Here is a 231,989-nt window from a genome sequence, read left to right on the forward strand (position 1 = left end):
TCCGGATCCCGTCCGCCAGTTACCCAGGCACCCAGAATTGATTAGATAATCCATTTCCCAAATCAATGGTAACCCATAGGCACCCAGACCCTGTCCGCCAGTTACCCAGGCACCCAGAATTGATTAGACAATCCATTTCCCAAATCAATGGTAACCCATAGATAGATAGATAGATAGATAGATAGATAGATACTTTATTCATCCCCATGGGGAAATTCAACTTTTTTTCCAATGTCCCATACACTTGTTGTAGCAAAACTAATTATATACAATACTTAACTCAGTAAAAAAATATGATATGCATCTAAATCACTATCTCAAAAAGCATTAATAATAGCTTTTAAAAAGTTCTTAAGTCCTGGCGGTTGAATTGTAAAGCCTAATGGCATTGGGGAGTATTGACCTCTTCATCCTGTCTGAGGAGCATTGCATCGATAGTAACCTGTCGCTGAAACTGCTTCTCTGTCTCTGGATGGTGCTATGTAGAGGATGTTCAGAGTTTTCCATAATTGACCGTAGCCTACTCAGCGCCCTTCGCTCAGCTACCGATGTTAAACTCTCCAGTACTTTGCCCACGACAGAGCCCGCCTTCCTTACCAGCTTATTAAGATGTGAGGCGTCCCTCTTCTTAATGCTTCCTCCCCAACACGCCACCACGAAGAAGAGGGCACTCTCCACAACTGACCTATAGAACATCTTCAGCATCTCACTACAGACATTGAATGACGCCAACCTTCTAAGGAAGTACAGTCGACTCTGTGCCTTCCTGCACAAGGCATCTGTGTTGGCAGTCCAGTCTAGCTTCTCGTCTAACTGTACTCCCAGATACTTGTAGGTCTTAACCTGCTCCACACATTCTCCATTAATGATCACTGGCTCCATATGAGGCCTAGATCTCCTAAAGTCCACCACCATCTCCTTGGTCTTGGTGATATTGAGACGCAGGTAGTTTGAGTTGCACCATATCACAAAGTCCTGTATCAGTTTCCTATACTCCTCCTCCTGTCCATTCCTGACACACCATACTATGGCCGTGTCATCAGCGAACTTCTGCACTATAGGCATCCAGACCCCGTCCGCCAGTTACCCAGACACCCAGGAATGATTAGACAATCGATTTCCCCAATCAACTGTAACCCATAGGCACCCAGACCCCGTCTGGCAGTTACCCAGGCACCCAGAATTGATTAGACAATCCATTTCCCAAATCAATGGTAACCCATAGGCATCCAGACCCCGTCCGCCAGTTACCCAGGCACCCAGAATTGATTAGACAATCGATTTCCCAAATCAATTTCAATCGATAGCCACCCGGATACCATCTGCCAGTTACCCTGGCACCCCAAACCCCCATTCTCCAATACCAAACTCCTCACACTCCAAGTTACCACAACTTACAGTCACAGTCAACTATGGGATTATCCCCTAACCTCACAGGGTGACAAAACAGTGTAACGCACTCACCCAACAAAGAGCCTCGCAGTCGGTTGCGACCCAGCAGGGTACTCTGCTCGCATCGCCATTTGTAGTAGCAAACTGAAAGATGAAACGGAGTCGGTGTTCAAAATAACGGGACTGAGAACAAGGGCGCTCCGGAGACCAGTCAAGGCTGCGAGGCCTCAGCATGAATCTGGGTGGAGCTTTTACATTCTCAGTAGCACCAGAAAAACTACGTCTCCATAACAGAATGGTGGCTACAGGAAGTCTTAATTAAGTAACCTGATTACAGAGTAAAGTGACTGTCCATGGGTCTAACAGTAAATCCAAACTTGGACATCATCACTGCTGCATTTCATGTCTGTACTTCATGTTTTGTGTGTGGTTCCCTGTTACCTTAGCACAATCCAGCTCTCTATTGACCATTTACTAGCCCTCACTGTTTTCCCTCACATTCCCATTCGGATATGTCCATACATGGCCTCCTCTACTGCCATGATGAGGCCAAACTCACTGTTTTCACTACAACAGTTGTTTGAGCAAACGATGCATTTCAGTGGATCACACACAAAATGCTGGAGGAACTCAGCAGGCCAGGCAGCATCTACGGAGAAAAGTACAGTCGGTGTTCTGGGCCGAGACCCTTCAGCAGGACTTTGTGTCTGTGCTGCTAGGATTTCCGGCATCTGCAGATTCTCTCTTGGTTGTTGTTTCAGTGTGTGTTTCGGTGTACTTGCGACAAATAAACTAGAATCTTGAATCTTGAGATGGACGTTTGCTTACAATTCAAAGCTGGGTAGCACAGTAACTTCTAAGAATGGGGCAGACATAGAGATGAGGAAATCAGATGCTGGAAATCCAAAGCAACACACACAAGTGCTGGAGGAACTCAGCAGGTTGGGCAGCATCCGTGGAAATGAGCAGTCAACATTTCGGGCCGAGATCCTTCATCAAGACTGAAGAGAGAGGGGGCAGGGGCCCTATAAAGAAGGTGGGGGGAGGGTGGAAGGTGCCAGGTGAAAAACCAATAAGGGGAAAGATCAAGGGGTGGGGGAGGGGAAGCAGGGAGGGGATAGGCAGGAGAGGTGAAGAACAAATGTAAGGGGAAAGCACTATGGGTAGTAGAAGAAGGCGGAATCACGAGAGAGGTGATAGGCAGCTGGAGGAAGGGGCAGAGTGAAGGTGGGATGGGGGAAGGGAGGGGGAGGGAATTACCGGAAGTTGGAGAATTCAATGTTCATGTCAAGGGGCTGGAGACTACCCAGACTGTATATGAGGTGTTGATCCTCTAGCCTGAGTTTGGCCTCATCATGGCAGTAGAGGAGGCCATGTATGGACATATCCGAATGGGAATGTGAAGCAGAGTTGAAGTGGGTGGCAACCGGGAGATCCTGTCTGTTGTGGCAGATGGAGCAGAAGCTGATAGGTGAAAGAGATAAAGGGCTGGAAAAGGTAGAAGACCATTATGGAAATGGGGGAATGGTGAAGGTGGGGCTAATTACTGGAAGATCGAGAAATTGATGTTCATGTCATCAGGTTGGAGGCAACACAAACAGAATATTAGGTGTTGCTCCTCCAACTTGAGTGTGGCCTCATTGTGGCAGTAGAGGAGGCTGTGGACTGACATGTCAGAATGGGAATAGGAAGTAGAATTGAAGTAGGTGGACACTGGGAGATCATGCTTTTTTTGGCAGACAGAACGTAGGTGCTTGGTGAAGTGGTCTCCCAATCTATGTCGGGTGTCGCCGATATACAGGAGGCCACACCAGGAGCACTGGGCACAGTAGATTACCCCAACAGACTAATAGGTGAAGTGCCACCTCACCTGGAAAGACTGTTGGTGCCCTGAATGGTAGTGAGGGAGGAGGTGTAGGGGAAGGTATGGCACTTGTTCCACTTGCAAGTATAAGTGCCATGAGGGAGATCAGTGGGGAGGGAAGAATAGACAAGGGAATCACGTAGGGAACGATCCCTGTGCAGAGCAGACAGTGGAGGGGAGGGGAAGATGCGGAGGCTACTGGGGTGGCTGTCCAGCATATAATTTCCTGTAACTTCTGCCATCTTCAAAGGGATCCCATCACCAAACATGCCTTTCCCTCCCCTCCACTTTCCGCAAGGTTGTGTCTTCAACACCCTTCTCTACTCTCCATACTCTCATGACTATGCAGCCGTTGCTCCGGAGTGTGACTGTGTGGCCAGATTCCATTCTAACTCCACGTACAAGTTTGCAAATGATACCACTGTAGTGCGCCACGTCTCAAAAAACAGCAAGTCAGAGTACGGGAAGCAGATGAAGAGCTGACTGACACGGTGTCATGACACCAACTTTTCTCTTAACGTCAATATAAGAACTGGTCAGTGACTGCAGAAAAAGTTAGCCATACAATATTTTCCCGTCTAATCAACAATGTTGAGTTTGAGAGGATTGAGGGGTTGATGTGAACATCATCAATAGCCTATCATGTCCAACCACACTGACAAGGTAGCTCACTAACTTCCTCAGGAGGCTAAAGAAGATTAGCATGTCTCTGTTGTTTCTTACCAATTTTTATCGGTACACCATAGAAAGCTTTCTGTCTGAATGCATAGTGGCATGGTAGGTCAAATGCTCTGCACAAGACCTCAAGAAACTGCAGAGTACATCACAGGAACCAGCCTCCCCACTATGAACTCTGTCTATACTCCTTGCTGCTTCAGTAAAGCAATCAGCATAATCAAAGACCTCACCCACTTCAGACAGTCTGTCTCCTTCCCTCTGTCACTGGGCAGAAGGTACAAAAGCCTGAAAACACACACCACTGGGCACAAGGATAGACTTACGCAAGTGTTGTCAGACTCTTGAACAGACTTCCTGTAAGATGGACGTTTGGCCTCATAATCTACCTCATTATGAACTTACACATTATTGGTAGCCTTTACACTTTATTCTGCATTGTCTTACCTTATTCTAGCTCAATGCACTGTGCAATTATTGATTTCTGTATAATCTGTATACAAGACAATTTTTCAATGTGCCTTAGTACATGTGACAATAATAAACCAATACCAATGTTCATTCACTTTGCTGAAATATACTCAACCTGTTGTCATGTTGTTTCTGCTCTGTTTTATTCCAAAATAAAGATTATAAATGCCATTCTGATTTGCATTAGGATGTTACAGATTTCAAGTCGCAGTTAATACTCCATACATGTTTGCTCAACGTGAACATTGAGAAAAAAATAAAATGCCTTATCATCAAAAAATACTTCCAAATTCCTTTTCAAAACATTATGCAAAGTATCAAATCCCTTTGTGAACTGTTAGGCCCATACTGCTAAAAACCTTGGCTTGGGCAATATGCCATTTGTGGTTTATTCTGTGCCAACAGAGAGCATAAAAATTTTCTGGAGGTCTTTGTACAGATGAAAGAAATTGCAAATATCGTTATTTTCATTGTTGCCATTCATATGAGTGACCTTGATCAAAACCTTTGATGTACTGCCAATGTTAAAAGTTCCTTGAGCACAACCAGATCAAACCCTACCCTCCCAACAAAGTATTTTAGTCTCTAACCTCGTGAGCCCACTGTAATTATCTTTTGATTGACACCACACCATTTCTGACCATAAACAACTGTTTAGTAGGAGCTGAACTGAAAGTAGTTGTGAGGAGCATGGCTAAAACGAACAGCTCAGAGGGGATTTTTTTTAGGTCTGGACCAAGGACATATTAAATGGTGCTTTTACAACCTGTTAATATTAGACAAAGTCAAACCACGTTATCGATTTTACAAATTTATAGAATATTGTAAATACTGTACCATGTCAGAAAATTAACACATTGCAGGAAATGGTTCTTCCATCTATTATTAAATTTGAGACAATTTTCATTAGTAGTAGAATAGCAAGCTGAGGTACTTTTTTTAAATGGAAAAAGTTTTACAGGTGCTGGTGTTAGAGAAACCTTGGTATCCTATTAAAGTCACTGAAAATTAACATTGGAGAGTAGTATGATATATTACAAGAGAATTTGAATACAAGAGTAGAGATATCTTGCTTCAGTGATTTTGAATGACGGTGAAACAGTATATGGAATATTGCACAGTGGATTCCAGTTAGTTGAGTCACATCAGGACTAGTACATTTTGGCCCGATTAAGTGGCTGCCCCAGTTAGCTGAAGTTTCATGGAAATAGTTAAAAAGGTATGAAAAAGACAAACTGCCATTTAATTGAGTAACCAATTATGTGTTTAATGAAATACAGAACAAATTAGAACGGTACCAATACCACTGGTGGTTATCTATCATATCTGACAATGACAAGTAACCTATAGAGTTTTTAAAGTGGAAAAGCCATTGCACGGGGTAGTTACACTATCTCGACTTTGGAAGTTAGGGTTCAGTTGGATGTGTACACTTCACAACTGGGGTCTTCCCTGGTTGCAGTGGTGACCATGATGTCTTCTGTGCCTCGCCATGCCCTCTGCTCTCCACAGAACATTGCAGAGCTGCCTTCCAGGCCATTGGATCTCACTGTGTCGCTCATCCGCTCAGGCGCCAGAATTGACTTCACATGCTTGACAGGCTTGTCTCTATCTCACTGGGGTACGTAGACCTGCCGGCTATCTTCACCTGGTTTAGCCCCTCTGCCAAAGTGGTATACCGGAGAGTGGCCGCTGTCACATGTGAAAAGCTACCTGGAGCCACAGGTGAGAGTTGAGTGTCTGGTGGGGACCAAAGGTAACATTCAAGATTATTATCGATACCTTTGAATTCTTCATAGTTTCTAACAGGTTGAAATAGTAAAATTGTTTAATTTTCACTCCCAGCCATTTCTGGCATGTCCAAGTCTGAATGTTTGAAACCGCTGTGAGCAAAATAGCTTTTAATTGTCTTACTGCTTTGTTTTCACCACGTATCAGTGACAAAAATCATTGTGTTTTGAACAGTGCACACAATGTTCGCTCTAAGCACAATGTAGTGTTTAACAGCCACACAATCTGAATGTGACTGACGCAACTTAGAAATTCTTCGGCAATTAAGCAGCACATTGTTCCAAATAAATGAAAGAAATCCTGGTTATTTTCTCAATTTCATTTTGTTCTTTAAGAATTGTTCCAAATAAGCAGCTGCCCTGATTAACTGATTACCGTAATCAGAATCCACTATGTACAAGTCAGGTCTATCACCATAAAGAAGAATGTACTTTCAAAATAATTCATTGAATGTTCACCAGATTCATTATTGGGAGTGAGAGGTAAGTGGGGGAGGGAATAATTTGTCAGATGAGAATATTTTAAGAGATTGGACCTTGGCCTTCAACAAGTGATATTAAAATGTATAAAATTCTTATGCAATTTGAGAAAGCAGATGCAGGGAAGATGTTTTCCTTGGCTGATATGTTTAGAGATCAGTCCCTTAAAATGAGGATTGGACATTCAGAAATGAGATAATGGGAAACTTCCCTCCAGTGCTTTGTCCTACTGTCAACGTACTTTAATTTCTCAAAGTTCCAGATTTGTCATTCCTATTAGTTTTCTTAGTGGAACAAGTTTACCATGGATCCTTTAAAGCTTTTCCTTAAACGGCTTCTGTTGTTTTGAGAATAATTTAACTTTCAGTAGCTGTTTCCAGAAGATTGTGAATCTTTTAGTAACACTCCTCCATTTCTATATGTAATACCCTGGTTCATATTTGTACTGTTATGCTGTTAGATGTTCTGCCTTATATAAGCTTACCCTTATTGCCTTATCCTACTCGTCCACACTTGGTGATTTAGTTGGTTGCCTGATTTTGCAGTACCATTCTTTTAATAAGCGGGTTCATTTTTACCCACAACCCTTTCAACCTCCTTCCCCCCCCCCCCCCCCAAACAACACACACAACATGCTGGAGGAACTTAGCAGGCCAGGCAGCATCTATGGAAAAAAAGTACAGTTGACGTTTCGGCCAAGACCCTTCAGCAGGGCAGGAGGAAAAAAAAGATGAGTAGATTTAAAAGGTGGGGGAGGGGAGAGAGGAACACAAGGTGATAGGTAAAATCAGGTGGGAGAAGGATAAAGTAGATAGCTGGGAAGTTGGTGAAAGAAATACTGGGCTGGAGAAGGGGGTGTCTGATAGGTAGGAATAGAAGCCATGGAAGAAAGAAAAGGGTGGAGGGAGGGGCACCAGTGGGAGGTGATGGGCAGGCAAGGAGATAAAGTGAGAGAAGGAAAAGGGGATAGGGAATGGTGAAGGAGAGGGCGGTGGGGGTGGGGGGGGGGTGCATTATCGGAAGTTCAAGAAATTGACGTTCATACCATCAGGTTGGAGGTTACCCAGGTGGAATACAAAGTGTTGTTCCTCCAAACAGAGTACGGCCTCTACTGTGATGATGCCTGGCCTGCTGAATTCCTGCAGCATTTTGTGTGTGTTGCTTGGATTTCCAGCATCTGCAGATTTTCTCTCTTGTTTGTGGTTTCCTTTTGCCCCAAGACTGATATAGCTTCAGGTTGATATAGCTCTTGTTGGACTTGCTAAATGTTGGACAAAATAGTTCCCTTGAATGAAGTTTAGGGAATTTATGTTCCCCTTTGCAAATACGTTGACTGATCAAATAATTGAAACCCTTCACTATTATTGTCCAAAATTATTGTGCACTTGTCAGCAGTTTGCAGACATATTTACCTTTCTATCTCCCTTAAGCTTAGAGATCAATAATACATTCCCAACAGTGTGACTGCCTCTTGTTTTCAAAAGGTGTCCCTATATCAGACACAAAGTCATCCAGTAACATGTTACAAATGTTGACAGAAGTTCACATTCATTCTATTGGTGGACACAAGATCTGATGTTCTGCACCTCTGACCTTCTCCTACAATTCTCAATTGGGAGGCTTTGAAATTCCCTGGCAAGCCACTTTCATATCACAACTGGTGTTATCAGAGGCTATGCCTGTAATTGAATGGATGGTGAGCATATTGTCCATGTCTTGCCCCAGAATGGGCCAACAACAAAGCCATATGCTATCACTTTCACTTGCACTATGATCAGATGTTCCACATCGAGTTGCCCTAGCATTCATTTCTGTATTGTCGGAACGACTACACATAATTCCTGCTTGATGCATATTTGGTTAGACATTTTCAGCATATATATTCATACACATACTTTAAAATGTTATATATCTAAGTTTGTTCTTACATTTGCAGTGACGGTGATGAGAAAGTTATGATCAACCAGCTGTATTGCACATTTTGAATTCTCAGTGTAGTGATATTAATTACTGCAGGAGGTTGTCCAAGCACCTATTAATGGGATTGATTTGAATTGTCCTGCAATGTCTTGCACTACTGCAGGACCTGAGATTCATTGTCAGACTCACTTTTGTTAAGAACACACAAATGGAAAGTCTAGACAAAAATTAGGAGTGCTCTATATTCTATTTTTAAGACTCACTCGTTGTTAAGGCCAGAAAAACAGGTTGTGATGCTTAAAAGAAAACAGATCTCAGAAAGAACATAGATACCAAAAGGAGCCTCCATCTTTTGCACATGGCTTCTTACAAAGAAGCTGTGGTTGCTGAATTCTCCTTTAAACAAAAATCATTTGATCTGAAAGAAATCTGATGATGCACTTTTATTTTTTAGAACAATTTTAGCAATGCCAAAGAAACAAGCACAATACATCAAAAGGAAATTTCATTGCAATTACAGGCATTACTGTGCATGTAAAGCACACAACACAATTGATTATGAAAGGTTCTGAAAAATAGCTTCAAATGAAGACAGATGTCCTTCACATTAAATAGAATCATCTTGTTGCAATATACAACTGCAGGCTGGATCATTTGGGTAGTCTACACATTGTAGGGTGCGAATAGTCCTGTAAAACAAAAAAATAGTAGCATAAACCTGAAAAAAAAAACTTATGCTCTTGCAATGAATATCTCAGTGAAGAATAGTGTTTGCAGAGAAAATTCACTGAAAACTTTTAGGCAGTAGTCTTGACTTTCTGCCTCTGCAATATACACATACACAGCCACAGGTTGTGGGACCAAAATTTTCTGTAGTGGACTGCCTTCATGTGCAGTTTATGAAATTGATCATCTAGCTAGACAATGAGTCCATACTTCCCTTATTTTCCTTTTAATGTCACATAATAGAAAGAGTCATAATAAATTAAGTGAAATACAAGCTCCATTTACTTTGCTGAAATGTATCCAGTCTGTTGCTACATACTTCCAGCTGGATTTTCTAGTCTAACCAAAATAAAGGTCATAAGTGCAATTACTTTTTGCATAGGATGTCTCAGTTTCAAATTGCAGGTAGTGCTCCACAAATGTTTGTTTAACATGAATATTGAGGAAAACAATTGAATACTTTATCATCAAAAATACCTCCAGGTTCTCTTTCAAACCATTATGCAAAGTTTAAACCCCATTGTAAATTGATAGGCCAGTTTTGCAAAAGGAATAGATATTGACCAGTAACGTCATTTGTGGTTGGTTTTGTGCCAACATGTTGAACACAGAGCTGATGGTCATAAATATCTGCTGAAGCCTCATGTTCTGATGAAAGTAAACATCAGAACTGAATGTCATTGTTGCCATTCAGCTGAATGATCTTGATCAAAATCTTTCATGTATTTCCAATGTTAAGTGCTCCTTGATATAATAAAGCACAACCAGATGAAAGCAAAACTCTCTGAACAAAGTATCTTAGCCTCTAATCTCCATGAACCCACTGTATCCTTTGATTGCGTTCACACTATTTCTGAACATAAACAACTGCTTAGGAGTGGTTGAACTAGGAGCGATTTGAGTTCATGCTTTAAGAAACATGGCTAAAACTAACAATTCAACCAACAAGGAAAGGAATTTTACGTCTGGGCTCGGGACATATTTAATAATGTATCCACAATCTTTCAGTATTAGCACAAAGTGAAAGCCAGTCCATCCAGGCCCCTCATAAACGAGAGAAATCTGCAGATGCTGTAAATCCAAGCAACACACACAAAATGCTAGTGTTTTGGGTCGAGATCCTTCATCAGGACTGGTCCTGATGAAGGGTCTTGGTTCGAAAGGTCGATTGTATTCTTTTTCATAGATGCTACCTGGTCCGCTGAGTTCCTCCAGCATTTTCTGTGTGCTGCTATCCAGGCCCCTCATAATTTTTACCAAACCAGGAGTCAGTTAATATATGTTAAAGAATGGTTTTAAAAAACTTGCAATATCTCAGAGGCACTGCATTTGTTGCAATGTAAATATCACTGTACTGAATCTTGATGGAATAAAACTATGTGGCAATATAGACAGCTTGTAGGATTATAAGGTTTTGTAACCTTTTAAAGGTTGATAACTTTCCCTCAGTCTCACTTCCTCACTCTGATGCTGTTTGGTCTGTGTACTACACCTCACATGTAGGCAAACCATGAGATAATGTTCTCCAGAATTCCACACCATAAGTAGACAGTGGATTCTCATTAGAAAGTATGCCCTTCTCAACCATTCAGGATGCTTTGCAATAGTCTCCTGTAAACAGACTGCAATGTGGTGACTAAATATAGAATATTGACACGCAACAGTGCCGTCAGGGAGGAGTGGTGCCAAACTCAAGGGACCACTTCACTGGGAACAGGAGGTAAGCCCGTTCCTCTGTTCTTATTGCAGTAGACATCGAATAACAGGCCTCCAACAACTACAGCCAACGTTCCCTCTATTGAGTAAAATTCCAGCTACTGGGTGCTTATTTTTCCATTTCTACCATTGACATCAGAGTTGATTAGCTCGTGCCTGTCATTGAGAGGAGATACAAATCCCTGCACTGAATTTTGCTCCTACACCCAGTTAAAGAACTGAAGAATTTAAGGATGCTGTTTTAAAGATAAAGATATATTCAAGTAGCAGACTGATAAGAACCCAAAAGATTGAATGTTAGCTGGATAAATTGATCCAGTACCTTGTTATTAAGATATTAATTGTTGTAACTCCTTTGGAATAGTTTGTGTGGGGACAATTATTTCAGGTGTACAAGCACTATCTCTAAAATGTCATTAGGACCGATAACCTTTGCAATATTAAACATACTCAAGCTGACAACATTTCAAAAGATAATTTATTAAGTGCTTTGGAATATTCTGAGCAGACACAAAAAAATTGCCACATTGAGCAATCTTATTGAAAAGTTGAACACATTGGGCTGGAAGTTGTCTGAGTGATCAGATTTGCTGATGCGTAGGCAGAAATATTCTATTCAGTATAGTGCCTACACGTCCTGCATGCTTAAACATATTCAAAGGTAGTTCTTTTATATGCAACTACAGGAGATTATGGTGAATAAAACTGTGGTTGAGGAGGTGGTGTAACTGAAAGGTAAATATTTACAGAGTGCAGCAAGTAAAAGGTCGATATGGTCTGCAGCTTTCCATAAAAACACAGTGTGGTGAAGTACATATACCTGTCTGGACACGCCACCCCCCCGCTGACTGCTCCTGTGGCTCCTCCCACAGACCCCGGTATAAAGGCGATTGGGGCCTGAGCCCTGCCCTCAGTCTCCAGGATGTAGCATGGTGGTCAATTGCTGCTTGTTCTTTCTTCCAGTCAATAAAAGCCAATATCTCGCCTCATGTCTCGGAGAGTTATTGATGGTGCACCACACAGTTCGAGTGCATCATGACATTTATAGCAACACTGACAAGGAGAATATTGTGGGGAAAAAGGATCTTTGGCAGAAAGGGCAGAATGGAAGCAGGGAGAGACAACGCAGAGCAGAGCAGTGGAAGAACTGTCGGGAGGACCACAATGGAACAGTGCAGGGGAGGGCCATTTGGGAGTAAGAACCGGGAAGAAAGGGTAGTGTTGTCCTGTCCAATTACCATCAGCATATAACCTGTAGCACCAGAGGTCCCACCAAACCAGACCACTGTCTAAGCTAAGGTAAGGAATGCCTACCGCTCCATGCCTGGATGGCATTTTGGCAAATCAGATCACTTGGCTGCCCTTCTCCTACCTGCATATGGGCAGAAGCTCCAGAGATTAGGACAACAAAGAGGTGGTTGCAGGAGGCAGGAGCAGCTATGGGATTGCTTTGGGTTAGGGACTGGGCCGTGTTCAAGGACTCGCTGGTGGATCAGAATGAATACACCATGGTTGTCATGGACTTTATTAATCAGCTGTAGATGAGCATGTAGACCAGGTTGGAGGAGGTTCTATGGTACCTCTGCATCACTTGAAGGGATATTTAGATCCCTGGATAGTGGTGACTATGTCATGCAGGGACAGGTGTTGTGACTCCTATGGCTGTAGAGGGAAAATGCCAGGATACAGGGAAGGAAAAGTGGGTGGGAAGAGATGAATGAATTAGGGAGTCAGAGAGAGAGTGTGGTGTCTGTGGAAAGCATAAAGGAGTGTGGGAGGGGAAGATGTGGCAGGTGGTGGGATCATGTTGGAGTTGGCAGAAATAGCAGAATGTGTATTGGATGTGAAGGCTGGTAGAGGGAAAGGTAAGGACCAAGGCACTCTATCTCTGTTCTGCAGTCACAACAGAACAGCAGATGCTGGAATCTGGAGCAACACTGGAGCAACTCAGCAGATTGAACAGTATCTATGGGAGAAAAAGATGATCAGTGTTTCAGGTCAAAACCCTGCGTTAGAACTTGACACAGGATTCTGAACCAAAACTTCAAAAATGCCTTTTCTCCTACCGATGGTACTCAGCCAGCTGAATTCTCCCAGCAGATTGGTTGTTGTTTTATTTCTGTCAGTCTGGTGGGGGGGGTGGGGGTGGGGGTGGGATCCAGAACAGATGGAGGGAAATAGAAGACAGTAAAATTTAAGGAGCACATAGTTCTCTGACCCCCATTCCACTTCCTAAACAATCTTGCTCTGGCAATTCTTAAAAAGAAAATTATAACTTGGAAATTAAATGAATTATCACATTTATCCATGTGACTCTTTTGAAGAACTAGTTGATTAAAACTGATGCAATGTACTTGAAGTACAGAGCAACAGGCCGCGCCACTGCTGGCAATAATAATAACGTACCTGACATTATCGGTGCAAGAGTAGTTGAAATTTTGACTTCTCAGTATATCCTCAAGCTGTCCCACAGTGCCTGTCCCACACGATTCTCTATCAGAAAGAGGAAATCATTGCAGAATATTAGAATAATAGAAAACAAACATACATTTTAACATGCTTAAAATAGAATGGTATTATTGCAAACCACAGGGAGATTTTTTTGAGTTCTTATCTCTGTTGAGACACCTAGCAAGTTATGTATCAAAAAGTATTTTTGATCTCCCTTTGGGTGAGATAGTTCACCTCATGAATCTACTCTTCTGCCACAAAGTAAGGCAAGGGAAAGAGCAAGATGTAAGTGCATGAAGAATAATATTGTGAATTGAACAGGCAGTCCAAATTAAATGGAATTAAATGCTGATAAAGGATCTTTGACCTTCAGAAGTAAATGCTGTTTCGCTTCCCAAAGGTCCTGCATAAATATATTCAGGGGCTACTTTATTATGTACACCAGCACACCTGCTCATTAGTGCATTTATCTAATCAGCCAAACAGCAACCCAATGTATTAAAGCATACAGACATGATCAAGAGGCTCAGCTGCTGTTCAGACCAATTTACAGAATGGGAAAGAAATGTGATCTAAGTGACTTGATTGTGAAATGATTATTTGTACCAGACAGGGTAATTTGAGTATTTCAGAAACTGTTGCTGATCCCCTGGAACTTTCATACACAACAATCTCTAGAGTTTTCTCAGAATGATGTGAAAAGCAAAAAAAAATCCAGTGAGTAGCAGTTCTGTGGGTGAAAATACCTTGGTAATGGGAGAGATCAGAGGAGAATGCCCAGGCAGGTTCAAACTGTCAGGAAGACGACAGTAACTCAAATAATCACACGTTACAACAGTGGTGTGCAGAAGAACATCTCTGAATGCACAACATGTCGAACGTTGAAGTGGATGGGCTACAACAGTAGAAGCCCGTGAAGATACACCAGGTGAGCACTTTATTAGCTACAGGAAGTACTTGATAATGTGACTACTGAGTGCATTTGCAATTCCTGTTTTCCATATGAATTTGAGCCAAACGTTCAAAACCATGTCTATTTCTTCATAAAAACCACATCTTTTTTTTATAATAACTCCCTTCCAACCTTCTTTGAATTTCTCAAACCCATTCCAATCACATAGTTCGGGAAGGGCAAGTCGGGAGAACACACTCCAATCCTTATCAAGGAGTCAGAAGTGGAAAGAGTGAGCAGCTTCAAGTTCCAGGGCATCAACATCTCAGAGGATCTAACTTGGACCTGACATATTTACGCAATCATGAAGAAGGCACAACAGTGGCTACATTTCATTAAGAATTTGTGGAAATTTGGTATATCATCATAGATTCTAGCAAATTTCTACTATTGTATTGTGGAAAGTATTTTGACCATTGCATTACCATTCGGCATGAAGGTGCCAATAGAAAGGATCAGAGAAATCTCCAGAAGGTCGTAAACTCAGCCATCACCACCATGGGCACTGTACCCCTTCCCTACCTTCCTGTCATCAAGGACATCTTCAGGAGGCAATACCACAAGAAGGCAGCATCCATTATTAAGAACCCTCATCACCCGCTTCCCATTACTACCATCAGGGAAGACACACTCAATGTTTTAGGAACATTGAATCAGACTTCCGAATGGACAACAAGCTTATGAATGCTACCTCAATATGTTGTATTCAAATTTAACTTTTTTAAAAATGTTTTGTATTGTAATTTATAGCAATTTTTAATGGATTTATTGTTGCCACAAAACAAACTTCATGATGTTTGTCAGTGATAATCAACCTAATTCTGATTTTGTTATGCATTTGATGAAATAAAACATCTCAGAGCCGGTGACATGTGTTATTTTGAAGCATTTAACAAGGAATCACCTTAGGCATATTATAGCAGCTGACAAAAAGCTTGGACAATATGTTGGGATTTGCAGAATGTCTTCAGAGAAAAGATAGATAAGAGATAATTAAGAGGCTAGATTTGGAGGCGTACTCCTATCTCAAGGGTATAGGATTCAAAATGGTACAAAGGAAAATGAGTAGCTTGATATGAACAGCCAAATCAAGATACAACAAAAGCTTGTGAGTGGTGGATGGTAGGGGTTGTGGCTGTCACTATCAGATATACTGATTCAGAGATGATCATCTGAGGTTACTGAAAGTGGGAATAAGTAGCCTTAGTGAAGGAGTAATTACAAGGACAGAAGCTCAGTTTGGGATGAAGGCTGCAGGCTGCCTGGTTTAACTTCAGAGAGTTACCAGTGAGGAGAGGGTTTACACTGGAAGTCCTAGATACTGTGGATGTGGAGAGGATGTTTCCTATTGCGGGGGAGTCTAGGACCAAAGGGCAAAGCCTCAGACGTCAGGACGTCCATGTAGAGCAGAAGTGAGGAGGAATTTCTTTAGCCATAGGATTGTGAATCCGTGGAATTCATTGACACAGAGGATGCCAAGATATTTGGTATATTTAAAGTGGAGTTTGATAGGTTCTTGTTTAGTCAGAGCATCAAAGGTTACAGATAATAGATTCGAGAGGGAAAATAAATCAGCTGCGAACGAATGGCAGTGCAGACTCAATGGACTGAATGGCCTAATTCTGCTCCTATGTCCTATGGATTGAAGTTAGCAGGGGAGCTGGAGTTTGCATTAGACATTGAAGATAATGAGTTCAATCTTCCCAAAATAAATTCAAATGATGTTTCTGTTCATCCAGAGCTAGATATTAGAAAACTATTTTATCGTCATCATTAAAAATTATGAGGGGGATAGTTAGAGTTGACGTGGATAGGCTTTTTCCATTGAGAGTAGGGGAGATTCAGACAAGAAGACATTGGTTGAGAGTTATGGGGCAAAAGTTTAGGGGTAACATGAGGGGGAACTTCCTTTACTCAGAGAGTGGTAGCAGTGTGGAACGAGCTTCCAGTAGAAGTGGTAGAGGCAGGGTCAATATTGTCATTAAAAAAAAAATTGGATAGGTATATGGACAGAAAAGGAATGGAGGGTTATGGGCTGAGTGCAGGTCGGTGGGACTAGGTGAGAGTAAGCGTTCGGCACAGACTAGAAGGGCCGAGATGGCCTGTTTCTGTGCTGCAGTTGTTATATGGTTATTATCACAAACCATGTTAACTGGGCATGTTTATATCTCCCTGGCTCTACAGTCACCTCAGCAACATCTAGGTAACAAAAACACCTATATTAGTCTTCCATTTATTAACTATAGCTCTGCCTTCAATATCATAATTCCAAACAATCTCATCTCCAAACTCCTAGGCCTGGGACTTGGCATCTCCCTTTGTAATTGGATCCTTGACTTTCTGACCAACAGATTTCAATCAGGAAAGGTATGTAGCAACATCTCCACCACAATTATTCTCAACAATGGTACCCCACAAGGATGCATCCTCAGCCCTTCATTATACTTCTTCTACACTCATAACTGTGTGGACAGATCCTAGCTTAATGGGGCAGGCCTCTTGCTTAATATTATTGGTGCATGGCACAGAAAAGGTCTGGAATCTCTGATCTAGAAGTTTGCAGATGACATCACAAACAATGAAGTAAAACTAGATAGAGAACCAAGTGGCATGGTGCCAAGACAACAACTTTTCCCTCAGTGGCAGCAAAGCAAAAGAGCTGGAGGGCAGAGTACATACACTTGCCTGTATTAATGGTGCTGAGGCAAAACTGGTTGAGAACTTCTAATTCCAAGGTGTAACATCACCAATCATGTACATATTATGCCCAAAATAGCACACCATCATCTCTACTTTCTCAGAAGACTAAAGGAATTTGTCGTATCCACAAAGATCCTCACCAATTTTGGCATTTGACTCATAGAAAGCATCTGATCCAGATGCACCACAGCTTACTATCACAACTGCTCTGCACAAATTGTTAATTATGAACACAGCCCAGTCTATCATTAAATTCACCCTCTCCTTTGAATCTGTCCACAGTTCCCACTGCCTCAGGAAAGCCCTCAATGTAATCAAAGACTCTTCCCACTCATCATCCCTTCCCTCAGGCAGATACAAAAGTATGAAAGCTCATAACAAGCTCAAAAACAGATTCTGTACAATGGTTATAAGACTCTTGAATATACCTCTTGTACAATGAAGATGAACTCTTGATCTCACAATCGACCTCATCATGGCCCTTGAACCCAGCACTGGCAATATTTCTCTGTAACTGTAACAATACTAGACAACCGGGTGACCCGTTGGGGCATCCTTTGAGAGAAAGGTAATGCAGTCTGATGTGATGTACTTTGGAAATTAAAGAAAAATGGTTTCCATTAAAGGTTGAATCGGCTCCGAGAGCATCGAGAGGCGCTGCTGAGACTGGCCGTGCGCATGCGTCGTGGTGTCACGTTGCGGTTTCCTTTAAAGCTGGAATCGGCTCGGGTTGTGGAAATCCGGGCCCGTTGATTGATGAGTGAGCAATTTTATACGAATATATAACCCTGAACTTTGCATGCATTCTGTAAGTTAGCGCATTTTAAGTCGATTTAATCAAAAAAAAGTGCCGCTGTAATGCACCGTTTGGGCTAATTGGAGGTCTCAAACAGACAGACGGAGCATGAGAGTTTTAGTAGTATATAGTTATTCTGCATAATGCCATTTCTTTTTCTTTTTGTACTAGCTATCATTTGCTATATTTATGTATGGTAAGATCTGTTTATATAGCATGCAGAACAAAGCTTTCAACTGTATCTCGTTACATGGGAAATAATAAACCAATTAGCAATTAAATTTTATGGTGCCTTATGTATACATTGGATGCTGTATTTACATAAGAAATACCAATAAAACTCATCTTCCTGTCATTTCTCCATTTTAATAATGAATGTTTTTTCTAAAATAATGATGACTGTATACAGGAATGTGTGTTTGTTATGTTTTTTAATCACAGGTCTTCAAATGTGATTGCTTATATCAAATACCTATTTGCATTACCTTAACAAAAAACAGAATTGTTTATTACATAAATGTTAATACTTATGTTAAAAAGGGTAACCACAAATTAATGCAGACTTTCTTGATTATATATGCAATTATTTGTTACTTACTAAATTCAAATTTCTTTTCCTGGGGATAACTTACGAATTAAATGTCGTCTCATTTGAAAGAGAGGTTTCATTTTGATGTAAAATACTCGAAAATTTACTTTACCTATCAGGACCTTCAATGCTGTCCATGACCCAGATAAGTACTTGAGAAATGCTGGTTTTATTCCAATTGGGAAGCTCAAATTTTGCAAAAAATCTGCAAAAAGAAAAGAATTAAGTCTTTTATGTCATGAGGGAATATGACTTATTTTACATCATCTGGTCCCTGATGTCATTTGATTCCCCATCACACTGGCATTCTTGTGTTTTATGTTCTATTTAAGGTTACTCTGGACCAGCACTCACTGAGTTCTGTGTGCTCAAGTCCTGAGTAAGCTCTTAGTTGATTATTCTTTGTATTATTCTCTGAATAAATCTTCATCATTAATTTCTACTATTGAGTCTTGATTTTATCTGCACCTGGGTCTGCTTATCCAAAGGTCGTAACAATTCAAGTATCTGTCCAAATACCTTTCAAACATTGCAATCATATTGCCTCTGCCACCTACTTTTTCATATAACCATCACCCTCTGTGTGGAAAATCTTGCCCCTCAGACCTCCTTAAGATGATCTCCTCTCACTATAAACCTATGAATTCTCTCATTACACCCCATCCCCACTTCAGGAAAAAGCCTCTGATGATCTACCCTACCTATACCCTTCATAATTATATAAAACCCGATAATGTCACTCTTCATCCTACAGTGAGAATAAACCAGCCTATCCAAACTCCTATAAGCCCTCCATTGCAGGCAAATTCCTAGTGAATCTCTACTGCACTCTTTCAGATGTTACTCTATCCTTCCTGTAGGGTGAAACCAGATCTGTACACAAAACATTTAAGAGTGGCCAGACCAGTGTCTTGACCAACTCATGTTATGAGTGATGAACAGACCTGATGGACAATGGGGTAAAGAGTTAACTATCCCCCCCCCCCCCGAGAACCACGAACTATTACTGTTGCTATGCTGACCATGAGAAAGAGAGACGAAAAACAGGCAAGAACATTTGCGACAGATAGGAGAGAGAGGGAGTTTGCTGATTTACTGTATTGTGACTCCTTTTTGAATTATTTACTGTTTTGCTGCTCAGTGGATTGCAGGAGTGGCCTGATTTGATGGACACAGTCATTCAAAATTGATGGATAGCTGAGACCCCATTAGTAGGGATAATAAGACAGGTCTGGAGAGACACCCTCCAGACACGCCAGTGGACACTGATTGAGTGTTGGAACCCACAAGAAAGGTGGGGGCTTCGGAGACCGAACCAGGAGATCGGTCAGTAAAGCTCACAGTGTTACAGCAGGGCCGGTGGGGACTTGTGTGTGTGTCTACTCATGCCAGAGTGACGAGTCCACCACAGAAGAACGGTCTGGCTGAAGACCAGAGGGGTCATAACTGAATGACCCCACCGATACGATGGATTAAGAAAGCAAAGGAAGGTTTGGCTGCTGTAGCTGTTACATCTCGTGCTCTCTCTCTCTCTCTCTCTCTCTCTCTCCAATGATTACAACTCAACAAGCATAACTACCTCAGCACTCATGAACTGAACTGAACTTTATATTCTATGACAATTCATTTACCCCTAGACATCGATAGAGCTTGTTTATTATTGCTTATTATTATTATTCCTACACTTTTAGGTTTATTACTGCTACCTTGTATTATATGTATATTTGCATTATTGATATGGTTTTGCTTATTTTTATTAATAAACACCTTTAGATATAGTACCACCAGACTCCAACGGATTCTTCTTTCTCTGCTGGTTAGACACCCAGTTACGGGGTACGCAACACTCATTACTGACACTCAGAAAGAAAACATTGTATACAGATGGGGCATTGGGGTGTGGGTTTATTGCCTTCAGCATGTTAGTGTTTGTGGTTATGATATTACCTCAGTTTGCTCCATGGAAGAGTCAATATGGTCTTATGGGTTATAGGGAGAAGGTCAGGAACTGGGGTTGAGGAGAAGAAGAAAAAGGGATCAGCCATGATTGAACGGCAGAGTAGACTCAATTGGCCAGATGGCCTAATTCTGCTCCTATGTCTTATGGTTTTATGGAAAGGGGAAAAGTGTTTTAAATGTAGGTTATTGCAACATATATTGCAACACAATATTTGAAAAAAAGACCATCAGCATCAGCTGCTGAATGGATTTATTCTGTGCTGTGACTTCCTCACATTAAAATTAAATTCATTGAATCATACAGCATAGAAATAGGACCTTCAGCATATCATGTTCATTCTGACCTATTACCATCTACAGTAATCCTACTTACCAGCATTGGATTTGCAGTCTTCTATGCTCTGGTGATTCCAGTGGTTGTCGAGGTATATTTTAAATGTGGTGGAAGTAGCTGCTTCCAACTCCTTATTAAGCAGCACATTCTAATTCTAACAAAATTCAGTGAACCTTCTATCCATTATCCTAAACCTCAGTCCTCCAGTTTTTGACTCCTTTGTTTTGGGGAACTATTATTTGCCTTGTCTATACTCCTAGTGATTTTGCAGGCTTTTATCAGGGGTCCCCCTTCTAACAACCCCTCAGCCTCCTCTACTCGAAGGATTACAAAAACAGCCTCTTGCATCTCTCCTCATAACTGAAACATTCCTTCCCTGGCAGCACCTTGGTGAATCTCCCCTGCACTCTCTCCAGTGCAATCATCTTTCCTGAAATGCACACAATACTCCAACTGTAGCCTAACCAATTTTTAATGAAGTGCTGTCATATCTTCCTTGCTCTCTATGATCCAGCTAATGAAGGCAAGTATGCCGTGCTCCTCCGACACCTTCCAGTCTAACTGTCTGCCACTTTCAGGGATCTTAAGATTTGTTAACCAATGGCCCTCTGTTCCTCAATTTTCTTTAGGGCCTTACCATTCACTGTGCATATCATGCCCTACTCTCCCAAAGTAAAAAAAAAATAATGTTACATATCAGGATTAAATTTCATCTGCCCTTTTGCCAACCAATCAATATCATCCTGGAGTTCTTGACTACCATCTTCACTATCAATAACATCACCAAATTTCATGCCATATGTAATCTTGCTATTCATATCTCCCATCTTCATATCAAAGCCATGGATTGTATATACCAAACCAGCACCTAGCACTGTCATACACTGCTGGTATCAGACTTCCAAACAGAAAAGAAACCCCACTTGGGACTCAAAACTTTGTATCTGAAATATAAGGGTTCAAGCTTCAGATATTTAAAAGTATCCGGCTAATTTCCATTATTTTCCACTCTCTTTACTAAAACTGATCCTGGTATTTGGTTTTGAGATGTGGCTGCCGAGCCAAGGCTGCCTGGCTTTCTATGTCCAATATTTTGGTTCCTTTCAGGGCACTATGAGCCCTCTGGTTCTGAGATGTGAGGTTCAATTACAATTGATTCTGATTGGGAGCCTAATGTATGGAGTTGCTTTTGTTGCTTGGAATTTAAATCCAAATCATGGTGAAAAGGAGAGATATGTCCTTTTAAAAGCAATAATGACTGAAGAATGACTTCAACCTGTGAATTTTAGGGTGAAACCCATGAGTTAGAGAACAATGGCTAGTTATAGATAAAGTATCAATGAATTGCACCTATTAATATAAACCATCATTAAGTTAATGCATTATAAACGGTTATGTAGGGAATCTGAATTTTACAGGCATTACTATTCTTCATATCATTGCAAGTTCAGTGGATTGCCATTTTATCTAGGTAGAATCAAAGTTCTTTGTCTCCATGGTTTCTTGCCTTGACATTTCAATTACGTCATTAGCATTCCTTCTCCTTTGCCCTTGGTTACTCTGCTTGGTTAGGTAGCTGCCCAGTTCCTTGATCTTCTATCACAGCAGGTGCAGAAGCAATGCTACTGGCAAAGATGGTTGGCAACAGGGTCTTCGAGCTTTAGGTACTTAACTAGAGTTCTTAGCTTTAGACTTGTAACTACACTGTTAGTGGCTTATTCAGAGGCCCCTATGATTTAACTGTTCAGCTGCTTGGGCCTCAGAATTTAGATGTTCAGTTACCAGAGAACTCACTCTTTAGACAACCACAGAGAGCCCAAGATATTGGCACTGAACCTCTGAGCTCCTAGCTGTTAAGTACTCAGCTGTAGGACACTCAACTCTTCAAAGCTAAACACCATTTACTGTATTCTTGTTAACAGCATACGTTCAGAACATCAGTTAGTCAAATTTCCTAGAATGCTTTGAAACAAAAAGAAAGGTATTCTAATAAGGGACTAGCAGTTGGAGCTTGGAGCAACTTAGTGTGAGAAATTGATGGTTCCAGTGAGTTGAAACTGTGAAAATTAGTGATGTGGTTGATAGTCAGGAGGACTGGGAAATGCAGGAGGAATGTGAGACTGGGGCTAACAGACAGACATGGTTGGAAGCTGGATCTGCATCTTTCTGTCCTGCTGGAAGACCAACCAAAATAGAACTGCTAATGCATTTCAGGTTAGTCTTTACCTGCTCCTTAACCATCAGGCCTCAGACTCTAATATCAATCAATGCAATGGATTGAACTCTGCCTGTGAGCTGCTCATTAGGGCATATATGATGGTGCCTTTAAGGCAAATCTGTCCATACAATTCATCACTTTAGATGGACTTCCGAGGAGGCTTATGAACCTCCCATCTCACTACCCCTGTAATTTCACCCACACACACATACACAAATCCAAAGTTGGAGAAGCTGTTCACAGCCACATCCATTGCAAATACCATATGTTTAGCAATTAAGCCATAGAACAGACAAGTTCTGTCCTAATTTCTAGCCTGTCAGGTGTTGAATTATACAAATTCTGCTCTGGAAAGTGATTGTTGTTTCAATTAGGATATTCTATAGACAATTCATAATAAGATAAGCTTTCACAAGTTGATTCTACAAGTTATAATATCCATTCTCTTACCCATCCTTTGGAAAGGTTCCATCAGAAACTGAGCCATTCAGCATCACGCTCACAATTCCCTCTGCCCCCTTCGCATACTGAAATTATAGTGACATGTAAATGGATTCATTTCAGAAGTTTTATAAGATTTTCCAAAACCTGCTCAACAAGTCACAAGAAAAAAAAAGTTTAGAATAAACTTAAAAAAAAGCTTATTTTTAATATAAGGACAATAGGGATAAAATTAAATTTGGATAGAAAATAGTTGAATTATTTTTTCTTTCTTGTGGACAACATACAAACTCTTCAGAGGAGGATTATTAACAAGGGACATAAGATTGATTAGCATTCTTTGTCAGATGTGCTTTGAAACATCAAAACTTCCAGTGAAATGCGTTGTTTGCATCAAATCAGCAAAGATTATGCTCTGCAGCCTGCGAGTGCTGCCACGTTTCCAGTGCCAACATAGAATGGCCACAACTTATTAACTGTAACCATCCATCTTTAGAATGTGGGAGGAAACCGGAGCACCTAGGGGAAACCCACGCAGTCATGGGGAGAATGTACAAATTTTTGCGGGCTATGGAGGAAATTGAATCCTAATCAGTGACTGCTGGTGCTATAAAGTGATGGGCTAACTGCTATACCACCATATGCATCACTGCTTTGGTCCAATGTTACCCCCAATTACTTGTCTTAATATCTTCAAATCTTCATTGTTACAGAACTTCATTTAACTTGTTTTCAATTATACAGATAATAGATAGATAGATATTTTATTGATCCCAAAGGAAATTACAGTGCCACAGTAGCATTACAAATGCACTGATATAAACATTAGAAGATAAACAGAAAGAATAAAAAAATAAGTTATCATGAACAATCTAACAGGAGCGGGTTATCACCTCCCCAGTTCTAGGTTGACTCATTATAGAACCGAATGGCCAAGGGTAAGAAAGATGTCATAAAGCACTCTTTGGAGCAGCACAGTTGTCTTAGTCTACTACTAAAAGTGCTCCTCTGTGCAGCCAAGGAGGCAGGCAGAGGGTGAGAAACATTGCCCAGAATTGCCAGGATTTTCCGTAGGGTCCTTTGTTCTACCACAGACTCCAGTGTGTCTAGCTTGACTCCTTTAACAGAGCCAACCTTTCTAATCAGTTTACGAAGCCTGTTGGCATCACCCATGTTGATGCCTTTGCCCCAGCACACCACTGCCTAGTGGTTGCTTGCCATCCACCCATGTATGATTCCCACACTTTGTTCAGATGCTGATGTCAAATGTCAATTGCCAGCCAGAGTTGTGTTAATGCTCTGGTGTAGGTGTTATCTGGTCTGTTCTTTCAACACCTCCCTTGAGCATACCCCCCTAACCTACCCCCCTCTGTTGACACTATTGGGCTGCCACGTGAGTTCCCAAACCTACCTCTACCTTCATATTACATACATGATACTGGTATCTCTTCATGTGATGCTGTCCCTTTTCCCCTAACATTGTGCTTCTTGCCATGACTCCAGCTCCTCTCCACTCCCTAAAGAAGAACTCTTTGGTCATTGTTTAGTTGAAATAGATGGATCTTTTTTAGCATGGGGAGATGTAAACAGTGGAGTTCTAGCCATCAGTTAGTTACTAGCTATACAAATGACATGGGGGAAGAAGCATAGTGTAAGGTATTCATGTTTTCTGATGACATAACAATAGGTTTGAGGACATGTTGACATGAGGATATTTGGACTCAGTAACAGAATATACGTATTTAGGTTGGGCACGCAAGCTAAAACGTTGGCAAATGGAGTTCAATGTAGGAAGCTATCAGACTTCAGAAAAACAAAACTTGAAAAACCCAAGAAAACATAAATACAGATTTATTGTTACAGCTGTACATGGCGTCAGTGAGACTGCCCCTCAAGTACTGTGTATAATTTTGGAGATTGAGCAAAAGAGATTCATTCTGCTAATTACTAGCGTGAGACAGTTGTATTCCCGCAAGCTGCTAAAATATTAGCCTTGTTTTCTTTGGAGTTTAGAAGATTGAGCCAGTATCCATTGAAGCATGATGTACATGTGGAGATTTTTCCACCAATGGGTAAGACTCAAGGTAACGGTGTGTCATATAAAATGAAAGTCCTAGGAACTACTTCTTGTGGAAAGAGGAGAATCTCAGAAATTCTCTACCTTGGAGGGATGTGGAGGTTAAAGTACTGCAGGCCTTTAAAGAGAGTAAGATACACTTTTGAAAGACCCAGGAATTGAGAATTACGTAGTACTTGCACAGAAGAGCAGTTGCGGTCTGGGGCAGATCAGCCAGGAGTATGATGGGGTTGGTTTGAAAGGTCGCGTAGCCTAGTACTGCCCTGGCTATCTTGTGATCTTCCACACCAAGGCTGTTTTTCACCTCTGTTTTGCCTTGTACTACCTCAAAGAATGCATCTATATGGATGGCATGTAAAATACTGATTTCTATTGTGCCTCAGTACCTGTCACAATAATAAACCAGTTTACCAATTTAATGATCTACCTTTCCCCCTACCTTTCACAAAGATACTCTTTCCGCTTCCATTAACTACTGCAAGCAAGACTGAATCCATTGTACATAATGCTTTGGGTCTTGGGAAAGGCAGAGTATTGCTTTCAAGGGGTCCAGCACAAAACTCGTTTGCCCACCCGTCCTTGCAGAGTATCACCACAACACACTTTTTAGATGGTCAAATTCTCTACTCCCATGAAGGGAAATACTGCATAAAGAAAAAGGAAAAACTTTGAAAGGTGTGAATGAAAATGCATGTTGCACTTACATGGGACTATAAATTTGTTTAATTTTACTAGAAAGCTTGAATCAGGTGCTACATATAAAATGCACTGGCACGAGGACCTCACAAAATCTGTTCTGAAGTTTAATCTTAATTTTGCTACACATCCGCCAAAATCCAGCATGTATTCTGCTCATTTTAATTATGAACAAGCTGAGAAAAGTGTCTGAGATATCACCCTAACCCTGAACTAATTCAAAGGTGGACAAACATGAAAATCCAATACTAAATATAATAACTTCAATGCTAAGTAACAATTATGTTACAACTTAAAATGATGCAAGTATATGTTTTTAATGCTATTCTGTGTTGCACTGCTGAATTAAAACATAATAAGCAAATATAATGAAAGAACTTTCAAAAGTAAGGGTTTGAATGCATTTGTATATATACATGAGAGGATTTATCATGCTCTTTTGAAGGAGGCAAAGGAAATTTTGATAATAATATAATTAGGAATATTATTCTAAAGGTAACTTACAGATTCAGATGCTATTACCCAAAAGGAATTCACTGGGTTATTTTCACATTCAGTTGTAGTGGGACAGGATTGAAAATTGATTCCTGTAAACAATATGAATATGGTAAGGTAAAACAGAACGGAATTTTGTAATTATAGCATCTCATCACCTTACAGCCTACACTGATCTTTGCCTTTGATGTCACTGAACCCTTGAGAATTTTTGACAATTTAATTGATGAAAGACAAGGCTAGCTCGATTATTTTATTTGGTCGTCTCTCAGTGGCTGTTCCAAAGAACTGAGCTCATGACGTAGGCTGACACAATGTGACACACTGGGGGAATGTCACATTTTGACTACAGTATACCATCACGAATCTTTAAAGTATGGTGATGAATGATAAAAAGCATCTGGGATCACTGAAGTAAAGTTGTGCTGTCATGAAATTTCAGCCATGATCAGGCACAAAGGACAGAATGGCAAAATTCAACACCATCACAAATCAACGAAGGAGTGTGGAGAAGGATTATCTATCTCTCATAATAGGTGTAGGAATATATTGGGATAGAGCTTTAAATCCGACAAATACCCTTCGCTTTGGGGCTTTGCATTTCCTTTCCATGGTTCATCATTTATGTATTTTGAAGAAAGAAGGATTTTCTGGAAAGGTAGATGGTTTGGTTATCTGGAGAATGGAATGTAGTTTTGATCTCTGTAATTGAAGAAGGTCGTGCTGACCAAGAAATGAGTACTGTGTAACTTTAAAAGATTCCATCCCTGACTGAGAGAGCTTTAACTAGTAGTTGAGGAATCTTGGCCTGTATCCACTGAAGTTTAGAAGAATGGGAATGGGTGATGTTGCTAGTACAAATGGGATTTTTGTCAGACGAAATGCTGTGAAACAATTTCCTCAGAATAGGGAGTCTAGAACTAGGGTGCATAGTAGCAAAAGGTCAGAGTGGGGAATAGAATGGGGCGGGGGAAGATTTGTTTATTATAAGGAGAAATTGATATTCATGCCATCAGATAGGAGGCTACCGAGATGGAATTTAAGGTGTTGCTCCTCCACCCTGAGGGTGGCCTTGTATGGTACAAGAGGAGGCCGTGGACTGACACGTCAGAACAAGAATGGGAATGGAATTAAAGTATCAGTAAGTCCTGCTTGTGCTGGATGGTGCAGAGGTGCATGATGAAGCGGTCCCCCAATTTACAAAGGGTCTCACTAATGCACAAAAGGCAGCATTGGGAGCTCCAGACACAATAGTTGACCCCAGCTGAAAGAGTATTCTGTGCATGATTAACCTATTAGAAAAGATAGCATTAATTTGTAAGATTGTGTTAATTTGTATGCATTAATAATGTTTAATTATCAGACTTAATAATAATGTTTCTATTCACAATGGAAGTGTATAATATCAGATGTAATAAATGAATTAAGATTTGTTACATGTCATAATTGAAATCTATGTTTGAAAATATAGAAAGCATCCAAAAATATAGGTATTCTATTATTAAATATTAATATTCTTTAGTTACATGATTAATAAAATGTATTTTTAGTTAGTTGAAACCCTACATGGTATTGTCGATAAGAATGCTAAACCTGTGCAGGAGCTGTGCAACTCACCTGGAGCCTCAAGCTGTCCACACCAGTCCAAATCATCTGCCAAATATCCAGTCAGAGTGTCACCCAAAGGCATCATTCTTTTCGTTTTATCAGAATACCGGTGCACAAGAAGTTTGGTGTTTTCCCAGAATAATGTCTGTAATTAAGAGTCAGAGAATCAAATAGCACAGAAGCAAGCAATTTGGGTCACCACATCAATGCCAACTATTAACTGTGCATAGACACTAATCCACTTAACAGCCCTTGTTCTGCAGCTTTCTAACCTACTAAATTGTAGGTCTTTGGACTGTGGGAGGAAACGAGCACCCGGAGGAAACCCACATGCTCACAGGAAGAAAGTACAAAATTCTTACACATAGAGTTGGAGTTGACACCCCAAGCTGTGATAGCATTGCTCTAACCATTATGCTACCATGGTGCCCCAATGTCTTCGAGACCAAACCACAGAACATAATTAAAAATAAGTAAGCCAAAAATGTAAGATGTTTAAATAAGTTTTATACCATAAAAGTATGTTTTTTTGGAAATATATAACTGAAGAATTTTACAGCTGCTCAGTATTGTGCTAATGACTGTTATGGGAAGCATGTCCTACTACCAATCCTCCCTATACCTCTCACAATTTTCTATATCTCTATCACACATTTCGCATCAGCCTCCTCTGCTCCAGGGAGATTAAAGCAAGCCCATTGCACCAAACAATCCATTGGAGGAACTCAGTGGGTTGGACAGCATCTGTGGGCAAATGTATTATTAATATTTTAGGTTGAAATCCAGAATCAGGACTGTTCAGCCACTTCTCATAAGTGAAATACTCCATCCTAGGAAACATGGAGCAAAACAGCATGGATACAGGCCCTTTGGGCTAGTGAGTTGATGCTGACCCTGTTGTCTACCTGACTAGTCCAAATATCCTGCATATATATCTCTAAGCACCACACCTCTATGTACCTGCTTCTTAAATGATACTGTTGTGCCTGTCTCAACTACTTCTACTGGCAGCTCATCCCTTTCATCTTAAATGCTTTCCTTCTGGTATTAGACAATTCAATCCTGGGAAAAAGATACCAACTGTCTGCTCTATCTATGCCTCTCAAAATTTATAAACCTCTCATATCTACTCTGAACCTCCACCACAGCAGAGAACAAAAGCATACAGCAAATGCCCTCAAATGCAGGCAACATCTTCTGCACCCTCTCCAAAGCCTCAACATCCTTCCAATAGTGGGGCAACCAGAACTGGATGCAATACTCCAAACTTAAGTTTTATAAAGCTGCAACTTAACTTTCCACTCTTGAACTCAGTTGATCAACTAATAAAGGCAAGCATGCCATATACATTTCTTTACCACCCCAACAAATTTCATAGCCACTTTCAGGGAGCCCTAGACAAAATCCTTCTGCATATCAACACATTTAATAGTCTAGCTATTAACAGTGTATTGTCCCTTTACATTTGGTTTCTCAAAGGGCAACACTTCACATTTTGCATCTGCTATTTCTCTGCCCATATCTACAAATGATCGACAGCGGTATCCTGCTGTATCATTTGCTGGCCTTCTACGCGATCCACAACACCACCAGTCTTCATATCACCTGAAAACTTAGTAACTCACCCATCTATGTTTTCATCCAGGTCATTTATATAGATCACAAACAGCAGAGATACCTTGCCAAACACCATTGGTCACAGACCTCCAGTTAGAATAAGTCCTATTGTCTGAGCAGGTTGATTTATGAGCAAGTCCCTTCTAATTCCAAATGACCAATTCACCATGGGTCCCATTCAACTTAACTCTTCTGCATACATCTCTCTTAAGGGACCTTGTCAAATATCTTACTAAAATCCATGTAAACAACATCCAGAGCCCTACCCTCATCAATCTGTGTGGTCACCTCCTTGAAAAACTTTCAAGTTAGTAAGACATGACTTCTCCTGCAAAAGACCATGGCTTTTCAAATGTTCATTCAATAAATCTTAACCCTATTGATCCTCTCCAGAACTCAGCAGCTTATAGTTTCCAGGATTATCCCTTTATCCTTTCCTGAATAATGGAAAAATGTCAACTATTTTCCAGACATTTGGGACCTCAACATTGACTAAAGAGTGCATGAATGCATTAGTCAAGGCCCTAGAAGTCTCATATTTTGTCTCTCTCAATAACCTGGGATACTGTATATCCCATCAGACCCTGAGGACTTATCCATATTAATGTTCTTTAAGAGACACAACATATCTTCTTTATATTGAAATGTCCTAGCATGTTGACATGCTCCACACTGATTTATATAAATAATGAATAACAAGGCTCTACACACAAACCCTTATGGCATACCATTAGTCACCAGTTTCCATTCCAAGAAACTATTAAGTTCATGTTTAACGTCATCTGACTGCACATACATATAACCTAACGAAACGATGTTCCTCCAGATCATGGTGCACCCACAATAGATATATCACACACAGCACAGAAAACTAAATATTACCACAAATAAGTTCATTAAATATAATTCAAAATGGATGTGAAGTGCGCAGCACGGGTAAAAAGTGAACAGTACACTAAACAGTAAACAGCTTGCTGTCCTAGTGACAACACCTCTGTGGTGGCAGGGTATTAATTAGTCTCATACTTTGGGGGAAGAAACTGTTACCCAGTCTGGCAGTCCTAGTCCTGATGCTCCTGTACATCCTTCCTGATGGTAGTGGGTCAAAGAGACTGTGGGGGTGGGTGGTAGGGATCCTCGGGCCCTTCATATACAACGCTCCTGGTAGCTCTGCACTCTACCCCTGAACCAATTTTGAATCTAGCTAACTACCTCATCCTGGATTCTATGGAAGCTAACTTTTCTGACCAGCCTGCCAGGTGGGACCTCGTAGAAGGCCTTGTTCTAAATAGATAATACCCTATCCTCATCTATCCTGTTGATGACCTCTTCATCAAGTACATTGTCTGATGCACAAAGCATGCTGACTCCTCCTAATCATATTCTGCCCATCCAAATGTTAGTAGATCCAGTCCCTCAGAAATCCGTCTCATAACTTCCCCACCATTGATGTCAGGCTGACAGGCTTGTAATCCCCTTGTTACCCTACATAAATAGTACAACAACATTAGAGTCCCGCCATGAACACAAGAACTTCTGCAGATGCTGGAAATTTTGAGCAACGCAACAGATCTGGAGGAACTCAGCAAGTCAGGCAGCATCTACGGAGGGAAATAAACAATCAACATTTCAGGCTGAGACCTTTCATCAAGACTGGAAAACAAGAGGGCAGAAGCTAGAATACAAAGGTGGGGGGAAGTTATAGATAAGACTAGGTGAGTTGGTGTGGGAGAGAGGATGAAGTACGAAGCTGGGAGGGGGATAGATGGAAGAGATACAGGGCTGAAGAAGGAGGAATCTAATAGGAGAGGACAGTTGGCCTTGGAAGAAAGGAAAGGAAGAAGGGAACCAAAGGGAGGTGAAGAGAAGAGAAAGAGTGAGAGGATAACCAGAATGGGGAATGGAAAAAATGAGGAAGTGGGGAATGGGGGAGTTATTACCGGACTTTGGAGAAGTCGTTGTTCATACCATCAGGTTGGCGGCTACTCGGATGGAATATAAGGTGTTGTTGAGTTTGGCCACATGACAGCCGTAGAAGAACCCCTGAACAGACACGTCAGAATGGGAATACAAAGTCAAATTGAAATGGTACCCATTGGAAGATTCTGCCTTTGTGGCAGGCTGGAGGATGAAGAGTGGTTATGAGATGGATCTGGCTGGCAAGAATAAGGAAAATTCCACATTCTCTAGATTCTGGTCAAGATGGTGCCTGTAAATGATTCCTTAGGCGACATCAGCAGGTAGTCAATGTCTTCAATTATTTCACTTTTTCTACATCTTTTGCTTGTTCTTTTTGTCTTGATTGTGTTACAGAAACTGCTGGAGCCTGTGATGTGTGGTTTGGAATCCGATCAAATGATCTAGCGCTCTGCTGTGTCCAGAGATGATTGAGAGCATGAGCTACCTCATGGAGTTGGGGTGTGGGGCCATGATTGACTCCATTTTGAAGCGTTGAGGAAAATTGAAGCATTGAGGTGAATGTGGAGGAGGTTAGCAGTCGCTCTCCATGGAGACCACAGGGTTGGTGGCGTTCAGACCTGGCGTGGTGGACACTGTTCACAGAAGAACTGAGTTCGTGCAGCTACTCTCCTCAATACAGATGGGAGGATGTTTTTGAAATTCTGAGATTTATGTGATTATTGAACTCTAGTTTATATTGGCCTCCTTTAGTTTTCTATGTTTTCTTTCTTGTTGTTGATTGGCAGGTAGGCGATATGTTATTTTTTGTGTGAAGGAGGAGTTGGGGATTTGGGGTCTAATGTTCTTGTTGGTGTTTTTCTGTGTGGGCGATCTGTTAGTTTTTGTGTGTGAGAAAGGGGTTGGCGTTTGATGCTATTGTCAAAGTTCTTTTTCCAAGGGATGGGTGATGTTCTAGCTAACGTTTTCAGTGTGGGCGATCCGTTAGTTTTTGTTTGCAAGACAGGGGGTTGGTGGTTTGGGATTTGATGTTCTGGCTGCCGTTTTCCATGAGGGTGATCTACTAGTTTTTTTGTGTGAGGGAGTTGGGATTTGTGAGTTTTGTTTCTTTTTCTTTTTCATGCAGGGGAGGGGTTGATGATTTTCTTTCAACAAATCCTATGGTTTTTTGTATTGCATGGCTATCGGGAGAAGATGAATATCAGAGTTGTATTGTACATGCATACTTTGACAACAAAATGAACTGTTGAACATTTATTAAAAGTGCAAAGGAAAACAAGACCCTTTAGAGATCAGCAGGGCTGCCTGTGTCTCTAGCCACACATGGGTGGGATTTTTAATGAATGTATTCCCTCAGAGATAGAGGGAACAAGTAGAAATGTTTTGGAGAACAATCATATTATCTAGAAGGAGATATTGGCAGACTTACAGCACATTAAGATAAATGAATTCCTAGGGCTTGATTGAGTGCAACCTCAGACTTTGTAGAAGGCTAGAGAAGAAATTACGGAGGACCTTGCAGCAACATTAGTTACCGGTGATGTTCCCCGAGATTGGAGCGGCTCCATGCAAAACACTCAAAATGCTGGAGGAACTTATAAATGCTTTCATCATTATACTTGCTCTTGAATTCTGTGCTGCAGCAAATTAAAGCCAATATCCCATTTGCTTTCCTTACATCTTATCTACCATGTTGCCGCTTTCAGGGATTCTTGGACTTGTAGCCAAGGTGTTTCTGTTCTTCAGTACTCCCTTGGACGTGAGTGTTTATTGTGTTCATTGATGTTGTCCATTAAGGCCTTACCCTTATTGTTTCTCCCAAAGTGCATCAACTCTCACTTATCAGGATTAAATTCCATTTGTCGTTGTTCAGCCATTTTACCAATTAATCAATACACTCCTTTAGCCCGGATTATCATTTCACTGTCAACAAACACCATCAGAGGGGCAGAGCAAAGTCAAGTTGGCGCTAAACAGCAACTCCTTTGCTTGCATCTTCGGTAACAGCTCTATTTCTATCTTTGATATCTCTTTTTTTTCCTTTTCAAGGTTTTTTTTGAAGACCTGGAGTTACACTTTGACTTCAGTTCTGCAGGGAATGGGACCCGCTCTCAGGGCTTCACAACCGGCTGCTTTTTGACATCCCAAGGACGCGGCCTGGAAGACTAGCATGCCTTCAGGGAGACATGCTGATTCTAGGCTGGTGTCCATGACTGAGGGGTCGCAGGAGAACACGGAACATTAAGAGCAGTGGGTTAACTGCCGTGGGTTGTGTATCCAGAGATCTGAGCCTCTCCAGGGCCAACTCTCTGGGCACAGAGCTTGGGGAAAGTGACGCAACAGACTTTTAACATCATACATCAGTGAGTTGTTTGTTATGTCTCCCCTCTCGCTGTGAAACTGAGACATGTCTTTTTCTCTTATTAGGGAGAGAGAGACAGTGGCATGTTGAATTACTGGGTAAAGGAGTAGTCGTTGGGTTACTGCAAATCTTTGTCTTTATTGACACGCTGCACACTTGAGTGCGCAGTGGAGGGTGCTGCTGTTTTTTTGCTGGTGGGGGGATCATTGCTTTGCTGCTGCTTGTGTGTGGGAGGGGCAGCTGGGGGGCTTTGGGGTTCTAATGTTTAACTGTCTGTCATTCTTTGGGCACTCCTCTGTTTTCATGGATGTCTGCGAAGAAAAAGAATTTCAGGATGTATATTGTATCCATTTCTCTGACACTAAATGTACCTATTGTAACCTGTTGAATTTTAGTGTTACTTACAAATAAACTAATCACACTTCCCGCATTTAGATCCAAATTGTCAATGCAAGTGACAAACAGCAAGGTTCCTAGCACTGGTTACAGACTTCCAATCACAAAAACAAATCTCTATGATCACTTCTTGTTTATTAAGCTAGTTTTGGATTCAATTTTTCAACTTGCCTTAAATCTCAGATGACAAAACCTTTTGGACCAATTACTCTTGTGGGATTATACAGTATGATCCCACAATGTGAAGTCTATATGGCCTTAATGAAGTCCACAAAGACTGTTGTCATCAATACATTTTATTAACTCTGAAAAAATTGATCAAACAGAATATCCCACTAATAAAGCCTCGCTAACATCCTTTTATTAATTCTCACTTTCCAACTGTAGTTCATTCCTGCCTCTTAGGAGGAAAACAGTTCACTGAAATTTAATGGCCAAAGAAAATGCTATTCAAAACAACTGCAGAAATTGGTTAACTCTGATACATGCTACTAGATAGTCCTCTAACACACTGCCATACTGATTTTGCAAAGCTTAGACAAAATGGCACAAAGTAAGAAACTGTAAATGCATTTAATGTTTAAAAATAACAGAATCAATTTTGTTTTACTTCACTCTTCTAAAATACCAAGGTATAAGGCTGAGCATGCATGTACATTATTAGAAAATCTCTCCAGTTACTCAAGTAATTTTGCATTATCAATTAGCCTTACCTCATTTCGGGGGATCTTGTGAAATGCCAGTTTGATAAAAGTCTCATAGTTAGTAGGACTGATGTTGCATGGGTCTTTATAAACAAAGGCATTTTGAAATGCTTCCCAGATTGCTGTGCAGTTCTTCTCTCTGAAACGGAATGAAAAATCTCAAATATACTTTCACAATCAATGGTTGATCACCCACCTTCCTCTGTCTCCAAACCACACCTGTAATCCTCCTCTTCCTGGTTCCATCTGCCTGTTAGCCTTCACCCCTCCTCAGCCACCCACGATCTAGCAGCTACTGCATCACTCATTTATACTGACTATCTTCCCTCTCCACTTAGTCCTAATGCAGGGTCTCCTGACAATTCCCTTCCTCCAGCGGCCTGTTCTTTTTCTTTGTTTCATATTCCAGCATCTGCAGTCTCTTGTGTCTACAGAGATTTGTTTTTAATCTTTGTTAGCCATAGGTGAGGTACTGCAAAGGGTAGACCAAAGGATAGTTAATGTTGTATCGTTATTTAAGAATATTACCTGGGAACTACAGGCTGGTGAGCCTAACTCCAGTGGTGGGAAAATTATCAAAAGGGATTCTAAGTGACAGGATTTATTTGCATGGAGAAACCAAAGACTGATTAGGGATAGTTAGTGTGGATTTGTCTATGAAAAAGAATCATGCCTCACATCTTTGAAAAGGTGACTAAGTGGATTGACATGGCCTGGAAGGTTAGAGCATATGGGATCCAGCAAATTAGCTGACGACCGATCAGTGAAAGTCAGCCTGGGATTGGTTACAGCTGACCACCGGGTGCTGGTTGTTTTGGCTCAGCAGGCAGAGGACGGGATTGGAGTTTGATTTCCAACCGAGAGGGCAGGGCTTTTTTCCCAGGGTGGGGGTTGCGACTGCGGAGGGGTGCGGTCAGGACCCTGAACTGGGCAAGGGTTGGCCAGTGCGTGCTTGTGTTTCTGGTTCTGGTGCAGGTTAGCAGCGAGGCTGAGCAAGCTGCCAAACTGCTGCCTTTGGTGAGGCAGCTGGGGAGAAATGGATGGTTGTGAAGGGAGAATTAAAGGGAATGAGGAGATAGTGAGGGGATGGATGAATGAAAACCGAGACAAAGGCAGTAAATGAGTAAGAAATGATAGTGGAGAGAGCTCTGAAAGTGAGGAAGATGAACAAGTTCAGAGAGAAGGTGTTGTCATAATAAGGATTAATGAGAAGGTTCAAGGAAACATGAAGAAAATTAACCCATTTGTGCTAACAACAACACTGGCAAATAAGATAGGGGAAATAGTATTTGCAAAAGTCTTTAATGATTGCAACCTATTAGTAAGATGTGTGAATGAGGAACAGCTTGAGAAAGCACTCAAATTAAGAGAGAGAGGAAAATGTAAGGTGGAATACACAGGGAGGGTGGGAGCACGGAATGGTGGTGGATGTAAAGGAGTGATCATGGGGGTATTAATGAGTATAAATATGGAGGAGTTAAAGAGGAATATCAAAGGAGGAAAAGTAATGAATGTTCAAAGACTGAAAACAACAAAGGAGGGAATGAAAAAGGAAAGTGAAACAGTATTGATTGAATTTGAAGAAGAAAGAGTGCCAGGGTAAGTGTTCCTGGGTTTCATGAGTTACCCAGTAAGGGTATATGTGCCAAAGCCATTGAGGTCCTATAATTGTCAAAGGTTTGGACACATAGCTAAAAACTGTAAAAGGCAGAGGAGATGTGCTGGATGTGGAGGTGATCAAGAGTATGGAAAGTGTGGAACAGGAGTGTAACCAAAATGATGCAATTGTGGAGGAGCTCATAATGTATAGTGGGTGTGAGGTTATGAAATGGGGGAATAAAATTCAAGAAATAAGAGTGAAAAGAAAGATCACTTATGCAGAAGCTGTAAGAATGTCAAAAGAACAGAATAATGCTCCTTATGAACAGGGAGCAAGAGGGATGCGAGAGATGCAACAAAGAACAAATGACAGGATTTATGTAGACAAAAAGGCTCTAGTAACATTCATTGCAGGAGTGATTAATAGTATGGCTGAGGTAAAGTCAAAAAGTGAAAAGATTCAGCTGGTGGTCAAAGCAGCAGTGAACCATTTAGGGTTAGTAGGACTGACATGGGAAGAAGTGAGGGAGAACCTCACTAATCAGTCAAGCCAGGAAGTGTCATGGGTTTGTTAATACTAATTATGGTGATTCTTTTGCAATGGAATGCAAGGAGTTTACTGGCCAATAGCCAGGAATTCAAGCAGTTTATTAAAGAAATGGTTGTAAAATCAGATGTAGTGTGTATTCAGGAGACTTGGTTTAAACCAACTTTAGACTTTGTGGTATATGGATATACAATGATAAGGAAAGATAGAAATCTAGGGGGAGGAGTGGGTTGTGCTATGTTAATCAAACAAGGTATACCATATAGGGTACCGGAAAAGGGAGATGATCAGGAATACATACCGGTAGAAATGTGGGAGAGAGGGGAGGAAGTGGTTATAATTAACTACTATAATCCATGAAAAAGGTTGGATTCAGATAGCCTACTAAGGATACAAGCACAAAACAGACATAAAGTAGTGTGGTGTGCAGATTACAATGCTCACAGCACAATATGGGGGGGGGGGGGGGAACTGATTACAGATTCAAATGGAAAGGTAAGTGAAGATTTGATGGAAGAAAGGGATTTGGTATGTATGAATGATGGTAGAGGAACAAGGATAAACACAACAAGAGGAACTGAGTCAGTATTAGATATTACATTAGTGTCTAATGTCTTGGCTGGCATTAGTAACTGGGGAGTTTGGACTGCTTCAACATTGGGCACCAATCACTACCCAGTTTCATGTTCAGTGGGTGAAAGAGTTGAAGTAAGATCAGGTGGTGGAATCCCAAAGTGGATGTTTGGAAAAGCAGATTGGGGTAAGTTCCAGAGGTTGAGTGAAGAAGCATTGACAAGGATTGACATTTCTGGAAATACAGATGAATTAAACAGTCAGGTGACTTCAGCAATTATTATGGCAGCAGAAGGATCTATACCCAGGAGTAAAAATAGGATGAATAGAAATCTGGTACCATGGTGGACAGAGGAATGTTGTCAGGCTGTAAAAAACAGAAATAGAGCACTCAGACTAGTTAAAAGAACCCATAATATGCAGCATTTGATTCAATATAAGAAGGCACAGGCAGTGGTGAGAAGAACTATACGTCAAGCTAAAAGGGCAAGTTGGAGGAGTTTTGCAACAAAATAGGAAGAACAATGCCTGTGGGAGAGGTATGGGGAATGATTAAGAGGATGGGAGGAGATAGAAGGGAATAGGAATATCCAGTAATGATATCTGAGGAGAAAACAGTAGTCTCCAGCAGGGATAAGGCTGAGATCATGGCCAAATTGTTGGTAAAGATACATAGTTCAGAAAATTTGTCTGAAGAATGGAGAAGGAGAAGGGAAAGAACAATGAGTCAATACCCAGGTGTGTTAAACAGGAGGGAAGAAACAGATGATATAATTGATGATCCATTTACTTTGGCAGAAATGGTGAGAACAATAAAGAGATCGAGACCAACCTCCCCAGGGAAAGATCTGATATGCTATGTTATGCTAAAAAAATCTAGGAGAAAGAGTGCTCTTGAAGTTGCTGCATTTTTATAACAGAGTGTGGGAGGAGGGAAGATTACCAAGTGCATGGAAAGAAGCAGTAGTAATTCCAATAATGAAACCTGGCAAGGATCCGTCAAAACCCACTAGCTACAGGCTAATAGCACTAACATCAAATATATGTAAGGTAATGGAAAGGATGATAACAGGAAGGTTATCGTACGAGCTTGAGAAGAGAGGAATGCTGGCAAGTTATCAGAGTGGTTTTAGGAAGGGAAGGAATTCCATGGACTCAATGATAAGGTTAGAGACAGAAATAAGAAAGGCCCAGACAAATAAAGAGTCAGTAGTTGCAGTGTTTTTTGACATAGAAAAAGTCTATGACATGATGTGGAAGGGAGGAATGTTAATTAAACTGCACAAGATAGGGATTGGTGGGAGAGTTTTTAATTGGATTAAAGATTTTTTTGTTTGGTAGGAAAATTCAAGTTCAGATTGGGTCAGAATTATCAAATCAGTACATAGTGGGAAATGGCACACCTCAAGATAGTGTGATTAGCCCATTACTTTTCATCATTATGATCAATGATGTCTTCACAAAGGTACCAGTGGATATGGGTAGGTCACTGTTTGCGGATGATAGGGCCTTGTGGAAAAGAGGCAGGAACATGGAGCATATAATCAGGAAGCTAAGGAGCAATTGATGAAGTGGTGGAGTGGGGTTAAGATTGGGGATGTAGATTTTCAGTAGAAATAACTCAAACTGTATGTTTCACCAGGAAAAGAATTGAGGTAGGGAAGAAGTTAAGGATGTATGGGATAGAATTAGAAAGGGTTGGATCATTTAAATTTCTGGGAGTTATATTTGATTCACAGTTAACATGGGCAGGCCATATCAGGAAAGTTAAGGAGAAATGTAAAAATGTAATAAATGTGATGAGATGTTTGACTGGTAGGGAATGGGGAGCAAGTTGTTCAGCATTGAAGAGAATGCATGTGGCTTTAGTAAGATCTGTGTTGGACTATGGAAGTGTAGCATATGGATCAGCAGCTAGGTCTCTTAAGGAAACTGGATGTGATTCAGGCTCAGGCTTTGAGAATGTGCAGTGGGGCTTTTAAAACATCACCAATATCAGCCTACAGGTAGAATTGGGAGTAATGCCTTTGGAGCTAAGAAGGAAGCAATTGATGGCAAACTACAGGGCTAATTTGCAGGGGCACAATGATTCTCACCTTGCAAAAGGAGTGTTGCAGGAGTGCTGGGAGAATGGGAAGTTTCAGAGGGATAACTTTAGTCGGGTAGGGAATGATATTGCTAGATCATGTGGAGCGCTTTATCTAAGGATAAGTCCTTCAGTAGTTTATCCGGTTATAGCTCCATGGAAGATTGTATGGCCTGACATAGACTGACATTTATTAGAGGTAAAAAGGAAAGGAAAATATAAAACTGATTTGGTAAGTTCATTTAACTACCATGTGATGGAAAAGTATAGTGATTATACCCAGATTTATATGGATGGTGCTAAGGAACCTGAAACAGGAGTGACAGGGTTTGGGGTGGCTATACCAGCAAAAGAAATTGGAATTAGCAGAAGAACATCTAATAAGTTAGGGGTGGATACAGTGGAGATGTTGGCAGTGTTGGTTGCGTCGCGATGGGTGGAGAAAGCTTGACTAGGCAAAATGTTGATATACTCAGATTCATCCTCAGTTCTAGCAAGTTTAAGGTCTTTTCACTCAAACAGCCGGCAAGATGTACTTTATGAAACCCTTTAATCAGTCACAAGAGTTGCAAATCAGGGAGGTCAGGTTAAATTTCTATAGGTTCCAGCTCATGTAGGGGTGAAGGGGAACGAGAGGGTGGATGAGTTGGCAAAGAGGGCGTTAAAGAAAGAAAATATAGAAATGCATATTAGTATCAGCAAAGCAGAGGCTTAGTGTATAATCTGGGAAAGAATTATCCAAATGTGGTAAGAAAGATGGGACAGAGAGGGGAAAGGGAGGCATTTATATCAAATACAAAAGAGTGTTACAGGTACTAGGGTAGACAGTGGATACAGAAGGGAGGAAACTGTGTGGACTAGGTTAAGGCTGGGGCACTGTGCACTAAACAAAACATTGAAAATGATAGGGATACACCAGACAGGATTGTGTGAGGAAAGTCAGGAAGAGGAGTCAGTAGAACATGTAATTCTGAGTTGTAGAAAGTCTGGGATACACAGAGAGAGATGATGAGAATTAATCTAAGGGAATTGGGGGTGCAGGAATTCACATTAAAAGGGTTGCTGAACATGGGTGAGAGAGCACAGGTCAGGGTACTTTTAGCTTTCTTAAGGGATACAGGGGTTTTTTATAGGATATGATGGATAAGCAGGAATAGGGTACTAGGATGGCCAAAGAAGGAAGGATAAAGTGTAGATTAGGGTGTGTGTGTGTGTGTGTGTGTGTGTATGTGAATGGGTGAAGGGATTTAGAATGTAAGTCTATCGTCTGATCCACACTCCAGAGCAGAAGGTGGCTGTAATGCACCATTAAGCTGGGTGCCAACCGCTGTAAAACAAGAAGAAGAAGAAGAAGAGTTTGACTTCCCATATTGGAGGCCTGTTACTAGTGGTGTGCTGCAGGATCAGTCCTCTTTTGTCTGTCATATGTATCATTCAGTTGAGAATATAGGCAGTGTGATTAGTAGGTTTGCAGATGACACCAAAATTGGTGGCATAGTTGGCAGTGAAGATGGTTGTCTATGGTTGCAACAGGATAGAGACAAAGTGGAAAAGTGGGCTAGGGAATGGCAGATGGAGTTTAACTCAGACAAGTTAAACCAGGGCAGGACATTCACAGAGAATGGCAGGGTTTTGCAAAGCGTTGTTCAAGGGAGAGGCCTCAGCAATGAAGGTAGACAGAGTGGTGAAGGAGGCCTATGGAATGCAGATTCAGCTGGAGAGGATGCAGTAAAGAATCACAAAGATGTTTCCTGGATAGCAAGGCTTGAGGTACAAGGAAAATTTGGATAGGCTGGGACTATTTTCCTTGGAGAGGAGAAGGCTGAGAGGTGACATGATAGAAGTATACATAAGTATATGAGGCATACATAGGGAAGATAGCAGAGTCTGTTACCCCTGGGAGGTGTGCCAAAAACTAGAGGGAAAAATTTTAAGGTGAGGGAGGAGGTTAAAAGGGTAGCCAAGACATGAACTCTTCACATGAGGTGTAGTTGGTATCTGTAAAGAGCTGCCAGATGTGGTAAATACAGGGCAGTAACAACATTTAAGAGGCATCAGGACAGGTAGTTTAATGAACAGGGCACATAGACATAAGGAAGTTTCCCTTTCCTTGCTTCATAGAATAAACAGTGAATTCATTATTCAGTGGTATTAGTGATACTATGGTATTAATAGATGAAATTAAAAAAGCAAGATTGTGCAAAGGCTGTACTTCAGTCTTTGGGTCCTGATGAAGGGTCTCGGCCCAAAACGTCAACAGCGCTTCTCCCTATAGATGCTGCTTGGCCTGCTGCGTTCCACCAGCATTTTGTGTGTGTTACTTCAGTCTTTGCGTAGTGTCTCCAAAATAATGTTTTGAGACAGGATATTGAGCGACTTATCAAAGAAGGGGCTGTTGCCACTGTGAGGAACCCCACTCCCCATCAACAGTATTCACACCGTTTGACAGCGGTTTGACCGCAGAGGACTCCTGCACTGCCTGTTTGCACTTACTGTCCTTCCTGATGGTGAGCCATTTCTTTTTGTTCTGTACCTGCGGCATATCCAACTCACTAAACACGCTGCCTATCAAATTTTCTCCATCTGACACCAAATGGCTAATCAATATGGTAGGTATTAAGACTATTTCAAAACAGGAGAAATGGAAAGGCTACTGCATAATTTTTACGGCACTTCCTCTGAAAAATTATCTTCAGTGTTTCCTCTAATTCTTTTTTGCTGCTGCGTGGACCAACCATTCCTCTGAGCAGGAAGTTTGTACCTGGTCTGGAAAATGCACAGCACTTTAAGTGTTTTTTTGTAATTAAAAAAAATTATACTATGAATATTTAGAATTAAAATTTTAAAAATCACATAACTTTAATTTAACGTAGTAAGTGAAGGGTATAGTGAAATACAGAACAATAAAGTAATCTTTCACTTCTTGTAAATTTTTTCTAGCTGCGTCCAATGCCAGGTGCATGGCAACCAGGCTATGCACACAGGAGCATTTCAGTTTCTGTGGCTACGCAGCCTAGGTGGAACAGTGATTACATTCGTAAACAGATGGAGCAATACATCTTTCACTATAATGCAGAACAGTTCTCCTCAAGCTCGGCAAGTTGTAACAGGAAAATTAAGAATGTTCGGAATGACGTGCAAGTTCAATCTTATTGAGGTGATGTTGCCAAATTGCAATGAATGATACTGAGAGCAACAATTAAATATATATCCACCCATTCAGGTTTTAGCAATTAAATAGTTATATAAGATCACCAGTTACTGAAAATTCTTACCCACTTGAACACATGTACCTAAAGCTTAAATTAACATACTATTTAAACAATTGCATCAGAAAGAGAATTGCAATATCCATTGAGTTTCTAGTGAAGGTTGGAGCCTCTGAAGCTGGAGGAGGGTGGAAAGATAAGAATCAAGGATGAGTATTTAAAAGGCAAAGCATTGCTAGAGCCTCATATGATGTGCCTGAGGTAATTTTCCATTAGTATAGTTTATTCCATTAGTATAGGTTACGTGCGTTAGGAGGTAAACTTTGTGTGTTATATTCCTGAATACAATATTCAAAAAGCTTGGATAAACCAGCACCTTTGGACCTTTGGTGGTATAGGTAACAAGGAAAGCCAGTTCTGTTCTCTGTTACTCCGATAGAAGCATTTAATCTCATTATTTTATAGATTTTTGGCAATGGAAGATTTACAAAAATGAAATCAATCAACACTTCTTCCATGCATGGTGAAAAGCAGACTGAACTCTTGAACTAAGTTATTTTGCAAAACTGCATAAAGTATAGAAATGGAATTATTGGAAAAGTGGCTTGCTGCTAAGTACTGTAAAGATGATTTCTGCACCAATTACAAGGAAAAGAAATTCTTCCACTGACATTAAAGATTTGATAACACTTCCATCATTTAGTTATCTTGTTGTTGGATATGCAAAATAAATATTTCTGAATATCTAAACCAATGTGCTGGGAAGTCCACAGCTGAAGTACTCCAGTTTGCCAAATACAGGTGGCATATTTACTCCAGCAAGGACACACCCATGCCCAAGACCAACAAACCTTGGCTATGTATAACTACGGCATCCAATCGTTACATGGCTATCCAAGTAAATGTGTCTAACATTAGAAAAGGATGACCTCACATATTTGGAAAACAAAAACAGTTTGTTCACTTGAACTCATTCTGTGAAGCATCAGTTACAAAGTGTCGGAAGACACTAAAGAACCACTCGATAAATCAAAATACAAGATGCTGCATATACTGAACAGGCCAGGCAACATCTGTGGAAAGAGAAACAGAGTTAACATTTCAAATCCTTTTGATGAAGGTGTGATTAAAGGACTCTGTCCTGAAATATTGACTCTTCTTCTCTTTCACAGATGCTGTCTGACCTGTTCAATATTTCTGGCATTTTCTGCTTTTATTTTGGATTTCTAACATCTAAATGCAACAGTCACGGCATAATTTTGAAGTAATTTTCATGCTCACTACAGCCTGAAGTCAAAGTATTATTCCAGAACAGAACAGGTACGCATACCTCAGGTAAATCAATGTAAGATCTGGTTACGTGCACTGTCATAAAGTGCACTGATCCCTTTCCCGAGTCTTGGAATTCTATGTCTATTGAGTCTGTCTATTACTAATGACCCTCTCAAATGATTGAGCATGAGAAGATATCCACGAATCAGAAAGATCCCGCATGCATTTAAATGAATAAGTGTGGCCAAGCTTTTAAACATTTTAAGGAAAATACATGATGATAGATTTGTCAATAGCTTTTTTTGCACTTTCAAAAGTCGTTGATAATCTTCTAACTAGAAGAACTGAGACACAAGAGGTACTGCAGACGCTGGAAATCCAACGCAATACGCTGGAGGAACCAGGCTGGTCAGGTAGCATCTATGGATTGGAATAAACAGTCGATGTTTTGGGCCGTGATCTGTGATACGATGTGCATACATAATAAAAACTTCAGTTCCTAGTGGGAACTGTTTCCCAGTTCACCCCGGAAACGGAAGGGACGTTACTGAATCACACGCTCTCTGTTGGACAGAATCTGTTCTGTAAATAACACGTTCTAGCATTTTTAGAACAAACATAACGAGACCCTTCCTCAGGATTGGAAAGGAAGGGGGGAAGAAATCAGATTACAGTGGGGGAGGAAGAATTACAAGTTGATAGGTGAAAGAGGGAGAAGGTTGAAGTAAAGAGCTGGGAGTTTGATTGGTGAAAGAGATAAAGGGCTAGAGAGGGGGGACCTTACAGGAGAGGATAGAAGATCATGAAGGAAAGGGAAGGGAGAGGAGTACCAGAGGGAGGTGATGAGCAGGTAAGGCAAGAAGGTGGGAAAGTGAAACAAGAATGGGAAATGGTGAAAAAGAGGAAGGGGGTCAGTTGCTGGAAGTTCGAGAAATTAATGTTCATGCCATCAGGTTGGAGGCTACCCAGATGGAATATCAGGTGTTGCTCCTTCAACCTGAGCTTAGCTTAATTGTGGCAGCAGAGGTGGCCATGGACTAACATGTCAGAATGGGAAGTAGAATTGAAGTATGTGGCCACTGTGAAACCCAATTTTTTGTGGCGAATGGATTAAACGTGCTTGACAAAGCAGTCTCCCAATCTACGTCAGGACTCACCAAAATATGTAAGATACCACACTGGGAACACCAGGTACAGTAGGGGATTCCAAAAGACTCACAGGTGAAGTGTTGCCTCATCTGAAGCACTGTTTTGGGCCCTGAATGGTAGTGAGAGAGGAGGTGTAGGGGCTCTGCTTGCAAGAATAAGTGCCAGGAGGGAGATCAGTGGGGAGGGACGAGTGGATAAGGGAATTGTGTAGGGAGTAATCCTGCGGAAAGTTGGTGGAGGGAAAGATATGTTTGGTGGTGGGATCCCGTTGGAGACGGCGGAAGTTACAAGAATTATATGCTGGATGCAAAGGCTAAAGGAGTGGTAGATGAGGATGAGAGGAACTCTATCCCTGGTATTACGGCAGGAGGATGAGGTGAGAGCAGACGTGCGCAAAATGGAAGACGTGGGTTAGAGCAAACACGAGGAAATTTGCAGATGCTGGAAATTCAAACAACAACACACACAAAATGCTGGTAGAACACAACAGGCCAGGCAGCATCTATAGGGAGAAGTGCTGTCGACGTTTCGGGCCGAGACCCTTCGTCAGGACTAACCGAAAGGAAAGATAGTAAGAGATCTGAAAGATTTCAAACGTCGACAGTGCTTCTCCCTATAGATGCTGCCTGGCCTGTTGTGTTCCACCAGCATTTTGTGTGTGTTGTTGATGTGGGTGAGAGCAGCATTGATGGTGGAGGAAGGAACATGGAGCATTGATGGTTTGAAAAATGGGGACATCTCAGTTGTTTTGGAATGAAATGCTTTATCCTGAGAACAGATGTGATGGAGACGGAGGAACTGACAGGGTGGAAAAAGGTATAGCCAAGATAGCTGTGAGAATCAGTGGGTTTATAAAAGATATCAGTAGATAGACTATCTCCAGAGATGGAGAAAGGGGAGAGAGGAGTCAGAAATAGACCAGGTAAATTTGAGGGTAGGGTGGAAGTTGGAGGCAGAATGGATGACATTGACGAACTCAGCATGGAAGCAGGAAGCAGCATCAATGCAGTTGTCAGTGTAGCGTAGGAAGAGATGGGAGTGGTGCCAGTGTAGGTTTGGAATATGGACTGTTTGTTGCCAATGAAAAGGCAGGCACAGCTGGGACCCATGGGAGTGCACATGGCTACACTTTGAAGGAGGTGGGAAGAACCAAAGGAGAAATTGTTGAGGGTGAGGACCAGTTCCGGCAGATGGAGGAGAGTGGTGTTGGAGTGGAACTGGTTGGGTTTGTTGTCCAGAAAGAAACCGAGAGCTTTAAGGCCCTCCTGATGGGGGATAGAAGTGTATAGGGACTGGACATCCACGGTGAAAATAAGTCGATTGGGGTCAGGGAACTTAAAGTCATTGAAGAGATTGAGAACGTGTGAAGTGTCATGGCCATAGGCAGGAAGGGACTGAACTGAAGGGAGCTGAGGAATGTCTACGTGAGTCCAGTGGGGCAGGAGTTGGCAGAAACAATGGGTCTACCTGGACAGTAGGATTGTGGATCTCGGTAGGAGGTAGAAATGGAAGGTGCAGGGTAAGGGAACTGAGATTGGTGGCAATGGATGGGCAATCTTCAGAGTCAATGAGGACAGTGATGGTGCAGGAGATGATGGCTCCTTTGTGCGGTCCTGCTCAAGGGATAAGTAAGAGGATGAGTCTTGAGAGCTACCATCTGATCCCAGCCAAACTACTACAGCATCTCCCCCCACTACTTTTTCTGCATGTTTGATGGTGAGGTTGTGATTAGTCCACAGAGAGCGGAGAGCAGTGTGTTCAGAGGGAGTGAGGTTTGAGTTGGAGAGGAGTGTTAAAGTCAAGACAGTTGATGTCTCGTCAGCAGTTAGAGATAAAAATATCCAGAGCAGGCAGAAGAGCTAGGTGTCCAAGAAGAGGAAGAGGGTTGAAGACGGGAGAAGATGGTCATTGCTGTGGGCTGGAGAAACCTTGTCTAAGTCGCAGGTGATCAGTACGATCAGTGTCATGGTGGGTGCAGAGGGACAAAACTGAGGCTATTACTGGGAACAGAATGTTCTGCCTCAGAGAAGGGGGGTGTGAAAACATGGAAAGGGTTAGAGGTATGGCCAGGGTGGGTAGAGGCTGGAGGGGTCAGAGGAGGGGGTGTTCTGGAAACGTAGGGTGGGAGGAAGATGGGGCTAGGAGAAATGAAGGGGGAAGGGAGGGTGGAGAGGAGCCCGGGAGGCCTGGGCTTGGTGTGGAATGATGGTGGTGGGAGAGGAACCATGGGCCCCAGCAGCAGTGAGACAGGTCTCAGCCCGGGGGAGGAGGCAGCCGAGGTCGGAGCCGGAGTTTGAAGGCTCCTGGTGATGAGGTTGGAGAGAGATGGCGGCGGCGAGGTCTGCAGTTTTGAAGGGGCTAAGTTCAGAACCAGAGTTGGAAGCATCGATGTCCGCAGTTTGGAGGCCGTCAACGCCTAGGTCCGAGCCTAAGCGAATTGAGACAACCTTTCAACTGGCAGAGTCGTGATCAGTATCTATTCCTGTCAGTACAATTTGAATAGAAGAGTTACGGAGATCTACATTGCATCTTCTGCTTTCAATATTTCAAAATTGGAAATATTTTTCTACTTTGATTGTAGTATTTGCAGCACGGGGATGAATAAAATTCGCGGTTAACTTTGTCATCGTGAGCCTAACCTAGGACAGCTAAAAGCTAAAACAGAGGCAACTGGTTATTGGTTCCAGAGGTCGCAGTAATCTGAATTTTCATGAATATATAAGAAAAAAGAAACACATTTTCTTACCCGACAGTAGGATTAATTACTCTGATATAGTTGTAGCATTTGCCAATTATAATCTCCTTCAGGTTGTGCACAGTCGCTTTTCCTTGCCAAGACTTTGCCTTTTCATTTTCAGAAGCTAAGCAACCCGTCAATAGGACTCCAAACAGAACCAAACTCCATGTGGGCATCTTGAGGCACAGGGTCTCTCAGTTTTAACAGATCCTATGGAATAAATGTTACTTGGCCTTACTACCACTGGATTGTAATTATTACATCACATGCATGATGATAACTGTAAGAGGGGAGATAAGCTTAATAATTAAATACTGGAGCCAAAATCACAAACCTGGACCGAGGAATTAGTTCTCTGAGTGTTAAGAAAAACAGTGCTGTACAGTTGAAGATAGGTTTATTCTGGCATGAGTTCATCTCACGATGTGGCAATGCTACAACACTGTTTATCTTCCAGTGTGCGTCAAGAAACTGAGGAGCAAATGGGTTTCACTAATGACCTTTGCACTGAAATCATACTATTTGAGGTGTATTTAAGGGTAAAACACTGATTGTCATCAATGGATCAGAATAAAGTCCACTCATCTATATAAGCCTTGTACCTGCAAAGCTGCAGTGGTACATAGAATTTACCAGAATTCCTAGGGAGGTCCACCCCAAGATACAGTTAAAACTCTCGATCACAAACTGCTCTTCTTTGCTGGCTGTTCCGCAGCACTCTGTAGTTCATGATTTACTCTACAGACAGCTCACAAATTAGGGTGTGCTTTCTTTATAGCTTCAGCCACACCCTTGGACTCAAAGTATCCTTCCAGTGGGTATTTGTATGCAGAAGAAAACAGGCAGTGGCTCTGAAGCCATTCAATATCGTAGCTAATCCATGCTGACCTCATTTCCTACTATCTGCTAGATTCTCATAACCCTTCAATCTTTTAAATACTTATCCATCTTCATCTTAGTTAAGTCGAACAATTTGGTCTCCATCGTCCTCAGGGATAGAGAATCCCAGAGATTCACTACCCTCTGAGGAAAGAAATTACTACATTTTAAATGTCCGTCTTCTCATTTTGTGGCTATATGCCCTTGTCCACGACTCTCCCGCTAGTGAGAACATCTCAACATCTACCCTGTTAAGTTTTATTAGGAGTTTAGATATTTAAATAAGGACACTGTTCATTCTTCTGAACTCCAGACTGTTTCACTCTCTTGATTAGGACGATCCCCTCATCTCAGGACCAAGCCTGGTGAGTTCCTTTCAGACTGCCTCCATTACTGCCATGTATTTTTTTAAGCTAACACCACCAAATATGCACACAGTACTCCAAATATGGTCTCACCAATATCTCGTACAACAGTAATAAAACCTGCCTCTTCTTAAACTCCGCCCTCTTTGTAATAATGGTCAATATGTTGTTTGCCGCCTTAATTTTATTTGTTGAACCTGCCTGCTAACTTTTTGTGTTTCATCTACTGTAGCACCTAGACTGCTCTGAACTTCTCTCTTCTGTAGTCTCTCTCCTTTTAGGTAATAATTCACCTTTTGAATCCTCTCACAAAGTTTGTGACCTTACACTTTCCCCACGTTAAACCCATTTGCCCGAGGTTCACCCAGTCAGTCACTCTGTCCATATCCTGTTTTAGAATCTTAATGTCTTTGTCATGACATCCCCTTCCAACTATTTTCATATCATTGATAAATTTGAAAACCTTTTATTTTATTTTCTCTTCCAAGTCATTAATGCACTGAACACTCCTGTTAGATAACATAGGGGAAGAGCATAGTATGGGAGATCCCATAGGCAGCCATAAGAAGCAGCATAGAAGGGGTCACCACCCCAGATTTTCTCTACCCATTTTTATGCTTAAAATGATGCAGCCTCTCCTTCAGCTAGACTATTGTCAGTGAGATCTGTGACTTCAGTTATAGCTACCACACATGTCCTTAGCATCGGAATCATTCCAGATTGCTGCCCTAACGTATACAGTAAATTACAGCTTTCAGCTGCATTAGGGAGGTGACATAAGATCAAGGACAGATGATTCTATCTGCTTGTGCTTCAGCCTGGAGGCAGTCCAAAGGAGACTCTTGTAGAATAGTAGGGCAGGAGTGAGGGGCCCAGTGGCCTACTCCTGTTCCTACCTTCTTGTGTTCTTGTGAGGCAGAGTAGAGATGAAAACTTGCCAGTATTTTGGTCTCCCTAACTTACAGGCCATAAGGTAGAGGAGCAGGATTAGGTAATTTGGCCCATCGAGTCTGCTCCACCATTTCACCCTGGCTAATCCAGCTTTCCTCTCAGCCCCAATCTCCCACCTTCATGTCCTGACCAGTCAAGAATTCTAGACTATGTGGAAGCTTCATTGGTGTCAGATATCACCAGTGCAGTCTCCCGTTCGGAGAGCTTTGCTGGAATCTTGGAGTTTCCCACTGGCAAGAAGGACAGGCGCACCTTAACTCTTGCTCAAGTGTCCAACCAGCCTCTTCGATTCTCTTCCAGTGAACATTGATGCATATTCAACGCAGTGCCATGTCATAAGATTTTGCATATCCAGGTAGCGGCAAATGAAGAAGATATGAATTGCTTAGCTTTGGAATGTGCTGTATTGAGACAAAACTTTGAGGTTATCTGAGCCATATTATAAATCATTAGGTGGTTGTTTCATAGAGCATGGAAACAGGTTTTTTGGCCCAATGATCCCTGAGTTTAAAATAGTCTGCATATCTCTGGCTGCAAAGCCCTGGAGACAGATTCGAGACTTAACCCTTCAGCCAAAAATAATATAAGTAAAATATTATTTTAATAAATAAATAAATTAAAATTAAAATTAAATTAAATTAAAATAAAATTAAAATAAATAAATTAAAAAATAAAAGACCTAAAATAGAAAGTAAAATGTGAGGGGAAAAAATCAAAATTACTTTTCTGCAACTATTTCAACTTGCCACAGTTTTCTAATTAAAAAGCATTAATTTAATAGTATTGAGAACAAATTGAAGTTCTGGCTTAAGGGTAACATTTCCACTCCTTAATAAGAAGGTGAAGGATGTAAGTCTAACTTCATACAGATACAGCAAATGATGACCAGAATCTGGTCTCAAAATGCTGGGTAGACATCTGGCAGGGTACTTGCATCCAGAGTAACCTAAAATGACTGTCGTTTGGACCACACCAGAGCTGTTTTTGACAAATAGAGACTGGATCTTTATTGCTGAATCCAATATCTATTAGGTGTGCTTGTCCTCCATTTCAAAGGCTAGCGGAACTCTACAGCCCGAATTTCAGCTGAACTAGAACAAATGCTCAGATTAAAATTATGAAGAAGGACAACAACCTATTTACCAATTCCTGCTAAGTGACTCAAAAATCTCACCCAAGAGACTTGAGTTACTATCTGGCCTAAGAACAAAGCAAGAAATTAGAACAAATTGTTTTATCCAGAGGATAGTTAGGACTTTAAAACTGGGATAAAAACAGAATGCAAAAATTAATTGAAAGGGAAAATGACTTCAATAGATTGAAAAAGAGAGAAAGCTAGGAATTTGGATAAAGTGAGTTGTGTTTTTTTTTTGGAGAACTGAATCATAGTGTTGGATAAATTGACTCCAGTCTGCAGTAGGATCTATTGAGTCAATTATAAGAACCTAAATTTGTTGTGGAAAGGTCTCCTTTATTCATGAGAAAGTCTGTGAGATGAAATCTAGTTCTGGCATGTAAGATAATGAATGAAATTAAGAAAGTAACTGCAGAGCATAATTTTAAACTAAAACTCACAGAAAGACTTGGAGACTTGTACAACCTTTAGTTATAGGGCAACCCAGGGTTGAATTAGAAATGCATTTTAGAGTGATTAACACATGGAATGGACAGTGACTGCAGAAATAAAAAGCCCATGGACTGACTTAAGAACCATTGAAAATACAAGAAAAATCTCGTCATGAAATATCAAAACCCTTCCTTCATCCCTGTCTTGGTTGTGATTAAAATTAAATGTCTTCATCTGGTATGTTTTCATGAAATCTGCTGAGTAACAGTTTTGAAACCAATAGGAATGAATATAAAATTATCAACAGAACTTTGACTGCAGGGTACCCTGTAGTGTTCGTAGTGTAGCAGAACCATAAGTAATTCAGAAGGAGAAAGAAATACATTACACTCGCAAGCACAATGGGGATGCCCCACATCAAGTGTGTATTTGGAATCTTAAACATCTTGTGAAGTTTCATTATAAGTATAGGTAAAGATGTTCAAAGTAAATTTATTATGAAAGCACATATGCTGCTCTGATAACTGTCTATTGTGTTTCTTGGTATTTACTGTGAAAGCCCGTAAGAAAATGTATCTCTGAGATTCATTTTCCTGCAGGCTTTCACAATAAATCAAAGAAACACAATAGAATCAATGAACACCCTCACATAACAAAGAGAGACAAATAACCAATGTGCAAAAGTTTACAAACTGCAAATACAAAAGAGAAAAAAGTAAAAATAAAGAAATATGCAATAAATATCGAGAACATGAGATGAAGAGCCCTTGAACGTGAGCCCATTGGTTGTGGGAATTTTCAGTGTCAGGGCAAATTAAATTGACTGAAGCTATCCCCTTTGGTTCAACAGCCTGATGGTTGAGGGATAATGACTTTTCCTGAACCTGATTTGTGTGAGACCTGAGGCTCCTGTGCCTCCTTCCTGATGGCAGCAGTCAGAAGAGAGCATGACCTGGAAGGTGGGGGTCATTGATGATGAATGTTGCTTTCCTGTGACAGCACTCTTTGTAGATGTGCTCAGTGGTGGGGAGGGCTTTACCCTTAATCGACTGAGCTGTATTCATAACTTTTTGTGGGCTTTTCCATTGGTATTTCCATTCCAGGCCACGATGAAATCAGTTAGTATACTCTGTACCACACAAGTTTGCTAAAGTTTTAGATGACGTGCCAAATCTTCACAAACTTCTGAAAATCGTAGGGGCACTGCCATACCTTCTTTGTCATGGTAGTTACGTGCTGCACCCAGGACAAATCCTCTGAAATGATAATGCTGAAGAATTCAAAGTTTTTGACCCTCTCCACCTCTGATCCCGTGGTGAAGACTGGTGCATGGACCTCTGTGTTGCAGACAATTTGACTCACAGATTCGGTAAAGGAGACAGAAAACACCAACTACAGGTAAATATTTTAACTATTTATTAACAAAGACTAAATCATTCACTGAAACATTCAAGTCACACTGATACATATCTAAGTGTATGCAAGGGCCCTGTATCTGCACCACATTTCAAACCTTTCTGAGGCATTGCTTGTATGATTCCTAGTCCGTCAGTGAGCCCCTGAAGCGAGAGAGAGAGCTCCGTGCATGCTATTTTTATACACAGGCAGTACTTTTGATGCTGGAAGCTGGTACAGTGGCGCCAGAAACTGACACTGAAAGGCAAGCAGCGCTCTTCAAATGGGCCAATCGACAACTGACACGATGGAAGTGGCTTTCAACCGCCAGGTAGGATTAACCCTTTACACTACCATCTACCCCTTGAAAGATGCAACGCCATGACTCCCAGCCTATGGGCTAGTATAATCCCCATGGATGTCCCTCTATGCTACATAAAAGATGTAAAACAACAGCACCCAGTACCATAAGGACAATAGTCACTCCCTAGTATAACATGGTAGCCCACCAACCTCCGAGTGCCCCTAAAGGCTACCAGCTTTCCCTCGGGGTATGGTAGTTGTGGAACTGGTTCCCCACTTTCGTAATCTTATTCACAGTCCCTCTGAGCAAGCAGATAATCTTATCATTTCCCAGGACAACCTGGCTGTAGCATAAGGCCAGAAATCTTTCAAAAACTTCTGGCCTTTGTTGTAAGCCTCTTAACTCAGCTGACCATCATGGGGCAGGGTGCTCAACCAGGCCGCAGAGATGATGTACTGGTACAAAATATCCCAGACAGCAGCAACCCTATCACCCGTGAGAAGGCTTGGGAGCTGCATATCCAATAAGTACCAATCAGCGTCAAGGAACAGCCCACTTTCACAGCATTGTTCAGTGTAGACACAATCATCCCACTATACCATTCGCTTCCCTTCATATTGGCTGGGGAGTCACTCTCAGAGCCAGGACCTTTGGATTAGATAAATCATAAACAGGGTATACCAGGAATTGGAATGGACTAACTCCACCCCACTCCTCCAAAACAAAATGCCATAGCTGGGAGCTAGATAAGTTCCTCCAACAGTCCTTTCCCTTTTCAACAAAGGGGATCGGTGTTAGTGGTTCTCCTTCTGCAGCACGAGTCGGAGCCTTCATATATATCCAGCAATCTGAAACGTCAGTGCGATTTGCATACTGATACACCATCTACAGGAACATGTTGTAGGGCATCGTCATCACCACTGTTGTTAGTGTCCACCCCTTTGTCATTCTGCAATGTAGGGAGATGATGCACCATCAATAACTCACTCTGAGACGTAAAAGCGAGGTATCGGCTTTTATTGACTGGAAGAAGGAACAAGCAGTGGTTGACCATCATACTACATCCTGGAGACTGAGAGGCCGGGCTCAGACCTCAATCGCCTTTATACAGGGGTCTGTGGGAGGAGCCACAGGAGCAGTCATCAGGGGCGTGTCCAGACAGGTATATGTAGTTCACCACAGGAGACAAACACTCACTCCATCCTAGTTAGTCTTTGGGTGTTTAAACATGCCATTCCCTGTTCCCCTGGTAACACTATCCACTGCATATGCCCAATTTAACTGTTTACCAATGAGCAATTTCCCAAATGCCCATTTCCCTCTGAAATGTGGGTATCTCATATGAAGCACAGATTTCCAACACTTTAACCCAGATTTCGCATGGTCTTTGTGGGATCTGGGTCTCCCTCTAAAACCAATTCCATAGGAAACAAAGAAAGGAACACAAACAGATAAGATGACAAAAATTCAAGCTGTACTTTTCTTTCAGAAACTTCACAAGTGATTGCAAAACTTAGAATAAACAGTTACTCTCAACAGTTTAAAATATTAACTCATTTTTCAAAGAACGAAAGGAAAGAAAAGATGGTCAGGTGGGGGCCTCTGATACATTTAACATATTCACATAACCTCTTAAATGCGCAGCCTCTTTTTTAAAATAGTTCTCCTGCAAACTCAATTCACAGAGTAACAAAATATTCCTTCCTTGAACATTCCAACTCTTCTCCTTCCTCTGATGCCATCAGCTCTCCTCCCTCTTCTGATCCCATCCATGTCTTCACCATTCCTTCTGACCTTCCCCTCTCTAAGGTGGAATGTTCTGTGCTCAGCCTTCCCTTTGTTCCCCTTCACCTGCACCTCAGTGAGTTTCATACCCGTCACAAAGCTGAGCTTTTCTTCTGTTTCCATGTCCACTTGTTTGGCAAGAATTCCCCACTCTTAATACAGCTTCTCCCATCTCCAACTTTCCTCCTCTTCCTGGACACCCCACTCTGGTTCTCTTACCTTCTTTGTATCTTTTCATCTCTGATGGCTGAAGAAACATCAACCGACCTAACTTCAGTCCTCCTCACTCCTCCTTGAACCTTACCCCTCTGAATGCACTGCCCTCCTCCCTCTCCACACCAGTCCCCATCTTACCATCAAACCTGCAGACAAATTGTAGTGTGACAGCCCGATCTCTACCTTGTTGATACCAGATAGCAACTTTCAGATGCCTCCTCTTTCCTACCCCTTGAAAAGAACCCCACTGCAGTTCATCTGAAAATTGTATCTGACACTGTCATTAATCTCATCAGCTTTGGGGAACTCCCATCCGTTGCCACCAAACTCATAGTTCCGTTACCTATCACAGTTCAATTCTACCTCCTGCCCAAGATCCACAAACCTGACTGTCCAGGTAGGCCCATTGTCTCTGCATGCTCCTGCACCCCTGTACTTCTGTCTGCATACTTCAACTCCATTTGGTCACCAACAAGAGAAAATCTGCAGATGCTGGAAATCTGAGCAATGCACACAAAATGCCAGAGGAACTCAGTAGGCCAGGCGGCATCTATGGAAAAAAGTACAGACAACATTTCAGGCCAAAACCCTTCAAAAGGACTGGAGAAAAAATGCTGAGGAGTAGATTCGAAAGTTGGGGGTAGGGGAGAGAGAAACACCAGGTGATAGGTGAAACTTGGAGGGGGAGGGATGAAGCAAAGAACAAGTTGATTGGTGAAAGAGACAGAAGGCCATGGAAGAAAGAAGAAAGGCGGGGGGGTGTGTGTGGAAGGAGGGAGGTGATGGACGGGCAAGGAGATAACATGAGAGAGGGACAAGGGGATGGGAAATGGTGAAGGGGGAGTGGATGCATTATTGGAAGTTTGAGAAATCAATGCTCATGCCATCGATGGCTCCACCTCCTCCTGTTATCTCCTTGCCCACCCATCGCCCCCCTATGGTGCTCCTCCTCCCCCCTTTCTTCTTTCCTCCATGGCCTTCTGTCTCTTTCACTAATCAACTTCCTAGCTCTTTGCTTCATTCCTGCCCCCTCTAAGTTTCATCTACTGCCTGGTGTTTCTCTCTCCCCTCATCCCACCTTTCAAATCTACTCCTCAGCTTTTTTTCTCCAGTCCCGCTGAAGGGTTTTGGCCCAAAACGTAAACTGTACTTTTTTCCATAGATGCTGCCTGGCCTGCTGAGTTCCTCCAGCATTTTGTGTGTGTTGCTCCATTTGGTCACCCTTGGTTCAGTTTTTCCCACCTACCTCTGCAACACTTCATATGCCCTTGATCTCCTCAACAGCTTTCAGTTCCCTGGCCTTGAACAGCTCATTTTCACCATGGAAGGTCAGGCCCTATACACTTCTATCCCCATCAAGAAGGCCTCTATTTCTATTTCCTGAGGAGACTGAGGTCCTTTAACATCTGCCGGACGATGCTGAGGATGTTCTATGAGTCTGTGGTGGCCAGTGCTATCATGTTTGCTGTTGTGTGCTGGGGCAGCAGATTGAGGGTAGCAGACACCAACAGAATCAACAAACTCATTTGTAAGGCCAGTGATGTTGTGGGGGGTGGGGGGTGGAACTGGACTCTCTGACAGTGATGTCTGAAAAGAGGATGCTGTCCAAGTTGCATGCCATCTTGGACAATGACTCCCATCCACTCCATAATGTACTGGTTAGGCACCGGAGTACATTCAGCCAGAGACTTATTCCACCGAGATGTAACACTGAGTGTCATAGGAAGTCATTCCTACCTGTGGCCATCAAACTTTACAACTCCTCCCTCGGAATGTCAGACACCCTGAGCTAATAGGCTGGTTCTGGACTAATTTCCACTTGGCATAATTTACTTATTATTATTTAATTATTTATGGTTTTATATTGCTATATCTCTACACTATTCTTGGTTGGTGCAACTGTAATGAACCCAATTTCCCTCAGGATCAATAAAGTATGTCTGTCTGTCTCAAAGCCCTCTGCTTTTTTCCCAATAAAAGAACCAACCAGTTCCCCTCCACCACCACTCTCCTCTGTCTGACAGAACTGTTCCTCACCCTTATCAATTTCATTGACTCCTCCCATTTTCTCCATACTCCAGGGGTCGCTATGGCCAGAAGCATGGGCTCCAGCAATGCCTGCCTTTTCATTGGCTGTGTAGGGCAGTCGATGTTTCAAGCTTTCAATAGTAATGCTCCTCAAAATTTTCTGCACTGCATTGGTGACTGTATCGGTAATGTTTCATGAACCCATGCTGAGCTCATCAATTTTATCAACAATGCCTGCACATTCCATCCTGCCCTTAAATTCACTTGGTCTATTTCTGGCACCTCCCTCCTCTTTCTTGATCTCTTTATTTGCATCTCTGGAGACAAATTATCTACAGACATCTTTTTTAAAAATACCAATTCTCACGTCTATCTTGACTATACCTCTTCCCATCCTGTTTCCTGTAAAAAAGTTATTCCCTTTTCTCAGTTCCTTTGTCTCCACTGCATCTGTTCCCAGGATGAAACTTTCCTTTCCAGACTATCAGAGGTGTCCACTTTCTTCAAAGAAAAGGGATTCTCTTCCTCTACCATTGATTAACCAGCCTCCATTTCCTGGATATCAGTATTCACCCGATCTTCCCATCACCTTAACAGGGATAGAGATCCTCTTGTCCTTGCCTGCCACTCCAGAAGCCCCTGCGTTCAACACATCACTCTCTGCAACTTTGGCTAACTTCAGTGGGATCCTACCACCAAACACAACTTTACAACCCCCCCCCCCCAACAATTCTCTGCTTTCTGCAGGAATTGCCCTTCCGTGATTCACATCTATCTGTCCATCCCCACTGACCTCCCTCATGGCACATACCCTGCAAGTGACCAAAATGCTACACCTGCCCATTTACCTCTTCCCTTACCTCCAGGTCCTCAAACAGTCCTTCCAAGTGAGGCAACACTTGACCTGAGAATCTTAAATTGGGGGACGACTTTGTCGGGCACCTCTGCTCCATCCGCCAGGAGCAGAATTGCCTGGTGGCCAAACATTTTAATTCCTGTCCCCATTTCCATTCTGTCAGATCGATCCATAGCCTCCTCTTTTGCCATGATGAGGCACTCAGGGTGGAAGAGCAACAATTCATAGTCCATCTGGGTAGCCTCCAACCTGATGGCATGAATATTGATTTCTTCTTCCGGTAAAAATCCCCCTCCCCACTTCTCTCTTCTTCTATTTGCCACTCTGGCCTCTTCTTCTTCTCACCTGCCCATCACCTCCTCTGGTGTCCCACCTTATGTCCTTTCCCACCCACCTGCCCTCACCTATCATCTTCTAGCTCCTCCTTCTTCCCTTCCCTCCACCTTTTTATTTTGGTGTCTTCCCCCTTCCATTCTGCTCGTGATAAAGGGTCTCAGCCTGAAACAACAACTGCTTATTCATTTCCACAGATGCTGCCCAACCTGCTGAGTTCCTCCAGCATTTCATGCGAGTTGCTCTGGATTTCCAACATCTGCAGAATCTCTTGTGCTTATTTCAATTGGTCACCCTTTCCACTGAAGCATAGGATTGCTTCAAACTTCCAATATCGATTGAGTAAACACATGCTAGCCTTTGCACTCACTTGTACACACACACTCTCTCACTTTATTGAACTTGTGTGGTCACACCTCATGCAATATTTGAAACCTACAGATCATGCACACTTTATTACAGGAGGAGGGTTCAGGGCAAATGACCTCCTCCCTACAGGGGCAGCGTGGGAAGGTGCCACCCATGGCCCAACCCCTGCTGCTGCTGAAGATCAGCTATAGCCTTTTGTAAGGTCTCCAGCAAAGATGGAAAGATCCCTTATCAGGGGAGAGCTTAAGAGATGATTTCCAACCCCCCCCCCCCACTCTCTATCTACTTATGCTCCTGGCTAAGGGCCCGTCTCCCATGTATTTTAACCCTTCCAGCTATTGGGTGGCTGTGTTTGCAGCATCCAAATGGCTGGCCCCATTAAGGGCAGCACTTCCTTTTTAAAATGGGGTTTTAACCAAGTACCCCACCATGGTCGTGCTTACTCTACGATAGTGATGGTGGGTTATCACTATCACTGTTTATACCTGTGATCAAAGCCCAATAGTGAAGTGCTTTAGTCCCTTCCTCTTTCATGCTCCACAGCTCCCGGGACTTTAAATCCTAGGGAGGGTTACCTAACCTTAGTTGCCACTATCATTTGATCCCATAGATCATCCCCTTGGTGGCATTCTCAGTGCATTATTTTCACGAGGTTGGGCAATGGCTTTGGAGCCCAATTCTATTGTATAAAAATAACTCCAGCTCCCCCGCATCCTATATCCCCAATAGCCATGTGATGAGAGACTTACCTCAATTTTGTTTATACCTGTCCTCCAGTTCTGCCAGTCTCCCCAGCAGAAAACTCTGATCATTATCACCTCCGTGGCCAGTTACGCTATCCACTCCACACCCTTTGTGAGGAGGGGGCCACGCATCTAAGCAAAGTACTCCAAGTGTACGTGGCCACCGGTCTAGCCTGCACTGGCTCTGTTGCATATGAGTGAGGCCAGTTGTTTGAGCGGGAATTACAGGACTCTGCTCTAATCTCTCTTTCCAATCTGCACTATCAAGCTAGATATTCCCACCATCATCCACATGTTGGGATCATCTCTTGATGGCATCAAGACTCTGACCTTAACAGATTCTGGTTACCAATTAACTCTATTGGCAGCCTCTAATTGCCATATTTTTACAAGCTAAAGGCTATCTCAGTGCCCTTGTCCTCCAGTTCTTTAGCCTGGGTCTATCCTGACTGGGCAGCCTTCCCGATGGTGATACAGTACTGACTCAATGCTTTCACCTCGTTTTTAAGGCTTTCTATTTCCTCTGCTCCCTCTGTGAAATCAGCTCACGCTGTGGCTTTATAATGGCTGCCAGCAGCCAAAAAGATCCCCTCCGGCTCCTCTTCCTAAATCTCCACATGCTCCATGCATTGCCTTCACTTTGGATGTGATGATGACAGTCATCACATCCAATGCTTTGGCATGAGTTTAACTTAAATATTTCCTCCAGTCACAGTTTCAGAGCTCCAGTTGTCGGCCGGTGGTGTAGTAGCAGCAGCACCAGACTTCAAGGCAAATGGTCTCGCATTTGAATCCAGCTGTGCTGGGTTGAGCGTCGAGTTAGCAACTCAGCCTCCTAAAAAGCTACAGAAACGTTTCTGGCATCAAAGCGCAGCTAACGTATTAATGATGCGTGTGTGGAGCTCTCTCTCTCTAGCTTGGCGGCTTATCAATGGACTGGTATCATGTGACTGGTGTGACAGAAAGGTTAGAGGTGTGCTGTGGCTAGAGGCCCATGCGCACACTTACACAAGTACCTGCGTAACTTGAAAGTTTTGGTGTTTGTCCTTGTTTTGTTAATGAATACTTACCTATGGTTATGTCTTCTGTCCCCTTTACCAAATCAGTGAATCTAATTCCCTGCAACAATTGGCAAGGATTTGATTATATAAGATTAAAATGCTTAAAATATTTAAAAGTAGAAGTGAGAAAGGGAACTCCCCCCCCCCCCCCCCCACCATATGAGCAATGCTGAATCCCGGGATGAACTGATCACAGTGGGGGATTTGGAACTCTTGCTAACCCACTGGTGGGCAATGGCACATGGCTGGACTGGTCAGACAGGGTGAAAATGGGACATACGTTGTGTCCGTACTGAAAGAGGTGAGGTTCCCATTTAGGACGATGGCACTTTCTGTTCTTTCACCTTATTGGTTTGCCTCATACTATTTAGCTCCCCCCCCCCCTAATGATGGAGAATGTGTAGTTTTTCCTCTCCTTTTGATTATCTTTTATTGTATTTCTTAAATGAAAACTATCCAAAATAATTATTCAGAATTGATGCCATTTTTCTATTTCTCATTAAATCACCTGCTTAGGAGCAACCAGTTAGACTGCTGCTTTGCTGACTCTGCACAGATGAACAGTAGAGAGCATCCTAACAGGCTGCATCACTGCATGGGTCATTGTCTGCACTGTGGCAGACAGAAAGGTAGTCAAAACTGCCAAATGCATCACTGGCACCAGCCTACCAGCTATCAAGGACCTTATACAGAAAGATGCCAGAAAAGGGCCAATAATATCATGAACGATCCCAATCACCCTACTCGTCAATCGTTTGTCCCACTCCCATCAGGGAGGAGGCTACATAGCATCCATGCCAGGACCACCCACCTCACGGAAGTTACTGTTTCCAAGCAGTAAGGCTGATCAACACCTCCACCTATAAGCGTCTCTCCGCAACATTTCCTGTCAGTGTAACCTTATGTACAGACGTTCTTGTGCCTAGTCTTTACGGCCATACAATCAACCTATGCATATAAACCGTCTTATGTAATTATGGTTATTGTGTTTTTTTGTGCTGCATCAAACTGGTTTAACAATTACTTCGTTCTCCTTTACACTTGTGTACTGAAAATGACATTAAACAATCTTGAATCCATGTGTTGAGCCAAAGATAAATCCTCTGAAATGTTAATGCCTTTGTAACTTGAATCTGTTCCCTTTTTCAACCACAGACCCCTCAATGAGGATTGGTGTGTGTTCCCTTGATATTCTTTTCCTGAATTCCACTATAAAATTCCTTGGTGTTGCTAATATTGTTGCATTATGACTCAAGCTGCACATCTACACTCAGTGACAGTTTATTAGGTACACCTGCTCATTAATACAGCGATCTAATCACCCCAATTATGTGGCCGCAGCTCAATGTATAAATGCAGACATGGTCAAGGGGTTTATTTGTTGTTCATACCAATCATCAAAATGGGGAAGAAATGTGATCTAAGTGACTCTGACTGTGGAATAATTGTTGGGTGCCTGATAATTGCTTTGAGTATCTCAGAAACTGCTGGGATTTTCAAGCACCATAGTCTTTAGATTTTACAGAGAATGGTGTGAAAAATAAATAAATCCAGTGAGCATAAGTTCAGCGGGCGTTAATGAGAGAGGTTAGATGGCCATACTTGTTCAACTTGACAAGAAGACAATGTAACTCAAGTAAATACACATTACAACAGTGGTGTGCAATGGAGCTTCTCCGAATGCTCAACCTGTCAAACTTTGAAGTGAATGGGCTACAGCAGCAGAAGACAACACCAAGTTCCAGTCCTGTGGCTAATAACTGGCCATTGTGAGTATCTCACTCCTAGGTGCCTGATTTGATGTTTTATGAAGATTTCCTAACCTTCTAACCTGACGTTAATCTGGCCATTGACTTTAGGATGGAAGGTTGTGGTGCACATTCTCCTGTCTACAGTAACGGTGTTGAGGTTTAGATGGTTGAGATCTTCAGGTGTGAACATCACCAATGGTCTCTCCTGGTTCACTCACATTGATGTCACTCCCAAGGAAGCTCTCCAACCTCTATTTCCTCAGGGGGTTAAATAAATTTGGCATGGCCCTTCAACTCTCTTATGATGAACAAAGGAAGGCATTTTTTCTGCATGCATTGTGGTCTGGTCTGACAACTGCTCTGCACAAAACCACAAGAAACACGTTCCAGGAACCAGCCTCCCCACGATGGACTCTATCTATTCTTCTTGCTACTTCCGTAAAGCAGCCAGCATAATCAAAGATCCCATCTGCCCATATGTCTCTCTCCTATCAGGCAAAGATACAAAAACCTGAATACACGTACCATCTAGCTCAAGGACAGCTTCTACCCCAACATTGCCAGACTCATGAACAAACCTCTTCAACTCTTGGCCTCAATCTACCTCGTTATGATCTTAAACGTGAGAAAGTCTGCAAATGCTGGAAATCCAAAACAACACACACAAAACGCCGGAGGAACTCAGCAAGTCAGGCAGCATCTGTGGAAATGAATAAACAGTCAACATTTCAGGCCGAGGCCAGGACTGAGAAGGAAGGGGGAAGACGCCAGAATAAAAAGGTGGGGGTAGGGATGGATGCTAGCTGGAAGGTGATAGGTGAAGCCAGGTGGGTGGGAAAGGTCAAGGAATCTGATAGGAGAGGAGAGTGGACCATAAAAGAAAGGGAAGAAGGAAGTGACCCGGAGTGTTGTGATCTTGCACCTTATCGTTTAACTGCACTGCACTCTTTCAGTGGCTTTTCCACTTTAATCTCCATTGTTACTTTACCTTATTCTAACTCAATGCACTGTGTACTGATTTGATCTGTATAAACAGGATGCAAGACACACTCTTCACAACAATAAACTAATACCAATGCCAACATGAGAAAATCTGCAGATGCTGGAAATCAAAGTAATACACACAAAATGCTGAAGGAACTCAGCAGGCCAGGCAGCATTTATGGACTGAGTCGAGACCCTTACCAATACTGACTTTGCAGGACTTTCCTTTCAATTTGATATCACTGGACAACCAAGATTTGGCTTCCTGAATACCTTTAGGTGTATCTTATGGATTTTGGGCTGCTAATCATGAAAATTACCATGACATTTCCCTATCATGCATCATTTAAAATAAATGATTTTCATTTAAATCATTTAAACTTCTCAGCCCCACATTGCACTTATACTAATTGGTATTTTCTCACTTCTAGGCATTCCTCATTCATCCAGAGTGCCCGTTGTCCTCTACTGTTTCAAATGGCACGTTATTGTAATAGATAAGGATGGCACAGTGCACTTGTAGAGCACTGCTTCACAGTGCCAAACACCCAGTTTCAATCCCAACCTCAGCAGCAGGCCAGAAAGTGCCATCAGTTTGATGGGTTGAAAATGAGAGCCTTAATGGAAGTGGCTGCAAAGTTACTGGATGTATGAAGTTCTTGTCATGATAGTGGCTGTTTCCTTTGGGTACACTGGTTTCCTCCCATATCCTAAAGGTGTGCAAACTGATAGGGTAATTGGCCCATGTACGTAAGCAAGTGGTCAGATCAGGGGACAATTGAAAATGCAGGGATAATAAAACAAAATTAATGTAGGATTCTACCAATTGGGTGTTGATGCCAGCCAGTCTCTATGTTATATCTCTCTATGACTTGTGGATGTGTCACCCATGCATTTGCAGTTATCAATATTTAATATTTCTGAACATACAATTTTAACAGTAAAAAATCAACTGCAAAATGGCATCACTTTCCAAAATTTTCCCCATTAGCAAAATACAGTCACAGTGCTAAAACCTCAGATATGAAGGTGTATATATAAAATACAAATGGATGCACACTCAAAAATAATTCAAGCAATATATATTTGTAAACAAATTTGGCAATAGATAATATAAAAAGTGATAAATAGTTTCCTTTACAAGAGCCGTATGAGTTTTTTTTGTAGAAAAGTACAAAAGTGGATAAAATCATATACAACTATAAAGTCATTATACAAAAATTCATAAATTTTAGTATCTGAAATAGACAATGGAAATGTAACAAGGTGAATGTATTGAATACAAAAGCTGTGACTTCATGTAAAATCTTCATTATTCTGCTGCTGGGAGTACCTGGTCACCACATGTTAGGAATGATATTGAAGAACAACATAAATCACAGATAGCCTGACATACAGAAATATTAGCTGAGGTTGTTTTCATTAGATCAACATGTTTCATCGAGATGTTTAAAGTTTGGAGGTGGATGGCAAGAGTGGATAGAGGAATTCCAATAGTAGAGTGTAGAGTAGGCTGATATAAAATTTCACAAGAGAATTAAGTTGGAAAACAAGAGCCATTTCCTATGCGTCAGCCCCCCCCCCCCCCCCCCCCCCCCCCGAGGCTGAGGCTGTGGCTATGCCATCAGTGCCATAACTCAAGAAGAAGCCATGTTAATATATGGGAACCTATAGTTATTCGGTTAAAAGGAGGATAAAAGGAACGTGGAAAAAATTAAACAAGGGATTACAGCCTATGCTCAAGCTGAAGATAAATATCAAACATGATCCATTTGGTGTAAATGCCTTTTTTTTTGAGTTGCAGTTTTTATCTTCATTTGCATCTTGTGTTTTACTACAGAACTTAAAGTAAAGAACATCTATAATATGTGTAAGTATCATTAGATTTGTTTCTTCTAGTAGAAAGATCTGACCTGAGAATGAATCCCCATCAATACCATCATTCTTATTATCACTTAAATATTGAACTGTTAATTGTTCATCTTTATAAAATATTATCTGAATGCAAGGTATCAGTTCTGCAATACTTACAATATATAAACAAAATAATTTAACAGTTATCAAATCCTACAAACTAAGTCACAGCCTAAAGTAACCACTATTAACCGATACAAACATGAAGACGTAATATAGTGGCCCAGATTTTCCACAAAGTATCTGTACAAATAATAACAACAACAGAATCTGGATATCATTACACTAAACCACTTTTAAATATCGGCAATTTTAACCCTAAATTGATTTCCACTTATTTTTATATTGGCCAGGACAATTTCTGTCCACGATCATATTCGCACGCCTGAAGGTTCTCATCACTGCACCCATTTTGGGAGTTGCTAAGATTATCCTGCTGTGACATGAATTCATAATTGCTAGCAGTTGCATCAACTAATAGTCCACTGAAACCACATTAGATCTGTTTCCCATATTAGTCTCTGTAATACTTTAAACACAGTTAAAGTGACTTCAGACTGTCACTAATAGATTTGTCCTTGGAAAGTAGTAAACTGTCACTACAGATTAACTTATTTATTCAGCTGCAGCAAATACTGGAAGAAATTTTTGTTGTTTTTTTTTTAAAAAGTCCAATGACAGAAGTCTCATTCCAGACTGGGACTGATTGCAATTGGTCTTGCTGCCATCACTGCCAATTTTGTGGTTGAATTTATGTACATGAAACTTAGTGCAAATTTGGATGTTAACTCAATTTTGCCAAAGTAGGTGTAGCATTAAACACAGATTGTCGACTGTGCATGTAATTGAAACTTTAAGTTCTGTCATCTATTTCAGAAAGATCAGTTCCTAGTAATACTCAGGCCAGGTCATCTGTTTTCTGCTCCTGCCTCGACTTTCTAGTATGTAAAGACTTTCACTATGTTTTAAGGTTTTTTTTAAATCAGTGGTCCTCAGATGCATTTAGGAATCAAAATCAAAATCATTTTTAAATATTGCACAGTGAGCATAAGGTAAGAGAAATACAAAAGCAGAAAGCAATGAGACTGAGTTTAAGCTTTAAACGTGTGCAATACACTATAATGAAAGTAAAAAATTCCAAATTGATGACTAAGATTACAATTTCAACTACAACTGTACAAATAAATTACCTTATAAAATAAACTGACTTGCATACAAAATATATACTGTGATTAATGCAACACCATAGTTCAATGCAAGCAATGGGCAACAACAAACAGCTTAATACTCCGACTCTGTCTCTGGCCTCTTACATTTACAAAGGAAACATAATGCAAGCCTGTAGAAATAGGATCTCACCTTCTGACTGGGCATATTATAATCTTCAATGACTTCAGATGACAATTCATTGGCCTGAAACATTAACTGTATTTACTTCCATGATTCTCTGTTTTTTTTTTCTCTGAGTAGAAGTACCTGTACTCTGATGTAACCCAATTAGATCTAAAATTATATCTGTCTCACATGACAAGTTCACCATTAAGCAAGATAGGGGAAGGAATCAGGGTTGTTTGCATTATGTGGAAAGACATGTCAGTTTTCATGTGCAAAGCCACATTTTTTATGAAAGTGCAAGAAATATGCATGTATTAAGATAGAGTCTTGATAAAAAAATTAAATATGATAAAACATAAGTATTGTTTTCCATATGGTATTACATCTGATTTGCATTATACTGAAAGCAAATAAAGAAACACTGTTGGAATCAGTGAGGGAAGGCACAATGATAACAGTATGCTTTCCCGTGAAGGTCAGGATGACAAAGATTACAACTCATTGTGTACGTCATCTGTTGCGGACCAGGGATGCCACGTAAATCCAGACCGACAGAACGTTGTTGGGATATGGGTGAATGTACACAGCCAAAGCAAACTCTGCGAGAGGAATCTCCGTATTATGGACGCCAGTGCTGTGTACTGCCTCAATAATCGGCTTCAGTTCAGAGAAAGACATGTTAATAGGGAACCCAGAAATCTGCAGGGAGAAGAAATGGCTAAAGGTTACTTAAGATTAACTTTTTGTATTTCAAAGACATGATCAGCAGGTTGTGTCTGCCAAAATACTCCATTGTCAAGTAATAAAAATACTCCCCAAATCAGTGCTTTTCTGCAGAACACTTTTAAAAAATAAGTGATTGAAGAATAATGATGTAATTCTTGGCCTTGTTTTACTGCATGGTGAAATCTTAATCTCGATATAATAAATTTGTAGGAACAATAAATTTATAGAGTTGTTTTCCAACTGAGGTGTGATAGGCTATATCTAGAACACAGCAGAAGTTGATTCAATAGCTGTACGTAAACACAGAAATTCATACCCAAATACAAAAATCCTGTGTTTGGTGCTAATTTCCAAGAACACACATATAATTTCCATGCTGTGCATGTCTGAAGTTATGGCATTTTGTTTAGATTTTCTTCATCACTATAAGTGCTTACATGATTCTATACCGAGCACCCATTCCCAATGACTTCTGAAAGTACCTTGAATAACTTGGCTAAAGACAACTTGCCAATAAACTAAAGTAATAACTAAAAGATCAACAGGATGAGTTGCATTGTAAACGGTGGACAAAATCGAAAAGGGTGAATACAGAACAGAAGGTGTATTATTTGAATGCACGCAGTGTACTGAATAAGGAAGATGAAATTGTAGCACATTGTGATGTTGTAGGCATCTCTGAACCATGACATGAAGAACATTATAGCTGGGAGCTTAATGTCAAAGGATACACATTGTATCAAAAGGACAGGCAGGAAGGCATAGGGGGTGGTGTTCTGTTGGTTAAAAGTGAAATCAATCATTTGAAAGAGGTAACATAGGGTTGGAAGGTGCTGAATCAATGTGGATAGAGTTAAGGAACTGCAAAGGTAAAAAGACCCTCATGGGAGTTGTATACAGACACCCCCGCCCCCCCCCCCCCCGTCAAACAGTAGTAAAGATATGGTCTATAAATTTCACCAGGAGATGGAAAATGCACGCCAAAAGGGCAACGTTACAATAGTCACGAAGGTTTTCAATATGCAGGTAGATTGGGAGAATCACATTGGTGCTGGATTACAGGAGGGGGATTCTAGAGTGCCTACGAGATGGCTTTTTAAAGAGAAGCTATGGAATGAGCCCACTAGAGGATCAGCTATTCTGGATTGAGCGTTGTGCAATGATCCATAATTGATTAGAGAGCTTAAGGTAAAAGAACCCTTTGGGGGAAAGATCATAATATGATCAAGTTCACCCTGAAATTTGTGAAGAAGCTAAATTCAGAAGTAATACAGTGGAGTAAAGGGTATTACAGAGGCATGAGAGAGGAGCTGGCCAAAGCTGATTGGGAGGAGACACCTGCAGGGATGACGGCAGAGCTGCAGTTTCTGGAAGCAATTTGGAAGGCACAGGATAGATGTGTCCCAGAAGAAGTAGTATTTTAAAGGCAGGATGACTCAACCATGCCTAACAAGAGAAGTCAAAGCCAACATAAAAGCCAAAGAGAGGTTATATAATAGAGTAAAAATTAGTGGGAAGTTAGAGGATTGGGAAGCTTTCAAATACCAACAGAAGACAACTAAGTTGTCATTAAGAAGGTAAAGATGGAATATGAAAGTAAGATAGCCAATAATATTAAAATGGACACCAGAAGTTTCTTCAGATGCATGACGTGTAAAAGAGAGGTGAGAGTGGATATTGGACTATTGGAAAATGATGCTGGAGAGGTAGTAATGGGGGACAAGAAAATGGTGGATGAATTGAATAAGTATTTTGCATCAATCTTCACTGTGGAAGACACTAACAGTATGGTGGAAGTTCCAGGTGTCAGGAGTCATTACTAGTGAGAAGGTTTTTGAGAAACTGAAAGCTCTGAAGGTAGGTAAGTCACCTGGACCAGACGGTGCACACCTCAGGGTTCTGAAAGAGGTGACTGAAGAGACTGTGGAAGTATTGGTAATGATCTTTTAATAGTAGATTCTGGAATGGTTCCAGAAGACTGCAAAATTGCCAATGTCACTCCACTCTTCAAGAATGGAGAGAGGTTGGGAAAATGATGGAGCTGGTTGCCAAGTATGTGGTTTTGGGATACTTGGAGATACATCATTAAATAGGCCATAGTCAGCATGGCTTCCTCAAGGGGAAATCTTGCCTGACAAATCAGTTGGAATTCTTTGAAGAAATAACCAGCAGGTTAGACAAAGGAAGATCAGTTGATGTTGTGTATCTGAATTTTCAGAAGACCTTTGACAAGGTGCCATACATCTTAAACTTATGCCAGACATACATACAAGGTGCCATACATCTTAAACTTTTCTGTTCTGGTTTTTGCTGTCTATGTGGTTAAAAAAAAAGGGCAGTACCCTGTAATCTCCCAATAGATTCTGCAGTTCTGCACAATGGTCATCTCCAGCCTCTCCCCCTTGACTAAGCTCAAGTTTAGGCAGGAAATGCCGTAGAGTAGAAGTACAGTATCTGTTCCAGCGTGTTGGATGTCTTGGTCTCCACTCCATGATCTTCTCTTTCAGGATCTTTTCAATCCTAGGATAATTACAAGAATCATTAGAAAATATACCAGGATGAAGCTGTAACATTGGAGAGCATTCTTTAACAGATTTGGGTGGAAGTTCTTAAGCACAGTGATTAGGTTTGATATGTGTTACAGTGCCTATAAAAAGTATTCACCCGCTTGGAATTTCTCATGTTTTATCGTTTTGTAACATTGGATCAAGTGGATTTAATTTGGCTTTTTTGACACTGATCAACAGAAAAGATTCTAGCGTCAAAGTGAAAGCAAATTTCTACAAATTGGTCTAAAGTTATTACAATTATAAAATATAAAATAATTGATCACATAATTACTCACCCCTTCAAGTCAGCATTTAGTAGACGCACCTTTGGCAGCAATTACAGCCTTGAGTCTGTGTGGATAGGCCTCTATCAGCTTTGCACATCTGGACACTGCAATTTTATCCATATTCTTCTTTACAAAACTGTTCAAGCTCTGTCAGATTGCATCCAAATCGTGAGTGAAAGTCCTTTCCAAGTCCAGCCACAAATTCTCAGTTGGTTTGAGGTTTGGACTCTGATTTGGCTACCCCAGGACATTAACTTTGTTGTTTTAAAGCCATTCCTGCATAGTTTTGTCTTTATGCTTGAGGGTCACTGTCTTACTGGAAAACAAATCTTCTCCCAAGTCAGGATTTCTCTGTATTTTATTGCATTCATTTTACCCTCTACTTCCACAAGCCTTCCAGAGCCTGCTGCAGTGAAGCATCCCCACAGCATGATGCAAACACCACCATGCTCCATGGTGGGAATGGGGTGTTTTTGATGATGTGCATAAGCCAAACATAGCGTTTCGTCTAATGGCCAAAAGGCTCAATTTTGGTTCATCAGACCATAGAAACTTCTGGCTGACTTTAAAATCTCCCACATGCCTTCTGGCAAGCTCCAGCCAAGATTTCATGTGAGTGTTTTGCAACAGTGGCTTTCTCTTTGCCACTCTCCCATAAAGCTGTGACTGGTGAAACACCCAGGTAACCGTTGTATGCGCAGTCTCTCCCACCTCAGCTACTGAAGCTTATAACTCCTGCAGAGTTGTTATAAATCTCTTGGTGGCCTTCCTCATGAGTCCCCTTCTTACATAGTCACTCAGTTTTTGAGGACGGCCTGCTCTAGGCAGATTTACAGCTGTGCCATATTCTTTCCATTGCTTGATGATTGAATTAACCGTACCTCAAGGGAAATTCAGTGACTTGGAAAGTTTCTTGTATCCATCTCCTGCCTTGTGCTTTTCAATAACCTTTTTGTGGAGTTGCTTGGAGTGTTATTTTTCTTCATGGTGTAGTTTTTGCCAGGATATTGAATCACCAGCAGCTGGCCCTTCCAGATACAGATCTGTTTTTACTACAATCAATTGAAATACCCTGACTGCACACTGGTGATGTCCATTTAACTAATTAGTGACTTCCAAAACTAACTAACTGCACCAGTGATGATTTGGTGTGTCATATTAAAGGGGATGAATGTAATGCAATCAATTATTTGATATGAAATATTATAAAATAATATTATAAAATATGAAAACTTTCAAGGAGGAGTGAATACTTCTTATAGGCACTGTAAGTAGTTACAGAGATCAATGTTATGAAATTATTGAAAATGCAAGTAATTTTCATCGACGTATTAAAACATTTAGACAACAGTCATGGTTTGAAATTATGCAGTTTGTTAAGAAAATGCAAAAGACCTCTACATATAATGCAGAAAAATCAATAAAAACACAATTTCAGTTAACAAATAAGCATTACTTGTCCTGAAGTTCTACTGCAGCAACCTTGTCAGTATGGTGATACACCAACTCTTCTGGCTAAAAGACAGAACAAGTGAACAGAGAATCACAAAGCTGCTCGATAGCTGAGTGCACAGGTTAGATATCAAACATCTAATGAATGCGGTCCGCTTTACACCATTGACCATGACATTCCTGTACTTAATGACTTTGCCAAATGCAGTACAAGGAAATCATACAACTGAAGATTAAAATCAAATACTTCAATCTGTGCCTCCTGTCTACAATAACAGCTGAGAGTGATCATGGCCTGATGCTTTTGGGAAATTCCAAACTGAAAACGAGAAAATTCTGCAGATGCTGGAAATCCAGCAACATGTACAAAATGCTGGAGGAGCTCAGCAGGCTCCTATGCCTATGGAACACCTATGGAAAAGGGTCCTGCTGAACCGTCTCATTTGGGTCCAAGACCCTTCCGCAGGACTGGAGAAAAAATGCTGAGGAGTAGATTAAAAGGGAGGGGTGAGAGAAACACAAGATAATAGGTGAAAACTGAAGGGGGAGGGATGAAGTAAAGAGCTGGGAAATTGATTGGTGAAAGAGGTACAGGGTTGGCCAAGGGAGAGTCTGATAGAAGAGGACAGAGGCCATGGAAGCAAGAAAAAGGGGTAGGAGCACCAGAGGGAGCCGAAGGGTGGGCAAGAAGATAAGGTGAGAGAGGGAAAAGAGGATGTTCATGCTATCAGGTTGGAAGCTACCCAGATGGAATCCAAGGTGTTGTTCCCCCAACCTAAGTGTGGCCTCATCATGCCAGTGGAGAAGGCCATGGTGGACTTATCAGAATGGGAATGGGAAGTGGAATTAAAATGGGTGGTTACTGGGAGCTCCCACTTTTCCTGGCAGACGGGGCATATGTGCTCAGTGAAGTGGTCTCGCATTCTACGTCGGGTCTCATTGATGTAAATGAGGCCACACCGGGAACAGTGGACACAGTATATGACCCCAACAGACTCACAGGTGAAGTGTTGCCTCACCTGGAAGGACTGTCTGGGGCCCTAAATGGTAGAGAGGGAGGAGGTGTAGGGGCAGGTGTAGCACTTGTTCCGCTTGCAAGGATGTGCCAGGAGGGAGGTCAGTGGGGAGGTACGAGTGCACAGAGTTGCACAGGTAACGATCCCTGTGGAAAGCAGAAGGTGGGGAGGGGGAGGGAAAGATGTGTTTGGTGGTGGCATCCTGTCGAGGATAGTGGAAGTTTTGGAGAATTATGTGCCAGATGTGGAGGCTGGTGGGGTGGTAGATGAGGGTAAAAGGAACCCTATTCCTGGGAGGATGGGGTGACAGCAGACGTGCGTGAAATGGAAGAGATGCAGTTGAGGACAGTGTTGATTATGGAGGAAGGGAAACCCCTTTCTTTGAAAATGGAATATATCACTTTAGTTCTAGAATGAGAAGCCTCATCCTGAGAGCGGATATGGCAGAGATGGAGGAATTGAGAGAAGGTGATGACGTTCTTACAGGTAACAGGGTGGGAGGAAGTATAGTTCAGGTAGCTGTGAGAGTCCGTGGGTTTGTAATAGACACCAGTAGATAAGCTGTCTCCAGAGACAGAGAGAGAGCGAGGTTGAAAAAGAGGAGAGAGGTGTTGAAATAGACCAGGTAAATTTGAGGGCAGGGTGGAAGTTGGAGGCAAAGTGGATAAAGTCTATGAGTTCATCATGGGTGCAGGAAGCAGCACCAGTGCAGCTGTTGATGTAGTGTAGGAAAAGTGTGGGACAGTCACCAGTGTACGTTTGGAACATAAACTATTCCATGTAGCCAACAAACAGGCAGGCACAGCTGGGGCCCATGCAAGTGCCCATGGCTACACCTTTTGTTTGAAGGAAGTGCGAGGAGCCAAAGGAGAAATTATTTAAAGTGTGGACAATTTCCGCTAGGCACAAGAGAGTGGTGGTGGACGGGAACTGGTTGAGCCTGGTGTCCAGAAAGAAACAGAGAGCTTTGAAGCTCTCAAACTGAGATTACTTGGGAAAGTTGTGGCTTGAGGTACAGCATCATCAAATGCACGCGACACTGATGACACCTGTCCATGCACGATTCCAGATGGGATGTGCCGAGTCTAATTGTCAAACTGATTTGAGGTGATATAGAAATCATCATTATAAAGATATATTCTGGAAAAACATCAGCTATTTATTCAAACAATGCTGGAAAATAGCACAACATGTTCAAATTTCCAGGTAAATAATGTTTAACAAACATGATTGAGTAGAATTTCCATGCTTCTGTATTCCTACACTTAAAACTTCCTGTTGTGGTCCTTCACCACCACCTGTTATTGACTCTCCATTTGCAGGAATTGATCTTTTTGTTTGTATTCCTGTCATCAAAATGCTTCACAATTTTACAGATCTCTATTAAATCCCTTTCTTTAATCCAGTGCAATTTATCCTGGTATCTGTGCCTTCTTCCATCAATCTTCAACATATGACAGAATTATTCCTTCTACGTTCAAAACTGCACATGGTATCTAACTACAATCTAACCAGTATACAATATTATTTCATCTTTATTCCATAACTATACTATATGCTCTAATTTATGAAAGCCATGAATGTTATTTTTGTTGGCATCTTTTATCCACCTGCAATTACACTTTTGGAGGGTAAATCAACTGAACTCAGGCCATGCAGTCAGTACTTACAGTATCTTTGTCTATATAATCCAACTTTCCATTCACAAGTATACTTAAATAGTAATGAAGCTGAAAGATGTCACTTCATACTCTTGATTGGCACCCCACTTTCACACCAGCTACTCTACTTTATCCTACCATCCTTTTATTGGTTGAGTTGCAAACACTTCACCAATCAGAAAAAAAAAGCTTTAAAAAAAGCGTGCTAGCTGCTCCCCTCTGATGCACTGGTTGTTGCAATTGGAAAAATCAAGCTCTCAACCTCATTAAAAAGAAATAAAAATATATTCATTGCACCACTGTACCTGAACACTTGATAAGCCTGGGAAGGGAAAGCTTCGCGAAAAAAATGGCTTCCACATGTTTGACTTGCTAGTATCAAAATTTATTCTCGTAACCGTTTCATATTTCTGCATATTGAACCAGATCTAGAAAATCAATCATACATGAATTAACAAAGAAAAAACCCATCTGTTTGAAAGTACTGTGCATTTTTTTTAATGTTGGTAAACAAAAATGATATAAAGCACAATCTGATTAATTAGACTCTGAAGAAAGCCAAAGGCAGGATTACACCATTCAGGTTTCAAGTGACAGGCAGGAGATGTTACTTGGAGCAGGAGATTTAAAAAGTGGTGCCTATCGGAACTTCTTATTCAGTTGCAGGTAGCAGGAGCCTAAAAGAAGACTGTGTTAAGGAAGTGGGGCTGGATGACCTAATGACCATTAGGGAGACAGAGGGGTTGATTGACAAGAGTTACAGGGAGGTTTGCCACTCCCAAGCTGCAGGATGCAGGTAACTGTCGGAAGAGGGAGAACGGTCAGTAAAGGACATCCCCTGAGTCTGTTCCCCTCTATCACAAGTTGTGTTAGATACCATTGGGGTTGGCAACCTGGCAAAGGAAAGCCACAGCAGTCAGTTCTCTAGCATTGAGTCTGATGCTGTAGCTCAGAAGGGAAGGATGAGCAGCAGTAACAGGGAATTCAGTGGATAGGGGGACCGACTGGAGATTCTGTGGATGAGAATGAGACTCCCAGATGGTAATGTTGCCACCCAGCTGCCAGGGTCAGAAAGGTCTCAGATCAAGTCCACAGTATTGTTAAGGGTGGGAGGCTGGTGAGCAAACAAAGGTTGTGGTCCACATACAGTCCACAATAACATAGGCAGGAAAGTTGACGAATTTATGCAAAGTGAGTGCAGTGAGTGAAAGTACAGGACCTCTAGGGTGGTGATCTCAGGATTGCTACCAGTGTCACATTCCACTGAGGCTAGAAACAGGAAGAGTAAATACTGTTTAACATGTGGCTAAGAAGAAGGTACAGAAGGGAAGGCTTCATTTTTTAATCATTGGGCTGCGTTCGAGGGAAGGTGGGACCTGTGCAAATGGGACGGCTTGTACCTGATCCGAAGAGGGACCCATATTGCTAGCGTTTTTCCATGGGTTTAGAGTTGATGTGGGGTGAAAACCAGAGAGGCAGGTCAGTAAGTGGAATGGCTGTGGGGAAATTAGATATTTACTACACGCAAAGACTGAAACTGAAAGGCTGAACGTGTTGGAACTAATGTCCTGAGTTGAGAAATTTCAATGCCAGGAGTATTCCAAGTAAGACAGAACTTAGAGTACGGACAAGCATGAGGAACTATGATGTTTTAGCCGTTACTGAGTCATGGTTGTGGGAGAGGCAGGACTGGCAGCTGAATATTCTGGGGTTTTGTTGTCTTAGACATGACAGAGGCTTTGGCATTATTTATCAGGCAAGTTGTCAGAGCAGTGCTCAGACAGGACATATTGGAGGGCTTGTCTATTGAAGTAATATGGGTGGAACTGAGCAATATGAAAGGGATGACCATGTTAACAGGTGTATATATTCAACTTCCCAAAAGTTAGCGAAATTTAGAGGAGCAAATTTATAGGGAGCTAGCAGACAGTTGCAAGCAAAAGAAGATTGTGACAGTAGGTGATTTTAGCTTTCCAGATACTGACTAGGACTTCCATGCTGTAGAAGGACTGGATGGGATAGAATTTGTCAAATATGTTCATGAAAGTTTCCTTAATCAATCTGTAAAGGTCCCACCTAGAGTGGTTGTGATACTCTATCTCCTCTTAAGGGATGAGACAGGGCAGGTGACAGAAAGTGTATTGGGGAACTCATTGAACGTAGTGATCATAATTCCATTAGTTTCAAGATTATTATGGAAAAGGATGGGCCTCGTGCTCTGGCATAGATTGCAAACTGGAGAAAGGCCAATTTTGATGGCATCAAAATAGACCTGGCAGGTTGTTTTCCAGCAAAGGGATGCTTGGTAAGTGAGAGGGCTTCAACAGTGAAACAGAGAGTACAGAATCTCTATGTTCCTGTTGGAATAAAAGGCAAGGCTAGCAGGTTTAGGAATGTTGGTTTTAGAGGGATATTGAGGCCCTGGTTAAGGAGGAGGATACATTAAGGGCAAAAGGATGGCAAAGAACAAAAGTAATCCTCTTAATGACCAAACATCAGACTGGTCATCTATTTATGATGACCAAAGGAAATGAGGAAAATCTGAAGTGAATTTTTTTTGCATCTGTATTTACTCCGGAGACAGACACAGGATCCATAAAATTGAGGCAAATGAGCAATGAGGTCATGGACCTCATACAGGTATATGGATTACAGAGGAGGAGGTGCTTGCTATCTGAAGCAAATTGGGATGGATCAATCCCCAGGGTCTTCTGAGGTGCCCCCTTGGGACATTGCGGGATGATAGGGCAGAAATTGCAGAAGACCTGGCAGAGATATTTAAAATATTTGGCCATGGGTGAGGCGCTGGAGGACTGGATGATAGCAAATGTTGTTCAAGAAAGGCTCCAAGAATAAGAAAGGAATTATAGACCATTGAGCCTGATGTTAGTCATGGAGAAATTATTGGTATTTATCTAAGGGACAGAGCTTGATATGGCTTTGTGTGTGATGGGGTGTAGTGAACCAATCTTATACAGGTTTTGAGGAAGTCGTGAGGAAGGTTATAGTCACATGGAACCAGACTAGAAACAGACCTTTTTGTCCATCTAGTGTGTGTGGAAATGTTAATTTGCCTGGTCCCATTGACCTGCACCTGGACCTCATATTCATGTACTTATCTAAGTTGCTCGTGTTTAAATTGAACCAACATCCACCACTTCATCCAGCAGCTCGTTCCACACTCTCACCACTCTGAGTGAAGAAGTTTCCCCTCAGTTCCCTTGTAATATTTCACCTTTCAGCCTTAACCTATGAACTTTAGTTAGCTCTAGTTTTATCCAACTCCAGAGGAAAAAGGCAGCTTGCATTTACCCTATCTATACCCCTTATAATTTTGTATACCTCTGTCAAATCTATCCTCAATCCCCTATACTCCAGGATATAGAGTTCTAACTTATTCATCCTTTGCCAAAAATTCAGGTCCTGAAGTCCTGGCAACATCTTTGTAAATTTTCTCTGTACTCTTCTGATGTCATCTGCATAGGTTGATGAAGGAAAGATTGTGTATGTTGTCTACATGGAAATTAGCAAGACCTTCGAAAAGTCTTCTATGGGAAGCTGGTCCAGAAGGTTGGCATCCAGAATGAAGCAATAAATTGGATTTAGCATTGGCTCAGTGCGAAAAGATAGAGTAGCATAGATGGTTGTCTTTCTAACTGGAGGCCTGTGCATGGTGGTGTGCCGCAGAAATTGGTATTGGATCTGTTGTTATTTATCATCTACAGTAATGATTTTAGATGATAATGTGGTAGATTGAATCGGCAAATTAGCAGATAACACAAAGATTAGAGGCACAGTGAACAGCAAGGAAGGCTATCAAAACTTGCAACACAATCTGGACCAGCTGGAAACATGGGCTGAAAAATACCAGGTGGAATTAATGCAAACAATTGTGAGGTGTTGCACTTTGGGGGGAGAAATCAGGGTAAGACAGGGTAAGAGTGGTAGGGCAATGAAGAGTGAGATAGAACAGAGGGATCTGGGAACACAAATCCATTAATTCCTTGAAAGTGGCATCACAAATACAGTAGATAGGGCCATAAAGAAAGCTTCTGGCACATTAGCCTTTATAAAACAAAGTATTAAGTACAAGAGTTGGAATGCTATGCTGAAGGTGTATAATACGTCAATGAGGCTGAATTTGGAGTATTGCATGCAGTTCTGGTCACTGACCTACAGGAAAGATATCAATACACTTGAAAGAGTGCAGCAAAAATTTATAAGGATATTGCACGATTTGAGGACCAGAGCGATAGGGAAAGGTTGAATATGATGGGAGATCTTAGGCTGGTAAACAAAATTATGAGGGACATAGACAGGGTAAATCCATGCAAGCTTTTCCCCCTGAAGTTGGGGGGAGACCAGAACTAGAGGGTGATGTAAATGTGGAACAAAGAGTCAGCAGAAGTGGTTGACGTGGATTCAACTGCAGTATTTAAGAGAAGTTTGAATAGGTACCCGGACAGCGGGGTATCAAGAGCTATGGGCTGGGTGCATGGAGAATGGACTAGGCAGGAAAACAGGTCGGTGTGGACTACATGTACTAGTGGTTTTGCTTCTGTGCATTAGTGCCCCATGACTCCACGTAGTTGATGGCAATCAACAGTGTTTTTAAAAAGCTACAGTTTAATTGAGAAACAAAATTTAAAGTAAACAAATTTGATCAGTGAGCTAAATAAATAAAGACCATTCTAACCTAGTTAAGTATTTTGGATTTGGATATGAGTAACGATTTCACTCTCATTTTCAGCAATGAGCTACAGTGAAACTTACATTGTCGGCACTAATCAAGCAGGTGACACTCTGTAAAGGACAGAATGCATCAAATTGTCCGTAGTAATGTCCAGTAGTAGAGTTCCAGATTACATATTGGTTCTGGTCAAAGGTCAGAACATACGCTGTTGGACCCTGAAAATAAATTTGAGCAATATTTCTTAGCAAAAGAGAATTAAGTGAGAAAATAATTGATCATAAATTCACAATTAGGGAGTGCTTAAATAAAGAAAACAACAGGAAACGATTTATCTTCCCCACTGCCCTTGTCTGCTCTGCCAATCAATATCAAGGATGAGTTGTGTGCAGGAAATCATAGCATATCTCAGATATGTTTTCCTGCACACAACTCATATTCCATTAACATTTCAAAATTTATTGATATATCTCTTGACTATAGTCGGTGACCTGGCCATCACAACTCTTTTTTTCTTGGGGAGATAATTTCAAAGATTCTCTACCATCTGTTTGAATTTCCTCACCTGATCCCTTATTTTGATTTTATGTGAGGAAAGGTAATTAAATCTCTTTTCTACTCTGTCAAAGTGCTGTATGAATTGCATGTGTTTGAATTAGATTGTCACTTGTTCCTTTTTTATGATCTCTCCAACTAATTTGCCCGCCATCCCACCATTTGTTAAATGTGTGGAAAAAGTATTGTCCTTTTTATGTTCTCAGTGAGTTTTCTGCCATCATCCTGGTAGTGGTCTATATTCCACATCAGGCAGGCACTGGAGGAGCTGATCACAGGCACGAAACAACGCACCTGAATGCCTTCCCTATCATTGTGGGGCATTTCAATGAGGCCAGCTTGAAGAAGTCTCTGAACAACTACCACCAATATATCATGTGTGGATCCAGGAGTTATACTACCATCAAGATGGTATGTGAACCATGCCATTCCACACCCACACTTTGGAAAGTCCAATCACCTGGCCGTATTTCTACTCCCAGCATATAGGCAAGGCGGAGACCAAAGACTGCAGCACCATTGGTGAGGACCAAGTAGGTATGGTCAAGGGAGGAGGAGCACCTACAGGACGACCATGAGTCAGTGGACTGAACGATATTCAGGGATTCATCTTCGAATCTGAATGAACACGGCACTGTTGTCACTGACATCATCAAGACCTGTGTAGCTGTGCCTTTGAGAACATACTGGACATACCCAAACCAAATTCCGTGGATTAACCAGGAGATTCGTAGTCTCCTGCGAGCGAGATCTGTGGCATTCAAGACTAGTGATCTAGAACTATGCTAGAAGTCCAAGTATGACATACAGAAGACTATCTTAAGAGCAAAAAAAAAAATTCCAGTTGAGGTTAGTGATGGAATTGGATGCACATCAGCTCTGGCAGGAATTGCAGGCCATTACTTCCTACAAAGCAAAACCTAACAACAAAAATGGCCATGAGCTTTACAGCTTTTATGCTTGCTTTGAAAGAAAGAATAAAATTACATCTGTGGAAATACCTGCAGTATATGCTGACCCTGTGATCTCTGTCTCGGAGGCTGACATCAGAATATGTTTCAGGAGGGTGAACCCTTGCAAAGTGGCAGGCTGATGCTGGAACTGAGGGCTTTGAAAACCTATGCCAACCTATGTGGACATGTTCAAGGACATCTTCAATCTCTCACTACTGCAGTCGGAGGTTCCCAACCATTTCAAAAGGGCAACAATCATACCAGTGTTGAAAAAGATCAGGGCAAGCTGTCTCAATGACTATTGCCTAGTGGCACTCACAACTATTGTGATGAAGTACTTTGAGAGGTTGGTCATGTTCACTATCAACTCCTCAGCATCAGTCGGAAAAGAATTGTTTGCGGACTTCAGAAAGAGGAAGTCATGGGAATACACACCAGTCCTAATCAAGGGATTACCTGTGGAAAGAGTGAGCAGTTTCAAGTTCCAGGGTGTTAACATCCCTGAAGATCTAACCTGGACCCAACATACTGATGCGATTACAAAGAAGGCATGACAGTGCCTATATTTCATGAGGAGACTTGGTAAGTCACCAAAAGCACTTGCAAATACCATGGAGAGCATTCTAACAGGTTGCATCACCATCTGGTATGGAGGGGCCATTAGATAGGATCAAAAAATACCTGCGGAAAGTTATAAACATAGCCAGCTCCATCATGAGCTCTAGCCTCCCCAGCGTCGAGGATACCTTCAAAAGGTGATGCTTCAAAAAGGTAGCATCCATTATTAAGGACCTCCATCACCCAGGACATGCCCTCTTTTCATTGCTACCTTCAAGGAGGAGATACAGGAGCCTGAAGACACACACTCAACTTTTCAGGAACAGCTTCTTCCTTTCCACCATCAGATTTCTGAATGGACAATGAACACTACCTCACTATTGTTTTCATCTCTTTTTGTACTAAGTATTTAATTTCACTTTTTTATATGTTTTTGTAATTTATAGTATTTTATTAAGTATTACAATGTACTGCTGCCACAAAACAACAAATTTCATGACATATGCCAGTGATATAAAATCTGATACTGGAACTGTCAGTGAATATTTTAACACTGAGATTCAACCTATTTATCTTACACAAATGCTGACATAGGAAGAATGATTTTGGACAGGGAGGAGTGAAGGAATAGGCATAAATTCTCATAGGAATCACCTTTAGGAAATGTTCTGCTTCTTCAGCAGAGATCAGCCAACAATTTGAGCTGGAAATCAAAAGGACTTTCCTGGATTATGTGTTTCCGCTTGATACCACAAGTAAGAACAAATTTAACCAAATGACAAAATACAAGTATAGGCAAATAAATTGTGCAGACTATGCAGTTCTTTCATGTTGGTCCCCTTTGAGTTTGGTCACTGTTAGGGGTTCAGGATTTATGGAAATATGTGGATATAAAAAGTATTATTTCAAACGAGCTCCCATCTTCAGCAGAACAGGTTCTAATGGGCAGCACAGTAGTGTAGTGGTTAGCACAATGCTTTACAGTACAGGTAACCCGGGATCAAATCCCACTGTACGAGAGGCTTTCCTCTGGGTGCTCTGCCTTCCTACCACGGTCCAAAGACATACCGGTTGGCAGGGTAACTGGCCATTGTAAGCTATTCGATGATTAGGCTAGGATGAAGTCAGGGATTGCTGGGAGGTGGGGCTCAAAGGGCCGGAAAGGCCTTCTCTGCGCTGTCTCTCAATAAATAATCTACAAACAGTAGTAAGTATGAAATTAACGACAGCTTAGTGATCAAATATTACAGTCTACAGAGCTCTGTAGCTCAACAGCTGGAGGTAAGGGTTGCAAGTTGATATGAATGAATCATCCAAACATAAATCAATGGGACTGTGACAATTGGCCTACTCCACACTAGGCTTCAGACACTTTATCGACATGTTGTAATTTTGCACATTAAGCACTGTCATTTGCATATTTGTTCCATCCGTTAATAATTGGGATATTAGTGTACCCAATACTGAGTTTGGGCATCTGGACTCTCTGCCCACAGGAATTTTTACACTATCCTTGTGGATTACTTGATCACAACAGAGATGTCTGAACACTGAGAGGTGTGTTCTCAGTTACAGTGTGCTCGAACTGTAAATCTTTAATTCAATGGAACATTTTATCAGACTCAAAATATCAAATATCGTTGTAGTTATTGAATTTGTACTGAATCACTAGATAATAGTATTTTTGTTAGGAGTTAAAAAATTTGATGCTCTTTGAGTTTGGTGAGTCTCTACTGAGAGGGGCAACAAGACAATGCCAGTGAACAAAACTTTATATTTTTCAGCTTCAGTCAGTTAACAGTCACAATAATCATGATTGACTTGTATCTTGTTCGATGTATACATCATAGAGTTTTAGCAGTCTTACAAAAATAAAAAAAATTGCCAATTTCTTATTTGAAATTTTCATTTCAAATAATCTTCAGGGGTTCTAGTTGTGAGACCAAGACAGGTGTTCCCATCTGCGGTCCACAGACCCCTTGCTCAATGGTCCATACCATAAAAAAGGTTGGGAACCCTTGGACTAGGTGTTCCTTATGGATATTAAAGGCCAGTCTCTAAAGATGAGCTTTATTTGTCACACATCAAACCATATCCCTCACCATTGAAACCAGTCCTCTCCATCAACATTCAAAAGAATTAATCTATTTAACCAACGTAAGCCTCTGTTCATGATTTAATTAATTTGATATTACAATGTAAACTACAGCAATCATTACTTTAGGCAATTATTAAATACTCTGATTGAAGGACTCATTTCTCTGTGGAAAATCTACAAAACATGGTGAAGAGGAATAAGCTGCATTTTACCTCTGGAATGGCTGTCCCTATCAACAGCCAAGCTTTCTTTCCCAGTGCAAGGAAATAGTTACAGAGAAGAACTGCATGCTCCTCCTCATCACCAGCAAGCAAGCTCAGGAATTGCTGTTTTAATTGAAAAAAGATAAATGTTAGAGTTTGAAAGAGACTATGATTACAAAATGCATCACAACTGACTGTACAGCTGCACAGTGTTGACTAACCTGTGTCACTAGAACTGGTATTCTATATTGCAATTGGATTGTATTTAAATACAAAACTCAAGCCTTAAAAAAAAGACAAGATCTACAATGGGCCAGAATTCAGCCTATTAAACAGCAATCAATACCTTTAAGGCCAACCACTGCCATTGGTACTGAGTAAATACACATGATTTTCTGACGATTGGCTAATACTTCAAAATAACAGGAAAAAATGGAAAAAAACAGAATTTGTTACGTAACATCTTGTGCACTGCATTTCACCAAGGCTTGAGCAGTATTTCTATAAACCAACATGCTTCCCACGCACAAGAACAAATCTATAAAATTTGCCCAATCTTTGAAAAGTTCAGTGCGTGGGCTGTAGATCTATTTTGCGAAATTTGTCTCCATCAAAATTTTGATGCCGAGGAATGGAAAATGTCTTTTTCTAGCAGCTGAGGCTTTTCACTGGGGATTCTACTTTATGCAAAATTACATGTCACAGTCCATCCTACACAGCTTAACCTTACACCACATCTCGCAAGGGCCTTTGCTTTTTAAATGAACATTCAATGCAATAATGTCACCTTGTACTTATACAGAACGGCAACAGAAACATGCCAGAATCATTTCAGAGACAACCAAGTGTGCTAAAATGGGGATGTGCAATACAGTCTGTCACTAGTTGGAATTCATACCCAATGGAACCCACAGTTTGTTTAGTTTCTCCAACAACACTACTCTTTATAAATATATACAATGGTAAATTAAGAACACAAAAATCGATAAGCAGAACAATGAAGATATAAAACTGCTTACATCTGAAGTGCACCAGAGGTCACAGACACCAGCAAAGGATATACTGTCCGGTAGGAAGGGGACCAGAGAAACATAACGAGCCACCAGCTCCTAAAACACGTGGGCAGATAAGATCAAGTAGCGTTAATTTCCTGACACAGATCAGGATGCGAACCATTTGTGTTATGAGATAATGAAAATACAGTAAATTCCAGTTTATTGAACCATTGGTTAAATCAGGACAGCTGCTGATCTGGGACTCTCTGGCACGTAATTGGAATAGGAGATTGTTGCTGGACTGTTTCTAACTAATATCAATTACGTGTGCCCATTAGATACTATGCCATGCTTACAGCAAACTGTTTTTAAACTAGTGTCAATTGTGTGTGTTTGTGTTTAAAAAACAGTAATTTTTCTCACTGATAGTTGGCGAGAAATAAGCTGTAGAACAATTCAGAGCTGGTTTGCTCACTGCAGTTTCAAGCATTCCTGCCTGGAGGTTCCAGGAAATGGTCAGAGTGAAAATGAAACAAGTTTCAACAAGTTGGGAACTACAAAGAATTGTAAGGTATTGATAATCACCTTGAATATTACAATGAAAATGAAGATATGGAGGATGCAACCTTTGAAAGTATTGTATGAAGGCAGTCCATTTTCTGAACTAGGTGGCTGCACTGATTTTGTTCATTTACAGTCAGTCAAAAGAACACAGCAGCGAACACTGGATTGAACTTTTCGGTCGATAACTGTTAGGAAACTAACACACAGATTTCTTGTACTGTAGTTACACTGGTAGTGTTCTAATTTGTTCTGTATTTCCTTTAGACACATAATTTGTTACTCAGTTAAACAGTAGTTTGTCTTTCTTATACCTTTCTAACTATTTCATTGAAACTTGGGCTAACTGGAGCAGTCACTTAATTGGGCCAAAGTGTACTGGTCCCGATGTGCCCCAGTTAACAGGAATGCACTGTATGATCATTGAATGTAGAACAATACAGCACAGAAACAAACCCATCACGTTGACCATCTGCACTGATCCCACTTCTCAACACTTTGGAAATGAACAGTACAGCTGAGGTACAGGCCCACGATGCCAAATTAAACCAAATCCCGTCTGCCTGCTCATAGTTCATAGCCCTCTGTTCCTTGCACATCCAGGTGCCCACCTAACAGCCTCTTAAGTATTGTCCAATTAGGGATAGTCAACATAGCTTTGAGAGGGGCAGGTCATGCCTCATGAACTTGATGCTTGAGCTTCGATTAGAAATTAACATTAAAATGTGCATTACTGAAGGATATAACAAAAGAAGGACTCATTGCAAAGTACTGATATAATTTAAAGTTAGTTGTTGAAGCTATGTCAAGCTGCCTCACAGTAATCCAAATGCCAACATTTTCTAATTAAGCAGTTTTTCTCAGTAATGTCAAGTGCGGCCTTAGAATTTTCTTACTGTTATTAAGAGAATCCTATTTAGTGGTAAATAAAGGATTTATTAAATAGTGGGCAAGAAAAGAAAGAGAAGGAAACAAACTCTAGTAAAATTTTTGCCACATTTATAAATGCAATAAATGTTGATGGACAAACACCACAGCCGATAACAGAGTGATCATTGCTCATTCAAATTCCTGCATTAAATTGAAAGATCCCCATTCCTCCTCTCCTCTGACATTGTTACCCCTGAACCCAGAAATGAGTACTAATGCTTATCATGACGGACTTTAAACACTGACATTTCTTCATCAGATCAGAAAGATTAAGCATAAAATTCAAGAGGAACATTGATGGCTTGAAAATTGTCAATATCGCTAGTAAGAAAATATCACTCTACTAGCATAGAGAATCAATGAACAGCAGTCATCATCTGGAACCATTAAGAGAAAATATGGCTGGAAGGTTATGGAAATCTTTTGAATGGAGGGGTTGAGGATGAAGAATAACTTTTTCTTTAAAAAGGAAGTTTGGACAATCATTTCAGATGGAAACTTATTCAGGACAATATGGAGTGAAGGGGACAGTTTGTTCCAGCAAAAAGACAGCACAGAAATGTGAGCCGAATCGCCTCTGTTTGTGCTGAGAGTTCCTCTGACTTGAGAGGTGATAATCATAACTGAATTATATATTAATTTTAATTTCTATATGCCCACAACATAGCAAAAAGACCCCAATATGGTACAGAAAGCATCATTAAATCATCTTAGGTTCAAAATGTAGAGATGTTTTTGTTGAAACCTACTTGACATTCCTTTGACACATTCACTCATATGGCAAAATATGGTAACTACTTCTATGAAGAATATTTTAAATGATGCCTGGCAACTCTCATCTGCTTTAATATTAGGTGCTGCATAAAACAAAAAAGACTCACTATTGTGGCCTCAGGATTATGAGGAAACACATCCAGCAGCTCCTGGGGTGGAAATAATGGTTTAATGAACCTCGTAACAAAAACCATCTTGCCAGTGAGATCAGTAACAGTTGTAATACATCGACGATTTGGGAACTTCTTTGTGACTTCCTTCTGGAACTTGTCTGCCCTTTCCAGAAGTTTCTCATCCTCCTGTGTCTCAAACTGAAAATTTCAGAAAAGTCAGAATGTTTCAGTTAGCATAAGCTATTTTTTTACGTCAGCTGTTGAATGCGCATCTGAACTAGCAAAATGTCAGAAGAACCAGTCATATAGGAATGATAAAAGAAAAATCAATCTTTCACTGCAGATTTTTTAAATCATTAAACTAATTTCTTATACAGACTTTTTTCAACATATGTACTGTTCAATACCCTTGGACAAAATACAGGTTTGGACAAACATTTGATGATAATCAATTGAGGTATTTGATTCTTTGCTGGAGTATTGAAGACGTTTACATTAGATGATCAAACAAGCCTGCATGGCAAGAATTACTTTACCTTTTTCAGCATCTCAGTCATCTGCAACGAAGCAGAAAAAGTAAGAGAGAAAAAGTAAAGACAGACATGAAATGCAAGGAGAAGAAAGTTCATAGGGGTCCAGAGTACAATTATGAATTCTGAACAAAGATGGGAACAAAATTCCACATGAAAGGCAAATACACAGACAAATAAAAAGACACTTTGGACACTTCATAACTCTAGAACATATGGGTAATAGTGATTTGCTAATCATTTTCAATAGTTGAATAATCATGTGCACAGCATATGGCCACACATCTCCAAACATGTACTACTGCATAAAACACCTCAAGGCAGCGTAACACTGGAAAATCCTACTTCACTTAAATTATACCCACAATAATTTTTTAAATCTTATTTTTATTAATGCTCTTTTCCAACTTTGTAGAGTCAATGAAATGAAATCAATGTTGTGACATTGTTGCAATATGGTACTAATTTAAATTACACTCTTGTCAGGACAATGGAAGAAATCCCTTTTTATTTAGTTGAATGCTGCAATAGGAGCCTTTATCTACCTGATAGGGAAGACTGGAACTTGGCTTATCACTTCCTGTAAAGGACAATATCTCTGACAATGAAACTCTCTTACAGATCTTCACTACAATGGCAGACATATACTATTAAGTTTAAAGGTCCAAGCCTGAATCTGTCTGTTGGAAACATCAATGACCAGTGAAATAAATTCACCAACAATTGCAAAAAGCCTTCAAATTATTGCATATAGCATAATGTATATTCATCGCAGACATGTCTTCAATATGTCTATTAAATGAGAATGCCAATTCATTCTCTCCCTACCTCCAACATATTGGTGAATTGTGATGTACAATGCTGAAAAAAGAATAGGGTGACCTGGATCGTTCTGCCTCCCACCATTTTGCTTACCCACTTACACTGTTGGAAGAGCCTCCCAGAACACAGGGGATTACCCTGACTTTTGCAGATGCTCCTCTTCAGTAAGCTCCTACTAGGGGAACTGTACAACATGAAGAGCTCACCAGTTCTGGCACAGAAAATTTATGGCATGAGGTACATATTAATTGTACAAATTATTGTTACACTGGGATAAAAAAAGAAATTCATATTTTGATAAATCAACTTTAATAAATGCCTTTCTTTTCTTACTTCATGCTAATATCCATACATGAAGCCTACTCTGTAATACTGTAACTGATCCGCAAAATTAGCTGTGCAGTCAGACTCCCAAGTGCTCTGCTTCCCCTGTCCTGATCTTCTCTTAGCTCCATGTTCCTCAATTCAATCATATACTAAATTGCTTTTGTGTGACTGAATTTTACTGATACTTTAAATATGCTTGTTATCTTACAGTATATGTGCCTTGTGCTATGTGTGACTGTTGGTACTGTGTTTTGCACCTTGGCCTCGGAGTAGTGCTATTTCGTTTGGCTGTATTCATGGATATTCATGTATGGTTGACTGACAATTAAACTTGAACTTGTACCTTAACTATTCCTGAAATCTGGCAAAGAAGTTAATTCATTTAGACCCTCGCTCAAAAGAATCTGAAATACATCTCAGACTGATATATCAGTTTTCCTTTCCAGAATAGTTATTTGACCTTGAATGTCAAACCAAAAACAATAACAGAAGATATTTTGGGTTCTGAAAAGTAAGTGAATAATTATTTAAAATACAGTGCAGATTTGGAGCTGGTTTATGTTTTATCTGGTATAAAGTTTGTAGAATTAAAGAGTTTTATTTTGTGCCATTATTATTTAGTTTGGTATTCAAATTGATGTAACTTTTGGTTTCTCATATGCAATGAGGATTTTTGCATCATGCTCTCCTCCTCACTCTGCTTCTAAATCTTTCTATCTCTTTCGAGCAATTTGTTATCCATCTACCTTTTGTTCTTTTTTTTAAAAACACCTCCACTCAATATGACTGCTCTTTAATTGGCCTGGTTACGTTTCCATGTGAGGATAAATTCAACATTCACGTTGCGGGGACTAATGTGAAGCTGTTCTTCAGGATTTATGTTTATGACTGTTAATACCTGACACATTGCATTGAGACAGGGCTTGGAGTGTTGTGTACCTTCCTTACAATAAAGGCTTATTCTTGAAATGGAGAGGGGGAGGTGGGGTTGAAAGTAAAAGGGACAGATAGTGAAGGAAATGCCAGAGAGTGAAGGGGAGAGAGGGTACAGCAAGTGATGAGGAGGGCAAGAGATGGTGGCGGGGGGGGGGGGGGGTGGATAGAGAGGGAGAGAAAGAAACTGACTGAGGAAGAGAAATCACGGAGTTATTGAATATTGGGACAGTTTGGGGATGGGAGTGTGCTCAGGTTAGGTACATGGTATGCTGTTGGGAGCATTGCAGAATTTTTTTGTTCCACAGAGGATGCTGGGTTTGTGAACAATTTCAATAGTTTCTACATTGCTTGATCTGGTTTTACCAGATCTGGATTTGGACGGTGAGGTGAGCTTTGAATCAGAAATGATTAAACCTGCTAAATGATTAAGCTAAGCTCTATACTTCAATAATTAATTTACAAACGAGAAGGAAAACTAGTGCTGCTGCAAAAAAAAGGGCTTTAGAAGAACTTTTATTCATTTCAGTTTACTCCTGGTTTCTAAAAGAAGTTGTGCGTTATCCGATCTCATTTAATGGTGACGTGACCCTAATGAAACAGAATGAGGTGTTTCAAGGAACAATTCTCCTTTAATGTGTGTTGAGACAAATGTTCTATCCTCCGGTCTTGCAATGTAAAGAAATCCTGTAGAAAGGGCAGAGGAATGATCTACTGAAGTTTGTCATAAACAGACACAAATCTCTGTGAGAGGCCACCTCAAGGCATGAGACAATGTGGCAAGCATGTCCTTGTCCACAGTTGCTTTGGGTTTTATAATCTCCTTTGTCCCTAATATTGTCTTGTTCCAAAACACTATTACTGTTTATTAACCTTGGATCAAAAAAAGATTGAGTTAATTCCAGTTTTAAATCTGGCACTCAATCAACTTGTAGGCCATATATTGTATTGGGGAAAAAGAAATGAGATCACGCGCAGAACCACTGTCCCTCAAATCATCATCACCTTTCTTCTAAGGCTTGAAATTACATTTTGTCTCAGTTTAATCATCTTGTCTCTTACCATCAATTATTATGACTCAGCACACAGCTTTAAAAGCTTCACTGAAAGAAAGAAACTTTCCCTCTGGCTGCCAACCATTTTTGCAATTAGTTTAGGACTTTTGGAAAAATAAAGTGAAAAGAAAATCACACTCAGTGTATATTTTCCTTAGAGAGGCTCAGTGTACATTTTCCTCTGAGGTGCAAGGACATGACTATTACAATGTTTTCTTTAGTCTCTCCCTTGCTTCTGTGATGTATTATTTAACACCCCCCATCAAATAAGTTGTAGAAGCTTTTTGACCACATACTCCAATTCAGCACATCTGATTATTTAATCTAACCCCAGGTAAAATATTGTAAATTATTTCTCTTTGAGCTCATATTCTTTCCAGCCTGGATTAGGTTACAGAGTTTGAGGAACTCCAAGGAAAAATAAACTGTATGTGCCGTGAAAAGATATTGCATGAAGGTCCCAATTATAACCAACATCAAACTTGCACATTGCTCTCTTTTTTTTTAAACTTGAGTGTCTGCAGAGTGCACCAATTATAGTTTAAAAACAGCTCATCTCTTGAACTATTTTGACATCTCTGGAACACATATGCACTTAAACACTTTTATTTGACTTCAATTTGACATTGCAAATGGGAGATCTAACAAAATCTGACAAGGATGCTGAAGACAATCTTGATGGAAGGAATTTTAAATTTAGAATGTACACTACCTTTTCAATTACAGCTTCTCCAGGTACAAGATGAGGCTCAATGGTAATGAAGAGTGTCAAATAAGACCCTTCACTTAAACTCCGAACTGCCTCCCATCCTCTTTCACTGGCTAGATTACGCTCTTTGCTGTACCCTAGAAGTACCGGGGGTGTATTAATTCTGAAGGTTCCATCAATCTGTAAAGCAAATCATTTTATTACTTGCCAAAAAAATCTACTGCTAAATTGCCCAGTTATAAAATTAGGTTTGAAGAGAAAACATTGTTAATCTCTCAGGAAATTGTGCACAAACTCTCAACAAAGAGCAATGAGGTGAAAGAACAAGGTTGATTTTTAAACACATGAAATTCTGCAGATGCTGGAAATCTACAGCAACACACACAAAATGCTGGAGGAACTCAGCAGGTCAGGCAGCATCTATGGAAATAATTAACCAGTTGACGTTTCGGGCCAAGACCTTTCTTCAGGGCTGGGAAGGAAGTGGGAACATGCCAGTATAAAAAGGGGGGGGGGGGAGAAAATGGGGGAGGATAGCTAGACGTTTATAAGTGAAGCTAGATGGGTAGGAAAAGTATAAGGCTAGAAAGAAAGGATTCTGATAGGAGAGAAGAGTGGACCATAGGAGAAAGGGAAGGAGCAGGGGACCCAAGGGGAGGTGATAGGCAGGTGAGATGAGGAAAGAGGCCAGAATGGGGAATAGAAGAGGGGAGAGGGAAGGAAAAGTTTCTTCACTGGAAGGAGAAATCGATATTCATACCATCAGGATTATTAATTCCCTCTTCCCACTTTTTCTATTCCCCACCCTGGCCCCTTACCTCTTCCTCCTCCTTCCATCTTCTCTCCTATCGGATTTCTTTCTCTTCAGACCTTTACTTTTCTCACTCACCTCACTTCACCTTTCAATTTCTAGCTATCCACCTCACCCCCACCACACCTTTTTTTCGTTCTGGCGTCTTCCCCCTTACTTTCCAGTCCTGAAGAAGGATCTCGGCCCAAAAGGTTAGCTGTTTATCCAAGGCTGATTGTTGGCATATTTTGAGGGAGAAAAGTTAGCCAAGACCTGGGGCAAAATCTACTTCTTTGAATGGATTACATTTTAGTTTAAAAAATCCTGTTGCACCCTGGGATCTTGGATTAACATTTGTTATAAGAATGGCACTTAACATTCATAAAAACAATATTACATGTGCACATGATCAGTACTGGAGTAAGAATAGGACTGATGGATTTCTGAATCTAATGCGGAAGGCTAAAGATCGCAGCAAATTCCCGTTCTGCAGATAGACTGGATTCAAGGTTCAGTATAGGGTTGAAACCTATGCGTTTGCATTGAGAGCTGCTGGCAAACCCAGAAAACCAGGCGTACCATCAAAAGGACTTGTATACTTAATTCTCCAGGAGCAGAAAAATGCCAGTTTATGTAATCAGAAAAAATATCCCATTCCTGACAATAGTTGCTTTTGCTTCTGAGATAACAACAACATCTTAAATTCAGGGTCATTGAGATCAGCCTATGTTCCCAATGCTGGGAGAGTAACTGATTTCAGCGTACTATATCTAGTCATTAAATACTTCAGGACATAGGCAAAGAGGACAAGAAGAAAAACCAGAGAGGACAAGAGTCGGTGACTTAAAGAATTTCAATCCTGATCTCTGCAAACTTCCTCCGGGGGATATTTCCAAATTAACTAATTGTTAAGTCCAAAACACTCAACTAAGTCTGACAAAATGAATGTTTGTCCATGACTTGTTTTGCCGCAAGGTAAAATAACTGCTATGGTTGATGTGAGACAATGTCAATGAACATCTGTGAGAACAAAAGGGTTCATAGAAGTGGGAGGCCCTACTCACTGTAAAAAGACAGTCATGAGTTATGAATAGATTAAGTATTACAGACAATTGGTGATATGAATTGAATGCGACTCATCTGAGAATTGGCTGTCACTCTATGATTTGCATTGCTGTCATCTGTAATTTCTAAATGTCACATGCAGTAGGGCTGTGGCTGCCACATAAGCAGTATGTATTTGCAATATGTGATCACCTCACCTATTGCCTGAACTGTACTACACAATATGCATAGAGTAGCTTTCAGCTACATCAAGTAACAACACATATTTCTGCCAAAGGTTTGCTTCTCAGCGTTTTAAAACTATCATTCAAGCAGAAAATAAAACAAACCCTTACCCGGGACTGGGAGTAGATGGTAGCAAATGGAATATGGACAGTACCCAACCAGTGTCTCTCAATACGGGTGTGAACTCCACTTCCACGTTCTCTTTCATCCTAGAGACACAGAATAGATTTTTGAAAATGTTTACACAGTGATGATTATACTGATTGGGATAATTTGGTTATATAATAAAGAAACTTGATTACCTCTAGTACATCATAAACAACTTCATCAAAAACATTGATAAAAACTTCATCTGTATCAGACTGTAGACTGGGAGTACTATAATCCCCATTTGGTGCTCTAGAATTAAAAAATAATTAAGTCAGGCACCCATCATCTTCAGATGTGGATTTACAGCTCTGTAATTATTATCATTTAATGACAATTCCCTAGGGAGCTGAGAAAGAACAATCCTTGAAAAAGCTGTTTTCAGTTATTAAGAGAAATCTATTCTGGTGAGTTATTGTGCTTGTCTGAAAGAGCCACCCATTTAGTCCCACAATTTTGCTCATTGTCCTTTTAGCTTCCGTCCAACAATTCACAAGTATACTTCTTTTTAGATATTACTTTAGAAAAGGCCCTCATATCAAAATATTCATATCTAATATTGGAAACATTGATAATGCAGACAATAAAAAAATCTAATCAATGTAATAATTAGATGACTTTCAACCTGGTAAACTGGCAAATGAATTAACAAGTTATTGAATGGCATGTTAAGTAATTTCAGTAGGCAGTTAAGAGGCAATCATATTATTATGGCACAGAGATCACTTAAAGGCCAGAAAGGAGAGAAATGACAGACTCCCTTTCCTGAAATGCATCGGTTAAGGTTTCCAATAATCCCCTCATGATCACCAGCTTTTAATTCCAGAATATAATTAATCAATTGAATTTAAATTATTCAGCTGCCATGATGGGAAGTGAAACTGTGAAACTGTGCCTCAGGACACACTCAATCATTTGGATTGTAAGTCCTATTGTTACTACTATCCGACCTTATGACAACAGACCATTCATTTTTATCAGGTGAATGTTAGAAGGATGTAATATTTTCATTCTGCAAGGAAGAAAAATCAAATGGGCTGAAATGAACTTCTTCATCCAAATTTTTTAATGAATGTTTTATGAATTACCTGAATGGAAGTTCCAGTTCTTCATTCCAGTTAGGGTTTGGACCATCCAGAGTAGCAGTTCGACGAACTATACGTTGGAATGAAACCTCCACAAAAGGATGCACTGTGACCTTTGACAAAATGTGTATCCCAATTATTTTAATTTTACTTTTATAACATCTTCCTGAGTTTTCACTTAATGTTCACACTCCATACTCATAAAAGCAACCACCATTCACAGCAGGGAAAATTAGAGGGGAGTGTCACTTCAAAATAATTCAACTTTGATTAACGATGTGAGTTAAGGGAACTAGATCCCAGAAATACCTAGATTCACCCGTCAGGTGGTATCAAGTTGTATCTCTAAAGTACCTTCATCAAAATAAAATGTATAGATACACAAAACATTAGGGATATTACTGCCAGGCCCTGCAGGAGAAACCAAATGACTCAAATCCAAAGTGGTTTCTTGGTGTTATTACTTAGGGTTCAGAAGGCAGGACCTATACTCACTAAGCCCTAATATAATTGCAAATAAGAATTCTTTACCCAGGTTCTCTGCTCCTCACGACTAAACACCATTGAGTGTCTTCCGAATTGCTTGCTGTGCCCAAACTTACTTTTCTTAGAGTTTGTCCAGTGTTATGCACATCTAAACTTGATGAGCAGATGTCAATGGACAGTATTTTCTGAAGACTTATTCACATTTATCCTGTTCCCATATTTCAAATATTGCCAATTTAATAGAACAGCTTGGCTAAGGGAATACGTAACTTTCACTTCCTCTTAATGTAACGTATAATGATTTGGAGACATATCCAATAAAACATGATGTTAAATTTGGTTTCCACAATGATAGTGATGTAGATTATTGGACAAATATTGGCTAAGATGCCAGGGATAATTTCTCCGCTCTTCTTCAAAATAAACTCAACTTTTTAAGTTTATCAGATCGGAAGCATCCTTAGTCTGACTTGTCATTTAAAGGATGACAAGACTGAGAAAATGGCTTACAGGTTATGGCAGTGTTCAGTTCCTGTGAAATATTCACAGCCCACACAGTTCCCAAGTTGGAAATGCAACCATGAAATGAGTTCCCAAATGGCAGAGGATACATGGCAGCTCACTAGCAGCTGGCAAATCTGTTCTGCCAGTCTCCCACCTACCTCTATTTATGTACCTTTATTTACTCTCTGGTCACAAACAGGTTACTATATGCCTTGTATTTCTTGATTGTTTCATACCTGGTCAGTAAACCACTCAGGGCTTTGAGAGGATGTCTGGGGTGGCTGAGAGCTTGAAAACGTTTCATTAATAGATCTAGCCGATCTGGAAGTTAGTGCTGGTTTACTGAAGGAAAAATAATAATAAAAAAAACACATTTAAGAGGTATCTGCACAGGTACATTAATGAGGAAGGCATAGAGGGATATGGAATTAATCCAGTCAAGTGAGTTTACTATATATAATACTGACGTGGTGGATTGATGGGCCCATTTCTATACTACACTACTCTTACTTATTTGATTACCTTCTTTTTAATGGATTTCAAACATATTTTATGTTTTTCCCCTCAAGGAACATCAATTCAAATTGATGAAATAAGAAGTAACAATTATATTGGAGGGCCAATATAAAGGAACTTTATAAGATTGATTAAAATTATATTAGTAGCCTCAAAAAGAAATCTGAATACTTTGTTAGTTATACATCATTTATTTAAACTTCAAATTTCCTGTGATATACTTCACTTAAGCTTTTACTGTGTGAAGTAATGATAATTTATCCACCACTACTTATTGGCATGAAGGATTCTCAAACCAAAACATAAAATTGCAAAGATGTCTAGAAACATCTCTCTTTGGAATCTCCTACCTTCGCATGGATTTACGTAATGGTATGTCATAGGCTCTGATAATGTTCACCAGAAGCTTAATATCGCCGTCAGAAAGGTTCTGCGCAGTGACCTTCTTTCTTTCTCTTCTTCGCGGTCTAAGTGGCCTTCTTGGTTCAGCCAGTTTGAACAGACTGACACCTAACACACTACAAAGGAAAGAAAACACATATTTAATATTCTCGTGTTCTCACCAACTTTTTTTTAAAACCTCCAGGTAGGCTTTACTTTTCCCTAGACTAAAAATGACATGCAAGATCAAATAAATAAAATTTATTCCAATATTAATAATAATAGAAAACATGATTTTAATGTTAAAATAATCACACATAGTTAATATAAATCATCTAAAATAATATAGAAAGGAAATGATGAGAATAGCGTAACATACCGTGATTCACCAGAACTGTACAGAATATGCAGGAAATAAAGAGACAGCAAGATATATGAAAAGAAACCAACACTAAAGCAGAGAAAGACACAATAATTAGTGCAAAAGATAGTTGTTATAACCAGAGGCAAGTATCAAAAGTTTAAATTAGGTTTAAGATTTAATAAAGTAAGAATTAAGAAAGAGAATGTTTATTTTGTTTTGAGAATTTACTTAAACATTTCTTCTCAGTATGAAGTTGTAAAACTAATCACCATGGAAACATGGTGGTTAACGCGATGCTATTAGAGCTTGGGGCATCAAAAGGTTGCAGTTCAATCCTGGTGTCCTCTGTATGTAGCCCCATGGAATGTGAGGGGTTTTCTCCTGGTCCTCTGCTTCCCCCCACCCCCACAGTGCAAAGACTTACTAGGCAAGTTAATTGGTCATTGTAAATTATCCAGTCCAGTGATTACGTTAGGGTTAAATTGGGGTTTCTGGGGGGTCACTGGGCTCAAAATGTTGAGCTGTCTCTCTAAATAAAACTAAAACTAAAAAATAATCCCAGAAAAATAAATCCTTTAATATCTTTGGCCCAGGAATGTAATATATAGAGTACTTGGCAATGTACTAAGTCCTTAGATCCAAACAAAATAGATAATTTGAATTGTGGTTACTGGAGTCTTTACAGATGGTGGATCCGTCCCCTTACAATATTCTGGACTTCATTTCTACCACCCAGAAATATTGATTTGCAATTGGGTACAGTCATTGGAAATATTTAGGACCTAGACACACAGGAGACAATGCAATATTGTCTCCAATATGCACCCAGCTGATCAAGCCAAGAATCAAAGTAAGGCCCATCACTAACTCTCTCACAATTATTGACCCTTGGCTAGGCATATGATGCAACACTTACATGCAGGATTTCATTCTACTCCTATTGCAATGGCCTTAGAGAGCTACTCTCTTAACTATGGCAACCAGATCTATGACACAAATGCCCCACGTAGCAAAACAAATATTACAATAACAGTTCACAACACAGAAGCCAAACAATTGATCTTTGAGTCTACAAGAGTCACTTTTCTAAGTCAGAATGGCGTTTGGAATGTAAATTTTTTGAAAAAGTGTGGAAGTATGCTCAGAGAAAATTAAGATATCAAAACATTTTTATAATTTGAAATGTAAAACTTTCTATTTATATAAAGCAGTAAACAGATAATCAGATGCATATCTCACTAAAACTGATAATCCTGAAAATAAATGAACAAAAAATATAAAGAAATAATAGAGAATACACTAGATTTTTCTGAAAGTTCACTGCACCCTTGCAAGATTAGCATTCAAATGCAGGTAAGTAGAATATGAGAGGTCAATTTATTCATGAAGTGCATCTCGAAACAAAGAGCCCATGAAGTGATTGCTTATGTTGCAAATTCACTCATTTTTATAACAGAATTATTGTCCAGCTGATTAAACATATTTGTAAAATTAGCCAAAAACATTGGCTTATTTTTTTCTTCAAAGAGCCAACAGTTCTGCATAAAATAGCCACTTAATCCATGTAACTGCGTGCAAGTTCTAAATTACTCAAGTATGCAGCCATCCTGAACCTTGCACACTCTCAGTGCCAATCAGCTGTTTGGAAGAACATGGATTTCAACAGACTTCCCAGCAATTATGCCAATAATTTGACCCTTTGAGCCTGCACCAAATTCAGCAAACAAATTATTTTTATACGAAGATAATAATTTACAGGCAGAAGGGATTTGTTTAATTTGGCATCATGCTTGGCATAGACATTGTGGGCTGGTAGGATCTGTTTTTGTGCTGTAGTGTTCTAGGCTCAATGAAAGTGGACAAGAGAAACAAGTAAAATTTAAATTTACTCCATTTAATTGAAGATAATTTAACTTTATTGATAACTAATAAATGATTTCTAGTGCATTGCGTTTTTATATTTTAAACCACTTGAACAATAAATTTACATTTAAAATAGATTTTATATATTTTTTAATGTCTGTGAATATCAGAAGACTTTACAAATCCTGACCTGTAAACTTGAGGGAGTTGCTTAAGCAGTTGTCAAAGCATTTCCAGAGGCAAGGCTTACTACTTACTTTTAAACTCAAATGGCCATAAAGTACTACAAAAGTGTTTAATATGATTATCAATTGATGACAAATTTCATGGTCTTAGACATATATTGCATTGATTAATTCTATGCCTTTCGATGTCTAATAGTTATTTTCTTAACTATGCAACGAGGAAATGATGAGGTGGTGAATAATGGCCTCCGGATATTCAATGTCAAAACAAAATTTAATTCCATCCAAAATGTAAAGTAAGATACAGGTTATAATCAAGAATAACACCTTATATTTACCTTATGCTTGGAACCGCTTCCTCAATAACCATATGTGACAAGGTATAACGATGCTTCGCCAGCAGAAATCTACTTGCTACAGAATTCCGCACCTAAGAGGACAATCATTTATTAAGAGTTCTTGATTTAGGATTTCCACAAAATTTCAGCCCCTTTTTTTTACTCAATGCACTTCCAGAATGCATTCATGCTTTTGAACATAATTTTGAAGAGTTTTACAGCTTTTCCACATTCTGTATAATTTATAAATATGTACAGAACAACAATAAACCGGTCACATTAGTTTAACCTTTATGGTAGAGAAACTACTTGAAAACGTAATAAATGCGGATTAGTCAGGAAAATCCAGCAAGGGATTGTAAATCTTATGTAAATTGATAAGAGTTGTTTTTTAATGATATAGCAAAGAGAGCTATTGAGGCTAATGCATTTGTCAGGATGTATAAAGTGTTGCATGAAGGCTTGTCAGCATGACTGAAATCCACTTAATAAAGACGTTATTCACAGTGGATCATTGTTTACTGAATTGAAGGGGTTTGGTACTAAAGTTACTGCTTTGCTTTACATAATATTCAGGACAGATTTGGGAGTTTCCAAACCTGCTGATGACACAAACTTGGAAGTTTAATGAGTTATGATTCCCCCAATTTTAATCCTAGCTTAAACATGGGACAATTTACAAAGACCAATTAACCTACCAACTGGTACGTTTCTGGACTGTGGAAGGAAACCCACGCATTTCATGGACAGAACATACAAACCCTATACAGGCAGCAGCGGGAACGGAACTTGAGTTGCTGGCACTGGAAAGCGTTGTGCCAACCACTACACTATCAAGCCATTCATATACACAATTTAATGTACAAAAATAGGGTAGGAAGAATGAGGAGAGACAATACAAATCAGACAGCACAATTCAAACAGTGCAAGCTAAGAAAGTGGTATGAAAAGCAAGCGTGTCTTGGGCTTTATAAACAAAGGTACAGAGTACAAAATCAAGTCATACATCTTCGCCAGATACTTTCTCTGCCGCAACTGTTCTCACAGCCTGTTTTAGAATAGATATGAAATTCCTAGAGAGGCTAGAGAAGAAATTTAATCGAATGTCTTCAGGTTTGAAGGACTTTTAGTCACCTGGAGAATTTGTTTTGTGTTCCTTGCAATCAAGGCGATATACTTTGGGGAAACAGAGAGGGGATTAAAAATCAGGGGGCAGAGTATGAATGTGATTGGCAAAAGAACAAAAAGTGACAAGAAGAAAAAGTTCCTTGCATATCCAACAGATTGAATGTGAAGAAGGAATGACTATGAGAGGGTGTAGTGGAGGCAGATTCTATCTTGGAATGCAAAAGGGAATTACCGTAGTTAAGTAATTGAATTACTGGCCAATGGAGGAGAGTTCTCAGCAGTCAGATTGCTCTTACATAAACACACAAAGGAATAAGGTCCTGAAAAAATGGATATAGGGAGCTAGGTAGGAAAAGGAAAAGCAATCCCTCAAGGTACTAATCTCTGGATTGCTGCCTGTGCCACATGCCAGCGAGGGTAAGAATAGGATTATATGGCAGATGGATGTGTAGCTGAAGAATTGGTGCAGTGGGCTGTGGTTGAACTTGCTACTCATTGGAATTTCTTATGAGGAAGGTATGACCTGAGCAAAGGGGATCAATATCCTTGCAGGCAGGTTTGCTAGAGCTGTTGGGGTGGATTTAAACTAGTTTGGCAGGAGGTTGGGAACCAGAGCGATAGGGCAGAGGATGGGGCAGTTGGTCTAAAAGTAGCTGCAGCATGCAGAGAGAGTGAGAGGAAGGATAGGCAGTGGAAATGGCATGATTACAGTCAGATGGGCTGAAGTGTCTATTCCTGCCCTTCCTGTAATGGCTACAATGTCGTAGTTCCACGCACTAATCTGTGCTCTAAGTGCATGGCAGATGGGGCTCACTCCAGTTAAGTGTGAAGTGGTTCACTTTGAAAGGCTGAACTTTAAGGCAGAATACAGGGTTCATGGCAGGATTCTTAGCAGTGTGGACAAACAGAAAGATCTTGGGGTTCACATCTATAGATTCCTCAAAGTTGCTAAGTGAGAGGGTGGTTAAGAAGGCATTTTGTGCGTTGACCCTCATAAGTCGTGGGGGAGGGTTTTGAGTTCAAGAATTTAAGAAAAACTTGGACAGGTACATGGATGAGAGGTGTATGGAGGGATATGGCCCAGGTGCAGGTCAGTGGGACTAAGCAGAAAAATGGTTTGGCACAGCCAAGAAGAGCCAAAAGGCCTGTTTCTGTGCTGTAATGTTCTATGATTCTAACAATGAAGTCGTGTTGCAATTCTGTAAAACTCTGGTTAGACTGCACTTGCACAATTGTGCCCAGTTCTGGTTACCTCATTATAGGAAAGATGTGAAAACTTCAGAGAGGTGTAGAGGAAATTTACCAGGATTCTCCTGGTCTAGAGAGCATGTCTCTTGAGGATTGGTTGAGTGAGCTAGGGCTTTTCTCTTTGTTGCAAAGGAGGACAGAGGTGTATAAGATTATAGGAGGCACTGATAAGAGTACACAGGCAGTGCCTTTTTCCCAGGGCATATATACCTAATTTGGCATAACTTTAGGTGATTGGAGGAAGGTTTAGGTGGGCATGTCAGAGCCAATTTTTTTTTACACACACACAGAGAATGGTGGGTGCACAGAACACATCATCAGGGACGGCAGATACTTGAGGGATATTAAAGAAACAGTTAGACACCTGAATGGAAGAAAAATGGAGGGATAAGTGTGAGGGAAGAGGAGGTTGATCTTGGAGTAGGTTAAAATTTCAGCACAACATTGTGGGCTGACGGATCTGTACTGTCTAAAGTTCCATGTTCTAAACCTGGTGTGGGCTGGAAAGGCTAAATGTATACGTTCATGTCTCCACGGGTAATCTTTTTTTGATTCAAGAACTCAATGAATAGAAATGTCTACACCAATTATTCACAGTGAAGCAGAGATTTTTTTCTTTCTGATCTGCGGTGCTGTGTGGAGGATGGTTATGTTGTTTTGAAACAAGGAAGGTGAAAATTCAAATACACTTCTCTTCAATTAAAGATCCAGACTGAACTGAACTGCTGAAAGAAGTGGAGATTCTGCCTGGGGTTAGAGTGTGTGTGATGCAATTCAATTGCAACTCTTAACTCAATAGGAATGAAAAGACTAAAAACAGAGACAATTACACTTCAGATAAATCACCAGCAGAATAGGAGGAGATCCTAGTATTTGCTTTCACAGTCCATACATAGATTGCTTATACACAGGAAAGAGGAGGTTTTTCCACTATGACATTGTGAAGTACATAGTGAATGTTATTTGGTTACCTGAAGCCAAAGAGGAGCAGGAAGATTACAATTGATGTCAGAAAAAAAGCTGGCTTATACTCCAGTATAAAATACATAATTTTAACTGCTAATCTTTATGATTATAACTTCTCATTATTGCTATCAATCTAGTTAAGCTTTGGTGTAGACTGTCATGGCTCCCATATCTTTGAGATGATTATGTGCCCAGAAGTGTGTTTTGTTTCTATTTTGTCTGCAATGAGCCTTCACCAAATACTCTACAGTAACATACTGAAAAGCCTCATACCCTCAGCCACAATTTGCCAAGCCTCATAAAAAGCTATATTGAATTACTTGCTGAGCAGTGGCAGCTGTGGTACCAAACAGTTACCAAACTTCATAATAGATAAACAAGATCTCTGAAGTAACTACCAGTACAAACATCTAATACAATAACTGGATGTAAAAGGTGAAAAAGAAATTATAAATTGAACCCTTTACTTAGGGAGGAATTTGATGGTCAATATTCATACAATGAATGAAGTGCATGTCGTTAGTTTAAAACTGAAAACTGTCAAAAGCCTTTTATAATCTTCGAAGTACTTAGCTGTTTCCAGTGCTGTTATATTACCTTTTGCAAGTATTCTGCTACCTTTGCTCTATGGACATCGAGGTGGCTTGTCACATCAACCGTCTCTCTTTCACATTGTTTCTTCTTGTATTCCTGAAAGAAGGAGTACAAACAAAACACAGCAACATCCATGAAGTTGATTGATTTGCAAATAACACGCAAGACCATAGGACATAGGAGCAGAATTAGGCCATCTGGCCCATCGAGTTTGCTCCGCCATTCAATCATGGCTGATCCTTTTTTTAAAATCTCCTCCTCAACCCCAGTTCCTGGCCTTCTCCCCGTAACCTTTGATGCCACGTCCAATCAAGAACCTATCAATCTTTGCCTTAAATACACCCAATGACCTGGCATCCACACCTGCAAGTGGCAACAAATTCACCACCCTTTGGCCAAAGAAATTTCTCCACATCTCTGTTTTGAAAGGGCAGCCCTTTACCCTGAGGCAGTCCCCTCCTGTCCTAGACTCTCCCACCATGGGAAACATCCTTTCCACATCTACTCTGTATAGGCCTTTCAACATTCGAAAGGTTTCAGTGAGATTGCCCCCTCCTCACATCCTTCTGAGTTCCAGCAAGTACAGACCCAGAACCGTTCCTCGCATGATAACCCTTTCATTCCTGGAATCATCCTTGTGAACATCCTCTGGCCCCTCTCCAATGCCAGCACATCTTTTCTAAGATGAGGAGCCCAAAACTGTTCACAACACTCAAGGTGAGGCCTCACCAATGCCTTATAAAGCCTCAGCATCATCTCCTTGCTCTTGTATTCTAGACCCCTTGAAATGAATGCTAACATGGTATTTGCCTTCCTCACTTTTGACTCAACCTGCAAGTTAATCCTCAGGGTGTTCTGCACAAGTACCTCTGCATCTCAGATTCATGGATTTTCTCCCCATTTAGAAAATAGTCTGTACATTTATTTCAATTACCAAAGTGCATGACCATGTATTTTCCAACATTGTATCTCATTTCCCACTTTCTTGCCCATTCTCCTAATCTGTCTAAGTCCTTCTGCATCCTATCCGTTTCCTCAACACTACCTGCCCCTCCACCAATCTTTGTATCATCTGCAAACTTGGCAACAAAGCTCATCTCAATCATTGATATACAGCATAAAAAGTGGTGGCCCCAACACCGACCCTTGCAGAACACCACTAGTCACTGGCAGCCAACCAGAAAAGGATTCTTTTATTCCCACTCATTGCCTACTGCCAATGCTCTAACCATTTTAGTAACTTTCCTGTAATACCATGGGCTCTTAACTTGGTAAGCAGCTTCATGAGTGGCACCTTGTCAAAAGCCGTCTGCAAGTCCAAATATACAATATCCACTGCATCCCCTTTATCTATCCGACTTGTAATCTCCTCAAAGAATTCCAACAGGTTCCAATAGTTTCCTAAATTAACAAGTATGTTACTGATTTTGACTTACTCCTCTGTTCAGTGTCTTGCTGTCTGAATGATCCAAATATCTGAATGAGCATAGAAGCTATGCGCGTCAAGAATCAAAACTGAACACCGGAATGCCAAAGCACTGAATAAAATATAATCAATCCAGTGAGGAGATATTTATACATAGAATCTTATATTCATTTGTTGTACTTTTAGTATCATCCAGGTAGCATACCTTCCACTATCTGTGGGGCTGGAGACATTACTTTATAATTATGGCTGATCTGAATAACTGAAGTCAACCTGGCATATATTATCATATTCTCTGGAGGTAGCGAGGTCACAGCTTAGGGCACCAGTAAACTTATGAAACGCTATTAATCTTACCTGGAAAATCTTCTCAGAAATCTGAGAATCCTGAATGGGAATTTGTTTATAATTAAGGAATTCTGTCACCCCTTCATTTCGGAGCTGCAGCAGTCGAAATCTCCTGGATTTGTTCAAATCTTCTTCTGAAACAAAGTTAAATTCTTCCTGCAGGTGCTCAAGTCTGAAGTAATCTTTATCCTGTTCCTCACCATTTGTTGCAGACTACAAAAGCAATTACTTTTGTTTAAATATTCATTTCAGTGCAAAGGAGTACATTACAGTGCTTGTAAAGATTTCAAGGCATGCATCATGGAGGAATAGGTGTTGAGATGTGACCAGAGATGTAGGGAAAAGAGGTTACACACACTGTATACATCTATAGATAGAATTCCAAATGGGAGGAATAGCACAGCTACTAATTCTCAATCACTAAAAAGAGAAAGCTTGTAATGAAGACACTACTTTATGGAGCAAATCATTTGAGATTGTAATACCAAGGTACAGCAAAAATCATGTAAAGAATTTGAACTTAAATTGTCGCAACATTGATGTCAACAGTGGATTATGGTGAGCCATTCTTGATATAGGGTAGTGTGACAGAAAAGCCAGGAGAAAGAAACAAATGGTATCCCAGTGTTTAATGTGTTTAACATACTCAAACTAGATCTGGTGACTGGTAATGAAAATGTCCTTGACAAGTTTTGAATTTGGATTAGTTTGACTTTAGGCACAAAGAAGGAAAACAGAACTGCGTGGAAGGTAATGATTAGCTTTATACAGGAACATCAAAGAACATATGAAAGATAGATCTGAGGAACTAAATACAAAGGGAATGTTCAATTTTCACTTCAGCAAGTCAATACTGAATGAAGGAGAATAAAGCAATTTACAGATTTACAAAATAAAAAACAGCAAAACTAAAAGCAGAAAACGTGACAGGTGTACCGCTACTTTATCATTTCCTGTCAAAGTCACCTTATGGACAGTGCCCTGAAAAAGTACAGTAAACTATTTTTCCATTTTACTCTCATTTTTAAACAGTTTTAATAAATTGAAGTAGGAGTCTTGAGCTAATCTACAAATCATTGTGCATCATGTCAAATCAAATGAAAAATTCTAAAGTCCGTCAACAATTTACTAAAAATTAAAAACCAAAATTGTGAGGCTGAAAAAGTGTTCATCCCCTTTGTAATTACTATGCTAACTTTCGTCAGGTGCAATATATTACTCTACCAACTCACCCAATCTGTTGATGGAGAAAATTTAAGGATCACTTGTTTTCAACAATTTCTTAAGAATAAATACCACTTCTCTCTGTAAGGTCCAACAGTATGGTTGATTTTCAACTGATCAAACCGAAGTGAAGACAAAAGAGCACTTAATGCAAGTCAGGGAAATAACAGAGAAGCACAAACTGGAGGAGGGTACAAGAGCATCTCAAAGGCACTGAACATACCTCAGAGCTCAAGTCAACCATGAAAAAGTACACTGCCAGAGCAACCATGGAGTGGCTTCAAATGAAGAAAACTGATGTCCTTGAGTGGCCCAGTCAAAGTCCTGACCTTAGCCCAATTGAACATCTCTGGCAATACCTCAAGATTGCTGTCCACTGCTGCTCCCAAATAACCTGGCACACCTTGAGCAACACTGCAAGGAGGAATGGACAAACCTTGCTCCATCACATTGTGTGCAAAGCTAATAGAGACTTATCCAAAAATGACTACTAACTGTAGTAGCTGTGAGAGATGGTTCAACTAAGTACTGAACAAAGGGCAATAAATACTTTTGAACCATTGACTTCTCAATCTTTTGATTTTTAAAAGTTTTTCATGCTTTATATTTTCCTTTTTTTGGGATGTACGGTGAACTAAGGAACATGTGATTCATAAATAAAAATTCTCAGCTAAATTGATGAAAACCTTGGTTGTAATAGTAATTTAAGTGAACAAAGCGTTTGGGGGCTGAATACTTTCACGTAGCACAGTATATACATTTTTTTATTATTGTGTTCCTCATCTTACAGTGTTTTGTGCTGAAGCAGATCTGGAGTAACAGTTATTTTGTTCTCCTTTACACTTTCGGACTGGAAAAGACATTAAACAATCTTGAATCAGGAGGAGGAATAAGCATCTTGATTAGATTTATGAACTACAGTCACCAAAGTAGAGAAGTTTGAAATCCTGAAAATCAAAAGACACTGTAAAGCTGGAAATGTAAAATAAAAACTGGAGCTGTTGAAACTTTTCAGCCGGTCAGGCCATCACAACAATGACATTTCTGATGCTTCATGACACTTCGACTGTTCACAATGTCCTGATTCCAGCAGGCTCATCTTCACCGTGCACATAGAATCACTTTATAGCTCTGCCCCACAGCAGGATGGACTGAAGTTCTTCTGTATTTAATACTTCAGTAATACTTGAATAATATTGTAAATACACGGGATTGTTTGATCAAGCATTCTTTGGTGTTTACACAATGCATGTCGGGTTATATGCAGAAGTACGTCAATGGCATACGCTGGAATTACAGAAGACAGCAGTAGGGATAGGGAAGTTTTAAACAAATCTCTGACAACTACGTACCAGCAAGACGTTTGAGTAAAAAAAAGCATTGTGAGAAATGGTCACGTTTTTAAAAAAAAAAGAAAGAAAACGGAAAAGATCTTGGATTTATAAACAGTACCAGGTGATAATAATCACACATTACAAAAAAAGGCAGATATGGCTGGCTACATCAGATGGATGCATTTGATTGCACAAAAGATAACTGGCTGCTGTATATGGAAGGAATTGAGCAGTAGTTTGAAGCAATTGGAATGAGAAATGAGTACCAGTTTTGCTGAATACATTGGGTTTAAAAGGCGTATAGTTTACTTACAAGTCTGACAGCGCTAACCAAACAAGTTGAAATGAGCTGCCCTCCAGTGTTGAATCTGTGGAATTACAGGCTGGACTGCTAGGAGCCATCAATTTGTGGGCCTTGTCACTCATGTATTTTCTTACATGATTATGTTCTTTTTTTCCCTTTCTTGCTATTTTGTACCTTGGCACCAGAGGAACACTATCTCATTCGGCTGTAACCATGTATGGTTTGAATGACAATTAAACTTAATTTGATTTTGGACCTGTTTTTCCAGATCCCTTTGCTCTACAGCACCCCTCAGTGCCCTACCACTCACTGTTGAAGACCTACCCTGATTGGTCCTACAGAAGTGCAAAACTTCGCACTTGTCTGCATTAAATTCCATCAGCCATTTTTCAGCCCATTTTCCAGCTGGTCTAGATCCCGCTGCAAGCTCTGATAGTCTTTCTTGCTGTCCACTACACCCCCAATAACCATATATAACCATATTACAATTACAGCACAGAAACAGGCCATCTTGGCCCTTCTAGTCTATGCCGAACGCTTACTCTCACCTAGTCCCACTGGCCCGCACTCAGCCCATAACCCTCCATTCCTTTCCTGTCCATATACCTATCCAATTTTACTTTAAATGACAATATCGAACCTGCCTCTACCACTTCTACTGGAAGCCCGTTCCACACAGCTACCACTCTCTGAGTAAAGAAGTTCCCCCTCGTGTTACCTCTAAACTTTTGCCCCTTAACTCTCAACTCATGTCCTCTTGTTTGAATCTCCCCTACTCTCAAAGGAAAAAGCTTATCCATGTCAACCCTATCTATCCCCCTCATAATTTTAAATACCTCTATCAAGTCCCCCCTCAACCTTCTATGCTCCAAAGAATAAAGACCTAACTTATTCAACCTTTCTCTGTAACTTAGGTGCTGAAACCCAGGTAACATTCTAGAAAATATCCTCTGTACTCTCTCTATTTTGTTGACATCTTTCCTATAATTCGGTGACCAGAACTGTACACAATACTCCAAATCTGGCCTCACCAATGCCTTGTACAATTTTAACATTACATCCCAACTCCTATACTCAGTGCTCTGATTTATAAAGGCCAGCATACAAAAAGCTTTCTTCACCACCCTATCCACATGAGATTCCACCTTCAGGGAACTATGCACTATTATTCCTGGATCACTCTGTTCTACTGCATTCTTCAATGCCCTACCATTTACCATGTATGTCCTATTTTGGTGACATTTGCAAATATGCTGACCCAGTTAATCACATTATCATCCACATCATTGATATAGATGACGAACAACAACGGAGTCAGTACCAATTTCTATGGCACTCCACTAGTCATAGACCTCCAGTTAGAGAGGTAACCATCTACTACCACTCTCTGGCTTCTCCTGCAAAGCCAATGTCTAATCTAATTTACTACCTTATCTTGAATGCCGAGTGACTGAACCTTCTTGAGCAACCTCTTGTGCTGGACCTTGTCAAATGCTTTGCTATAACATGCATGAACACAACATCCATTGGTTTGCCTTCATCAACTTTCCAGCTAACTTCCTCGAAAAGTTTGGTTAAACATGACTTACCATGCATGAAGTCATGATGATTATCCCTAATCAGTCCATGTCTATCCAAATGCTTATATATCTGGTCCCTTAGAATACCTTCCAATAACTTTCCCACCACCGATGTCAGACTCACTGGTCTATAATCTTCTGGTTTATTTTTAGAGCCTTTCTTAGACATCAAAACAACATTAGCTATCCTCCAATCCTCTGGTACCTCACTTCTCATTGAGGATAATATAAGTATCTTTGCCAGGGCCCCTGCAATTTCTGCACTTGCCTCCCACAGGATCCGAGGGAACACCTTGTCAGGCTCTGGGGATTTATCCACCCTAAAGACAGCAAACACCTCCTCCTTTGTAAACTGTATAGGGTCCATGATGTCGATGCCTCACTTCTATAGATGCTGTGTCCATTTCCTGAGTAAATACAAATGCAAAAAAATCCATTTGAGATCTTGCCCACCTCTATTGGCTCCATGCATGGATTACCATACTGATCTTCCAGACAACCAACTTTGTCCCTTGCAATCCTTTGGCCCTTAAAGTATCTGTAGATTCCCATAGGATTCTCCTTCACCTTGTCTACTAGTGCAGCCTCATGTGTTCTTTTAGTGCTCTTGATTTCCTTCTTAAGTGTTCTCTTGAACTTCTTATAAGTATCTAATTTGTTCCTACCTGCCAAGCACCTCCTTTCTTTCCTAAACCATGGCCTCAATATCTCTTGAAAACCAAGGTTTTGTAAACCTGTTACTTTTACCTCTTATTCTGACAGGCACATACAAGATTTGTACTCCCAAATATCATTTACCTTTCCCAGCAAACAGCCTGCCCAATCCTTTCTGATACCATCAAAGTCAGCCCTTCTCCAAGTTAGAATCTCAAATGATCTGCATGACCTTTGCTGACAAGCTGATGTACATCCGGACACAGTGAAAGCTGACAAGAACGCTGAAGATGTGCCTGTATTTCTGACCTTCATAGAGAAGTTAGAATTTTGGACAGGCCATGGTCAATAATATAGATGAATTGATTTCACCATTCCAAGTCCACTTGCCACGAGTCCACTCCTTTTCATTTCAGTGGTTTTCTGGTTTACCAGTCGCAGGCAGTTTACTTTTGCACTTCGTGCATAGGCTTCAATGCAGGAATCTAGTTTGTCTGTACTCGGAGTACATAGGATCTAGTTTTGTTCTACTCTAGTTCAACTGCACAGCTACTTCAGTGTTGCAGAACGTATTTCTAGGATTTGTGCACTCTTCACATCACACTACCCTGTCACTGCTGCCCATTAACTACCCCTCCCAAAGACAGTGATACATACCTGCAACAGAATGCTCGGTTGACTGGAAAGCCTGCACTCAAGAGCACGGAATCCAGCACGGATTTGACACATATCTTGTGCAGAAACTGAGGCCTATCCCTTCTGGCGTGGACTTCAAATGAAGTCATAAGGCCACTCTTGCAGATTCCTTTGGAATGCAAGCAGCAGCCACCTTGAGTTTTGCAATGGATGCTCATGTTGCTGAATTGCAAGCTGCAGAATACCATGCAGAAAGGAAACTTCCATGCAAGAGTGCAATGTGGAAACTGTTATGTGGAAATGCAAAGTGTTAGAAAGAGCATGAATTTATCATGGTCTACACTTCACTTCTGTTGCATGTCGGAGGGACTAGACCACGATAAGTCATCTTACCATTATCAGTTGCATCAGAGCTGCATTGCTGGGATCATTGGGATCAAGCCTCGACTCTGCTGCCCATTTAGCCAGTTTCTTTGTGTCCGTTAACCCAGTTGCTCCAATAGATGAAATGGCATCCAAGTGTTTTAAGGCACTAGTATACATGTACGAAAAACGTTAACACAAATTGATCTTACTTACAAGTAGGATTTTCAAACAGCAGGTTGCTAATGAAAGCCATGTTGTCTTAACAGGCCAGAACTTATTTTAAAGACACTTTAGTAATTGTGTTTGCTTTCATGCTTTTAATTTTTAAAGAAATGTATATTACCGTATTATCTGTCATCTCCACAGCCATGCATTTTGATTCAAATGAATAGCCTTACTATTTTTGCACCACATCGAACCTGGCACAGTCCACAAGCCAGCTTCCTAGGAGTGACTATTTGGATACTGCTCAAGTTCTCCACTTAAGAGTCCAACATCAGAATGTCGCTGGAAAAATCACCTGTGAAATTCAGCATGATGGGCTACTATTTACTGGCTGTGTCAGATGGTTCCACGTGCATGAAGTCCTGAACTTGCCTATCGAGACCAGCTGGCAATTTCCAACACCTGAGTCTACATAGAATCCAGTAGTGAGGCAAGAATTTAGAGCAATTTCTATGTGGCTAAACCAAGGGATTCACCTGATGAACCTGACCTGGTAGAGGGAGAGTAAGCTCACTGAAAAAAGAGGAATGGACAACGGCATTTATACATTTTGAACTGTTTAAATTAATTGAGTTTGCTTTTATTTACATACATCTACATCTGTTTTTATTATTTAAAAAATCTTTCGTAATATATTATTTCAATTGTATAACTGAAGTTGTAACAGCTTCTAAGAGCCAGGATTTGCTGACTGCCAGTTCACTTTCAGTTCATTCAAGGCTTGCTCACTTAGCAATTTTATATGATGGCAAAAGACCCTGCCATCACATAATATCTTCCTATTTGGGATTGCATCAATACTTAATAGCAAGTCAATGTAACAAGGTTTATGAGAAATAGATTTACAGTTGAGTTGTGTGTTGCTGATGAGAGCTGAAAGCTTGCCAATAACAAGATGTTCTAGGCAAATGTATTTTTTTTGGGCTGAGCTTTCTGTGTGCAGTTCCATTTTAGTTTGTTGATGACATTGCTGTTTTCTGCCAAATCAAAGGTAATGATGAATCAACATACAGGAGGGGGACTGAAAATCTGGCTGAATGGTGCCTGAAAAAGCAACCACTCACTCAATGTTAGCAAAACGAAACAGATGATTATTGACTACAGGAGGGGGAAACCAGACGTCTATGAACCAGTCCTCATCAGGGGATCAGAGGTGGAGAGGACCAACAATAATTAACCCCCACCATCCAGACCATGCTCTCTACTCACTGCTGCCATCAGGAAGAAAGTACAGGAGCCCAGGGCCCACCCCACTAAGTTCAGCAACAGTTATTATCCTTCAACCATCAGGCTCTTGAACCAGAGAGGATAACCTCACTCAGCTTCTCTTACCCCATCTCTGAACTGTTCCCACAACCGATGTACTCACTTTCAAGGACTCTTCATTTCATGCTCTCAATATTCATTGCTTATTTATCTATTTACTTATTTATTTATTCATTTATTTTTTTTTGTCTGTATTTGAACAGCTTGTTATCTTTTTCACACTGGCTGTTTGTCCATCTTGTGTGTGGTTTTTCATCGATTCTATTGTGTTTCTTTGTACTTACTGTGAATGTCCACACGAAACTCAATCTCAGGGTAGTATATGGCGACATATATGTACTTTGATAATAAGTTTACTTTGAACTCTTGAACTTTGAACAATGAACAATAATTCAAAGAAAGCATTAAATTCTAGTAAGATGGTGGACACTCAGAAATATCAGCCTCTCCAGGGCCAACCAAAGTTGCTTTTGTCTTATTTAAACGTTATTTTTATGATCACAAGACACTGCTGGACATTAAGAACTTCAAGTACTGCAGGTCGCCCCCATCAGCGAGTTGCTCAATAGCAGAGGAAAACCCAAATCAAGAGCTAATTTTGCTTCTAAATTAGACAATACACAATATTTCAGACTAAACTGAATCTTTTACCTTTGAATACCATAATTTTGCTGAAGCATTGGAGGCACCAATGGCACACCATCTTCACCCACTGCCCAGGACACACTACAAGCTAGTTTGCCAGAGGTCAACAGGATCAACTGATTGCTTCCATCAGCTTCAAAGGAAAATGGCACACCTGAAATCAAAGAGAGTAAGATTGATTACTTCTCTAGAAACTAGTGGATTAAGTTCATGTAGCATCTTTTCAAGTGCAATAGGTATTTGGCTCTTCTATCCATTTGGTTATGAATAATAATTTCTCATACTTAAACTTTAAAGTAAATTTATTATCAAAGTACATATATGTCACCATATACAACCCTGAGATTTGTTGTCTTGCAGGCATACACAGTAAATACAATAATCACAATAGAATCAATGAAAGACTGCACGCAACAGGACAGACAAGCGACTAGTGTGCAAAAGACAACAAATGGTGCAAATACAAAAGAAAAAGAATAATAACAACAAATAAGAAACAAATATCGAGAACATGAGATGGTGTCCTTGAAAGTGAGTCCACAGGTTGTGGGAACAGTTTAACAATGGGTTCAAGAAACTGAGGGGTAATAACTGTTCCCAAACCTGGTGGTGTGGGTCTGGAGGCTCCTGTACCTTCTTCCTGATAGCAGCAGTGAGAAGAGAGCGAAGTTAGACTTGCATCTTTCACACTCTCTCTCTTTTCCTTTAAATTATATTTATGCTTTGGGGTTACAAAACGTAACAGTCCTTTAGTCAATAATTAGCTCCTCAGTCTTGCTGGCATTGAAAATCTGGCTGAGTCGTGCCACAACAACAACCTCTTATTCAGTCTCCCTCCTACATGCTGATTTTTCATAACCTTTTCTTTGGCCAACGACAGTGATGTCATCAGCAAACTTGAATCTGGCATTAGAGCTCTTCTTAGCCTCACAGTGTAAGTACAAAGCAGGCAGAGCAGGGGGCTAAGCACACAGACTTTGGTGATCTATAAAGATGTAGATCGTGGAAGAGATGTTGTTGCTGATCTGAATAGACTGGATTTTGCAAGTGAGGAAATTGAGGATTCAATTGCACGAGGAGGTGGAGAAACTACTGATTAGTTTTGAACAGATGATAGTATTAAGTGCTAAGCTGTAGTCGTTAATGAGCATCCTGATGTATGCATCTTACAATCTAGATGTTCCAGGGTTGAGTGAAGAGCCAATGGAATGGCATTTGCTGTGGACCTTTTGTGACAGTAGGCAAATGGGATCGGATCCAAATCACTTCTCAGGCAGGACTTGATATGTTTATCACCCATCTCTCAAAGCACTTCACCATCATAATAGTCATTACCGCAGGTTACCATGTTCTTCTTAAACACCAGTATATTTGAAGCCTGCTTGAAACAGGTGGATACCTCAACTTCTGAACCAAGAGGTTAAAAATATTGGTGAACTCCAGTTAATTGGCACAGGACTTGTGTATTCAGCCAGGTATCTCAATGTGCCGGATGCTTTCTGTGGGTTCACCCTCCTGAAGGATGCTTTCACGTCGGCCTCAGAGACTGAAATCACGAGGTCATCGGGAGCTGTGGAATTTCCTGAAGATTCTTCCGTGTTTTTATGGTCAAAATGAGCATAGAAGGCATTGAGCTCAACTGTGAGCAAAGCCGTGTTGTCACTCTGTCGACTGGTTTCACTTTGTAAGAGATAATAGCGTTCAAGCCCTGCCACTGTTGTTGAGCATCTTTCAGCAAGTCAAGTTTAGTCCGTAATGGGCACTTCACACATGAGGTAGATTTCTGGAGATCACTCCTTGACCTCTTGTATCTTGTACCTTATGTAGTTGCCAGACCTGAATGGCACTCAGCAGATTGCCGTTCATCTAGGGCTTCTGGTTGGGGGAAGTCTGAATGATTTTGAGGGGACATACTCACCTATGACTGTCCTTATCTCCGGAGCCTTGCTTTTTAGAGTTTGTCTGTATGTAGGTAGGAAGAAGACAGCCAAGTGATCAGATTTCTCACAAGCAGCCTAGGCATGGAATGGTAGGTACTCCTAATCGTAGTCTAGCAGTGGTTGAGTGTGCTGGGTCCTTTGAAGCTATAGATTATTTATTGATGAAGACTGGGCAGTCATTTCTTCAAACGCGCCTGATTGAAGTCCCCAACTATGAATTGACATGTGTTGAGGTAGGCTATTTCTTGTTTGGTGATGGCAGCGTTCAATACCTCGAGTGTCAGATGAACTTCGGCATTTGTTGGTATGTAAACTGCGGTCAGGGTCACGGAGGAGAACACTCTGAGTAAGTAGAACAGCTGCACTGAATCATTAGATGTTCCAGGTCAGGGGAACAAGAGTTTGACAAGTCTACTGTATCTGAGCACCACAAAAAAATTTACCATGGAACACAGACCCCAACCTTTTGCCTTCTTCAAATCAGCAGTCTGGTCCATCCTGTGCATTGAGAAACTTGCAAGACTCCAATAATTTAAAGTAGTTATTACCAATACAATTAAATTGCAGGAGAAGACAACAAAGATTGCAAAAAAGAATCAATCAATATTTCCCCACGGAACAACAAAAACCATTATGGAGTTATAAAGATTATGTACTTAGAAGAAAAATACTAGGATAATATTTCAGGCAGCAAAAGACCATAAGACATAGGTGCAGAATTAGGCCATATGGCCCATCGAGTCTGCTCTGCCATTTAATCATGGCTGATCCTTTTATTTTCCCCGCCCTGGCCCCACTCCCCGGCCTTCTCCCCATAACCCTTGATGCCACGGCCAACCAAGAACCTATCAATCTCCGCCTTAAATACACCCAACAACTTGGCCTCCACTGCTGCCTGTGGTAAGAAATTCCAAAAATCCACCATCCTCTGGCTAAATAAATTTCTCTGCATTCTTAAATGGATGTCCTTCTATCCTGAGGCTGAGCTCTTTTGTCTTAGACTCCCCCACCATGAGAAACATCCTTTCCACATTTGAAAAATTTCAATGAGATCTCCCCTCATCCTTCTAAATTCCAGTGAGTACTGGCCCAAAGCCATCTAATGTTTCTCATACGATAAGCCTTTCATTCCCGGAATCATCCTAGTGAGCCTCCTCTGAACCCTCCCAATACCAGCACATTTTTTCTTAGATGAGGGGCCCAAAACTGTTTACAATGTCAAAGTGAGGCCTCACCAGTTACTTATAAAGCCTCAGCATCACATCCCTGCTCTTGTATTCTGGACCTCTTGAAATGAATACTAACATGGCATTTGCATTCTTCATCACCAACTCAACCTTCAAGATAAACTTTAGGATGTTCTGCACGAGGACTCCCAAGTCCCTTAGCATCTCAGATCTTTGGATTTTCTCCTCATTTAGAAAATAATCTGCACATTTATTTCTTCTACCAGAGTGCATGACCATGCATTTTCCAACATTATATTTCATTTGCCACTTTCTTGCCCATTCTCCTAATCTGTCTGTCTTTCTGCAGTCTACCCATTTCCTCAGCATTAATTGACCCTCCACCAGTTGTTGTATATCTGCAAACTTGGCAATGAGGCCATCTGTTCCATTACCTAAATCATTAACATACAGAATTAAAAAAGCAGTCCCAACACCAACCCTTGCAGAACACCTACTACTCACTGGCAGCCAACCAGTAAAGAATACTTTTACTCCCACTTGCTGCTTTCTACCAATCAGCAGAATAACAATGCTAATAACTTTTCTGTAATACCATGGGCTCTTAACTTGGTAGCAGCCTCATGTAAGGCACCATGTCAAAGTCCTTTCGAAAATCCAAAAATACAACATCCACTACAACCCCTTTATCTATCTACTTGTAATCTCCTCAAAGAATTCCAATAGGTTCATCAGGCAAGATTTTCCCTGAAGGAAACCATGCTGACTTAGTCCTATCTTGTCCTGTGTCTACAAGAAGTGTCAGAGCCGTCTCTACTTGCTGAGGAGACTGAGGTCCTTTAACATCTGCCAGACGATGCTGAGGATGTTCTATGAGTCTGTGGTGGCCAGTGATGTTGTGGGGGTGGAACTGGACTCTCTGACGGTGGTGTCTGAAAAGAAGATGCTGTCCAAGTTGCATGCCATCTTGGACAATGACTCCCATCCACTCCATAATGTACTGGTTAGGCACAGGAGTACGTTCAGCCAGAGACTCATTCCACCGAGATGCAACACTGAGCGTCATAGGAAGTCATTCCTGCCTGTGGCCATCAAACTTTACAACTCCTCCCTCGGAGTGTCAGACAGCCTGAGCCAATAGGCTGGTCCTGGACTTATTTCCACTTGGCATGATTAACTTATTATCATTTAATTACTTCTGGTTTTATTTTGCTGTATTTCTTCACTATTCTTGGTTGGTGCAACTGTAACGAAACCCAATTTCATCAATAAAGTATGTCTGTCTGTCAAGTACTTCATAACCTCATCCTTAACAATTGACTCCAACATCTTCCCAACCACTGAGGTCAGGCTAACCGGTCTATAATTTCCTTTCTGCTGCCTCCTTCCTTTCTTAAAGACTGGAGTGACATCTGCAATATTCTTGTCCTCTGGAATCATGCCTGAGTCCAATGATTCTTGAAAGATATTTACTAATGCCTCCATAATCTCTACTGCTACCTCTTTCAGAACTCTAGGGCGAAGTTCACCTGGTCAGGGTGACTTATGCAAGATAACATGGTCTTTCAGCTTTTTGAGCACCTACTCCTTTGTAATAGTAACTGCATTCACTTCTCTTCCTTTACACCCTTCAACACCTCGCATACTGCTAGTGTTTTCTACAGTGAAGACTGATGCAAAATACTCATTTCGTTCATCAGCCATCTCCTGGTCCCTCATTATTATTTCTTTGGCCTCATTTTCTAGCAGTCCTATTTCCACTCTCATCTCTCTTTTATCCATCTTGATATTATTTGCTAGCTTGCTTTCATATTTCATCTTTTCCTTCTTAATTATTCTTTTAGTTTTCTTCTGTAACTTTTAAAAGCTTTCCAATCTTCTATCTTCCCACTAATTTTTTCTTTGCTGTATGCCCTCTCTTTTGTTTTTATGTTAGCTTTGACTTCCCTTGTCAGCTATAGTTGCACTATTTTTCCTTTGAGTATTTCTTTGTTTTTGTATCTTCCTCATTTTTCCCAGAAATTAAAGCCATTGCTGCTCTGCTTTCATCCTTGCCAACATCTCCTTCAAATTTAATTTGGACAACTCCCTCATACCATTGTCATTTCCCTTACTCCATTGAAATATTGCTAGGTCAGACTTTAATTCCTCTTTATCAAATTTCAAGTTGAACTCAATCATATTGTGATCACTTTCTCCTACGGGCTCCTTAACCTCAAGCTCCCTAATAGTCTTTGGTTCATTACATAGCAGCCCTGTATAGATGATCCCCTGGCAGGGTTAATGACAAGCAGCTCTATAAAGTCATCGCATAGGCATTCAATAAATTCACTCTCTTGAGATCCAATCTGATTTTTCCAATCTACCTGCATGTTGAAATCTCCCATGACTATCATAATATTGCCCTTTTGACACGCCTTTTCTATTTCACATTGCAATCTGTAGCCCACATCCCAGCTACTGTTTGGAGACTTGTATATAATTGCCATCAGGGTACTTTTACTCTTGTAGTAACTTAATTCAGCCCACAAGGATTCAACATCTTCTGATCCTATGTTATATCTTTCTAATGAGTTGTCCATTCATTACTAGCAGAGCCAATGCATCCCTTCTGATGACCTTCCTATCCCTCTGATACAACATGTAACCTTGGACATTCAGCTCCCAACTGCAACCTTCTGCCCTGATTCAGTGATGGACAGAACATCATACCCAACAATCTGTAAAAGTGGATCAAGATCATCCGCTTTATTTCTTATACTTAATGCATTGAGATATAACACTTTGAGTACTGTATTTGCTACTCTTTTTGATTCTACATCCCTAATGCACTGAATTCCCTATCACTCCCCTCTTCTCCCTCTCTCCCTTCTGTGCCATGGACTCATGCTCAGTGCCATTAACCCAGTCTCCATGGCATTCCCCTGGGAGGTCATCCCCCACAATGGTTTCCAAAATGGTATACTTGTTATTGAGGGGAATGACCACAGGGATGCTCTGTGCTAACTCCCTATTCACCCTCCCATTTCTTCCCCTGACAGTCACCCAGCTACCCACCTCCTGCAACTTAGGGGTGATTACATCCCTGTAATTCAGATGGATGATCGCCTTGCTCCCCTGTAAAGCTGAAGGTCAGCCAGCTGTTGCTGTATAAATATGGCAATCATGGGATGATGAATATCTAGAGGCTTTGAAAGATAGTATGAAGGAAAGGAAGGAATAAAGAAAAGCCAAAAATTCCACTGGGACTATTTTTCAGTTATCATTGGAGACCAGAAAGAAAGTTTGAAGGGAGCAAACTCTTGGTGTTCAGCATTCTACACTGGGTGAATACCAATGTGATACTAAAGAAGTGAACAAAGCTGGTGATACATCCATTATATAGACTCAAATATGTGATGGTAGCTGGTGAAAAGGAACCAATATGAGCTTTATATTAACCTACTAACATGTAAAGAAAACTATTTTAGAAAGTAAAGACAAACATGCTTATAGCAGTATTCTGAAAAGTTACAATCATCTCGATCAAAACATTCTTTTGGTGGACAAACATTCTTGATTTTTTTTTAAAGTTAAATTAAACAGTTCTGGACTACCCTAGAGAGCTCCGGTCACTTGATAAGCTTTTTCCCCCCCAGAAGATTGACGAGGTGGAGAAGGAGGGCTAGGGAGCAGATAAACAAGACTGTGACCTTTCTTTGAGCGAAGGGGATGGTGTGGAGGAAGGGAGAAATTGTCCGGAAGAATTGAGTCCAATGGTTAAGAACCATGCTTTAGTAAGTGCCAAATAGAATGGGGAATAGATGGCAATCAGGGCTCTTACAGGTAATTATAGCCCTTAAGGTTTGTGATGCAATGTTTTCACCCACAACAGCAAAACTTCCACTTTCTTCCCACAGATGCTGCTCAGCCACGTGAGTTTTTCCAGCAAATTGTTTTTTGCTCTGATGGGAGACAAAATAATCAGCAGGGCCTCAATTTGAGATGATGGAAGTGGGAGGCTGTGCACTAGAGTGGGGAAAGATCATGGAGCCTTGTCGTGTTATTCCATTGTTCTGAAGGCTCATAAAATAACCTGAAAATCATTGTTGGGGAAAAATGAACCCAGTTTCCGGGTGTTGATATTTTTGGCAAAGTGCAGTACTTTTCCTACCCAGTAGGCCAAGTCTAACGAAAATTCTTAGCCAGAATGAGGGGAGGTGGGATTGGGGCAATGGGCAAGAGTGAAAGGACACCAATGTGAAAACTCTTCCTCATTGAATAAAATTCTTTAAGGTTTTAAAACTTTGCATTTGAAACTTACCACTGCCAACACCTTCATGGTCAAACATCACACGATGATCACTGCTAAATTCGATTTCCTCAACTGGGGCACTCCCTGTGAGGATGCTGGTTTCTGGGATGGGAACAAAGATTTCTACCTTTGTGGTACTTGTTCCCACAGTTTCAAATATCTGTAGGGGAGCAAGAAGAAATGCACAAATATTGAAACAAGCAATATAATAATTTAAGAAAATTAATTAAGTTACATCATTTTAAAACTTCATTGAAAGTCATCATCCTATACTTTTTATTTTAAAATAGGAACAGTGGAGTTACAGAGATTCAGTGCACAACATGGCAATGTAATAAACTCATGCCGTCCACCAGCTTGCGACTCCTTATAGGAGCACCTGCCAGCTGCACTTACATGGTTTAGTTGCCTCTGCACTGCAATGTGGAACTCAGGAAAGCGCAGGAGGTCAGATGCCAGCGCACCTGACACACACCCAACCCCAGTCCACTGCTGGGCTCAGAACTGAATCAGAGGCGAAGCACAAACATCATGAACTGAGGAGTCTGCTGTAATTCAGGTCCAGTCTCTTAGCCTTCCTCAGAAGAGCACATCTAGCTCTTTCCTGTTCAATTGATTGGAAACATCATCTTGATAAAAAGTACAGGTAAGTGGTTTGTTACCAGTTTTCTACTTTACTTGATTTCAATGGGCTAAGATTACTCCTAATCTATGCCATGTCTCAGGATCCACTGCCTGAGGCCTTGTCACCAATGGTGGAGCATTACACCTCATCAGAGAGATGTTGCTGTGAGGTCCTCAACTCAAATGGCTCAGCAGATTTATAGAGTACATTTGGAGAAACTGTTTTACCTGTTTGATGGAGTTCCTAGTTGGAACGAATTACAAAAAGAATGGCTCAGCAGCAATATAAACCACATATGAACAAAAGAGGAAAATTAAAGAAGCCTGCTCAATATTTCAATAACGATCAACCTTAAGAGCATTAGTTGAGTCAAAGGACATATTCTTGTAAAAATACCTGAATCTTTATACTTTCTGGCCAGTTGACTATTTGCATGTTGAAGATCTGTCCAAAATGAATTCTAAAATCAGCGTCCAATGCTCGGCTACTTGTCCTGGATACCTCTTTGTTGTTAAAGAGAACTTTAGCAAACAGTGTGCATCTTTGCACATCCTGTCTTCGCAGTTGCTCTCCTCTGGAGAAGAAAATAAGCAATTTGCTTTCAAGCTGCATTTTAAACTTCCATTCCTGCATGCTCAGTCAACTTTATGGGAAAAACACTTGGAATACTCAGTAGCACAGGGGAGGGGAATGATTTGTTGATACCCATATACTGAAAATAAAGTGGAACAATGCCATGGCCTCAACTAAATTCTACACTGGGTGGAAAAGCAAAAAGATCTGTTTCAAACACTTCTCAATTTTTTTTTTTAAACAAGAGTTCACCAAAAATTTACAAATAAGGCAGAAATACACAAGGAACTAACTACAGGAAAATCAAATTATAATTTGAAATGGTTGCCAAACATTGTAGCAAAATTAGAGAATGCCAACTATCAACTAGATCTGCAGATTTTTCTCTTTTGCTTTTATCAGATTTACAAATTACTGTTTGGCAAGTTACTTTATGAGGAGAAATTAAGTAGAATGTGCCTACAGAGCTTAGAAGAATGAAAGGTGATCACATTGAATTGTTCAAGATTTTGACAGGCTACAGGTCAAGAGGACACAGATCAAAGCTACAGTGTGTGCTTCTGGCAGAAATCTGCTAGGAGTGCTCTTCTTACACCAGGAGTGCACTTAATGCATGTTGAATTTTGGGAAGTCTGCAATTCTTCTAAGGCCTGATGGGGGGATGGGGAGTTGGGGTAGGGAACGGGGAGTGGAGGGCCGGATGGGGAGTGGGAGGGACGGGGAGGAGTGGGGGGGGGACGGGGAGTGGAGGGCGGGACAGTGAGTGGTGGGGGAGACAGGGAGGAGAGGAGGGAGAATGTGGGGACGGGGAGGAGGTTTTGCATTCTGGCTCCAAGGCAAATGTACAGAATTGCCATACTTTCGATTAAGCCAATTTGTGACTGCACAGCACCGTTCTTTGGGAGCTGTACAAACAAATTACTAGGCCAGTGTGCTCAGACGTTAATAGTTTTAAATAGGTTACAGAGATATTTCAGTTCAAAAGTCTTAGCACTGTAGCATAATCCTGCGGCTTATCCACTCTTAGCTGTGTCAGACATACCACCCACTTAACATTACTAATGGGGCCTACCTTGGGCACTGGCTGGTGGGTGTTACAGTAGCTGCCATGCTCAGTTCAGGAGACAGGATAGGTTCTCCTGGTTTCCGATAAATTCTGGTGGCTCTTTCTCGGACTTGCTGCTCTATGACTGAAGGATCAACTGGCTCTGGAGGATCAGGCTTTGAAAGTTCTTCAACCATCGAACTCTCCTCTGTGTCAGTCTGCTGCTCATCTGCATTCTTCTTCTTCCTTTTCTTTGCTTTCTGCCAATAAACAGAGCCAAGCTTAATTCTCAGTTATAATCCACTGATATCTATATCAACTAGGTCTGTTTTGTAACATGTTATCAAGGATTACTATTTCAAACTCCCTTTTTCTAAATTAAGTACAAATATCTGCTTAGAGTTTCTAAAATAACTGATGTGAACGGACCAAAGAGACAGTTGTAGAAGTCCGATAGAAGGAGAATATCAGGTCATGATGTTTATACCAGCTCTATGAGCTGATTTTCAATCAACAAGACTAGAATAGAACACAAAACTAGAAAATGTTATTATTCCCAGTTCTTGTATTAACTGGGATTGTTGAAATGGGAGAAAAATAAAAGTGAAAGAAAAAGTGCTGGGGAAGCTATTCTTTTTAAAAAAAATTTTTTTAATTGAATTTTCAAATAGGTTACAGAAAGAAAAAAGAAAATTATCAACCCTTCCCCCCTCCCCTTAACCCCTCCTCCCTAACATATCCCTATAGAAAAAAAAGAAGAAAAAAGAAAGAAAGAAAGAATGCCTGGATTTCAGAAGATCCCCACATGCTCCATGAAGTTCATAATAGCTTTAATATGTATATTTATTTCTTTCCCCAGATAACCAATAATTTTATCTTCGGAGCACCTATATACTTAATCCTATTTTTTGTAAATAAGGGCGCCAAATTTTCAGAAATATTTCATATTTATCTCTTAAATTATAAGTAATTTTTTCAAATGGAATGCAGCTAAAAATTTCATTCTTTCAACGATCTATACTTAAGTATGAATCTGATTTCCAAGTAACTGCAATAGCCTTTTTGGCTACTGCCAATGCAATTTTTATGAATTCTTTCTGATATTTATTCAATTTGGATCTTGATTTTATCCCTCCAATATTGCCTAGTAAAAATAATATTGGATTGTGTGGAAGTTGTATTCCAATAATTTGTTCCAATAAAACGCTTAAATTTGTCCAAAAAAGTTGAATTTTAGAACAAGACCAAGTAGAGTGTAAAAAAGTACCAATTTCTTGATTACATCGAAAACATTGATCAGATAAATTTGAGTTTAATCTATTTATTTTTTGTGGTGTAATATATATTTGATGTAAAAAGTTATATTGTACTAATCTTAGTCGAACATTTATTGTATTCGTCATACTGTCAAGACATAATCTTGACCTTGTTTCATCAATTTTAATATTCAAATCAGTTTCCCATTTTTGTCTTGACTTATGAATTCCTTGTTTAATTGCCTGTTTTTGAATCAAATTATACATACCAGAAATAATTTTTAAAATTTTTCCTTTATGAATTAAAGTTTCTATTTCATTAGGTTTCGGCAATAACATTGTTTGACCCAGTTTATCTCTTAAATAAGCCCTTAATTGGAAATAACAGAAAATAGTGTTATTTGATATTTTATATTCTTTAATTGGTCAAATGACATTAATATACGGGAAAGCTATTCTTGGGACAGGATTTATGAGCATTTGGATTTATGGGGCCGAATTGGAAAGGTCAAGTCCAGGCTGATTCAAGGCGGTGGTGTCCAGGCCCCAGAGCAAACCGAAGCAACTGAACCTATGTTTTGACTGTAATCGAGGTGCTGGGCCAGATTGAAAAGGTCAAGCTGTTGGTACCCGAGATGAGGGATGAGCTGGTTCAGATCACTGCTCTGAGCTAAGGGTCCGAGGATGGACTCTCCATGGACTTCATCTCAGAACATGCTTGCGTTTATTGTTTGCATGGTTTTTGTTTCTCTACACATTGGGTGATTAACGGTCTTCTTCTTTTAAAATGGGCTCTTTTGGGTTTCTTTGTTTTGTAGCTGCCTGTCAGGAGACAAATCTCATGGTTGTATAATGTATACGCACGTCAATAAAAAAGATTTTTTAACTTTGAAAAGCGTAACTAATGAGGAACAGTTAGTATAGCTTTGTGTGGGGCAGGTCATGTCTTATTTAGTTGACTGAATATTTTTTGAGGTGGTGATGCAGGTGAACTATAAAGGTAGTTTACAAGGATTTTAATAAGATATTTGACAAGGTCCCTCATGGGAAGCTTACACAAAACACTAAGATGCATGGGATCAGCAGAAAATTGGCCATTTGAATGCATAATTGGCTTGTCCATGGGAGATAGAGAGCAGTGGTTGATGAGTCTCATTCTACTTGGAAGTGGTGTTCTGTGGGGATTCATACCAGGACCTCTGCTGTTTGTGATGTATATAAATGACTTTGATGAAAATGTGGATGGGTGTGTTGGACAAGTCTGCAGATGACAAAAAGATTGGTGACACTGAGGATAATGCTGAAGGTTGCCAAAGGATTCTGTGAGATATAGACCAGTTGCAGATGTGAATGGAGAAATGGCAGATGAAGTTCAATCCAGGCAAGTGTGAGGTGTTGTACTTTCATATATTAAACGTAAAGGAAAAATACATAGTTCATGGCATGCATTGTGAGGGGGGTGGGGTGGAGTTCAAGCAAGAAGTGTAAGGCAGCTTTATTTTTAACAGAGTCTGGCGGGTGCCTGGAATGTGCCCCCAGGAGTGGTAGTGTAGGGGAAATAGGGGCATTTAAGAGCCTATTAGAGGTAATCATATGAATATGGATTCTGTGCAAACAGAAGGGATTAGGTGCCATTAACTGAGTCTGTTTGGCACAATATCATGAGCTGAAAGGCTTGTTCCTGTGCTGCACAATTCAATATTCTAAAAAAAACAGAGGGCTGGAAATACTCAGCAAGCTGAACAACATCTGTGGAAAGAAAAAGATAGTTTATATTTACAATATTTTCTGATTGTATTTCATTTCCTCAGCCTGCGCCATCCACCAAATTTAGTTCAGTGGTTATTTCTTCAGTGGTTTGATCGGGGACCAACTGCGCAAGCACGTGGATGTCATCCAGGTAGAACAGCGAAAAGAGATTAAAAGGAGACAACTTTATAGACTGGGCATAGAAAAGCAGGCGGCAGACTAGAGGGCTTTGGTTCAACAGGCCTTGGCGATAACGGGTTGAGGCGAGGTAGGTTGCCTGTGTAGAATACAGACAGGAAGTATGTGTGCGAGGCCAGTGTTCTGCACTCGGTGTCAGATGAAGGAAGTCCGGGAGACTCCCAGCCTCTCGGACGGCCACATCTGCATCAGGTTCGTTGAGCTGCAACTCCGTAGGGACCATGTTAGGGAACTGGAGCTTCAGCTCGATGACCATCATCTGGTAAGAGGGAGTGAGGAGGTGACAGATAGGAGTTATAGGCATGTAGTCACACCTGGGCTTCGAGACACAGATAAGTGGGTAACAGTCAGGAGAGCGAAGGGCAGGAGTCAGATGCTAGAGAGCACCCCTGTGGCTGTCCCCCTTAACAATAAGTATTCCTGTTTGAGTACTTACTTGGTAACCTACAATGGGTGTACCTCTGGCATAGAGTCTGGCCCTGTGGCTCAGAAGGGTAGGGAAAGGAAGAGGATAGCAGTAGTGATAGGGGACTCTCTAGTTGGGGGGTCAGACAGGCGATTCTATGGATGCAGGAAAGAAACACGGATGGTAGTTTGCCTCTCAGGTGCCAGGGTCTGGGATGTTTCTGATCGCATCCACATTATCCTGAAGAGATAGGAACAGACAAGTTAGAAAAGCGTTTAATTGGAGTAAGGAGAATTATGAGGCTATCAGGCACGAACTTGGAAGCTTAAATTGGGAACAGATGTTCCAGGGAAAGGTATGAAAGAAATGTGGTGAATGTTCAGGAGATATTTGTGTGGAGTTCTGCATAGGTACATTCCAATGCGACTGGTAAGTTATGGTAGGGTATAGGAACCATGGTGTACAAAGGCTGTAGTAAATCTAGCCAAGAAGAAAAGAAAAGCTTACAAAAGGTTCAGAGAGCTAGGTAGTGTTAGAGATCTAGAAGATTATAAGGCTTACAGGAAGGAGCTTAAGAAGGAAATTAGGAGAGCCAGAAGGGGTCATGAGAAGGCCTTGGCGGGCAGGATTAAGGAAGACCCCAAGGCATTCTACAAGTATGTGAGGAGGATAAGACGTAAAGTAATAGGACCACTCAAGCATGACAGTGGGAGACAATGGAACCAGGGGAAATAGCAGAGGTACGTAATGAATACTTTGCTTCAGTATTCACTGTGGAAAAGGATCTTGGTGATTGCAGTGATGACTTGCAGCAGACTGAAAAGCTTGAGCATGTAGATATTAAGAAAGAGGATGTGCGGGAGCTTTTGGAAAGCATCAAGTTGGATAAGTCGCCGGGACCAGATGAGATGCACCCTAGCCTACTGTGGGAGGTGAGGGAGGAGATTGCTGAGCGTCTGACGATGATCTTTGCATCATCAACGGGGACAGGAGAAGTTCCGGAGGATTGGAGGGTTGGGTATATTGTTCCATTATTCAAGAAAGGTTGTAGAGATAGCCCAGGAAATTATAGACCAGTGAGTCTTACTTCAGTGGTTGGAAAGTTTATGGAGAAGATACTGAGAGGCAGGATTTATAAACATTTGGAGAGGCATAATATGATTAGGAATAGTCAGCATGGCTTTGTCAAGGGCAAGTTGTGCCTTACGAGCCTGATTGAATTTTCTGAGGATGTGACTAAACACATTGATGAAGGAAGAGCAGTAGATGTAGTGTATATGAATTTCAGCAAGGCATTTGATTAGGTACCCCATGCAAGGCTTATTGAGAAAGTAAGGAGGCATGGGATCCAAGGGGACATTGTGTTGTGGATCCAGAACTGGCTTGCTCACAGAAGGCAAAGAGTGGTTGTAGACGGGTCATATTCTGCATGGAGGTCGGTGACCACTGGTGTGCCTCAGGGATCTGTTCTGGGACCCTTACTCTTCATGATTTTTATAAATGACCTGGATGAGCAAGTGGAGGGATGGGTTAGTAAGTTCGCTGATGACACAAAGGTTGGGGGTGTTGTGGATAGTGTGGAGAGCTGTCGGAGGTTATAGCGGGACATTGATAGGATGAAAAACTGGGCTGACAAGTGGCAGATGGAGTTCAACCTAGATAAGTATGAAGTGGTTCATTTTGGTAAGTCAAATATGATGGCAGAATATAGTATTAATGGTAAGACTCTTGGCAGTGTGGAGGATCAGAGGGATCTTGTAGTCTGAGTCCATAGGATGCTCAAAGCAGCTGCGCAGGTTGACTCTGTGGTTAAGAAAGCATACAGTGTACTGGCCTTTGTCAATCGTGAAACTGAATTTAGGAGCCAAGAGAGAATGTTGCAGCTATATAGTACCCTGGTCAGTCCCGACTTGGGGTATTGTGCTCAGTTCTGGTCACCTCACTACAGGAAGGATGTAGAAGCCATAGAAAGGGTGCAGAGGAGATTTACAAGGAAGTTGCCTGGATTGGGTGGCTTGCCTTATGAGAATAGGTTGAGTGAACTCGGCCTTTTCTTCTTGGAGCGAAGGAAGATGAGAGGTGACCTGATAGAGGTGTATAAGATGATGCGAGGCATTGATTGTGTGGATGGTCAGAGGCTTTTTCTCAGGGATGAAATAGCTGCCACAAGAGGGCACAGGTTTAAGGTGCTTGGGTGTAGGTACAGAGGAGATGTCAGGGGTAAGTTTTTTAGGCAGAGAGTGGTGAGTGCATGGAATGGGCTGCCAGCAACAGTGGTGGAGGCGAATACGAAAGGGTCTTTTAAGAGACTTTTGGATAGGTACATGGAGCTTAGAAAAATAGAGGGCTATGGGTAAGCCTAGTAATTTCTAAGGTAGGGACATGTTCGGCACAACTTTGTGGGCCAAAGGGCCTGTATTGTGCTGTAGGTTTTGTATGTTTCAATGTTTCTAAGTGAGAAGGAGAACAGCCAGAGGTCGTGGTAGACATTGGTACCAACAACATAAGTAGGAAGAGGGAGGAGGTCCTGAAAGCAGACTACAGGGAGTTAGGAAGGAAGTTGAGAAGCAGGACCAGAAAAGTAGTAATCTTGGGACAGTGAGTATAGGAATAGAGTGAGATGGAGGATAAATGCGTGGCTGAGGGATTGGAGCAGAGGGCAGGGATTCAGATTTCTGGATCATTGGGACCTCTTTTGGGACAGGTGTGACCTGTACTAAAAGGACGGGTTGCACTTGAATCCCAGGGGGACCAATATCCTGGCGGGGAGTTTTGCTAAGGCTATTGGGGAGAGTTTAAACTAGAAGTGCTGTGGGGTGTGAACCGAACTGAAGAGATGGTGGATGAGGCAGTTGGCTCACAAATAGATAAAGTTTGGAGACAGTGCGAGAGGGAGGAAAGGCAGGTGATAGAGAAAGGATGCACTCAGATGGATGGTTTGAGATGTGTCTATTTTAACACAAGGAGTATTATGAACGAAGTGGTGAGCTTAGAGCCTGCATCAGTACTTGGAGCAATAATGTGGTGGCCATTACAGACTTGGATGGCTCAGGGACAGAAATAGTTACTTTGAGTGCCAGGCTTTAGATTTTTCAGAAAGAACAAGGAGGGACGCAAAAGAGGTGGGGGCATGGCACTGCTGATCAGAGATAGTGTCATGGCTGCAGAAAAGGAGGAAATCATGGAGTGATTGTCTGTGGAATCTCTGTGGGTGGAAGTTAGGAACAGGAAGGGGTCAAAAACTACCGGGTGTTTTTTTACAGACCACCCAATAGTAACAGGGACATCGAGGAGCAGATAGGGAAACAGATTCTGGAAAGGTGTAATAATAACAGGGTTGTTGTGGTGGGAAATTTTGAATTCCCAAATATCGATTGGCAATCTCCCTTGAGTGAGGGGTTTAGATGAATAAACACAAGGAAATCTGCAGATGCTGGAAATTCAAACAACACACACAAAATGCTGGTGGAACACATCAGGCCAGGCAGCATCTATAAGGAGAAGCACTGTCGACGTTTCGGGCCGAGACCCTTCATCAGGTTTAGATGGGGTGGAGTTTGTTAAGTGTGTTCAGGAAGGTTTCTTGACATAATATGTAGATAAGCCTACAAGAGGAGAAGCTGCACTTGATTTGGTATTGGTAAATGAACCTGGTCAAGCGTCCGATCTCTCAGTGGGAGGCTATTTTGGAGATAATGATCACAATTCTATCTCCTTTACCATAGCATTGGAGAAGGACAGGAACAGACAAGTTAGGAAAGTGTTTAATTGGAGTAAGGGGAAATATGAAGCCATCAGTCAGGAACTTGGAAGCATAAATTGGGAACAGATGTTCTCAGGGAAATGTACGGAAGAAATATGGCAAATGTTCAGGGGATATTTGCGTGGAGTTTTGCATAGGTATGTTCCAATGAGACAGGGAAAGGATGGTAGGGTACAGGAACCGTGGTATACAAAAGCTGTAAATCTAGTCAAGAATAAAAGAACAGCTTACAAAAGGTTCAAAAAACTAGGTAATAATACGAATCTTGAAGATTATAAGGCTAGCAGGAAGGGAGCTTAAGAATGAAATTTGGAGAGCTAGAAAGGGCCATGAGAAGGCCTTGGCAGACAGGATTAACGAAAGCCCAAGGCATTCTATAAGTATGGGAAGAGCAAGAGAATAAGACATGAGAGAATAGGACCAATCAACCAATCAATTGTGACAGTGGAAAAGTGTGTATGGAACCGGAGGAGATAGCAGAGATACTTAATGTATACTTTGCTTCAGTATTCACTACGGAAAGGATCTTGGCAATTGTAGGGATGACTTGCAATGGACTGAAAAGCTTGAGAATGTAGATATTAATGAAGAAGATGTGCTGGAGCTTTTGGAAAGCATCAAGTTGGATAAGTCACCGGACTGGACAAGATGTACCCCGGGCTACTGTGGGAGGTGAGGGAGGAGATTGCTGAGCATCTGGCAATGATCTTTGCATCGTCAACGGGGACAGGAGAAGTTCTGGAGGATTGGAGGGTTGCGGATGTTGTTCCATTATTTAAGAAAGGGAGTAGAGATAGCCCAGGAAATTATAGACCAGTGAGTCTTACTTCAGTGGTTGGAAAGTTGGAGAAAATAGTGAGAGGCTGGATTTATGAACACAAAGTATACTGCAGATGCTGTGGTCAAATCAAGACGTACAAAAAAGCTGGATGAACTCAGCAGGTTGGGTAGCATCCGTTGACTGCTTCTTTCAACGGATGCTGCCCAACCTGCTGAGTTCATCCAGCTTTTTTGTACGTCAGAATTTATGAACATTTGGAGAGGTATAATATGATTAGGAATAGTCAGCATGGCTTTGTCAAGGGCAGGTCCTGCCTTACGAGCCTGATTGAATTTTTTGAGGATGTGACTAAACATATTGATGAAGGAAGAGCAGTAGATGTAGTGTATATGGATTTCAGCAAGGCATTTGACAAGGTACCCCATGCAAGGCTTATTGAGAAGGTAAGGAGGCATGGGATCTAAGGGGACATTGCTTTGTGGATCGAGAACTGGCTTGCCCACAGAAGGCAAAGAGTGGTTGTAGATGGGTCATATTCTGCATGGAGGTTGGTGACCACTGGTGTGCCTCAGGGATCTGTTCTGGGACCCCTACTCTGTGTGATTTTTATAAAAGACCTGGATGAGCAAGTGGAGGGATGGGTTAGTAAATTTGCTGATGACACAAAGGTTGGGGGTGTTATGGATAGTGTGGAGGGCTGTCAGAGGTTGCAGTGGGAGATTGATAGGATTCAAAACTGGGCTGAGAAGTGGCAGATGCAGTTTAACCCAGATAAGTGTGAAATGGTTCACTTTGGTAAGTCAAATATGATGGCAGAATGTAGTATTAGTGGTAAGACTCTTGGCAGTGTGGAGGATCAGAGGGATCTTGGGGTCTGAGTCCATTAGACTCTCAAAGCTGCTGCGCAGGTTGACTCTGTGGTTAAGAAAGCATACAGTGCGTTGGCTTTCATCAATCATGGGATTGAGTTTAGGAGCCGAGAGGTAATGTTGCAGGTATACAAAACCTTGGTCAGACCCCACTTGAAGTACTGTGCTCAGTTCTGGTCGCCTCACTACAGGAAGGATGTAGAAACTATAGAAAGACTGCAGAGGAGATTTACAAGGATGTTGCTTGGATTGGGGAGCATGCTTTTTGAGAATAGGTTGAGTGAACTCGGCCTGTTTTCTTTGGAGTGATGGAGGATGAGAGGTGACCTGATAGAGGTGTATAAAATGATGAGAGGCATTGATCGTGTGGATAGTCAGAGGCTTTTTCCCAGGGCTGAAATGGCTAGCACAAGAGGGCACAGTTTTAAGTTGCTTGGAAGTAGGTACAAAGAAGATGTCAGGGTTAAGCTTTTTTAAAAAAACGCAGAGAGTGATGAGCACATGGAACGGGCTGCCAGCGACAGTGGTGGATGCATATATGATAGGGTCTTTTAAGAGACTCCTGGATACTGGATAGGTACATGGAGCTTAGTAAAATAGAGGGCTATGTTTAAGTAATTTCTAAGGTAATGAAATGTTCAGCATAGCTTTGTGGGCCAAAAGGCCTGTATTATGCTATAGATTTTCAATGTTTCTAAATTTATTATTACAGTTTTACACAGGTGCTAAGAAAGATAATTATTGAATAAATGGTTCTTGATTTGAAACTTTACCTCAGTTTCTCTTTGAAAAAATGCTGTCTGATCTGCTGAGCACTTCCAGCAATCTCTGATTTTATTTCAGATTTCCTGCAACTGCATTTTAGTTTCAATATGAAATTAATTGTCCTGAGAACAGGAGAGTCCATTCCTTTTCTTTGCCTTGGTAGTAAATGTTTTTTCCACATAATAACATCCACCAAAAGAATAGAAGTGCAAACACAGAGAATGTAAAAGAAACTGGGCATATTAGTTTGGTATAGTACCACTGTAAAATTAAATTCTCGTTTTGATCAAACATAATTTATTATTGCCAATAAAGTTACTTTAACTAGGTGTTTGACCGAAGCATACAATTAACTGTATATGGAAAAAATCATAATTGAACATAACACCCACTTTTGCTTTTCTCCAGGTTTTCCATTCCTCATATTTTATTTTATATTCTTCCATCTGATTCTCATAGTCTTCTTGATAGTCCTCTAGAAGTTCTGCAATCTCAGCCTGGATTTCACATTCATAGCTTACTTCATCAGCTTTCCTGTTAACCTCTTGTCTGTAACACAAGTAATAAATCATGCATGTTGTGTGTCCATTAAATACGTAAATAGGCCCATAGCTACAGAGCAGTGCTGGAAAACCCAAATCTGGTGTCTCATTTTCAGACGCACTGGTGAACCAGCTAGACACGTGATGACTGGCAGCAGCCTTTACAAGTGATCTCTTGTGATCCTTTAAAAATCACCAGTTAGTAATTGTTGAATACAAAAAAAAAATCAGATCTGGTTAAACATTACCATATTAAATAGTAACCTTTGGTATTGCTAGAGTGGAGTTCAGTTCTACCTACATTAACAATTACAGAAAAAGGGTATTTATTCTAACTAATAAGCCTAATGATAACTGATCATCTTGATGTTATTACCTTCTCTGACCAGGACATTCTTACATAATAATATTCTAATACATCAAGTTTCTTCTTCTTTGGAAAGTATTTTTACACTTTATTTATAACAATGCAGTCATCTGATTCTGATTACAGGTTCATTTTTTCCCCCACAGATGCCGTTAGTTGGTTTGATTTTCTCAACTGTGTATTTGCCTCTGATGCATTTTTCCTAAAGCAGCAAAATAACTCTTAAAATGTCTCCCTAATATTCTGCGAGTTTTCAACCACAGGTAACTGTATCACCATAGGGAGCCAACCATGGTCAAAAAGTGCTCAATTCCGGAGGCAGGATGCAAATCTCTCCATTCACACCAAAGCAACATTTGAAAGATTTTGGTGTCAAGGAGCTTTGGTAAAAACAGAAGGCGATGGGAACCAAAGAGAAAATTCTTCAAGGGTTGCAGTTGTATTTTGCACAAAAGAAAGGACACCTGTGGCTGTTCACACCTCACCTGCACCCTAGGACATCACTGTAGTTATTCTTCTAGATTAGCTTAGACCCAGCCCTCTTCACGCAGCATGATCTTGAAATCACATGGTCTGGACATAGATTGACGTTTTGTTGATATTTATATATCCTCAGATCAAAAACAACACAGAAGCCCATTCTCACTACCTCCAATAAAATAAAGTCTAACAATTTTTAAATTTCAGTGGCTTTACTACCAATGAATCAACCATTATCAACTTGCTGGGTATCACCATTGATTTGAAACTTAACTGGCCCTGTATCATAGCTAATGTGGTTCTAAGAGAAATGTGCAAATCCTTCGGTGAACTACTCTAGTGCTTACAAGAAGTACAAATCAGAACTGTGATGCAATATCCTCCATTTGCTTAGATTATTGCAGTCCCAATAATCCTTGAAGTGCTTAACAGCATACTCCAGTCACAATCCTAAGCATTTACTTCATCCAACTGAAAACAATGCCACAAAGTGGTCAGTGAAACATAATCCCCTCTTTCATTCTTCTGTAGTGGTTTTATTTCCAAGTTAATTGAATTTCTACATTTTTATTGTTTCCAATTTTAAATCCTGGAAGTTCTTACACACTGGAACAGTAGGATCACCAACAGCAGAAGGATTTCAATGGCTCACCACTGCATTTTGGAGGGCATTTAGGGATGTGCTGGCTTTGCCAGTGATATTCCACATATTTTTAATGAATAAAACAAATCCCACAGTTAGTCTCTCATTTTATGAATTTTAAAATTAATTATTTTTGTTCTTACTAACAAACATATGGGAGGGTATAGGGTATGTAAGAGGCACAGGTTGGGGGAATGGAGGCACAGGAGTGAATGGGGAGAACAGAGAAGGGGTTATGGGGTGTAACGGGAAGGAAAACTGGTAGAAGCCGCTTTGTAAAATGAATACAGCTGATTGTGGAGCAACTCCATGATTGAAAACTGAAAACAAAAATCACCTCACCTTCTAAGATGTAGCTTCACTGGTGTGTTGGTAAATTTCTGGAACTCTCTAAGTGACTTTATGTCTTTCCATACTTTAACAATATTCTTTATTAGGGTTCGATCTTTTTCTTGTTCCATGTGGCACATCCTTCGGGTTGCTCTGTGAAGAGATATTTGCATTTATTTTTGTATTTTGATTACAAAAACCTTAAATCTAATGAAAAGCCTCCCTCTTTAGCTCATTATGTTTGTAGTTCAGTTGGTTTTAGTGTTGTGAAAGCTTTAACCCAGATTTTTTTTTTAAAGTCACTCAGCATTCTTGGCTGACTTTTCTCAAAAAACGTTCTCACTGCTGATTAATTTAGCCTCTTTTCTGAAAAAGCAATAATGCCACAAGGAAATAGTTGTCTTCTCAGCAAAGAAAGCAGATACAATTCTTTTCATGTTTGAATGAAAACACCTCAGTGTTTGTTGAGCACAATAATTAAAATACATCTTGTTCTGTTTAAGACTATGGCACCGATCAACACAATTTCCAATATTGCTTATGAATCAATTTACCCTAGCAAATAATAAGAAAAAAATAACTACATAATTCATCATTTGTATGCCTATTTGTTGCACTAGATTTATTTATGACTTGCACTTGGCAGTAACATTACTTTTTCCACATAGTTGTTGAATCAAATTTCCTGTTTCATGCATTAGTTGGTTTCCATGGTGCTGGATAATATTGCTGCTTCAATAATTATATTAATCCTATTCCCCCTTTGGCCGTACAAGTAAACACCCTACCAGATGGCATCAGATTTAATTCTGATTTGTGCTGTATCAGCTTCTGGAGTTGTTTAGCAGTTGGTGCAATATAATTAATCATGGTGTTGCTGGGAGACAAAAGGAAAGGTTTGCTGCAGCTCCTGATCAATGCCCACTCCTGCAATGAATGTATCTGTAGAGATTACACCCACATACAAATCATAGGTATGATAATCCACTGTCAAATGCAGATTGATACGACACATGCAAATTTACAACTGGATGAAGTGCAGCAGGATCTGCTTACATTTGTGGGGCCATATCTGTTGCAAATTGCACAGTTAGAGAAGGGAGTGATAGCATTTGATTGAACAGAAGGAAGCTATTCAGCATGTTATGTCCAAACCGTCCAAAATTGGAATTATTTAGCTTACTCTCAACTCTTCAATAACCTTAGTTATTGAAGTTACCGATCAATAAATAGACATCTAGTACATTTTAAGTACAGTCAGATGTATCTATTTGCAGAAGTGAAACACTGCAGACCTGTGGCTGCCACCAAGTGGCTGATACCAAACACCACCAACAAAAACAGAGAACTGCCGTGTGTATACTAAAGAAATATCAAATATAAAATCAACACAATCTATACTCTAGAAGAATAACTCTGACCATGTATTTTGGAAGACAGGTGCACTAAATCATCCTTTATCATGGATGGTAAACAGTGATCTAATCGTTTGATTGCACTGCAGTGTAAGTCCTGTTATCCTGCTCCTGCTACCCCATACTACAGAGATTCCTCTTCCAGTAACATGTGATACCCAACCCCACCAACAGCCCCATTTGGGAAAAATGTGAGGAAAAGGAGGAAAATTATAATCCTTGTCTCTAACTACACCCATTCTCCCCTCCACAACTATCCTCCTCCATCTGGCAGAACTGGTCTTCACCCGCAATAATTTTTTTCCCTTCCGCTCCTCCCACTTTCTCCACACTTGAGGGGTAACCCTGTGCACCCTCATGGGCCTCAGCTATGTCTGCCTTTTCGCTAGCTAGGTAGAACTGTGCATGTTCCCAACCTTCCCCAGTAATGTTCACACCCAAAAATCGGTCAGGGTCTATCCAAACCAGAAACCCTGGATCAACAGTTCTGTGCGTGCTGTGTGAGACAGAGCTTTTGCCACCGGTAACCAACAGGAACTCAGGAACTGCAGTTACAGTCTATGCAAAGTCATCAAGGCAGTGAAACAACAGCACAGGGACAAGATCCAAACACAACTCTCCACTAACAACACACACACCTTATGACATGATCTGCACATCATCGCAGACTTCAAAGCTAAGTGCAGTGGTGCTGCCAACATCGCTGCCTCTCTCCTAGACGAGCTAAATCACTTTTACACTTGGTTCGATGTCACCAACACTAAGCCCCTGAGGAGAGCCGCCAAAGCAACCTGCACCTTGGTCATCTCTGAGGCTGAAGTACGCAGGTGTTTCGAACGAGTGGACAGTCGCAAGGCTGTGGGACCGGACGGCATCCAAGGGCGGGTACTCAGGATGTACGTGACACAACTGGCAGGTGTATTTCCAGACATTTTTAATCCCTCCCTCTCCCAGTGTAGAGTGCCCTCCTGCTTCAAAACATCCACCATTGTCCCTGTACCTAAAAAGACCAAGGTAACATGTCTGAACAATTGGTGTCCTGTCACACTCACCTCAATAATAAGCAAATGCTTTGAGAGGCTGGTCAAGGACTACATCTGCAGCTTGCTACCGCCCACACTGGACCCCCTATAATTCACCTACTGACACAACCGATCGACAGATGACACAATAGCCACAGCTCTACATACCGTCCTTACACACTTGGAGAAGAGGGATGCTTATGTGAGAATGCTGTTCTTGGACTACAATTCAGCATTCAACACCATAATTCCCTCCAGGCTTGACAAGAAGCTCAGAGACCTTGGCCTTCACCTTGCCTTGTACAGCTGGATCCTGGAATTCCTGTCAGATCGCTGGCAGGTGGTAAGAGTGGGCTCCCTCACCTCTGAGCCTCAACACAAGTGCCCCTCAGGGCTGTGTCCTAAACCCCCTCTGTTACAATCTCTCCCTCAATGTCACAAAAACAAAGGAGCTGGTTGTGGACGACAGAAGGAATGGAGACAGGCTAACCCCTATTGGCATCAATGGATCTGGGGTTGAGAGGGTGATCAGTTCCTCAGCATAAACATCATTGAGGATCTCACATGGTCTGCACATACCGGCTGTGTGGTGAAAAAAGCACAACAGCACCTCCTTCACCTCAGACAGTTGAAGAAGTTTGGCACCAGTCCCCAGATGCTAAGGACTTTCTACAGGGGCATAACTGAGAGCATCCTGACTAGCTGCATCACTACCTAGTATGGGAACTGTACTTCCCTCAATCACAGGACTCTGCAGAGAGTGGAGTGGACAGCCCATTGCATCTGTAGATGTCAACTTCCCACTGTTCAGGACATTTACAGAGATAGGTGCGTAAAAAGGGCCCGAAGGATCATTGGGACCTGAGTCACTCCAACCACAAACTATTCCAGCTTCTACCATCCAGGAAACGGTACTGTAGCATAAAATCCAGGACCAACAGGCTCTGGGACAGCTTCTTCCACCAGGTCATTTGAATGATTAATTCACGCTGTTACGTTTGTATTTCTATGCTATATTGACTGTCCTGTTATACATACTATTTATTACAAATTACTATAAATTGGACATTGCACATTCAGACAGAGATGTAACGTTAAGATTTTTATTCCTCATGTATATGAAGTATGTAATAAATAAAGTCAATTCAATTATGTTCTCCAACTCCTCCTTTGCTACACTAACTGCATTGGTGTTGCTTCATGCACCCATGCTGAGCTCATCAATTTCATCAACTTTGCCTCTTAACTTCCACCCTGCTCTTAAATTCACTTGGTCAACTTCTGACACCTTCCTCCCATTCTCAATCTCTCTGTCCCCATCTCTGGAGACAAACTGCCAACCTACACTTTTTATAAACCTACCAATTCCCACGGTTATCTTGACATACTTCTTCCCACCCTGTCTGCTGGAAAAAATGCTATTCCCTTTTCTCAGTTCTTCATCTCCACTGCATCTGTTCCCAATATGAGCTTTTCTTTCCAGGACATCAGAGATGTTTTCCTTCTTCAAACAACAGGGTTTCCCTTCCTCCACCATTGATGCTGCCCTAACCTGCATCTCCTACATTTCCTACATGACCCTGCTCACCCTGTATTCTGGCCACCTTAACAGTGACAGAGTTCCTCTAGTCCTTACCTACCAGCCCAATAGTCCTCACATCGAACTCATCATTCTCCACAACTTCTGTCATCTCTAAAGGGATCCTACCACCAAATCTTTACCTCCCCCCACCCCCCACTTTCCGCAGGGTTTGCTCCTTCCACGATTCCCTTGTCTAGTTGTCCCTCCCTACTGATCTCCCTCCCAGTATGTATCCCTACAAGTGGCCGAAGTGCTACACCTGCGCATTCACCTCCATTCAGAGCCCCAAACAATCCTTCCATGTGAGACAACACCTCACCCATGAATCTTCTGGGATTGTCTACTGTATCTAGTAGCCTGATGCCATCACCTGTACATCGGTGAGATCTTTTGTAAACTGGGGGATAGCTTTGTCGAGCGCCTCCGTTGCATCATCCAAAAGTAGAACTTCCTGGTGGCCAAAATTTTAATTCAGATTCCTATTCCCATTCCGGCAGCCATGATGAGGCCGGTCTCAGGGTGGAGGAGTAACACCTTATATCCCTTCTGGGTAGCCTCCAACCTGATGGCATGAATATTGATTTCACCTTACAGTAAAAAAATTCCTTCCCCCATCCCTTCTTCTTCTATTCCCCATTCTCACCTCTCCTGGTGCCCTCCTTCTTTTCTGTCTCCTATGGTCCACTCTCCTCTCCTATCAGATTCCTTCCTCTCCAGCCCTTTTCCTTTCCCATCCACCTGGTTTCAACCTTCACCTTCTAGCTATCCTCCTTCCCCTCTTCCCACCTTTTTATTCTGGTACCTTCCCCCTTTCTTTCCATTCCTGATGAAGGATCTCAACCTGAAATGTCGACTGTTTATTCACGTCCATAGATGCTGCCTAACCTGCTGAGTTCCTCCAGCACTTTGTACGTGTTGCTTTCGATTTCCAGGATCTGCAGAATTTCTCCTGTTAATGCCCCACTCTCCTTGCCTACAACAATCCACTACTGAAAAACCAATAGGATAAATCTGATAATCCATCGTACCAAGAACTTTGGCAGAGATGGACTAAAATGTTGTCTAGACTACTGGATGGTATTCCCACTAATAATCAAACACTTGTACTTCCACTTTTTAAAAACACTTTACACCACAGTAATATAGAGTTTCCAATGGAATCAGCAAGTTTAAAGGAAAGAGGAAATATACACATATTCCAGACATTGGTTATAGTTGTAAACCAAGTCACATTCATGACTTCTGGTGTTCTGTCCTTCAATCACAGCTGTGGCAATACGTGTTGGTGGCTACATTCCAGGTCCCTAGCCTCGACTGTACTTGGACCCTGGCTTATATTCAGGGTTCAGGATTTCTCGACAATCGGATGCAAGATTATTATAAATTTACAACCGTGGGAGCTGGAGCAATAAGAGAATGCTACGATATAACTCTCCTAAAATTAATAGAAATAAATAGAAGTTGTAGAACTTGATCGTTAAATATGAGCAAGCAGTTGCATTGTAAAGATCAAAGGGACACCAACCAATCAATGGATACTGAGATGCAGCAAAGCTTTAAAAGTTCACTGTTAAAGTTAGTCATTTGGATTAATAGTAATCTCTGTTCTGTATCCACTGAAGCTTGAAGTACAAGGATTTTAATATTTAGCATAAACAGAACATTAGATTAGATTTATTTATTAATCACATGTATATCAAAACATACAGTGAAATGTGTCATTTGAATTAACAACCAACACAATCTGAGGATTGCTGGGGAGCAGCCCGTTAGTGTCACCACATATTCTGGCACCAGTATAGCCCATAATGTTCAGCAGGACAACATACAGTCAACATACAAAAATCATAACAGCAAAACAAACCCTCTTCTCTCTCTCTCTCTCTCACACACCACACACACACACACACACACACACACACACACACACACACACACACACACACACACACACACACACACACACACACACACACACACACACACACACACACACACACACACACACACACACACACACACACACACACACACACACACACACACACACACACACACACGTCACATCTGGTCCTCCGGCCTTAAGTCGTCAAGTCACTTTTATTGTCATTTTGACCATAACTGCTGGTACAGTACACAGTAAAAACGAGACAACATTTTTTAGAACCATGGTGCTACATGAAACAGTACAAAAATTACACTGAAATATGTAAAAACAACACAGAAAAAATTACACTAGACTACAGACCTACCCAGGACTGCATAAAGTGCACAAAACAGTGCAGGCATTACAATAAATAATAAACAAGACAATAGGCACAGTAGAGGGCAGTAAGTTGCTGTCAGTCCAGACTCTGGGTATTGAGGAGTCTGTTGGCTTGAGGGAAGAAACTGTTACATAATCTGGTCGTGAGAGCCTGAATGCTTCGGTGCCTTTTCCCAGATGGCAGGAGGGAGAAGAGTTTGTATGAGGGGTGCATGGGGTCCTTCATAATGCTGTTTCATAAGGCCGTGGCCTCGGTCTCCAAGATGTAGGCTTCCGACCTCTGGACTTGTCAACCTAGGAGCTTCAACATCCCGACTCGCTGAGCCTTCGATCCCGGGACTCACTGATCACAAGCTTTGGGCCTCAGGACCTGCTGACAGACCTCTGATTTCCAAACCTGAGGCCTGCAGACCTCAGACTCTGCCTCAGAGATTGCTGCCTCTGACTTTGGAGTATTCTTACCTGAACTTTGACCTTCAGCTCCTTCCCCTTATTCTTTGTTTACTGCTGCTGATCTCTCACTCTCCTCATCCCTGCCCCTACCCCTAACTTCCTGTTCCAGCTCCAAAAAAACTTCCCCATGAACCTTTGCCACAAACCTGACAGACGTAACAGCTGGACACCATTTTGATAAGTAAATCTTCCTTACCGGATCTCTGATTTATATTCCACAAGTCTGTGCTGTGCCAGTGAATTCTGCACACTTCGGCCATCGGTAATGTTGTTCACTGCATTCCTTAGAGCACGTAACTATAAACATAAACCATGACAAAATAATTACTGTCAACTAATTATAATACTCTAATACAATGCATTCCAGTTAATTGGGGCACATCAGGACCAGTACATTTTGGCCCAATTAAGCAGCTGCCCCAAAGTTTCATGGAATAGTTAAAGGTATAAAAAACTACCATTTAGCTGAGTAACAAGTTATGTAATTAAATGAAATACAAAACAAATTAGAACATTACCAATACTATTACAGTTTTATGGTACTGTAATAGTTCCTAACAGTTTATCAATGGATGAATTCATCCAGTATACACTGCCATGTCTTTTTGATTGACTGCAAGTGAACAAAATCATTGCAGACACCAGATGTAGATAATGGACTGCCTTCATACAATGTTATAGATGACTGCATCCTTCAAATCTTAATTTTTGTTATAACGCTCAAGATGATTGTCAATATTTTCTAATTCTTGTAGTTCCTAACTTGTTGGAGGAGTGAAATGGCTTAATTTTCACTTATGGTCATTTCTAGCATCTCAAAGCCTGCATTTATGAAATTACAGTGAGCAAAACAAATCTGAATTGTCTTACTGCTTATTTCTCACCGACTATCAATGACAAAATTCACTAGAATTTGAACACACACACACAACTGACAGCACTTAACAACTGTTCGCTTTAAGTACAGTGTGGTATCTAATGGCCACACAAGTGCACGTGTCTGGCGCAAGTTAGAACCTATTTAGCAACAGTCTCCTGCCCCTATAAAGTGGCTAGTGCCACTATTTGGAATCCCGGCTATTTTCTCGATTAATGTTTGTTCTTTAAGAGTTGTCCCAAATAAGTGGCTGCCTCAATTAAATGGCCCAATTTACCATAATCCATTGTATATGCTTATAGCCATTTAATGCTAGTTAACCCAATATACTGTCCATGCATAACAACAAACTAGTGTAAAGTGTTCTATATAAAATATTAATCAACTTCCAGAACATATTTAAAAAAACATTTAAACAATATGTTCTAAGCTTGGTTACTTTGCATCAAAATCCATCATAGAACACATAATGAATTGAGTGAATGTCATCAATTCAATAGTTTTAGACTTCATCACATACTATATATTTCAATGAATTAGTGTGTTCAATCTTGTTCAAAGATTGTCATTTTAAATTAGCAAAATAATTGCAAACCTATTTTCCTTTCATCAATAACGTTGCAATCATTTCTTTGACCATGATTTCAAAGCCAGTTTTAAATCTGATTTACAGCAAGTGTGTATATGCAGCAATGATGTATTCAAACAGGCACATTACATCAAAAAAAAATCACGATTAGCCCTTTTGAAGGGCTGTTGCATGTCGTGACATTCATTTACAAAACTGGACTCTCAGCTGATGTCACCCTGCAAGTTAAGGCTGAAATTTCATCACTCCCTGGTTTCTTCCGCAGTAAAATGTTCATACCTTGTCAGTGTAAAGAGTGGCAAGGTTCTTCTGCTGTCGAAGTTGATACTGGTCATACAGCTGAATCAGCTTAGTTGCCAATACATGCTCACGACTGAACATAGGGTGGTGGGTGAATACAATACCGGCAACATCAATGTCGAGTTGAAAATGTCCTTGTAGCTCTGCTGATCCAGTGATATATTGATTATTGTACTTGGACTTCTCAGCCTGAAATTACAACAAGAAGATTGCTGAGTCCTCTTTAGTTTCTACTCTACATTCAGAAAAAAAATGGTAGTGTAGTGGTTAGCACAACATTTCCTGGTACCTGCGGCCCAGGTTCAATTCCCACCGCTGCCTGTAAGGAGCTTGTACGTTTTCCCCGTGACCACATGTGTTTCCTCTGAGTGCACTGGTGGGGGAGGGGGAGGAAGATGGGGGAGGGGGAGGAAGATGGGGGAGGGGGAGGAAGATGGGGGAGGGGGAGGGGGAGGAAAAATTTCCATTTTGCTATGAATTGCCCTAATCAGCTCAGGAAGTGCAACCAGGAAACATTTGCACAGAAAATAACATACCTATAACTTGTTTGAGAGTCTGATTTTCAAGGTATACCATAAAAGATTATTAATAAAAATTAAATGGCTCAGAATTGGAAATGTATGACAGAAGTCACTAATTTGAATTGAGATAGGAGGCTGGCAGTATGGATAAAGGATTCAGATGCATAGAGTACTATATTACAGAAACAGGTCCTTCGGCCCTTCTACAATCCAGAGCCAAAACTTCTTTCTAATCATCTTTCAGGTCTCCCCCTTTATAGAAAGAGAACATGCTCAGTCCGTTTAGTCTTTCATGAGCGTTAAGCATTCTCAGTACAGGTATTGCCATTTTTGCAATTTCCCTAGGGATTTATACACATTTTCATAGAATTGTTACAGCATGGATGGAGGCATATGACCCACTGAGTCCATACATGCTAAATGACAAATCAATCAAAATAGTCCCACTCTTTCCCTCTGTAGCTACTTTGTCGTACATTTATCCAAAGGTTTTAATTAAATTTGAATTCTTGTAGATGAAAAATTCTCAATATGCTATTTTTGATTTCTAATCGTTGTTTAAATGCTTTGTGAAATGTATCTGCTCTGACCTTTGTGTACCTCTCTCCAGTTCCTATTTTCCAGAAAGTATTTGACCTTTGTCCACGTACTCAAAAAAATTGCCACTCAGTTCTCCAGCCTTCCTGTTACTGTTGGTGCCATAGAAATCCTTTATACAAATACTGAACAACCGTTTTAGCACAAATTCCCAAGCACCATTTCTTCTCAGCAACCTGAGTACCGATCTTGATTTCTTAATGCCATTTCATTATCTTTTATGCCACTAATTCTACACTCTTTGACTTTAGACATGAATCTGTAAAGCAGTGCCCTATACAAGGCTTTTTTAAAATGTCATTATTTTTTGCATTACTCTCACCCACCTTTTCAGCATATTAAAATAAGTCAAAAAGATTGGAGAAGTACAATCTTCCTGTTTAGTTCATATTATATTTTAAAATCCTAGATGCTTTTCAATTGTACTTTTGAGTAGGAAATCCAGTATCTTTCCTAACCTTCACATTAAGCTGATAAATCAATAGATTCCTGAAATTCATCTGTTTCCTTATTAAATTGAGGAATGATGTTAGCTGCCTGTCTTTTGTATATTTTATATATGTAACAAAACTATACATGATTGTTTACACTGGTGAGACTGAATTATCTACATAGATAGAACTACCTGCACCTTCTCCACTTGATCCCAGCTTGTAACAAGGGGAAAATAAAACTGCACATGCTGTAATATAAATGTGGAGAAAATTTGAACAATTGTTAAAAATGCTCAGCAGACCAGACAGTATCTATGGAGAGAGAAACAGAGGTAGCATTTCAAGTTGAATAACATTTCATCAGACTAGGAAAAGATACAAATCAAACATTATACATTGTAGAGAAGGGGTGATGGATGGGGAGAACATTGAAAATGATTGTAATAGAGTGGAGACCCCCTCAGCAAAAGAAGCAGCCCATGTCTGCATGTAGCAAAACCTAGACAACCTTTAGGTTCTAAGTGATAAATGGCAAGGATGTGAAAAATCACTAACTTGAGGGGCAGGGAATTTGTCCCAGAAGCCTGCCCAACATTTATCTCTCGAACAGTATTAAGAAAAACTGGCCTGATCAGCTTACTCATGTATGAGTTTGTTGTGCTCAGATTAGTTGCTGCCTTTCCCATTTCACAACATTTTAAACACTTCAGGATGTTCTGGCACTGTGCAAAAGGTTTACAAATGCAAACCTAGTTTTATAGATACAGAAATATCATTATATATCTAAAGAAAAGTTTGTATTATTATACGTATAACCAGAAGTAGCAGCATTTATTTGGAAACTATATCAAACAGTGCTTCAGGGAGGCACACTAGGTATGGATGCCAGAGCTAAAATGGTGGTGAACCACCCTCCCCACCGCATCCACTGGTTCATTGTCCATAAACAGCAAACAACTATAAGCTATATTTTTTTTAAAAACAGTGCACTTGAAACACCATTACTCAATTATAAAATTTAACATTTCATTTTTAAAATATTGATTTTTAGTTCAGATTTAGATTAGGCTTTCTCAGAATCTATTTAGGGATCTAAGGATCACACTTTAATGCAAATTTGAACCACTACAATAATTAAACAATAGTGAAATTATCCTCAATGCAAAATGAAATACAATTCCTTCAAGAAGCATTCCTTGAGTATAATGAAGGGTGCAATATTAATGCTATAGTAATCATTCCACAGATAATATTAATTTCTGCAGGTTTTAAAACAGATCTAAAATGTTTTCATATTTAATCTGAATGATATTAAAAATCTTGCATTCCTGAAATGGATCTGTGCTCAGTGGCTTTCATGCATATTGAAATTGCATAAAATGCTGGCTTCACAAAAGTCTCAGAGTACTAACCATAATGGATCCAAATCTCACCAAGAACCACAGCTGGCATTGCTGCCACAAAGCTGCAGTGACCTGGGTTCAATACTATCTTTGGTTGCAGCATGATCTCCCAGTGACTGCATGAGTCTCCTGCAGCTGTTCTAGTTTTATCCCACATATTATGATGTTTCACTGGGTTAATGAGCCACTGTAATTTGCCTCTAGTGTCGGTGAGTAGCAGATGAATCAGGGGAAGGTTGATGGCTGTGTGACAGAGAAAAGTTACGGGGAGATAAGAGTAGTAATGGGTCTGACAAGAATGCTCTGAGAGCCAGTATTGACTCAGTGAGCCAAATTACCCTTTCTGGAAATATGAAGCTGGCTTATTTTAAGAAGGAATTTACAAAGTTTAACTTCATTACTAGAATGAAATCCCATTACATTAATCCTTGAAAATCAACTGACTTGAAGGCAGGACCTGGATTTTCCACAAGATGCCACCAAAACAATAGCAGTTATCAGCAGTTATGAAAAACATTTTCAGAATTCAACACAGTCAAGACCATAAGACATTGGAGCAGAATTGGGCTATTCTGTCCTTTGAGTCTGCTCTGCCATTTCATCATTGCTAATCCGCGTTCTTCTCAGCCCTAACTTCCTGCCTTCTCCCCATATCCTCTTAAGCCCTGACTTATAAGAATCTATCAACCTCTGTCTTAAATATACACATGGATTTGGCCTCCACAGCTGCTTCTGACAAAGAATTCCACAGATTCACCACCCTTTGGCTAAAGAAATTCCTCCTCATCTCTGTTCTAAATGGACATCCCGCTATTCTGAAGCTGTATCCTCTGGTCTTAGACTCCCTCACCATAGGAAGTATCCTCTCCAAGTGGCTGAGGGATTGGAACAGGGGGCAGGGATTCAGATTTCTGGATCATTGGGACCTCTTTTGGGGCGGGTGTGACCTGTACAAAAAGGACGGGTTGCACTTGAATCCCAGGGGGACCAATATCCTTGCGGGCAGGTTTGATAGAGCTGTTGGGGAGGGTTTAAACTAGTTTGGCAGGGGGGTGGGAAGCAGAATGTGAGTGCAGGGATTAAGGTAGAAGGACAAGGGCATGATGCTAAGAGTTCTGAGTTGATGAGGAAGGACAGGCAGGGGACAGAACATAATTGTAGCCAGTTAAAGCGGTTGAAATGTGTCTATTTCAATGCTAGGAGTATTAGAAACAAGGAGGATGAACTTAGAGCATGGATTAGTACGTGGAACTACGATGTTGTGGCTGTTACTGAAACTTGGTTGGAGGAAGGGCAGGATTGGATGATGCAGGTCCTGGGGTTCAGGTATTTTAAAAGGAATAGGATGGGAGGTAGAAAGGGGGGGGGGGAGTGGCATTGCTGGTCAGGGAAAGTATCACGACTATAGAAAGGGAGGATGCTGCAGAAGGAGTGTCCACGGAGTCGGTCTGGGTGGAAGTCAGAAATAGGAAGGGATCAATCACTGTGCTGGGAGTAGTCTTTAGGCCCCAAAATAGCCCTCGGGACACTGAGGAACAGATAAGCAGGCAGATTTTAGAATGGAGCAGGAAATACAGAGTAGTAGTTATGGGTGATTTCAACTTCCTTCATATTGACTGGCACCTCCTGAGTGCAAGGGGGATAGATGGGCTGAATTTGTCAGGTGTGTTCAAGAAGGATTCCTGACACAGTATGTGGACCGGACGACGAGAGGAGAGGCTATACTGGATCTAGTTCTGGGTAAAGAACCTGGTCAGGTGACAGACCTCTTGGTGGGGGAGCATTTTGGTGAGAGTGATCACAACTCCCTTAGCTTCAGCATAGCTATGGAAAGGGATAAAATCAGACAAAATGGTGAAGTGCTTAACTGGGGAAATGCCAACTTTGAAGGGATGAGGCAGGAACTAGCGAGAGTAAATTGGAAACAGATGTTCAAAGGGGAAAGCACAGAAGTAATGTGAAGGAAGTTTAGGGACCACTTGAGCTGGGTTCAGGATAGGTTTGTCCTACGAGGCAAGGAAAAAATGGTAGGAAAAGGGAACCGTGGCTGACGAAACATGTGAGGCAATTTGTCAAGAGGAAGAAGGAAGCATATGTTAGATATAAGAAGCAGGAAGTAGGAGGGGCTTATGAGAAATATAGGGTAGCCAGGAAGGAGCTAAAGAAAGGACTTAGGAGAGCTCAAAGGGGGCATGAGAAGGCCTTGGCATGTAGAATTAAGGAGAACCCCAAGGCGTTCTATATGTATGTGAAGAATAGGAGGATGATGACAACGAGAATGACGAGAAAGGATAAAGAGGGCAACATGTGCCTGGAGGCGGAGGAGGTTGGAGAGGTCCTAAATGAATACTTTGCTTCAGTACTCACAAGTGAAAAGGATCTTGATAAGGATGAGGTGGAAGTAGAGCGGGCCTGCGTGCTGGACAATGTGGAGATTAAGGAAGAAGCAGTGCTGGATCTTCTTAAAAACATTAAGATTGATAAATACCCAGGGCCGGATATGATACACCCCAGGTTGTTGTCGGAATTGAGAGAAGAGATCGCAGGAGCATTAGCCATGATCTTTAAATCCTCTTTGGCTGCAGGGGAAGTGCCGAAGGACTGGAGAATGGCAAATGTAGTTCCCTTGTTTAAAAAAGGTAATAGGGAGAAACCTGGAAACTATAGACCAGTGAGTTTTACATCAGTGGTATGCAAACTACTGGAAAGAATTCTTAAGGATAGGATCTATGAGCATTTGGAGAAGTACAGTCTACTCATGGATAGTCAACATGGCTTTGTGAAGGGAAGATCGGGCCTCACGAGCCTGATTGAGTTTTTTGAAGAGGTAACAAAAGAAATTGATGAGGGTAGGGCAGTGGATGTGGTCTACATGGACTTTAGCAAGGCATTTGACAAGGTCCCTCATGAGAGACTCATCCAGAAAGTCATGAGGCATGGGGTAAGTGGAACCTTGGCTGTATGGATAAAAAATTGGCTTAAAGGAAGAAAGCAGAGGGTAGTTGTGGAAGGAAAGTATTCTGCCTGGAGGTTGGTGACTAGTGGAGTGCCACAGGGATCTGTCCTGGGACCCCTATTTGTGATTTTTATAAATGACCTGGATGTAGAGGCAGAAGGATGGGTGAGTAAGTTTGCGGATGACATGAAGATTGGAGGAGTTGTGGATGGAGCTGTAGGTCGTCGAAGGTTACAAGAGGATATAGACAGGCTGCAGAGTTGGGCAGAAAAATGGCAGATGGAGTTCAATCTGGACAAGTGTGAGGTGATGCATTTTGGAAGGACAAACCAGAAGACTGAGTACAGGATTAATGGTCAGTTACTTAAGAGTGTGGATGTACAAAGGGACCTTGGAGTTCAAATCCATACATCCCTCAAGGTCGCTGCACAGGTTGATAGGGTAGTTAAGAAGGCCTATGGGATGCTAGGCTTCATTAACAGGGGGATTGAGTTTAAGAGTAGAGCGGTCATGTTGCAACTCTACAAATTTCTGGTGAGACCGCACTTAGAGTATTGTGTTCAATTCTGGTCACCTCATTATAGGAAGGATGTGGAAGCTATGGAGAGGGTGCAGAGGAGATTTACCAGGATGTTGCCTGGTTTGGAGAACAAGTCATATGAAGCAAGGTTAGCAGAGCTGGGACTTTTCTCTTTGGAGCGTAGAAGAATGAGAGGGGACTTGATAGAGGTCTACAAGATTATGAGAGGCATAGATAGGGTGGATAGTCGGTACCTGTTTCCCAGGGCACCAATGGCAAACACCAGAGGGCATATGTACAAAATTAAGGGAGGGAAGTTCAGGGGAGACATCAGGGGTAAGTTTTTTTTACACAGAGGGTTGTGAGTGCCTAGAATGACTTGCCAGGGATGGTGGTGGAGGCTAAAACATTAAGGGAATTAAAGAGCCTCTTGGACAGGCACATGGATGAAAGAAAAATGGAATGTTATGGGGTAGTGTGGGTTTAGTACTTTTTTTTAAGGATTATATGGGTCGGCACAACATGGACGGCCGAAGGGCCTGTACTGTGCTGAAGTGTTCTATGGTTCTGTGGTTCCATATCTACTGTATTGAGGTTTCAATGAGATCCCCCCCTCACTCTTCTCAATTCCAGTGAGTACAGGCCCACAGGCATCAAGCACTCACTATATGACAAGTCTTTCAATCCCCGAATCATTTTTGTGAACCTCATCTGCAACTTCTCCAATGTCAACACATCCCTTCCTAGATAAGGAGCCCAAAACTACTCACAATACTCTAAGTGAGGCCTCACCAATGCCTTATAAAGCCTCAGCATTACACCTTTGTTCCTGTACGATGTTGTTATGCAGCTTGGAGTATTGTGTTAATAGTATCTTAACTTCATGCCCTGGTTAATGTGTGAGGATGAATAAGTAGATGAATAAGAGTCGAGGCATGCCCTCAAATGCTCATGCCAAGATACTGTGATCTTTAATACTGATTTAACAAAATGTTTTCAAACAAATCCTACGAACAAAAATGGAGAATATCCGCTGGTCAGTATACGTTTCTCCTAGCCTTCTAGCTGCTCATATTAAAAAATACATAGAATTCCAGACGTAGAGGCCCTCATGATGGCATAAATTCACTGTTAATAACCAGCAAAAGAAGCCTTTGAGTAATAATTGGAATGGATCTGAGCTTCAAGGATGACGGTAGTACTGTGATGCTGCTGTCCTGTTGCTTCAGCAACCGAGGGTTGATCCTGACCAGGAGGTAATTAAAGACTCCCTCAGACCTGTTTCTTACACTGATGCTATAATTAATTTTAATTGTTTTAAATTCAGTTTAAATGAGTTCAAGGTAATTATTGATCCAGCATTGATTTAATTAAACCAATGAACTAAAAGGTAGCTAATTTTTTCAACTACATGAATGACAGGACACATTTTCAAATCAATTCAGCAAAACAACCATGTCCCAGCTAATTCCACTCAACCCAATTTTGCTGATTTACAGAATTGGTGTGCATGCCAAAGGGCACATGGGTTAGTGAAAGAACAGCCTCACTGTGAGGAATTGATATTTTGTCCTGAATATACTGGTCATGTTTTTCCTGTTCAGCACCACATCCAAAACCAAGATCTGCATATTCACTGCAAGTTAAGTCAATCATATTGCAAACATAAAGAACATACATTGTTGAGTTAAATGCTATTTTAAATAGTGTGGGTGTCAGAAATTACCAGCTTCTCTATTCTACTTTTGCCCATGTAGTGATACATATTAAATGCATTTTAGTATTAAAGCTGCTAGGGAACTCAAATGCACAGAAGTAATTTAACAAAGTTATTTCCTGCAGGTTGACCTTGCTGATATCATACACAAAATGCTGGAGGAACTCAGCAGGCTAGGCAACATGTAAGTCAATAAATAATCGACTTTTCAGGTTGAGACCCTTCTTCAGGTCCTGAAGAATTATACTCAGTGATTTGTTACAAGTACAAATTATCGGTCATTATGAGATATTCACTACTTAGTAACTTGATACTGTAACATTACTGGAGATGTATTAGAAGCAATAGGAAAATATCTATCTAGATCAAGGGTTCCCAACCGTTTTTATACCGTGCACCCCTACCATTAACTGAGGGGTCTGTGGACCCCAGGCTGGGAACTCCTGATCTAGATACAGGCGATGAAAAAAAAAGTGTGGATTACAAATTAAAGAGAAAATGCTGGAAATCCCCAGGAAGTCAGGCAGAGAGGGAAATGAGGTTAATATTTCAGGTCAATGACATTTCATTCTAATGGGATAAAAAGTCACTGACTTGAAATGTTAACACAAGGAAATCTGCAGGCGCTGGAAATTCAAGCAACACACACAAAATGCTGGTGGAACGCAGGAGGTCAGGCAGCATCTATAGGGAGAAGCGCTGTCGACGTTTCGGGCCGAGACCCTTCGTCAGGACTAACTGAAAGGAAGGATTGTAAGGGATTTGAAAGTAGGAGCGGGAGGGGAAAATGAGAAATGATAGGAGAAGACCGGAGGGGGTGGGGTGAAGCTGAGAGCCAGAAAGGTGATTGGCAAAAGGGATACAGAGCTGGAGAAGGGAAAGGATCATGTGACGGGAGGCCTAGGGAGAAAGAAAGGGGGAGGGGAGGACCAGAGGGAGATGGAGAACAGGCAGAGTGATGGGCAGAAAGAGAGATAAAAAAGGGGGAAAGCTAAATATATCAGGGATGGGGTAAGAAGGGGAGAAGGGGCATTAACGGAAATTAGAGAAGTCAATGTTCATGCCATCAGGTTGGAGGCTACCCAGCCGGTATATAAGGTGTTGTTCCTCTAACCTGAGTGTGGCTTCAACTTGACAGTAGTGGAGGCCATGGATAGACATATCAGAATGAGAATGGGATGTGGAATTAAAAGGTGTACGCTCTGTCCGCCAGAGAAAGCAGGATCTCCCAGTGGCCACACATTTTAATCCCACGTCCCATTTCCATTCTGATATGTCTATCCATGGCCTCCTCTACTATCAAGATGAAGCCACACTCCGGTTGGAGGAACAACACCTTATATACCGGCTGGGTAGCCTCCAACCTGATGGCATGAACTTTGACTTCTCTAACTTCCGTTAATGCCCCTCCTCCCCTTCTTACCCCATCCCTGATATATTTAGCTCCCCCCTCCTTTTTTTTCTCTCTTTCTGCCCATCATTCTGCCTGTTCTCCATCTTCCTAGGTGCCCCCCTCCCCCTTTCTTTCTCTCTAGACCTCCTGTCCCATGATCCTTTCCCTTCTCTAGCTCTGTATCCCTTTTGCCAATCACCTTTCCGGCTCTCAGCTTCACCCCACCCCCTCCGGTCTTCTCTTATCATTTCGCATTTTCCCCTCCCCCTCCTACTTTCAAATCTCTTACTACCTTTCCATTCAGTTAGTCCTGACGAAGGGTCTCGGCCTGAAACGTCGACAGTGCTTCTCTCTATAGATGCTGCCTGACTTGCTGCGTTCCACCAGCATTTTGTGTGTGTTGATCTGAAATGTTAGCTCTTTCTCCCTCTCCCTTGCTCCACTTTCTCTTCCTTTCATCCCTCTCTCCACCAACTTGTTCAGGATTTCCAGTATTTTCTATTTTATTTATCAGCAAATGGAGATTGAACTTGGCTCTGCAGTGAGTACACAGGAAATTAAGAAAACAAACTACACCTTGAAAATATTCCCTTAAATCTACAATCATAACCTGATCTATGTATAATAATCACATCTTACCTGTAGCCTGGAATGTTTTCTTTTAAATCTCAACAATCTATTGGCATCTCAATAATAACTGAGATGGCATCAAGGCATAACTCTTTAATCAGAAAATGATATCTGCCTTACAGTTAGTTAAATAAACCAGTTTCGGGCTAGAATGAACACAATGGGCCGGCTTACCTTTCTATATAAAGTTTCTAATGCAGGATCCACTTCATCGTGGGGAGAGAATATAGGAGGTCTGGTTTTGGTCTGCTTGATTGGGTTAGGTAAGGCTATAATTCTGCCGTCACTTCCAAACCATTTCTTCCCCTATGATGATAAAATGACTTTTTGAAACTCAGAAGTTAATAGGTTGAAATAAAATGCAGTTTTTTAACATATGGGAAATATGCAAGAACATACCACACTTTGGCTTCACTTACATCCTCATTTTTAAGTAGCCGATTCTCAAAAATATTCTGGTTTGGTTTGGAAACTTTTGGTTTTTCTCCAACATATATACCTTCATCTTCGGGATATCTTGGTTGCATGTTTTCAGGAACTTTCTCTGACGTAGACACTGAACATTAGAATAAAACTTATAAGATTATCTATTTATTCGTAAGCAATTTAAAGTAAGACATTCAGATCCCAACTTTGTTGGATCGGGTATGCTAAACACATTCAAATCTAAGAGGCTTGTGCATGTCAGTTCAATAATAACAATTAGACAATTTCCAAGGTGCCCACAGACTTTATCTGACTGAGCACACAGGTCAGAAATTAGTAGCTTTAACCTGCTCATCAATTAACAAAAAAAATGTGCAAAGTCTTAGTAATTTGAAATGTCCCAAATGTAACACGAGAAAAGATTTGTATTTATTTATTTATTAAAATACAGCGTGGATTTGACCCTTCTGGCCCTTGAGTCGTGTCACCCAGCAAACCCCCAATTTAATCCTCGCCTGATCACAGGACAATTTACAAATACCAGTTAACCAGCCAGCCGGTAGGTCATTGGACTGTGGGAGGAAACTGGAGCGCTTGAAGGAAACCCACGTGGTCACGGGGAGAACATACAAACTCCTTACAGGCAGCAGCGGGAATTGAACCCATGTCGCTGGCACTGTAAAGCGTTGTGCTAACCACTGTGCTACTGTGCCACCCCAACTGAGCCGTATCAAAGTTGTTTTCTTTAAATGACATTGCATCATAAGTACTACTTACTATAAATATTGTCACATTATTAAAAGATAGAGCAGCTGACGACTTCAGCTTGGAGCATTGCTCCGAGGACATCCTGGAGTTAAATTAAATGCCCATGCACATCTCCATTCGGCTTCTTGTTTTCTTGTATTTGCCCTACATTATGTATTAAATATTTCAATTGTCTATTACCTTATTTATAATAGGGAATGTTCATGTAAATATTAAAGCTCCTGTTTCTCTTCAAGTATTCACAAGTGACTGGTTCTGCACATTATTATAACGAACCTGTTAACTGCCTGGAATTTTAGCAAAATACATGATTTAATGTTTATTTTAGGTGAGTTACCAACTCATTAAATAACTGGACAGTTGTATTTCAGACAAACTAACTTATATCACAGTATGCATTTTCAGCTTAAAACTAGTATTTTTATTCATGAAAAAAATATCCTGGAATATAATCTACCATTTTTTCCCTACAGATATGGATGCTGGACCACTGTACAAAATAAATTACCTGCCAGAATACTGGGGGTGAAAAGGACTTTCCGATCTTTCTGCAGTCGATTGTGGTAGCCTTCATAATCAGGAGCTTTCACTACAAGAAAATCACGAGCCGTCTGATCGATTATAAAGAGATAGCCATCTTCATCATTATCTTTTACAAGGGGTTGATCCTCTTCCTGCAATAATTAAAGAATATTGATTTAATTTTTTAGTAGATGAACTCCTACTAAACAAACACATGGCAAACTCTGTATGTGAATGGTTCAATCTAATTCCTCTTTGCCTTCCTGCTGCTACAGGCAGTACATTTATTTTTTATTGTTTGGAATACCAAGCTCCCTTAACCATTCGTATTATATTAGTTCCACCTCTTAAAATTATACAGGCAATTTAATATAATAATCTGATCTACTCTTAAGAAATAATTCTTCTAAATTGAATCTGGGCATGTTTGGTCAAGACAAATGCTGGAAATACGTTGAATTACAACTCCTAAACATTTTTATCATGTCCAAGTACACAATCATGCCATATAACCTTGAATTAAATAATGTAAACTATTTTTCTTTAAAAGGTTACATTTCTGTTTCTGAATGTCTTCACTCTTCAGATCCTCCTGTACCACACGTCCAGCAGAATAGAGCTGCAGGTGATACAATTGCATTCTTCTGATTTCTACAGTCAGGAAGTCGCTAACTGGAGAACAACCTAATGCGATTCTCTCATGGATATGCATGCTTCCATTATAATAGAGTTGGCTTTCAGTTAACTGAGATAATGTTGTGAGGAATGCAAAGTGGCTACTGGCTTGCAGAAAACTTTGTGGTATTCATAATAAATCATAAATAAGTACACTGTAAGATGCAAGACTTAACAAGTGATTCAAGTAGAATTCCAAAATTCCAGAATTGCCAAAATTCAGCATTCAATTCCACCCAGTAACAGAGTGGAAGCACACATGTAAGCCCAACCTTTCCAACATGTAAATCATGTCTCAGTTCACATGAAAAGCATTAATTTTTAAATAACATCAAAATTTTTAAAATAACACTGAAACGGCTCTACTTCCATCTTTAAAATCTCTATTTTTCCCTTTCAGGGTTCTTTTGATGTCCCTGACCTGGAGTTACACACTGACTACAGTTCTTTGGGGGAATGGGACCCACTTTCGGGGTTTCACAACGGCCACTGTTTGACACGCCAAAGGTTCAGCCTGAGACTCTGGCTCGGATTTGGAAGCCTAGGATTTCGGGTCTCTGGAGACGGGCAGATTGAGGATCACTATCACGGCAGGAGACCCGTGTGTTGTCGGAGGAGTCAGGGTATCTGTGGCTGGGTGCCTGGAGACCTGAGATCTTTAGGCACAGAGCTTGAAAAAAGTGACATAACGGAGTTTCAACATCGTAAACCAGTGAGTTGTTTGTTATGTTTCCCAGCTCGCTGGGAAAACAGACAACTCCTCCTCTCTTATTAGGGGGAGGGGGGAGAGAAGGGGGGAGAAGAGAGAGTGGGGAAAGAGAGAGAGGGGGAAGGGAGAGGGGGAAGGGAGAGGGGGGAAGGGAGAGAGAGGGGGAAGGGAGAGAGAGGGGGAAGGGAGAGAGAGGGGGAAGGGAGAGGGGGGAAGGGAGAGGGGGGGAAGGGAGAGGGGGGGGAAGGGAGAGAGGGGGGGAAGGGAGAGAGGGGGGGAAGGGAGAGAGAGAGGGGAAGAGAGAGAGGGGTGAGAGAGAGAGGGACAGAGACACACACACACACACACACACACACAGAGTGGTATGTTGTATACCAGGTGAAACGCAGTCTTTAGATAGATAGATAGATAGATAGATAGATATACTTTATTCATCCCCATGGGGAAATTCAACTTTTTTCCAATGTCCCATACACTTGTTGTAGCAAAACTAATTACATACAATACTTAACTCAGTAAAGAATATGATATGCATCTAAATCACTATCTCAAAAAGCATTAATAATAGCTTTTAAAAAGTTCTTAAGTCCTGGCGGTAGAATTGTAAAGCCTAATGGCATTGGGGAGTATTGACCTCTTCATCCTGGGTAACTGCAAGCCTGTGTCTTTGCTATTGCTTTGCGGGTGCTAATTCCTTTTCGATGCTGATGGGGGAGGGGGGATTGTTGCTTGCTGCTGCATTTGTGTGGGGGGAAGCTGGGGGCATGACTTTGGGGTTCTAACATTTAACTGTCATTCATTCTTTGGGGCACACATCTGTTTTTGTAGATGGTTGCGAAGAAATAGAATTTCAGGGTGTTTATTGAATACATTTCTCTGACATTAAATTGGACCTTTGATTCTTTGAGTTCAGTGAGTGAATTTGTACTCCACTACCTTCAGATAAAGAAGAAACTAGCTAATGGGGAAATAAATCATGGTTCACAGGACTTTGGTCACCTTTGAAGGGTCGATAAAACACATATCCAGCTTCGGGGAAGTTTTTCATTTTCATGTTAGATAAGCAAAATGTTCCCATCAGATATTCAATAAAAACAAGTAATATTTTTATAAAGCTTAATTTCTTAGTAATATACATTTTCTATCTATTGAATTGTTCATCTGCTGGGTTAATGTGGTGATAATGGGCTGTGCCTCAGATAAGGAAAAAACTGGGCTTAAAAAAAGCATTAATCTGAAACAAAACAAAAGGCTTCTCAAGACAAACAAGGCTCCTGTAAAACATTTTTCCTCAAACTAGACTGTCAAGTTATTTAGTATTTAAAGGAGCCATCTGCTGACCAGGAGTTCATTGCAGTAGATTGCTGATCATTCATTAATATTCAGATATAAGGTCATCTACTTGAAAGATTAATGCTGATTCTCTTTCTCTGAGTGCTGTCTGATATGCTGAGTATTTGCAGAACTTTGTTTTACTTCAATCATTTAATCAGTTGTACAGACCCTCACTCAAAATACTGGCATTGCATCTTTGATGTATATTTTTCCCATTATAATCCTTCAGGGTTGAATTAGTGATAAATGGTCATAAATATATGGGAAAGTATTAGGTAAATATTGTATTTATAGCAAGACCCATCTGGACTCAATAAGTCAATGAAGGCAATCAACAAACGACAGCTGGGGACTTTTCTCATTTCTATTTTCTAATTTCTTTCTTTCAAATAGTGAAACTAAACTACACCTAATTAAAATGCAGCCATGTTTTCAGCTAGCACGAGAGGGCACAGTTTTAAGGTGCTTGGAAGTAGGTACAGAGGAGATGTCAGGGGGGAAGTTTTTTTACGCATAGAGTGGTGAGTGTGTGGAATGGGCTGCCAGTGACGGTGGTGGAGGCGGATACGATAGGGTCTTTTAAGAGACTTCTGGATAGGTATATTTGTTTAGGCATCTGTTAGTCTCGTGAGACCATGGATTTGCACCTTTGAATGTTTCCAGGGCGCAGGCCTGGGCAGGGTTGTATGGGAGACCGGCAGTTGCCCAACCTGCAAGCCCTCCCCCCTCCACGCCACCGATGTTGTCTAAGGGAAGGGCACCAGGATCCAAGCAACTTGGCACTGGTGACATTGCAGAGCAATGTGTTGTTAAGTGCCTTGCTCAAGGACACAACACTCTGCCTCAGTTGAGGCTCGAACCAGTGACCTTCAGATCACTAGACCGATGCCTTATCCACTAGGCCACGCGCCAACGGATAGGTACATGGAGCTTAGAAAAATAGAGGGCTATGGGTAATTGTAGGTAATTTCTAAGGTTGGGACATGCTCGGCACAACTTTGTGGGCTGAAGAGCCTGTACTGTGCTGTAGGTTTTCTATGTTTCTATGTTTCATTTCCTATTTAGTAAACCAGCAGAAAAACAGACAGCAAATAAGTACTCTTATAAATCTGAAAAATAATTGTTTTGGTAGATTGTTGAAAAAAAGATAATTTGTATTTTCTTTGAAATTCTGCCATACCTTTCCTTCTTCCTCCTTTTCTCCACCTTTGCTGACTGCAGACTCTTCACCACCGTCTTCTAACTCTTCCTCTTCACCCTGGTTTTTTTTATGTAGTGTTTCTGGTTGATTCTCCACTTTTGTCCCCTCCTCTAACTCTTCAGGGTCAGGATCAAAATTGAAGGTGAAGAAGTTATATGCCTCCTCGGCAGATGGAAACCCATCCTGTAAATATAAGTATTAGTTTCAAAGTTCTATGCTGACTGGTCTCTTTGCTTCTTGGAAAGAAAACAAGACAATTGATTGAGATATTGCCAGATTCTCAGTTCCAGGTTCCTTGCATGCATGAAAAACTCGTAGTTTTTTGGTTAATTGGTGGTTGGGAGTGCTGGAGGGGTTAATGGCACTTGGGAAAGAATATGTCATGGGAACATAAGTGGGGGGGGGGGGGGGGGAATGAGATTATTCTTACCAGTCAAGTGACCTTCTAAATTGTGGAAATATACCACAAAGGCTTATCACCTTTGCCAAGTGTGGATAGGTTATTGTTCCACAAAATACTGTAAATGCAGAAGTATAAGCATCAATCATTACTAGCAGCTGCACTTCTCCTTCTTTCTCCAAATCATTACTTCTATTACGATTTGGATTATGGTATGATTTCTATTACCAGTACAAAATTATTGTTACTCTATACCATCAATGGAAAGTCTACAAATGCATTTCCACTTTAATAACTGTTTGACTCACTTCCATCAGTGAGGCAGCTATATAGCATCCACACCAGGACCACCAGATTCAAAAACAGTTACTTCCCCAAGCATTAACGTTAATCAACACCTCCATCCACTAACCTACCTTTCCAAACCTTTCACCACCACCACTTTATCATTTCCTGTCAGAGTCACCTATTACTGTGCCTAGAGTCACTTTATGAACATATAATCTGAACTTGAGAAAATGACATTAAACAACCTTGAACCGTAAACAGCATTAAAGACAAGTTAACCAGAATATCACCTTAAAAAAAAACATAGTACCTAAAAGAAAAATCACCAAGTTATACACTCGATCATAACTAAAAACCTATTATTACTGTAAGGAAAATAAATTAATTATCTTAGCAAATGCTATTCATTCCATCACCAGCAAATTAATACAAACTTACATACCTAGCTACTGCCCATTACGCTGCTAGTGTTTACGGCAGCAATGAAGGTCCTCCACCTCTGCCTATGTTCTACACTTCCTTCATTATGTCAGTAGCTTGCTCTCGGATTTCACTACTGTCAGTCACGCAAGCCCCAGGTGGAGACTCAGGAATACTGTCGCAGAATTCTTCATTGCTGTTTCTGTAACAATATTCATTTTGACCAGTCAGGGCTGTTAGCCCTGAGCTGAACCCTTGATCCATAGGGATTGGTGGATTTCTCTTATCTGGCCTCTACCCTTTGATCTGTTTGGCATCGGTGACCCTACCAAGAGCCGAAGCTTAAAACCCTGACTCCAGCCAGCATTGCTCTCCGGGTCATTGACGCACGCAAGCCTCCAAACCCTATGACAAGATTGTGGTCCTCTTGAAGGAAACACATACAAACCAATGAATTAAATGCTTCTACTCCCTTTTCCAAATGTATTCTAGATATATGTCGGACTATGAACGCATAGACTATAATGTCAGTAAAATATATACAGAATGACATATAAACATATTCAGTTACTGTTATAAATATATGAACTATATGTATATATATTCAATTAAGTGAAGGGAATCCTGCATGTTAGCTCCATTCATTTTTGTTCTTTAAGAGCTGCCACAAATAAGCGGCTGCCTGGATTAACTGATGGCCCAATTAACTGGAATCCACTGTACTGATGAAAGGAAGTGCATGTCATACCTGGCACGTTTCGTCTATAGAATCAACTTTGAAAAATTGGCAAAAGTACCATCAGGATGAAAAGACTGTTGGGCAACAAAAATCCTTTCAAAGAGGAAACTTGATAGAACTATTAACTCTGGACACACATTCTCATGCCTTCACTAACATCCAGTTTTTCTACCTTATGAAAATTGTAAGTATACATTCATTGCTCATAGATTCATAGTGTCAAATCACACAGAAACAGGCTCTGACTTCAAGGAATCTGTGATGACAATCAAGCACTCATTTAGTCAGAATCAGAAACAGGTTTATTATCACTTACATACATCATGAATCTCAGCGTTGTGGTGACATGTATGGACTCTGATAATAAATTTTACCTTTGAATTATGAAATTTGTTGCTTTATGGCAGTAGGATAGTACAATTCAGAAAACTTACTATGTCAAGCCGAGGAGTGGTAGTGGGAACAAGCTCCCACCACCTAAAAGTGCTCCTCACGACATGCACCTTAAATAGCCTCTGACAACCAAGCCCAACTCCTGGCCTTCTCATGTGGCTTAGCCTCTAAGCCCGGCAGAACTCTTTCTACTGACAGGAGAAGGGATGAAGGCGGGTCCTGGTGCCTTAAAACCAGTGCTTTGGGTAGATGGAACTCATCAGACTGGGAAGGCAGTCCATCTAAGAGAGGGAAAACTCTGACTTCAAACCTCCACTGCCTTGCGGCCATACCCACTCATGGGAAAGGCTTTGGGAGTAAACCCTGAGGACAAATCCGGAGCTGGAGTCCCTAAGGCAGTCCAACGTTGCCTTCAACTTCGTTCTGGAAACTCCTGCAACGACACTGGTGCCAAGTTGTATCGCCCTTGCCCTTCCCTTGGACTTCATCAGCGGTGTGGAGAGGGGAGACTCACTGCTTGGGCAACTGCCAGTCTTCCATACAACCTTGCCCAGGCCTGCGTCCTGGAGAGGGCGCAGATCCATGGTCTTGAGAGACTAACGGATGCCACACACACTATAAATTACAATAATATATAAAAAAGTAAATAAGTACTGCAAAAAGAGAGCAAATGATGAGGGACTGTTCATGGACCTTCAGAAATTGGATGTGAAGGGGAACAACCTATTTGTAAAAAGTTTGAGCATGTGTCTACAGGCTCCTGTACCACCTCATTGATGGTAATAATGAGAAGAGGACAGGTCCTGAATAGCGAAAGTCCTTCATGTGGATTCTACCTTCTTGAGGCATCACCTTTTGAAGAGGTTCTCGATGCTGGTGAGGCCAGTGCTGACGATGGAACTGACTGAGTTTACAAGCCTCTGCTGCTTTTTCCAATCCAGTGCAGTGTCACCCCCAAAGCAGAAGGTATTTGACAGTCTTTGGTGACATACTAAATCTCCTCAAACTCCTAATGAAATACAGGCACTCACATGCATTCTTCATAATTGCATCAATATGTTGGGCCCATGGCCGACTTTCAGAGATGCTGACATCCAGGAACTTGAATTTGATAACACTTCCCACTGCTGACCCTTTGATAGGGACTACTGTGTGATCTTCCCTTCCTGAAGTCCACCATCAATTCCCTGGTCTTACTAATGTGGAGTGTGAGGCAGTTGCTGCGACACTACGCAACCACTCCTCTGTGCCACCTAATCGTTATCTGAGATTCTGCCAACAACAGTTGTGCCATTGGCAAATTTATAGATGGTGCTTGAGGTGTGCCTGGCCACACAGTCATGAATGTCGAGAGAGTAAAGCAGTGGGTTAAGCATGCAGACTTGAGGTGTGCCTGGCCACACAGTCATGAATGTCGAGAGAGTAAAGCAGTGGGATAAGCATGCAGACTTGAGGTGTGCCTGGCCACACAGTCATGAATGTCGAGAGAGTAAAGCAGTGGGTTAAGCATGCAGACTTGAGGTGTGCCTGGCCACACAGTCATGAATGTCGAGAGAGTAAAGCAGTGGGATAAGCATGCAGACTTGAGGTGTGCCTGGCCACACAGTCATGAATGTCGAGAGAGTAAAGCAGTGGGATAAGCATGCAGACTTGAGGTGTGCCTGGCCACACAGTCATGAATGTCGAGAGAGTAAAGCAGTGGGTTAAGCATGCAGACTTGAGGTGTGCCTGGCCACACAGTCATGAATGTCGAGAGAGTAAAGCAGTGGGTTAAGCATGCAGACTTGAGGTGCACCTGTGCTAATTGTTATTTTCAATCCCGATGAGGGGGTCAAGGATCCAGTTGCGGAGGGAGGTACAGAGGCCCAGGCCCAATCCCATTTTACCCCCTCACAGTCTTATCAATTCCCCCTACAAATTCTTTTTATCATCAATACACCAGAGGCAATTTACAATGAACAATTAATCTACCAACCTACACGATTTAGGGACATGGGAGAAAACTGGAGGACCCAGAGGAAACTCACAAGATCACTGAAAAATTGTGAACACCGAACAGACAATATCAGAGGCTAGGATTAAACTAAAAATCCTAATTCAGCAAACACGGACTCGATAACACCAACTAAGTACAGATTTGCGGATAAGCTGCACTATAAATAGACGTCAAGAAGGATATGATCTAACTGTATGCACTAAACTTCTCCGCCGCACAGTGAATTTAAACATGTCTTGATATATTCCATTACTTAACAAGTTAAACAAACTTTTCTAAGTAATGCTTTTCAAAATTGGTAACAAATGCTCATGGACAATTAAGTACTAATGAATATCATTATAGGTAGGTTAAGATTACATCACTCTTACTAAATCTGGGTACAAGTAAACATTCAACTTCGCTAACGCTGGAAAATCCGCAGATACTGGAAATTCATAGCAACACACACACACAAACTCATCAGGTTAGCCAGCATCTATGGAAAAGAGTTAACAGTCGACATTTCGGGCTGAGACCCTTCATCAGGACTGGTAAGAAAGAGGAAAAGTCACAGTAGGAGGTGGGGGTGGAGAGGAAGAAGTACAAGGCTGTAGATGATGGGTGAAACCAGGAAAGGGGGAGGGTGAAGTAAAGAGCTGGGAATTTCACTGGTGAAACAGATAAAGGGCTGGAGAAGGGGGAATCAGATAGGAGAGGATAGAAGACCATGGAAGAAAGGGAAGGGGGAGGAGTATCAGAGGGAGGTGATGGGAAGGTGAGGAGAGAGGAAAACAGGAATGGGGAATGGTGAGAGCTGGGGAAGGGCAGTTATCAGAAGTTAGAGAAATTGATGTTCATGCCATCAGATTGGAGGTTACCCATATGGAATAAAAGGTGTTGTTCCTCCAGCCTGAGTGTGGCCTCATCGTGGCAGTAGAGGAGATCCAATTTCACTGTTAACTGAAAAATCAATATACAGCAGCTGAACTCCTCCCACCTGGAATCACTTAACAAAACACACCTTAAGAATTAGACAACTTTCCTTTCTTCTACTCTATTCTGGGGAGAAAGTTTTCATATAGAAAGGAAAGAGCATATGCTGAAATCGTAAATGAAAATGCAACATGTAAATCAGTCTGAGAAATTAGTAAATAAAACTACTTTTGTAAATAATCTAAGTTTTAAGTGATAACCTTTTCAAAAAGTGGCCGATTATAATTAAGTATACCGGGAACTCTAACATCTCTTTCAAATGTTGGAAACATGGATATGGTGAGTTTTTCCAGCATTTTTCACCTTTATTTCACAATGTAATCTACCCACCATTCCACCTAATTGAGTCCTACATAATTCCAATATTTATATGTTTCAATGTTCATATCCTGCTGTATACTCTAGGCATTGAATTCTCAGGGTCTTTTTCTCTCTCATTTAGGGAACATGAATGGAGAAGTAATGAGAGCCCCAACATGAAAGTTGGAGAATTACAAGAGGTTACAAAACTCTGACATGACGTTAAGCTTATAATACAAAAATAGAACGTTCAACAAAACAAATCCATATAAGTATAATGTCAAGCGAATAAACCTAATTCGTTAGCTAGCCTGATATGTCATCTACTGGGTTGAACTTGAATACTTAAGAGTTTCTTTTTCAAACATTAACCTTGGAAGCACAGTATGCAGCCTCATAGCTTTAAGCATTGATGCTCTATATTCTAAATTCTGTGTCTAAAATCTCTTATGACTGAAATCAAGCTGCTTTTGATTCACTTGCCTCAGCTTTTCAGAATCTGAACCACTCTGCTAGAAGTTGCCTGGCTGCATGAACACTTAACACAGTGTAATACAGCATGGAATCAGGCCACCCGGCTCAACCCGTCCATGCCAACCTGGGTGCCCACCAAGCTAGTCCCAGCTTCTTATACTTGGCCAGTGTCGAACCCTCCCTATCCATGTACTTGTCCAAACATTGTTAAAAAGCTGTTACTGTCCCTGCCTCAGCCATTTCCTCTGGCAGCTTATTCCATACATGCACCATCCTCTCTCTGTGTGGAGGATGCTGCCCCTCAGGGCTCTTTTAATCTTTCACCTCCATTTTGTAGATCCCTCTCCTTGGAAAAAATGACCATGTGCTTTCACCTTATTAAGAGTTCCCCTACCCCCAACTGATTTCACACACCTCTGTAAGTCACTCCTCAATATCGTATGGTCTAAGGAATAAACTCCTAATCAGCCTAACACCTCCCTATAACTCAGGTCCATGAGTCTGGGCATTATCTTGTAAACTCTTTCACCACACTACTACCATGCTGCTCTCAAGCACATCTCCTCCATTTGCCACATAGCTGCCCCCACCCAATCACCTGGCCACCATTAGAGGGATAGGGTTCCAAGTGTCCTTACCTACCACCCCATAAGCCTCTATATCCAGCACATCGTTCTCTGTAACTACCAGTGGGATCCTACCACCACACACATCTTTCCCTCCTCACACTGCTCTCTTTCCACGATCTTTGTCCGTTCACCCTTCCCCAGTGATCCTCCTCCTTGCACTTACTATAGCAAGCATGACAAGTGCTACACTTGCCCCTATGACTCCTCCCTCACCACCATTCCTGACCCCAGACAGGCCGACCGGGTGCCCTTTCGCCCATGGTCCACTGTCTTCTATCAGACTCCCTCTTCTTTATCCCCTCCCAACTTCTTGCTTCATTCCCCTTCCCCAGCTGCTCACTTTCCTCCTCACCTGGTCTCATTTATCATCTGTCAGCTTGTACTTCTTCCCCTCCACCCACCTTCTTATTCTGGCTTCTGCTCCCTTCCTTTGCAGTCCTGATGGAGAGTCTCAACCCTAAATATCAACTATTTATTTCCCTCCATGCATGCGGTTGAGTTCTTCCAGCATTCTGTGTGTGTTGCTCAAGATTTCCAGTATCTGCAGAATTTCTTGTGTTCATTATCCCTGTAAATCTACCCAGTTTACTATCTTCCTTGAACAGGGTGATCAAAACAGTACACAATACTCCAAATACAGTGTTAGAAATGTCTGATAAACTGCAGCATAGTTCATATACTCAGTGCTTTGACTGATGAAGGGCTGCACTGCCAAATGTCTTCACAATCCTGTTACTATGAACGAGTTTTATTCGCATAATTTGTCTTCTTTTACACACTGATTGCTTGTCAATCTTTGGTTTTCATAAATTCTGTTGTATCTCTTTATTTTCTTTATTGTATTTCTTTATTAATGAATCTCAGGGTTGTTATTGATGACACATATTTACTTTGATAATAAATTTACTTTGAACATTTGAACTTTGAACTATCGACCTGTAGTGCTGCTTTCAGTAAACTACATACTTGTACACCAAGGTCGCTATTCACAAAGCTCCACAGGGTGCTACTGTCCACTGTACAAGTCCCACCCTGGTTTGAATGACTGACTTGCTAAAACATAATTCTTCACATTTATCCAAATTGAAACCAACTTACTAATTTTCGGCCCAATCTCCTAGCTATTTTATAACCATCTTCACTGCCTATGAAGCCACCTATTTCAGTATTATATGTAACTATACTAAACATGACTTGCATATTCACATCAAAATCATGTACATAAATAATGAACAACAAAGGCCCAGCATCAACCCCTGTAGCACGTCACTAGTCACAGGTTTTCAGTTCAAGAAACAATTCTGACCATCACTCTGACCATTCCCTACTACTGAGCTAATTATGAATCCAATTTATTATCTTTCTCTGGCTCCAATCTAATCTAACCTTTCAGACTAGCCTGTCACATGGGATCCTGTCAAAGGCCTTGTTATAGTCCAAACAGACAACATCCACTGCCTTACCCCCTGGTTATCTCTCTAGAAATTCTAAGAGATTTTTCAGACACAATTTTCTAAGTACCAAGCAGTGCTGACTATACCCAATTAATCCTTGCCTCTCCAAATGTTAACTGACCCTGTTGTTTTGAATCCCCTCTAGTAACTTAGCACAAACCGGTGTCAAATTCACTGGACTTATCTTTATTGTCCTTTTCAAATAAGAGTAAAATATTACCCACCTTCCATTCACCTGGAACTTCATGTGTGGCTAAAGATGAAGCAAATTTCTCCACAAGTTTCTTCCCTCACTTCCCACAAGGTCTCTGGGGATACATTCAGTTGGGCCCTGTTATCCTGTTATCTCTGTTTGCCTTAAGGTCACCAGCACCTCTTCACTGGTAATTCATATGTGGTTCAACACATCATCACTCATTTCCCTTATTTCTTTAGTATCTATCATTTTCTCCACACTACAAACTGATGGGAAATATTCATTAAATGTCTCTCCCTCTTCCTGTGGCTCCACACATGCTGATCTTTAAGTGGGGGCAGGGGGGTGATTGCTATTCTCTCCCAAACCACACATTAACTCTTAATGTACCAATAGAACCTCTTGGGATTTCTTTAATCCTGTCTGCAAGATCCATTTCATATCTTCTCTTCACCCTTCTGATTTCCCTCAACTGTGCTCCTACATTTTAAGTAGTCAACAAGAGATCTCCTTATTCCTGGTTGCATTAACCTTCTTTTTCCTGACTGGAACCTCAATATCTCTCAATAACAAGGGCCGCTAAACGTGCCAGCCGTGCCCTTCACCCCAACTGGAATATGCTGCCCCCCGGACTCTTCATATCACAAACATCAGACTGTTTGCAGGTAAGTCTTCCTTCACCACCAAACAGTCTCACCCAAATGGCCCCCTGGAAAATCCTGCCTCACGCCTCCAAAATACCCAGTTTAGGATCTTAATCCACAGATCATTCTATCTTTCTCCATAACTATTTTAAAACTAATACAAATATGGTCACTGGACCCAAAGTGCTCCCCAACTGACTCTTCAGTAACTTGTTCCAATATTGCACCTTCTCTGGTAGGGCCCTCTATACATCGATTAAGGAAACTTTTTGGACACTTGCATTCTACCCCATCCAAACTCTTTGCTCTATGGAAGGACCAGTCATCTCACGGAAATAACATCTCCCACTAATACTAGCCTATTATTCTTGCAACTACCTCTAACCTCGCTACAGATTTATTTACTTACTTATTGAGGTACAGCACCACCTAGCAAACCCTGATTTATCTCTCGCCTAATCACGGGACAATTTACAATGATCAATTAACCTACTAATCACAACGCCTTTGGACTGTTGGAGGAAACTGGAGCACCCGGAGAAAACCCACACACTCTACCGGGAAAGATGTGCAGACTCCTTACAGATGACTTTAGAATTGAACTCCGGACTCCAACACTCCGAACTCTAACTGTGCGCGCTAACCGCTATGCTACTGTGGTACCCATTAGATCTGTTCATCCAATTCCCACCTGACTACCATGGGGGGGGGGGGGGGGGGGAAGGCTAAAACATAGTCCCATCAAAGTGACCATCTCCTTTCTGTTTCTAAGTCCTATCCATATGGTCTCACTGGATGATCCACCACAAATACCTTCACTCAGTGCTATTATCTCTTCCCTCATTAGAAAGACAAGACCCCTCTCCTCTACTATGTGTAACTCTATCACAGCAGCGGCATCTGTATCGTGGAATATTACGCTATGAGATCTGCCCTTCTCCCAGCCATATTTCTGTTATGGCAATAATATCCCAGTCCCCAGAGCCAATCTATGCCCTGAGTTCATCTGCCTTATAAGTTGAGCCTTTTACATTAAAATGAATAAGATAATTAAACAACAGTCTTTCCTCTTCCTTTGTTGTGCCCTTGCCTATCCCGACTGCTAAACTTTCTCTGTTGAATGATTCAGTTGGTAAGCCATGGAAATAGTTGTCATAATTATAATTTGGAATGCAATCGATGTCTTTTTAAGGATACGGCTCAACACATCTGTGCAAGGTAGGCGACCATTTCAGGATCAAGTTAGGAGGAGATCAGTGGACAGAGGAGATTAAGAGGATAAGGAAACCAAACTAAACCCTTAAGTTTGGTAAAGCTACTAATTTTGAAAACAAAACAAAAAAAATTAATCTATCCAGATTCAAAAGAAATTAAACACTTTAAGCTGATTGAGCATTTGATTACAAGAAGGTACTATTGCCTGGAAAGGGAGTAAACAAGAAATGGGACTCCAAGGACTTAAGAAATCAACCGCTAAGTAAGTTTCAGGACCTTGCTGCACTCAGTTTCCGTGGCCAACCACTGTGATTCTGGTCCTCAAACATACTAATTTCTTTGTGCTTCTTCTGAAGAGGTTGGTCAACACATCTTGAAATTCCTGTCTGCTGCAAAATTTCTGCTTGGGAGAGATGTTGCTGATGCAGGATGACCACCTTGTGTCTCGTTGCTATGCTCACTCATGCCATGGTGTAAAAACTGATGATTTGAAGGTTAAACTGCCACCCCCTCACCTTTTAGTTTGATTGTCCTTCACCCAGTTTGATTCCTTCCACATCTGTTTCAGTTAATCAGTTTAGTTCATTCAACTCATTATGTCATTGATCATTAGCACCTGTTTGTGATCTTTGTTTAATCATACACTGGGCTATATACCTATAAAGTAATCAAATTTCTATTTGAAAAGTAGTCTATTACTTAATATATTACTTTCATTAATGAAATACAAAATAATTCTCTAACATTTAATTTTTTTTGGAAACAATGGTTGGAAATCTAAAATTTGCTCTTTTCTATTGACACAATAATGCAGATATCAAAAAATAAACATCTAAACCAAAATCTAGCATGCCTAAGACTTTTGCACAGAACGGTCTGTGTACAAAATTCTAGAACGAGGTAGGCAACCTTAAGCACAAATGATTTTCTAGCATGCGTTATTCATTAATTTGAGGCAAAACATAACTAAATGTATTTAAATGGATAATTCCCATATTTCAAGTTTTTTACCTGGCCCACCATTCGCTCATTAATACATGATCCAGCCCACAGAGGCAAAAAGGTTGTCGACCCCTGTTCTAGAACATGCCTGATTGTTGATCATACAAAACTGTGAACTGAAGATGAACATGCCAAACTAATGGAAAATGAAAATGTCTGTGGTTTTCATTTCATTTAGTATCAATCAGAAGGTTTGGGATTGAATTGATGGATCAAGATATTAAAGGAATTTGATAGATTAATGGAGCAAATCTACTTCTACGGGTTGTGAAACAGGACAACAGGACATTGTTTAAAAATTGGAGCCAAACATCTCAGGGGTGAAATTTAGAATGAAGATAGTGATAGATACTTGGACATCCACGAGGATATTCTATACGTTATCTAAAATCTCACTGCATTGCCTTCAAGTCAGGTGTGTCTTTAAAAGTGGAAGGAACCCCGTAATTGCTCTGTTCGGTTTTTGGGGCGAGACAGATTTATGTCTGGGTCCCACCAAATGCTGAATACTATCCTTTGCCTCTCTCCTGGCTAGACGCTTGATCCTCCTTAGATGGAGAGATGTTGCCCCACCCACTCATGCGCAATGGCTTAACGACATTATGGCCTGCTTGGACCTCGAAAAAATTCATTATTCAGTTCTTAATTCGGATCTAAAGTTCCATAAGGTCTGGGGACCTTTTATCGAGTACTTTCATAACCTTCCTCTTGACTAGGGTTTTTTTTTCTTTCTTTTTTTTTCTTCTTTTCGGTCCCTTGCTTTCAGCTCCTTTTTTTTTCTGGTAGTAGGCATTATTATCCTCTGCTGCTAAGTGTATTCACAGTCTGGGAGTTTGACTGTCCTGACCTATACTCTTTATACTGTGTTGTGGTCGGTCTGGAGTTGTTGTTGTTTTTTATCTTGTGTTTTGGGGCTTGGGGAGGACACTAAGCTTACTTGTCTTTAATTTAGGTGCTTTTTTGTTAAATTCTCTTCCTTTGTAGCATATTGTTATTGTACGCTTAATTTTGCACTGTATTAATGCTCCTCATTGGGATTTGGGGTTTTTAATTTGTAAAATGTTTTGAAAAACTAATAAAAAGTTTTTAAAAAAAGTGGAAGGAAAAAATTTATAGAAGTTGTACATCAAAGTCCTGTACAATGCATTGAGACTGCCTAAGTTGTATTTCAAAGTACTAAAAATTAGGCTTATTTAACATTTCAAAATTTATTATCAGAGCATAGCCTGGATGAATTGAATTGACTTTATTTCTTACATCATTCACATACATGAGGAGTAAAAATCTTTATGTTACGTCTCCAACTAAATGTGCAATGTGCAATCATAGTAATTTATAATAAATAGAACAGTCAACGTAATGTAGAGTACACTCAAGTCAGTGTGAGTTCACCAGTCTGATAGCCTGGTGGAAGAAGCTGTCCCAGAGCCTGTTGGTCCTGGCTTTTATGCTGCGGTACCACTTCCCAGATGGTAGCAGTTGGAATAGATTGTGGTTGGGATGACTCAGGTCCCCAATGATCCTCTGGGCCCTTTTTACACACCTGTCCTTGTAAATGTCCTGAATCGTGGGAAGTTCACAATTACAGATACGCTGGGATGTCCGCACCACTCTCTGCAAAGTCCTGCGATTAAGGGAGGTACAGTTCCCATACCAGGCAGTGATGCAGCCAGTCAGGATGCTGTCAATTATGCCCCTGTAGAAAGTTCTTAGATTTGGGGACCCATACCAAACTTCCTCAACCATCTGAGGTGAAAGAGGCGCTGCTGTGCCTTTTTCACCACACAGCTGGTGTGTACAGACCATGGAAGATCCTTGATGATGTGGATGCCGAGGAACTTGAAGCTGTTTACCCTCTCAACCCCAGATCCGTTGATGTCAATAGGGGTTAGCCCTTCTCCATTCCTCCTGTAATTCGCAACCAGCTCCTTTGTTTTTGCGACATTGAGGGAGAGGTTGTTTTCTTGACACCACTGTGTCAGAGAGATGACTTCATCCCTGTAGCCCTCCTCGTTATTGTCCAGGATCCAGGATCCAGCTGCACAAGGCAGGGTGAAGGCAGAGGTCTCTGAGCTTTTTGTCGAGCCTGGATGGAACTATGGTGTTGAATGCTGAAATGCAGTCGAAGAACAGCATTCTCACACAAGCATCCTTCTTCTCCAGATGTGTAAGGACGATGCGTGTAGAGCAGTGGCGATTGCGTCATCTGTCGACAGGTTGTGTCAGTAGATGAATTGTAAGGGATCCAGTGTGGGTGGTAGCATGCTGTAGATGTAGTTCTTGACCAGCCTCTCAAAGCATTTGTTTATTATTGAGGTGAGTACGATAGGACACCAGTCATTCAGGCATGCACTGCAACACGGATGTGTTTAAACTACGTAGTGGGGGGAGGGGATGAACTGGAAATATAAGGATGGAGTTAAAGGGAAAGTGAAAATAAGAAAAGTTAAAAAGGACAACAGAATCAAGGAGTAGAAAGCTCAAGAAGAGATCATACAGTATGGCCAAGTGAAATAGGAATTGATATGAAAGGAGAGGGGAGTAACGAATTAAAAGTATTATATATGAATGCACGAAGTATAAGGAATAAAGTAGATGAGCTTGAGGCTCAGTTGGAAATTGGCAAGTACGATGTGGGAATAACTGAGACATGGCTTCAAGCAGACAGGGCCTGGGATATGAATATTCAAGGATATACATCTTATCGAAAGGAAAGACTGACTGGCAGAGGGGGTGGGGTGGCTCTGTTGGTGAGGAATGATATTCAATCCCTTGCGAGGGGGGACATAGAATCAGGGGATGTAGAGTCAGTATGGATAGAACTAAGAAATTCTAAGGGTAGAAGGACCCTAATGGGAGTTATCTACAGGCCCCCAAACAGCAGTCTGCATGTAGGGTGTAAGTTGAATGAAGAGTTAAAATTTGCATGTCGCAAAGGTAATGATACAGTTGTCATGGGGAATTTCAACATGCAGGTAGACTGGGAGAATCAGAATGGTACTGGACCCCAAGAAAGGGAGTTTGTGGAGTGCCTCCGAGATGGATTCTTAGAACAGCTTGTACTGGAGCCTACCAGGGAGAAGGCAATTCTAGATTTAGTGTTGTGCAATGAACCAGATTTGATCAGGGACCTCGAGGTAAAGGAACCATTAGGAGGTAGTGACCATAATATGATACGTTTTAACCTACAATTTGAGAAGGAGAAGGGAAAATCGGATGTGTCAGTATTACAGTTGAACAAAGGGAACTATGGAGCTATGAGGGAGGAGCTGGCCAAAGTTCAATGGAACAATACCCTAGCAGGGAAGACAGTGGAACAACAATGGCAAGTATTTCTGGGAATAATGCAAAAGGTGCAGGATCAGTTCATTCCAAAGAGGAAGAAAGATCCTAAGGGGAGTAAGGGGTGGCCATGGCTGACGAGGGAAGTAAAGGGCAGTATAAAAATAAAAGAGAAGTATAACATAGCAAAGATGAGCGGGAAACCGGAGGACTAGGAAGCTTTTAAAGAGCAACAGAAGATAACAAAAAAGGCAATACGCCAAGAAAAAATGAGGTATGAAGGTAAACTAGCCAAGAATATAAAGGAGAATAGTAAAAGCTTCGTTAGGTATGTGAATAGCAAAAAAATAGCTAAGACCAAAATTGGGCCATTGAAGACAGAAACGGGTGAATTTATTATGGGGAACAAGGAAATGGCAGACGAGTTGAACGGGTACTTTGGATCTGTCTTCACTAGGGAAGACAGAAACAATCTCCCAGATGTAATAGTGGCCAAAGGAACTAGGGTAAAGGATGAACTGAAGGAAATTTATATTAGGCAAGAAACGGTGTTGGATAGACTGTTGAGTCTGAAGACTGATAAGTCCCCGGGACCTGATGGTCTGCATCCCAGGGTACTTAAAGAGGTGGCTCTAGAAATCGTGGACGCATTGGTAATCATTTTTCAATGTTCTATAGATTCAGGAACAGTTCCTGCTGATTGGAGGGTGGCTAATGTTGTCCCACTTTTCAAGAAAGGAGGGAGAGAGAAAACAGGGTTAGACCGGTTAGCCTGACGTCAGTGGTGGGAAAGATGCAGGAGTCAGTATAAAAGAGGAAATTACGACACATTTGGATAGCAGTAGAAGGATCAGTCCGAGTCAGCATGGATTTATGAAGGGAAAATCATGCTCGACTAATCTTCTGGAGTTTTTTGAGGATGTAACTATGAAAATGGACAATGGAGAGCCAGTGGATGTAGTGTACCTGGACTTCCAGAAAGCTTTTGATAAAGTCCCGCATAGGAGATTAGTGGGCAAAATTAGGGCACATGGTGTTGGGGACAGAGTACTGACATGGATTGAAAATTGGCTGGCTGACAGGAAACAAAGAGTAGCGATTAACAGGTCCCTTTCAGAATGGCAGGCTGTGACCAGTGGGGTACTGCAAGGTTCGGTGCTGGGACCGCAGCTGTTTACAATATACATTAATGATTTAGATGAAGGGGTTAAAAGTAACATTAGCAAATTTGCCGATGACACAAAGCTGGGTGGCAGTGTGAAATGTCAGGAGGATGTTATGAGAATGCAGGGTGACTTGGACAGGTTGGGTGAGTGGGCAAATGTATGGCAGATGCAGTTTAATGTGGATAAATGTGAGGTTATCTACTTTGGTGGCAAGAACAGGAAGGCAGATTACTATCTAAATGGAGTCAAGTTAGGAAAAGGGGAAGTACAATGAGATCTAGGTGTTCTTGTATATCAGTCAATGAAAGCAAGCATGCAGGTACAGCAGGCAGTGAAGAAAGCTAATGGCATGTTGGCCTTTATAACAAGAGGAATTGAGTATAGGAGTAAAGAGGTCCTTCTGCAGCTGTACAGGGCCCTGGTGAGACCCCACCTGGAGTATTGTGTGCAGTTTTGGTCTCCAAATTTGAGGAAGGACATTCTTGCTATTGAGGGAGTGCAGCGTAGGTTCACAAGGTTAATTCCCGGAATGGCGGGACTGTCATATGTTGAAAGATTGGAGCGACTGGGCTTGTATACACTGGAATTTAGAAGGATGAGAGGGCATCTGATTGAAACATATAAGATTATTAAGAGATTGGACACGCTGGAGGCAGGAAGCATGTTCCCGCTGATGGGTGAGTCCAGAACTAGAGGCCACAGTTTAAAAATAAGGGGTAGGCCATTTAGAACAGAGATGCGGAAAAACTTTTTCACCCAGAGAGTGGTGGATATGTGGAATGCTCTGCCCCAGAAGGCAGTGGAGGCCAAGTCTCTGGATGCATTCAAGACAGAGTTAGATAGAGCTCTTATAGATAACGGGGTCAAGGGATATAGGGAGAGGGCAGAAACGGGGTACTGATTGTGTATGATCAGCCATGATCACAGTGAATGGCGATGCTGGCTAGAAGGGCCGAATGGCCTACTCCTGCACCTACTGTCTATTGTCTTTTGTTACCTTGGTCTTTTTTAGTACAGGAACAATGGTAGATAATTTGACGCAGGAGGGCACTCTACACTGGAAGAGGGAGAGATGAAAGATGTCTGTAAATACACCGCACATCCTGAGTACTCGCCCTGGGATGCCGTTGGGTCTTGCAGCCTTGTGACTGTCCACTCGTTGGAAACACCTGCGTACCTCAGCCTCAGAGATGACCAGGTTGCAGGTTGTAGCGGTGACTTTCCTCGGAGGCTCAGAGTTAACGACTTCAAACTGAGCATAAAAGTGATTGAGCTCACCTGGGAGAGAGGCCGCGATGTTGGCGGCACCACAATGTTTGGCTTTGAATTCTGCGATGGTATGCAGCCCTCACCACAAACCACTTGTGCTTGTGGGGGTTTTTGATGACGGATGCTGCTTTCCTACAACAGTGTTTCAGGTAGATGTGCTCAATCAGGGCTTTACCCCCGATGTACTGGGCCGAATCCACTACCTTTTGTAGGGTTTTCCACTCAAAGGCATTGGTCTTCCCATTTCAGGTCATAGTGCAGTCCGTCAATACACTTTCCACCACACATCTATAGAAGTTTGTCAAGGTTTTTGAAGTCATGTCAAATATCTGGAGACACCTCATGACTCCTAAGACACCTAAGCACTGTTGTGCTTCTTTGCAATTATATTTAGATAATGGATCCAGGATAGGTCCTCTGAGATAGTGACACCCAGGAATTTAAAGTTACTGACCCTCTCCACCTCTGATCCTCCGATAAGTACTGGCTAATGGACTTCTGGTTTCCCTCTCCTGAAGTCAGTTCCTTGATCTTGCTGACATTGAATAAGATGTTGTCCTGCCACCACTCAGCCAAATTTTCAATCTCCTTCCTGTATGCTGATTCATCACCACCATTGATACGACCCACAACAGTGAACTTGCATATGGTGTTGGAGCTGTACTTAGCCACACAACCATGGGTGTAAAGTGAGTCAATCACAGGGCTAAGCACAAGGCCTGGTGGTGCTCCTGTGTTGGAGATTTTGGAGGAGATATTTTTGCCAACCTGAACTGACTGGAGTCTGCAAGTGAGGAAATTCAAGATCTAATTGCACAAAGAGGTACTGAGACCCAGGTTTTGGAGTTTAGATGGGATGGTGGTTTTAGATGCTGAGCTGAAATTGATAAAGAGCATCCTGATGTAAGCATCTTTGCTGTCCAGATGTTCCAGGATTGTGTGAAGGGCCAATGAGATGGCATCTGTTGTTCTGGTGGGCAAATTGGAAAAGATCCAAGTCACCACTCAAGCCTTCCTAATTGCTTACTATCCTACATGGTAATTCTCCTTATTCCATTTGTAAGAATATTTAAGTCCCTCTGAATTAAAAAAATAGGTTCCTAGCATGTAAAATGTAGTGTTTATTTTTCTACTAAAATGAACACCTTCACATTTTCCTGAACTCTGCTCCATCAGCACTTTGCTTCCCACTCACTTTCCAATGAAGTTTAGAAACTGTTTGAAACTTTATAGCTTACTTTCTACTTGGTTTGTGTTGCAGGCAAATTTGCAGAGAAACACCATGTGTTTTCACCTGAAACACCAATATCGAGTTTAGATACTTTATACTCCAGCACTAACTCTTACGGTACAGAATGAATTAGGAACTATACTGCATGAGGCACTGAGTAGAAAGGAACCTTTACTCACTGCAGTTTAGAAGAATGAAAACTGATCTCTTTCAATGTGATTTACTTTCTGATCTTCAACCAACGTTGAGCCGACATATGACCGAGCACCCCCCCCCCCCCCACCCTCTGAGTATGTTACTTTGTGCAACTACCTTTTCAGGAGCACTTTACTGAATTAAGTGTGAATAGCCAGATGTACCACCGGTGGCTCCAAGGGCCGTCATAGCCGAAGGGTGATAGTGGGGACGAGCTCCCACTGCTAAACAAATGCTCTTCATGGCGTGCCTCTCAAAAAGCCTCCGACAACCAACTCTTGGCCTTCACGTGTGGCATAGTTCTTATGCCCGGCAGAGCTGTTCTCACTGACTGGAGAAGGGGCAAAGGCGGACCACTGGCGCCTTAAAACCAGTTGCTCTGGGCAGATGGGGCTCGTTAACCACGGATGGTAGCTCATCTAGGAGAGGGAAAACTCTGATTTCAAACCTCCGCTGCCTTGCGGCTATACCCGCTCACGGGAAAGGCTTTGGGAGTAAACCCCAAGGAAAAATCTGGAGTCGTACTCCCGAAGGCAGCTGACTGCTGTACCCAGCACTGGCACAGCAACTCCTGTGATGCGGCTGGCACCAAACTGTATCGACTTTTGTCGTTCCTTTGGATCTGTCATCAGCATGGAGAGGGGGTCCCACTGCATGGGCAACCGACAGATCTCCACATCAACTCTGCCCTGGCTTGCGCCCTGGAGAAGCCACTCCCAGTGACTACCAGAGGCGCAGTATCCATGGTCGACCACAACTGACGGTGGCCACTACAACTGGTGCCTCTTCTTTATCTTACAATCTGCCACATTGATCTATTACCTATCTTCACAATTTCAAATTATAATTATTGAGGAGCAAAGACCTTTTACCTTAAGATTGGTTTAACTTAAAACACAGTGCACAAGTAGAATTTAAAACACAAAGAAATAAAGAAGTGTGCCAATGGTTTACAAAGACTTGCCTTAGGTTTCTCCTTCAATCTACTTGCTACCTCACGAAACCTAACCCGTGGAGGAATAGCTGATTCAGCACCCCTCGGTGTCTTCACATCCTCTTCGTCTGCCTGAGCAGGTGATAAAAACCTCAAGTTAATAGTGAAGAAAAGAATGTGCCTATCACACTCAGTTCTTTTCTGCCTTATTTAGGATTTAGATTATTTATATGTACTATGTAAATAAACTTCAGTACAAATGCTTGATATGTGGATATGTAATTAGTCATTTCATTCATCACAAGTGCATATCTCCATTGAATTGAGTTGGCCGAGGGTATCCAGGGCACAATAAGCTGAATTTCAAATGATCAATACCAGATCAAACAAAGTTAATTCACCAACCATTGAAACAGGTCGACAAAAGCATTGAAACCTAGGATATCCAGACAGGAATGAAACATATCATTTGTGACATTTACCGGTGTTTACTGATGTTTATATGATACTAATCAGAATTATTTTTGGAGGGACTAGCTCTGGAGGGAAACAGAAATATTTAAACATTGGTTCTTGTCTTCCTAGCTGCCTCAGAGATCTAGATTACCAATAACAGACATCTCAATGTACTAGAAAATGCTACCAATGTTGTTTCCAAAGTATCCTCCTATTTCTGTAGAAGATAATTAAATTGGAGTGAGTGCCATCTCTCAGGCCAACTCCTCCTATAGAGGCCTGGTTACTCTCAATCACCTATATTGGGCAGGCCACATTATTTGCAAGTTCAACACTAAAAGCCCAAAACAGGCACTGTATTCAGAGTTTCACCATGGGGCAACTTACCAGTAGACGGAAGGAAACATTCAAGGCTTTCTTAATAATTGCACCACCCCCAGTAACTCTCGGGAACCTCTGGCCCACAAACTCTCATAGTGAATAAGAAACATTTGGGGTGGTATTGAAAATCATGAGTCAATGTGTCAGGAGCGTACAAAGCCCTGTTTGAACAAGGGAAGTAGTAAAGCACCTCACAAATTATCAAATACCTCCTGCCCTATTGTGGAAAAGTTGATGGGTATTACATTGGCCTCATCAACCATATCAGAACCCACAAAAGTACAGCCGAAATTGGTTACCCTTGATCCAGAGGATTATCTAAGAATAAGATCTTTTTTATTTCTAAGTTCAACTGTTTCTTTAGGTTTTTCATTACAGGATTCCAAAGAGAAGATAATATAGTACCCTGTCAGATGTCAAAGACGGACCCATCAAATATACCCAGTGCATCGTCACACTGCCTTTACTTTCATTGTTGAATTCAGAACACTTAGGTCATTTGAAATTCAGCAGCCTGACTCATATGATGGATAAAGGTCATAGAAAGACAGAGCTATGCACAAACTGCTTGGCATGTCTAATGCAAAAGAAGAAATGAATAAAGAATTATTTTTCTGAAAAGAATGTAACAACATAAATCTATAACTGGATCTTCCTTAGAACATGAATTTTAATCCAATTTGAATTTAATTCAGAAAATTATACAAAGGCCCAATGAAAAGAAACGGTAACAGAAGGAAATGCAATAAATGGCTTCATCAACAAGGAAGTGAATAGAAACCTATAAAAAGAATGAGGTAATAAATTACCACAAGGGTTATATTAAAACAAATAATAGTTCAAAATACCATACACTTTCTCACCTCAGTGTCAAATTGAGTGACCAATGCTTGATCTCTGTGATCGGTCAGACATCCAGATCTATCCTCTTCCTTTTGCTGGATGACACTCTCAGCTTTAGACTAAACAGTACATTTAAAAATGTAAGTTTTAATTCAACTATGCATAAAAATGCACATTCACGTAAACACATTCCCTCGATCACGTAAACCATCTCCCTTTGCCCTCAAAACCTGTTGCTGATCTTTCCTTCGTCTCAGACATTTCCAGTTCTTTCAGCTTCTCACCAGAATGACCATCAATCCAAATACACTTCAATTAACTTAAAGTGCTAAAAGGGTTTGCTCAGACTCTCAGGTGAATTAAACAAGGTATCCTCTAATACAATGCCAACAGCGAACATCAATCTTCTTCAGTGCGAGTACAACAAATGTTATTTGGTTTAAATGCAAGATATCATGTCAAAACTGGAAAATGTTTTTGAAAATTGCAAGCATATTTAACCAGTTAATAAATAGGAAAAAATAAAAAGCAGCAGACTTTAATTCAATAAAAAAAACTTACATTATATTACCTTAATGACATCTGAAAAATATTGGATTGACTTAAGATAAGCCGAGAAATATGGATTTTAACAGATATTGTCTGTCACACAAAGGCATTTGGTAAAAGATGAATCTTGATTTGGAGTTATGAGCTTGCAAATACAAGGGGTGATTGATAAGTTTGTGACCTAAGGTAGAAGGATTCAATTTTAGAAAGCCTAGCACACTTATTTTTCAACATAGTCCCCTCCTACATTTACACAATTAGTCCAGTGGTCGTGGAGCATACGGATCTTGGACCTCCAGAAAGTGTCCACGGCATGGGTGATTGATAAGTTTGTGGCCTAAGGCATAAGAAGATGAGTTATACAGCTCTCATTACAAGCACATGCAGTTCAACTCTTTGAGTGATTATGAAGAAAGTTTGAAGTTAATAACTCATCTCCTTCTACCTTGGGCCACAAACATCAATCACCCCTCATACCAGAATCTAAGGCAAAACAAAAACAACTGGAGGAACTCAGCAGGTCAGGCAGCAGCTGTAGTGGGAAACAGAGCTGTCAAGCTGGTGTGTCCAGGTGAAGTGAAATGATTGGCAGATGGAGGAAAGAAGGGTGGAATCACAGAGGCTGGGAGATGGGAGATGGAGAACAAACGGTGACAGATGATGGAATCCAATGGGACAGGACTGTGGGCTATCCAGGGAGAATATGAGGTCCTCTTCTACTTTACACTTGATCATATCCCAGTGGAGGATAAGGCTGAGGGAATGGGGGAGGATATTAATTCAGCTTGCAACTAGAAGCTCCAGAAAGCCATAGTGGGTGGAGTGTAGGTGCTCAGCAAGCTGGTTATCTAGTCTGCACTTGGTCTTACTGATATAAAGGAGACCACATAGAAAAGCACTGGTTGAAATAAACAAGATTATAGGAGATTCACATGAAATTCTGCCTCACCTGGGAGGATTGTTTGGGTTTCTGGCTGGTGGTGAGGGAGGAGATGCAGTGACAGGCATCACAGCTCTCATGGTTGCAGGAGAAAGTGTCCAATTTCAGTGCTAGTTAGAACAATCATCTTCCTCTCGAGATAAGCAACCAACAAACTTCATCAAACGATGTGTGCATTTCAGTCAGCCCAACAAATTTTGAACCAATCACAAACAGAGGTATGATCACACCTCACAGGACAAAGATAAATGAAAGGCAAGATTTATAAATTGGTTTATAATTCCTGGTCCTTTTACTGCAATTATCAAAAACAAGGATCATGATTCAAAATTCAATTGGTAACCATGTCTTGACAAGATTATATGTCATGCCAGTTATATCTTCTGTTCAATCTGTATGTTACAGAATCACTAAAGATAAATTCAGAGAGCTAATGTGGCTGAATGCTTCTTTCAATGGCAAGTCTATAACATCAGTCTAACAACTGATATGATGCAGTTATTTCCTTTTAAATGGATTTCCTGTTTAATTTCCTATTAAATGGAGACAATGACGCCCCCAGTGATGTTAAGTTTCTGATGAAGGGTCTTGATCTGAAATGTCCACTGTCCAGTTTCCTGCATATTTCTGCCTGACCTGCTGAGTTCCTCCAGCTGCTTTGTGTGTATCTCTTATTACATATATTAATGAGAAAGCAAAGATCTTGGAGTAATAGTAAGTGAAAAATATTGCAATGAGGCAGAGATGTACAAGTCTGCCATGCAGAATTTGCAAAGGGAACAGCTATTCTTAAAATAAATTATAAAATGATGTGAACTGTTAGAGACAATTATTTTTTGCAAAAACTTAATTTTAAAAAATGTAGGCATTGCTATTGGCCAGGTGATCCAAGGGCAAGTGGAGAGCCAATAAGATTGCATCCACTGTAGACAATCTTACACAATGAAGACTGCTGCTAAATACTTGAGTTCACCCACCATTCCTTTGTCCCCCATTACTACCTCTCCAGTGTCATTTTCTAGCAATCCAATATCCACTTTCATCTCTTTTTTTTCATATAACTCTTTAAAATCTGAGAAAACTTTGGTACCCTCATTTATATTATTGGCTAGCTTACCTTCATATTTCATTTTATCTCTCCTTAGTTGGCTTCTGTTGGTTTTTAAAACATTCCCAATCCTCTACCTTCCCACTAATCTTTGCTATGTTATAAGCCTTCTCTTGTGCTTTTATGCTATTTTTAACTTCCCTTGTCAGCCCTAGTCACCTTATGCTCCCCTTTAGAACACTTCTTCTTCAGGATGTATCTTTCTTTTCAAATCTTTTTATTAGTTTTTTAAAAAAAAACAGAAGAAAAATATTGTTACAAGACATTTGAGAGTACATAATAGATTGATAAACATTCAAATATATATTGATCCATACATAGAATCTCTCAAACTCATATAATAATATAAATGATTAAGAGAAACCCCCCCCAAAAAAAAAACAAAAAACAACTAAATAGAAAAAAAACTAACCAACATGGGCAATCGCATAATGTTATATATATACAGTAGTGCCTATGACTCCCAACCTCCATCCACACACTTCAGGATAGTGACAATAAGGTTCAGGATCAGACCGTTTAATTCATATGAAAATGCTGAATAAATGGTCTCCAAGTTTCCTCAAATTTAACTGAAGAATCGAAAACCACACTTCTAATTTTTTCTAAACTTAAACAGGAAATAGTTTGGGAAAACCACTGAAATACTGTTGGAGGATTGGCTTCTTTCCAATTCAGTAAAATGGATCTTCTAGCCATTAGTGTAATAAATGCAATCATTCGTTGGAATGAAGCGGATAAACACTTATTATCTATCATTGGTAGGCCAAAAATTGCAGTAAAAGGGTGTGGTTGGAGATTAATATTTAAAACTCTTGAAATAATATTAAAAATATCTTTCCAATAGTTTTGTAAGCAAGGACAGGACCAAAACATATGAGTCAACGAAGCTATATCAGAATGACATCTATCACAGGTTGGATTAACATACGAGTAAAATCGAGCAAGTTTATCTTTAGACATATGAGCTCTGTGTACGACTTTAAATTGTATTAGAGTATGTTTAGCACATATAGAGGATGAGTTTACCAATAATAAAATTTTTTCCCATTGCTCAGTAGAAATAGGGCAATGCAGTTCTTCCTGCCATTCCTTCTTAATTTTTTCAGATATATCTGGTTGTAGATTCATAATCATATTATAAATGATAGCAACAAGACCCTTTTGACAAGGATTAAGAGCTAAAATTCTTTCTGTAATGTCCAATGGACATTCTTTCGAAAAAGACTTTAGTTCATTATATAAAAAATTTCTAACTTGTAGATATCTAAAAAAATGGGTTTTAGATAAATTATATTTATTAGATAATTGTTCGAAGGACATAATGTTATCATCCAAAAACAGATCACGAAAACATGTTATACCTTTTGTTTTCCATAAATAAAAGGCTTGATCTATGGAAGATGGTCGAAAAAAGTAATTAGCTGTTATAGGACTTGACAGTATAAACTTATTCAAACCAAAAAATTTACGAAATTGAAACCAGATTCGTAATGTATACTTGACTATAGGATTAGTTATCTGTTTATTCATTTTAAATAACGAAAAGGGAAGTGAAGATCCTAAGATTGAAATCAATGAGAAATCTTGCACAGATTTACATTCCAAATTTACCCATTGTGGGCCAGCAACTGTAGTCGATTCTTGTGTCCAAAATATCAAATACCGTATATTAACTGCCCAATAGTAAAATCTTAAGTTTGGTAGAGCCAAACCGCCCTCCTTCTTAGGCTTCTGTAAACATTTTTTAGCTAACCTAGGATTTTTGTTCTGCCACAAATACGACGATATTTTAGAATCAACTGTATCAAAAAAAGATTTAGGAATAAAAATTGGTAATGCTTGAAATAGGTATAAAAATTTAGGTAGTATCATCATCTTAATGGCATTAATTCTACCTACCAAAGACATAGATAGTGGGGACCACCTATTAGCAAGTTGCTTAATTTGATCTATTAAAGGCAAAAAATTAGTTTTAAATAAATCTTTATGTTTTTTAGTAATTTTAATACCTAAATAAGTAAAATAGTCTGTAACAATTCTATATGGTACCCGATTATAAATTGGAGTATGCATATTTAATGGAAAAAGTTCACTCTTATTAAAATTCAATTTATACCCAGAGAAGTTACTAAATTGAGCAAGCAAAGAAGAAATAGCAGGAATAGATCTTTCAGGATCAGATATATATAATAACAAATCATCTGCATATAATGATACCTTATACATCGTCTCCCCACGGGTAATACCTAAAATATTGGGTGATTCACGAATAGCTATAGCCAAGGGTTCCAAAGCAATGTCAAATAATAAAGGGCTTAAAGGACAACCTTGCCTTGTACCCCGAAATAGCTGAAAAAAAGGGGATCTTTGATTATTAGTGAAAACCGAAGCTAAAGGTTTCTGATATATTAATTTAATCCATGATATAAATTTTGAACTAAAATTAAAATGTTGCAAAGTATTAAATAAATATGACCATTCGACTCTATCAAATGCTTTTTCGGCATCTAAGGAGATGACACATTCTGGGATTTTAGATGAAGAAGTATAAGCAATATTAATTAATTTTCTAATATTAAAAGATGAATAACGATTTTTAATAAATCCAGTCTGATCCTCAGAAATAATCCGAGGCAATATATTTTCTAATCTAACAGCCAAGATTTTACTAAAAATCTTAAAATCCATATTCAGCAAAGATATAGGCCGATAAGATGCACATTCAGTGGGATCTTTATCTTTTTTAAGAATTAAAGAAATAGAAGCTTCATAAAAAGATTGTGGTAGTTTACCTATACTTAATGCATCTTTAAAAATTTTACAAAGCCATGGAGAAAGTATAGAAGAAAAGGATTTAAAAAATTCTGCAGAAAAACCATCTGGGCCCGAAGCTTTACCCGAGTTCATTAAGAAAATGGCCTTTTCTATTTCAGACTCCGTAATAGGTGTATCCAAAAATACACTATCCTCAGCAGTTACTTTTGGAATATTCAATTTCCTTAAAAATTCACTCATTATAGAAGAGTCTTTAGTACATTCTGATTGATATAAAGAATTATAAAAATCTTGAAAGGCTGTATTTATCTCTTTGTGATCAATCGTCAGAGTACCATCTTGTTTACGAATCTTAGTAATTTGTCGCTTATCCGAAACAATTTTCAATTGGTTAGCTAGTAATTTACCAGACTTATCTCCATATGTATAAAATTGAGCTTTCGATTTAATTAACTGACTTTCAATCGAAGAGGTTAATAATAAACTATGCTCCATTTGAAGTTCCACCCTTTCTTTATAAAGTTCTTTACTAGGGGTCAATGCATAAATCTTATCAATTGCCTTAATTTTATCAACTAATGTTGATATTTTAGAGTTAGTTCGTTTCCTAACTCCGGCAGAATATGAAATAATCTGTCCACGAATATATGCCTTAAAAGTATCCCAGAGAGTTCCACTAGAGATGTCTGCTGTGAAATTTATTGAGAAAAACAAATCAATTTGCTGTTTAATAAAGTTAATAAAGTCAGAGTCCTGCAGTAAAACAGAATTAAACCTCCAACTTTTAGTACTAATATGTGAATCCGTCACCTTAATAGATAACTTCAAAGGTGCATAATCAGATATAACAATAGAGTCGTATTTGCAATCCATGACATCTGTAAGGAAGTGCTGATCAATGAAAAAGTAGTCAATCCTTGAGTAATTATGATGCACATGGGAAAAGTATGAGAACTCTTTATCGTTAGGGTGTAGAAAACGCCAGATTTCACAGATAGCTGAATCAATCATAAAAGAATTAATAAGAGAAGCCGATTTGTTCGGAAAAGTTTGAATGGGTTTGGATCTATCCATCAAAGGGTTTAAACAACAATTAAAATCCCCGCCCATTATCAATCTGTATTGATTCAAATTAGGAAAGGATGTAAATAAACATTTAAAAAATTCAGGACAGTCAGTATTTGGAGCATAAACATTAACTAAAACAACTTTTTGATTAAAAAGCAACCCAGTAATAAGCAAAAATCTACCTTGCGGGTCTGAAATTGTTTCATAATGTATAAAAGCAGTTGATGAGTCTATAAAAATAGAAACACCTCTCACTTTGGCTTGCGAATTTGAGTGATACTGTTGGCCCTTCCAAAACCTAAACAACCTCTGACTATCCACCTTCCTAACATGAGTCTCTTGTACAAAAATAACATTCGCATTCATTCTATGGAATACTTTGAATACTTTTTTCCGTTTAATCGGATGATTTAAACCATTAGTATTCCAAGAAACAAAGTTAATAGTCTTATCCATATTGACAATACATATTACAGTTAACATATAGGTTTAAAAGAAAAGTGAACTCATGAACTCGGAAGGGGGAAGTAAGTTCAAAGGGAAGCCGGAAGTCACAGCACCGCAGCCATTTTAGTAGTTTCATATAAGCCCATGAAGTAAAACTAAGCAAAAAGCAAGCAGAAAAAAGAAAAAAAAGAAAAATCTCCCTCCCACCACCCTCAAAACCCCAGGAAAAAAGCCAAACAGAGGCAAGCGAGCGATCTAATACTAAAATTACCCCCTTGTCTCAAGACGGCAACTCAGACGTAACAAAGTTAAAAAAAATACAAACAACCCACATTATAAAAAAAGGGTTGATATAGGAAAAATTAAAATATAAAATTAGTGTTATAAATGTATATTATCAAAAGGGTTAAAAAAATTAAAACAATAAATGAAGGTTTAACACTTTCGAACAAATCAAAACAGTTATGACGCTACAGACACTGGAGTCTGTCGGGAAGAAGAAACGCCATTTTATTCTTCCAAATCTTAATATTCAAATGCTAAAAATGTAAAAAAAGAGCGTATATCGATTAAAAAAAAATAAAAAAAAAAATAACCCTAATAGGTCATCTTCAACATTAATCGGTTAGTAATATATAAAAATATGAAATCGGAATAAACCCGGTAGAAAAAAGAGAGCTTTAATCGTATATAAGAAATACATATGAACCGTATCAAAAAAGAACCCAAACGTCAATCTATAACAGATCCAAATCTATAGGCTAGATTACATTGATCAGCCCGATCAAATGTCATTGTTCCAGGAAACCTTGAGCATCCGCTGGCGATTTAAACAGCCGAAAAGATCCATCTTGAAGGGTGACTCTCAGGTGTGCTGGAAACAGCAACGCTTGCTTGTAGCCTTTCTGGTGAAAATTCGACATAACCGATCTGAAAGCCAGCCTAGCCCGTAGTACTTCGGGGCTATAGTCCTCCAGAATGCGAAAATTAAAATTTTGATAGGTTATCATACCTTTTTTACGAGCCGCACGAATCAGTCGTTCTTTGATGTGAGGATAATGGATCCTGAGAATTATGTGCCGTGGTTTCAGACTTGAATCTGCCCGATATCTAGAGACTCTGTGAGCCCGATCGATTAATGGGGGGTTATCCAGGACTTCTTCGCCCAGGACGTCCACTAGAAATTTGGAGAAGAAAACGGTCAGATCACCGCTTTCAAATTTTTCCGGGATTCCAATTAACCGAAGATTTTGTCTTCGAGAACGATTTTCCAAATCAGTAATTTTAGCTTTATAGCGATCCATCTGTTGGATCGTCGAAGTTTGCTCTTCTTGCATTTTTTCGATTATACGATCCTTCTTACGAGCAGCTTCTTCAAGAGCCAAAATGCTTGCTTGTTGTTCATTTGATTCCCGTGAAAGGGTCAGGAACTTTTCTTCGAGTGATCTCAAACGATTGTCATACTGTGAGAATCTTCCAAGTAATTTTTTCTCCAATTCATCAAATCTAGCGTCTATAAACTTCACAACAACTTCTAAAGTTAACGGTTCTTTCGTCTGTTTCGGTTCTTTTGCTCTAGACATTTCAGCGAGTTGAGAGTAATTCAAATAGTTTTTAAAAAAATTCTATATGTTTAGACCCCTTTAAAATAAGTTTAAGGGGTGTTTGTAGGTTAAAAAAAAACGTAAAAGGTTTGGAGCAAAGCCTAGATGCGGTTTACTCCATGAGCGCCATCTTGAGACTCAGGATGTATCTATTCTGCACTTTCCTAATTGCCACTAGAAATTTTAGCTATTGCTGTTCTGCCGTCATCGCTGCTAGTGATCCCTTCCAATCAACTTTGATCAGCTCCTCTTTTTTGCTTCTGTAATTCCCTTTACTCCACTACAATATTGATATATCTCACTTTAGCTTCCCCCTCTCAAACTGCAGGGAGAATTCTATCAGATTATGATCACTACCTTCAGATGGTTCCTTTACCTGAAGTTCCCTAATCAAATCTGGTTAATTACACAACACCCAAACCAAAATTGCCTTTTCCCTGGTAGGCTCAACCACAAGTTGCTCTAAAATACCATCTCATAGGCATCATACAAATTCTCTCTCTTGGAATCCAGCACCAACCTGATTTTCCTAATCTACCTGCATACTGAAATGTAACATTGCCCCTCTTGCATGCCTTTGCAATCTCCTGTTGTAATTTATGTCACACATCCTGGCTACTGTTGGGAGGTCTGTATAAAACTCCCACTGTGGTCTTTTTACCCTTGCAGTTTCTTAACTCTTCTCACAAGGATTCTAAATCTTCTTATCCTATGTCAATTATTTCCAAGGATTTGATTTCATATTTTACCAACAATACCACCCCATCCCTCTGCTCTTTTGATACAATGTGTATCCTTGGATGTTAAGTTCCCAACTGTGATTTTTCAGCCACGACTCACTGATGCTCACACCATACCTGCCAATCTCTAACCGGGCTACCAGATCATCTACCTCATTCTGTACACTGTGTGTATTCAAATATAACATCTTTAGTCCTGTTTTCATCATCCTTTCCAATTTTGCCCCCATGTTACACTTCAACTCATCCCAATGACTGCAGTTTTGCCCTATCATCTGCCTGTACTTCATCACAAACTTACTATACCACTGCACCAACCTCAGTCCTATCACTCTGGTTTCTGTTCCCCTGCCAGATTAGTTTAAAATCTCCCCAACAGCTATAGCAAACTTGCCCACAAGGATTTTGGTCCTTTTTGAGTTCAGGTGTAACATGTCTTTTTGTGCAGGTCATACCTTCCCCAGAGGAGAACCCAATGACCCAGACATCCAAACCCCTGCCCCTGCCCCATTTCCTCAGCCACATATCCATCTGCCAAATCATTCTATTCTTACCCTCAATGATGCATGACACAGACAGCAATCCAGAGAGTTCTACCCTTGAGGTCCTGCTTTTCAGCTTTCTACCTAACTCCCTGTATTCTCTCTGCAGGACCTCATCCCTTTTCCTACCTGTATCATTGGCATCAATATGCACCAGGACTTCAGGCTGCTCACCACAGAATCTCCTGTGTGCTCCCCTAACTATGGAATCCCCTATCACTACTGCACTCCTCCTCTCCCCCCTTCCCTTCTGAGCCACAGAGCTGGACTTCGTGCCAGAGACCCAGTTGCTGGTAGGTCATTCTCCCAAAAGTCACCAAAGCAGTATACTTTTTATTGAGGGGAACAGCCAAGGGGGCTGCACTGGCTGCCTATCTTCTTACCCAGCTACCTGACCCCTGCCACTCATGGGTGGCTACCATCCTGTAGCTCTTATCTATCACTTCCTCATTCTCCTGTATGAGCTGACGGCCATCAAGCTGTAGCTGCAGTTCCTAAACATGTTTTCTGATCAGACACAGCCATCTGAGAGACAGGAGGTCGCCCAGTGCTTCCACATCTCCCAGGAAAGAACATACCACTAACCCTGGGCCCATTCTCAATGCACTATCTATGTACTAACAAACAAAGAAACAGGGAAAAAAGGCTTACCTGAAACTCATTTAGAGCCTTTGCCTATTTTCTCTGAAGCCTGTGAACCAAAAGCTCCCACCCTAACCTTAGCGCACTCCAGAAATGGCTGCTCCCACAATGGCTGCTCTGTTTGCACCTCACTTCTTTTTGTTGGCCCTCGCTAAGTAACTAATAACAAAGCATTCTCCCGCTTGGCAGACAAGGCCCGACAGGCTCCGCTCGCTTTTTCAAACTGGTGTGTAAACTCCACAGGTACTGTCTGCAACTCTTAATGGACAGGTACAGATGGCCCCCGTTTTTCAAACGTTCGCTTTACGACAACTCGTTGTTACCAAAGACCTACATTAGTACCTGTTTTCACTAACCGAAGAGAACTTTCACTTTTACAATAAAAAGACGCCTGCTTTATACGTGTGTTTACCCCAAGAAAGACTACAATGACCATGAAGCCTTGTGTGGGCAGTTGTGTGTGCGTGTGTATGTGCGTATGCGTGTACGTGCCTATATTTTTTCTTCAAATCAATTTTGGCTTGCTGTCTTCCCGATTCTGAAAACTGAAACTACACCATACATACAATATTTCTACTTTATATAGGCTGTATACTTATCATATCATTCCTGTTTTTACTATTTGTTTATTTTATTTTAGGTTTTATGTGTTATTTGGTATGATTTGGTAGGTTATTTTTTGGGTCTGGGAACGCTCAAAAATTTTTCCCATATAAATTAATGGTAATTGTTTCTTTGCTTTACGACATTTTGGCTCACAAGCGGTTTCATAGGAACACTCTATCTTTAGATAGCGGGGGAAACCTGTATACCTAATAAAGTGGCCAGTGACTCTATGTACGTGATTGCTCTGTGAGTTTTCCAGTGGTTACAGCTGCCTCTGTATTTTTTCTGTAAACTTCTTGGTTTCAGAGGCAGGCGTCACAATCTGACTATCTCACTGGAACTCCCTGTTGTCAGTCATCTGGAAGAAGAAGGTCACACCAGCTTCAGCCTCTCTTTTCTTTGTCTCTTGCCATGCTTCTCCTCCTTTGCTCTCACAACACTTAATAAAATGATCATAAGCAGCAACCTTTATGCTTGTTTCATTCCTAACTTCAGAAGAACCTTTGGATGGCAAAAGCATCAGGATCCAACCCATATTTACACAGGAAACCCAAAACTTGCCAGTATACTGAGAACTCTGGAAATCTTGCAGAGGCCAAACAAAATCTGAGCCAAAATATCAAAAGAAAGCAAGACTGTAGCTTGAGTCTTGTCATACACACAATGACAAATAAATCACACTTCCTTTTCCTACTTTAAAAAATTGCATGGAAAGGGTTAAGACAAAACACCAACCAAAATAACACATTTTAGCAAAAAGCATGAGTCTACTTTGATATAAATTTAAGGTTTATTCATGTAAGCCGCACATACCCTGGCTGCTTTCAGTTTCTCCCTCATTTTCTCTCTCATGGAGTATTCAGCAAAACTAGTACTTGGGGTGGACACAGCAGGAGCAGGAAGAGCTGATGGGAAATGATAAACAACAGATAGTAAGGGGAAGGCAATCACAAATTCATACATTGAAAGAACACTTTGAATTCCTCCCTCTTCGTGACTGAGCCACTCTTCCCCAGAACTGAAGAAGGGTCTCAGCCCGAAATGTCAACTGTCAGTTCCATGGAAGCTGCCTGACCTCCCGAGTTCCTCCAGCATTTTGTGTGTATTACTTCCCTCTTCATGACAGAGCTACACATTAATCACCCCCACATAAAAGGGCGGCTGATGGATCTAGTTAGAACATATAAAAATCTAACACCAAATATGAAGCCTCTAAATACAAATACAGGCAGTCCCTGGGTTACATACGAGTTCCGTTCCTGAGTCCGTCTTTAAGTCGGATTTGTATGTAAGTTGGAACAAGTACATCCGGTATTATTTAGTGTCAGTCAAACGTTTGTCTTAGTATATAGTATATATTTTACCTTTCTATGCATATAAAACACTTAAGAAACGTATGTATTCCAATAACTAAACCACTGCGTTGCTTAGTAATAATTGTAGCTTTCACCGGGGGGCAGGGCCTTTCAAATGCTGCATTATTCTCACTTTATCCTTATTCCTTTAAAATTGTTCTGATCGTTGACTGACTGTAGCCTAATGCTTTTCCAATGACCGATGGTGTTTCACCTCTTTCCAAACGCTTTATTATTTCCACTTTATTTTCAATCGCAATCGCTTCCCATCAATGGAACAGAAACACTGCGGGCGGCGGATCCCGAACTGCGCCAGCTCCCGAGGTCCGCTGGGTCCTAAGGACCACCGCACACCGTCAATGGAACAGAAACACTGCGGGCGGCGGATCCCGAACTGCGCCAGCTCCCGAGGTCCGCTGGGTCCTAAGGACCACCGCACACCGTCAATGGAACAGAAACACTGCGGGCGGCGGATCCCGAACTGCGCCAGCTCCCGAGGTCCGCTGGGTCCTAAGGACCACCGCACACCGTCAATGGAACAGAAACACTGCGGGCGGCGGATCCCGAACTGTGCCAGCTCCTGAGGTCCGCTGGGTCCTAAGGACCACCGCACACCGTCAATGGAACAGAAACACTGCGGGTGGCGGATCACGAACTGTGCCAGCTCCCGAGGTCCGCTGAGTCCTAAGGACCACCACACACCGTCAATGGAACAGAAACACTGCTGGTGGCGGGTCCCAACCTACGGACCACTGCATGGAATTCCCCAGGTCCAAAAGTCCAACGCACTGAGGCAGGCTAAATGCGACAAGTGGGGGTTGTGTTGGGTTTGGGTATTTGATCCTCCTCAATATTTCGCGTGGGAATTTAAACTGGAGGTGGCAGTGGTGTTTTTTTTTACAAGGTTGAGTTGTGAGCTGGACATCAACCCGGCACGGATGGTACGGGAGTCACTGGATTGACAACAACCCGGCACAGGAGTGGTCTGTCAGTGGATTGAACTCGCGAACCTCCGTTCTCCAGCCGGGCACTGATCTCACTGTCTCACTGCGCCACCAGCAGACCAGAACGGGGGGGCGGGGTCATGGTCAATCTTACTAAGAACAATTTAAGCCAAATACAAAATTAAACACTCAACACAGTGTCAACGGCAACAACTTAAAATGGTGGACAGCATCGCGATCCGACTTAAAAAGGCGGACAGCGTTCTCCTTTCTTGGTTCGTAAATAAGAGTTGTCCATAAGTCGGACGTTCATAACTCGGGGACTGCCTGTATTCAAAATAATAAAACTTTTCTCATTTGAATGTATTGAAGTCAAAACAGAAGAAATAAGGATGGAGCAAACTGAGATAAAGAACTGGGAGCAAAGTATAGTTCTAAAAGTTATAATTGACCTAAAAAGTTGTTGTCTCTCTTGGTGAGAAAACTAAAGAGTCATGTGCCTCCTAATGTAACAACAGCTGGTTTGGGATAAACTGATAATACCTCAAGGACTCCCTCTGAATTGAGAACATCGGAATTTATTACCATTACTTCAACATATTCAGTAATATGACTTAAAAATGTTGTTGACATTCCAATGGTTTCTATGCGTGACCTTTCCTTCAATCAATTAAATATTTTCCTAGAGCATAACAAGACGGTTGCATCAAATATTATTTCAGACAAGTCTGAGTTTATGACACAACTTTAATTCCATTTGTTCTGTTTATAGTAATAAAAGCCTTTCCCAGTCTTAGCATGCCTCAAACAGTTTAATAGCTGATTTATACATACTATAATAAAAACCTCCAAGGGACAGCAGAAAGGGAAAAAATACTTTTTGGACAGGACACAAGGGAGAAATAAATAACTTATCCTTGAAATTATTTATATCTGTGCATGAGAAGCATCCATAACCCATATCTGTTGGTGCACTGTAATTAGCAATAATTTAAAACTGAGGTCCATTAAAACAGCTTCTTGCAGTGCGTGGCAAATATCTGGAACTCTTCACCTCACAGGCTGCACCCTTGAAGATATTCTAAAGAAATGGATTTTTATTTGAAAGATTGTGGAACTGAGGCTATGTGGAGTTGATACAGAAAAAGAGATGAAGCATGGAATAGAGGACATGCTTGAAGGACCTCCTCCTGTTCCAATTACTTACGTCCTTATTTTCCCTCCGGATTTCCCAGACTATTTAAGCATTTATGTAAACAAACCTCTTATGTGAGGTTAAAACAATATTGCTCCAATCTAAAGCTATGGTTGACAAATGAAAAAATGCTACTTTGGGAATTGAGTGAACTACATTTTACCCAGACCCCCACCCATTTTCCTGGCTCTCCCATCCACCTACGCATTCCCCCTGCAAAGCAAAAACACTTGAAACACTTCACATTTTGAGTACCTTCACAGAACAAAAAAAATTAATATTTTAAGACACAGACTCTCTCTCTCTCTCTCATCATAGCTGTGAAACACTGTATATTGGGCCAGACTCTCCTGATAACTAGTCTGCATTTCCTTAGCAGAGTATCAGCTAGGTGCCGAACATGCATCAGTATTTTCTGGATTTTCATACTTGGACATTGCATTTATAAGTATGAGATGCACTGGTGGTTAAAGCACACTTGACCTCCCATTGTACTGTTTGGCGTGACATTGTAAGGTGCCACTAACCTGCAGTTAAAAATTTAAGTGAAGTGGCTGTTTTGTTCTTTCATTAAATTAATAAAAGTATTAATATTAATTATCTCAATGTGCATTTGAGTAAATGGATTACCTTTGATACATTTTTTACAAAATGAAATGCCAGTAGTCCATCGGGGTGAGACCTCTGTTTTTACGACCTAATCAATAGTTCCTAGTCACAGATAACTGAGTACCAAGATGGCTGTGACAGCCTAGCCTCTACAATAAAAAGCAAGGATGACTGCAGACATCCTGTAGGAGGAAAATGTGAGCCAGATGCTGGATCAAGCACAATCTTCCCTAGCATTCTGAGGTCAAGAACCAGATCGTAGCAAGTGACTGCTTTATTAGGGCCTGAATCACACTAGTCATTTCTGAAGGTGGGAGGCATTCATACTATTTACAGTTTTGGAAATCATACATTGAACAAAAGGTAGTATACAGCAATAATTAAATGCTGTTAACGGCAACTCACATCTCTGACGACGAGTGATTTTGATTATGTCCTTTTTAGATTCTTCAGGATCTAAATCACCAACATCCATGAGCTGTGAATTAGAATACAAGTTAGGGCCAATGATTTCCACAAATACTTTCTAGTTTGGAAAAAAAAGCTATTTTAAAGAAATACATTAGTAGGAACGAAATATGAATGCCACATGAAATATGAGAGTTCGAAGGGAGTAAGTTATATTAGCTGCTTGAAGGGTCTCTAAACTGTGAAAGCACTGATACAGATTTGTACCAGGTTAAGAAAAACAGTATCTTTAGTAAGGAAAAGTATTTTAGCACCTAATTTACTGAATCCTTGTCATTTTGCTATAAAGACTCTAACGGGCAAGGTGAAATGGAGAGGAAAGTGGGAAATTACTAATCATCGTTTGTGTCTCTGTCCCTCTCTCTTCCCCCACTTTCAGTTCTTGATTTTCTTATCAATCTCATCTGCTTTTCATGACATTCATTGCAATACCAGGGAGATATGATCACCACATAAAGTGACTTCAGAGCATTTTCTAACTTATGGACATCTACAAAAACAAAATCTATCTGTTCCTCAGGCACGGCCTGTAGATATTTCTGCATAATTCTACTGGTCTCCTATCAATAATTTTGGCAGGCAGTTGTCAGTAATCCTGGAAGGTTTACAATTGTTTCAAATCCAGAGAAGTAAGGGACTCAATAAAATATCTGGTGATCTCTTAAGAGAAGGAAACTAGGTTAGAAATAAAACTGACATAAGTTGTTCCGTATCAAAAACCTACAGGCTTTTTTCTTCGTCTTCTGTGGGCTTTCATGGTTTGCTTGAGGTTTTCTACCTGTTCATCCTCATTCTGAATATCCTGCACGAACAACAACGTAAACACTGTTATTCTATCGAGTCTGAAGAAAGCCAAGTTAGTCACAATTTAATAGCAGTAATAAAACATTTGGAGTGATGATAAGGAAAACATATGGGGGAAAGTGTTGGTCTTCAGCCCGTGGGCAGTAACCTGGCAATAGTTGTTCTTCGAAAAATTCAGCCAGTTTTCATCCCAAATTAGTGCAAAGGGGCCACCAAACTAGAAAGGGCAGATACTAGAAAGATGGAAAATGATTCAGAACAAATATTTTTGTATGGAATGTCATATAAAAAATGTTTAAACTATTAAGATTAAAAAAGGGTATTTTTGAGTTTAGGCAAGATACTAATAAAAAGATTAGAAACTACCCAATATCAGAAAGGGAATAGAACTCTGTGGTTATGAAGAAAGAGTGATGATGCAGGGAAATAAGATTATGACACAAATAAAAAAAGAGAAGCAAAATCTCATTATTAAAACAAAGCATGTAAAGTATTCCACATACAAAGAACATCGTTTAATATGAGTTTTAGGGCCTGAGAAAAGAGCAGAATGACAAGATGCCAAGCAAGATTGCTGGAATAGTTAATGGGTTATTTCCATCAGTATTTAAATGAAGAAAGTGACATTGTGAAAGAAGCAAGTAATTGGAAAAAGACAAAACAAATATTATAATAAATTGGAAGAGAAGTTATTGAGACCCATGACAAAGGTGGGGCTGTGGTAAAACTTCCCATAATGTGGAAATCTACACGTGACTCTCATAGCAACTGGAGCTTGCAGAGATGAATGTAATGGACTAGAGGTTAGTATGCAGTAGCACATGGATGGTTTGAGAACAGGGAAATATGGAATGAAGGGAAAGATAGCAGACAGCTAGTAATCTGCAATGGGAGGTTGCTGGTGGGGGGTGGGGGGTTTATTACCACATCATTAAAGTATCATACCAACCATCTGGGAATCATTACACATGTGCATAAATATCTTTTGTCATTGCACATCAGCAATTAGTGGGGAGAGTGGTAGTTATTATAAATGACAACTCATCCTGGGTGGCCCTATATGACAAATGCATGGCCAATGAAATAATGCATCTGTGGGAAGTCAGCGCCAATTCCAAACCCAAGAGCTGCTCGTTTTATATATATCTGAGGTCAATGACCCAAACAAATGAAAGGTCTGATAACTTGAAAAAGAACTCTGTTTCTCTCTCCATAGATGCATCCTGTTCTGCCAATCATCTCCAGCTCAGTTTTTATTTCACTTTCTCATTCTGACTGGTTCATACAATAATTGCTGAGCCTGTCAAAACAAAAATCAGTCACCTTAACAAAATTTCACCATTCACTCTCAACTGGCACCACCAGTTGTGCCAGTTAGTCTTTCTTAGTCTCTCTTCTATCACCAACATCCACTTCTTTCACTGTAGCCCTTCTTCTCTTGACTTAAAACATGTATAATTTTACGCATTTCTCAGTTAGAGTGAAAAGTCAGTAATTTAACGTTTCCTGTTTCTTCCTCCACAGATGTTGCCAGACATGCTGAGTACTTCCAGTATTTTATGTTTCTGTTTCAGATTTCAAGCCTCTGCAAATTCCAGTTACCTATCTTACTGATTTCCAGGGACAATATCTATTTGGTGACTTTGAGAGTGAATGGTAAAACATGCGACCAAGTCCTGTCCAAGGAGGCTGGCAAATACCTGTCACTAGCTGGCATTCCAACTATTCTAGAAAGCTTAAAAACAAAGATTCTGCAGATGCTGGAAACCATGAGCAACACACACAAAATGCTAGAGGAACTCAACAAGTCAGGCAGAATCAATGGAGAGAAGTAAAGAGTCAATTTTTTGGGCTGAGACCTTTCCTCATAAAGAAAGCTTATTCTCTCACTGTAGACCAATGATACCTCTTTGCAGCTCTGTGTTCTCTGACAAGAGCTGTGCAACTGTTAGCCCACTTTTGCTGGTGCTGCTCTTGCCACAGAACCTTCCACTGCTGCGTGTTGCCCTCTTTGTCCTCATTAGAGGTCCAAGTGAGTGTAAGTAGCACTCTGAACGATGACAAGTCAGGCCTCTGGATGCACTAAGCCCAGATAACTTCTCTGAAATCCAACACACAAGTGCTGCCCTCCAGTGTTAGCTTTGTGGAAGACAATCCGGATTTTATTTGTCTTCAAGGATGGTCTATGTATTCTAGTTAATCTTGCCAGTCAGTAAGATGCTGACAACTTCCTGATGCATCCACATTTTCTTGCATTTCACTGCAGCTCTTCACACCCCCACCTCACACATACATTCACCTATTAAAATTATCACCTAAAACTAGTTTGGAGTATTTGAAAGTTGGCATTGGCGGCTCATGGGGCTCCATTTTGATACGTTTTAAAATCATAGTATGCACTTGTGATCTAGCATAGATCTCAGAAGAAATATCCAAATGAACACAAATGTCCACAAAATCCTCCATAAGCACTTAGTACAATCTCAAAGTATAGCACAAATGTGATTAACCACATACCACCTCTGTATTTGTATTTATAATTTATTTCTGGAAACTAGCAGCAACAAGGCCAGTGTTATGGTGATTTAAAAATGTTCCCCAAAGAATTCTTTCGGAATTGTAGCCTAAAACAAGGAAACAAGCTTCAAATTTCTATCTCTTTGCAACTAAAGCAAGCAAAAATTAATTAAGTTTATCCAGAAGACTCAACCAAGAGACAGATTTAATCAATTTAAATTTATGTGTAATGATGGAATTTGGAAATAAAATCCTTTGTTAAAACCCCTTTATATACAGCATTGATCTACATTCAATTAACATGAATGGAAAGCAGAATTGAGGTTTCTTTTAACATCACAAAGCATTTATTATTTGATCACTTGACCATAAACTATTTACCAAAAATGAAACCCTGAGCAATGTTCTATTGGAATTTGGATTTACAGAGTCACCTACACTAATACAAAAATAGTGTAAACTATTTCTAAATGGAGAGAAAATTCAAAAATCTGACATGCAACAAGATTTGGGTGTCCGTGTGTAGGATTCCTTAATGGTTCATTTTCAAGTATTGGAGTATTGTGAGCAGCTTTAGGCCCCCTATCTAAGAAAAGATGTGCTGACATTGGAGAGGGTTCAAAGGAGGTTCATGAAAATTATCCAGGATTGAACAGCTTATCATATGAGGAGCATATGATTGCTCTGGGCCTGTACTCACTGGAATTCAGAAGAATGGGAGTGGGGAGGGGGATCTCATTGAAACCTATCAAACGTTGAAAGACCTCAGATAGAGTGACTGTGGAGAAAATGTTTCCAATGGTGTGGGAGTCCACGACAGAGGACACAGCCCTCAGAACAGAGGGATGTCCATTTCGAACAGAGATGAGGAGGAATTTCTTCAGCCAAAGAGTGGTGGACCTGATGAATTCATTGCCACAGGTGGATGTGGAGGTGAAGTTATTGAGTATATTTAAGGCAGAGTTTGATAGATTCTTGATTAGGAAGGGCATGAAAGATTACAAAGCAAAGGCAGAAGATTTGGAGCAGTTGAGCATCGTACCAGAAGTCCCTACAAAGGACTGTGAGAACAGCTGAGAAGATCATAGTGGTCTTCCTACCATCCATCGGAACATTTATCAGGAGCGCTGCGTATGCAGGGCCCTTAGTATTATTAAGGGTCCCACCCATCCATCCAGCACCCTCTTTGACTTTCTACCTTCAGGCAGGAGACTCCGATACTCCGATACATAACTACAAGAACAGCCTGGATGAGAAGCAGCTTCTTCCTCCAGGTCATTAGGCTTCTGAACTCCTGGCTGCATCGCATTTGAAGTGTCACTGGTTACTCTGTTCCGTTCCTTACAATATTTAATATTCATGCACATTAGTTTGTTATTTATCTGTGATTCATCTGTAGATTTTATCTTTGTTTTCATGTGTTATGTGCTTTACACCCTGGTTTCTGTATCAGTATATGGTTATATACATTATGTATGTATATGTAGTTAAATGACAATAAACTTCACTGGACTTGATTTGATTGGGGCTGAGAGGGAAATGAATAAGCCATGATGAAATGGTGGAGCAGACTTATTGGGCCAAATGGTTTAATTCTGCTTATATATAGTATATAATGGTCCTATAGTCTAAATCAAAGCTGCAATGCTCTGTGAAAACTGAACCAAGAGATGCTTATGTTTTTTTCACTATTGTTCTCAAAGAGTGGTACACATTGAAAAGACAGTGTCTGGTTTTCATCCAGGTGCCAGAGGTGTGGATGTTTAAATCAAGAGCCATTTTGATTCATGAAGTGAAAAAAAACTTGTGTGGAAGTGTTTATACAACTGTCCCTTCTCATGCATTCCATTGTGATTGTGATCTCCAGCACCCGTACTAACTGTTTCTCAACATCTACATTCCTATTTCCAGTGTTAGCTACCCCTGATATTATTTTTCACACAAAAATTGTTTTAATTTCAGTTCTGAGAAATGTTATTATATTTTGTGGAAGATCACAGTTTGTGTGTCTAATCATCACTCCAGGGGAAAAAAAAGTCTAATTCTACAGCATAATAGTAATACAGTGGATTCCAGTCAACTGGACCATCAGCTAATTGGGCAGCCTCTTCTTTGGGATAACTCTTAAACAGCAAAAATTAACCGAGAAAATAGCTAGCATTCCCTTCATTTATTTGAGACACTATGCCATTTAATTGGGAAGGAGACCACTGCCAAACATTTTCTAACTAGCATCAACTGTATGCACATCACGTAGACATTAAGACACTACAGAGTGCTTACGGTGAACAGTTTTTAAATCCTGTTACTTGTATATGTTCAAAAATCAGTAATTTTTGTCACCAATAGTTGGTGAATATTAAACAGCAATACAATTCAGAACTGTTTTGCTCATTGTGGTTTCAAGTATTCAGGCTTGGAGATACCAGAAATGAAACAAGTCCACTACTTCAACAAGTTAGGAACTACCAAGAACCTCAAGGTACTGTCATTTATCTTGAGTGTTACAATGGAGGATGCAATCATCAAAAGCAAGATACGAATGGAGGGGATGACCCTCACATTAATTACATGCTGATCAGCACATTCAGCTGGGCTGATCGAAATGGAAAAACGGGCATCATTTCCAATCAATCAATTCTGCCCTATGCTGAAATTCCATGCTGTTGAGAATACTGTGCTTACAACTAGAGTTCTCTGGGTTCTGAGACGATTTATTAGCTCTCCAAAGGACCTGGAGACTCTTTCACAGTAAGGCATGTGGCACTTAATATGACAACAGGGTGGATTATTTGCATTCTTGCACATTCTTTCATTGGCTTCAAGATACTTCAAGAACTCAGTATCTTCCTGAGTGTTTTTCTGCCAATATACTGTGATGGAGCTCCTATCCCACTGTTATAAAACTATTAAACGGCTTCCTTGTAGGTAAAATGGGTTCTTGACTTCTCTGTCTACCTTGTTTCTTCTCTGGTGCAAACAGCAGGGATATTCTGAATTTCACACCATTATGCTAAATCCTTGTTTGAATACACCTGCAGTTAAAATGCCCTAGATGCCGTGGCATATATTCTTCTTTACAGAGGAGGGAGATGTTATTATAAATTCTCATTGAAAGTACTTCTTCACCATGTTTCAGCAGGGGTTTTATCATCTCTAGATGTTCCACTGCATCTTAGCTACTTCATAGGCTTTTCAATGTCTTGTTGGGCAAGGATAATGCCAAGATTACAGTAAAGAGCAGATCTGGAATGGAATTAAGTTCACTTATGTCAAAGGAAGTATCTCTATTGAGGAGATCTTTGTAGTGTTCCACCAGTTTCACTGTCCTTAATAATCTCTTTTACAGGATGAGTCCTTGGAGTTTTAAGTCAAAGTCCATCTTGGCAGTAGAGCAAGACAAGAAACAAAAATTAATTATACAGTTATTTTCACTTGGACTCAGGATGATTGAAAATGAATGGACATCACTCCCAATTAGCTTGGCAGAAGATGGCTTCAGTAAGGTTCTAGATCATGTCCTCACGAGGTCAGGCAGACTGACTTCCCACTTCCGAAAACAACACTAGGTTGCCAATTTAGTAACGGGGTCAGGGAATCACTTATTTGTGTCATGATCAGTGTCGCAGTCAGAGAACCTCAAATTGTCCATGCCGTCAATATTACCTCAGCTTCATTCTGCTGGAAGAAGTGGTTAAAATTCTGCTGGTTGCCTTCTTCAGCCACCCGGTCCTGTTTTCTTCATCCAGTATCTTATGCTCCTCAGGCTCTGGGTCTGTATTATACTTTTTCCTTGGCATCACTTCTGCCTCTAGGTAACTACATTCTGCTTAATTTCTGCACTATCTAGGCGTTCACTCTGGGGTGGCCCAGGAGTGATTCAAACATGTGATTTTCAGCAAACCAGTGGTGCTTTCCACAATAACTCAAGCATATGGATTTGATGTGCTGGTGCTAAATATGGTCGGATGCATTTCAGTGTCAAGAACTGAAGTAGCTAGGTGTATTAGAATGAGGAGTGATCATATAAAGGTGTACAAACTCATGAGGGACATGGATAGGGTGATATTTTTTCCCCATTTTACCCAGGGTTGGGGTATCAGGAACAAGAGGACATAGGTTTATTGTGTCAGGACAGAGATTTAATAGGAACAGAGGGCCAGACCCCGCATAACACTACCCAACATAGAACTGATTTTTTACAACATGGTTATTCAATTCTTCATTGAAATATTTTTAAATGACAAAAATTCTTTCTGAACAACACTTAAAACTTCTCAAAAGCAGCTGCCATTACAGTAAACATTAGATCAGCCAATGAGAGTGCTTTACATTGGCTCTGAGACACTCACAGCCAATCACATCATTAGTTTACACACTGCCTCCCCCACGTGTGTAAATGTTTGTGCTCCCTCACCAATTTATTCCATTTTTTCCCACTCATAGTGTCCGGAAAATGGCCTGCAACTTCCGGTGAGGGTGGTACATCTAGGAAAAGCATTAGAATGGATGCAAAATTGCAAGTGATACGGCGTTTGGAAGCTGGTGGGCATCAGATTGATGTTGGCACCTCTTTGAAATTGGCTACATTGACGATCAGAACAATTATAAAAAAATGCAGACAAGATAAAAACTTCTGCAAAAATGACCTCAAAGTTATCAACAATGAAGGTGACTTGTTCAAGGAGCCGTTTGCTTGAAGAAATGGAAAATAGTCTAAATATATGGATGGATGACCAAACACAACGATACCCCTAAACCAGCTGATAATAATGGAAAAGGCAAGAAGCATCTTCAATCATATTTAAAGAAGAAGATACGTTGGTAACAGTCACAGCCAGCAGAGGTTGGTTTGATCGATTTAAACAGCGCAGTAACCTCCATAGGACCCGTATCTCTGGTGAAGCAGCCAGTGCAGGCCGCAGAAGTCTTAATAACAAAGAGCTTCGAGAATTGGCACAGCAATGTATCCTGGGTGAATCTGAGGACACGGATGGAGAAGAGGAGATACCAGCAAGAAACCTCATCACAAAATTCCTCACCACTAGCATCACCATGATCGCACAAATCAATGACCCTGACTGGGAGTACATAGAGAGGGGTTCTCCACATGATTTCCTGCTACCGAGAACTGCTTCATGAGAGGAAACTTAAGAAAAGGCAGGCAAATCTCGACGCCTATTTGAAGAAGAAGCCATAGTTAGAGGAGGACCCACAGCTTGGTCCCTTCTCTAAGATGTAACCTCCACTCGGTTCCCTCCGATGCTGCTGCAAAATGTTGCTGCTCCAATGATGTACAGGTTAGGCCTATTTGCGTGTTTGTTACTCCACAAATTACTGTGTATACATAAAATGATACATAATATATCTCAGTTTGATTTTTTAAAATCAGGGCACACATTCCATCTATGTAATGTTATAATGACTCCACATGACGCTGATTTACATAGCGCTCCACCTCCAAGGAACGCATCCTCAGTGTTAATTGGGGCCAGAGTGTATATAGCATGTGTTGCCTGAGGAAATAGTTAAGACAGGTATAACAACAACATTAAAAAGATACTTGGAAAAGTACATAAGACCATAAGATATAAGAGCAGAATTAGATCATTTGGCCCATTGAGTCTGATCATGGCTGATTCAATTTTCCTCTCAGCCCCAATCGCCTGCCTTCTCCCCCTATCCCTTCATGCCCTGACCAATCAAGAATCTCTTAATCTCTGCCTTAAATATACATAAAAGCTTGCCCTCCACAGCCGCCTGTGGCAACAAATTCCACAGATTCACCACTCTACGGCTAACGAAATTTCTCCTCATCTCCATTCTAAAAAGGCAACCCTCTGTTCTGAGGCTGCATCCTCTGATCTCAGACTCTCCCACCAGAGGAAACATTCTCTCCATATCCACTCTATGAAGGCATTCAATAGGTTCCAATGAGGTCACCCTTCATTCTTCCGAATTCCAGTGAATACAGGACCAGAGATATCAAATGCTCTTTACATGGATAGAAAATGTTTAAACGGATAGCCAAATATAGCAAATAGGACTAGCTCAGATAGAGAACTTTATTAGCATGGACTAGTTAGGTCAAAATGTATGACTCAATATCTCCAGCATTTGCAGTTCTTTTACTCAAACATTTCTTAAACTCAATGCTGATGTTATGTGCACAGGACATCAGATAAAACAAAATATATTCCCTATGGTAAATACTGTTTATTCTTATATTCAAATATATCATTTTGGAATTCATCTTGGACAACCATCGTTTATTTAATAAGCCCAATAGACAGAATTCATACAACATTATACTTTTTTTAGACATAAGACAACAGAGCAGGATTTAAATTTTTTTACAAAACCACAAAGCTATGAATACACCTGAAATTCTGTAATATTAACGTAGACACTGTAATAGAATCACAGATGATCAGATACCATTTAGGAAGTAAAGGTGCAAAACATATTTGGAGATAACAGAAAGAAATTGACAACTGATAGAAGCAGGGGAAGTTTTTTTGATACCTTTAAAGTTTTAACAACATAGGGTGAGAGAGAAACAAACCTCCACAAATGTACCATTTTCATTTCTTGTACCATTTTCCACTTCTGCAGAAACCAATCCCTAGCAATTAAAAATATATGTATAGTTATGTAATCTTTATAAATTATCATGTACCTATAATTTAACAATTATTTGCGTTATTAACTGGAGATATTTCTCCACCATCAAAAGTAAGTATTTCACTTTAATGCTCCAGAACATTTAAGAACTTACAGTGGAAACCTACAAGTATGTATAATATTAGTTAAACAAGCTCTTGACAAATTCCCTTTATGATGCTCTCCAAATAATGCATGCTGAAACATATATATCAACAATGAGACACTTAAACTCAGTATTTCTGACAAGAGCTCTATAAAGATTAGATTAGCTTTATTTGCCGCGTGTACATGGAAACATACAGTGAAATGCACTGTTTGCGTCAAATCAAATCAGCAAGGGTTGTGCTGAGCAGCCCTCAGATGCTGTCGTGCCTCTGGCGCCAACACAGCATCGCCATAATTCACTAACCCGAACCGTGCTAGGAATGTGGGAGGAAACCGGAGCACCCAGAGGGAAGACACACGATCACAAGGAGTACATACAAACTCCTTGCAGCCAACAGCAGAGACTGAGCCCCGACCTTACAGCTGACACTGTACAGTGATTGTGCTAACTGCTATGCTACCAGGCTGCCCCTGCTTATGTCAATTGCTCTAATTAAGAGCATCCAATACGCTGGATACTAAAGAAAATTCTGAATACATCAGTAAACTAAGTTTTGATGCACCAGTTAATATATACTTCCCTGTGTGCCTTTGTAAGAGTGTTCTCAATTGTATGCTGTGTGGAATCTATAAGTACTTTTTCCATCCAGAACACCATTGTGATGTTCTAGATGGACAAATCATTGCTAATCTATGACTACATTAATGCAATCTGTTCTTTTCACAATATTATTATTAATGATGGTTTCCACTTTAAAGCAATGCATTCAAGGTAACGAAAACTTGGTGCACAAAAACAAAATGTCAGTTGCTTGTCTGGTTCTTTAAAACCATTTTATTTTTAATTGGCCTGAAGAATTATACTGTAGGGTTGAAAACTGGTTTCAGAATTCTGTCAGTTGATGCTTACACACCTGTGTATTTTTTCAAATTGTGCTTTGATGACAGAGTTTCCTAGACTGTCTCTGCTTGGTTTCAGGAGAACTGCAGGCTGAAAAATGTGAAAGCTATGAAACAAATCTAAATTCATCTGTACCTTAATACTTCTGAAGGTTAGTGTCATCCTTTTTAAGCAACATTACTCAATTCAGAGGAAATGACACACAAATGCCTTACACTCTTATGCTATAAAAACATTAGTTTTCTAACTAAGAATTGCATTGTGTTGTGATTTTCTGTTAAATTTCTCAAACTCAACATTCAATAAATCCTTTTCAACATTAGGCTGGAGCCAGTTCTGAATTTCAGTAAGTCATAATCCAAGACCTAGCATGTTGAACTGGTAAATTCCGATATCCTTGGAGTAAACAAACACTACTTACAACATGATCACAATTTCCACATGCAGCATCTCCAGATGCAGGAACCTGCAGTTGTCCTTAAGAATTCCACTTTTGGGTGGGTCTGGGTGAGGCAGGCAGAGTTGGAATTGCTTTGCTTGTTATTTGGATTAAGATAGTTTTTTCTTGTTTTTAGAACTGTAATTCTACATTCTGTTGACAGCATTTGTAAGGGAGCTTTGCCTCTGGCTGACTTCTACCCATAATTTGCATCAGAGAACATTCCCTACAGAATGGCGAACTCTATAATGATTTTTATTTCTCAAATATAGCATTGAGGACCAATTTTGCCTGGCTGGGCTTGGAGGCACAGGGGGATAATTCTTAATCAGAACTTCGCTTCTAACCCATCCAACATACCCCATTTCTTCTGTCAGCGGAATGTACATTAAGAAGAGCTTGTGCTCAATACAAATTATGAAACACCAGTGATCACAAATGCATATGTCTCAGTGCAAGTGAGAAGCAGCCTTTAGTGGTGATTATACGAGGGGTGATTGATAAGTTCGTGGCCTAAGGTAGAAGACGGCAATTTTACAAAACCTAGCACATTTATTTTTCCGACATTTACACACTTAGTCCAGCGGTCGTGGAGCATACAGATCCCTTCTTTGTAGAAGTCGGTGTCTTGGACCTCCAGAAGTGGTCCACAGCAGGGGTGATTGATAAGTTCATGGCCTAAGATAGAACGAGATGAGTTATTAACTTCAAACTTCCTGCATTTTCACTCAGAGTTCAGCTGCACGTCCATGTAATGAGAGCTGCATAACTTATCTCCTTCTACCTTAGGCCACAAACTTATCAATTGCCCTCGCTGTGGACTACCTGGAGGGCCAAGACGCTCTCGTTACATGCACGTGCAGTTCAACTCTTTGAGTGATAATGCAGAAAGTTTGAAGTTAATAATTCATCTCCTTCTACCTTAGGCCACAAACTTATCAATCACCCCTACTGTGGACCACTTCTACAAAGAAGGGATCTATATGCTCCACGACCGCTGGACTAAGTGTGTACATATAGGAGGACACTATGTTGAAAAATAAATGTGTTAGGTTTTCTAAAATGGAGTCCTTCTACCTCAGGCCACGATCACCCTTCGTATACTGACTATTGTCTATGCTCATCTCTCAATGACATTTGCATTTTTGGAAGCTCATTACATCATCGCTCTGCTTTGTGAAAATTCAAAACAGTTATAAACTCACCTGAGTATCACTGACATCTCTGCTTACACTTAGAGATGCTTGCAATGCCTTTCGCTTATTTTTAATCTTCTCACGAAGATTTCTGAAAGGAATAGAAAATTGTATTTGTAAATAAAATAAGGAATCTTTACCATATTTAATTGATTCATTAGCACAGCAGCTTTGGCAATCAAAAAAAAAATCCACTGATTGAACTCACTTTCATCAATACTGCCATTGGCCCACCATTCATGCTATAGGTCTTATTATCAAAGATTCCAAAATATGTCATCTCACACTTATCAGGATTAAATTCCATCTGCACTTGCTCTAACAAACTTACCAGCTGATCAGTTTAACTCCTCAATAAATAGAAAAATAATCAGTCACGTCCCAACTCTTTTGAATTCTTCTTTTTTAAACTTACTTTTGATCTTTTCTATTCTTCCAGTCAACTTTTGTCTTCAAAATGAAGGTCTTTTTAACTTTACCTTCTAATGCCAGGCTGAGGTTCTTCCTTACTGTATTGATTAAAAACTAATCAAGTGTCATTTTTGTTTGTTTCCTCTGTATTCTCCTTGGCAGGATTTGCTGTGATGTCTTTCACTTCAAACAGTTTATAAGATGCTTAATTTCCTTCACACCTTAGATGTAGGGCTATGAAAGAAAAATCCTCTTATTCTAAAAATGAATGGGCTAAAGACAAGAAAGGTGACTGTAATTGCATCAATCCAGACTCAAGGGGTTTAGCTGAAGAATATTCAGGAAAAGATATGAATCCCATTTTCGTGACTAAGTATTGATGTAAATTGCTATTACAGTGAGATCATTTGACATGAAAACCACAGAGCTACCCAACTTTGAACCTAACACTAGTTCTGATGAAAGGTCACTGACTTGAAATGCCATCTCTACTTTCCCTCTCTGTGGATTCTCTCTGACCATTTCCAGTATTTTCTCTTCCAACTAAATAACAGCTTTCTCTCCCCTTTGTAATTATTTATTTATTTGAGATACAGCACAGAACAGGCCTTCTGGTCCTTTCAGCAGCGCTGCCCAGTAATCCCCTGATTTAATCACGGGACAATTTACAACGACCAATTAACTTACAATCTGGTACGTCTTTGGACTGTGGGAGGAAACCGGAGCACCCGGAGGAAACCCACGCAGTCACAGGGAGAACGTACAAACTCCTTACAGGCAGCAGCGGGAATTGAACCTGGATCACCTGTACTACAAAGCACTGTGCTAACCACTACACTAGCATACCAATGCTGTTAGGGAAGTACTTCTAGAATTTTGATCCACCAATAGTGGATCACTGATTTAATTCCAAGTAAGATTACTTGAAGGGGAGCTTGCAGGTAGTTACATTTCCTCATTCCTGATAACTGTGTTGTCAGAAAGACACTGTTAAATAGCCTTGGCAATTTTATGTAGTGTGCTTTACATAATGAAATCATTGTACAATAATGAAGGATGGAATGAGGGAACTATAAATGTCTAAATTGCTGTTTACAGGCCTTGCTGGCTTCAAATACAAACTTCCTAATATGTAAAGGTAAAGCAGTGTAAACTACAGCCTATTTTCCCATTTAACCCAACCAGAACCCAATGTGTAAATAACTTGGTCACAAAATATTCTTACAACTCTTGGTTTTAAACTATGTATCTCCCTCCCTACATCTTCCATATCATTCCATCTGCTTTAATACCTACTCCAACTTCAGATATTTAAAACATATTTCTTTCATTTTAATTTTTGGTTTGAAAGAAACCCTGAATGAATGTTGTCTTTTGTTAACCAGGCATAACTAGTATGATAATAATCACAAGCAATAAACACAAAAGGCAGATACAGTAGAGCAGATTTCCACAGACAAAAACAATGATGCAGAGTGAAACCCGGATTACCAACTTTCCTGTTACTATAGTTATTATGCGGTGTCATATTTTTTATCCACTTGTGTTCTAGTAGGGAACTTAGTGGCAGTTACATTGGATCATTCACAATGTTGCAAGTAGCAGCAACACAGATGCTAGTTATGTATCTAAAAAATGATAAATCAGTATCCATGACAATTATATCCCTAGTAAACCTGAACTATCTAGACAAGCTATTGACAGTTACAACATGAATAAATATGATCAAAAGCACAATCTGACAACATTATGTAAATAAGAGTAATGCTTCACTTAAAAAAAAACGCATTGTAATTGTTTTACTTACTCTGTGGAGGCCATTTTCTTAGGGTAATTCAATTATTCAGAACTTTTCTTTTTCCCCACAAATTTCACAGGTCATATAAATTAAATTTGAATGTAAGCCATCATTCATGGTCCACTTGCATTTTGTGGTGAACGTAGCTCAATCCATTATGAAGCCTCTAGCAACTACAAGAAAAAAAACACTGTACACTATAACTGGAATGTTAAGTATTAACATAAACAACTCAATGAATCCCTTAAGGTATGGGACATTCTATTTTTTACTGGAATAGTTATTGCAAAATAAGTGTTTGTTGGTGTGAGTTTGCTTGTGTTGAAAACAATTTGTATGAGTTTAAAAGCGCATTAGAGTGAGTTTAAAAGTCTGATATTCATTGTTTCGAAGACTTCCAAAAGAAAATGCTCCAAAACAGAAGAGCAAATAACACTCTTAAGCATTTTTATACACACTAAATAATTCCACATAATTTTATTAATGAAATAAATATTGCGGTGTACCTGAAAGAAAATCAAAGTAGTATGACACAAGGATTGAAAAGAAGCAGGAAAAAAAGCAATAGGCCTTATAAATTAATGCACTGTAGAAATAATTTTATTTGACAAAGGGCTTATCAAGCTATTTTTGCAACTTTCTCAAACATTAATCATCAAATTGATGAATAGTTCGTGCCAGAACATGGAAGATGAATGTGACTGCAAATCAGAGTGAAGCATCTTAAAATCTCTCTACTAGAATGAGTCTGTACATTTCAGATTATAAATTATTGATAAATTAACAAAATGTTTACACAATCTATCGTTAATCATCTATCCTCCTAACTGTCATCTACATGCTGTTCTTCACAGCACCTAAAAATACAATATTAGTTTCAGCATGGCTGCAATGGGTTTCTATGCCCTCCCCTTCCAAAGCTTCTAATATGTCTATAAGTGCAAGGATGACAGGATGAGTTGTATAGGAAAATCTGAAGATAGACAGCCAACCACTATATAATCCATTCTAAGGGATCTGTTCAATCCATCTCATTGGCAACAATATGCAACTAAACTACATAGTTTGTAACTTGATGTCATGATTGATCTCCTAACTACTATTTCGATTTCCAGAACATTACATAGTTCTGCCACTGCCTTAGTTTTGGTCTCTTTACTTAGACAGTAAGTACTTGTTATTTACATGAGATAGAGCACTGACTTCCTACTGACAACATAAAAATGTGGATTTCTGTAAGGTCCCTGGCAACGACACCAAGCCAGTAATGACAAGTGGTCTTCAACCCAACCATGGACACAACCTCTATGCAAGTTCAGCTAGTAGCTTCCGCTCGTCAAAAGACGCTGAAACATACAGGTTCTCCTGAACGCAACTCAGCTGCAAAGCTCCCCTCATTCCCTGCCCCGGGGTCCAGTTGCACACTCGGCTCACACGCTCGACCTCAGTTCTGGCCATTTAGCTAGTTCACATTCCTCACTCCAGCCGTTCCCAATCCCAACCCTGGCTCCGGCTGCATTGCAAGTAACATAGCCATTTCACGACAGACAGGATTCAGTGGACATCTGTCAGCAGGGATCTAGAGGAACATATGATGCTTCCCGACATCTATCCATAATGATACATAACTGACCTTCTGAGTACAATGATCTACAAGTAGCAGGTCAGAGGACAGCTAGGGCATTCTAATGGTTGCAGGTGGGTTTGCTAGCTGGGAGAAGATTGAGTGCATTAGGCCTGTTCCCCAAAATTTAGAAGAGGGGCTGAAACTTAGAAAATTCTTACAGGGCACCATGGGTCAGATACCTGCCCTGGTTGAAGAGTCTAGCAGCCAGGAATAATAGTCTCAGAGGGTAAGGCATTATGACCAAGATGAGGAGTAATTCTTTTAATCAGAGAATTTGCTCCAAAGAATTAAAGAGGCTCAGTCATTGAACCCATTCAAAACTGAAATCAACTGTGTTCTGGATATTAGGGGTATCAATGATTATGGGGATGGCAGAAGAAAATGGAGCCAAGGGAGAACAACAATCATGAAACTGATAAATAGAAGAGCGAGCTTCCAGGGACAGGCAGTCTACTCCTCCTCCTAGTTCTCATGTACTTTATCACCCACTATTACTGCAACCCTCAACCCCCTCTCTCTCTCTGTCATTTCCAGACATGACTACTCCTGGCCATGCTCAGCCGTCCACATAACACTGAGCATGCAGACCTACAGTATCTCCAGTTTGAGCACCACCTTCATTTCATATCTTTTCATTCTTGTTTTCAATTCCATCACCTTTTCCTACCTCTGTCATCTCCAGGTGTCTACCATTGTTTCAGCCAGAGTACGACAGCACAGAAAAAGGCCCTTTGGCCCATCTAGTCCATGCCAAACTGCTACTCTGCCTAGTCTCATCCACCTACACATGGTCCATGGCCCTCCATGCCACTCCAATCCATGCACTTATCCAAATGTCCCTCAAGAAGAAGATGGCAGTGCGATGCAGTTTGCAGCAGCCTCTCCAGAGTTGATATGTTATTTGTTACGCAGGGTGCCATGCACACTCCTAACCTGATGAAAAACGGACGTGGGAGCACAGAGAAACATCTGGAAGGCGTTCTTCATTGCTACTGCTGTTGTGAGGTCCGGGTCTCTGCTGAGAAGAACAGGTCCCCAGTCCTTGGGGTCGCGTTGCCTGTGGCCATTGGTGGGGGCATCGTAGTGCGCTTGGCAGAGGATGGTGCTCAGAGAGGCTGCGCCAGAGGGGATAGTCAGAGGCTCGGAGTCCACTGCAGTTGGGGCGTTTTCAGTGTGTGCTGCGTCTGCGAGGGAGGCTGTGTCCGACGGAGCTTCCATTGTGTGCTTTGTCTGCAAGGCTGAGTCCGGCGGCACCTTGGAAGTCCATAGCGGGGGTATTCCCTTCTGCCGCCTGCGTGGGATGACGAGTCAATCAGGACCCTGAGGACTTGTGGAAACTGTGTGGTGGATTTTTTTGAACTTATAGTCTTTTAACATCTTTGGACTATTTTTACTGTGCCCATGGTCTGTTTTTTTAATCAATTATGGTATTGTCTGCACTGTTGTAACTATATGTTAACTAGAACTATATGTAACTACGTGGTTTTGTGTAGGTCTTGTAGCTTTAGTTTTTGGTTTGATAGATGCTAGAGTTGGTCTCCTGACTTGGTGTGTCTGGGTAGTCTTGTTTTGTCTGGTGGATTTGGAGCTCCTTTCTGGGGAACGCGCTAAGATGGTAGCGTGATATTAATATGCAGCAGCCTCTCTGGACTCTGGATTTAGGGATTACCAAACATTATGTGGATTTTCTGGTTTAGTCTGTTTTGTCGTGTGCTTTTGTGATATCATTCTGGAGAACGTTGTCTCATTTTTTAATTGTACTGCATTTGTGGTTTCTAAATGACAATAAACTGAAACTGAACTAAACTGAACTGAAATGTTGAAATCAAATCCCCATCCACTACTTCCATTGCCAGCTCATTCCACACTCTCACTTTAGTGAAGACTCTTTAGTGAAGACCTGTCCCCCTCCAGTTCCCCTTAAACGTTTTACATTCACCTCTCGTTCTTGTCTCACTAAACCTCAACGGAAAAAGCCTGCTTGCATTTATCTGTACGCCTCATAATTTTGTACAACCCTATGAAATATCCCCAAATTCCCCTACACACCAGGAAATAAAGTCCTAACCTTTTCAAGCTTTCCCTGTAACTCAGGTCCTCAAGTCCTGGCAACATTCTTGAGATTTTCTCCATATTCTTTCAATCCGATTGATACTTTTCCTGTAGGTAGTGACCAGAACTGCACACAGTACTCCAAATGCAGCCTCACCAATGTCTTACACAAATTCAACATAACATCCCAACTCCTGTACTCAGTACAAAAGTACAATGTACCAAAAGTTTTCTTTACAACCCTATCTACCTGTGACCCGTTTCGGGGAATCCTGTATCTGTATTCCCAGATGCCTTAGTTCCACCATACTCATCAGTGCCCCACCGGTCACTGTGTAAGTCTTACCCAGGTTTGCCCTCCAGAAATGCAACACCAGCCAAATTCCATCTGCCATTTTCAGTCCATTCTTTCCCATCTGGTCCAGATCCTGCTGCAAGCTTTGATACCTTCCTCGCTGTTCGCTACGCCTCCAACGTTGGCGTCATCCGCAAATTTGCTGATCCGATTTACCACATTAACATCCAGATCATTGATATAGATGACAGACAACAACAGACTCAGTACTGATCCCTGCGCCACACCATAGTTGTTTAATTTTTTCCCACTGACGCTTCAGCAAAGTTCCTTCATTTTGAACGTACAACACACACATTATCACTGTTGCAATTGTTACACTTTTGAAATATTCCTTCCAGTTAAACTTCGCAATAGCCAGCGTGATTCTAAACGTCTTAGGTGAGTATGTTTGAATGAACAGACTGTGTAGACTTGCAAAAAAAGAGGAAAACTTGCAAGTTTTCAAAACCTAGATAAGGCCGGCAAATCTGCGATCTGCTTCGCACGGTGCTCCAAACTGCAGGAATTAATAGCGCAGGTAACCAGAAAGGATGTGGATAAGTCTGAACGCACTTCCATCGCAAAATACAAAGAAACTGAGGACAAAAGTTCAAGAACCACAAGACATAAGCAATGTTTTCATAAAGAAATACCACTCCTACTGGCGATTTGGGATTGTCCCTGGGGAAGCGTTTAGTGGGCACCTCGTAAAGGAAGCCGGATGGATACTCGCGCGGTTTAAGGAATCCTAAAAGCCAGCCCAAACTGGAGAAGGGTCGGGCACTGGAACTGAGTGAACGCACTTACTCTGCAGCCAGTTTATCTGCCGAACAGCCATGCCCCCGCTTTTGCACAGACGCCTCCGTGTCCAGGAAACCGCTTGCCTAGTAACCGCCCTGCAAGCAAAGCCGGCCGGCCGGGCGGGCGGGCGCCGAGGGAAGCGGGAGAGGGAGCTTGTTGGAGAATGCCCCCATCAATCATTTGCTAATCCTCACCCCACACTCCTCACTACGGTGGCCTGAGAGGAGGAGCAATACATCGCAATTCCCAAAAAAAAAATCCCTTTTTGACAAATCCATGCGGAAAAAGGAAGGAACAGGGGAATTCGTGAATCAATCAACGCTGTGTTGCTTAGAGGTTTTTATTGCCGCATTTTACTCCGGAATGGAATTTTGCTTGTCGATAGAGCGCAGGCTGGCAACTCTGCAAAAACTGAAGCATTCCAGAAACGACATCATAATTTGCTTGAAACGGCGGGTAGTCAGTTTTTGGCTAGAGATGCCTGTCAGTATACTTGCACCAGCCTATTTATGTTTCTCTCGCAAAGCTTCCAACCGCTCCACGTGTGAAATGGAAACATTACCTTGTTTACCTGATTACCAATGGTGTGCATGGTAATTTGATAAAAAAGTAACTAGATTAACAATTCTATTTCTCCATCCTGTGTGCATCCAGTTTTGGCAAAGGGTGTATTCCCTTTCCGCAGATGCTGCCTGATCTATCCGGCATTTTGGTTTTTTAAAAATTTCTTATTGATCCTAGAGTAACCTTTTGGTTATTTGAAGAGTAGTTGTTTTAAATTAGTACTTCATGGCGAACCTTTTTCATACTTTGTACAACGTTGTACAATCAATCGCGTGTCAGGCACATCCATTAGAGAGTGAAAGGGTTAAAGGAGTAGATATTTATCTTTGTTGACAAGTGCTAAGGGGATGTCGGAAAACTACTCTTCATGTGACATTTAGTTCTGTTGAAGTCAATGGTAGCAAATCTTCGGATTGGATCAGATTGTGCAGCTTGTTCTCTAGCAGGTGTTTTTATCTAGTGACTAAAGGCATATTTATCCCTGAATCTTCACTCTTGTTCACAACTGAGGTAGCTGCATCAATGTACCTCTGTGTTTAAATATATTTCCTGTTGTTTAGTAACTAAATCCCAATGTTCAATGCATTGGTAATGCTCACTGTACCAAGATACAGTGTAAAACTTTGTTTCGCATGCCAGCTATGCAGATCGTTCCAAACATACGCACAAAAGGGAAACAATACCAGAGTGCAGAATACAATGTCGCAGTTAGAGTTACAGAGAAAATGCGGTGCAGGTAGACAAGTGAGATGCTGTGCCACAACAGGGTAGATTGAGAGATCAAGAGTTCATCTTTACAAGAGGGCCATTCGAAAGTCACATAACAGCAGGGCAGATACTGTCCCTGAGCCTGGTGCTCAGGTTTTTGTATCTCATGCTCAATATGGTCTTATTAGGATGATCTGAACATTGATTAATTCCTTTTGAGTTAAATTTAACTGATTTTGCTGTAAGGTTCAGCTTTATATTTACTATATTAAGTGACTAATTGAACTTTGAATTTACTAAGAAATTCAATGAATGTTTCAATGCTTTAATGTGTGTGGGTGTATATATATGCACACGCGTTCTACCTATTTCATCTTCCTTCATACATTACATTGATTCAATTTAACTTACGTAATCTTATTTCCCCATTATTTGGGCAATTTCTGTAGTTCTAAGTAGGTGCATTCTGGGTTTCATTCTATCCTGTTGCCTCTTGTTATCTGATATAACCTGAACACTGATGTGTGCATGGCGTTTAGGACTGCAGATACAGGTTTGAGCTTAGACATGGACGATTAAACCTAGACTGTATCTACAGAGTAATTGCCTTATTTAAGACACTGATCAGATATCTCCATGTTGAAATTTTCCAGTGACAAGGTGTGAGTGACCAGATACCTCCCTGTTAAAACTTGCCAATGACAAGTTTTCTAAACTGAGGAACAGAAACAATATAGAATTATCAGTAAAGATGGTGATTAGTATAGTGGTAATATATGTGTTGCTTCAGTAAATTGTGATGTAGAATTGGATTAATTTGGGTCAAGCTAAGAAAGAGCAAAAGCTAGAAAAAATAGTTGGTTATAAACAACTAAATAATAGATGTAATATTGGGTTGATCGTAAATCAGGAAACTGGAGGCGTGAGTAACATAGGGCAATAGATAGATAGATAGATACTTTATTGATCCCAAAGGATATTGCAGTGTCACAGTAGCATTACAAGTACACAGATACAAATATCAGAAGAGAAGTAGAAAGAATAAAAAATAAGTTACCTCAAGCAGTTTACCAGGAGGGGGTCATTATTTCCCTGGCTATGGGCTGACTCATCATAGAGCCTAATGGCCAAGGGTAAGAACGACCTCATCTAGTGCTTTTTGGAGCAGCGCAGTTTTCTTAGTCTATTACTAAAAGTGCTCCTCTGTTCAGCCAAGGGGATTTTGAGCTACATATTAAACTGGACCAAGTCAAGTTACAGTAAATGATGGAGTTTGAATTCATGAAATGGACACAAGGGTTTTTTTTTAATATCAGAGGTTTGAGGAATCAACTAGTGAACAGGCTCTTTTGATCTTGTTTTGTGCAATGAGTAAAGGTTGATTGGGTAATCAGCTAACTGATAAACAAGCAAAGGCGAGTCTCATGCACACAATGTGCTGGAAGAATTCTGCAAGTCAAGCAGCATCTATGGAGGGCAATAAACAATTGACATTTCAGGCCGAGACCCAGCTTCAGGACTGGATATGAAGTTGGGGGGAAGGGGTAGGGGAAGGGGAAGGAGTACAAGCTAGCAGATGATATGTGCGTCCAGGTGAGGGGGAAAGGTAGGTGGTTGGGAGAGGGGGTTGAATTTAGAAGTTTTAGGGGGGAGGAATAGGTGGAATAGGTAAAGGGATGAAGAAGAAGGAATCTTATCAAGAGGGCAGTGGATTATGGAAGAAAGGGAATGAGGAGGGAACCAGAGGGAGGTGAGAATGGAAGGGGTAAGAGATTAACCAGATATGCGAAGATAAAAGAGAAGGGGTGGGAGGTAGGTGGAGTGATTACTGGAAGTTAGTGAAATTGATATTCAAGACATCATGTTAGAGGCTACCCAGATAGAATATCAAAGGGAGTCAATGGGTTGATGAGAAAGAATGGATTTACAGTCCAATAAGGAGAGAGAAAATAGGACATAGAATTGTTGTGCTGACAGCAAACCTGGATTAAAGGGGGCAAATAAGCTCCTTCTGTGTTACAATAAGTATGTTTGAGTTACTGAGGTGGAACAATACATCAAAGTGCTTTATCTTATCAACTGGTTCGCTATCAAGTATTCAGTATGTTTGAAATGAAATTAAAATGATGCATAAGTTCCAAAAAAATTCCCTTAAGGCATTAAACCTGGAAAGGAGAAGTGATTCCTTGGTCTGATCAGGGAAGCTGAAGATGACATTAAATCAGAGGGAGAGGCTTATAATATGGCCAGAAGTAAAAGCAGATGTGAGAATCAGAGGCATTTTAGAATTCAGCAAAGAAAGACCAAGAAATTGATGGAAAGTTAGACCTTGGAAGTAGACTGGTGACAAGCATAAAAAATGGATGGTAAGAGATTCTAGAGTTATAATTGGAAAGGGAAATATTAGTGAGATTAAATGAGGATCTCTAATTGATAGAGGGGAGAATTAATAATGGGGAATAAAGAAATGGCAGAAAAGTAAATAAATACTTTGAGTCTGAATTTACAGAAGGTGAAACAAACAAACTGCCAAATATACTAGCAATCCGGGGGTCAAGTAAGAAAACAGAACTATAAAAGAAACTGATCAAAGAGAAAATTCTAAGAGAAGATGGTGAAATCTCAAGAACACAGTGATGGACAACCAGAGCATTGAATGAGATTGCTATAGATATGCTGAATGGTCTGATTATCACCTTCCAAATGTCCATAGGATCTTGAACCATGCCTGTGGACTGAAGTTAGCAAGTAAGACCGCACCATTTAATAAAAGAATAAGAGAGTAGCTGGTGTGTTCACAAATATCTTCAAGCTCTCATTTCACCTGCTTCAAGCAGACTTCAATCATACTGGTGCCAAGAAGAGTTTGGCAACCTGCCTCAATGACTATTGCCCAGTGGTGCTTACATCCAGAGTGATGAAGTGTTTGAGAGGCTGGAGTTGAAGCATATCAGCTCTGGTCTGAGTGACGACTTGGATCCACTCCAATTTGCTTACCGGAGCAACCGGTCCACAGCAGATGCTATCTAGTTGGCTCTTCACATAACCCTGGAACATCTGGACAGCAAAGGTGCGTACATCAGGATACACTTTATCAATTACATCTCAGCATTTAATACTATCAACCCCTCAAAACTGATCAGTGAGCTCCAAGACCCGGGCCTCAATACCTTCTTGTGCAATTGGATCCTGCATTTCCTCACTTGCAGACCACAGAAAGTTTGGATTGGCAACAGCATCTCCTCCACAATCTTTATCAGCACAAGTGCACCACAGCACTGTGTGCTTAGCCCCCTGTTCTACTCGGTTTACACCTACGACTGTGTGGCTAAGTACAGTTCCAATGCCGTATTCAAGTTCACTGATGTGGGCCTTATCAAAGGTGGTGATGATTCAGCATACAGCCAGGAGACTGAACATTTGGCTGAGTGGTTTAATAACAATAACCTCTCACTCAATGTCAACAAGACCAAGGAACTGATTGTAGACTCCAGGAGAGGGAAAACAGAGGTCAATGACCCAATACTCATCGGGGACAGAGGTGGAGAGGTCAGTAACTTTAAATTCCTGGGTGTCATTATCTGAGAGGACCTGTCCTGGACCCATCATATAAAGATAATTGCAAAGAAGGCACGACGGCACCTCTACTTCCTCAGGACTCTGCGGAGATCCAGCATGTCATCAAAAACCTTGACCAACTTCTATGGATGTGTGGTGGAAAGTGTATTGACTGGCTACATTATAGCCTGGTGTGGGAACACCAATGACTTTGAGCAGAAAATCGTATAAAAGGTAGTGGATTCAGGCCAGTATATCATGAGTAAAGCCCTCCCAATCATTGAGTACATCTACTTGTAACATTTCTGTGGCAAAGCAGCATCAATCATAAAAGATATTCACCACCCAGGCCATGCTCTTTTCTCATTGCTGCCATGAGGTAGAAGGTACAAGATCCTCAGGACTCGCACCACAAGGTTCAAGAACAGTTCCTGGCCCTCAACCATTAGGCTCTTGAACAAAAGAGGATAACTACACTCCTCTGAGCAACAGAAACAAAATGCTGGAGGAACTCAGCAGGCCAGGCAGCACTTAGGGAAAAATGAACGGTTAATTTTTTGGGCCAAAAGCCTTTGGCAGGACTGGACAGAAAAAGATGCAAAGTGCAAAGTTCAAAGTAAAATTTATTATCAGAGTACAATCACCTATTGAGATGTTCCCACAACCAATGATCTCACTTTAAGGACTCTTTATCCTGTTATTTCATGTTTATTATTATTGCTATTTATTTACATTTACATTTGCACTGTAGTCTTTTATGCTCTTGCTTGTTCATTGATCCTGTTTACAGTTACTATTCTATAGATTTGCTGAGTATGCCCATAGGAAAAAAGAATCTCAGGGTTGTATGTGGTGATATATATGTACTCTGATAATAAACTTTACTTTGAACCTTTAATGCTAATTTTAGTAGTAAGTATTATAACAGATGATATAAAAAAAAGCATCTTGAAAAAAATTGGTCAAGTAGATTCAGGATGGATTTATTAAAGAAAACTCATTTTTGATTAGTAAGGAAGTGACCAGTAGGAGGACCAATTGATCTGGTTCATTTGGATTTTCAGAAGATGTTCAGTAATTACACAAGAGGTTGGTCAATAAAGTTAGAGACATTAAGTGGGGACAATATACTGGCATGAACTGAGAATTAGTTAACGGACAGAAAATAAATACGCCCTTCACAGGTTGAAAGGCTGTGACTTCTGGAACAGCAAATGGATCAATGCTTGGGCCCCATCTATTCATAATTTATAACAGCAGTTTGGCTGAGGGACTGGATATAATATCTGTTATTCACTGTTGATATTGACCTGGGTGAGACTCTGAGTACAGAGAATTCAAGGGAATTGAGGCAAACTGACTGGATAAGAACTCAGCAGATGGAACATAATGTAGAAAACTGTGTAGTCATCCGCTGTGGACAGAACAGAGAAGCAGAACGTTTCTTCATGTGCTAGGAGATCTGGAACTGTTAAAATTCAGATGAACATATGGTGTCCTTTTACATAACGTACTGACAGCCAATGTGCCAGTGCAAGAAGAAATTAGGAAGTTAATAAGTATGTTAGCTTTTGCTCTGCGAGAATTAAATATTAAAGTAAAAATCTTACTGCAGTTGTATAAAAACATGACGAATTGTGCACAGTTTGGGTTTACCATGGATGGATGCGGAAATGTTTCATGGCAACTTGGGATGTTTGCCATCAGAGGAGAGGTAGAATAGATTGTATTCTCTAGAATTTAGAAGGATGAGAAGAAGTTTGATTGAAATTTACAAAATTCCTGCAGGGCCCAACAGGAAGAATGATTTCATTGGCTATGGTGTCTAAACCATGGGTTGCAGCCTCGAAACAAGGAGTAGGTCATTTAGGACTGAGATAAAAATAAATTTCTTCACTCAATTTGAATTATCTCTCTTTCTGTCTGTCTGTCTGTCTGTCTGTCTGTCTCTCTCTCCCTCCGCTCCTGGAAGGCTATTGACACTCTGTCACCTGAGTTCATTTAAATTAAAGTTGGATAGATTTTTGGATAGCAAGGAATATCAGAATCCGAAGGATGGGACCAAGATAAGCCATTATCCTTATGAATGGTAGAGCATGCTCAGAGAATCAAGCAACCTCTTCTGACTCCTATTTTTAAGTCTTTTTGATCTTAGTTGAAGTAAGATTCCATAAAACAAAATCAAAAGCTATTTCATTTCTTGTTCAGGTTGTGGATAAATAATGTCTCTTTCAGGTTACTTGGTATCTTTGAATGGAATCAACTCCTTCTCTTCTGGATAACAAATAAACCTGATGTCTTATTTCTGGAATGTCTAGTTGTTATCTAACCTTGTAATTTCACTGGGTTACATTACCACTGCCAAGTTTAATAGTCCAAAGAATTTAAAGCCAAATTGAAAGTCTACAGTTTGATTTATTTGAAACCACAGATATGATTTTTATGCACCAATTTCCTGGGGCATTTTGCCACTGATGGAAGTGGGGGGCGGGGGAGCATGACATTTGTCAGCCATCTTCTCCTAGTTCTGACCTGATACTAAATCCTGTAGTTAGATTCATAATTAAGCAAGCTTTTAATATGTACAGTTTGTAAATTTTCTGTGCATCTGTATCTCAGAAAAAGGTAAGAGATTTCTTTTTTTACATTACAATGTTTCAGAATTGAGCAAATATAAATTATTTTCCCAGTTACAGTTCAAGAAACTGAAAGCTCATGCAAAACTTTAAATTTAATTTTTGACACGCTTCTTTCAACAATGAGCAGCTGTAGATTGCATGCAAAATAGGCTGCTATCTTGGGTTATATAATTTCTTGGCGCAAAACACTCTTGTTCCAGTTATTAGTCCACATTCTAGACAGACTGCGCTTCCAATCCACTTTGAAAGGGAGGAGCCTCTTTCTTAACCAATTCGGCTAATTTTGAGTGTTTGTGAAAGAGCCTTATAATTTCCATCATAAAATGTATTAATTCAAAGAATTTTTTTAAATTGTGCACTGTTTAATATCCTTACTATTTTTCTGCTGGGTATTAATTTTCAAATCCTGGAAATTGCTCAGTAATTCTGAATTAGTATTAAATACCAAAAAAAGCTGTTACATGGTTCCAATTTTTCCTTTTACTTAAATATTATTTACACATAGTCAGTTTCATTAGCAATGTGCTAAAGTATATTTTATCAATTGTTTACATTAGTAATTATTCTAATGTAATATATTGTTATTGATCAGTTTCTTTTTGTGAGGATGTAGAATGTTATCAATCCTCATTTTTAGCAATCTGTCAGGATGCAAAAGCCATCTGCTTTTCACAAACCAAACCTGATGCATCACTATCATTTTATGCTTTCTGCGCATTGCTCATATCTGTGTAACTATCTGATACTGGTCCTGCATCATAATGCTTATTTTTCATATTACATATAAAGGAATTAGAGAACAGCTTGCAAGTTACAGTGTTGGTAACTACAACAAATTCTTTAAGCTGTGATGAGTAAATAAACTACACCATCTGCTCTATGTAACAATTTGAGGGGTTCCAAACCTGGGGTCCACAGGCCCCTTGCTTAATGGCACTGGTCCATGGCATCAAAAAGGTTTGGAACCCCTGATCTAGATGCATCAATGATCACAACTCGACAATATTCTCCTGATTGTCGTTTACCTTTTCATAAGGCATCTGTGTGGATTGGTGATAATATCTTTTCCTTGCTGATGATCAACACTGGTGCACCTCAGGGGTGTGTGCTTAGTTCAGTCATCTACTCTCTCTATACCCATGACTGAGTGACTAGGTATAGTTCAAATACCATTTATAAATTTGCTGATGATACAACCATTGTTGGTAGAATCTCAGATGGTGACAAGAGGGTGTACGGGAGTGAGATATGCCAACTAGTGGAGTGGTGTTGCAGCAACAACCTGGCAGTCAATGTCAGTAAGACGAAAAAGCTGATTGTGGACTTCAGGAAGGGTAAGACGAAGGAACACATACCAATCCTCATAGAGGAATCAGAAGTGGAGAGAGTGAGCAGTTTCAAGTTCCTGGGTGTCAAGATCTCCGAGGATCTAACGTAGTCCCAACATAGTGATGCAGTTATAAAGAAGGCAAGACAGCGACTATACCAGCAGGAGTTCGAAGAGATTTGGTATGTCAACAAATACACTCAAAAACTTCTATTGATGTACCATGGAGAGCATTCTGACAGGCTGCATCACTGTCTGGTTTGGGTGGGGGGAGGGGGGGGGGGCTACTGCACAGGACTGGAAGAAGGGCTGTAAATTTAATTGGTTGTATCTTGGGTTAGAGCCTACAAAGTGCCCAGGACATCTTTAGGAAGCGGTGTCTCAGACAGACAGCGTCCATTATTAAGGATCTCCAGCACCCAGGGCATGCCCTTTTCTCACTGTTACCATCAGGTAGGAGGTACAGAAGCCTGAAGTCACACACTCAGTTTCACTCTCAGGGAAGAACAACTTCTTCCCCCTGCCAACCAATTCCTAAATGGACATTGAACCCAAGAACACTGCCTCTCTTTTTAATATATATAATTTCTGCTTTTTGCACAATTTTTTAAATCTATTCAACAGTATACTGTAATTGATTTATTATTTGTTATTATTATTATCTTCTTCTATATTAATAACTGCATTGAACTGCTGCTGCTAAATTAGCAAATTTCGTGACACGTGCCAGTGATAATAAACCTGATTCTGATTATTGAAATCATTGCTTTTCCACAAAACAATCAACGTGCATTATGTATTTTACCTTTACATGTAAAGGTCATTACAGCAAGGTCTCAGGATACGTACTAGAAATTGAATGGGCCATGCTTAAACAACTGGAGGCCTAGTGTTGAAAGATTTAGAAAGCTGTAAACCCTGTGAAAGGCCTTTCCTTGCAGACAGAACTCTGTGTTTGATAGAAGGATAAGGCTAGGAAGTTAATGGAGAAGGTGGAAGATAAATTGGGTCCACCTGGCAGATTGCTGGAACTGTTTCAAGGCAAGGATATTGACAGCCAGGAAATGGTAGTAGTGAATGGGTTTGTTAGATATGTTTGCCAGTGGAGTGGGGTCATTGGGATATAAACATGGAACATAGGAGAGTACAGCACAGGAACAGATCATTCAGCTCACAATATTGTGCTGAACCAGCTAAAAAAAAAAAATCAAAAACACCCTCCCATATCCCTCCATCTTCCTTACATCCATGTGCCTATCCAAACAGCTCTTAAAAGCCTCTAATGTATTTGCCTCTACCACCATACCAGGAAGCGCATTTTGGGCATCCACAACTCTCTGAGTAAAAAACTTACCCCCTGCATCCCCCTTGAACCCACCCCCTCTCAACTTCAATGCACGCTAGTTGTAAGATGGTGGGAAAGTGAGAGTTCCAATTGGGAAGGAGCTGAGGGAGAGCTGGGCTTTACGTAAAGGGAAAGCACTTAAAGTGGTTTACCATTCCTAAATTTTCAGGTTGGAAACTGGTAAAAAAAATCTGCCTTGATGTCATCTCACAGGTACTGTGAAGGTCTGTTTCTACGTGCGTGACGAGCACCATGGCTAATACATATCTGTATTCACCCATGCAGGTCCACTGAGCAGTCAAAGGAAAATGACAGATTTCATGAAACTTTGAGTAAGCCTCTGATTTCCATCACATTTTTGTTTTTATTGAACGGAATTACATATTGTAAAAATAAACATAGTGCAATCTAAGTTTTTAGGAACATAATTTCTTTGGCTGCTGTGTAATTGCCTGTGTAAATGATATTACTGACTCAGTTTCTTTCAATGTGATGTCACCACTGCTCCACACTACAAAGACACACACAATGAAAGTCAAGATGATGCTAAATATAAAACACTTCAAAAATGCCAGCATTACATTTGAATCAATAAATCCATTTGTGAAATTGGTTAGGTCAGAAGGGGAGGGGGGGGGGGGTTGGTGACTTCTGCACAATATTCAATTCTATTCACATTCCTCAGGATGCTATGGTAGCCTAGCTGTTAGTGCGACATCATTGCGGCGTTGGAGTTCGGAGTTCAACTCTGGCGTCGTCTGTAAGGAGCTTTTGCATTCTCTCTATGACTGCGTGGGTTTCCTCCAGGAGCTCTGGTTTCCTCCAACTGTACAAAGACCTACTGGTTAGTAGATTAATTGGCTATTGCGAATTTAGACTAGGATTAAATAGGTGGGTTTCTGGGCAGTGTGGCTTGTTGGGCCAGAGGTGCTGTTCTGTGCTGAGCTCTAAATAAATGAACCAGTTTATCCCTGTGTGAAACAAGACCTAGAAACATTCAGCAGCTGGCTGTAAAGTCAGAAGTAACATTTGCTCCACAGAAGTGCCATGGGCCAGTCTGGACCAGAAAACTCAACCGGACCAGCTCTGTAGGTAATGTAAATGCAAGAGCCAGCAGGAGGCCAAGGATCCTGCAGCATGTGACTTGCTTCCTGGACCCAATCCTCACAGTCTTTCCACCATCCTAAAGGCACAGATCAGGCGTGCAATGATTGATGCACTGTCAATAACACTCTCTGAGACGTGAAGGCGAGATATCGGCTTTTATTGACTGGAAGAAGGAACAAGCAGTAGTTGACCACCATACTACATCCTGGAGACTGAGGGCCGGGCTCAGGCCTCAATCACCTATATACCGGGGTCTGTGGGAGGAGCCACGGTCAGTGGGAGGGGCCACAGGAGCAGTCAGCAGGGGGCGTGTCCAGACAGGTATATGTAGTTCACCACAATAATATAATCCTTACTTGCCTGGATAAGTGCAGCCTATTATCTCACAAGAAGCTTGATGCCATCTAGGACAAGCTAGACCACCTGATTGGCACTGCATTCACCATAGAAAATGTCTATTATTTACTTCACTAGTGTACAGTGGCTATAGTATTCTCCATCTGCAAAATACACTGCATTCATTTACCGCTGTCAGCAGCTCTCAAACCTGTGTCCTCTACCACTACCAAGGGTTACAGCAGTGGATCCATGGGAAGACCAGCAAATGCAGGTTCCACAAAGTTTCACGCCATTTCCACTTGAAAATTTATCAGACGTCGTTGATTTTCAGGGGAATCACCCACAGGCACTGAGGAAAATTTCACTAGGGGATTGAAAGCGATTTCAAAAGGTAACTCACTACCATCCTTTTCAAGAACATTTGGGGCTGGTCCTTGTCAGTGGTACCCAGATCCTAAAAATCATTTATCAAAATGAAATCTGGTCAACACAAAAGACTGTGAAACAGGTGAAGATCATGTCATCCATCGAACTATCTCCACACAGAGCTCGGCTTCATGACACTGAAATTTCCTTCCTAAGCAGAAACATTTAGTAACCTGCATCACAGCAGTTATTACAAACCACGAGTGACACCATAAAACTCTGGGATGATCTAAGGCTGTGAAAGTCACTATATAAAAACATATTTCCATTTGTAAATTCATGGGAGAAGCAAAAAATATAATGAGGAGACCAGCTAATTAAAGAAAAGCCTCTGCAAAGGCCTTATCTGAACACTTCATGTGACTGAAGTTAATTCAGGAAATTAATTCATATGATCCTGACTAATGTTACTGATATTTTGCTTGAGCAAAAGATCTACTTAAGTACCACTTAGTTGCTTCAGAGTTTTATACATTAATCAAAAGATTTTAAAACCTTTTAAGTTCTTAGAAGCCAAGATATTTTAAATTTGGGAATCTCTGCATGTCCCCCAAGTCCTCTGCATCTCCGCTCTACAAAAAGGGCCCAGGATTCTAAAGGAAGTCAGCAAGTGCCTGATCGATGAAAAATAATGAGCATGAAGAATGCCACATTATAACCTAATGCAGGTCACTGCTGGGGAGGTTTTTGCCAGCTAGTACTTTGATATAAGAGGTTTCCAGAAATGGCTGATAACATTGAAGCTGGTGTTAGGAACTTTCATTTCCCAGTTTCCACAAATCAGTTATAAAACTGGCAACACCTAACATTTATTGCTACACATGTGTAGATTACTATAACTCATTGCAGACTGATACTCACTCATTATGCTGATTATAAAATAATATCACAAATCAGTTAACTGGATCTGAAACTATTATATTTGGTGGTTAATGCAAAGTTCCTGCTGAATTGAACTATTTTACGGACATAAGATAATAATCAAGGATGTTTCTTCATGCAATACATACAATGTTTGATGTTGTTTGTTTGTTTGTTGTCTATTGATTGATTGAGATACAGTGCAGAATAGGCCCTTCCAGCCCTTCGAGCTGCACCTCCCAGCAACCCCCCTATTTATCACTAGCTTAATCACGGGGACATTTACAGTGACCAATTAATCTACTAACTGGTATGTCTTTAGATTGGGATGAAAGCAGAGCATCTGAAGAGAGCCCATGCACTCCATGGGGAGGACATATAGACTCTTTACTTCGGAATTGAATTCCAGCCTGCAATGCCCTGAGCTGTAATAGCATCACAGTAATTGCCATACTACAATGGCGCCATGTTTGACCAGAATTCATCTCTGAATCAATGCCACCACCAAAAACATTAAGAGATTATTAATGTGGTTATTTAAGCAATTAATTTGCGAAGTGATTGCAGTTACACCAATGGTGAAGATGCCTGGACTTTCTAAAAGATAAGAAAAATGAATATTTTTGTGTTATGAAAAGCATTGGAAATATTCTGCTTGCATGTCATCTTTAAAAAGTGGAACAACTGCATTAAGTTTCCAAATTCTGTTTTTGTTTCTGAATTCGATGCATTTCCAATTTTTGAACAGAAGATGGCAAAATAATTTGCATTAACACAGCATCTTTTGAAAGCTCCTTACAGCCAATGAAGTACAGATGTGGAAAATATTCCAAAACTCTACCTCACATCCACACCTCCACATCCTGATTCTCTCGCCAAATGCCCGCAAATTGTCTTTGATCATATGGTGGCTCAATAGTAGATGCACCTAAGGCTTCATTGATCACTCTATGCTAGTCTTGGTGCAAACTACTTATCCCCTCAACATATTTTTTAAATCACTGTATATTCCATATCGCATATTTAAATATATTACATCATAGAACACTATAGCACAGTACAAGCTCTTAGTCCATGATGTGCCAGCTTTTAATCTATTCAAAGATCGATCTAATTCTTTCTTCCTACATAGCCCTCCATTTTGTTATCATTCATGTGCCTATCTAAGAGTTTTTTATAAGTCCCTAATGTATCTACTTCTATGACCACCCGTGGCAGGGCATTCCACCCCCTCCACCACTCTCTGTACAAAAATGACAATTTTATGGAAATCATTGTTAAAAGGAGATTTTTTTTAAAAAAGCTTTTTAATTGGATGTTTTTAGATGAGAAAACTTACCGTAGATCTTGAGCATTTAGGGACGTGTCCAGCCACTCTCTGAGTAAAAAACCTTCCTCTAATATCCTCCTTGAACTTTCCACCCCTTACCTTAAAGCCATGTCCTCTTGTATTGAGTAGTGGTGCCCTGGGGAAGAGGCACTGGCTGTCCACGCTATCTATTCCTCTTAACTTCTTGTATACCTCTATCATGTCTCCTCTCATCCTCCTTCTCTCCGGAGAGTAAAATCCTAGCTCCCTTAATCTCTGATCATAACGCACACTCTCTAAACCAGGCAGCATCCTGGTAAATCTCCTCTGTACTCTTTCCAATGCTTCCACATCCTTGAGGTGACCAGAACTGGACACAGAACTCCAAGTGTGGCCTAACCAGAGTTTTATAGAGCTGCATCATTACCCCATGATTCTTAAACTCGGTCCCTCGACTTATGAAAACTAACACTCCATAAGTTTTCTTAGCTACCCTATCTATCTGTGAGGCAACTTTCAGGGATCTGTGGACATGTACCCCCAGATCCCTCTGCTCCTCCACATTTCCAAGTATCCTGCCATTTACATCCTGCCTTGGAGTTTGTCCTTCCAGAGTGTACCACCTCACACTTCTCTGGGTTGAACTCCATCTCCCATTTCTCAGCCCACTTCTGCATCCTATCAAAGTATCTCTGCAATCTTAGACAATCCTCTACACTATCTATAACACCACCAACCTTTGTGTTGTTTGCAAACTTGCCAACCCACCCTTCCACCCCCACATCCAGGTCGTTAATAAAAATCATGAAAAGTATAAGTCCCAGAATCGATCCTTGTGGGACACCACTAGTCACAACCCTCCAATCCGAATGTATCCCTCCACCACGACCACTAAAATCCATGCAGATCACATCCACTGCACTACCCTCATCTATATGCCTGGTCACCTCCTCAAAGAACTCTATCAGGCTTGTTTGACACGATCTGCCCTTCACAAAGCCATGCTGACTGTCCCTGATCAGACCATGATTCTCTAAATGCTCATAGATTCTGTCTCTAAGAATCTTTTCCAACAACTTTCCCACCACAGACGTAAAGCTCACTAGTCTATAATTACCCAGACTATCCCTACTACCTTTTTTGAACAAGGGGACAACATTTGCCTCCCTCCAATCCTCCGGTACCATTTCCGTGGACAACGAGAACATAAAGATCCTAGCCAGAGGCTCAGCAATCTCTTCCCTTACCTTGTGGAGCAGCCTGGGGAATATTCCGTCAGGCGCCGGGGACTTATCCGTCCTAATGTATTTTAACAACTCCAATACCTCCTCTCCCTTAATATCAACATGCTCCAGAACATCAACCTCACTCATATTGTCCTCACCGTCATAAAGTTCCCTCTCATTGGTGAATACCGAAGAGAAGTATTCATTAAGGACCTCGCTCACTTCTACAGCCTCCAGGCACATCTTCCAACCTTTATATCTAATTGGTCCTATCTTCACTCCTGTCAATCTTTTGTTCTTCACATAATTGAAGAATGCCTTGGGATTTTCCTTTACCCTATTCACCAAGGCCTTCTCATGCCCCCTTCTTGCTCTCCTCAGCTCCTTCTTAAGCTCCTTTCTTGCTACCCTATATTCCTCAATAGACTCATCTGATCCTTGCTTCCTAAACCTCATGTATGCTGCCTTCTTCCATCTGACTAGATTTTCCACCTCACTTGTCACCTGTGGTTCCTTCATCCTACCATTTTTTATCTTCCTCACCAGGACAAATTTATCTCTAACATCCTGCAAGAGATCCC

At 40.6% G+C, this 231,989-nt stretch overlaps 2 protein-coding genes across 6 annotated transcripts; both read right to left on the minus strand.

Annotated features, from left to right (window-relative positions):
• Positions 1–5,701: 5,701 nt before the first annotated feature.
• Positions 5,702–48,978, minus strand: LOC140738011 (ADP-ribosyl cyclase/cyclic ADP-ribose hydrolase 2-like). 2 transcript variants are annotated; one of them, XM_073064975.1, is made up of 9 exons: positions 48,853–48,978; positions 48,528–48,728; positions 35,356–35,485; positions 28,360–28,495; positions 26,752–26,834; positions 23,484–23,560; positions 18,635–18,727; positions 13,441–13,527; positions 5,702–6,142 (listed from the first exon to the last, which is right to left on the minus strand). In XM_073064975.1, exons 2-9 carry the CDS (start codon positions 48,692–48,694, stop codon positions 6,112–6,114), a joined length of 804 nt encoding a protein of 267 aa, XP_072921076.1. In that variant the 5' UTR covers positions 48,695–48,728; positions 48,853–48,978; the 3' UTR covers positions 5,702–6,111. The 2 variants fall into 2 exon arrangements, with proteins under 2 accessions (XP_072921076.1, XP_072921075.1); XM_073064974.1 differs by lacking the exon at positions 5,702–6,142 and adding an exon at positions 9,021–9,281.
• Positions 48,979–65,691: 16,713 nt separating this feature from the next.
• Positions 65,692–216,121, minus strand: cc2d2a (coiled-coil and C2 domain containing 2A). 4 transcript variants are annotated; one of them, XM_073064980.1, is made up of 41 exons: positions 216,006–216,121; positions 211,192–211,355; positions 208,983–209,064; positions 206,232–206,291; positions 197,070–197,147; positions 196,283–196,355; positions 192,588–192,679; positions 180,771–180,869; positions 179,101–179,202; positions 159,848–160,051; positions 155,935–156,100; positions 154,652–154,788; positions 154,407–154,538; positions 144,041–144,250; positions 142,492–142,592; positions 135,570–135,710; positions 133,588–133,744; positions 123,436–123,668; positions 122,187–122,364; positions 121,175–121,325; positions 113,751–113,898; positions 111,636–111,774; positions 105,520–105,723; positions 103,740–103,832; positions 99,801–99,892; positions 97,430–97,444; positions 97,020–97,187; positions 96,390–96,495; positions 95,167–95,276; positions 94,234–94,330; positions 94,042–94,140; positions 91,855–92,031; positions 88,012–88,032; positions 87,470–87,673; positions 85,122–85,211; positions 84,112–84,225; positions 79,819–79,953; positions 75,351–75,473; positions 72,373–72,431; positions 70,423–70,600; positions 65,692–68,053 (listed from the first exon to the last, which is right to left on the minus strand). In XM_073064980.1, exons 2-41 carry the CDS (start codon positions 211,203–211,205, stop codon positions 67,865–67,867), a joined length of 4,971 nt encoding a protein of 1,656 aa, XP_072921081.1. In that variant the 5' UTR covers positions 211,206–211,355; positions 216,006–216,121; the 3' UTR covers positions 65,692–67,864. The 4 variants fall into 4 exon arrangements, with proteins under 4 accessions (XP_072921081.1, XP_072921082.1, XP_072921083.1 ...); XM_073064981.1 differs by lacking the exon at positions 216,006–216,121 and adding an exon at positions 215,208–215,377; XM_073064982.1 differs by lacking the exon at positions 88,012–88,032.
• Between the last annotated feature and the right edge of the window lie 15,868 nt (positions 216,122–231,989).

The sequence above is a fragment of the Hemitrygon akajei genome, chromosome 13 (genome assembly GCF_048418815.1).
Source record: "Hemitrygon akajei chromosome 13, sHemAka1.3, whole genome shotgun sequence".
NCBI lineage: Eukaryota > Metazoa > Chordata > Chondrichthyes > Myliobatiformes > Dasyatidae > Hemitrygon > Hemitrygon akajei.

Excerpts from the sequence above, each read along its gene's own strand:
- LOC140738011 (XM_073064974.1), bottom strand. The coding sequence starts at position 48,694 with ATGCCCACATGGAGTTTGGTTCTGTTTGGAGTCCTATTGACGGGTTGC. Across the intron at positions 26,835-28,359 it reads TGGACAGCTTGAGGCTCCAG|GAATCAATTTTCAATCCTGT; the intron begins GTGAGTTGCACA and ends TATTGTTTACAG. Across the intron at positions 9,282-13,440 it reads TCTTGCACCGATAATGTCAG|GACTATTCGCACCCTACAAT; the intron begins GTACGTTATTAT and ends TTTGTTTTACAG.
- cc2d2a (XM_073064980.1), bottom strand. Across the intron at positions 206,292-208,982 it reads GAGATGTCAGTGATACTCAG|GGATTGGTTTCTGCAGAAGT; the intron begins GTGAGTTTATAA and ends TTTAATTGCTAG. Across the intron at positions 113,899-121,174 it reads CCATGAAGGTGTTGGCAGTG|GTGTGCCATTTTCCTTTGAA; the intron begins GTAAGTTTCAAA and ends CTTTGATTTCAG.